Source organism: Schistocerca piceifrons, chromosome X (assembly GCF_021461385.2).
Source record: "Schistocerca piceifrons isolate TAMUIC-IGC-003096 chromosome X, iqSchPice1.1, whole genome shotgun sequence".
In the NCBI taxonomy this organism is placed as follows: Eukaryota; Metazoa; Arthropoda; class Insecta; order Orthoptera; family Acrididae; genus Schistocerca; species Schistocerca piceifrons.
In genome coordinates, this window is record NC_060149.1 from 760952575 (window position 1) to 761240932 (window position 288358).

The 288358-nt window shown below is 42.9% G+C and overlaps 1 protein-coding gene across 2 annotated transcripts; it reads left to right on the top strand.

Annotated features, from left to right (window-relative positions):
- The first annotated feature begins 24306 nt into the window (after positions 1–24306).
- Positions 24307–216435, top strand: LOC124721824 (heat shock 70 kDa protein 14-like). 2 transcript variants are annotated; one of them, XM_047246945.1, is made up of 11 exons: positions 24307–24458; positions 24620–24700; positions 24846–25080; positions 116696–116894; positions 159755–159916; positions 177579–177837; positions 188001–188216; positions 206688–206753; positions 207857–208042; positions 215964–216022; positions 216284–216435. In XM_047246945.1, exons 1-11 carry the CDS (start codon positions 24399–24401, stop codon positions 216372–216374), a joined length of 1614 nt encoding a protein of 537 aa, XP_047102901.1. In that variant the 5' UTR covers positions 24307–24398; the 3' UTR covers positions 216375–216435. The 2 variants fall into 2 exon arrangements, with proteins under 2 accessions (XP_047102901.1, XP_047102902.1); XM_047246946.1 differs by lacking the exon at positions 206688–206753.
- The last annotated feature ends 71923 nt before the right edge of the window (positions 216436–288358 follow it).

The following is a 288358-nucleotide window of genomic DNA, read 5'->3' on the forward strand; positions in this document are numbered from 1 at the left end:
CCGATGCAATTTCTGTGTTTCATCGTCAATATGACGATCTAAGGATTACTGTAAACCTTACAGTGGTATATCGGAATCTACTACCAAACTCCCAGATAAGATTCAAAGCACACACTGTTTAAAGCGTTACTCCCCCTGGACAAAAGTTGGCATTGCCCCTTTTGTATTTAATATGGATGCAGTTTGTGTGTTTCATCGTCAATGTGAAGGTCCAATTGATACAGAAATGCTGCAGAAGTTTATCAGAATCTAATTCTGAACTCCCGGAAAAGGTTCAAAGCAAAGACTGTTAGAAGAGTTACTCTTCAGGACAGAACTTGGCATTGTGCCTTTTCCATTCAGTGCAACAGAATCTACTATTGTACTCAAAGGGAAGGTTCATAGCACCGACAGCTTGAAGTGTTCCTATTTTAAAAAACGCAGTTGAGATCCGTTTGACCTATGGCAGCGCCATCTAGCGGGCCAACCATAGTGCCATCTGGTTTTCCCCTTCAAGCTAGACAAGTTTCGTTCTTTGTAGTTTTCTTCGTTTGACGCTTATTTCGTGAGATATTTGGCCCGGTTACGATCAATGGACCATCCTGTATATGAGTATCTGTTAGTACTGACTTAAGGGTTAACGACCATATAAACTCGAGCCTTGGGAAGAAAGATGCAAGACTGGTATTTAAAGGAAGAGTTTCATCGATGCATGGGCGTCCGTAGAAATTTACCTAAGTATGAATGTAACGGGGGACAAGTTCAATTAATAGACGTTTCAGTTTAGAAGCGAAGAATACCATCTTCTCTGTGAGAAAATACCGGTAATGAGAGAGTCGAAACAAGGCACTCGATTGTGGAGGGCTGATTTCTTTCCTTTGAGGATCTTTTCTCTTCATTGTTTTTAAACTGACTGCTGTTTTGCTTAAGGCTAAGGGTAAGGCTATATGGGCGTTTTTCACTGTAGCAGTTTTAGGGAAAATGCCGCAACGTTTTCTTACCGCAGATACGTGGCTATACCATACGTTAAATAACGAGTTTTGTGCAATAAAGGACACAGGTTAGGGAGCATACCGGCTACACCATGTATTGTTGACGTACCGGGTGGTTATAATTAAACTTTCCCTACTTAAAACGTTATAACACGGAACTAACTATCAATCTTGGCAGCGTTAATGTCAAGTACATGGGAAAGAGAAATAATACAGATTCACTTCAACTGAAACACTTTTAATGTGCTGCTATCTTTACATAGCAGCATAACATTCGTACCTGTACCATTACTGCTACAAAAGGATCTCAATATTTCACTATTTCACTGTCACACTTCCCACAATTTGCATTTTTTACGACAAAACTGTAACTTTTTTTCGCTTGATCACTATGAACAACCACACTAGACGCCATCTTGCCTGAGTATGTTGTCAACTAATTTCCAAGTGATTTATTTAATTATTCTGGAGTTTGAGATAAAATATCTCTCAAGTTCATTGTCTATTATATATAAAACTTTATCATATACTAAATATTTGAAACCAGTTGGTTATACAGGTTCCAGACTATATTTATTCAGCAAATCACAAACCTATTAATCACGGTGTTTTGGCAGCTTTCGAATTCTACCAAGAAAAGCAGAGTCTTTGGGAGTATCAGCACCTAGTTTTGTTGCCGTATCTACACTCTCTTTCCATACACAAGTGAAACCTAAGCCTGATCTATGCATTTGGTTGAAATGATCACTTGTAGCTTCTACTAAGTTGATTGCAGAAACAATATCACAGTCTTTGCCCTGAAGGAAACCATATACTGATGCACTTTTCTAGCAAACTTGAGAACAGACATAAAAGAAAAACCGAGCGAGGTGGCGCAGTGGTTCGACACTGGACTCGCATTCAGGAGGACGACGGTTCAATCCCGCGTCCGGCCATCCTGATTTAGGTTTTCCGTGATTTCCCTAAATCGCTTCAGGCAAATGCCGGGATAATTCCTTTCAAAGGGCACGGCCGACTTCCTTCCCCATCCTTCCCTCATCCGATGAGACCGATGACCTCGATGTCTGGTCTCCTTCCCCAAAACCACCAACCAATCATAAAAGAAAAAGAAAATAAAAATTGAACTTTGCTCAAAACCCTAATGCTTCTAAATCTCGTTCTGAATTTTCTGCCAGAATGTGTATTAGGGTTACAATGGTACCTTCAACTGTCTTATTCATAGCCAAACATAAGCCATAGTAACAAGTCCATCTAGTGTCACAAACTTTTTAATTTCATTTCTCCCCTCTTCAGTTTTCTTGTGCATCAATAAACATTTTCTGCACTGCTCCCCTACTCATAAAAGTTCCTGCAGTGTCATACAAAAAAAAATCTGCTGTGTCTTGATCCCTCCACATGTTGCTACTATGATGAAATTCAACTTATGGTTCATACAGCATGTATATATGGCTTGTGTGACTTCCCTGCTTAAAAGAGCTTGAACAACTACACAAGAACCACTCAGAACTGTAGTTTGTGCAACACAGTAATTTAAATTATCTTCACAGTGTGCTACTTTTTTTTATATGCAGACTATCAAAGGAGACGCGTGTAGTTATTCTGATGGTTCAAAGCCTAGATACCTTTGAGCGTGTTACCATGTAAATAGTATTCAAAAATGGTTCAAATGGCTCTGAGCGCTATGGGACTTAACATCTGAGGTCATAAGTCCCCTAGAACTTAGAACTCCTTACACCTAACTAACCTAAGGACATCACACACCTCCATGCCCGAGGCAGGATTCGAACCTGCGACCATAGCGGTTGCGCGGTTCTGCTCTGAAGCACCTAGAACCGATCAGCCACCGTGGCTGGCAAACATTATTCAACTACAGTTGATAGTTACTCAGTTTTTGAACAGTCTTTTGACTCATCAACAATTAGGGCAGAATACTGGGCTTGTTTTGCTTCATCTGGGATATGCTCTAGCACGATCATGATTATGGTGCTAAGAATTTCATTTTGTAATAGGATGACCGGAGCGAGTGTCGTGGTTGGGGTTGTAAGGCGTGGCTGGGTAGAAGAAGGTGGCTGTTATTAGCTATCTTCCTCTTTATTGTTGGTTCTCCCAATACATTTTCCGATAGCTCAACCCCACCGCTCGTGTCGTGGTGGAGACATGCTGATGCGCGCAGTCCGGGGAATGCGACGCCGCGCTCGGTCAGTGGCTGCGCAGGCGTTCTCGTGCTACTTATAGGGAGAATTAGACCCAGTTGCTCTTTTGCAAATACTGAAACACTCACTCATAAAACTAACCAATTCTGTTTTTCTGTCTTCAGTTTAATTTTATTTTCATTCAGATTTTCATTTTACAACTGTTTTAATTCTTCTGCTACTGTTTCATGATCATAAAAAGGTTTCTATATACTTCATTTCCTGGATCGTGAAATTTAAACTCTTCAGTTACAGACAAAGAGATTGTAATGTCCTAATTTGGTTTAGTAACTTTTCGTTGGCGACTCAAGAAAACTGATATGCTAAGCTGTTCTGTCATGTTACTATAATCACATACAATTCACTACAATAAACAAATCACACACCATGATGATACTAAATATGATTATATTGTTCACCATTAATGCAAACTATAAAAATTACGTGCCAATAGAAAAAAAAACTGGGGAAGAACTGTTGGTTCGATAGATCGATCGACTGGTTTGTTCGCTTGTAGCTCAGCATGTAGGCATCAATATATAGGTTGACGTTAGCTTTTTTCATAAAATTCACTTCAAATATATATGTTTCGGTTTACAGCTATAATACGGGACAATACAAATCTGTTTGACAAATTGATGGAGTGCTTTACCTGATGCCTATAAATATATACAGTTTGTTTTAATTTTAGCTTTAGTCTTTTATTCTGAAATTTGACCATCTTTTTTGTGTACATCAGAAGGTGGGCCAAGAAAATTATAAGTGAGCCTGGGCCCACCCTGTTTAAAGTCCAAACCACACAAATCACCACTTGGGGCACCATCATAAAAGAGGTGCCAATGTGGAAGGGGCATCAGAGGCGTCACAACCAAATATTTCTATACACGAAATATCACAATTAGTGGTTGGTTCAAATGGTTCTGACCACTATGGGACTCAACAATTAGTCCTTTTGCTGTTGCAGACATGCTCTCTCCATTATATGGCGAGGGTGGCTTTTTTTTATGGCTCTACTACTCACTAAATGTTGGAATGCCCGTGCTGAGAGGTAGCGTTCTGGCCGATACGAAATAGTTACTCTGGTGTCACCGCCAGACGCCACAGTTGCTAGGTGGTAGCCTTTAAATCGGCCGCGGTCCGTTAGTATACGTCGGACTCGCGTGTCGCCACTGTCAGTGATTGAAGACTGAGCGCCGCCACACGGCAGGTCTAGTCTAGAGAGACTCCTTAGCACTCGCCCCAGTTGTACAGCCGACTTTGCTAGCGACGGTTCACTGACTACATACGCTCTCATTTGCAGAGACGATAGTTTAGCACAGCCTTCAGTTACGTCATTTGCTACGACCTAGCAAGGCGCCATATTCAGTCACTATAATTACTGTCTTCAAGTATGTATTCTGAACAGATAATATTGTGAATCATGTAAGTCAAGAGCGACGTTCATCATTAATGGATTAAAGTTAAGTGTCAAACTAATTACGTCCGCTTTCTGGATTCTCATTCCTTGTCATGTTCCAGACCTCACGTCAGTACAGTTCTTACCTCCTCACGCCAGCCTGCGTGAGCTAAAACGCGTGCATTTCGGCCTCCACTCGTAACACGGTGTTGGCTCTTCTGCTAACACAAAAGTTACCATTCGATATTTCGAAAACAATCAGATGAAAAAAATTGATATTTGCGCATCTTATAGTCGGATATCTTCACTCAATAAGGATCTGAATTTCTTTTCGCTATCCATCATACTTACTGCGCGACGTCAAATTAAGTAAAACATTGCACAAAGTTTTTAAGAGTCTGCAGAGGTAAAAGTGCATTGCGTCAACGTTGTATGTGGTTAATTTTAGCCCTAAAATTGCTGAGAATGAAATGTATGTAGGATATCGAAATTTTATTTAAAATTGAGAGGAGAACAATATCTCATTTCGTACACTAGTTATTGGGTTTTATATCCGACGGACGGTCGGGAGCAATGAACTCATTCACATCCTTGCACATCGGGAATCACGTGGTCATAACAATAGTCATACCTCATAAACGATACAAGATATCGAAACGACGTTTTTTGCGAATGATAACACGCACTAAGGCACATACGTTGTATAATAAATACACCAAACATTTTTATTCAGCAAGACGTGTAAATAACTCGTCCACAGCAGCGGGAACTCAACAGGTCAGGACGCAGAAGTCCACAGCGCAATAGGAAAGCCCAAACGGCGAGCTTATACACGTCCACAGCACCTCGAGATCGGCATAGCAGGATGTGTATACACGTCCTCAGCAGAGAACGGGTTAGTAACGAAAACTAACATGGTCAGATGAGTATGAGAAAAAGGGGAAGTGAGGTGGGGCACCATATCATGAGTCACTTGTGTGAAAAAATATTCTCAAACCAGAGATGGGTGAGACACACTCATCACGAAGTATCACTACAAGTAAGAATTTTCGAATTACTAACATATGATAAAGATCATAGCATTTATGAGTAAATGATTTCTATTCGAAATATTGGTCTTTTATCAATGTGACTGAGTCCGTACATATTTTTGTAGTTTATCAACAAAACATTCGTTTCCAGACTAAGTTGTCCAGGTCTCACTACCTTCCTACAAAATTGACAGGTGCGATTCTCTAATACAAGACAGCGATTGTTGAACACTGACACTGTATTGAGCTAATAGTGCTAGGGACATCAAAAGTGGAAGTAGGTCACTGCATCCACATTCCTGCTCCCCATTGTGGGAATGCAAGTTTTGACAGGGACAGGAATTCCGAACAAGGCAACTGCAGTATGTAAAGAGGCATCTCACTCCCTCTTGGTAGGAAGTTCAAAATAATCCTCTAGACCAAATTAGCAACTGTGGATAAAATTTTGGCAGGGGCAGGAAAACTCGAAACTAGTTCATGCGTACTTAGTTACAATGGAAGATGACCAATCTCACCAAAACTTATGCCAAAATATTTACAGATCTAAATTGTCACCAAATGAGGTAGCGCACTGGATTCACATTCGGGAGGATGATGGTTCAAACCTGTTTAAGGCCATACTGATATAGGTTCTTCATGATTTCCCTAAATCGCTTCATGAAAATGCCGGAATTGTTCCTTTGAAAGGGCACAGCCAACTTCCTTCCCCATTCTTCCCTAATTTGATGGGACTGATGACCTCGTTCTTTAGTCCCTTCTCACCAAATCAAACAACCAATCTAAATTGTCAGTATTATTATTCTGTAGCTGTACAAAGCACATGTTAGATAAAATAATATGCCTATCAAAGGTCATAATGTTAATTTCAAGTCTAAAATATATCTCAAAAATACATAAGCTTCATTAGCAACATAATGTTTATGATAATGTTATTTCCATATCCAAAATGTCTGTCAAAAATACATAAAGTGTGTAACTTGCAGTACTTCCATGTCTTGTAGTATTTATCAATAATTTCTAAGCACAAACAATGATAATGTCAATATTGTTTCCACGTTTATATCATCTGTATTATTGATCTATAAACACATGTTAGTTAAAATGATGTGTCAGTTACTGAAAGAGTGCAGTTATTGTATAACTTACACTTGACACTTAAAAAATGATTATGGTCTCTCAAATTAAGTGTCACAGTGCTATTTCCAAGTCTAAATTGTCTATATTATTAGTCTACAAAACACGTGCTAGCTATTATAATGTGTCAGCTACTGCAAGAGTGCAGTTACTGTGTAACTTGGACCTGATGCATAAATCACGACTGTTGGCTCTAAAATTAAGTTTGCAATGCTATTTCTATGTCTAAATTTTTCGAGAATAGTACAAAACACATGTGGCTGAAAATAAAATGCTGGAGTAGCCGTTGACGCTTCATCCTACACCTAATTGAGGCTGTGTTGCAAGTATAAACTGAGCAAGCATCAGTTTAGGAGAAAAGAAAATGATGCACCAAGAAAAATATAATTAATGTTATTACCTGGCTACTATAGCTTTTTCAATTACTTTAGCTTTTCAATTACTTTTGATCTGGGATCTATCTTTGGTAGCATGTTTAGCCACCATTACGTTTTCTGACGCTTGAACATACCATACTGTATCAAAAATGGCACAGTTCAATGAGCTCTTTAATGCGTTGTATAGCTTAAACTGCAACACACAAGTATAACTATGAAAACTGGATAAGGTTCCATACAGAGAGGGAAATTTCGATACCCCAAAAATTCGATTATTGCACCAAAATAAAATGACTTATGAATATATGTAAAGATTTTTTGTACAAAACACACATGGACTGTATATCATAATATGCAAGTATAAGTGCAGGTCACTGAGCATGGTCGAAAATTCAGTCTTTGGACCAAAATAAAATCGTCTGTTTTATTTATCAAAATATGTAAAGGTTTCACTTACCAAACATACATGTCAGTACTGTCATACTTTAATTGTTCTATAACATTTTAAAAAATCACATGGTTCACTTATTTGGACTACTGACATAAGTTATAGGCAAAACTGCGCTTGGCAATGAGTCTAAATCGATTGTTGTACCACACTTTAAAAACACTAAAAATTGTCTATATTATTTATCAAAAAATATTAGGGTTTGTTCCATAATATTACAAAACACACTGTCACTGTTGCTGATCTAACTTATGGCTTAAAGTGTGTACTTGTTGAAAACTGCTGTCTCACAGTGGAAAATACATGACACTTTGATGAACTAGCACACTGAACAGTAATAATAGACATTCATATAGGTAAAAAAATGAAGGTTGTTAAGCTGTTGACTACCCACTTTCAACAACTTTTGAGTCATCCAAATACTATAGTGACTTCATTTTGCAGTACAAAATGTTTGGCATCTTCTGCTGATAATGCTAACTTATGTTACTGCACAATGGAGAGTACATGACAATTTGCCCCATACATCGCCATTTTACAGTAAAATAGTAACAAATTGACCCCCTACACTGCTGCGCAGTCAAGGGCGTCTTGCCATGGTTTGCACTGCTCCCTCCGTTGCAGGTTCGAGTCCTCCCTCGGGCATGGGTGCATGTGTTGTCCTTAGCATAGGTTAGAGTAAGTGGTGTGTAAGGCTAGGGACTCCCCCCATGGACCATAGACCTTGCCGTTGGTGGGGAAGCTTGTGTGCCTCAGCGACACAGATAGCCGTACCGTAGGTGCAACCACAACCGAAGGGTACCTGTTGAGAGGCCAGACAAACGTATGGTTCCTGAAGAGGGGCAACAGCCTTTTCAGTAGTTGCAGGGGCAGCAGTCTGGATGATTGACTGATCTGGCCTTGTAACATTAACCAAAACGGCCTTGCTGTGCTGGTACTGCGAACGGCTGAAAGCAAGGGGAAACTACGGCCGTAGTTTTTCGCGAGGGCATGCGGCTCTACTGTATGGATAAATGATGATGGCGTCCTCTTGGGTAAAATATTCCGGCGGTAAAGTAGTCCCCCATTCGGATCTCCGGGCGGGGACTACTCAGGAGGACGTCGTTATCAGGAGAAAGAAAACTGGCGTTCTACGGATCGGAGCGTCGAATGTCAGATCCCTTAATCGGGCAGGTAGATTAGAAAATTTAAAAAGGGAAATGGATAGGTTAAAGTTAGACATAGTGGGAATTAGCGAAGTTCGGTGGCAGGAGGAACAAGATTTTTGGTCAGGTGAATACAGGGTTATAAATACAAAATCAAATAGGGGTAATGCAGGAGTAGGTTTAATAATGAATAAAGAAATAGGAGTTCAGGTAAGCTACTACAAACAGCATAGTGAACGCATTATTGTGGCCAAGATAGACACGAAGCCCACACCTACAACAGTAGTACAAGTCTATATGCCAACTAGCTCTGCAGATGATGAAGAAATTATTCAGGTAGTGAAGGAAGATGAAAATTTAATAGTCATGGGTGATTGGAATTCGAGAGTAGGAAAAGGGAGAGAAGGAAACATGGTAGGTGAATATGGATTGGGGCTAAGAAATGAAAGAGGAAGCCGCCTGGTAGAATTTTGCGCAGAGCATAACTTAATCATAGCTAACACTTGGTTCAAGAATCATGAAAGAAGGTTGTATACATGGAAGAACCCTGGAGATACTAGAAGATATCAGATAGATTATATAATGGTAAGACAGAGATTTAGGAAACAGGTTTTAAATTGTAAGACATTTCCAGGGGCAGATGTGGACTCTGACCACAATCTATTGGTTATGAACTGTAGATTAAAACTGAAGAAACTGCAAAAAGGTGGGAATTTGAGGAGATGGGATCTGGATAAACTGAAAGAACCAGACGTTGTAGAGAGTTTCAGGAAGAGCACAAAGGAACAATTGACAAGAATGGGGGAAGGAAATACAGTAGACGAAGAATGGATAGCTTTGAGGGATGAAGTGGTGAAGGCAGCAGAGGATCAAGTCGGTAAAAAGACGAGGGCTAGTAGAAATCCTTGGGTGACAGAAGAAATACTGAATTTAATTGATGAAAGGAGAAAATATAAAAATGCAGTAAATAAAGCAGGAAAAAAGGAATACAAACGTCTCAAAAATGAGATCGACAGGAAGTGCAAAATGGCTAAGCAGGCATGGCTAGATGACAAATGTAAGTATGTAGAGGCTTACCTCACTAGGGGTAAGATAGATGCTGTCTACAGGAAAATTAAAGAGACCTTTGGAGAAAAGAGAACCACTTGTATGAATATCAAGGGCTCAGATGGAAACCCAGTTCTAAGCAAAGAAGGGAAAGCAGAAAGGTGGAAGGAGTATATAGAGGGACTATACAAGGGCGATGTTCTTGAGGACAATATTATGGAAATCCCCCTGCGGGTCCGGGGTAAGAATAGGCCCGAGGTATTCCTGCCTGTCGTAAGAGGCGACTAAAAGGAGTTTCAACCATTTCGGCGTTTCATGCGATGGTCCCCCTTGGGGTTTGACCTCCATTTTTCAAAATTCTACGGAGGTACGAACCTTTAGGGGAAGGACGCCTTACGTGGTGTCTCACTGGTCTTCAGTGCACTAAGACCTTGGCACTCAGCATTGTAACGGCGTTGTAACCACACCCACTATGCCTCAAATTGGGCCTAAACGCCTGATAGGTTGCACAAGTTACGCCCATAGTGCGTCCCCATCTGCACCTACGATCATGATGGACTTTCCATGGCACCCAAAATCCAGCACGGTAACCAGCCCGTTGTGGTGGAGTCGTCATGTACCCTCTAGGTTGTAGCCCCCTGACAACACAGGGATCGTACTGCCGATACCTGAGCTGCACCCTCCCCACGTCGGCCAAGGAGTAGATGCCCGTCCCCTTGGGGCATCGGGACTCCCGGCAACGGTCATCCTGCCAGGTGGCCCTTGCTGAGGCTGGCTGGCGCCCGTGGGGAGAGCCCCGGGTCGGAGTGGGTGGTATCGGGGCGGACGTTTCGCAGATGAAACGACAACATGTATCAGGTCGCTCTGCGGCCGAGTCTTTTAAAAAGAAAGGTACTGTCTCTGGTTCTGGTTCTCCTGCCCTTTCCCCCTAGGCCACTCCCTGGGAGGAAGGACAGGCCTGCCAGCTTGGGGGGAAGTACTTCCCCTGCTATTTAGTCTGTTCTCGGACCGATGGGGGGACGTTCGCCACCTCCAAGCCCATGTTCTTTGTCCAGCACATCGAGAACATCTTTGGGGAAATCGAGGCTCTCAGTAAAATGCGTTCGGGGTCCGTTCTTATAACGACCACCTCCGCCACTCAGTCGGCGGCGCTCCAGGCGTGCGACCGACTAGGGGACATCCCAGTGTCCATTGTACCGCATCTGGCACTGAATAGGACGCAGGGGGTTATTTTTCATCGGGACCTCCTGCTGCAATCTGATGAGGAGCTCAGGGCCAACCTGGAGCGCCGATGCGTGCATTTCTTCCGGCGACTCCAGCGCGGCCCCAAAGACCGTCGCATCGACACTGGGGCCTTTATCCTCGCCTTCGAGGGGGACGTTCTCCCAGAGAAGGTAAAGGTGATGTGCTACCGGTGCGACGTGCGACCTTACGTCCCGCCTCCTATGCGCTGCTTTCGGTGTTTGCGCTTTGGGCACATGTCGTCACGGTGTGGGGCTGAGCCCCTTTGTGGCGATTGTGGACGTCCTCTTCGTGAGGAACATACATGCACCCCAACACCTTGGTGCGTCAATTGTCCTGGCATCCACTCGCCTAGATCTTTAGACTGCCCTGTGTATCAGATCGAGAAGAAGATTCAAGAATTAAAAACTTTGGATCGCCTCTCTTATTCTGAGGCCAGGAAGAAGTATGACTGCCTCCATCCCATGACGTTGACAACTTCGTTTGCCTCAGTCGCGTCCACTCCTTTCACAGTATCCTCACCCCTATCCTGCTCCCGGCCGTCCTCAGTTTCGCCGGGATGCTCTGCTGCCAGGCGCTTAGCTGACCTCTCGTCGGCGAATGATGCTGCCCCTCCTACGCAACCCGGGAAAGTGGCCGCAGCTGGCGATGACGCGATGGAACAGGATCCGCCTCCCGCCAGTTGTAGCGTTGTTCCCTCGAAACCTGGCCCTCTGTGGCCATCAAGGTGACCAGCTCTTCACCCGTTTTGTTCCCCCTTTTTTCTGACTAGCGATGGCTTTGTTACATTGGAATATAAGAGGTATTCGATCTAATCGGGAGGAATTACAACTGCTCCTCTGCCTGCACTGTCCGCTCGTCCTTGGTCTCCAGGAAACCAAGTTGCGCCCAACTGACCGTATTGCTTTTCCCCACTATACCTGGGAGCGGTCTGACCTCACCCCTGTGGACGGTATTCCAGCTCATGGTGGGGTCATGTTGCTCGTTCGGGACGATGTCTATTACCATCCCATCCCATTGACCACCCTACTCCAAGCAATAGCTGTCCGTATTACTCTTTCTGCCTTTACTTTTTCCGTTTGTACTGTCTACACTTCATCGTCATCCGCAGTTAGTCAGGCTGACATGATGCACCTGATTGTTCAGCTTCCTCCGCCGTTTTTATTGTTTGGCGACTTCATTGCCCATCATCCCCTTTGGGGCTCTCCTGCATCCTGTCAGAGAGGCTCCCTCTTGGCGGATGTCTTCAACCATCTCAATCTTGTCTGCTTCAATACTGGCACCCCGACTTTCCTCTCGGACTCTACTCATACCTACTCCCACTTGGACCTCTCGATTTGTTCTACCACTCTTGCCCGTCGGTTCGAGTGGTATGTCCTTTCTGACACCTATTCGAGCGACCACTTCCCCTGTGTCGTTCGTCTCCTGCACCACACCCCATCCCCACGTCCTTCGAGCTGGAACACACCGAAAGCTGACTGGGGACTTTACTCCTCCCTGGCGACCTTTCCGGACCACGAACTTCTCAGTCGTGACAGTCAGGTCGAATACCTCATGGCTGTTATCATCCATGCTGTCGAACGTTCCATTCCTCGTACTACCTCTTCTTCACATCGCGTTCCCGTCCCCTGGTGGAGTGAGGCTTGTAGAGACGCTATCCGTGCTCGACGACGTGCTTTACGCACCTTTCGCCGCCATCCTACGTTGGCGAATTGTATTGGATACAAACGACTCCGAGCGCAATGCCGTAGAGCCATCAAAGACAGCAAAAAAGCTTTTTGGGCCTCTTTCACCAGCTCCTTTAACAGTTTTACTCCCTCTTCTGTCGTCTGGGGTGGCCTGCGCCGGCTGTCGGGCATTAAGGCCCACTCCTCGGTACCTGGCCTGACTTCAGGTAATGAGGTCCTTGTTGATCCTGTGGATGTCTCCAACGCCTTCGGCCGCTTTTTCGCGGAGGTTTCAAGCTCCGCCCATTACCACCCTGCCTTCCTTCCCAGGAAAGAGGCAGAAGAGGCTCGGCGACCTTCCTTCCACTCGCTGAATCTGGAAAATTATAATGCCCCCTTTACTATGCGGGAACTCGAACGTGCACTTGCACTGTCCCGGTCCTCTGCTCTGGGGCCAGATGCCATTCACGTTCAGATGCTGGCCCACCTTTCTCCGGCAGGCAAAAGCTTCCTTCTTCGTACCTACAATCGCGTCTGGACCGAAGGTCAAGTCCCCATGCATTGGCGTGACGCTGTCGTTGTTCCTATACCCAAACCTGGGAAGGATAGACACCTTCCTTCTAGTTACCGCCCCATTTCTCTTACAAGCTGTGTCTGTAAGGTGATGGAGCCCATGGTTAACGCTCGGTTAGTTTGGTTTCTTGAATCTCAATGGCTACTTACCAATGTTGAATGCGGCTTTCATCGCCGCCGCTTCGCTGTTGACCACCTTGTGACCTTGTCGACATTCATCATGAACAACTTTTTGCGAAAGCGCCAAACGGTAGCCGTGTTCTTCGATTTGGAGAAGGCTTATGATACCTGTTGGAGGGGAGGTATCCTCCGCACTACGCACAGGTGGGGTCTACGCGGTCGCCTGCCTCTTTTTATTGATTCCTTTTTAACAGATCAAAGTTTTAGGGTACGTGTGGGTTCCGTATTGTCCGACGTCTTCCTCCAGGAGAACGGAGTGCCTCAGGGCTCCATCTTGAGCGTAGCCCTTTTTGCCATAGCGATCAATCCAATTATGGATTGCATTCCACCTAATGTCTCAGGCTCTCTTTTTGTCGATGACTTCGCGATCTACTGCAGTGCCCAGAGAACATGCCTCCTGGAGCGCTGCCTTCAGCGTTGTCTAGACAGCCTATACTCATGGAGTGTGACAAATGGCTTCCGGTTCTCTGAAGAGAAGACGGTTTGCATCAACTTTTGGCGATATAAAGCGTTCCTTCCGCCATCCTTACATCTCGGTCCCGTTGTTCTCCCATTCACAACTAAGTTTCTAGGGCTCACACTGGACAGGAAACTTTGTTGGTCTCTGCACATCTTTTATTTGGCTGCCCTTTGTACACGTTCCCTTAATGTCCTTAGAGTTCTTATTGGTTCATCTTGGGGAGTGGATTGCACTGTCCTGCTTTGCTTGTATCGGTCCATAGTCCGATCAAAGCTGGATTATGGGAGCCTCGTCTACTCGTCTGCTCGGCCATCCCTCTTACGCCGTCTCAACTCCATCCACCATTGGGGGTTACGTCTTGCGACCGGAGCATTCTACACTAGTCCCATCGAGAGTCTTTATGCTGAAGCTGCCGCATTACCATTGACCTACCGGCGCGACGTACTGCTTTGTTGGTATGCCTGCCGGCTGTTGTCAATGCCCGATCACCCCTCTTATCAGTCCTTCTTCGCCGATTCTCTCGACCGTCAGTATGGGTTGTATGTGTCTGCCCTGCTGCCCCCTGGAGTCCGCTTTCGTCGCCTACTTCGACAATTGGATTTTGCCCTCCCTACCATCTTCAGAGAGGGTGAGAGCCCGACACCACCGTGGCTCCAGGCTCCGGTTCATATTTATCTCGACCTCAGCTCGCTCCCGAAGGAGGGTACTCTGGCTGTAGTGTATTGCTCACGGTTTGTCGAACTTCGTGTGCGACTTGCCAGTCACACCTTTATTTACACTGATGGCTCCAAAACTGACGATGGTGTCGGCTGTGCCTTTGTCGTCGGGGCCGGCACCTTTAAATACCGGCTCCTCGACCAGTGTTCCAGCTTTACGGCCGAGCTTTTTGCTCTCCATCAGGCCATTCAGTATGCCCGCCGCCACCGCCATTCATCGTATGTACTCTGCTCTGATTCACTCAGTGCTCTTCAGAGCCTTGGAGCTCCATATCCGGTCCATCCCTTGGTGCAACGGACCCAGCAGTCCCTCCATTCTTCTGCTGCTGATGGCTCTCCTGTCAGCTTTCTGTGGGTTCCCGGCCATGTAGGAGTGCCTGGGAATGAGGCTGCAGTCCTCCTGCCTCGGCCAGCCTCCCATTGTGTCCTGTCATCTGACATTAGTGGGGTTGTTTGTAAGAGGCTTGTGTCTTTGTGGTGGGATACTTGGTCATCACTTCAAGGAAACAAGCTCCGGGCAGTAAAACCGATCCCAACTGCTTGGACAACCTCCTCCCGACCATCTCGGCGAGAAGAGGTCCTTCTGACCAGGTTGCAGATTGGGCATTGCCGGTTTAGCCTACCTGCTCTCCAGTGACCCATCCCCGCAGTGCCCTTGTGGTCATGCATTAACAGTGCGCCATGTTTTATTGTCGTGTCCCCGTTTTAGTCAGTCTCGTGTTGTCCTGTCTCTGCCATCTACTTTACAGGATATTTTAGCTGATGACGCTCTAGCAGCTGCTCGTGTTCTTCGTTTCATTGCTTTGACTGGCTTGTCCAAATTCATCTAACTCCTTCACTTATTTTATCTGCATCTTTGTAAGAACTTTCTGGTGTCCCCCCCCCCTTGAGTTTTACTAGATTCTATGTGCTCTAACACTTGTGACTGGGCGCTAATGACCTCAGTAGTTGAGCGCCCTTAAACCCCAAACAAAAAAAAAAAAAAAAAACAAAAAAAAAATATGGAAATGGAAGAGGATGTAGATGAAGATGAAATGGGAGATATGATACTGCGTGAAGAATTTGATAGAGCTCTGAAAGACCTAAGTCGACACAAGGCCCCGGGAGTAGACAACATTCCATTAGAACTACTGACAGCCTTGGGAGAGCCAGTCCTGACAGAACTCTACCATCTGCTGAGCAAAATGTATGAGACAGGCGAAATACCCTCAGACTTCAAGAAGAATATAATAATTCCAATCCCAAAGAAAGCACACATTGACAGATGTGAAAATTACCGAACTGTCAGTTTAATAAGTCACGGATGCAAAATACTAACGCGAATTCTGTACGGACGAATGGAAAAACTGGTAGAAGCTGACCTCGGGGAAGATCAGTTTAGATTTCGTAGAAATATGGGAAGACGTGAGGCAATACTGACCCTACGACTTATCTTAGAAGAAAGATTAAGGAAAGGCAAACCTACGTTTGTAGCATTTGTAGACTTGGAGAAAGCTTTTGACAATGTTGACTGGAATAATCTCTTTCAAATTCTGAAGGTGGCAGGGGTAAAATACAGGGAGCGAAAGGCTATGTACAATTTGTACAGAAACCAGATGGCAGTTATGAGTCGAGGGCATGAAAGGGAAGCAGTGGTTGGGAAGGGAGTGAGACAGGGTTGTAGCCTCTCCCCAATGTTATTCAATCTGTATATTGAGGAAGCAGTAAAGGAAACAAAAGAAAAATTCGGAGTAGGTATTAAAATCCATGGAGAAGAAATAAAAACTTTAAGGTTCGCCGATGACATTGTAGTTCTGTCAGAGACAGCAAAGGACTTGGAAGAGCAGCTGAACGCAATGGACAGTGTCTTGAAAGGATATAAGATGAACATCAACAAAAGCAAAATGAGGATAATGGAATGTAGTCGAATTAAGTCAGGCGATGCTGAGGGAATTAGATTAGGAAATGAGACACTTAAAGTAGTAAACGAGTTTTGCTATTTGGGGAGCAAAGTAACTGATGATGGTCGAAGTAGAGAGGATATAATATGTAGACTGGCAATGGCAAGGAAAGCGTTTCTGAAGAAGAGAAATTTGTTAACATCCAGTATAGATTTAAGTGTCAGGAAGTCGTTTCTGAAAGTATTTGTATGGAGTGTAGCCATGTATGGACGTGAAACATGAACGATAAATAGTTTGGACAAGAAGAGAATAGAAGCTTTTGAAATGTGGTGCTACAGAAGAATGCTGAAGATTAGATGGGTAGATCATGTAACTAATGAGGAAGTATTGAATAGGATTGGGGAGAAGAGCAGTTTGTGGCACAACTTGACAAGAAGAAGGGATCGGTTGGCAGGACATGTTCTGAGACATCAAGGGATCACCAATTTAGTACAGGAGGGCAGTGTGGAGGGTAAAAATCGTAGAGGGAGACCAAGAGATGAATACACTAAGCAGATTCAGAAGGGTGTAGGCTGCAGTACGTATCAGGAGGTGAAGAAGCTTGCACAGGATAGAGTAGCATGGAGAGCTGCATCAAACCGGTCTCAGGACTCAAGACCACAACAACAACAAGGCAAGGGACCGATGACCTTTGCAGTTTAGTCCCATAGAACTTGACACAAATTTCCAAATCTACCCCATACACAGGCCTGTTACAGCAAAATGGTAACAAATTGCCCTATGCATCGTTATGTTACAGCACATTTGTAACTGATTGCCACAATACATCACCATGTTACATAAAATTGTAACAAATTCCACCATACCCCAAATCTGTGGTGACAGTGTGTGTATGTGATATAACCAGAGAGTGGGTGTCAGCTACTGAATCCCAAATAGTATTCTTAACACTGGCGGCTGCCATTATCCCAATTAAGGTGTCTACCATGAGCTGAAACGCATGTTGGATACTACTGGTGTCATGATAGTAAGTTTACATGATGATTGCTATTATCCTGATCAGTACAACTACCATTACTTTTAATGTACGATTTTACTCAACAATTAAAAAAATAATGCCCTGTCAGTTGGTCTCAGCTACTGGATCTCAAAACTGTATTCTAATACCAAAAGCTTGTAGTGTATGTGGCATAACCTGACAGTGAGTGTCAGCTACTGGGTCTCAAATAGTATTCTAACAGCAGAAGTTGACACATGTGGCTATAACCCAACAGTGAGTATCAGCTATTGGATCTGGATCTTAAATAGTATCCCAAACACGAAACAAAATTCAAAAAAATGGGTCCATTCATCAGCACTACTTTACAAAATTGTAACAAATTGCCCCATACATCTACGTTGTTGCACGAAAGTGCAAGATATCACAACTCTTACACAAAATTATCAAAAATAGCCACATACATCAACATTCTTGCACAAAACTGTAGTATACAGCCCTTTTCATTGTCATTGTTACACAAACTGCTAAGAAATTGTTTCAAACATTGTCATTTATGCTGATGTCATTTATACATGTTCTTAGTTAGCAACATATGGTGCAATTTGTTACAATTTCATGTCACAATGATGATGTACGAGGTGTATTGGGGCAATTTGTTATAATTTCGTGTACCATTGACAATGTATGGGGCAATTTGTACAATTACATTTTTGCCTAATCTATAACTGTCTGCCTACATAAGTGACTGGTCAGCATAAATGGTTGGCACACGGAGGACCTGGGTTCAAGTCCTCCATACTGCCAAGGATTTTTCCTTGGTGGAGGACTGGTATGGGATGTACTCAGCCTTGTGATTGCAACTGAGGAGCTACTTGACTGACTAGTAGTGGCTCCACTGTCCAGAAAATCTGCCAAAAGGCCAAGATAGCAGTGTGCTGATCACATGTCCCTCAATAACACATCTGCTTGACACTGCAATGCAGAGGATGACACGGTGGCCAGTGGATAGCCCTTTGGCATTCACGGCCTGGCCAGGAGCTCGTTTTTTATCTATAACTGTATGTAAAATGGGAGAATTGGTTACAATTTTGCTGTATCATGGTGACATACAGGGTATTACAAAAAGATACGGCCAAACTATCAGGAAACATTCCTCACACACAAAGAAAGAAAATATGTTATGTGGACATGTGTCCGGAAACGCTTACTTTCCATGTTAGAGCTCATTTTATTACTTCTCTTCAAATCACATTAATCATGGAATGGAAACACACAGCAACAGAATGTACCAGCGTGACTTCAAACACTTTGTTACAGGAAATGTTCAAAATGTCCTCCGTTAGCATGGATACATGCATCCACCCTCTGTCGCATGGAATCCCTGATGCACCGATGCAGCCCTGGAGAATGGTGTATTGTATCACAGCCGTCCACAATACGAGCACGAAGAGTCTCTACATTTGGTACTGGGGTTGTGTAGACAAGAGCTTTCAAATGCCCCCATAAATGAATGTCAAGAGGGTTGAGGTCAGGACAGCATGGAGGCCATGTAATTGGTCAGCCTCTACCAATCCATCGGTCATCGAATCTGTTGCTGAGAAGCGCTCTTATACTTCATCTGCAATGTGCAGGAGCTCCATCGTGCATGAACCACATGTTGTGTCGTACTTGTAAAGGCGCATGTTCTAGCAGCACAGGTAGAGTATCCCGTATGAAATCATGATAATGTGCTCCATTGAGCGTAGGTGGAAGAAACTAAAATGAGATCTAACATGGAAATTAAGCGTTTCCGGACGCAAGTCCACATAAAATCTTTTCTTTATTTGTGTGTGAGGAATGTTTCCTGAAAGTTTGACCATACCTTTTTGTAACACCCTGTATAGGGGCAAAGTGTCAAGTAGCCTCATACCCTAACAGTACCCATCATACATTCAGGGTAATGGTAGTCACCATATCAAATGACCATCATTACGCTCAGTAGTATCAACCATGGCAGTCACCATAATTAAGGTTGTAGCAGTCACAGTCTACTGTTCAGCATGTTATTTCATCAAAGATTCTTGTAGTCTCCACTATGTAATAGCATAAGTTAGCAATGTCAGCAGAAGATCAAGAACATTTTGTAATACAAGATAAAGTTAATAACTTAGCGTGGATGCACTATAATGCCTGGGTGACTTTCTAAAATAGCTGAAAATGGATAGTTCAAAGCATATCAACCCTCATTTCCAACCTGTATGAAGGTGTATCAATGTTGTTTCATTGAGGTGTCATGTAGTTTGAACAGAGTGACAGCATTTTTCAGTCATTGGCAAGTGCACTTATAAGCTGAAAGTTAGGTCAACAGTAATGTTACATGTGTTTCGTAATTTATACAACAGATCTTTAAATATTTTGATAAATAATGCACACACATTTTGTTCTCTTTAAAGCATAGTGCAGTAATCAAACTTTGCTTGTTGTGATGTGCACATTAATCTATTAGATATATCAGTAGTGCCAATAATCTGTATTTTTTTAACAATATTATAGAAGAATGAAATTACTTCAGTAGCACCTTTTATGTTTTGTACTTCAGATACACACATAGTTTGATTGCTTCAAAGACTGAATTTTTGTTAACAATCAGAGACCTGTAGCTATACTTGCATTTTGATAAATAACATTGTTTTGATAAAAATATCTCATTTTCAATACCTGGAACTTTCATCTTTGTGTGAAACCTTTTCCATCTTTTCCTTTTTACATTATGTATTTGGTACTTTTAACAGAGCAGAAAAGATAGATTACTACTTGCCATACAGATAACCTGCTAAGTTGCAGATAGGCCCAATTAAAAGACACTTACACATAAGCCTTCGGCCACAGTCAATTGGAAAAAGAGTAACACACACCATTCATTACTACAAGCAAGCACACCTCACGCAGATATCCGTGCAGCCTAATGCGCTGTTTCCCGAGTGGGAAGCCTCAGCGATTGAGGGCTGGTTCCCCTTATTCCACCTCAGTCACACTATGTCAAATTCTGTCTCCATGTACACGTAAACCATAATTACTCTACCACGCAAACATTTGGGGTTTATACTTGTCTGGTATGAGATGTTCCCCGGGGGGGGGGGGGATCAAATGGGGGCTGAACTGCACAATAAACCTGGGTTTTGTGTGGGGCGGCAGTGGGGTGGGTGGTCTGCTGTGGTCTGTTGTGGGGTTGTGAACTGTTAGGGCTATGGCAGGACGAAGCCTCTCCATCGTTTCCTGACTGCCAACTCTGGCAGCACAGGCTGGAGTGCAACTATACTGTAAGATAGAAGCAGTAATTTGAATGGGGTGAGGGAAGGGGAAGTGCTAGCAGTGTATAGGTTAGGGAAGAAAGGAGTGTCATCTTGCGAGGTGTGCAGGTACTAGAACGCTATCAGGCACAGCGTCAGGAGGTTGTGGAGCAGGGAATTGGGCAAAATGGAATGAAAAAGGAGAGGAGCAGAGAAAGATGGGCAGGTGCATTAGCAGAGGATGACAAAGAAAGAGTGTAGGCGATGAGAATGGGGAGGAGGTAATAGGACAGAGAGGGTGGGAAATGTTGGGTGGAGGGTGTGGGGACAGTATGTTACCATAGGTTGAGTCTGGGATAATTACAGGATCACAGAATGTGTTGTAAGGGTAACTCCAATCTGTGCAGTTGAGAAAAGTTGGTGGTGGATGGCTTGGTTGGTGAAGCAGCCATTGAAATCAGGCATGTTGTGTTCAGCTGCATGTTGTGCCACAGGGTGGTCTACTTTCCTCTTGGCTATAGTTTGGTAGTGGCCATTCATCCAGGTGGACAGCTGGTAGGTAATCTTCATGTAGATTGTTCTTATTCCTATGACATTTAACTGGTGAATAAATAATGCTGAAACTTGTAGTGCAATGAAAGATAGATAGCTCCATGTCATGCATTTAAAAAATGTATTAGTCATTTACAATAAAATTCAGGTACAATGTGAGATATACAATCACAGCACATTACGATGCGTAAATACACCGATTTCCTAACCATATACAAATTACAGGGTGGTATTTCTGTTGTCACAATAAACTGCCAGCACATACAAAAATAAGAACTTGGAACACACACACACACACACACACACACACACACACACACACACACACACATATATATATATATATATATATATATATATATATATATATATATATATATATATATATATATATATATAAAACCACAAAGATATAGCTTGTTAGCCACGCTTTAAAGTTCTCTGTAGAACATTGTGTGTGAATTCCCAGTTATAATTTAGTTATCAGAGGAAGACTAAATTATTTTTGGATGTATCTACTTTTGCATGGATGGGTACACATACAGCAACCTAGAGCACTTAATACATTACATTACATTACCTGAAATGTCAGCAGCTGTTTCCAAAGTGGTAGCTTCAATGTGAGCAATGTTTGACATTCAAGTAAATCAGTTTCCAGAGGATTAGATCAGATGAGGGGAGGAAGGCGGGAAGTATTTGCTTGATTCTGTGAGGAATGTAATGAAAAAGGACATTAGTGGATCATTCTATGTAAACAACACAAAGCAATCCTTTCAAGTTAAACATCTCTGATTTCTGCCACATTTTCTATGTTCAGTCATCTCGGTAAGAGATGAACAGCTACCGATCTCTGCCATACACTGTCAGATGGCTTGCGGAGTATGGATGTAGATGTAGATGTATATGAGAACCCTGTGGAAATTACAGGCCTGCAAACTGAAACTAAAATTTACTAGACTTGTGATTCTAATCTATATAGAGCAATGGATTTACCACCAGAAAATTAATTTAGTAGGCCCTTGCATTAATATGCAGTATGACTTCACATCCTCCAATTAATCTTTTCCCTTCCTATCCCAGACTGTCACCAGTCAGCAGTCAAGGTGACCCTGGGTGTAGAGGAACCTTTCTTAACTTAAATGTGTTGTCTCCTAGAGACTTCCATAGAATAACATGAAAGTGTGTATATGTGCCACTTCCATTTTCATTTATCAGTGCAATATAATGAAACTATCAGGTTTCTTTCCATGCGGAAGGAGGTGCGCTTAGTAACTGTACTAATTTCAAGTAGTAAAGGGTACCCCTTACTACTTGACATTGAAACTAAATAACTCAAAATATACCACACACAGAATATGTAAATATACTTTCATAAGGATTGGATAGGAAATTTACGTTTGTATTATAGATTTTAATTAAAATTGTACCAACCATCACCACCTCACACATTATCATTGGCACTTTCGTCAGTGAAATTAATTTCATAATTACGTTCTTGAATGCGCAATGACAGAACAAGCAGTGGCAATGGCCAACCTAAATAAGTTTTTCTTTTTTTTGTTTTGTTTATGCCTTCTGGCTGGATCAACGGAAGCGTCCGATTCCACCCGTCTGCTTTGACCCGTGACGTAATGGTATTGTGGTGTGTGACGTCACGACGATGTGGAGTTTTTGAGTTGGTTGTGTTTCTAGGTGCCATGTTGTTATATTTGCTGGCGCCCTCTGCTGGTAAAAATAGACGTGCTGAGTTTAACGGGTAACATTGTGTTCATTTGAGTTTGGGTTGTCATCGTGCTAAAGTAGTTTTGAGTTTCTGTAGTTAGTGCGATAACGTGGGTTGTGAAGTATTTTCAGTGAATTATTTAGGCGAATAGCCTAGGAAGAAATTGACTCCTTGCGAGAAAACGTAAAAACTGAAAATTGTGACCGGAGTGTTGCGGCATTTTTTGTAACACAACTAGAAAAAAAGGAAGACCTTAAAGAATATGGTACCATTGTCTAGGTGAAAGATACGTATGCATGAGACAATACAAATTTAGGCTGAAGTTCTGTAGAAGCCAAATTATTTTATTGTTGCCAGTGCCACATAAGCTTTCTGTGTATGTGATTCACACACTTTTAACTTTTGCTGCAGAGTTTTAAAGGTGGAAAGAGAATGTAGCAACGCATCAGGAACATTCGTTATGATCATACAGTGCAGTATTTGTTTCATGCAGTCCCGCACTGCTAGTATGTTCTTACATCCATGTCTCAATTATTAAAGCACGATAAGATGGGTTGGATTGACACTGACGAAATTACATAAAAATAGTGTTTAACAACAGAGATCAAGGTACTGCGGTGTTTGCTACGACTTTAAACAGCTTCTACAACACTAATTTATCACCCAGCAGGAGCTGGAAATCTTTCGGATACTAAAGACGAACGCAAAGTAAAATGATCTCGCGTTCGTATCACAACAGTTCACAGGGAAAAATTCACCCATTACAAATGCAAATACTAATTAAGTCTGTCATACATGGAAATATCCGACTTATTTCATTACACATTTCTACATGATCCCACTCTTTTGTTCTTTAATTTTGGTGAGATGATAACAAATAAATAGGCAAAACGATTTTGGCTTATTTATGCACAGCCTTGACTTATCCGCGTTATTACCGACAGACGTTCCTTTACACAATTAATTATACTAAACGAGTTGATGGAAAATTGCGCTCATTGCAATTAACAAATATCAGATTTTTAAGCTACACAGAAAAAACACCATGAAACGCGAAAGATAATATGGATCACAATTTCATTTTGGTTTTTTATGAAAATGTTTTCAATTAACAATTCAGTATTGATATTTTTATTTCTTTAATAATGCGCTATTTCGCTAGTGGCATCTGGAAAAATGAAATTCGTACTAATTACTGAATATTTTCGTATTTCTTATTTTTATGACTGACATATCTCCCCTTCTAACATCCTTGATTACGTCTTTGACAGCAGAATACTTCTTTGAACGCTATGCAGAGGAAAACAAAGACGCGTTAATATTTGAGTTTTGGCGGCAGTAGTGTGTTGTTCGCGCATCGTGTACGGTTTGTTGTTGTCGTCGAAGACTAGCAAAATGGCTGGTGTTTTTGGCATTCATGTGGGTAATTCTTCAGCCTGCTTGGCGTATTGTAAGGTTGGTAATGTTTTTCATATTTGTTGTTCACTGAGAACTTCTAATGTGCCAGAAGTGAAGTCATGAACGATTATTCTTCTAGCTCGAATGTATTCGTGAGAAACGTTCTAATAAGATCATATCAATGTAACTTTGACATTATTTTACGTTTTGTTTCTCAGGATGGGAAAGTTGATATTATAGCCGACGACAGTGGCAACAGAATAATGCCTGCAATAGTCGCGTTTGTAGACGGTGAAGAGGTAAGGAAATTTTGTACTAAGCAGCAGTTTATTTGAATAGTGCCCTCTAAGCTGAAATTGCCTGTTACTTCTTAATTTAGTTGGTTTACCACTGTTCCGTAATTCCGCTTCGTGATCAAAATTTAAGAGATCGAATGTGTTTCAGACTGTTGGACTCCCAGCGAAGGCAGCTCTTATTAGAAATGCCACATGTACAATCGTTCGCAATAAGAAACTCTTAAATGACAGTATTCCTGACGACGAACTTGAGCATCATATCAAGTCAGTGAAATGTAAAATAGTGACTGAAGGAGGCCTGAAATATGAAATCCGAGATGAAGACAAGATTGCTGTGTATACCCCAGAAGGAGCCATGACGTGCATTTACAAAAAGCTGTTTGGTATGTAGAAATGTTTTTATGCGTATCGCCCCGATCTCATATTCCTACGAGTAGCTAGTATGGTTCATTCCGTGTAATCTCACAGGGGGTGAAAATGTGGCTATTTCAGAATTTAGTCATATTTGGAACATGGATGCCCACATGTCTCAGTAGTAAAACTGCCAAATAGCACTGTTCTAACTCTTACCATTTTTGATAAATTCAGGTTTGAAGATTCATGGGTGGGTACCCAGTCATTAGTCAGGAACCGGTTTCCGTATTCTCAGACACTTGGTATTCAGTAATGAGGTGACCTACAGACATAAAGTATTTTAGTCATGTACTGTGTGAGTCATTAAGTTGATATATTGCATAAAAAGTAGGATACATCTCTGTTTTTTATGAATAACGTTGAGAATTGCTCTTTCTCCGTGATGTGCTTTACATGTGTGATTTTTTACAAATTATAACTTCACAGAGGGAAAAAATGCAGACTTCATCGTACGCACTATAACTCTTTAGTGCTAGCATTAAGTATAAATAACAATGACAAGCTTTTAGCATTGAAATTAGTAGTTCTTACCTTCACTTAAAGATGACTCCATCACAAAAAAGGGCCAATTTGACAAATTTCAAAGTCCTCTGAGGTACATAGACAATTGAATCACAATATGATTTTTTGCTGAAATGTTTATATATCTGTCAGCAATCTTATCTGCAAAGAATACAGGGCATTAATAATAAAAACGTGTATTCCTTGAAAAATTGACCTGTAGGTCAGAACTGTAAACAATTTAGAGCTGAAAACAGTTATGAATCATTTTTCTCAGTGGGTATGTTGTATTTCTCTGTTAAGTGTCTTTCCTGTGTAAGGAATTAAGGGACAATGTGGGTGCACAAATGAGGTGATACATTCATATTCTGTCACTGCAACTTAAAGAGACTAGTTAAATGAAACATAAGAAATGGTGTAAGCAGTAATGAGACACAGTAATAACTTTAAATATCTACTTATATGTACAGATACAAAAATTTTACAAAGAACATTTTGATAAACAAATTCAAATATAAAGAAGGAAACTAACTTTAAGACCCTTCCACTTTGCATATAACTGTTTTCCTCGACATCTTGATGCAGAAGCAAAATGAGTTCACTTAAATGTGAGAGATATTTTTTTTTTCCGAAGCACTTGTTGTCATGTTTATACAACTCCTCACTGTGTCTTTGTAATGATGGGAATCTGCCTGACGTGTAGTAGCATTGGAGAAGGGGACCCAAACAGCATCATTCCAAGCTAGCCATGAAGGGAATTGTAAATCAGCAGTAGGCATGCAGTTAATCTCAACATCTTTAAACTCATGTGATGCCTGGGAAATGGGTCCTGTGTGCCAGATTTTGTTGTATTTGAAAGCCACGTTCTGCCTGACTTGCAACCTTTTCTGCAAACCATTTCATGAGCTCCCATTGCGACACTGCTCCTTTTTTATATGTGGGAAGTCTCTTTATTATAAAGGTGTTAATTGCAGTGAGTAGTAATGTGTGGTGCAATCACATTACTGGAAATGTCATTGCTATACTGTACCTGTGTTCTGAGAAACCTTAATGTTACTTGATCTGTGAAGAAGCAGAGCATATTAGCACCCTGTATTGTCTGGAGTGCCCTGTGAACAATGCAACCAATTTTCCGATATAAGGAGCTCCTAACTCAGAAATGTAGAATTCAGCTCGTAATGGACAGTTTCAAGTTTTTATCTGCTCCACCTTTATTGAGTATTGTCAGAGTAACTTCTACAGTTGGTGTCCTAGAGCACATCGGACTTGGAGAAAGAACAATTAAAGAGATGCATGGTTTAATTGCTGCTCCAGAATGCAGGAGTGGTCAAAAGATGTTACCTGGAATTGTCAGAGAAGAAGTAGTTATATCTTACGAAAATGATAATATTTCAAGACTTTGTGCAAGGAATTAAAGACTCCTTCCACAATGGTTCATAACAAGAAGATTCACATAAAATTGCATGAAGGTTTCTTGAAATACAGGTACAGCACAGTGACAGTTTCAGAAACCCAATTGAAACAAGCATTTCTAGTCATTGCTACTATCACCTTTCTAATGAAGAGACTTCCAATGAATGCAAATGGGAGCACTGTTGCTATGAAACTCGTGAAAATGCTTTTTGGGAACGATTGCAAGTTGAGCAGAATGTGGCTTTCAAATTCCACAAAATCTGGTACACAAGACACATTTTCCACCAATCACGTGAATTTAAAGATGTTGAGATTAACTATATGCCCCCTACAGATTCACAATTCCTTTCATGGTCCAGTTGGAATGATGCTGTTTGGCTACCCTTTGCCATTGTGACGTCTAAGGCAGATGTCCTATCATTACAAAGACATGGTGCACAGTTTTATAAACATGACAATAAGTGCTTTGGAGAAAAATCATATCTCTTACCTTTAAGTGAACTCATTTCATTTCTGCATCAAGATATCAAGGAAAACAGTTATATGCAAGGTGTGTGTGTTTTAAAAATGCAGTTTCCATCTTTGTATTTGATTTTTTTATTTTTTTATTTTTTTTTTTATGAAATTTTTCTTTGTGGAGGTTCTATATCAGCATATACTGGTATATATTCAAAGTTCTTAACGTCTCTCATTATTGCTTGCTGCTTTTCTTAGTTTTCGCCGAAGTTTGTTTTTAATTTACAGTAAAACAGAATAGAAATATATCGCCTCATTTGTGCACCAAAGTTATCTATTGTAATTCTTTACACTGAAAAGACAACTAACAGTGAAATAATAATAAAAAATCCCGTGGAGGCCCAGGAAAAGAATAGGCCTCCGGTATGTTCTGCCAGTCGTAAAAGGTGACGAAAAAGAACAAACCACTAATAGGGCTAATCCCCCTTTTAGTGTGATTAGTTGGTTCAGGACAGAACGAAAGAAGCCTCGGACAAGCGCAGTCATGGTCGGGGAGACACAGCAGACATGTCTGTGTATGTGCGGATGGATATATGTGTGTGTGTGTGTGCGCACGAGTGTATACCCCTTTTTTGCCCCTAAGGTAAGTCTTTCCGCTCCCAGGATTGGAATGACTCCTTACCCTCTCCCTTAAAAGCCACATCCTTTCGTCTTTCCCTCTCCTTCCCTCTTTCCTGATGAGGCAACAGTTTGTTGCGAAAGCTTGAATTTCATGTGTATGTTTGTGTTTGTTTGTGTGTCTATCGACCTGCCAGCACTTTCGTTCGGTAAGTCACATCATCTGTGTTTTTAGATATAAATTTGTAGTTAAATAAATAACTCTTGAAAAGTCTAGAAAATATGTAGTTAATATGTGGTTTCCAGGCCAATTTATTGTCAGTAAGAACACCTAAAAGTTTAGTAGTTTTTAATTCATGATGGTTAGGAATCTCTTAGAGGCTAAAATTAAGTACGTGTGTTTTACTTTCATTTAGTAAGAAAACATCGCAGTACCCACATCCTGCGAGGCCTCACTCAGTGAAAACTAACCAATATGCAAAGATGTTTTGTGTTGGCCTTGTAGGTACTGCGATGTTTGCATATGTCTGGTTATGATTAACCAATCATATCCGCTCATCTGGAGATAGATTGAGTTGAAAGTTGATCGAAAGGTAGCGATTTGAAGGGCAAAAGGGAAAAAAGTGCCAAGGCAAGAGCCAAGGGAAAGAAACCTGTGTGATAGTTGGGTCAGATTTTACGAGCAGTAGCAGTTTTCTTGCTGTCTGCAACAGGTCACGCAAGGCTAGATTTTGATTCTAGTGGGTATCTTGCAGGCAGATGCCTTTGATGTTGTGCAGTGGTGTTTCTCGGCGGCTGCAGCTTCTCGGTCAGTGTCAGCATACCAGTAACAGTTAGGTTCATCATCATTTAGTGTCTTGATAGGTTGTATATTGGATTAACAGTGTAGGGCGGTGTTGGCGGTTTCTTTGTGCGTTAGTGTGCGAGCTTGTCAGCTTCCCTGTTGTAGCCTGTTGGTCGGCTATAATAGCAACTGGCATATCCAGTCAATGTTGCTGATGTTGTCATGTGAGAATTTATAAATAAACACGGATTAGTAATAAAACCAATAAAGGTCTGAACACCGATCCTTGTAGCACTCCAGGCCTAACGTAAACCAAATTTGACTTCTCGCTATCAATGCACACAACTTGGTGTGTGCCCCCCTGCGGGTCCGGGGGTTAGAATAGGCCCGAGGTATTCCTGCCTGTCGTAAGAGGCGACTAAAAGGAGTCCCTCCCCTTCAAGGGGGTAGTTAGCGCCTGTGTCCTGAGACGGATGGTTCCACTACCTATATTTGTGGTCATTTTGGTTTTTCACTTCTTCTCGTTTCTTCCTTCCATTGTTGGTTCCTTTCTTTGTTCTTCTCCATCTCACTGTCTTCCTTACTCTTTCCCTTGCCTTCTTCTCCTTGCCTTCTTCTCCTTGCCTTCTTCTCCTTGCCTTCTTCTCCTTGCCTTCTTCTCCTTGCCTTCTTCTCCTTGCCTTCTTCTCCTTGCCTTCTTCTCCTTGCCTTCTTCTCCTTGCCTTCTTCGGTCTCCGTCTCAGGGTTTGAGACAGTCTGTCCTCTCTCTCCCTCTCTCTCTTCTTTTTCCTCTTCTTCCTTCCTCCCTGTGCGCGCCTGAAGGCCGACCCACGCGTTCGCACGCGTAGCTGGTGACGGGGTAACGCGTAATTCCCCGCCCTGGGTAGACAAGTAAGGCACGCACGTACCCCCTGGTAAAGGTCAGGCCCAGGGAGGGGTGATTGCGTGAGCTGATACCTTCTGACCATGCCGATTGGTCCCTCCGTCTGTTTCTCGGGAGGTGTGACCTGAGGTGTAAATATTCACTTAAGGCGGGAGTGCCCTCTGAGAGGGTCCCCACAAGGAAGGAGCGTGCCATCGGAGACGCTGGCAATCATGGGGGATTCCTCCGCAATGGATTTCTCTTCTTCTCTCTCGACTTCTGCCCACAAACGGAAACTTGACCAGCCACCAGTGACAAAAGTACTACCGCCTGCCCCACAATTCGTGGTAGTTTCTCGATTTGAGGATGGAAAGGATTTTTCCTCTGTCAACCCTTTCGTTATCCAGAAGGGCGTAGATGCCATAGCCGGATCGGTCAAGTGTTGTACCAGGTTGCGTAATGGTACCTTGTTACTGGAAACTGAGAGCGCCTTTCAGGCACAAAAACTGCTTTGGGCCACACTCCCGTACACGTTCCCTGTCCGGGTGGAGGCTCACCGCACTTTGAATTCGTCTCATGGTGTTGTATATACTAGATCACTCGACGGATTGACTGACGAGGAGATTCAGTCTTTCCTCGCTGAGCAGGGCGTGACGGCTGTCCGTAGGGTCATGAAAAAGGTCAACAATGACCTTGTACCGACCCGGACACTTTTCTTGACCTTTGATAGTGTTCAGCTGCTGTCGCACATCAAAGCGGGCTACGAGGTTATTTCTGTTCGCCCCTATGTCCTGACACCTACGTGCTGCTACCAGTGTCAGCATTTTAATCACACTCGCCAGTCTTGTTCCAATGTGGCTAAATGTGTCACTTGTGGCAGGGATGTCCATGAGGGTGACTGTCCACCTCCGTCTCCTCGTTGTGTGAACTGTCATGGTGACCATGCAGTGTCCTCCCGCAACTGTCCCATCTACAAGGAAGAACGCTGTATCCAAGAAATTCGGGTCAAAGATAAAGTGTCCACCTCGGCTGCTCGCAAGCTATTTGCTAGTAGGAAGCCCACGCTGCTGCCAGCGGGGAGATACAGTACTGTCCTTGCCTGTCCTCAGACTACCAGGGAGGTGGCGACACAGGCATGCGATCTGACCTTCAGCACCACGGTCGTCCGTTCGGCCAGTGCTAAGATCGCGCGGTGGATGTCTCCTCTTCCTCCCGTCACCCCTCAGACACAAGCACCTTCATCAGCTTCTGCCAAGACGAAGACCCAGAAGTCAGATGCATGGGCCTTCAAGAAGGAACCGTCCCGTGCAGACTTCCTACGTACCTCGAACTCCAAGCCATCGACCAGTACTTCAACTAAACGACCTTCCAAGAAGGCTCATAGGAAGCACAGTTCTCCTTCTCCGCCACGGCACATTTCTTCTCCTGCGCCACCCAGCCGATGCCGCCCCAGGCCGTCATCCCTTTTGCTTGGCCGCACCGCTGGTAGCCGAACATCTGGCTGTTCACCTGCAGAGAAAGCTCCCCCTCCCGGCCATCTTAACAAGATGGCCGATGAACCTATAGAACCAATGGACGATGACTGTCCGCCTACTGATAGCGGCGGCAGAGCTCGCTCGAAGCCAGGCCCTCAGCGGCCTTCGAGGTGACACCTTCTTTCATCCTCCTTTTCTTCTCACGATGGCACTTATTCACTGGAATATTCGCAGCATTCGCTCGAACCAAGAGGACTTGAAGTTGCTGCTCCGCTTGCACTGTCCGCTCGTCGTAGCCCTCCAGGAAACGAAGCTACACCCATGCGATCAAATTGCCTTGGCACACTACACCTCTGTGCGTTTTGACCTACACCCTGTGGTAGGTATTCCGGATCATGGAGGGGTTATGTTGCTGGTCTGGGATGATATTTACTACGATCCCATCACATTGCACACCGGCTTGCAGGCAGTTGCCATCCGAATTACTCTCCCCACTTTTACATTTTCCATTTGTACCGTTTACACTCCGTCGTCTGCCGTTACCAGGGCAGACATGATGCAAATTATTGCTCAGTTATCTGCACCATTTTTGTTAACTGGAGACTTCAATGCCCACCATCCCCTTTGGGGCTCTCCAGCATCCTGCCCGAGGGGCTCTCTGTTAGCAGACCTTTTCAACCAGCTCAATCTTGTCTGCCTCAATACTGGCGCCCCTACTTTTCTTTAGGACACATATCACACCTGTTCCCATTTAGACCTCTCTATGTGTACTACCCAACTTGCACGCCGGTGTGAGTGGTATGCACTTTCTGATACATATTCGAGCGACCACTTCCCGTGTGTTATCCATCTCCTGCATCATACCCCCTCTCCGTGCTAAACTAGTTGGAACATCTCCAAAGCAGACTGGGGGCTCTTCTCTTCCAGGGCGACCTTTCAGGATCAAACTTTCACAAGCTGCGATAGTCAGGTCGCACACCTCATGGAAGTCATTCTCACTGCTGCTGAATATTCCATCCCTCACACTACTTCTTCTCCACGTCGCGTACCGGTCCCCTGGTGGACCACAGCATGTAGGGACGCTTTACGTGCTTGTCGACGTGCTTTATGCACCTTTAAACGCCACCCTACAGTGGCGAATTGTATCAATTATAAACGATTACGTGTGCAGTGTCGTCATATTATTAAAGAAAGCCAGCTGGGCTGCTTTCACAAGCACGTTCAACAGTTTTACCCCTTCTTCTGTTGTCTGGGGTAGCCTGCGCCGGCTATCTGGCACTAAGGTCCACTCACCAGTTTTTGGCTTGACGGTCGCGAATGACGTCCTTGAGGCCCCTGAGGATGTCTCCAATGCCTTTGGCCGCTTTTTCGCAGAGGTTTCGAGCTCCGCTCATTACCACCCTGCCTTCCTCCCCCCCCCCCCCCCCCCGAAAACAGGCAGAGGAGGCTAGGCCACCTAACTTCCGCTCCTCGAATCGTGTAAGTTATAATGCCCCATTCACCATGCGGGAACTCGTAAATGCACTTGCCCGGTCACGGTTCTCCACTCCAGGGCCTGATTCTATTCAGATGCTGAAGAACCTTTCTCCTGCGGGTAAAGGTTTCCTTCTTCATACTTATAATCGCGTCTGGATTGAGGGACATGTTCCCGCATGCTGGTGCGAGTCTATTGTTGTACCGATTCCTAAGCCGGGGAAGGACAAGCACTTGCCTTCCAGTTATCGACCCATCTCGCTTACCAGCTGTGTGTGTAAGGTGATGGAGCGAATGGTTAACTCTCGTTTGGTTTGGATGCTCGAATCTCGATGCCTACTTACCAATGTACAATTTGGATTTCGTAGGCGCCGCTCTGCTGTTGACCATCTGGTTACCTTGTCGACCTTCATTATGAATAACCTCTTTGCGGTAGCACCCGACCGCGGCTGTGTTCTTTGATTTGGAGAGGGCTTACGACACCTGTTGGAGGGCGGGCATTCTTCGCACCATTCATACATGGGGCCTTCGCGGTCGCCTCCCACTTATTATTCGTTCCTTTTTAATGGATCGACAGTTCAGGGTACGTGTGGGTTCTGTCCTGTAAGACACCTTTCGCCAGGAGAATGGGGTGCCACAAGGCTCAGTTTTGAGCGTCGCTCTCTTCGCCATAGCGATCAATCCAATAATGGATTGCCTCCCAGCTGATGTATCAGGCTCCCTTTTCGTGGACGATTTTACCATCTATTGCAGCGCGCAGCGTACATGTTTCCTGGAGCGCTGTCTTCAGCGTTCTCTTGACCGTCTTTACTCCTGGAGTGTCGCCAATGGCTTCTGTTTTTCTGCCGAGAAGATGGTCTGTATTAACTTCTGGTGCTACAAAGAATTTCTCCCACTGTCGTTATGACTCGGTCCTGTTGCTCTCCCATTCGTGGAGGCAACAAAATTTTTAGGTCTTACATTTGACAGGAAACTTAGCTGGTCTTCACATGTGTCATATTTGGCTGCCCGTTGTACCCGTTCTCTACATGTTCTCCGTGTTCTCAGTGGTATGTCATGGGGAGCGGATCGAACCGTCCTACTTCGCCTATATCGGTCGATCGTCCACTCCAAGCTGGATTATGGGAGCTTCGTATACTCCTCTGCACGGCTGTCCATCTTATGCCGCCTCAACTCCATACAACATCGGGGTTTACGTCTTGCAATCGGAGCGTTTTGTACTAGTCTTGTCAAGAGTCTTCATGCCAAAGCCGGTGAATTGCCACTCACATACCGGCGCGATATACTGCTTTGTCGGTATGCCTGTCGGCTACTGTCAATGCCCGACCACCTGTCTTATCGTTCCTTTTTTGACGACTCTCTCGACCGTCAATACGGGTTGTATGTCTCTGCCCTGCTACCCCCTGGAGTTCGCTTTCGTCGCCTCCTTCAACACCTTGATTTTTCACTCCCTGCAACCTTTAGAGTGGGCGATAGCCACACGCCACCTTGGCTCCAGGCTCAGGTTCGCGTTCACCTTGACCTCAGCTCGCTCCCAAAGGAGGTTACCCCCGGTTCGGTATACCACTCCCGTTTTGTCGAACTTCGTTTGAAGTTCATTAATATGACCTTGATTTATACAGGTGGCTCTAAGACCAATGACGGGGTCGGGTGTTCTTTTATTGTCGGGGCACAAAGTTTCAAATACCGGCTCCATGGCCATTGTTCGGTCTTCACAGCTGAGCTCTTTGCCCTCTACCAGGCTGTTCTTTACATCTGCCGCCACCGACATTCTGCTTATGTCATCTGCTCCGATTCCCTGAGCGCCATCCAGAGCCTAAGTGATCCGTATCCAGTTCACCCTTTCGTGCACCGGATCCAACGCTCTCTTCAGCAGCTGGTGGACGACGGTTCTCTGGTTAGCTTTATGTGGGTTCCTGGCCATGTCGGTATCCCTAGCTCGGCGCTTCGAATGGTTCGCCCTTGATGATACACACTCGAGTGAACACTTTCCATGTGTCCTTAGACTGCAGCCCCAACTGCCCTATATGCGCCCGCGACGCTGGAAGTTTGCCCAAGCCGATTGGACACTTTTTTCGTCTCTAGCGACATTCGATGACCGTCACTTTCCTAGCGTCGGCGATGGGGTCTCACATATTACCGACGTTATTCTTACAGCTGCGGAACGTTCAATACCACGCACCTCCGAATTGCCCCGGCGCCCTCCAGTTCCTTGGTGGAACGAGGCATGCCGTGACGTAATACGTGAGCGGCGACGTGCTCTTCGCGTTTTCCGCCACCATCCTACTTTGGCCAACTGTATCCGCTATAAGCCGTTCCGTGCGCGATGCTGTTGCGTCATCCGCGATAGCAAGAAGGCAAGCTGGAAATTCTTTATTAGCTCATTTAACACCTTCACTCCCTCCTCCGGAAGTTTGGAGTCTGATTCGACGGTTATCAGGCGCGCCTAGTTTTTCCCCGGTCTCTGGGCTCACTGTCGCGTGTGATACGTTAGTGGACGCCGTTGCAATTTCTAACTCCTTGGGTAAACATTTTGCTGAGATTTCGAGCTCTTCAAATTAGCCACCAGCGTTTCTCCCGAAGAAACATGCAGCGGAAGTGCAACCTCTTGCTTTCTTCTCTCAAAGTCGCGAGAGCTATAATACTGTTTTCTCCATGCGGGAACTCCAACATGCACTCTCTTCTTCTCGCTCCTCCGCCCCAGGACCGGATGGTATCCACATCCAAATGTTCCTGCATTTATCAACCCATAGTCTGCGTTACCTCCTTCGCCTTTATAATCGAATTTGGATCGACAGTACTTTTCCCAGACGATGGCGGGAAGCTATCGTCGTTCCTGTTCCGAAACCTGGAAAGGACAAACGTCTCCCCTCTAGCTATCGCCCCATTTCTCTCGCGAGTAGTGTGTGTAAGGTTTTGGAGCGTATGGTGAATTGCCCTTTAGCTTGGTGACTGGAGTCCCGCAGTCTTTTAACACCTGCCCAATGCGGTTTCCGAAAGCATCGTTCTGCAGTTGACCATCTTGTTTCTCTCTCCACTTATATCATGAACAATTTTCTCCGGGAACGCCAAACAGTAGCAATATTTTTTGATCTGGAGAGAGCATACGATACCTGTTGGAGGACAGGCATCCTCCGCACACTGTTCTCTTGGGGCTTTCGAGGTCGGCTGCCCCTTTTTCTTCGCGAATTTATGACAGAGCGCACATTTAGAGTGCGGGTGAACACTACTCGCTCCCGTACTTTCTCCCAAGAAAACGGGGGTACCCCAGGGCTCCGTGCTAAGTGTTGCACTGTTTGCTATTGCCATAAATCCAATTATTGATTGTCTCCTTCCTGATGTCTCGGGCTCCCTCTTTGTGGACGATTTTGCGATCTTCTACAGCTCTCAACGGACCAGCCTTCTTGAACGACGTCTTCAAGGATGTCTCGATTGCCTCTACTCTTAGAGCACCAAACCGGCTTCCGTTTTTCTCCCAGTAAGACCATTTGTGTTAATTTTTGGCGACGTAAGGAGTTTCTTCCACCCTCCTTACATCTAAGACATGTCAACCTTCCATTTTCGGACGTCGCTAAATTCTTGGGTCTTATGTTTGACAGAAAACTGTGCTGGTCCTCCCACGTTTCCTATCTTTCGGCTCGCTGTCTGCGATCGCTCAACACCCTCCGTGTCCTGAATGGTATGTCCTGGGGAGCAGACCGAGTGGTCCTTCACCGCGTCTATTGCGCCTTAGTGCGCTCGAAATTGGACTATGGAAGCATAGTTTACTCCTCTGCTCGGCCGTCTATTCTTCGTTGTCTCGACTCTATCCACCACCGAGGATTACGTTTAGTGTCTGGAGGTTTTTACACCAGCCCTGTGGAAAGCCTTTATGCTGAGACTGCTGAACCTCCACTGTCCAATCGGCGAGCAGTCCTTCTGAGTCGTTATGCTAGCCATCTGTCTTCCATGCCTGCTAATCCAGCCCATGACATTTTTTTCGACACCTCCTTTGATGTAGGGTATGCAGGCCGCCCCTCCTCCCTACTACCACTGGGAGTCCGCGTTCCGTCAACTGCTCCATTCTCTTTCCTTCCGCTTTCCTAAAACCTTCCTGACAACTTGGGGTACAGCACCGCCTTGGCTCCGTCCCCGGATCTGCCTGCTCCGTGACCTTTGTCAATTTCCCAAGGATGGTACCCCTTCACTTGTTTATCGCCGGGCATTTGCTGCTCTATGTGCACAAATGAAGGAAGCCACATTTATTTACACTGATGGCTCGAAAACATCGTTAGGTGTAGGGAGTGCCTATATTGTTGGCAACACCCTAAATCAGTTTCGGCTTCCTGACCAGTGTTCGGTTTATACTGTAGAACTTTACGCTGTTCTCCAGGCTGTCCACTACATCCACCGCCATCAGCAGATACAGTATGTTATCTGCTCAGATTCTCTCAGCTCTCTCCTCAGTCTCCTAGCTCTTTACCCTGTGCACTCTCTGGTCCACCGGATTCAGGACTGTCTGCGCTTGCTCCACCTGGGGGCGTCTCGGTGGCGTTCCTCTGGCTCCCGGGCACGTTGGTATCTGTGGAAATGAGGCGGCTGATATTGCGGCCAAGGCTGCAGTCTCTCTTCTTCGGCCAGCTATTCAATCGATTCCCATCGCCGATCTACGGAGCATTTTATGTCATCGTGTTGTTCTTTTATGGCACCCAGATTGGTCGACACTTCCCCATAATAAATTGCAGGACGTGAAAGCTCTTCCTTGTGCTTGGACCTCTTCCTCCCGAACGTGTCGTCGGGAGGAGGTAATTTTAACTAGACTCCGGATAGGGCACTGTCTTTTTAGCCATCGACATCTTTTAAGCGGCGATCCTTCCCCACTCTGTCCCCACTGCTCTCAGCTTTGGACGGTAAGACACCTTTTGAGTGCCCCCATTTTACTCCGTTATGCGCCTGTCTACAGCTGTCGCCTGATATATCGTCAATTTTAGCAGATGACACGCGCTCGGCCGATCGCGTTCTCGAGTTTATCAGTGCCAGTGAAATGACGTCAGTCATTTGAAGCTTTTTTTTGGGGACAACCAACCCCTTTCTGTAGTGGATTTTGAAGCCTTCCTTCTGCTTTTACTTTCTCCAATTTTTTGAGTTTCGTTCCCACTGCTGCTGGTTTCCATTTTCGGTTTTTACTGTTTCCTAAGTCACGGACCGGGCGCTAATGACCATAGCAGTTTTGCGCCCTAAAAAAAAAAAAAAAAAAAAAAAAAAGAAAAAAAAAAAAAAAGCTTCGGGCCTTGAAACCTCTTCCCGCGGCTTGGACGTCCTCCTCACACCCTTCTCGGCAGGAGGAGGTCGTTACGGCCCAGTTACGAATTGGACACTGCCGGTTCAGCCATCGCCATCTGCTGACGGCTGCGCCGGCGCCGTTCTGCCCATGTGGGCAATTGCTGACGGTCCGCCACATTTTAACGTCCTGTCCGGATTTTAATACACTGCGTCTTGATCTTGGCCTGCCATGTACTCTAGATGCCATTTTAGCGGATGACCCAGGAGCAGCTGCTCGCGTTCTTCGTTTTATCAACTTGACAAACCTGTCTAAGGGCATTTGATTATGCTGTTTTTTTTTTCTTTTTAATCCTATGCCTGTCAATCTGTCTTTTATCGTGTTTTCCCTTTTAGTTGCTGTTTTAAACTTGTGCCTCGCGGTGCATTCGTAACATAGTCTGGGCGCTAATGACCTTTGACGTTGTGCGCCCTAAAACCACCAAAAAAAAAAAAAAAAAAAAAACTTGGTGTGCAGTTCTGTAGCAGAGATTGAAACGTATTTAAGCTGTTGCCATCAAAACCATAGTAGAATAACTTATTCAACAAAGTATCATGCTCTGTGCAGTCAAAGCTCTGCTCAGGTACAGAATGTAGCTTGGGAATACCCCTTAGCCTCGAACACATCTAGGACAAATTTTACTAGAGAATCCATTGCATCAGTTGTGGATTTACTTTTTCTAAATCCAAATTATTTGTCACTAATTGTATCCAATTTATCCAAGTAAACACTAACTTGGAAGAAAGGACAGATTGCTGCTTACCATAAGGAAGATACATTAAGTTGCAGACAGGCACAGTTAAAAGACAGCCTTCATCAGTAAGAGAGACACACAAACATCGTTCACACACACAAGCAAGCACACGTGACCGCCAACTCCAACATCTCGAGCCAGAATGCTGGAGTTGGTGACGGCGGTGTGTGTGTGTTTTTTTTTTTTTCCCTACCTGCAGTTTCCATTGTTTGATAAGTACTAACTTGATCATAAAAATTTTTATAGAGTACAGGGATTATGGATATAGGCCTACAACTAGCGGGACTGTTCTTTTTGCCTTTTTTATATATAGGCACAACTCCAGAAATTTCTAGTAGATCAAGAAACTTACTATCACCTAGACATATATTTTCACAGTAAGTTAGGGGATAAATTATACAGTCAATAACGTCTTTCAACAAATTGCAAGACAGTTTATAGGTATCAACACTAGCTTAGCTTTTGAAATTTTTCACTATTTTCGGAATGGTTTTTGGACATTCTTCCGTGTAAGTAAACATGCCCAGGGGATACTTTTCGAACCAGTTATCCATTATACTAAGTGCATTTTCATGGAGGTTTATTTGTGGTACTACTAATATTTTCTGTAGATTGGATGCAAAATTTATTAAATTCTTCTTGGGTTATGGTAATATCATTTTGTTTGGTGTGTACAATAGAGTTGATTACACTCCTGGCTTTTTATGTTGACTTTTCAGTTTGCTATATTATGTAGTTCATTTGCTTCATCGATTACCTATCTATACTTGTATATAGGCACAATAAAAAAAACACACACAAACACACACACAAAATTTCGAGCTTTCGCAACCCACGGTTGCTTCGTCAGGAAAGAGGGAAGGAGAGGGAAAGATGAAAGGATATGGATTTTAAGGGAGAGGGTAAGGAGTCATTCCAATCCCGTGAGCGGAAAGACTTACCTTAGGGGGGAAAAAGGACAGGTATACACTGGCGCGCGCGCGCACACACACACACACACACACACACACACACACACACACACACACACACATCCATCCACACATATACAGACACGAGCAGACATATTTAAAGGCGAAGAGTATGGGCAGAGATGTCAGTCAGCCTTTAAATATGTCTGCTTGTGTCTGTATATGTGCGGATGGATATGTGTGTGTGTGTGCGCGCGAGTGTATACCTGTCCTTTTTTTCCCGCTAAGGTAAGTCTTTCCGCTCCCGGGATTGGACTGACTCCTTACTCTCTCCCTTAAAACCCACATCCTTTCATCATTCCCTCACCTTCCCTCTTTCCTGACGAAGCAACCGTGGGTTGCGAAAGCTCGAAATTTTGTGTGTGTGTTTGTGTGTGTTTATTTATTGTGCCTATCTACCGGCGTTTTCCCGCTTGGTAAGTCATGGAATCTTTGTTTTTAATGTATTTTTCCCATGTGGAATGTTTCTTTCTATTTTATTTATACTTGTATATACCTTTATACCTATATATACCTTTAGCATACAATACTTTATGCAGTTGAGGATAATTTTTATATTTGCACCAGAATACATTATGACAGTATTTTTCAATTGCCCTAACTCTGGAGTACACCAATCCTTCTTTTTTTTTTTAAAAGCTGCTACTAATATTCCTGTAATTTTTCCAGAGGAACGTTGCTTTCAAACATATTTAAAAATGCAGAGAAAAACTCAGTGAAAACAATATCAGAGGAACAATGTTGAAGCCTACTGAAAAGGGAGTCCCAGTTTTAACAAGTGAGGGCATGTCTAAACCTATCAATCTTCTCTTTACTAATTGCTCTAGTAGTCACAGTTTTAGATTTTGGTTTGGAGGTGTTGGAAGTTACAATACTACGTCTAATAAATACTGCATCATGATTGAGAAAGAGACACTAATTACATTAGAGGACATAAAAGTTCTCTTAATATTTGTAAATATATTACCAAGACAGGTAGAGCCTCTTGTAGATTTACAGTTAACATACAAAAGGTTAAATTGTTGAAGCACATGTTTGAGCTCAGTCACAGTTTTTTTGTGCTGCAGTATGTCAAAACTTGAACTGACATGCCCACTGATGAGAATTTGTCTGTTTCCCATTTTGGTATAGTACAGATGTACATTAAGTACATTAAGAGGTCATCAGTGGCCTGTACACTACTCCTACATCTGTGATATTTCCAATTGCATTAATGCATTTCAACACAAAGGGTGTTGAGATATGACCTACCACAGTTTGCCCCAAGAGATGTTTTTATGTGTATTGCTACCTCCCCCCCCCCCCCCCCCTTCCCCGATGCAAGTGATGAAGACGAGTCCTCTATTATACCAACTAGGTAATGTGTAATCATTCAGTACTTTGTACCTAAGCCCTTCCTTTTTACACCAATGTTCACTTACATATAAAATGTCCAACATGTTTTCATTTGAAAAATCATTAACTATTAGATTTGTATCTGCCATACCTTGAACATTGAGGTAGCCTGTCCTAAACTCTACTTTTGGCATTACTTTTTTCATATATACTTAATTGACGTAGGCCAATGTTACTATGTAAAAGTTGATCAGGTTGTGTTCATGTGGCACTGGAACATCCAACCTGGTCTAATCCTGTAAGTTTTTTATCATCTCAGTTGAAACATAACCCAGAGTATTGATCTGTCTTCCTACCTAAGTTTATCCAATAATATTCTTAGACTTGCATCACTTAAAACACATTTACCTAGTTTGTTGAGATGTTGGCCATGCTTGGTATGCCAAACTCTGCGGTAACTACTAGTGTTAGGTAAGGAAACATTCCTAAAGTGTTTACAGATAGCTTTGTACTTCTTCTTGGTTTGCTCCACTTCCTTAGTCACACATGACTATTGAGGCAAATCATGTTGATGAAGCACATCGATAATAATCATATTGGTGTGGGTTAACACTTAGTGTCTTCTTCAGTGTCAATGTAGCTGTCTTCCTCTCATTTCCGCTGATGTTGTTCGCTCCAGCCATTACTACTACAAATTCTTTGTACTAGGGGGCTGTGCTGTCTTTCTTAATAGATGTTGAAACATCTTGCAAACCAGCCCCTAATTTAACAATTCCTTCTATTTTAAACTCTTCCGGCACAGTAGGTCCACTTTCCATTAACATAACTGATAATCCTCGCGCATAACTGTCTGTGTTAATCTTGATTTTACATTTCTTCTTATATACTAGTTTGCTATTTACTAAGTTTTGAGTGTCTTGCATTGCCCTATCAGATGAGCGTGCTGATGCGATTTCAATATCATCCATGTTTTGGAATGAATTATTTGTTGTTAATTGATAGGACAAAATCCTTCTCATGTTGATGGGTTTGTAAGGACTCCTCTTTGATTTCATAGTTTCGCATGCTCTGCTGGACCTGTTATTGTGAGTTATTAAAGTCCTACCCTTGCTTTCTGGCAATCCTTCTGGTTTAGATATATTGAGACATACTTGATGATTACTCTCTTCCAAGGTATGCTGGAGTCTTTGGTTTTCATCACTCAGTATTTTTAAGTACTCTTGTAGCTCAGCAATAATTCATAACAAAGAATTTTTATCTTCATCAGATAAGTTTTACAATGTTACCTAGGACAAATCCACTCTGTGCTTTCTTCAGGTTGGTCATTTGTGGTAATGTTTGCACAAGTGAAGTGGTTCCAATGATCCCACAAATCACCCAAGATACCATTTCTTACATTTCTGTTACATTTTACACACATTTTGGATCAACCTGTTTTTTACGGTAGCTGAATCACTACCTACTACTTCGATCAGTGCCATGTTGTGCAACATATGTACTGAGAAAAAGACTGATAACTGTTTTCAGCTCTGAAGTGTTTACAGTTCTTATCCACAGGTGAACCACACATATATTTGGGGGAAAAAAACAAAGAATACACGTTTTTATTTATCGGTGCTCTGTAGTGTTGAATGTGGATGGCATGTGTAAGTGGCATTTTCATTTTCTTCTTTGCACCTAACGTTGTTACCCGATATGTAAAAATTTCAGCAAAAAATAAAGTTGTGATACAGTTGTCTATGTACCCCACAGGACTTTGAAATTCGTCAAATTTGACTTTTTTTGTGATGGAGTCATCTTTAAGTGAAGGTAAGAACTACCAGTTTCAATTGCCATTTATACTTGATACTAGCACTAAAGAGTTACAGTGCATAAGATGAAGTCTGTACTGTTCCCCTCTGGAATGTTATGATTTTAAGAAATCACAAATGTAAAGCACATCATGGAAAAGTGTGTTTCTCAACATTTTTAATAAAAAACTGAAGATGTATCCTACTTTTTATGCAATATATCAACTTACTGACTGGCATAGTAGATGCCTAAAAAACTTGAGGTCTGTAGGTCACCTCATTAGTGAGTAGCAAGTGTGTGAAAATACAGAAATTGGTTCTTTACTAATGACCAGTACACACCATTGTGTCTTCAAACCTGAATTTATCAAAAATGGTTAGAGTTATAACAGTGCTATTTGGCAGTTTTCTATTAAGATATGTAGGTACCCATGTACTGAATATGACTAAATCCTGTCATGGTCGCCTTAGGAGCTACCAAACTATAATTTTAAAGGAATGACCCGTACAGCTCTTGGATCACAGAGATGTATTAGTTTTCTCATCTTGACATTAAGATTTATAAGAAATGTAATTATCAGCTTGAGCTAAATTTTCTTCTAGGTATGGCTGCTTCACACTATTTAAAATTAGATCACCAGCTGCTGGCTGGAGTATGGTAGTGCCACCTATCCCGAAACAGTGATTTTCATGACAGGTTTACATTAATTTGGAAGGCTGCAATTTGATCGTGAGCAGGAAGTCAACGAATGTGTATCAAACATAAAGATTTTGATAATAGATTTATATACGGTTAGCCTGATGTGTACATTTCCACCATATCTAATGCACTTTGGCATATTTGATCTTTCTTGTCATGCAAACTAGAACTGGCGGCTGAAGTCTAAATACCTTTATTGAGTAATAGACATATCTTCTCCTAGTATTCTGGTACGTACAGTGTGGGGCAAATAAAAGTAGCTCGGGCAAGAATATATGATTAGACGACCATTTGTGGCAGCATTGACAGAGAGGGAAAAGACATACAGTTACTTCCAGCACGATGGAGCAACTCCCCATACAGCCGGCTGAACCTTTAGAGCACATTTACACAGTCTACATGCCTTACTGAGTTGTTAGGAGAGGTCAGTCTTGTTGTGGCCCTGGCTGGCCAAGCAGGTCACTTGATCTATCATTGTGTGATTAATTTGTGTGGGGAGCCCTCAAGTCTAAGGTGTATTGCCACAACCCTCGTTGTCTTCAAGAACTGCAGCAGAACATATCAGATGATATTGCAGTAATTCCAGCAGATCAGCTTCGATCCATCTTCAGCACCTTGCTGATCAGGGCCCAAACGTGCCAAGAGATAAATGGTGATTACTTTCAAGATCTGCTGTTTTCTGTTAGTACTGTATTTCCTTTTCTCTGCTGTGTTTCATTGTACACTGGAACTATGTTCCCAGTGCTACTTCTGTTTGCCTCACCCTGTAGATTGTAAATGAAATTTAAAAAAAAATTGCAAGAGAAGGGGTAAGTTATGTTTCCTGAAAATTTTTGATCCAGTTTAATTCTAATGCACAGGAAAGGGAGGGAGGGAGGGAGGGTGGGTATGGGTAATGTCTGACACTGCAAATTTTGTTATACTAGTGATGCCAGTTAAGGGAGATTTGGCGAAGAAAGTTTGATCATAACCAAATCTCTCAAAACTAACTGAAGCTTCCCCACATTTGATGGTTAATCAACTGATTCAAAACTATGTGGTGTTCTGGATAATGTATCACTACCACTCCAGTGTCTGCCAGAAAAGTCTTCTATAGTAGCATAGCTAAGTTGGTGGTGAGGAGGAGAAGGTCAGTTCTCCCTGTGCTACATCTACATCTACATTGATACTCCGCAAGCCACCCAATGGTGTGTGGCGGAGGGCACTTTACGTGCCACTGTCATTACCTCCCTTTCCTGTTCCAGTCGCGTATGGTTCGCGGGAAGAACGACTGTCTGAAAGCCTCCGTGCGCGCTCTAATCTCTCTAATTTTACATTCGTGATCTCCTCGGGAGGTATAAGTAGGGGGAAGCAATATATTTGATACCTCATCCAGAAACGCACCCTCTCGAAACCTGGCGAGCAAGCTACAGCGCGATGCAGAGCGCCTCTCTTGCAGAGTCTGCCACTTGAGTTTATTAAACATCTCCGTAACGCTATCACGGTTACCAAATAACCCTGTGACGAAACGCGCCGCTCTTCTTTGGATCTTCTCTATCTCCTCCGTCAGACCGATCTGGTACGGATCCCACACTGATGAGCAATACTCAAGTATAGGTCGAACGAGTGTTTTGTAAGCCACCTCCTTTGTTGATGGACTACATTTTCTAAGCACTCTCCCAATGAATCTCAACCTGGTACCCGCCTTACCAACAATTAATTTTATATGATCATTCCACTTCAAATCGTTCCGCACGCATACTCCCATATATTTTACAGAAGTAACTGCTACCAGTGTTTGTTCCGCTATCATATAATCATACAATAAAGGATCCTTCTTTCTATGTATTTGCAATACATTACATTTGTCTATGTTAAGGGTCAGTTGCCACTCCCTGCACCAAGTGCCTATCCGCTGCAGATCTTCCTGCATTTCGCTACAATTTTCTAATGCTGCAACTTCTCTGTATACTACAGCATCATCCGCGAAAAGCCGCATGGAACTTCCGACACTATCTACTAGGTCATTTATATACACTCCTGGAAATGGAAAAAAGAACACATTGACACCGGTGTGTCAGATCCACCATACTTGCTCCGGACACTGCGAGAGGGCTGTACAAGCAATGATCACACGCACGGCACAGCGGACACACCAGGAACCGCGGTGTTGGCCGTCGAATGGCGCTAGCTGCGCAGCGTTTGTGCACCGCCGCCGTCAGTGTCAGCCAGTTTGCCGTGGCATACGGAGCTGCATCGCAGTCTTTAACACCGGTAGCATGCCGCGACAGCGTGGACGTGAACCGTATGTGCAGTTGACGGACTTTGAGCGAGGGCATATAGTGGGCATGCGGGAGGCCGGGTGGACGTACCGCCGAATTGCTCAACACGTGGGGCGTGAGGTCTCCACAGTACATCGATGTTGTCGCCAGTGGTCGGCGGAAGGTGCACGTGCCCGTCGACCTGGGTCCGGACAGGAGCAACGCACGGATGCACGCCAAGACCGTAGGATCCTACGCAGTGCCGTAGGGGACCGCACCGCCACTTCCCAGCAAATTAGGGACACTGTTGCTCCTGGGGTATCGGCGAGGACCATTCGCAACCGTCTCCATGAAGCTGGGCTACGGTCCCGCACACCGTTAGGCCGTCTTCCGCTCACGCCCCAACATCGTGCAGCCCGCCTCCAGTGGTGTCCCGACAGGCGTGAATGGAGGGACGAATGGAGACGTGTCGTCTTCAGCGATGAGAGTCGCTTCTGCCTTGGTGCCAATGATGGTCGTATGCGTGTTTGGCGCCGTGCAGGTGAGCGCCACAATCAGGACTGCATACGACCGAGGCACACAGGGCCAACACCCGGCATCATGGTGTGGGGAGCGATCTCCTACACTGGCCGTACACCACTGGTGATCGTCGAGGGGACACTGAATAGTGCACGGTACATCCAAACCGTCATCGAACCCATCGTTCTACCATTCCTAGACCGGCAAGGGATCTTGCTGTTCCAACAGGACAATGCACGTCCGCATGTATCCCGTGCCACCCAACGTGCTCCAGAAGGTGTAAGTCAACTACCCTGGCCAGCAAGATCTCCGGATCTGTCCCCCATTGAGCATGTTTGGGACTGGATGAAGCGTCGTCTCACGCGGTCTGCACGTCCAGCACGAACGCTGGTCCAACTGAGGCGCCAGGTGGAAATGGCATGGCAAGCCGTTCCACAGGACTACATCCAGCATCTCTACGATCGTCTCCATGGGAGAATAGCAGCCTGCATTGCTGCGAAAGGTGGATATACACTGTACTAGTGCCGACATTGTGCATGCTCTGTTGCCTGTGTCTATGTGCCTGTGGTTCTGTCAGTGTGATCATGTGATGTATCTGACCCCAGGAATGTGTCAATAAAGTTTCCCCTTCCTGGGACAATGAATTCACGGTGTTCTTATTTCAATTTCCAGGAGTGTATATTGTGAAAAGCAATGGTCCCATAACACTCCCCTGTGGCACGCCAGAGGTTATTTTAACGTCTGTAGACGTCTCTCCATTGATAACAACATGCTGTGTTCTGTTTGCTAAAAACTCTTCAATCCAGCCACACAGCTGGTCTGATATTCCGTAGGCTCTTACTTTGTTTATCAGGCGACAGTGCGGAACTGTATCGAACGCCTTCCGGAAGTCAAGAAAAATAGCATCTACCTGGGAGCCTGTATCTAATATTTTCTGGGTCTCATGAACGAATAAAGCGAGTTGGGTCTCACACGATCGCTGTTTCCGGAATCCATGTTGATTCCTACGTAGTAGATTCTGGGTTTCCAGAAATTACATGATACGCGAGCAAAAAACATGTTCTAAAATTCTACAAGAGACCGACGTCAGAGATATAGGTCTATAGTTTTGCGCATCTGCTCGACGACCCTTCTTGAAGACTGGGACTATCTGTGCTCTTTTCCAATCATTTGGAACCCTCCGTTCCTCTAGAGACTTGCGGTACACGGCTGTTAGAAGGGGGGCGAGTTCTTTCGCGTACTCTGTGTAGAATCGAATTGGTATCCCTAATGTCCTCTTCTACATGAATTGCCAATTAGTTGTTTGCTCATCCTCTGACTATGTATGCACACTGTTGCCGCAACTTCATTTTTACAGTGATTGCTATTCAAATATCGCCATAAGGAGACCATGCCTTTCAGTGGCATACTTATGTGACACTACTTCATCTGATTCATACAGCTATTAGTGGTACAGTTTTAATTATCTGTTGTTGGTGATTCAGTCATATGTGTGTAGACTGTTTGCAAGTGTTCTTTTGCTGTGATAGACCAAGTGATTTGAACCAACATCCTCCTGAATGCAGGTCCAGTGTTTATTACTGGGAAAGACTAAGTGGAAGTTGAACTTTCTTTCTGAAAGATTGTGGTTCACACAATCATCCAATCATTCAGATACAGATCTTCTGGGGTTTCCCTAAATTGTTAAAGACAGATGCTTGGGTTGGTCCCTGTAAAAAGGATGTAGCCAACTTCCTTCCCCACCCTTCTACTTCCAAGCTTGTGCTTCATCTCTTCCAAGCTTGTGCTTCATCTCTAATGACATTTTATTGTGAGACTTTAAATCCCACTATTTGCACAGAGAGAAAAATGCGTTCCCTCTCTTAATGTCCCAAATTCTCGGTTGATTACAGTTTGCTGCACTTTCTTAAGAGAAAGCTAACTTTCCAAACTTGTTCACGTATTCTATATTGTTTCTTAATTTTGAGTCAGCTTGAATCAGTCCCAAGATAAATGTACACAAAGGGGGAATCACATAGGAAGTGTATGAATTTATTTATTTATTTTTTATTTTCACCTCGAGCTCCATATGACCAAATTGAGGAGGAAATCTCCAAGGTCATGGAACATGTCAGTACATGAAATTAAAACATAAAAGTAATAACAGATAAAAATAAATGCTTATGAACCCGAAAAAAGTTAGCCCGTAAATTTGAGTAAACGCAATCAACAATACAACAAGAAGCAGCTTAAGTTTTCAAGGAACTCCTCGACAGAATAGGAGTAGTGACCCACAAGGAAACTCTTCAGTTTTGACTTGAAAGCTTGTGGATCACTGCTAAGATTCTTGAATTCGAGTGGTAGCTTATTGAAAATGGATGCAGCAATATACTGCACACCCTTCTGCACAACAGTTAAGGAAGTCTGATCCAAATGCAGGTTTGATTTCTGCCAAGTATTAACTGAGTGAAAGCTACTTATTCTTGGGAATAAGCTAATATTGTTAACAAGAAATGACAGTAAGGAATATATATATTGAGAGGCCAATGTCAAAATACCCAGGCTCGTGAACAGGGGTTGACAAGAGGTTCGTGAACTTGCACCACTTATTGCCTGAACTGCCCATTTCTGAGCCAAAAATATCCTTTTAGAATGTGAAGAGTTACCCCAAAATATACCATCATACGGCATGAGTGAATGAAAATAAGTAAAGTAGACCAATTTTCGTGTCGAATGATCACTCACTTCAGATACAATTCGAATAGTGAAAATGGCAGCATTAAGTCTTTTAGCAAGATCCTGAGTGTGGGCTCTCCACGAGAGCTTACTATCTATCTGAACACATAGAAGTTTGAACTTTTCAGTTTCACTAATCATATGCCCATTCTGTGAAATTAAAACATCAGGTTTAGTTGTATTGTATGAGTCTTACTGTGATTTGGAGATAGTTTATTTTCTACAAGCCATGAACTTACGTCATGAACTGCTCTATTTGAAACCAAGCCAATGTTGCACACAACATCTTTTACTACCAAGCTAGTGTCATCAGCAAACAGAATTATTTTAGAGTTACTCGCAATATTAGAGGACATATCATTTATATGAATAAGGAGCTAGAGTGGCCCCAACACTGATCCCTGGGGCATCCCCACTGAGACCCCACATCACAGCCATTCTCAACATTATGAATAATGACCTTTTACTCTCTGTTGCTAAAGTAAGAGGTGAACCAATTGTGAGTAAATCACCGTATTCCATAATGGGCCAACTTCTGGAGCAATATTTTGTGATCAACACAGTCAAATGCCGGAGTTAAATAAAAAAATATGCCTGGCGTTCGAGACCTTCTGTTTAACCCATCCAGTACCTCATAGAGGAAAGAGAATACAGCATTTTCAGTTGTTAGATAACTTCTAAAGCCGAACTCTACATTTGATAGCAAATCGTGTGATATAAAATGATCAATTATCCTTACATACACAGCCTTTTCAGTAACTGTAGCAAACACTGATGGCATAGAAATAGCTCTAAAATTATCTACATTATCCCTTTCTCCCTTCTTATAAAGTGGCTTTACTACTGAGTACTTTAATCATTCAGGAAACTGACCATTCCTAAAGGAAAAATGACGATTATGGCTAAATACAAGGCTAACATGTGCAGCACAGTATTTAATATTCTGCTTGGCACTCCATCATAACCATGAGAATCCTTAGTTTTCAGTGATTTAATTATTGACTCAATCTCCCTCTTGTCTGTTTCACAGAGGAGTATTTCAGACATCAATCTCAGAAAGGCATTTGCCAAGAAAGTTATATGATTCCCTATAGGAACTAAATATTTATTTAATTCACCAGCAATGCTCAGAAAATGATTGTTAAATACCGTACATATATCTGATTTATCAGTAACAGAAATATTTTTACTGCGAACTGACTTAATATTGTCGAGCTTGTGCTGCTGACGGGACGTTTCCGTCACAACTGACCATATGGTTTTAATTTTATCTTGTGAATTAGCTTTTCTGTTTGCATACCACATACTCTTAGCCTTCCTAATAACATTTTTAAGCACCTCACTACTGTCACTTGGTTGTGACTACTTCTAACATTTTCATATAATTCCTGCTTTGTTCTACATGATATCCTTATCCCACTAGTTAGCACCCAGGCTGCCTTTCACTGGTAGTACCCCGTTCAGAATGTTCTAATGGGAAGCCACTCTCAGAGAGCACGAGAAATGTGTTACGGAAAGCATTACATTTATCATCTGTTATTGGCACTATAAACATCCTGCCACACTCGTTCCATGACAAGGTTTAAAAAACTCTCTAATGCTGTTGGATTAACTTTCCTACATAGTTTGTAATTAAGTGTAACATTTGTTTGAGTACTAAAGCCTTTGAGTGTTAGGATTTGTGCATCGTGGTCTGAGAGGCTGTTCACCCTTTTCCTAACAGAATGCCTATCCTAGTAACGAAGAAAGAATAAAAATATTGTCTATGGCTGTGCTACTGTTCCTCTGCACCCTAGTTGGAAAAAACACAATCTGCATCAGATCATATTAATTTCGGAGCTCTACAAACAGCCTCTTTTTTTTTTCTTTCTCCCCACCATCATATACAAAATTTATATTGAAGTCACCACATATAACAAATTTCTGGTACTTCCTACAAAGTGAATCAAGAACACTCTCTAGCTTGAGCTGTCTTTGTGACAGGTAATTCCAGAAGTGTAAAACCCTGTTGACCCTGCAGATTCTTCCACCAAAAGCATGTGATGTTTTACTTTGAGTAGCTCAGAGAAAATGTGCATAAGCACAGAAACTGGAAATCTGTGATAAAGAAAATAAGTTTCAGTTTCTGAGGATAAACGTTACTAGAAGATGAACTGTTACTGATTTCAACAATTTCCAGTAGGTGGTTTTTGCCAAAACTGTTTTACATTTCTGTAATCACAAGTATTCCACACATGGAAAAATTGCTACCTGAAAAAATGTATCGAAAGAAAATTCATTTGTGGAGAAAACTGTGGAATTACCGATGCGTGCCTGAGCATTTGTAAAGGCTTGGAAGGGCTTGCCTTAAAATCTACTAAGCGGTTACGAAACGGTTCCTTATTGGTTGAGCAGAACTTCTTAAGAACTCACAAAAATTGGGTGGCTATGACGTAACTCGAGCAAGGGTGTGGTCACATGCAATGATATTATTGACATAGATATCTCGGAACTAAAATGAGAATGGCATCACAGGAGATAATGGATGTGGAACAAGGACATCAAGGAACAATGGGGCAATTGAGAAGACTGCCACCTCAACTGCAACCTTCATTTCTCCGATGCTGCATTATGGCAAGGTTCCTCCGACTTAGGCATTATGTACCTAACCCTATGTGTTGCAATAAATGGCCATACAATACTGAATTGTAAAGGTTAAGCAACCTGCACTGCCCTGGTCTTGAATTGGTACCCTCCTGGGCTCTGCTGTGCTGTGGCCGGAATGCCCTGGAAGGCAGATCACTGGTGGGAAGGTGTAAAGTCTAAGAAGGTGGACTCGGGGCCTGCAGTCAGACTGATTGTGGTGAAGGCTCAGACTCATGGTGGTTGCTTGTAGAACCATATCACCTCTCTTCATGGTTGGTGCTGCCAGATTAGAACCCTTTGGCTAGAAATACTGGGTGTTTGTACTCGTTAGGTGCTCATTTGTTGAGCCAATGCACTGCTTCTAACCACGTATGGTGTAAAAAGTCCATCACTCAAAGTTGTGGAAACTGCCCAGCCAGTCCTGCAGAAATCCTGTCCTCTTGCTGTGTCATCAGTATTGCAATGCTGAGGCTGGATCGGCCCAGAGTGTATGAACAGGCCAGTTGCCACAACTGCCATGACAGTGTTTGGGCTCCCGCCAGCTTAGAAGGCTTTTTGTACCTACTGAGGCAGAGCTACTATTTTCATAGTAGTGCCCCAAAAATAGTGGCTGCTCTACATACCTCCCTTCTTCAGTATACCGGGTCTCTGCCTCTGGTTGATCTGCAAAGACTCAATGTACATGAAAAACAGTGTACAATATATTCATTTGCTCCTTATGTGCTTGTCAGCTTGAACCGCAGTGTTCAGCAGCTGTGAACTCAATCTACAATTCTAGCTAACTGGTTTTCAGTTTACGTGTATCTAGTAACGTAGTAACGTGCCTGAAATCTCCACTGCAACTGACAGGATAGTGTGCTCAAATGCCCACTCTTGCTTACAGTTACTTGACAGTAAATTCATCTCATGGACTCCTTGTAAAATTGCACAACAGAATTCAACTGTTAGCATTGTTGGCACTTATGCAAAATGTCGTTTGCCATAAAAAAAGAAATAAAAGCCACTTAAGTGTACCATGCTGTTAGGTGCATCAGCATTCTGTCACATAAGTAAAAAATCTGCAGACCATTTTAAATGCTAGGAAACAGATTCCATAGCTTTTGTACATTAAATGCTCACATATAACAACAATTTTTAACCCTTCATTTCCCACTTTTTTGTGGATTATACATGATTGATAATCCAGTCTGCTGGTAGCTGGTGTAGTGGGGGTTCACATGGATGGGCAGCCCTCCATTTAAGGCAGATGAAGGCTGCACAGAACAGAGTCAGAAGTGTTGTGGTGCTGGATACTGTGAGAGTAATGATCATAATGGTCATAACTGTAAGACACTTTTTCCTGCTACTGCTGTACATGCTGAAGGATTTATTCCACAGGTATATACTCCCTCCTGGATTGCTACGAGTTGGTTCAGGCAGAGGATGAGGTCAGATTCTAATGTACCATTGAGTTAGGTCAGATTTAATGCTGGGAGCACCACTAGTGGTTTGTCCGGCTAGTACAACTGTGTTTGTTATGTTCATACTGGTGGTCCCCATAACAGTAGCTGTAAGGTGAAATGTAGGCCCCGTTATTTTGTAAATTGTCTCGCTAATTAGCAATCCACAGCCATGTAATCCCAGTCACATTGTTCCTGGGTCATTCCATGTCAGACTGCCAAATTTCAGAATGTTTTCCTGCTCGGGCATCACCTTATGTAAACATTTGTTCATGTCCCTGATGAACACTGGTTAAGTTTAACGTTCCTCGAAGCAATACTGGCTGGGATATAGTCGGAGTGAGTGTGAATTTCTGGCAACTTTGAGCTGTTATATCTTGGACAGCATTTTGTTGGAAGAAATGAAATGTGGCCATATGAAAAGAATTTTAAGAACCATATTCAGCCAGAAAAATTAAGACAAATTCGCTCAGAAAAGTCAGCCCTCCCCTAAAATTGCTGGGACCACAATTAATGCTTACAGGTACTGTGAGACTGAAAAAACTCAAACAAGCAATTCAGAACCAGAGAAGAGGAATGTTGAGCAAGGGCGTACACATTCTCCATGACAATGCTCGCCCACACATCGCTCGGCAAACCGTTGCCCTCCTGCAACAGTTTCAGTGGAACACAATCACCCACCCACCCTGTAGCCCTGACTTGGCACCCAGTGACTATCACCTGTTCCCTGGGTTGAAAGGACATTTGGCTGGAAAGCGATTCAGTTCCAACAGTGTGGTGAAAGAAGAGGTTCACAACTTTCTGAACAGCATGGCGGCGAGCTGGTATGACATGGGCATACAAAAACTGCCACAGTGTCTACAAAAATGCATCGACAGAATTGGTGATTGTTGAAAAATAGCTAAATGTTCAAGCTGTAAACTGATGTAAACTATTGTAGAAATAAACAGGTCTATGTACTTATAAAAAAAATAGGAGACCTTACTTTTGGGATTACCCTCGTACAATATCCCCTGTTAGTCGTATTTGGTACGGGTCACAGACATATGAGTGGTATTCTAGAATAGGTTGTATGAGTGATTTGTAAGCAATCTCCTTCATAAACTGGTTGCATTTCTCCAGTATTCTACCAATAAACCAAAGTCTACCACCTGCTTTACCTGTGACTGAGACTATGTGATCATACCAGTTCATAACCATACAAAGTGTTAAAACTCGGCTTTTTGTATTAGTTGGCCAATTCCATCTGTGACTTGTTGATATACCAGTCATAGGATAACGCCCTTTTTTATAATTTTGTGAAGACACAATTTTACATTTGTGAACATTTAAATCAAGTTGCCAATCTTTGCATCGGTTTGAAATCTTACCGAGATCTGACTGAATATTTATACAGCTTCTTTCAGACAGTACTTCATTGTAGGTAACTGAATCATCTGCAAAAAGTCTGAGGTTACTATTAATACGGTCTTCAAGGTCATTAATATAAAACATGAATAGCAAGGACCCCAACACACTTTCCTGGGGCACACCTGAAGTTGCATGTACTACATCTGATGGTGATCTCCATCCATGATAACATGCTGTGTCCTCCCTACCAAAAAATCTTCAATTCAGTCACAAATTTCACTTGATACCCCATATGAACATACATTTGACAATATGCATAGATGTGGTTGTGATTCGGATGTCTTTCAGAGTTCAAGAAATACTGCATCTACCTGACTGCCCTGATCCATAGCTTTCAGTAAGTCACATGAGAGAAGTGTGAGTTAGGTTTCATATGTTCGAAGTTTTCATTCTGTTTGTAATACCACATTATGTTTGAGCTCAGAATATGTTCTAAGATTCTACAAGAAATGAATCTCAAGGATAATGGACGGTAGTTTTGTGGATCATTTCTACTATCCTCCTTGTAAACATATGTGATATGTACTTTCTTCCAACTACTGGACACAGTTTTTTCTTTGTGATATTAGATGGGTTATAGTTAGAAGGGAGGCTAACTCGGCCCCAAATTCGGGATGGACTCTGATAGGGATTCCATCAGGCCATCAGCTTTGTTCAGTTTTCATGCTTTCAGCTGTTTCTCAGCTCCACTAACACTTACTGCGCTCATCTTTTCAGTGGTAGAAAGATTAAACTGGGGCAATTCTCCAGGGTTTTCCTGTGTAAAGGAACATTTGTAAAACAGTTAATCGTTTGTGCTTTTCCTTTGCTACCCTTAATTTCAGTTTGTATCTCATATGCAAGTGACTATACATTATCTTTGGTGCCACTAACAGCCTTTACATACAACCAGAATTTCTTTGAGTTTTATGTAAGATCATTTGACAGTATTCTGCTGCAGTAGTCATTGAAGGCTTCATGCATTCCTTTCTTGACAGCCAAGTATGTTTCACTCGGCATCTCCTATCCATAGCCCTATGCTTTCTTTTACACCTGTTATGTAGTAGTCTCGGTTTCTTTAGAAGTTTCTTTACAGTGACTGTAAATCGTGGAGGTTTCCTCCCATTATGAACTGTTCTACTGGGTACATATCTTTCCAGTGCCTGGCCAACTATTCTTTTAAACTTGAGCCAGAGTTTCTCAACATGCTCCTGCTGTGTACTGATAGTTTAAAGTTCATCATTGAGATATGGCACTACTGATTTTTTGCCTAGTTTACTGAACATATATACCTTTGTGTTAGTTTACCTTTGTACTTTGGTAATCATTGTTGCAACATTCGTGTCATGATCACTAATACCAGTTTTGATGTAGACATTCTCAAAGAGATAAAGTCCCTTAGTTGCTTTATTGATCCAAAATATTTCCGTCATGAGTGGGGTTCTGAACTATTTGTTCTAGGTAATTGTCAGCAAAGGTATTTAGTACATGATGTCTGGTCATGTTCACTACTAAGAAAACTGCAAGTTTCCCAATTTATTGTTGGATGATTACTGTGTGATTGGGGAACTTAGGCATAAGTTAACTGGGGTTTGGTTTAAAATTTTCAGTTAAATCAGGAGGGGAATGTGGCAGTCGATAGAGGGATCCAATCACCACTTTATGCCCACTCCTGATACTGAGTCTTGCCAAGTCAGCTCTTGGATATGCCCATCATCTACAGCCCCATCACTCTTTTTTAAAATCCCCCTCCCCCAGCACCCAACCAACCACATTTGTGCTGTTGCAAGGTATTTAGTACTAAGAGGACATGCCAAAAAGTAATGCCCCCGAATTTTTTATGTGAAAACTCTTAAAGCTTGCTATATAAAACAGATGTTATTACCATGTCTTCATGTCTAAATATTTGTTTCTCACCATACACACAGGTGATGGACACATTTCCACAAATGAGAGACAAGTTTGTAATTTAAAAAAAAAATTTTTTTTTATTTACGGACACAATCACATGTTTATGACACAGTCGTAACCGGTTTTAGCCATGCAATGACCATCTTTAGATTCTAAAGGCGGCATACACTGAACACAGGTTCATGGGTTCGACAACGCATGAACCTGTGTACAGTGTATGCCGCCTTTAGAATCTGAAAATTGTTATTGTATGGATGAAACTGGTAATGACTGTGTCATAAATATGTGATTGCGTCTACAAATAAACAAAAAAAATTTTATAAAATAATCAGTCACGCATTCCATAGACAAAATGTCCTTTTTTCCAGAGACAAGTTTGTTGATACCGCCACTGTAGAATGTTTGACTTTGTTGATGGAGCTACAACCTCACCTCTGCTTGCAACACTTCATCACTATCAAAGTGAAGGCCTCGAATGTATTCTGTAAGTTATGGAAACAGATGAAAATTGGATGGGACCAAGTTGGACTGTGTGGAGGATGATCAATAACAATGAACTCGAGGCATTGAATTGTTGCAGATGTCGCAGTGCCCATGTGGGGTTTGGCATTGTCATGCTGAAGGAGTGGGTGATTCATGTGTGGACAGGCTCTTCAATTTCAGAACCCGATTACAGCACGCTGTTTCTCGTGCACAAACTTGTTTTATGCTCAATTCGGAGACCTCTAGTGGCAGATGGCTGCAAACATGTAGACATGAATTATAAAGATGTAGAATATTCATAATTTTCGTTTTATTTAAAAAGTGTTAAGAGTTTTTATATAAAAGTGGAACTTGCCCTAGTGGACGAAGGTGCTCAGCACCAGGATACCTGCAGCAGCGTAGGACCCCGCTGCGGTTCCAGGGGTTAGAATAGGCCCAAGGTATTCCTGCCTGTCATAACAGGCAACTAAAAGGAGCCTCAAACGTTTTGGCCTTCAGTGAAGGCCCCCGTAGGGTTTGATCTCCATTCTCCAAAATTCTTGTGAAAAGCGAGCTAATTGGGGAAGGGGGCCTTACATGGTGCATCGTGTCCCTAGTGCACTGAAACCTTCAGCGTTCTTTATCACCATGACTTTGCAGTTCCACTCATTCTCCATATGTTTCGTGAGGGTATCTTCCCGCGTGCCTTTTCCTCCATCCACTGTGCGGTGTCTCTTTCTGCGCTGACGATGATCGTGGACTTCTTTGCACCTCATATCCAACATGGTAGTCAGTCCGTTGCGGTGGGGCTGCAGTGTACCCTATTGGTTGTAGCCCCCTGACAACACAGGGATCACTCTGCTGATGCCTGCGCCGTTAACTCCTCACATATACCAAGGAGTAGATATCCATCTCCCTGGTGCCTTTGCTGAAGCTGGGTGGTGCTCGTGGTGAGGGCCCCTGGTCAGAGTGGGTGCCATTAGGGCGAATGACATGCCATGACGTGTACTACATCATCTCTTGCTGGTGGTCCAACACCAGCATTCTCTATATGGTCGAGATCTAACTTTAATGCGAAGAAGTAGGACTCCAAATCGTGACCACACCAAGGGAGGAACGCCTGGCTAAGTATGGCAGTGACCTTAATTTGCCCCAGTATCTCGTACGTACGAGAGCTGATGGGGAATCTTTCATCTTTTTTGTGGAGTATTTAGAGGACAAGTTTGGGTAGGTGGAGGGATTGTCCAAAATGCGATTCTATTTCACAGGGACTTTCTTTTGCAGCCTGATGATGAGCTGCATTCCAATTTAGAGCGGCGAGGGGTTCATTCTGTGCGGCGCTTCCATCGGGGTCCGAGGGATAATCAGGTTGCCACCAGTGCCTTCTTCTTGGCCTTCGAGGGTGACACATTACCTGAGAAGGTCAAGGTCTACTGCTGTGATGTCAAGCCATATATCCCTCCCCCAATGTGGTGCTGGAAGTTCGGCCATATGTCTTCCCATTGTACTTCCAGCGTCACCTGTCGAGATTGTGGACGTTCTTCACATCCCAATGCTCTATGTGCCCCCCCCCCCCCCCCTGCCCCATATGTGTCAACTGCAGAGAGCACCATATGCCTCGCCAGACTGCAGGATTCTACAGAACGAAAGGAAAGTCATGGAATACAAGACACTGGACTGACTGACCTACACTGAGGCTACGAGAAAATTTGAACAGCTACATCCTGTGCATATGACATCCTCTCATGCCACCACTAAGACAAAGGTTGTAGCCCCATCAGTTCTGCCATTTACAGTTGGCTCTCAGAGCTGTAAGACTCCACCTGCATCTTGATGGTGGGGGGCACTTCTATCCCTGTTGCTCCTGCAGCACCTGCTTTGGAAGCAATGCCCCCTCAACCATCAGGGCATAGTCCCCACTTCTCAACTGGAGAAGCATCAGTCTTCTTCAGCTCCTCTCACTAAGAAAGGGTCTCTTGGGTCGCTCCCTTCCCAGGTTCCTACCAGTTGGAAAGTGGACACCCACCAGTGGCTGAAGCGCCCACGGGCAGCTGGTCATAGGGCTTCATGATCCTCCTGTGTCCCTTAGTCTGAATCAGCGAAGCTCTCCCAGCCAGAGAAACCTAAGGAGCAGCGAGATAAACCTAAAAAGAAAAAGACCCCCAAGAACCAAGACACTGCGGTGGCACCCACACTACCACTACCTACAGGCTCTGCATCTGAGTCTGAGGTGGAGATTCTGTCGTCCCCCGAGGACCTATATCTAGCTGGCCGCTCGGACACAATGGATATTGATTGCACAGGTACTCAGTAGGTGGTAGCAGGTGACCCTGAGGCGTAAATTGCCTCCTTGAGTGCTTCATGCCTTCCCAGCCTCATGATAATGTCATCCTCCAGTGGAATTGCTGCGGTTTTTCCCACCAGCTGGCTGAAATATGGCAGATGTTAAGCTTGCATTGCCCTCCAGGAAACCTGGTTCCCGGCAAAGCGGACCCCTGCCCTCCGCAGCTATAGGGGATATTACAAGAACCATACCGAATATAATAGTGTCAGGTGTTGTTTGCATCTGTATCCTGGACTCGGTATGTAGTGAAACTGTGCCCCTTCAAACTCTTCTTGAAGCTGTGGCTGTCTGGAAATAACAGTCCGCAATGTACATCTTCCTCCAGGTGGTGCCGCATCCCTGAACATATTGGCTGCACTGATTCATCAACATATTTTTATGCCCATAACCCCTTGTGGGGTGGCACCATGCTTACTGGTCGAGGTCGAAAATTTACTGTCTAAACTCGACCTCTGCCTCTTAAATACTAGGGCCCCCACACATTTCAGTGTGGCTCATAGTACTTACTCGGCCATTGATTTATTACTTTGCAGCCCAGGACTTCTCCCATCTGTCTACTGGAGAGCCCACAATGACTTGTGTGGTAGTGACCACTTCCCCATCTTCCTATCACTCCCCCGGCGTCTTTCCCCAGATATCTACCCAGGTGAGCTTTAAACAAGGCAGACTGGGAAGCTTTCACCTCTGCTGTTACCATTGAATCTCCCCCACATGGTACCATTGATGTGGTGGTTGAGCGGGTTACCAGAACAATCATTTCTGCAGCAGAAAATGTAATCCCTTGTTCCATAGGGTGCCCCCAGTGGAAGTCAGTACGTTGGTGGTCGCCGGAAATTGCTGAGGCCATTAAACAGTGTCGATGAGCTCTACAGTGACATGAGTGGCACCCTTCCCTGAAGCACTTAATAGCTTTTAAATGTCGCCGTGCCCACATTTGCAAACTTATAAAAATAACCGGCCGGAGTGGCCGAGCAGTTCTAGGTGCTACAGTCTAGAACTGCGCGACCACTATGGTCGCAGGTTCGAATCCTGCCACGGTCATGGATGTGTGTGATGTCCTTAGGTTAGTTAGGTTTAAGTAGTTCTAAGTTGTAGGGGACTGATGACCTCAGCAGTTGAGTCCCATAGTGCTCAGAGCCATTTTTTTTTTATAAAAAGACGAAAACAGGTGTTTTAGGATAGGTACATCTCAAACATTGGGTACCATACGTTGCCTTCACAAGTCTGGACGAAGATCAGACGTGTCTTTGGGTACCAGACCCCGACAGGTGTCCCTGGCCTTAATATCAATGGAGTGTTATCTACCGACGCAAACGCAATTGCTGAGCTCTATGCTTGAGCCTCTGCTTTGGAGAATTACTCTGCAGCCTTTCGTACTCTCAAACGGCGGATGGAAGGGAAATTCTTCTCATTAACTGAACATCACAGTGAACCCTATAATGTTCCATTTACTTAGTGGGAGCTCCCCAACGTCCTTGCACATTGTCCTGACACAGCTCCTTGGCCAGATCGGATCCATGGTCAGATGATTAAACATCTCTCATCGGACTACCAGCGAGACCTCCTCATGATCTTCAACCAGATCTGGTGCAACAGCATATTCCCATCACAATGGTGGGAGAACACCATCATTCCAGTGCTAAAACCCAGTAAAAACCTGCTTGATGTGGATAGCTACCAGCCAATCAGCCTCAACATAATTCTTTGTAAGCTGTTAGAACGTATGATAAGTTGGCAGTTGTGTCGGCAGTTGTGTTGGCTCCTGGAGTCACGTGGCCTACTGGCTCCATGTCAGGGCCACTTCCGCCAGGCTCGCTCTACCACTGATAATCTTGTGCCCCTAGAGTCTGCCATACGAACAGCCTTTTCCAGATGCTTGCTGTCTTTCTTGATTTGCGAAAAGTGTATGACACTACATGACGACATCATATCCTTGCCACATTGTATGAGTGAGGTCTCCGAGGTCCACCCATGATTTTTACCGAGAATTTCCTGTCACCTCGTACTTTCCATGTCCAAGTTGGTGCCTCCCATAGTTCCCCCATATCCAGGAGAATGGGGTCCTGCAGGGCTCTGTATTGAGTGTCTCTTTATTTTTAGTGGCCATTAATGGTCTAGCAGCAGTTGTAGGGTCGTCCGTCTCACCTTCTCTGTATGCAGACGACTTCTACATTTCATACTGCTCCACCAGTACTGGTGTTGCTGAGTGGTGGTACCTACAGGGAGCCATCCACAAGGTGCAATCATGGGCTCTAGCCCACAGCTTCCAGTTTTCGGCTGCAAAGTCGTGTGTTATGAACTTCTGTCAGCGTCGTACCATTCATCCAGAACGTAAACTTTACCTTAATGACAATCCACTCACTGTAGTGGAGACATATTGATTCTGAGGACTGGTTTTCAACACTTGATTGACTTTGCTCCCCCACCTTCGTCAGCTTAAGTGGAAGTGCTGGCAGCCCCACAGTGCCCTCCGGTGCCTGAGCAACACCAACTGGGGTGCAGATCGTTCTACACTGCTGCATCTCTACAGAGCCCTTGTTCGGTCCTGCCTTGACTATGGGAGACTGGTGTATGGTTCGGCAGCCTTGCAGTAACTAGACCCAGTGCACCACTGTGGAGTTCGACTAGTGATGGGAGCTTTTAGGACAAATCCACTGACCATTTTACTGGTGGGGGCTGGAGTCATTCCATTACAGATCAGGCGTGCACAACTGCACGTGAGTTAGTTCTCCTGAGCATCCAAATTATTGTCTCCTTTTCCCAACCATCGTGGTTCATCTCCCGCATCGGCGGCCCAGGTCAGGGCTTAAGATTGCTGTTTGCATCCGATCCCTTCTGTCTGAATTGGAGTCCTTCCCTTTACCACCTCTACTCAAGGTCCATTCACATACACCTCGACGGTGTAAACCTAGGCCGTAGCTTTGTCTGAATCTTTCACATGGCCCTAAGGACTCAGTTAAACCCGTGGCTCTCCGCTGTCACTTCCTCTCGATTCTTGACATGTCCCGGGGCTCTGAAGTAGTTTACACCGATGGCTTGATGGTCACGTTGGCTTCGCCTGTGTTCACAGAGGACATATTGAACAGCACTTCTTGCCACATTGCTGCAGTTTCACTGCAGAGCTGGCGGCCATATCTTTTGCTCTTGACTGCATCTGTTCATGTCCTGGTGAGTTGTTTCTTCTCTGTAGTGACTCCTGAGCCTCAAAGCTATCGACCAGTGCTACCCTTGCCATCCTTTGGTAGCGACCATCCAGGATTCCATCTATGCCCTGGAATGGTCCCATCATTCAGTGTTGTTTGTCTGGATCCCAGGGCACGTCGGAATCCCAGGCAATGAACTTGCTGACAGGCTGGCCAAACAGGGTACACGGAACCCGCTTTTGGAGATCGGCATCCCTGTAACTGACGTTCATTCATTGTTACACCGCAAGTTTTTCTGCTTTGGGATAAGGAATGGCATAACCTCGGCACGCATAACAAAGTGCATGTCATTAAGGGGGCTGTGAATGTGTCGAAGTCCTCCATGTGGGCCTCGTGCAGGGACTCTGTGGTTCTCTGTCGACTCCGCATTGGCCACGCTTGGGTGACCCATGGCTGTCTCCTGCGCCATGAAGACCCACCTCAGTGTCGGTGCGGCATCCAGTTGACAGTGGCCAATATTCTGTTGCACTGCCCTACTTTGGCTTCCATATGACGTAATATTCGGTTTCCAGACTTGTTTCCATTCATTTTAGCTGACAATGCCTCATCGGCTGATTTAGTTTTATGTTTTATATGTGTGGGTTGGTTTTATCATTCTATGTACGTTTTAGCGCATGTCATTTGTCCCTCTGTGTCCTCCATACTAGTAGTTTTATGCTGGAGGTTTTAATGTGGACTGATGACCATAGATGTTAAGTCCCATAGTGCTCAGAGCCATTTGAACCATTTTAATGTGTTGCAGAGTGGTTGCCTTATCCTCTCATGATCAGCCAGCCATGGTCATCTGCTCTCTTGTTTTAATCCCTTCTACCTGTTTCTTGCATATGTCTGTGGTTTTCTTGTCCTATTTTGTCAATTGTAGTGTTCATTGCTCTTCTGTCTTTCTTGTGGTTTTTTCCCTTTCTCCCAGTTTTGTGTTGTAAGTTGCATTTGTTTTATTATCGCCCTTGTGGAATTGTTTTAATAGGAACAAGGGACCGATGACCTAGCAGTTTGGTCCCATGCCCCCCTCTTTAAATCAACCAACCAACCATCAAACCAATGTGGGATGGTGAATGACTGCATTGTCCTGGCCTTGAATTGTTGTCCTCCAGGGCAGAAGTCCGCTGTGGCCATAGCAAGTTGCAGGGCAGCTCGCCAGTGCGAGGGCACCAAGTCCAAGAAGGTGGACTGTGAGTCTGGTGGTGAAGGCTCAAACTTGTGGTGGCTGCTTGCAGCACCAAATTACCTTGTCAACTGACATAGCCCTCTCCTCATGGTTGGCACTGCCAGAGTGGATTCCCTTTAGCTAGAATTACTGGGTATTTTTACTGGTTCTGTGCTCATTTTGTTGCTGCGATGTACTGCTTCTAACCATGTACAGTATACTAAGTCCAGCACTCAGTGTGGAAACTGGCCATCCACCCCCACAGTAGCCATATCCTCTTGCTGTGTCATTGGTATTGCAATGCTCAGGCCAGTTCAGCTCATAATGTGTGAATAGGCCGGTTGCTGCAACTGCCATGATGGTGTTTTGGCTCCCGCCAGCTTCTAAGGCTTCTCACACATGCTGTGGCAAAGCTGCAATTTTCGTAGTAGCACACAAACAGTAGTGGCTGCGCTACATACATCATCAGGCCTGCAAATTAAAGACGTCCTTCCCACCCCTCCTAAAGTGGTATTCTGCTCCTCACCCAACCTCCACAATATCCTGATCCATCCCTGTGGCACTCCCACTCCCAACCACTGTCGCAGGGGTCCTATCCCTGTGCAAGATCCAGGTGTCAGACCCGCACCATTCACTCACACAGTACACCCTACTCTAGTCCTATCCCAGGCTTATCCTGTCCCACCAGTGGCAGGGCCACCTGTGAAAGCAGCCATGCCATATACCATATTTGCTGCAATTCCTGCACAGCGTATTACCCGTGTATGACCACTGCCAAACAGCAACCAGGAGCAGAGTTGACCGACCACCCAGTGGCAGAACACTCTGCTGAGCACAACATGCTAGAGTTCAACAGCTGCCTCACAACCCATGCCATTTTAGTTCTTCACCCAGGTATCAGCTTTTCTCAACTACATGGATGGGCGCTATCCTTGCAACATGTCCTCCATTCCCACACTCCTCCTGGCATCAAATTTCTGCTAACCCACTGCACCCACACCCTCTACGCAAGTCTCCCCTCCATCTGCTCTGTCACCCCTCCCAGTGCACTTCTCCATATTATCATCATACACCACGACTCACTGGCTCTGGTGCCTGTATGTCACATTCCTATCCTGCATACCAGCTGCCTCCCTCTTAGCCATCGGCTATCTTTCCCCAACCCCTCCTGTCGCTTCCTGCCTCCTTACTTCTTCACCCGTCCACTCCCTCCCTGACAACACACAAAACACTTAACCCCAGTATACTTCCTAGACTGCAAGCCCAGTGATATGTGTTCAGCTGGCCCAATGTAACTGCAAGAGTATGTGGGTGTGTGCGCATATATATGTGTACTCTAGTTTGTTAAATGATTTGTCCCTAAGCTAGTAAAGTTTTCATTCATTTTGTGTGCATGTCTGTGACTCAGCACTTATACTATTCAGTGAAGTGCCTCATTGATTTCTTAATTATTTACTTCAAGAAAGAAATAGGTATGGCATTTCTGAAGCTACTTACATTATTTCCAAGTTTTAGAGTGACAGTAACTCATGTTTTTTCCCTGATGTGGTATTCTGCAGACATTAAGGGCATTACTAAATAGCTCCAAGAGCCACAGGAATACTGTGTGATGAGTGTTTGTCAGGAGTGCCCTAGGGCAGTGTAATAGGACTGATCTTACTCCCTATATGCATAAATGATCTGATGGACAGGGTGAGCAGCAGTCTGTGGCTGTTTGCTGATAATGCTGAGTTGTACGGGAAGATGTCATTGAGTGTCTGTAGGAGGATACAAGATGACTTAGACAAAATTTGTAGTTGGTGTGATGAGTGATAGCCTGCTCTAAATCTAGAAAAAATTTAAGTTAATGTAGATGTGTAGGTAAAACAAGTCCATGATGACCAAATGGAGCAATACCAGTGTGCTGCTTGATACAGTCATGTCGATTAAATAGCTTGGCATAATGTTTCAAAGTGATATGAAATGGAACAAGCACATAAGGATGGTAGTAGGGAGGGCAAATGAGTGACTTTGGTCTTTGGAAAGTGGACATCATATGTAAAGGAGACCGTGCAAACCATTCTTGAATACTGCTAGAGGGCTTGGGATCCCCACCTGGTTGGATTGGACATCAAAGCAATTCAGAGGTGGGCTGTTAGATTTGTTACTGGTAGGTTCAATCAGCACACAATTATTATGGAGATGCCTCATGAACTCAAATGGAAATCCCTGGAGGGGAGAAGATGTTTTCGCAGAACACTGTTGAGGAAATTTAAAGAACCAGCATTTGCAGCTGACTACAGAAAGATTCTGCTGTTGCCAACATACATTTTGCATAATGACCATGAAGATATACCCCCTGCAGGTCCGGGGGTTAGAATAGGCCTGAGGTTTTCCTGCCTGTCGTATGAGGAGACTAAAAGGAGTTTCACACATTTTGGCCTCCATTCTCCAAAATTTTCCCGAAGAGCGAGCCAATTGGGGAAGGGCGCCTTACAAGGTGTGTCGTGTCCATCTTGAATTGAGATCTTTAGCCCACTTTCTCGTTGTCGCTTTGCAGTCCTGCCCATTCTCCATCTCTTGGGTGAGGACATCTTCCTGGGTGCGTTTTCCACCATGCACTATGCAGTGTCGATTTCTGTGTCGACGATGACCATGGACTTCTTTGCACCTGATATCCAGCATGGTAGCCAGTCGGTTGTGGTGGGGCCATCATGTACCCTGTTGATTGTAGTCCCCTGACAACACAGGGATTGCTCTGCTGATGCCTGCGCCGTTACCTCCCTACGTATGCCAAGGGGTAGATGCGCATCCCCTGGGCCATCGGGACTCCCGGCAATGACCATCCTGCCAGGTGGCCTTTGCTGTGGCTGGGTGGCGCATTTGGGGAGGACCCCTGGTCAGAGTCAGTGGCATCAGGGCGGATGATGCACGACGAAGCGTAGTCCATCATCTCTTGCTGGTGGTGAAACACCAGCAGTCTCCAAGCAATGACGAGCTCAATTCAACGAACAGAGTACGACCCCAAATCGTTCCACTCCCTGGCCACACCATGGGAGGAACAGCAAGCAAAGGATGGCAGCGGATATTATTTGCCCCGGTACCTTGTACGTTCGAGAGCTGATGGCGAATCTTTCAAGACGATGAAACCCCAGTTTTTTGTTGAGCATTTAGAGGACAAGTTCGGGGAGGTAGAGGGCTTGTCCAAAATGAGATCTGGGGCAGTCTTGATCAAAACAGCATCCTATTCCCAGTCACGGGAGTTACTTGCATGTGACAAGCTGGGGGGATGTTTCTGTAACCAACACACCCCATAAGAGCTTAAATATGGTCCAGGGTATCATATTTCACAGAGACCTTTTGCAGTCCGATGATGAGCTGTGCATCAATTTAGAGCGGCGAGGTGTACATTTCGTTCGGCATGTCCACCGGGTTCCAAAGGATAATCAGGTTTCCACCGGTGCCTTCATCTTGGCCTTCGAGGGTGATACATTGCCCGAGAAGGTCAAGATGATGGACTACCTGTGTGATGTAAAGCCCTATATCCCTCCCCTGATGCGGTGCTTTAAGTGTTTCTGTAACCATCACACCCCATAAGAGCTTAAATATGGTCCAGGGTATCATATTTCACAGAGACCTTTTGCAGTCCGATGATGAGCTGTGCATCAATTTAGAGCGACGAGGTGTACATTTCCTGCTGTACTTCCAGCATCACATGCCGAGATTGCGGACGCCCGTCACATCCCATTACACCATATGCCCCGCCTCCCATCTGTGTCAGCTGTGGAGAGCACCATTCGCCTTGCTCGCCTTTCTGCAGGATTCTCCAGAAAGAAAGGAAAATCATGGAGTAAAAGACCCTGGTCAGACTGACCTACACTGAGGCTAAGAGAATATTTGAACGCCAGCATCCTGTGCATATGACATCGTCTTACGCCGCCGCTACAACAGTTCTGGCACCATCAGCTCCACCAACACAGGTCACCTCTAAGAGCCGGAAGATTACAGCTGCCCCCTTGATGGTGGAGGTCATTTCCCTCCCTGTTGCTCCTGCACCACCTACTTTGGGAGAAACACCCCCCCCCCCCCCCCCCTTCCAATCATCGGGGACATCCATCCCCACTTCTAAGCCGGAGAAGCGTAAGTCTTCTTCGGCTTCTCTCGCTAGGGAGGGGTCCCTTGGGTCCCTCCCTTCCCAGGTTTCTTCTAGTGGGAAAGACGACACCTGCCAGTGGCTGAAGAGCCCAAAAAGCAGCTGGTCATACGGCTTCACACTCATCCTCAGTCCTGGAGATTGAGCCAGTGAACTCCTCTGAGCCAGGGAAACCCAAGGAGCAGCGAGGGAAATCCAAAAAGAAAACCCCTAAGACCAAGGAAATTGCGGTGGCACTCACACCTCGGCTACCTACAAGCTCTGCAGCTGAGGATAGGGTGGAGATTTTGGCATCCACTGAGGACCTAGGTCTCTCCAGACCCTCAGACACAATGGATATAGACTGCTCAGGCAATAAATCGGTGGCAGTTGGTGACTGTGAGGCGTAAACTGCCTCATTGAATGTTCCATGCCTTCCCAGTCTCACGATGTCATCCTCCAGTGAAATTGTGGCTGTTTTTTACACCGCATGGCTGAGCTACGGCAACTATTAAGCTTTACACCTGCTATCTGCATTGCCGTCCAGGAAACCTGGTTCCCAGCAATGTGGACCCCTGCACTCTGCGGCTATAAGGGATATTACAGGAACCGTAGTGACTATAATCGAGTGTCAGGTGGAGTCTGCGTTTTGTCCTAAACTTGGTTTGTAGTGAACATTTGCCACTTCAAACCCATCTTGAGGCTGTGGCTGTCAGAATGACGACGACACAGGAAATAACTGTCTGCAATGTATATGTTCCTGTGGATGGTGCAGTACCCCTGAATGTATGAGCTGCACTGATTGATCAACTCCATAAACCTTTCCTACTTCTGGGAGATATTAATGCCCATAACCCCTTGTGGGGTGGTACCATGCTTACTGGTCGAGGCAGAGATGTTGAAACTTTACTGTCTCAGTTCGACCTCTGCCTCTTAAATACTGGGGCGCCACACATTTCAGTGTGACTCATGGTAGTTACTCGGCCATTGATTTATCAATTTGCAGTCCATGACTTCTCCCATCTATCCACTGGAGAGCACATGATGACCTGTGTGGTAGTGACCACTTCCCCATCTTCCTGTCACTCCCCCAGTGTCAGGCACATGGATACCTGCCCAGATGGGCTTTGAACAAGGTGGACTGGGGAACTTTTACCTCTGCTGTCACCACTGAATCTCCTCCACACGGTAACATTGATATGACTAGCACAATTGTTTCTGCCACAGGAAACACGATCCCTTGCTCTTTAGGGTGCCTGAGGCGTAAGGCAGTCACTTGGTGGTTTCCGGAAGTCGCTGAAGGAATTAAGTAGCATCGGCGAGCTCTACAGTGGCATAAGCGGCATAAGCGGCACCCTTCTCCGGAGCACCTCGTAGCCTATAAATGGCTCTGGGCCCGTATTCGCTACCTTATCAAACATGGGAAGAAGTGTTGGGAGAGATATGTCTCAACCATTGGATGCCACGTGTCACCTTTCCAAGTCTGGGCAAAGATCAAACGTCGTTTCAGGTATAGGCACCAACACCTGTCTCCGGTGTTACCATAAATGGCAAGTTATGTACTGACGCAAACGCGATTGTCTAGCACTTTGCTGAGCACTTCGCTCATGCCTCTGCATCAGAGAATTACCCACTAGCCTTTTGCACACTCAAACGGCGGCTGGAAGGGAATATCCTCTCATTGACTGCACCCTGCAGTGAAAGTGAATCCTATAACGCCCCATTTACGGAGTGGGGAGCTCCTCAGTGCCCTTGCACATTGCCCCGACACAGCTCCTGGGCCTGATCGCATCCACAGCCAGATGATTAAACATCTCTCATCTGACTACAAGCGACATCTTTTCGTCATCTTGAACTGGATCTGGTGCGATGGCATCTATCCATCGCAGTGGCGGGAGAGCACCATCATTCCAGTGCCCAAACCCGGTAAAAACCTGCTTGATGTGGATAACTATTGGCCCATCGGCCTCACCTGTGTTCTTTGTAAGCTGCTGGAACGTATGGTACGTCACCAGTTGGGTTGGGTCCTGGAGTCATGTGGCTTGCTGGCTCCATGTCAGAGCGGCTTCTGCCAGGGTTGCTCTACCACTGATGATCTTGTGTCCATCGAGTCTGCCATCTGAACAGCCTTTTCGAGACGGCAAGACCTGGTTGCCATCTTTTTTGACTTGCGTAAAGCATACGACATGACTTGGCGACATAGTATCCTTGCCACATTGTATGAGTGGGGTCTCCAGGGACCACTCCTGATTTTTATCCAAAACTTTCTGTCGCTCCGTACTTCCCGTGCCCAAGTTGGTGACTCCCATAGATCCATACATGTCCAGGAGAATGGAGTCCCGCAGGGCTCTGTATTGAGTGTCTCTCTATTTTTAGTAGCCATTAATGGTCTAGCAGTAGCTGTTGAGCCCTCCGTCTCACCTTCTCTGTATGCAGACAACTTCTGCATTTCGTACTGCTGCTCCAGTACTGCTGTTGCTGAGCGGCGCCTCCAGGGAGCCATCCACAAGGCGCAGTCATGGGCTCTAGCCCATGGCTTCCAGTTTTCAGCTGCAAAGTTGTCTCTCATGCACTTCTGTCAGCAGCGTACCGTTCATCCGGAACCCACACTTTACCTTAATGATGATCCACTCACTGTAGTGGAGACATATCAATTCCTAGGACTGGTTTTTGAGGCCCGATTGACTTGGCTCCCTCATTATCGTCAGCTTAAGCCTCATTTTCGTCAGCTTAAGCCTCATTTTCGTCAGTTTAAGCGGAATTTCTGGCAGCACCTCAATGCCCTCCGTTGCCTGAGCAACACCAGTTGGTGTTCAGATCGCTGTACGCTGCTGCAGCTCTACAGAGCCCTTGTCCAATTGTGAATTGGTTCAAATGGCTCTGAGCATTATGGGACTAAACATCTATGGTCATCAGTCCCCGAGAACTTAGAACTACTTAAACGTAACTAACCTAAGGACATCACACAACACCCAGTCATCACGAGGCAGAGAAAATCCCTGACCCCGCCGGGAATCGAACCCGGGAACCCAGGCGTGGGAAGTGAGAATGCTACCGCACAACCACGAGCTGTGGACCAATTGTGAATTGACTATGGTAGTGTGGTTTATGGTTCAGCAGCACCTTCAGCATTGCATTTACTCGACCCTGTGCACCACTGTGGGGTTCGACTAGTGACAGGAGCTTTTAGGATGAGTCCGGTGACCAGCTTACTGGTGGAGGCTGGTGTCCCTCCACTGCAGATCAGATGTACGCAACTGCTCGCTAGTTACGCAGCACAAATTCATAGTTCCCCTGAGCATCCAAATTACCGTCTCCTTTTCTTGCCCGTGGCAGTCCATTTCCCGCATCGGCGTCCAAGATCAGGACTAACGGTTGCAGTTTGTGTGCGGTCGCTTCTCTCCGAACCGGAGTTCTTCTCTTCACCACCTCTACTTGCGGTCCGTTCACGTACGCCTCGGCCGCAGCTTCGTCTGGATCTTTTGCGTGGCCCTAAGGACCCCATTAATCTCGCCGCTCTCCGCTGTCACTTCCTCTCGATTCTTGATGTGTTTCGGAGCTCTGAAGTGGTTTACACTGACGGCTCAATGAGTGTTGGTCACATAGGCTTTGCATATGTTCATGGAGGACATATTGAGCAGCACTCCTTGCCAGTTGGCTGCAGTGTTTTCACTGCGGAGCTGGCAGCCATATCTCGTGCTCTTGAGTTCATCCGCTCATGCCCTGGTGAGTGTACTGACTCTTTGAGCAGCCTGCAAGATATGGACCAGTGCTACCCTTGCCACCCTCTGGTAGCATCCATTCAGGAGTCCATCTATGTTCTGGAACAGTCCCGCCGTTCCGTCTTGTTTGTGTGGACCCCAGGACACGTCGGAATTCCCGACAACGGACTTGCCGACAGGCTGGCCAAACAGACGACGCCGAATCCACTTCCGGAGATAGGCATCTCCGAAGCTGACTTGCTTTCTTTCTCACACCACAGGGTTTTCCGTGTTTGGCAGACGCAGGGAATAAGTTGTCCTCTGCCAGCTCCGCATTGGCCACACGTGGCTAACGCATGGTTACCTACTCCGACACGAGGACCCACCTCAGTGTCGCTGTGGCTCCCAAATGACAGTCATCCACCTAATGCTGGACTGCCCACTTTTAAGCCGCTCTGCGGCAGACTCTTAACTTTCCCAGCACCCTGCCTTCGGTGTTGGACGACAGTGCCTCCACAGCAGCTTTAGTTTTACGTTTTACCTGTGAGAGTGGGTTTTATACTTCTACGTAGGTTTTAGCACATGTACTTTGTCCCTGTGTGTCCTCCACTCTAGCGCTTTTAGGGTGGAGATTTTAATGTGTTGCAGAGTGGCTGACTTTCCCTTTTTATCCTCGTGGTTGACCAGCCACTGTAATTTGCTTACATGTTTTACTCTCTTCTGTTTCTAGTGTCTCTCTGTTGCTTTCTTGTCCTCTTTTGTTCCTTTTAGTGTTCATTGCATTCCCTTCATTCTTGTGGCTTTTTCTTCCTTTCTGCTTTGTGTTATATGTTTCGTCTGTTTTATTCTCACACTTGTGGCATTGTTTTGTTAGGAACAAGGGACCGATGACTTTGTAGTTTCGTCCCTTCTCGTGCCTTTAAACCAACCAACCAGCCAACCAACCAACCAACCATGAAGATATAAATGGAAGCATATAGATAGTAGTTTTTCCCTCACACTATTTGCGAATGGAACTGGAAAGGAAGTGACTATAGTTCAATTCTTTTATCTTGGCGGTTCGCGCATGCCCGCCCAGATGCGGGAGATTGCTGCGTTGCCAGTTGTACGCGCCAAGAGAACAGCGCCATAGTATAGTTCGCAAACTTACGTTTAGGGGGGAGCGAGCAGTTTATGAAGTAAAGCCACCACGGCCGCATTAACCCTTTCGCTGCTGCAGAGACATGCTCCCCGCATTCCGGGCTGTGCGCGATTTTGTCATCACTGCACTGCTCACCGAGCGAGGTGGCGCAGTGGTTAGCACACTGGACTCGCATTCGGGAGGTTCAATCCCGCGTCCGGCTATCCAGATTTAGGTTTTCCGTGATTTCCCTAAATCGCTCCAGGCAAATGCCGGGATGGTTCCTTTGAAAGGGCACGGCCGACTACCTTCCCCGTCCTTCCCCAATTCGATGAGACCGATGACCTCGCTGTTTGGTCTCTTCCCCCAAACAACCCAACCCCCCAACTGCACTGCTCGCCTGTGCAGACACGTGGTGTTTCGACTGCTTTGACACACTTTATCATTCGATTTCACAAAAACTATTTGGCCCAAAAATTTGATTTTTACACATCTTCTTGACTGATACCTCCCCACATAACTGACTGAATTTTGTTTGGATGTTCAACGCAGTTATTGTGCAGCATTACATGTAGTAAACCACTGCACGAAATTTTGAAGAGTTTGCAGAGGTAAAAGTCCATAGCATATACTTTCCATATTGTCGATTTTAGTTGCCACTACAAATTTCAAAAAATTACATTCAAACGAATAAAATTCATAAAGTAAGACACTTCGATATTGTTTTTAAATAAAGAAAATATTAAGCATCAAACAAGATTTGAACTCACAACCTTTCGCTTGGCAACCAAAATATTTAACCATTACGCTAACGCAGCTCATCCTTCAATAAATATCCGGCAGGACTTTAAAATGGCACGCAAAATACCGACAAACACTGCTGGTATGACTATGAATTACTCACATTTCGTCGAAGTACAATAGGAAATAAACAATTACCGCTCTTCTTTATTGCGAAAAAGAGGTTAGTGAGAATGATAGACACCTTTCCTTGTTATCGCCTGAATTGGAGGCTTATTGCTTGTTTGTTTTAATTAATTAATACAATATGAAGCAATTGGTATAAAGAATGCTTTTTCCAAACTTTCTGTAAAAGAAAGTCTGCTATCAAGACATTGCTTTTGTTCAATTACTTTATTTATGACTGAACGTTTCTAAAACTGAAGTCACTCGTCCGTGCTCTGCACTGCAGTCGAGCTCTGGCAACGTCGTTCTCTGTTCATTGGCTGACTATGTTTTGTGACGTCAGATGCGCAGAACGAACCTAAACTCGGCCGCCGTCGTAAATGATGTGCACTTTAGTAGAGGGACAAGATGTCCTCCGCCATGCACCGTGAAATGGCTTGTGGAGTATGTATGTTAATGAAGGTCTAGTTAATGAATATTACTAGGGGTGTTCAATGTGTAATGCAACACTTTTGTTCTGAAAACCAGTTGGTTTTTTTCAGGATTCCAATACATCAGAGCCGGCCACAGTGTCCAAGATTCATGTGTGCAGCATGTGCAGGCTGTGGGCAGGCCAAGACTCAGCCTCCCACTCTGCTTTGCTCAGTCCTTAGAAGTACGTGGAACAGTGCTATGTTTCATTTAGCATTGCAGTGCGGTATTTTTCAGTTGGTAAAACTCGGAGTTCGGCAGAATCGTACTGTCAGCGCCGTTTAACCTTCGCTGTTTGATCGTGGCGTGAAGGTCCAGTGGCTGTTTGCTCAAAAAGAGGCAATCTAGCGAATTGTCTTCACAATCTGTTAAAATGAATGGGAATGACAGGAGAGAGGGATGAGAATTCGCAATTTGCATAAGCGACAGATACTACATATTTGCTATGAAATGACATTACAATACCATGCAGAAAGAATTTAAAAATTTAGTTGACAATGAAAGAGCAAAGAATTACAATGATCAGCAGATGTAACTCATTGTTCTGTACATCAAAAAGCACTTTCTGCTAAATTTGCTGGCCTGCAGCATGTGAAGGAATTGGTGATACAAATAATAAAAATTTCTGAAGTCGCACGCATTATTCCATTCAGAATCAACAGTTTTCAGTGGAACTGAATGAATAGTATGGATACTTTATATATTACTGCGAAGTATGTTGGTTAAGTCAAGGAACATGTCTGGAATGATTTATCAATTTAAAACTTGCTATTGTTTAATTTATTAAGGACAAAGGTGTGCAAGAACAAAAATTAGAATGGAATGTATACTTCGTGTTTTAAATGGATTTCACTGCACATTGCCCCCAGCAAGGTGTTACAAAGTAACTTATTTCTGATTTGATGGGGATACATTTAAAAAGAACATCAAATTGTTGAACGCAAAGTTTGAAGAATTCAGTGTGGCCTTGAAGGAATTACAAGAATAGTTTTATAAAGATCTTGAGGGCACTGTCAATCTTACATCTGTTTCTGATCTGTTTTCGAGATCGTTTGCCATTTCAGTTGAAAGCACCACTGTGCATGTGCAGATGTAACTGATTGACCTGCAAGGTAATTCTAGTTTTAATGAGAAATCTTTTTGTGCTAAAACTGCCCAGCATGTCAGCATTGCTTTCCTCAGGTAGAGTTTCCAAGTCTCCATAATGAGGTTGCAAAAACGCTACAATACTTTGATTGACATATTTGTGTGAAGGACCTCTTTTCAATTATGAAATTAAGTAAGTTGCGATATGTGGCAAATTATGTGTCAAACTCAGTGAAATTGTATAGATCTGTCTATACACAAACAGTTTGTACCAGTTAAAAATCATATTATGTCTTCAGTGCACCAAAAATAATTAAAAAATACTGGAAATTTGTTTTGTGTGTGTTCTATGTTGTTGAGAAATGTAAAATATAAAACCAAGTAGCATGCAGTGCGACTGTACTGACATTTTAAATGCAGCACATTCACAGTTTTCCCTCTTACCCCTCTTTGTGCTCAGACAGCGTGGTGTGGTAGTGGGTGAAATGTGAAGCAAAGCTAAGCACTTTGGCAATCATGCCCGGGCCAGGCCCATGAGCTGAATTCTTGGCCATCCATGCAATACATCATTTTATTCCCCACTCTTTTGGCTACAAAACCCTATTTTACAACGTAATTTCAGTTCAGTGTGGCAGCCTTATGCCATCTTTCAGGGAGGTACTACTCTACTGGTCGATGTCAGACCTAACATCTTGCTGCATCAATAACCGCCCCATCATCTATGTACTGCTTCCCGTGGAGTGCATCCTTCATTAGGCCAAACAGATGGAAGTTGGAAGGTGCAGCACCTGGGCCGGGCTATAGGGTGGATGAGGAAGAACAGTCCAATGAAGTTTTGTGAGCTCCTCTTGGATGCACAGCCGTATGTGAGGCCTTGCAGTGTCATGAAGAAAGATAAGTTTTTTGCATTTTTGTGACACTGAACACTCTAAAGTCATTTCTTCAATTTTCTGAGGGTAATGCAATACATTTCTGAGTTCACTGTTATGGCGTCAAAATGTATAGGCTCTAGGACAGCCAGGAAATCTGGCAAAAACCCTGGAATTTTTTAGAAGTCTGGGCTTTTGGTTTTGAGTTAAATTATTGTCATTGTGACTGGTAAGAACTGATACACTAACAAAGAATTTTACTTTAGCCCACTACTACAGCAAACTACTGCACCAATAAAACATAAATGAGAGAAAAACACCAATATAAAACTTAAGTTACAAAGAAAATGCACCACTTGCAACAAAACATGGTCCACACAACTGTCTGCCAGCAATAAAATGTGTCAAAGGCTTTAGGACAAAGACTATGCAATACTCCATAACAACAAACTGCTTTCGATGAGCGTGGCATCACAACAGTTTAAATTCTAACAGGTTGTGGGAAAATTTGTGAAACGTAGTTTGAGAAACTTTACTTTAAAAGTAAATATACTTTTATACAAGATAAATTATGTTAAGTGTCGGACTCTGCAATGAATTTTTTAAATCACAGAGTGTTTGACTTTCATTCAAACCTTAACACTTTGTTGACCAGTCACTTGGAAAAATTTTGAGCACAGAAGACCAGCCATTGATGCCACTATTTCAAATTTTACCAGCACATTTGCGTTTGATATGTCTTGCGGTAGCATTCTCGCTTCCTGAGTACGGGGTCCCGGGTTCAATTCCTGGTGGGGTCAGGGATTTTCCTTGCCTCAAGATGATTGGGTGTTGTGTCATCTTCATAATCATCATTCGTCCGCATTATGGTCAGAGGAAGGCAATGGCAGTTGTGATGACCGGGTGGACTATCTCACAAGTGTTATCCTTACTGCTGCAGAACTCTTTGCACTTCCTCAGTTCCACGTCATGTCCCATTCCCTTGGTAGACTGAGGCATGTCACAATGCAATTCATGCACGGAGACGTGCTTTCTGCATTTTTAACTGCATCCCTGTGCTGGAAAATTGCATTCATTATTTCCAGCGTGCAAAGTGTCGTCGAGTTCTTTGGGATAGCAAGAGAGCTAGTTGGATTTTGTTCACTAGTTCTTTTAACAGTTCCACACCTTTCTCTGTTGTTTGGGCCAACCTCTGATGGCTCTCTGGAACAAAGATCCATTCCCCCATTTCTGTCCTGACAGTAGGCGCCGCTGTCATCGTGGATCCTGTTGCTATCTCCAACACCTTGGGCCGCCATTTTGCGGAAGTTTTGATCTCTTCCCACTATCACCCTGCCCTTATCCATAGGAGGCTCGGGCGATACCCTCCTCTTCTCAGAATCGTGAGTGCTACAATGCCGCCTTCACTATGAGGTGGTAGCTAGATCATGCTCTCAGTTCATCCCGGTCCTCCACCCCAGGACCAGACACTATCCACAGTGATTTCCCTACATCTACATCTACATCTACATTTATACTCCGCAAGCCACCCAACGGTGTGTGGCGGAGGGCACTTTACGTGCCACTGTCATTACCTCCCTTTCCTGTTCCAGTCGCGTATGGTTCGCGGGAAGAACGACTGTCTGAAAGCCTCCGTGCGCGCTCTAATCTCTCTAATTTTACATTCGTGATCTCCTCGGGAGGTATAAGTAGGGAGAAGCAATATATTCGATACCTCATCCAGAAATGCACCCTCTCGAAACCTGGCGAGCAAGCTACACCGCGATGCAGAGCGCCTCTCTTGCAGAGTCTGCCACTTGAGTTTATTAAACATCTCCGTAACGCTATCACGGTATAGGTCCAACAAGTGTTTTGTAAGCCACCTCCTTTGTTGATGGACTACATTTTCTAAGCACTCTCCCAATGAATCTCAACCTGGTACCCGCCTTACCAACAATTAATTTTATATGATCATTACACTTCAAATCGTTCAGCACGCATACTCCCAGATATTTTACAGAAGTAACTGCTACCAGTGTTTGTTCCGCTATCATATAATCATACAATAAAGGATCCTTCTTTCTATGTATTCGCAAAACATTACATTTGCCTATGTTAAGGGTCAGTTGCCACTCCCTGCACCAAGTGCCTATCCGCTGCAGATCTTCCTGCATTTCGCTACAATTTTCTAATGCTGCAACTTCTCTGTATACTACAGCATCATCCGCGAAAAGCCGCATGGAACTTCCGACACTATCTACTAGGTCATTTATATATATTGTGAAAAGCAATGGTCCCATAACACTCCCCTGTGGCACGCCAGAGGTTACTTTAACGTCTGTAGACGTCTCTCCATTGATAACAACATGCTGTGTTCTGTTTGCTAAAAACTCTTCAATCCAGCCACACAGCTGGTCTGATATTCCGTAGGCTCTTACTTTGTTTATCAGGGGACAGTGCGGAACTGTATCGAACGCCTTCCGGAAGTCAAGAAAAATAGCATCTACCTGGGAGCCTGTATCTAATATTTTCTGGGTCTCATGAACGAATAAAGCGAGTTGGGTCTCACACGATCGCTCTTTCCGGAATCCATGTTGATTCCTACATAGTAGATTCTGGGTTTCCAAAACTGACATGATACTCGAGCAAAAAACATGTTCTAAAATTCTACAACAGATCGACGTCAGAGATATAGGTCTATAGTTTTGCGCATCTGCTCGACGACCCTTCTTGAAGACTGGGACTACCTGTGCTCTTTTCCAATCATTTGGAACCCTCCGTTCCTCTAGAGACTTGCGGTACACGGCTGTTAGAAGGGGGGCAAGTTCTTTCGCGTACTCTGTGTAGAATCGAATTGGTAGCCCGTCAGGTCCAGTGGACTTCCCTCTATTGAGTGATTCCAGTTGCTTTTCTATTCCTTGGACATTTATTTCGATGTCAGCCATTTTTTCGTTTGTGCGAGGATTTAGAGAAGGAACTGCAGTGCGGTCTTCCTCTGTGAAACAGCTTTGGAAAAAGGTGTTTAGTATTTCAGCTTTACGCGTGTCATCCTCTGTTTCAATGCCATCATCATCCCGTAGTGTGTGGATATGCTGTTTCGAGCCACTTACTGATTTATCGTAAGACCAGAACTTCCTAGGATTTTCTGTCAAGTCGGTATATAGAATTTTACTTTCGAATTCACTGAACGCTTCACGCATAGCCCTCCTTACGCTAACTTTGACATCGTTTAGCTTCTGTTTGTCTGAGAGGTTTTGGCTGCGTTTGAACTTGGAGTGAAGCTCTCTTTGCTTTCGCAATAGTTTCCTAACTTTATTGTTGTACCACGGTGGGTTTTTCCCGTCCCTCACAGTTTTACTCGGCACGTACCTGTCTAAAACGCATTTAAGGATTACCTTGAACTTTTTCCATAAACACTCAACATTGTCAGTGTCGGACCAGAAATTTTCCTTTTGATCTGTTAGGTAGTCTGAAATCTGCCTTCTATTACTCTTGCTAAACAGATAAACCTTCCTCCCTTTTTTTATATTCCTATTAACTTCCATATTCGGGGATGCTGCAACGGCCTTATGATCACTGATTCCCTGTTCTGTACATACAGAGTCGAAAAGTTCGGGTCTGTTTGTTATCAGTAGGTCCAAGATGTTATCTCCACGAGTCGGTTCTCTGTTTAATTGCTCGAGGTAATTTTCGGATAGTGCACTCAGTATAATGTCACTCGATGCTCTGTCCCTACCACCCGTCCTAAACATCTGAGTGTCCCAGTCTATATCTGGTAAATTGAAATCTCCACCTAAGACTATAACATGCTGAGAAAATTTATGTGAAATGTATTCCAAATTTTCTCTCAGTTGTACTGCCACTAATGCTGCTGAGTCGGGAGGTCGGTAAAAGGAGCCAATTATTAACATAGTTCGGTTGTTGAGTGTAACCTCCACCCATAATAATTCACAGGGACTGTCCACTTCTACTTCACTACAGGATAAACTACTACTAACAGCGACGAACACTCCACCACCGGTTGCATGCAATCTATCCTTTCTAAACACCGTCTGTACCTTTGTAAAAATTTCGGCAGAATTTATCTCTGGCTTAAGCCAGCTTTCTGTACCTATAACGATTTCAGCTTCGGTGCTTTCTATCAGCGCTTGAAGTTCTGGTACTTTACCAATGCAGCTTCGACAGTTGACAATTACAATACCGATTGCTGCTTGGTCCCCGCATGTCCTGACTTTGCCCCGCACCCGTTGAGGCTGTTGCCCTTTCTGTACTTGCCCAAGGCCATCTAACCTAAAAAACCGCCCAGCCCACGCCACACAACCCCTGCTACCCGTGTAGCCGCTTGTTGCGTGTAGTGGACTCCTGACCTATCCAGCGGAACCCGAAACCCCACCACCCTATGGCGCAAGTCGAGGAATCTGCAGCCCACACAGTCGCAGAACCGTCTCAGCCTCTGATTCAGACCCTCCACTCGGCTCTGTACCAAAGGTCCGCAGTCAGTCCTGTCGACGATGCTGCAGATGGTGAGCTCTGCTTTCATCCTGCTAGCGAGACTGGCAGTCTTCACCAAATCAGATAGCCGCCGGAAGCCAGAGAGGATTTCCTCCGATCCATAGCGACACACATCATTGGTGCCGACATGAGCGACCACCTGCAGATGGGTGCACCCTGTACCCTTCATGGCATCCGGAAGGACCCTTTCCACATCTGGAATGACTCCCCCCCCGGTATGCACACGGAGTGCACATTGGTTTTCTTCCCCTCTCTTACTGCCATTTCCCTAAGGGGCCCCATTACGCGCCTGACGTTGGAGCTCCCAACTACCAGTAAGCCCACCCTCTGCGACTGCCCGGATCTTGCAGACTGAGGGGCAACCTCTGGAACAGGACAAGCAGCCATGTCAGGCCGAAGATCAGTATCAGCCTGAGACAGATCCTGAAACCGGTTCGTCAGACAAACTGGAGAGGCTTTCCGTTCAGCCCTCCGTAATGTCTTTCGCCCCCTGCCACACCTTGAGACGACCTCCCACTCTACCACAGGTGAGGGATCAGCCTCAATGCGGGCAGTATCCCGGGCAACCACAGTCTTAGTCCGATCAGGGGATGCGTGGGACGAGCTGGCCGTCCCCGACAAACCCCCATCCGGACCCCCACAGTGATGCCCATTGGCAACAGCCTCAAGCTGTGTGACCGAAGCCAACACTGCCTGAAGCTGGGAGCGAAGGGATGCCAACTCAGCCTGCATCCGAACACAGCAGTTGCAGTCCCTATCCATGCTAAAAACTGTTTTGCAAAGAACGTCTGAACTAATCTACAGAGAGCGCAAACAAATCAACAAAATTTAAACGGTTATTAAAATACAAGATTGCCTAGTAAATGCAGTAATGCTGCTACTTGCGCTCCAGGCAAATGCCGGGATGGTTCCTTTCAAAGGGCACGGCCGACTTCCTTCCCCGTCCTTCCCTAATCCGATGAGACCGATGACCTCGCTGTCTGGTCTCCTTCCCCAAAACAACCAACCAACCACTATCCACATTCAGATGTTGCAGCACCTCTCTTGCGGGCAAGCACTTTTTGCTTAACACATACAACCACATCTTGGCTGAGGGCACATTTTCTGGATGCTGGCGTGAAGCTACTGTCATACCCAATAAGGACAAAAACCTTCCTTCTAGCTACCGCACCATCTCTCGTACCAGTTGAGTTTCCAAGGTGATAGAACGTATGATTCATGCCCGGCTGGTGTGGTGGCTCGAATCTCGCCATTTACTCAAGAATGTACAGTGTGGATTTAGAGTGCGGCGTTCTGCGCTTGACCAACTCATTACTTTGTCCACCCATGTCATGAATGGTTTTCTGCAGAAGTCCCAGGCTGTGGCCGTGTTTTTCGATTTCGAGAAGACCGACGATACCTGCTGGAGAACTGGTATCCTCCATACTCTTTACACGTGGGGCTTCCGTGGGGGCCTACCCTGTTCTTTTTGGGCATTTTTACAGGAAGAGTTTTCAAGGTGCGTGGAGGTTGTGCTTTGTCGGACACTTTTATTCAGGCAAATGAAGTACCTCAGGGTTCCGTCTTGAGCATCATACTCTTTGCTATCGCCATTAACCCTATCATGGCCTGTCTCCCGCCAGGCATAGCCAGCTCTCTTTTTGTCGATGATTTTGCTATCTATTGCAGTTCTCCACAGACCTGTCTCATTGAGCGACATCTTCAGTGCTTTCTTGATCGTCTTCACTCCTGGAGCATCGCCGATGGCTTTCGCTTTTCCACTTACAAAACCGTCTAAATTTCTGGCAGTGAAAATGGTTACCCCCACATCTCTACATCTTGGGCCTGTTGCCCTTCCGTTTGTTGGCACTACGAAATTCCTTGGGCTAATGCTTGATACAAAACTCGCTTGATCCTCCCATGGATCTTACCTGTCAGCCCGCTGTACACAGTCCCTCAATGACCTAAGTGTCCTCAATTGTACTTCTTGGGGTGCCGATCGAACCACCCTCCTTCGTTTGTACCGGTTCCTTGTCCATTTGAAACTCAGCTGTGGGTGCTTTGTTTATGCACCCAGCATGCCCATCCCTTTTACGCTGTCTCTACACTATCCATCATCGTGGCATCCGTTTGGCGACAGGCATATTTTACACCAGCCCGGTTGAGAGTCTGTATGCTGAAGCTGCTGAACTACCACTGTCGTACCGCCGTGACTTTCTCCTCAGCAGGTATGCATGCCGTTCGTCTGCCATGCGTGGCCACCCTTCCTATACTTCCTCCTTTGATCGTCAGTATGGGGCTCGTCCCTCTTCTCTGTTGCCTCCTGGAGTCAGTTTTTGCCACTTGCTACCGGTGGCTTAACTTCACGCTACCTGCAACTTTCCCTTTGGGTGTGAACCCTTCACCACCTGGGATTCGTGAAGCAGCCAATGTTAACCTGAGCCTTCATTTGCTTCCTAAGGACACTACTCCAGCCTTGGTCTATCGCCTTCAGTTTCACGACCTTTGCATGGAACCTAGTGATAGTACCTTTGTATACACTGATGGCTCTTGGACAGACCATGGGGTTGGGTGTGCATTCGTCATTGGCACCTATGTCTTTCGATATCGGGTTCTGGCTAACTCCTCAGTATTTACAGCTGAGCTTCTCTCCTTGTATCAGGCCAGAGAGTACATCCGGCGACACAGCCTTCCCAACTGTGCCCTCTGCTCTGAGTCACTCAGTGCCCTTCAAAGTCTCTCTGCTCTGTACACTGCTCATCCCTTAGTGCAGTGGGTACAGGAAAACTGTCACTTGCTCACTCTTGGTGGAGCCAATGTCATGTTTCTGTGGGTCCCTGGTCATGTTGGTCTGCCAGGAAACGAGGCTGCAGTCCTCTTACGTCAGCCCGTGAGTACCTCTATTCCCTCCGATGATCTCTGCGTTGCCATCTGTCAGGAGGTGGTGTCCCTTTGGCATTGCCAATGGTCCCCCCTTCATGGGAATAAGCTTGCATATTAAGCCTCTCCCAGCACCTTGGACGACCTCCTCTTGGCCCTCCAACTGAGAGGAGATTATTTTAACTTGGCTGCATATTGGGCACTGCCTTTTTTAGCCATCGTCATTTGCTCAGTGGCGCTGCCCCACCACTGTGTACACATTGTGCCCAAATTTTAACTGTCTGCCACTACCTGCTGGAATGCCCTTTTTTTACTAATTTACGTTCCATCTTGGGTTTGCCGTGTAATTTATCAGCTGTTTTAGCAAATGATGTGCAGGCTGTTGCCCACATTTTACTTTTTATCCACAGAAGCAATATGGCGAAATCCATTTAATTTTTAGTTTGGGATCTCCACTTTTGTATGGCATTTTTTTAGTCCTTTTTCCATGTGCCTTGTTTAGATTTCTTCTATTCTTTCCATTGGGAATGACATCTACTCGTTTCCCTTGTCTCTGTGTTTGCGTCCTATAGTTTTGACTTGGGTGCATCTGACCTCAGTTGGTTTTTGCATCCTAAAACAAAACAAAACAAAACAGAACAATGAACTGCTTTCTCAGTTACCTGCCTTATCAATTTCTCTTGAGTATTGAGTCCCTGGTATTTGGAATTGATGCAGGTGAACACAAAGCTCTGCTGTAATCTTGGATTAACACTTTTTGGATGCTTGTAAATTACTCAAGTCGAAAGTAATATGTCAAGTGTTTGAATTTTTTTTCCCAAAAGAAATTACGTAAGTTTTAGTTTAAATTTAGTATTACTTCAGGCTACCAGGAAACAAAACATTCTATCAACTGTTATTGGAAAGTTCTTGTAGAATTTAAATACTGATGACCATAGATTTTAAGTCCCATAGTGCTCAGAGCCATTTGAACCATAAAAAAACACACACACACACACACACACACACACTCACACACACACACACACACACACACACACACACACACACACACAAATCTATGCTCCTACAGGTTACTGTCTGGACTAAGACTGCAAGTGCTCTTTTTTGGCAGTCGAATTGGCTGTTGTCAGGGTAGTATCAGGTGGAGTGGGTAGGGAGGCAAGGAGAGAGATTGGTGATGGGTGGCTAGTGGCTCAGAGGGATGCGGCCAGTTTGCCTGCTTGGAGTGTGTGAGGGAGGGGTGGCAAGTACATGGGCTGGCCTGATTGTAGCAGCTGGTGGGAAGCGGCACATGCTGAAGGTGATATGGGTACATGAATTAGAAGGGGATGACAGGTTGGGGTCGCACCTACAACTACTTTTCCTTTGAGGGGAAAGTTAACTAACAACTTAGTGGCACAACCATGGGCACCTTTATGACACCCTCCTATGCCAACCTCTTTATGGGCTATCTAGAGGAAACCTTCCTACCTCCAAAAACTCTCAACCCCTAGTCTGGTTCAGGTTCATTGATATCTTCATAATCATTCCTTCACAACCTCAACACCTTTTCTCCCATCCCCTTCACTTGGTCCTCCTGTACCCAACATGCTGCCTTCCTGGACGTTGACCTCCACATCTCTGATGGCTCTATCCACACCCCTATCTGCTTGAAACCCACTGACCCCCAGCAGTGCCTGAATTTTGACAGCTGTCATCCTTTCCACAGCAAAAAATGCCTGCTGTACAACCTAGCCATATATGAATGACATACCTGTAGTGACAAGAATTCCCGTGTCCAGTGTGCTGAAGGCCTCACAAAGGCCTACACAGACAGGCAATACCCCCCAAACCTAGTCCACAGAGGGATTTCTGTGCCATATTGACACATGCAACCAGTCCTCCCACCACACCCAAGAATCAGCTACAAAGGAGTGCCCCCAAGGTCACCTATTATACCCCAGACTGGAACAATTGAACCATTTCCTTTGCCAAGGCTTTAACTATATCTCATCCTACCCAAGATCCTCCCTCCCCCCCCCCCCTTCCTTCCACAATCCTCTCAAAGTGGTGTTTCATCGCCCATCAAACCTACACAACATTCTAGTCCTAACCATGTGCCTCAGGGATAATATCCCTGTGACAGACAAAGATACAAGACCTGCCAAATCCACCCACCCAGCACCTCCTCCTCCAGTCTTATCACAGGCTTATCCTACCCTATCAGAGACCGGACCACCAGCAAAAGCAGCCATATCATATTTCAACACCGCTCAGCTCTTTATGTTGGTATGATTGTCTATCAGCTGTCCACCAGGATGAACGGCCACCGCCATACTGTTGTCAAGAACAAAGTTGACCACCTAGTGGCCAAAATGCAGCTGAGCACTGCATGTTTAAATCCAATGGCTGCTTCACAAATTGAGCCATCAGGTGCCTTCCCTCCACCACCAACTCCTCTAAACTATGCGGGTGGGAGTTACCTTTACAACACATTGTCCACACCCATAATCATCCTGGACTCAATCCGATATCTCACTGTCCCTACACCCTCCTCCCAACAGTTTCCCTTTCCTCCATCCTGTCACCCCTTCCAGTTCATATCCCCAGTTCACCTTCAGCATGTGCCGCTTTCCACTGGCCAATACAATCATGCCACCTATATACCTGTCGCCTGTCCCTACTGCATTCCTAACTGTCAAACTGGCTGCCTCCCTGCGAGCTGCTAGCCACCCACCCCCCAGTGCCTCTCCCCGCTTTCATCTACCTCTCCTGATAGTGGCCCCACCACAACCAGTCAACCTGCCAAAAAATAGCATTTGCACTGTTAGTCCTGTCGCCACCGTGTAGGGGCATAGGCATGTGCGTGCGTGTTACTTTAGATCATCAAAGGATAACTTTGAAAGCTAGTCAGTTTTCTTTCTTTTGTGTTTGCCTATCAACCACTGTAACACTTCTGCCGAGTGGGGTCTTCAGGGCCCGCTCCAGATTTTTATCTGCCAGTTCCTGTTCCATCGGTTGTTCAGGGTTCGTGTTGGTACCATTTTCAGTTCTCCACAGACCCAGGAGAACGACATCCCACAGGGTTCTGTATTGAATGTACTTCTATTCCTCATTGCTATAAATGGACTTGTGGTGTCTGTCGGTCCTTTGGTCACCCCTGCTCTGTATGTGGATGATTTCTGCATTTGTGTTAGTTCCTCTTCGATGGCCTCTGCAGAGTGGCAGCTCTAGGGAGCTACACGGCATGCCTCTGCATGGGCCCTCTCACGCGGGCTTCAATTCTCTCCTTTAAAATCGCAGATGGTCCACTTCTGTCTCTGTACTACGATCCACCCCGATCTGGAGCTCTACCTCGATGCATAATGATTACCTGTGGTCCCACAGTTTCGTTTGCTGGGTCTTCTTTTCGACAACAAGCTCACTTGACTGCCTCATATTAGACTTCTGAAGGCAGGATGTTTTTGTAAACTCAATGTCCTTCGCTTACTTGCCCACATCTCTTGGGGTGCGGACCGCTCCATCCTTCTCTGCCTTTATCGAGCCTTGGTGCTGTCTTGCTCGGACTATGGTTCTCAAGTTTATGGTTCAGCTGCTCCTTCCACACTGCGCTTTCTGGATCCCGTCCACCATCATGGTATCCGTTTGGCCACTGGTGCCTTCCCTACTAGCCCTGTTGATAGTCTCCTGGTTGAAGCTGGGATCTCCCCCCTTTCTGTTTGGTGGTCCCAGCTTCTGGTTTCTTATGGAATTGCTGTCCGTTCCTCCCCCACTCATCCTTCCTTTCCTGTTCTGTTCCCAGACCAAGGACGTTGCCCACCTGATTCCCGCCCTCAGGCGGGTTTACCAGTTGGGCTCTGCCTTGCGTCTCTTCGCCATGATTTTAATGGTGTTCCATTGTGCTTTCGAACAAATTTTATGGGAGTTTTGGGGTGCTGTTGTTTTTCACACTGATGGCTCTAAATCTGCTGATTGTGTGGGATATGCCTTCACGTCCTCCGTTGGCATGGAAAATCATCTCCTGCCAACTACATGTGCCGTGTTTACTGTGGAATTGATGGCAATTTCCCAGGCCCTTACCTTTATTAAACAGTTCCAACTCCACCGTGTTTTGCTATGTACGGACTCGAGTGGCCTTCTCGCTATTGACCGGGGTTTTTCCTGCCATCCCTTGGTCTCGACCATCCACAACTGTCTCGCTTATCTTCACTGTGCTGTTGTTCCGGTGACTTCCTTTGGGTCCCTGGTCATGTGGGTATACCAGGTAATGAGCTTGCTGATTGTTTAGCTCTGTGAGCAGTCACTGACGCTCCCCTTCTCTGTAACCCCTCATGGGGCGGATTTACGGCTTCACATCAAATCCCACTTCACACAATCATGGGCCAACTCTTGGGAGGCTACCTCCCTGTCTATTAAACTTCATGCAATTAAGGTGACACCTGTCCTGTGGCGTTTTTCCTTCCATCTCTCCCAAAAGGACTAGACCACCCTGTGTCATCTCCACATTGGCCATACCAGGCTGACCCATGGTTTTCTTTTGCGTAATGAGCCACCCCCACTTTGTGATTGTGGAGCCTTCCAGTCAGTAGCCCACTTTTGGTGGAATGCCCCCTTCTTTTCGCTCTGCGTACTAAGTACAGACTTCCCCACACTTTACCTTTAATGTTGGCAAAAGATTCGCGGATGGTCGAACTGGTTCTCTGTTTCCTCCATGAAAGTGGTTTTTATTCTCAGTTTTAAGGTTTTTAATCTCGCTCTGGAGTACCGAGCGAGATGGCACAGTGGTTAGCACACTGGACTCGCATTCGGGAGGACGACGGTTCAAACCCGTCTCCGGCCATCCTGATTTAGGTTTTCCGTGATTTCCCTAAATCGCTTCAGGCAAATGCCGGGATGGTTCCTTTGAAAGGGCACGGCCGATTTCCTTCCCAATCCTTCCCTCACCCAAGCTTGCGCTCCGTCTCTAATGACCTCGTTGTCGACAGGACGTTAAACACTAATATCCTCCTCCTCCTCTCGCTCTGGAGTAGGGGCAGGGTGATGAGGGTTGGGGTGTCTCCCACTGTAAGCTGTGTTTGGAGATCCCTGACTCCCCTCCTTGGCCAAGATCCTCTTTTCTTTCCCTTTTACTCTGTTTTTATCACTTTTTAGAATTGGTTAGTCTCCTTTTACAATACACACTTCTACATTCTAGCAGTTGAACGCTTTTGAATAGCAGGTGGTCTTGCCTGTACTGCATCAGAGGTGGAATATTTCCTGCCTCTAGCATAGCCTTAGAGTTGCTCACTTCTTGACTTCCCTCATTTTGCTTTCACCATTGACAACACGACTGCACTTCTATGTTTTTTAGCCTTTTAGCTTTTATTTTTTTGACTTTTCTGAGATGTCAGTCTGTCTCAATGGACCACATGTGAAACAAGGGACTGATAATCTTGCTGTTTGGTCCCTTCAACCCCAATCAACCAACCAACCATTTTTTGCATAGTTTTCTGCTTGTTGAGTTCCTTCCCAGATGTGAAATCTTCAGTGCAGTTCAGTACTGTGGAACATGGAGGAAACTTTGACGTGCAATTCAAAACAAAAGGCATGGAATGCTCAGTCCAGGCATTGTGTTGCTTCATTAAATGCATGTCCCCATTCTGCTGGTTTCACACAAAACCTTGTTCAGAAATTCGGTTGGGAGCGGTTCGATCACCTTACTGTACAGCCTTGACTTTGCACCTTCTGGCTATCATTTGTTCTTGAATGTAAAGCTCAAGTTTGGAGGAAGGTGCTTTGACAGTGTTGATACTCAGAAAAAACTCTGTTCATCATTGGCTGTCTTCACTGGCAACATCTTTCTATGAACTGGACATAGAAAAGTTGGTTTCCCTCTATGACAAATGTCTGAACAATGGTGGCAACTATGTAGAAAAATAGTCTAAGAAATGATCTTTCTTGTAAAACTAAATTTTAGTTTGAAAAAAATGTTTTATGAGGTTTTTATTTTTTTATTTTTTCCCCAAAACAATACTTACATTCCGGACATGCCTCATAAATTAATTTATTTATGCAATAATGTATCTTTAATAGTATAATTGATATTACCTATCCCATGTGCGAGTTTGTCCTCCTCTATAGCTTTGTGCTCTATTCTGTAAGTTAAACAGCCAGATTAAAAAGGGGTGATTTCCAGTGTACTGATATTTCAGTGAGTATGACCACCTTGTTGCAGCAATTTTCCCAATTTCTTATTCTACTTGGGTACTTCAATCAACACTACCTCCTTTACGGGCATACCACTTCTTCTGGTAGGAGTCTTCTGACTGACCAACTTCTTATTGACCGTGAACTGTGCGTCGACAGTGAACCCACTTCTGTGCCCCCATGACATCTTTTCGCCTGTCGATCTACCATCTCTTCCCCCAATCTCATGACTTTTCTGTGTTGGTCACTACATGATACTGCCAGATAGATTGACTACCACAGCGGCTGCTTTGAAGAGCCAACTGGCAGATGTATAACTATACTGTTAACTTCGCCCCCTCTCTATTAGACTGCATTGATGAGGATGTGCAAGATCTCTGATGCGATCACCCATGCTGCTAGAGCTGCTGTTCCCCATTTTACGGGTCCCCTCCATCACCGACTGGTGCCATTGTGGACTAAAGACATTTCAATAGCTGTTCAGGATTGCCAAAGTATGTTGGAACATTTCTAGCAACATCTTTCGCAGACGATCTGTATCACCTTTAAGTGACTTCGTGCTAAGGCTTACTATCTAATTAAACACAATAGTAAGAAATTCTAGGAGTGCTAAGTCTCCTTCCTGGGAACGTATGCCTCTGTACCTCAGGTGTGGGCCAAGCTCTGTAGTTGACTGGACTGCCAAAGATTTACAACTTTCCGTCCCCCTTCATGACGATGGTGGTGACCTCTTCTTATGCGACTGCTTTCAAGATGCGTAAGCGACGAAATGAAAACATCCCCTTATTGTTCACATCTTGGCATGCCGAATTATGTAATGAACCTTTCACTGATACAAGTCTGACTGTTACTCAACTGCTGCCTTTTCTCAGGATATTAAGCCGTATTTGGCTCAATGGTGTCTTCCCTTCACAGTGGCAAGTTAGTGTCATTGTTCCATCATTAAGCTGATCAAAATCCAATTTCCATTGATAGTTACTATCTGTTTAGATGGACCGATGGTCTCTGCAAACTGGTTGAAAGGTTGGTTGCCTGCCAGTTATGCTGGGATCTTGAATGTTATGACTGCTCTTTCCGCGTGCCGCTCTTTCGCGTACCCCTCTTTCGCGTGCCCCTCTTTCGCGTGCCCCTCTTTCGCGTGCCCCTCTTTCGCGTGCCCCTCTTTTTTTCCTCTGCTGCGGTGTTTGGGGCCATTCTTTCTTTCCTCCTTTCCTTCATATCTTTTTTTCTCCTCCCTGTGTGTGCTTGATGGCCACCCATGCGTTTGTCGCATTGCAAGAGACTGAGTAATTGGTAATTCCCAGCCCTGAGTTGGAATATAGGCCCCCCATGTACCCCCTGGTACAGGCCACGCCCAGGGAGGGGTGATTGCTTGAGCTGTTACCTTCCTCCTCTGCCGATTGGTCCCTCTGTCTGTCGTTCGGGAGGTGTGACCTGAGGTGAGGACAATCACCTGAGGCGGGGAGTTCCCCTTTGGAGGGCCCCTGGCTGGAAGGAGCGCACAATCGGAGACGCTGGCAATCGTGGGCGACTTTCTCCCAATGACTGACTTTCCTTCTCTTTCTCTGAGTGTTTCCCGTAAACGAAAGTGGAATGAGGCTCCTGCCTCAATGTCTCTTCCTGTTGCGCCTCGATATCTAGTGGTCTCACGTTTAGACGAAAACCAGACTTTTACTACTGAAAACCCCTTAGTTATACAGAAAGGCGTTGATGGCATCACCGGCCCGGTGAAGTCATGCTCTCGACTCCGCAGTGGTACTCTGCTTTTGGAAATTGATTGTGCTCTCCAGGCCCAGAAACTATTCAAGGCCCAAATCATCCACAAATATCGTTCAAAAGTGGAGGCTCACAAGGACACTTAACTCGTCCCGTGGTGTTATCTACAACTGGCTGTTGGATGGTTTGACAGAGTGTGAAATAACTAATTATCTATCGGATCAGGGTGTTAATGCTGTTCATCGAGTTATGAAAAAGGAAGCTGCCTCGCACATTGTTCCTGACTTTAGTTCAGTTAACGCTTCCTACCAAGATAAATGCAGGCCCCGTGCGCCTGTAAATTCCCAATCCGTTCAGATGTTATAAATGCCACCAGTTCAATCATACCAGAACGTCATGTAGAAATGCAGCCAAATGTGTCACTTGCAGCAGGGATGCACACGAAGGCACCTGTCCACCTCCTTCCCCCCACTGCGTTAATTGTCATGGAGACCATGCTGCTTCTTCTTGTCTTGTCCCATCTATCAAGACAAGCGGGCTGTTCAGGTGATAAGGGTGAAGGAGAAGGTACCTTTTCCTGTTGCCCGGAAACTGTCGGCAAGCCGTAAATCGACTGTCCCTTCGTCTGGAAGCTACAGCACCGTGTTAGCCTCTCCCCATCCCACGAAAAACATGGCTACGCAAACTTGTAACTTACAGTTCAGTTCGATGGTGGCCTTCAAGCTGACACTCCATCTCCCGCTTCCCTGGCTGCGGATTCTGCTACCCGTTCTTCACCCTCACCGACGAAGACAGTTGCAATGCAGCCAGTGAACCGTCAATTCATAAAGGAATATTCCCAGGAAGATTTCTTGCGTACTTCGAGTTTGCAGCCGTCTGGCCATTCTGCCAATTGCCAAAAGCTAAAACAATCATCTAAAGGCAAACAGTCTTCCCCCTCTTTGACTCGTCAGCCCTTTTCAACTGATCGACACCGGGGAAGCTCCATTGATCCTGCTGAATTGATGGACAAAGATCCTCCACCCGTGGATTCCAGTGGCCATCCTCCCTCGACGGCTCACCCTAAGCGGCCGTCGAGGTGAGTGTTTCTGCTTCATTCTCCAGTTTTCCTAAATTTTATGGCCCTTTTACAATGAAATATCCATGGCCTTCAGTGTAACAGGGTGTACCTCCAGCTGCTCCTGCGATCGCAATGTTCGCTTGTAGTTGGGGTCATGCTGCTTCTATGAGATGATGTTTGTCATCATCCTATCCCATTGCACACCCACCTGCAAGCAGTTGCTGTCCGAGTTTTCCTTCCCGAATTTACCTTTTTCCTCTGCACTATTTACATCCCTTCGTTTTCTGCTGTCACTAGGGCAGACCTGATGTAGCTTGTTGCTCAGCTTCCTCCACCCTTTCTACTCCTCGTTGACACCAGTGCCCATCATCCTCTTTGTGGCTTGCCTATCGCCTGCCCGAGAGGTTCTTTTTTTGGCAGTTCTTCTTAATCATCTTAATCTTGTGTGCCTTAACGCTTGCAAAGTCACGTTTCTCCCTGATTTCACGCACACTTATTCCCACTTAGACCTTTCGATCTGCTGTTCCCAGCTCGCTCGACTTCTCAAGTGGTGTGCTCTTTCCGATACTTAATCGAGTGACCACTTCCCTTGTGTGACTCGCCTGTACACTCATACCCCACCACAGCTGCCCGTTCATTGGTAATTCTCTCTTGCTGACTGGAGGTTATATTTCTCCTTGGCAGTCTTTGACAAACGGCCAATTCCAGCTGTGATTATCAGGTCGAGCACCTCATGGATGTTATTCTCTCAGCTGCCAAATCCTCTAGCCCTCATACTACTACTTCTCTCCATTGGGTCCGGGTCCCTTGGTGGATTGTGGAGTGCGGCAATGCGATTCATGTCCGACGACATGCGCTTCGTGTCTTTCACTGTCGTCCTATGTTAACGAACTGCATCCGCTACAAGCAACTACGTGCACAGTGCCGTTGCACTATTAAGGAAAGCAGGAAGGCATGCTGGGTTTCCTTCACCAGCTCGTTCAACAGATTTACTTTACTTTACTTGGGGTGTCCTGCACTGGCTTTTCGGGACTACCACCCCCTGCCTGATTCCTGGTCTGACTGTGGCGCGAAACGTCATAGTCGACCCTGTCGATATATCCAGTGCTTTGGGCCGGTACTTTGCGGAGGTTTCTAGCTCCACCCACTACCATCCTGCCTGCCTTCCTCGGAAACAGGCGGAGGAGGCTCGTGCAACCTCTTTCCTCTCTTTGAATCGAGAATGCTACAATACTCCTTTTACTATGAGGGAGCTTGAGCGTGTTCTCTCCTCATCCTGGTCTTCTGCTCCTGGGCCCGATACAATCCACGTCCTCATGCTGCAGAATCTTCCTCCTGCGGGAAAACGCTTTCTCCTGAATACCTACAACTGTATTTTGACTGACAGTGTATTTCCCATGCTTTGGCATGGAGCTACTATTGTTCCCCTACCTAAGCCCGGTAGAGATAAAATCTCTTCCTTCCAGCTATCGTCCAATTTCCCTTAGCAGCAGCATTTGTAAGGTGATGGAACCCATGATAAATGGTCGATTAGTGTGGTGGCTCTAGTCACACCATCTTCTCACTGATGTTCAGTGTGGGTTCCGAAAGCGGTGCTCAGTGGTTGATCATCTCGTCACCCTGTTGATGTTCATCATGAATAATTTTCTGCAGAAGCGATAAACAGTGGCCGTTTTCTTTGATTTGGAGAAAGCCTATGATACGTGTTGCCAGACAGGCATTCTACGTTCTACGTACTATGCACACATGGAGCCTCTGTGGTCGTCTTCCCACTTTCATCTTGGAATTTTTAACGGGTATGTGTAGGTTCCTCCTTATCTCACACCTTTTCACAAGTAACAGGGTGCCTCAGGGCTCCTTACTGAGTGTCGTCCTCTTCGCCGTAGCCATCAATCCTATTATGGACTGCCTTCCAGCTGGCATTTTTGGCTCTTTTTGTTGAAGACTTTGCTATCTGTTGCAGCTCCCAGTGGATGTGTCTCCTGCAATGCTGTCTTCAGTGTTGTCTGGACCATCTCTATTTGTGGAGTGTCATAAATGGTTTCCGCTTTTCTACTACCAAATCCATTTGCGTCAACTTCTGGTGGAACTAGGCGTTTCTTCCACCGTCCTTGTGACTGGGCCAAAATGCTCTCCCATTCGTGGATGCAATAAAGTTCTTAGGGCTTATGTTCGATAGGAAACTCAGTTGGTCTCCCCACATGTCCTACCTGGCCTCACGCTCCACCCGATCCCTCAATGTCCTTCATGTATTGAGTGGTAACTCTTGGGGAGCTGACCGGACTGCCCCTCTCCGCCTCTATCAATCTCTTGTCCACTCCAAGTTGGATTATGGATGCATTGTCTACTCCCCTGCACGGCCTTCTATCTTAGGCCGTCCGAATACACCATTCGGGGATCTGTCTCTCCGCCGGTGCCTTCTGTACTAGCTCTGTTGAAAGTCTCTACGCAGAAGCTGGTGAACTACCACTGTCATACCAGCATGACATCATACTCGGTAGGTATGCGTATCGGCTTTCTTCCATGCTGCCAGGCCACCCAACCTTTGACCTTTTCTTGACCGCCAGTACGAGATATATGTTTCTTTTCTGTGGCCTCCCGGTGACAGCTTTCGTCACCTGCTTCAGCAGCTGCAGTTCACACTTACTGCCACTTTCCGAATGGGGGAGAGCCCTTCACCACCTTGGCTTCAGACACAGGTTTGTTTCCATTTTCACCTCAGCTTGTTCCCGAAGAATTTGACTCCCCAGCTGACCTATCGCTCACAACTTGCCGATAGCATATTTTTGTACAATGATGGTAGAACTGGCCACAACAAGAAAAAAATTGTCAGATAAACGTGGACTATAAATTGCACATCTTTAATAGCTTTGCTACTGTGAAAGACATCTTTTCTACTGAACAAGGGTTCACAGCTCTTAAGGTATGAATTTTAGAGCCTATGTTTACTACACAATTTTTTTTTTTTGGTTTGGTCCATGCTACCCCCTACCAAAATATGGAAAGCAAAGAGCTCATGGTAGAAGAGATTTGGTTCACAGTATCGAATATGAGGTGTTCATAGCTCTTAAGACATGCGTTTTGGAGTCCATCTTTGTTGAGTGGTGACCCTGCAACCAGCTGTCCTTTCTGTAGCCAGCCATTAACGGTCAGACATTTCCTGGTCCTCTGCCCATATTTTAGCCACGTACATCTCAGGGTTGCGCTACCACCGCTTTGCCAGACATTTTGGTAGATGACGTGCGAGCTGTGGCTTGCTTTTTAAGTTTTTTAAAAAGCAGTAATATGACAAGAGATTTGATTTCGACCTGGTGACTCCGGTGTCTTGTCGATGTCTTTCAGATACTCTTCCGTAACGTCTTGATGTTTTAGATTTTTTTTTCACCTCGCAACGATATTTTACCCTTGCGGTCCCAGCATTCTGTGGTTCTCTACTGGGTGCCCATGTCCTTAGATGTTTTGTGCCCTAAAACCCCACAACAAAGAAAGAAAAAAGACAAATTGGTTAACTTCTGCAGAAATTGTTTTCTTACCACCACAAACAACAAAGCAGTTTAAATCATTTTTAGGACTCTGTAATTACTATAGGGAATTTGTTCAGAAGTTTGCCAAAATTGCTAAGCTGTTGAATCATTTGTTGAAAAACGATGTGGAATTTCCGTAGTCAACTTTCAGACAGCATTTGAAAAATTGAAGGGAGCATTGACAACGAACCTGGTACCAGTGTTCCCAAACTATGAGTGAGAATTTATTCTGTTGTGTGACATGAGCAGTCAGGTGATTGAATGTATTCCCAGTTACGATGTAGATGGCAACAAACACTTGGAAGAATATGCATTGACACAGATGAATAAGCAGAACAGAACTATTCAACCACAGAGATGGAAATGTTGGCTGTTATTTATGCTATTACGTATTTCCATTGTTATTTGTACACGAAAAAGTTCAAATTTGTGAAGTGATTGCTGGGACCACAAGAGGCTCGCAAGTATGTCAACATATTGTGCTCTGAAATCAAGTGAATTCAACTATGAAGTCATACACCAATCAGGAAAGAAAAACAGAATTCTGAGAGCCCAAGAAGGAAGATTTGATTTAAAGTATTTAGGGCACAGCTGCAGTCCGCAAAGCACTATGGCCTGTTGTGTAGGAAAATGAAATACAGCCCCAGTGTGGTGCCAGCTGCGCTTGACATGATTAACGACTATCATATGACCTTATACATGGTATTTCATTACGAATGGTCTATATCCAGTGATATTAAAGGAACGATCACTCGAAGCAAAAAAATCTGGTGAAGATGGACTCCAAAACGCATGTCGTAAGAGCTATGAACACCTCATATTCGATACTGTGAACCAAATCTCTTCTACCGTGAGCTCTTTGCTTTCCATATTTTGGTAGGGGGTAGTATAGACCAAACCAAGAAAAAATTGTGTAGTAAACATAGACTCTAAAATGCATACCTTAAGAGCTATGAACCCTTGTTCAGTAGAAAAGATGTCCTTCACAGTAGCAAAGCTATTAAAGATATGCATTTTAGAGTCCACATTTACCTGACAATTTTTTCTTGTTGTGGTCCATTCTACCTCATCCCAAAATATGGAAAGCATGTTTCATAGAATCAAAGATGAAGAAAGCTCATAACTGTTGCAGTATGCATTTTAAAGCAAGTGCAGTGGCAAAGACAAGTTTAGTGTTCCTGATACAATAATTACAGATCTACATCTACATTTATACTCCGCAAACCACCCAACAGTGTGTGGCGGAGGGCACTTTACGTGCCACTGTCATTACCTCCCTTTTCTGTTCCAGTCGCGTATGGTTCGCGGGAAGAACGACTGTCTGAAAGCCTCTGTGCGCACTCGAATCTCTCTAATTTTACATTCGTGATCTCCGCAGGAGATATAAGTAGGGGGAAGCAATATATTCGATACCTCATCCAGAAATGCACCCTCTCGAAACCTGGCGAGCAAGCTACAGCGCGATGCAGAGCGCCTCTCTTGCAGAGTCTGCCACTTGAGTTCGCAAAACGTCTGCGTAACACTATCACGGTTACCAAATAACCCTGTGACGAAATGCGCCACTCTTCTTTGGATCTTCTCTATCTCCTCCGTCAACCCGATCTGGTACGGATCCCACACTGATGAGCAATACTCAAGTATAGGTTGAACGAGTGTTTTGTAAGCCACCTCCTTTGTTGATGGGCTACATTTTCTAAGGACTCTCCCAATGAATCTCAACCTGGTACCCGCCTTTCCAACAATTAATTTTATATGATCATTCCACTTCAAATCATTCAGCACGCGTACTCCCAGATATGTTACAGAAGTAACTGCTACCGGTGTTTGTTCCGCTATCATATAATCATACAACAAAGCATCCTTCTTTCTATGTATTCGCAATACATTACATTTGTCTATGTTGCCACTCCCTGCACCAAGTGCCTATCCGCTGCAGATCTTCCTGTATTTCGCTACAATTTTCTAATGCTGCAACTTCTCTGTATACTACAGCATCATCTGCGAAAAGCCGCATGGAACTTCCGACACTGTCTACTAGGTCATTTATATATATTGTGAAAAGCAGTGGTCCCATAACACTCCCCTGTGGTACGCCAGAGGTTACTTTAACGTCTGTAGACGTCTCTCCATTGATAACAGCATGCTGTGTTCTGTTTGCTAAAAACTCTTCAATCCAGCCACACAGCTGGTCTGATATTCCGTAGGCTCTTACTTTGTTTATCAGGCGACAGTGCGGAACTGTATCGAACGCCTTCCAGAAGTCAAGGAAAATAGCATCTACCTGGGAGCCTGTGTCTAATATTTTCTGGGTCTCATGAACAAATAAAGCGAGTTGGGTCTCACACGATCGCTCTTTCCGGAATCCATGTTGATTCCTACAGAGTAGATTCTGGGTTTCCAAAACCGACATGATACGCGAGCAAAAAACATGTTCTAAAATTCTACAGCAGATCGACGTCAGAGATATAGGTCTATAGTTTTGCGCATCTGCTCGACGACCCTTCTTGAAGTCTGGGACTACCTGTGCTCTTTTCCAGTCATTTGGAACCTTCCATTCCTCTAGAGACTTGCGGTACATGGCTGTTAGAAGGGGGGCAAGTTCTTTCGCGTACTCTGTGTAGAATCGAATTGGTATCCCGTCAGGTCCAGTGGACTTTCCTCTGTCAAGTGATTCCAGTTGCTTTTCTATTCCTTGGACACTTATTTCGATGTCAGGGCACTAATTTTATATCCAGTATGATTAAGCACCTATGTCATTTACTAAGCACTCACAAGCTCAGGACTAGCCCTTGGCTCCCTCAGACTATCAGGAAAACAGAATACATTCACTGTACCGTTGGTAAGATGTTGAGTAGTTGTTGTGAACTTCCATCACAATGATTGGTACATTTACCTTCCATATGTCGTGTCAGCTTACAGTTCTGATGTCCAGTGTAGTGTTGGTCTATCACCATGTGAGGTAATATATGGTACAAACCTGCCTTCTCTTTTTGAGGTGATTAAGCCTAAAATTGGAAAAACTGGGAATCAGTTACGAAGTTTGCAAAGACGTTACATGATGTTTGTAAGAAGTTAAAGAAAGCAAACACAGAAGCACTCGACCGTCAAGAGCAAGCAGGATGACATATTGGCCAATTACTGCAGTTTGGAGTTGGCCAGTGGGTCTTAGTGACGAATCCCTGCTCACCTAAGGACAAAGCAAAGAAATTCCTGACAACACCACGGACCATAGCAGATCATAAAAATGAATTCACTCATTAATGTAAAGTTGTAATTACCAACAAAGACCCCCTCATTGTTCGCGTTGGACATGTTAAGCCATTTAAGGGAACTGTGATGCTCCGCTGCAGATGCTGACATCACCGCCAATAGAGGGCACTAAATCTAAGAAAGCAATGAAGGAAGGATCAGCAAAGTGTGCATTAAGTGCCTTACGCAATTAGATCACAATGAGGAGTAATAATGATTGTTTTGTTTTGTTTTAAGGTGCTAAAACAACTGTCATACACGCCCATCTCAGAAGAGGAAAAAGGAGTTAAATGCGACTACAAGCCCAATTGATGGACAGCCATTCCCTTGGAGAAACAGCCATAAAATATGGAGGTCCTGAACTAAAGATTAAATGTCCTTCGCCATACTGCTACAACAGATAAAAAGTAAAACACGGTTGACAGCTCTCTCGCTGCTCACTAAAATGGCCGATAATTCAGACAGCAAACATACGGTAGAACATAGGTGGTTAAAAAATAGGGACATTCCATCCAGAAATGGCGAACCATAAAAGTTTGATGACAATGAGCATACAGTGGTGAGGGATTCCACTTAACAAATGGTGATGGTTAAAAAGACAATGCCCAACATGCAACCTAGCTAAAATGATCTTATCATGGTGAGATGACCAAGAGGAGGTCGGCCAAGCTGCTGGGAGAGTTTTAATTCCCCGGATCTTGTTCGCATGAAGGGAAGACCAATGGTCTTACCAAAGTGACACGACTTGCTGACAGATGGCAATAAGGAGATCATCAGAAGGAATGGAAGAACTAGCTAGTCAAGATAGGAGGACTGCAGCCTTGGCAGCAGTAACAGCAGCCTCATTTCCCATCAGACTGACGTGACAAGAAACCTGCATAAACATCACATTGGCCCCATCAAAAGTGAGGAAGTGAAAGCGTTCCTGGACCCACTGCACTAAGGGATGGATGGTGTGCAGCACGCAAGAGGCTCTGACCCACCCAGGGGGTCCACAACTGTTTTGTGGATGTGTGTGTGGCAAGCACGGGACCCTGAGCTAGTGTAGCTCTTTTTCCTTTCTGGGCTGCATACTTTCCCTTTCTGCATCCTCCCCCCACCCCGCCCCTTCCCTTCCTCTTCCCCTTCTCCCTCTCTTTGGAAGTATGTTTCGCATTTACATCTGGAGACGGACGCTTGTAATTCTATGACGTGGTTTCTCTTCTTTCATCTCTATAATGGAAAGTCTCTGTCCCTACTTTGTCCTTTTCTTTTCCATGATTCTCCTCTTTATCTTCTTCTCCACTTGGGCTATTGAGAATTCTTCTCTTCTATCCTTTTTCTTTGTTCCTCCCTTCCTGTTTCTTTCCTCCCTGTGGGTGTCTGAAGGCCGACCAATGTGTTCTCACGTGTAGCCAGTGATGGGGTAATGCGTAATTCCCCATCCCGGGTAGACAAGTAGGACATGTACGTACCCCCTGGTAAAGGTCAGGCCCAGGGAGGGGCGATTAGCCGAGCTGGTACCTTCCGAACGTGCCCATTGGACCCTCTGTCAGTTCTTCGGAAGGTGTGATCTGAGGTGTGGACAATAACCTAAGGTGGGAGTGCCCTCAGAGAGGGCCCCCACTTGGAAGGACTGCGCCATCAGAGACGCCAGTAATCATGGGTGATACTTTCGCAATGGTTTCTTCCACCTCTACAAAAGAAAGCTAGTGAGTCTCAGCCACAGAAAACTCTTCCCTCACTGAGAAAGTTCCTAGTTGTTTCTTGATCTTGTGAAGGTCAAGACTTCTCAACAGTAAACCCTTTCATTATTCAGAAAGGTGTCCTGTAAAGTCTTGTTCCCAGTTATGCAATTGGGACCTTGTGGTTAGAAACAGACAGTGCCCTCCAAGCACACAAATTGCTCCGAACTACACTGCTACACACCTTTCCTGTCCGGGTGGAAGCACACCATACATTAAACTCATCGCCTGGAGTGGTTTATACCCGATCACTTGACGGATTATCAAATGAGGACATTCAAAATTACCTGTCTGATCAGGGAGTAATGGTAGTATATCGAGTAATGAAAAGAGTTGAAAAGGAATTGGTACCAACCCACACTCTCTTCTTGATGTTTGACAGAGTTCAACTTCCATCGAACATTAAAATGGGATATGAGGTAATTTCACTTCACCCGTACATCCCCAACCCTACATGTTGCTATCGGTGTCAGAGGTTTAATCATACCACCCAGTCGTGTTCCAATGTGGCCAAATGCGTTACCTGTGGCAGGGATGTCCATGAGGGTGATTGTCCACCCCCCATCCTCTCACTGTGGCATTTCTCTGGATCCCAGTGCATGTTGGTATCTGCGGAAATGAGGCAGCCAATATATTGGCAAAGGCTGCTGTCTCTCTTCCTCGGCCCACTGTTCACACGGTTCCCTTTGCCGATCTACAGAGCATTTTGTGTCATCGTGTTGCTCTTTTATGGCACACACATTGGTCTGCACTTCAGGATAATAAATTATGGGACATAAAACCTATTCCCTGCGCTTGGACCTCTTCCTCCCAGCCTTGCTGTTGGGAGGAGGTAATTTTAACTAGACTCCGGATTGGGCACTGTCTTTTAGCCACTGACATCTTTTAAGTGGCGATCATCCCCCATTTTGTCCCCACTGCTCTCAGTTGTGGACGGTGAGACACCTTTCACTTATGATGCACGCTCACCTTATCGCATCCTTAAGTTTATCAGTGTCAGTGAGAAGACATCGGTCATTTGAAGCTTTCTTTTGGAGAAAACAACTCCCGTCAATAGCAGTTTTCTAAGATTTCCTTCCGTTTTTAGTTTCCCTCCTACTTGAGTTTTGCTCCCATTGCTGCTGATTTGACATACGGTTTTTTACCCTTCACTAAGCCACAGAATGGGTGCTTATGACTGTAGCAGTTTTGTGCCCTAAAAGATGATGTGACTTACCAAACGAAAGCGCTGGCAGGTCGATAGACACACAAACAAACACAAACATACACATAAAATTCAAGCTTTCGCAACAAACTGTTGCCTCATCAGGAAAGAGGGAAGGAGAGGGAAAGACGAAAGGATGTGGGTTTTAAGGGAGAGGGCAAGGAGTCATTCCAATCCCGGGAGCGGAAAGACTTACCTTAGGGGGAAAAAAGGACAGGTATACACTCGCACACACACGCATATACATCCACACATATACAGACTCAAGCAGACATATTTAATATATATATAGGGCCAGCTCTGTTGTAAATACTGAGTAGTGTTCTGAAAGCTGATATCAAAAATGTTTAGTGCCAGTGATGAAGGCATACCCAATATCGTGGTCAGTCAGAGAGCCATCAGTGTACACCAAGGTACTACCATGAAGTTCCGTGCGAATATCAAGAAACTTATGGGGACAGAGCAAGTCCTTAGGAATCCAATGAAGTAAAAGGTGAACACAGACCACTGCACGAAGCCAAGGTGGTGAAGGGTTCACACCCAAAGAAAAAGTAGCAGGTAGCATGAAGTTAAGCTGCTGTGCATTAGCCGAAAGCAAACTCCAGGAGGTATTAGAGAAGAGGGGCATGCCCCATGCAGGTGGTCAAAGGAGTTATTGGAGGAGGCATAGGATGAGTGGCCAGGTATGGCAGACAAACAGCATGCATATCAGCTGAGGAGAACATGATGTCGGAATGACAGTGGTAGTTTGGCAGTTTCAGCATAAACTCTCTCAACCAGGATAGTGTAAAAGGCGCCAGTGGCCAAATGGATGCCACAGTGATGGATTGTACTCAGACAGCATAAGATGGACGGACGTGCAGATGCGCAAACAAAAGACCAATAGTCTAGTTTGAAATGGACAAGGGACCGGTACAAGCAGAGGAGGGTGGTCCAATCCGTTCCCCAGGAAGTACCACAGAGAACACACAGTATACTGAGGGACAGGGTACAGCAGGCGGTCAGGTAAGACACATGGGAGGACCAAGAAAGTTTCCAATGGAGCACAAGTCCTAGTAATTTCATAGTTTCAACGAACGGAAGAGCAACAGGCCCAAGATATAAAGATGGTGGAAGAAACTCGTTGTGCCACCAGAAATTCATACAAACTGTTTTGTCAGTGGAAAACTGAAAGCCATTGTCGATGTTCCATGAGTAAATAAGATCGAGACAGTGCTGAAGACACTGCTCAAGCGGACAAGTCCATGGAGAATAACAATTGATGGCAAAATCGTCGCCGGCCGCGGTGGTCTAGCGGTTCTAGGCGCGCAGTCCGAAACCGCGCGACTGCTACGGTCGCAGGTTCGAATCCTGCCTCGGGCATGGATGTGTGTGATGTCCTTAGGTTAGTTAGGTTTAAGTAGTTCTAAGTTCTAGGGGACTGATGACCACAGTAGTTAAGTCCCATAGTGCTCAAAGCCATTTTGAGCAAAATCGTCAGTGAAAATGGTGCCGTAAACAGTCGGGGGCACAGTGTCGTCGGCTTCTTCGGGACAGCAAAAATACTAGCTAGATTCCATTTACTTGTTTTCTCTCTTGGACCTAGGTCCATTCCCCAATTTCCGGCCTAACAGTAGCAGATGGTGTCGTCTTGGACCCCACAGCTGTCTCCAACACCTTAGGTCGCTATTTTCTGGAGATTTTGAGCTTTACCGACTATTGCCCTGCCATCTTCCATCTGAAATGAGTGGAGACGGCTCGGGTGATACCCTTCTCCTTTCATAATTGTGAATCCTGCCACCTTCACTGTGAGGGAGCTAGATCACACTCTTGCTTCATCCCGGGCTGGACGATGTTCACATTCAGATGTTGCAGTACCTTTCTCTTGTGGGTAAGGCATTTTCTCCTCCATACATACAATGACATCTGAGCAGATTTCCAGCGACTGCCCCATTTCTCTCACCAGCTGTGTTTGCAAGCTGATGGAATGTATGATTAATGCCCAGCTGGTATGATGGCTTGAGTCTCGGAATTACTAACTACTGCACAGTGTGGATTCCTAGCCTGCCGTTCGGCAGTTGACCGTCTCATGACTTTGTCAATCCATGTCGTGAATGGTTTTCTGCAGAAGTACCAGACTGTGGGATGTGTTTTTTGATTTGGAGAAAACTTATAATACCTGCTGGAGGACGGGTATCCTTCATACTCTCCATACGAAGAGCTTCAGAGGCTGCTTGCCCCCATTTCCTTCAGGAATTTTTACAAGACAGAGTTCTCAATGTAACTGTGGTTTCTGCCTTGTTGGACGCTTTTAACCAGGAAATTGGAGTGCCTCAGGGCTCCATCCTGAGTGTCATCATTTTTTGCTATAGCCATTAACTCTATAATAGCTTGTCTCCCGCCAGGCATCTCTGGCTCCTGTTTCAGTAATGATTTTGTGATTTATTGCCTTCAGAGGCATCTTCAGCGATGTTTCAATCGTCTTACTTATGGCACATTGACAATGGCTTTTGATTTTCCACTAACAAATCCGTTTGTATGAATTTGTAGTAGCGCATTGGGTTTCTTCCACCATCTTTACATCTTGGGCCTGTTGCTCATCCGTTCACTGGAACAATGGAATTCCTCGGGCTCGCACTTGATGGGAAACTTTCATGGTTCTCCCATGTGTCTTGCCTTGCTGCATGCTGCACCTGGTCCCTCAGTGTCCTGTGTGTCCTCAGTGGTACTTCCTGGGGAGGGGATCGGACGTTTGTACTGATCCCTTGTCCGTTCAAAACTAGGCTATGGGTGTTCCGTTTATGCATCTGCATGTCCATCCTTCTTACACTGTCTAAAAACTCCCCTGCGGGTCCGGGGGTTAGAATAGGCCTGAGGTATTCCTGCCTGTCGTAAGAGGTGACTAAAAGGAGTCTCACATGTTTCAGCCTTTGTGATGGTCCCCTGTTGGGTTTGACCCCCATTTTTCAAAATTTTCCTGAAGTGCCCCTTACATGGTGCATCGTGTCCATCGTGCGCTGATACCTATCACATCCTTAGTTGACGTGGATTTGCACTTCTGCTCATTCTCCAACTGTTGGGCGAGGTCACCCTCCTGGGTACGTATTTTTCCATCAACTGTGTAGTATCATTTCTATGCTGACAATGATGATGGACTTGTTTGCTTGGTTGCACCTGATGTCCAGTACCATAGCCAGTCAATTGCGGTGGGGTCACCATGTTCCCTGTTGGTTGTAGCTCCCTGACCACACAGGGATCTCTCTGCTGATCCCTGCGCCATTAACTCTCCTCATATGCCAGGGGTAGATACCCATCCTCCTTGGGTATCGGGACTCCTGGCAATGGCCATCCTGCCAGGTGGCCTATGCTGTGGCTGGATGGCACCCGTGGGGAGCCCCCCTGGTTGGAGTGGGTGGCATCAGGGCGGATGACACCCGATGAAGCGTAGTACATCATCTCTTACTGGTGGTCAAACACCAGTAGTCTTTCAGCGTTCACAGGCTCAATTCAACACACAGAATTAAGACCCCAAATTGTTCCCCTCCCTGACCACACCATGGGAGGGACATCAGGTTAAGGATGGCAGCAGCTCTTATTCGCCCCGCTACTTTATATGTTTGAGAGCTGATCGGGAATCTTTCATGATAATGAAGCCTCAGTTTTCTGTTGAGCATTTAGAGGAGAAGTTTGGGGGGGGGGGGGGTTGAGGGATTGTCCAAGATGAGATCTGGGTCAGTCTTGATCAAAACAGCATCCTCTGCACAGTCACGGGTGTTACTCAGTTGTTGTGACAAGCTGGGGGATGTTTCTGTAATCATCGTGCCCCATAAGCACTTAAATATGGTCCAGGGTATCATAATTCACAGGGACCTTCTTTTGCAGTCCGACGATGAGCTGTGCACCAGGTTAGAATGGCGAAGTGTACATTTCGTTTGGCGTGTCCATCAGGGTCCGAGGGATAAGCAGGTTGCCACCGGTGCCTTCATCTTGGCCTTTGAGGGAGATACATTACCTGAGAAGATCAAGGTGATGGTCTACTGCTGTGATGTGAAGCCCTATATCCCTCCCCCAATGTGGTGTTTTCAATGTTGGAAGTTCCGTCGTATGTCCATCCAGGGGGCCGTCAGTCCCTTTGTGGGTACGTGTGTGGCGTGCACAGGACTCTGAGCTGTTTGCAGTCTCCTTCCTTTTCCCAGACCTGCATTACCGTCCCTGTTCCTCTCCTTTCCTTTCCTGTCCTTGCTCCTTTCCCCGTGGCCCCTCCTTTCCCTCTTGGTGGAATTCATGTCGACTTGGCTTTCCTCCCGGCTTTGTTTTGGTATGTGCAATTGTTTAGTTTGCTGTTTCCATCTCCTTTTCAGCGTTTTGGTCCCCTTGGAGTTTGGCCTCCATTTCCAACATTTTCCGTCAGTGTGAGCATTTGGGGATGAACTCCCTACCTAGTTTCCATGTTGGAGGCTCATCTCACCCTCCCCTCCCCACCCCTCCATTTTCCCCCTTGCACCCTGGCCCCCCTTCATGCTAGGTCACCAGCATGGTAGCCAGTCCGTGTGGTGGGGCTGTTAAGTACCCAACTGGCTGAGCCCCCTGACAACACAGGGATCACACTGCTAGTACCTGAGCTGTTAACGGCTCGTGTATGCCAAGGAGTTGATGCTCATCACTTTGGGGCATCAGAACTCCCAGCAATGGCTGCCGTGCCAGACGGCCCTCGCTATGGCGGGGTGGTGCCCACTGGGCGAGCCCCTGGTCAGGGTGGGTGGTACTAGGTCAGACGCCTTGCATATGAAGTGGGAAAGGCTTCAATATCCTGGCCATTCTTTGGCCATTTCTAAGAGTGATAGTAGACATGATAGTCCTTCTGATCCTTTGGCCTTCCCCTCCCTCGCCACCCCATGGGAAGAAGGTCAAGCTTGCCGACTTGGGTTGAAACCTTTCCCTCGGTACCTGGTTTGTATCAGGACAGGTGGCGAGAGTTTTGCCACAACCAAGCCTTTGTTTTTTTGTTGAGGCGATTGAAGATAAGTATCATGAAGTGGAATCCACGAGTAAAATGCAGTCCGGTTCTTTGCTCATAACGACATCTTCTCCTGCCCAGTCTGCAGAGGCCGGCCGGAGTGGCCGAGCAGTTAAAGGCACTACAGTCTGGAACCGCACAACCGCTACGGTCGCAGGTTCGAATCCTGCCTCGGGCATAGATGTGTGTGATGTCCTTAGGTTAGTTAGGTTTAAGTAGTTCTAAGTTCTAGGGGACTTACGACCACAGCACAGTCTCCGTCGCACCCCACCAATCTTTGAACTCGGTACAGGGTATCATTTTCTACTGGGATCTTCTTCTCCAAGCTGACGAGGAGCTCCATGCAAACCTCGAGCGGCAAGGAGTCCGATTTATCCACATTGTACAGCGAGGCCTTAAAAACAATCACACTGATAGAGACTCCTTTTTTCTGGCCTTCGAGGGGGATATCCTCCCAGAGAAGGTAAAAGTGGTGGTGTATCGGTGTGATGTAAAACCTTACATTCCACCACCGATGAGATGCTTTAAATGCTTACGGTTTGGACACAGGTCTTCCCGCTCCACCAGTTATCACCTCTGTGGTGACTGTGGGCGCCCCCTCCATGAGGGGCGTGCCTGTGGTCCTCCGCCTGTGTGCATCAGTTGTGATTTGCAGCATCCTCCGCACTCGCCAGCATGCCTGGTGTATGTGAAAGAATGACGGATTCAAGAGTACAAGACTTTAGATCGACTTACCTACACCGAGGCTTGTCGAAAGTATGACCGTCTCCATCCTGTGCCTCTAACTTCTGCTTTTGCTTCAGTTACGTCCACTCCCCTTCGTACCCCCTCCTCTTCCAAGCCGCGCCCAAATTCCCCCTCCCCCTCACCCTCCCCCCTTTGGGTGCTAATCCCCCTCCCCCGCCAGAGAAGCGCTCCCCTTCTTCGGCAGCCGATGGTACTGGAGCTCCCTCCCGGGACTCCTCTTCCTGGCACCCCCTGAAAGGCGATCTGCAGCTCCACATAGGCCGCACGATCTGCGGCCGGTGGGGGCCGCTATTGTCAGGTGTAATTCTGTGTCCTACCACACTGCAGTCTGCCCTTCTGTTCCATCACAAGAGAAGCAGCAGAAACACAAGAACAAGGGAACAAGCGCAAGGCCCCTCAGGTACCCCCCTGATGTGCCACCTTCCCCTCCTCCAGCCAATGAACCAACAGTCTGACCCCACCTATATGGACATTACTCCATCCTTATCGGTGATGGATGGCGACTCGGTGGCGTGACCGGCTCCGGTCCGTTCGCTTGCCATTTGGACTCCAGCTTGAGAATCCTCCAGTGGAATTGTAATGGCTATTTGCGTCACCTCCTGGAGTTGCAGCCCCTTCTTTCCTCCTACTCTGCTGCTTGTATTGTTCTCCAAGAGACCCATTTTGTCAATTCTTACTCACCCACCCTTCATGGGTTCCATGCTTTCTGTTGAAACCAGATTGGCCCTGTGCAGGCTGGTGGTGTTTGCACCTTGGTGCGCAAAGACAATTTAGTAAATGGGTTCCCCTCCATACCACTCTGGAAGCAATTGCTGTCAGGGTCGATCTGACCACTCCAATCACAATCTGTAATCTCTACCTCCTGCCTGACAGGCCACCCACATCCCTTGCCCTAACCACCCTTCTTCAACAACTCCCTTCTCCCTCCCTGCTTGTAGGGGACTTCAATGCCCACAACCCTCTTTGGGGTAGTCACCCGACTATTGCCCTGGGCAGGACAGTTGAATCTGTTCTGGCAGCGCTTGACCTCTGTAACACCGGTACTCCCACAGACTTAAGTGTGGCACACGGCACTTTCTCTTCCATTGGCCTCATCATCTGCAGTCCCAGCCTTCTTCCCTCCATTCAGTGGGGTGTCCACGATGACTTATGTGACAGCGATCATTACCCGATTGTTTTGACCTTCCTTCAGTATGTCTTGCTCCGTCACCCTCCCAGGTGGGCCTTCTCTACAGCTGATTGGGGTGCCTTCTCCTCTGCTACCATCCCCCCCATACTACCACACCGTAGTATTGATGAGTCTACACAGACTTTAACTGCCACCATTCTTGCCACAGCTGTTTCAGCCATCCCTTCTTCCTCGGGGTTCCCCCCTCCCCTGTCAAATGATGGTATGATGGTCCCATAGTGGACTCTGGAAATTGCTGCAATCAAATTTCAGAAACGGATTTGCTGGTAATGGTATGTATCTGCCTTAGGACCACACACCTGCTCTTCACAAGACTGGGCAAAACTCAGGCAAATTTTTGGCTATTGTCCCGTTGCAGGAATTTCTGTGCATGGTGTTGTCCTTCCCACCTGTACTTTGTTGCAGAGTGTTTCGCTCAACACTTTGCCCAAGCCTCTGCGTCGACTCAGTATCCGCCCTTGTTCCTCCTCCTCCTCCTCAAACAGCGCTCGTAACGACTGCCTTTGTCTTTCATTTCTCGCTGCTTGGAGCCTTGTAATGCCCCATTTAGCGAGTGGGAATTCGCCAGCACCCTCACCCTTCGTCCTGACACGTCTCCTGGACCGGATTGGATACATAACCAAATGCTACATCACTTATCGGTGGCTGGCCACCGTCGTGTACGGACCCTTTTCAACCATCTGTGGAGTGAGGGGGTATTTCCTACCCAGTGACAGGAAAGCATTGTTATTCCGGTGTTGAAGCCTGGGCAGCCACCTCTTCAGTTGGATAGCTACTGTCCAATTAGCCTTACCAACACCCTCTGCAAGCTCGTTGAACGCCTGGTGAGTTGGCGGCTGTTTTGGATCCTCGAATTCTGCGACCTTTTGTCATCGACTCAAGGTGGTTTCTGCCGTGGCCACTCTACATTGGATAACTTATTCCACCTGGAGTCTGCTATCCAGTCGGCTTTTGCCCATTGGCAACACCTCATTGCAGTCTTCTTTGGCCTGCATAAAGCCTACGGCACCAACTGGTGCCACCACATCCTCACTACCCTTCACGACTGGGGTCTTTGTGGTGCTCTGCCCATTTTTATCCATAACTTTCTTTCATGTCGCTCTTTCCGGGTCCAAGTTGGTTCCTCCTACAGCACTTCCCGTCGGTAAGAAAATGGGGTTCCACAGAGTTCTGTACTGAGCGTCCTTCTTTTTTTCATCACCATTAATGGACTGGTAGTGGCTGCTGGGCCGACAGTGTTCGCGTCTTTGTATGTTGACGATTTTTGTACGTATGTCGCTTCCTCTGTCGTGGGCGCTGCAGAAAGCCGTCTACAGGGGGGCAATCTACCGGGTGCAATCTTGGGCTCTCTCCCATGGCTTTCAGTTTTTGGTGACCAAATTGTACGTCACGTATTTCTGCCGTCGCCATATAGTCCATCCTCATCCGGACCTGTTCCTCGATGGCCAATCCCTCGAGGTGGTGGACACCCGTCTCTTCTTGGGTCTGGTCTTCGACGTCCGGTTGACACGGCTCCCTCGTCTTCGCCAGCTGAAGAGGATGTGCTGGTTACATCTCAATGTTCTCAGATGTCTGTGCGATACCACCTGAGGTGCAGACCACTCTATTCTCCTGCGATTGTACAAAGCACTGGCCCAGTCTCGTTTAGACTACGGGAGTCTTGTCTATGGTTTTGTGTCACCTTCAACATTGCAGATACTAGATCCCATCCACCATTGTGGGGTCCGACTTGCGACTGGTGCCTTCCGGACTAGCCCCGTGATTAGTCTTCTCACAGAGGCAGGGGATTCCACTTCTGCAAGTTTTGCACCAACAACAGCTGATATCTTATGCGCTCTGCATTTGCTGCACCACAAAACACCCTAATTATGGTCTCCTTTATCCAGACACTCCAGTGCTGTAATTCAAGAAAAATAAAATACACTACACCTGTCCATCCCTGGCCAGCACCACTGCTTCCACAACCCACCACTTCACAGCCTCTGTACCTTAGAGGCCCCAGTGACCCCAGGTCGCTATAGTATCGTGCACACGTGTGACCACATTGACGTAATCACTAATATGTTGGCCACTACTGACCTTAAGCAGCTAGTTGTTTCTGGGTAGAATCATGTTCTGTGCCAAGTTTATTCCCTAGGTGGCACAAATCACAGATCCCCTAGATCGACTATGCAAGAAGGGTGTCAAATTTGTGTGGTTGACCACCTGCCAATTGGCATATCAGAACATTAAGTACAGTTTCAAGGTGGCATTGTGACTGACACTATATGCATTGGACCTGCCCTTGACACTCGAGACAGACACTTCCCGATATGGTATAGCGGTTGTTTTGTCCCATAAGGTGTCGGGTAGTAGTGAATGGCCAGTTGCTCTCACCTCTGGAATGTAGACTGTATGGCAGCAAATTACACCTGTTGAGCGACTGCAAAGCTCAAAGCCTTGATTTTGTTGTTTGTGCATTGTTCTAAACTCCTGGAAAAGATGATGCACTGTATGCAGAATTGGGCATTGTTTTTGATTGGGTATCAATTAAAATCCACTTTCACCCAACTCACCAACGTGAACACCCTACCCCCAATTCCTCTTGGTGCCAATGTGCAGTTCAACCACAAGGAAACAGTTTGTTTCCCCTGGACCAACATCCACAATAAATCCTGGTTCAATTCCTTCTGACTGCACGTGAGGTATCCACTGTGTTGTTTCACGATCCTGTCCTGTTGAAAGTTTTGTCTGAGGTACTGGAGAGGTGTCCAGAGAATGTTTTGAGCCTTACTAATCTAGCCTTTCACAATTATTTCATGTTATGCTGCTGATTCAATGCTACAAATGATGTTTTAATGATGGCTGCAGAGGACTCTCGAAAACCTGACCATCTTCTATCCTCGCTCTGTCCCCGCATCCTCCAGCTCCTTTGTGCTTGTCATTGGTGGAGGACATGTATGGAGGCACTAGCCCCACAGCACGTGTACTGGCCCAACATCAATGCAGACATTGAATGCGCACACGGCTCGTGTCATGCCTGATCTCTCAATCACTTGTCCCACGGTCAAGGTTCCTCGTCGTGGCCCCATCCTGATAACTTGTCGGAGAAGGTCCTCGTTGATTTTACCGTGACATTTCAGGTTGTTATGTGGCTTTTGGTGGTGGCCACCCTCTCAAAACTTCCCTTACGTGGCGTGGATGCTGTTCATTACCACCATTTATACCACTTGTGACCTCATGATGGTATTCTACCTTGAGGGAGTGCCACTTATTCCCTGGTGTTGGAAAATTAGCCCCCATTTACGTAGATGCAGCTTTAGGCTGTCTGTGGCTGTAATGCGATCACCACCCTGTTTCACAGTGCTCCTAATGGGGAGATTGAGCAGATGGTCCACACATTTAAAACACAGCTGCTGAAGACCTTGCAGACATCATCTGGCTGAAATACTGCATTTGAGTTGGTATTGTACACCATTAGACCTCCTGCATCCTGTGCTGTGTGCCAAACCTGCCTATAGGCCTGCCTGTGGGTGGAATGTCTGTCTGGGCACACATATGCAGTTGGCGTCTGGGATGGACCCAAGGGGTCATCATTGGTGACAGAGAGCATCAGTGGCTTGATGTTAAGGCCAGACATGACTGTCTGACCCACCAACATGAAACAGCTCTGGCTGTGACCACAGTCGCATTTGGCACCCTGTCGTCACTTCCGATGCTCAGGCTGGAACTAAGATGACCGCCACCTGTGCCTCGTGTCCCTTCTCACTGGAGGATGGTTGAGAGGATCACAGTGTGTGTGCCTGTGGAGGTGGGGGACCAGTCCCTCTGTCCTGACCTTCCATCACTCTTGTTGTAACTGTGCAATCTGCTGGCCTCTGCTACCCATGCAGTCCTCGGGCCTGGGTTTGTGTCGTAAGAATGAACAAGAAGTAATAATTGCTTTTGCTACTTTTTTTTCCATTTGAAATGGCTGATATGATTACATGTGTTTAATAAAAATGAATCTTTCACTTTACATTGGAGTGTACATGTAATGAAATTTTCCTTCAGAATAAAACTTTTCACTTGACTGAATCTCAGACTTGAACCTATGCCTTTCGTAGTCAATACTTCTACTCCCTGAGCTGTATGACCACAGGTGCAGTGTGGCTCTCACAGTTTGTCTGCGAATACCTATCCGCTCATTCACATGCTGTAATAGTTTAATTTCTGTACCTCGTGCTATTTCTGTTGAATTTATTTAAATTTACGTAATACACATTTATGGGAAGAAATGTGGAGAACTGCGGGATGAACCACTTAAAGTTTCCAATATTCATTTTCATCAATTTGTTGACATATTTCTCACAATGTCTGCCAGATCACATGTGTAGCCTCTGACTTTATCAGAGCTTCAGTCACTCACCCCAGATGGTTGAGGAATATTCCATAGTAAATTTGTAAGGATACCACAGTTTTCCAATATTTTACTAATAAACTGAAGCCCACCATGGACTATGATCATGACGGGACCTTCAGATTATTGCTTTGCTTTGCAGTTGTTATCCCCCATGTGACTTGCCGTGAAATGCTTGTTACTGACATAACTCTGGTTAAATATCTGAGATGAATCTGTCTTTTTAAGTATGACTACAGTAATGAATCAAATAATTACTTTGGGAACTTACTGAATTCAAGCATAATTTATCTGTTCAACAAACAGTTATGATCAGGAGTGGTTTTAGATTTGTACATCAAAAACTGTATAGGGAGTGTAAAGAATAAGATGGAGTTTTACCAAAAGTGTGTGTAGACTTCTTTAAGCTTCACTGATGGAATGTGGTGGTTAGTGATCAAGAATGCTGTTCTTGTATTTTGGAGGAAAGTTGTTTGGATCCCAGTCCAGCCAGCCTGACTTAGGTTTCCTGTGGTCCCCCAAATTCATTTTAGTTGTATACATCCAAGTGTACTATGGAATGGTTGTTGACACCATCTTTGGCCAAATAAACTAATACTTCACCTTTTATGACACAGAGGGGTGATGACTTTTCAAACTTTCCATTCTTTACAGTAGAGCTCACCAATGCCGCTACTAAACTAAATTCACAGAGATTGTTCTTTTGTTAGAAAGTAGTGCAAACTTGGTTTTCAGTTAGCAAATTTGTTTCTTGATTAAATGTATTAAGCTACTCTAAGAAATGTATCAAACTGCTTTGCTCCAAAGTAGAAAAATTGTAATTACATTTTATACTGTCTAGTGTTGTAAGAGTTGTAACTTGTGTGTGTGTGTGTGTGTGTGTGTGTGTGTGTGTGTGTGTGTGTGTACACAACTTGAGTAGGCAATACAGCTTACTCAGACATCACTGATCACTGTCCACCCTACCTTAGACATTATTTTTCCTTCTTTTCTTTATCTTTGTCTGAAAACATGGTTGACTGGATTTTCATTATTCACTAATTGCTAGTGTAAGCATAAAAACTACAGACAGAAGCTACAGACATTATTAAGAAAAGATACTAAGAGCACTGACCTTCAGGCACTTATATATGTCGTCTGATAGTTGTTTTCAGAAATCTGTAGCAGTATATTTACTCATATTATTATGATTCTTTGTTTGTCAGTTATGTATTAGTACTGTCTGTTTCATGTTTTTCTTATAATACAACTAGTTTATAAACTGACAGTAGGATCTTAACTACTTAATGATCCATTTGGGCATCATAGGAGATATTCCTCAGAGTATAAATTGTATCATTCGACACTCCATTCTTAATACTATACCCGCATTGTTAGATTGTGAGCAGTAATTACTTAAAATGATTCTGTTGTTCAACACACTAGCTGGAAAAAATTGCAACATATCTCTGTTGTAATTAATCCAGAGACTGACAAAGGTGTTATGCACAATCCAGTAACAACAGTGTGATCACTGTCTATGTTTGGAATCAGCATGAATAACCACTCACAAACAGCAGGTGGCAGCGCCAGCGGGGGAGGGTATATAAAGTGTGTTGGGGAACATGGAAAACATTGCAGTCGTTATAATGTGGAAACAGAGCGGTTTATCTGACTTCCAGAAGGACATGATCATTGACTTTCAGGCCAAGGGTGGAAGAATTTCCAAAACAGCTAAGTTATGAAACTGTTTGTGTGCCACTGTGTTTAAAGTATACCGTGCATGGTAAAATAGGTGCTATACAAAACCAGCACAACGGTAGCTATAATGCACTACGGGCCAGAGATGACGGGGTGAACAACAGCTGTGTAGATATGTATGGGTGAGCATCAGACTGCCCAGATAAACCCATGGCTACCAAAAATGTCTCCTCAATGACCGTTCAGCAAACATTGCTGTGTATGGTTCTCTGCAGCAGGTGCCTGGTTTGTGCACTCTTGCTAACTGGTGTTCATCGGCAACAAAGACTGGAATTAGCTCGCCAGCACTGCAGCTGGGTGTCCACTGAGTGGTGACAGGTTGCCTTTTCAGATGAATCACGTTTTATGCTCCATTGGACAGCTGGCCATTGGTGTGCACGGTGTGAATCATCTGAAAGCAAAGGGGTCCAGGCTGGGGGAGGCAGCTTTATGGTCTGGGGAATATATTCGAGGCATTACCCGAGTTATTTTGTCATTCTGAAAGGCACAGATGATTGATATAAGTATGCATCTAGCCTTGGTTACCATGTTCACTCATACATGCAGTTCGTTTTTTCCTTCACACAATGGCATTTACCATCAGGACAATGTAATGTGTCACAGAGCTCACAGTGTGTGTGTGTGTGTGTGTGTGTGTGTGTGTGTGTGTGTGTGTGTGTGTGTGTGTGTGTGTGGTATGAAGAGCACCAGGATGAATTTACTGTACCCCCCTGGCCACCAGACCCTCTGGATTTAGACCCGGTTGATAATCTGTGGGACCACCTCGATCGAGCTGTTCTCGCGGTGGATTCTCAAGAGAAACCTGTCACATTCTGGCCATGGCACTGGAGTCTGCATGGCTCCATATCTGTGTTGTTACCCTCCAGAACTTCACTATCACTATTCCTGCATGTCTCGCAGTGGTCTATGCAGCAAAAGGTGGTTATTCAGGCTTTCGACTGATGGTCACATTAATGTGACTGGACAGTGTATATGTAACATGTCAAAATTACAATCTTACTTTGGTTGCTATCTTTGCGAGCAATCTGTACAGAATTTGATCCTGACAAGGCAGCCAATTTGAAGAAGTTTTGGGCTTTAAAATTTTATACACATTTTTTGTGCAGGATAAAAAGACATAGCCACCAAAGAGTGGCTACAGATTTTATCAGGTAGTGCAATGGTTAAATACATCCATCCTGTATTATCACAGATATACTTCTATCTTCTAAATGCTGACTTCCTTTGGTGTAGTGCTTTGACATGTTTTGCTTGTAGAAGCTGTCAAGTGGGAATATGATTGCTGAAATAGAGAGAATGATTTGGTCTCGGTGACTTTTCACTCATTTTTTCACTGTCCTATTACACAAAATGATTAAACTATTAGAGTTTTCCTTTTGAACATGTAACTAATAAGTACTCTCACAGTGGAATCAATACTTTGCAGTAACAAAACTCTTTGGCCCATTCACAAAATGTTCCTGCCCCTAAAAAAAATGAATTACAAATTTTTGATGCAGGTACCGAACTAATCTATGGGTAGCTTTTCTGATTCTGTAACTTTCGAGGAATTTGGTGGTAGAACAAAGCAATTTACAGGAATACTTATGTTGCGAATGCAAGATCCTGCTTTTAATGGGGTCGCATGTCAATTTAACAAGTTTTCCAGTGCTGCATCATATTTGTACTGTGAGTTTTTTAAGTGTTTCAAATTATTTGATGGAAAAGAGTAAGCTGTAGGCATTGACTCTACTGACGACCAGCCAGCTAGCTGTCAATCAACAATAAATATAGTGTTTGTATACAAATATGAAGCTTGTGGTTTGGTAGTAATGTAAAGCATTTCTTTATTTTTTTGTTATTTGTTTCAGGCTTTGCTTCCACATGTGTACCTCCAGATACAGATCTGCGCACAGTCCTGTGTGTCCCCTTAAATTTTTCAAAGTGTAGTCGCCAGGCACTGGCACATGCTGCGGAAGATGCAGGATTCGATGTTCTGCAAGTAATTAGTGAACCTATAGCAGCCTTGCTTGCTCAAGGCTATGGTGTTGAGTCCCCAGATGAGAGAGGGTGAGTGCTGTAATGCAGTATGTTATTCTTGGTGTTCGTGATGAGTTATGAAACAATCTGCATGATCTTTAGCTACTAAATGAGGTGTTCAACATTGTTAACATATATTTTAGGGCGAATATGCTGCTCATTATTGAAATTGTTGTTTTCCACTATTGACTAGCCTACATAAGATTGGAGGAATGCATGTTTTCTCCTTAGACTTTACTCTGAGGGCTTTGGCCCCAAAACACTGCATAGCATGTGCACATAGGCTGATGTTTTCATCAATAGAGCTGATAAACATTCCACAGTGATACGTTTCAGTGCTGTGTTTTGTGGGTTACATTTCTCCAAATAAATTATTAATTTCTTATTAACAGATGAAACTTTTATGTTAAGATGTCAGTGGTTCAGTTTGTTGAGGAAATCTGCATAAATAGCAGTAAAATATTATTTTATACTGAAGTGTATATGAGAAAGACATGTTTACTGTTGTTACATGAGCCCACATCAGTTGCTTTATCTTTTGACCCTGAGGTCAATGATCCTGCATGATCTAGACTACGGTCAGATTGCTCATTATTAGGTTTCCAATTTAACGCAGATGATGGATCTCCTCGGGGAAATAACAATCAGATCATAAAGGAAGTCCTTTGGATATCCCATATGTTTACTGTGGGAAGGTCTTGTCTGAGATACAGAAGCAGCTCTGCAGCCATCTGTTTAGTGCAATGGTTACAGCTGGTTGTAAGTAATGCTTGTCATCATCTTAGTTCCTTTTGGTGGTGTCACTCGTCTAATGGAATCACAGTTCATAATTTGTTCTTTCATGCCCAGTATTGATTGGAATCCTTGGTTTGGAGCCAGGTGGATTTAAACTAGAGGCTCCATTGATTTTTTGGTGATCTTGGGTGCAGATTCCTTGACTTAATCTGTATTGGATGTAGAATTTTAAAGTGCCTCCCTGAATTGGTTAGGCATGCAGTACCCGCAGAAAGGATTTCCTTCAATAGCGCAATATGTCTACTTTGCAGTATAGTTTGCATCCTTTTTTTTTTTTTAGATAAATTACTTTGTAAGCCTGTTTACCTTTAGATGTTGAACACCAAAGAGCCATGATCACTTCACATGTATTTCATATTGAGGAGATCAAATAGCCATATAAGTCAACTGTGAAAATGAAAACTGAATATTAGGTAACTGGACAAGTATTCAAGGCAAGATCACTGAGTTACTGTGACTTGCTTAAACAGCATTGCTTGTGTAGCAAGTGGAACAGAAAATTGGGTAAAACTAGAAACAAACAGAAACAAAATCTTAAATTCTGACTGAAATATATATGTGACAAGTCTCTTTTTGTGTAATGAGATAAATGCAGTCAACAATAGATAATTTGGGTAAAGTTAAGCCTTAAAGGTGGGCCAAAATTTCTTACTAAAACTATCTATTGGTGACACACTACATCAGTTGAGATGGCATGGAATGCTACGGAAGATTTGTGGAAAAATATTTCTGATAAATTACCTGATCGTGTTTTAGCCATAGGAGAGGTTCCTGTTAGCCAGCCATGCATGACACAGATGGCAGGGATGGCGGTTCAAGTGAAATTGTACTAAATATCTTATCTGAAAATTATCTTGGACAGCCAACTAAGTAGAATACATATGATGTAAGTATACAATTTATGCTGTCAATAAAAAAAATGTGAACTTTTCAATTCAGTGAAAATAAATGGATGAATCAACAAACACAGAGCTACAGCAGCATCATTGATCAGTGGTGTTGAATGAAAAGTTGTGCATGATGTGTCAATAAAATGACAACAAACTATCTGAGCAACTATTTACATCTGGGAAGGAGAATAATGATTAATGGGAGAAATTCACAAGCCTTGTCAGAAACATGCTGGTTGAGTTTGTGTGATGGGATGTAGTGAGATGTGGGGAAGGACCCACCAAGGTTCAATGACAATATTACTCATTTAGCCCCTGAGGGCTCACAACTCTCGTGTCAGTACCTACCTGCTTGGCTACCATGGGGCCCCATGCTTTGCAGCATTACTTCGTTTCTGTCCTGCAAGCTTATACTTCCACTGTCCCTTTCTCCCTCTGCCTCTCCATTGTATGGTTTTCTTGATGCAGACCCAGTTCAGATCTCGTTTGTGACTGGGATTAGAGTTTACGCTTTTTTTTGTTTTCTACAACTTTTCATTAAGTAAAGACATAGTCCCCGTTGTTAGGTTTGACCTGCCATCAGTTTTCAGATTCTCCAGAAATGTTTACCATGCAGGGAAGGTCACCCAATGCAGTGTAAGCTCCAGCATGGTGGCCATCCTGTCATTGTGGTCATCAAATAGCTGCACAGTGGTAGCCCCCTGGCCACGTGGGTATTGTATTGTCGGTGTCTGAGCTGAAAACTTCCCATGTATGCCAAGGTTTATGTGCATGTGCCCATTGTGACTGGGACATGGGGACTCTGAGCAACGGATTACTGGTCACGTAGCCATTTTCTGCGGCTGGGTGGCGCACATGGCAAGAGCCCCCATTCGAAGTGGGTGGCACCATGGCGGATGAGCCGCAAATGAATCGGATGAAGTTATCTTCCGCCGGTAGCTGTATGATCCCAGCAGTCTCTATGGAAGGAAAGTACTATTTAAGTGCAGAGAGATATGACCATAAAATGTTTCCTTCCATAGGGCTAAGCGGCAAGCAGAGAAATATCCCCCCCCTGTCCCCCCAATAATTAGTTTGCTCAAGGATTGATGGGGATTCCTTCTTGGCCACAGAACCCTTCTTCTTTGTGGAGAACATAGAAGTCAAGCTTGGGGAAGTGGCAGCCATTTCTAAAATGAAAAGTGGGTCAATTTTGACCAAAACAGTATCCTCTGCTCAATCACGGGTGCTACTAGCTCTTAACAAGGTGGGTGACATACCGGTGACTGTCACTCCCCATAATAGTCTAAATATGGTTCAGGGACCTGCTCTTACAATCTGATGCTGAGCTATGCACCAACTTGGAGTGCCAGGGTGCACACTTTGTTAGTCATGTACATTGGGGACCAAAGGACAACAGTGTCGCTACCAGTGCCTTCATGTTGGCCTTTGATGGTGATTCATTACCTGAAAAGGTCAGGGTGACATTATACCGAAGTGATGTGAAAGAAAGCGTCACTCCCATGGACGCCTGCCCAGATGGACTCTCAGCCGTGTTGACTGGGATGCTTTTGCCTCTTTTGTTGCCCTTGGCTCCCCACTGCATGGAGATATTGATGAGGCAGTCCAGAATACAACTACAACCATTATTTGAGCAGCTGATTTTGGCGATTCCCTGTTCCTTCTGTGCACCCCGACAGAAGACAATACCTGGATGGTCATCAGAAATTGCAGAGGCCATTAGAGATCGTAGGCGAGCTCTCCAGCACCATAAGTGGCACCCATCGATGGAGCACGTTATTGCCTTTCAGTGGCTCCATGCCTGGGTCTGCCATCCAATAAAACAATGGAAACAAGAATGCAAGGAACAGTATGCTCCAACCATCAGACCGTGAATTTTCCCTTCATAGGTTTGAGCCAAGGTCAGATGTATCTACAGATACCAGACACCTGCAGGTGTACCTGGTGGTGTTCCGTTGAATGGTGCCATCTACACTAACACAGATGCCACATTTTTCTCTGTATTATGCTAGAGCCTCTGAGTCTGAGAACTGTCAACCCTTTTTTGTGTCCTAAAAAAGTGGGTAGAGCAAAAGCAGTTATCTTTTACTGCACACCACCTGGATCCGTATAATGCTCCATTCAGTGAATGGGGATTTGTCAGTGTCCTAGCCCACTGCCCCAGGATCGGACCACATCCTCAACCAGATGATCAAGCACCTATCTGTGGATTGTCAGTGTCATATCCTTGCCATCTTTAACTGCATCCTGGAGTGAGGGCGACTTCCCATTGCAGCAGCGACAAATCATCATCATCCCAGTACTGAAACAGGGCAAGCACCCTCTAGAGATGAATAGTTATTACCCAGTTAATCTCACCAGTGTTCTCTACAAGTTGTTTGAATGCATGGTGAGCTGGCGGCTGTGTTGGCTCCTTGAGTCTCGGGGTCTTCTGCCTCCATACCAGGGCGGTTTTGCCGAGGTGACTCTATACTGTAAATCTGGATTGCCTGGAGTCTGCCATCCAAACAGCTTTTGTCCAATATCAACACCTTATAGCCATCTTCTTCGACCTGAAAAAGGCTTAAGACACCACATCCTAGCTACTGTACACATCTTCTTATCCCACCATACTTTGCAGGTTCAACTTGCTGCTTCCCACAGTACCACCCTCACCCCCCTCCCCTCCTCCCCCAATCCGACGAGAGAATGGGGTACCACAGGGCTCTGTTAGTATGGATGTCGCTGAACATCGACTGCAAGGTGCCATAGGAAAGGCGCAGTCATGGGACCTCACCCATGGCTTTCACTTTACAGTGTCGAAACTCATGTTATGCACTTCTGTCAATATTGTAGTGTTCAACCAGAACTTTACCTCAACAGCCAACTACTCAATGTAGTGGGAACATTTTGGTTTTTTGGACTGGTCTTGGATCCTAAGTTGACGTGGATTCCCCATCTATGCTAGATTGATCGAAAGTGTTAGCTGCACCTTAATAGTCTTCACTGCCTGAGTAACACCAGCTGGGATGCAGATCGTACTACCTTTCCACAGCTTTACAAAGCCCTGATACAATCCCGTCGAAACACCGGAATCCATCCCCCGCAACAGCAGTCCAGATCAAGGATTACAATCGCAATCCACATCCTGTCTCTCCTCTCTGAACTCCAGTTGTTTCCTCTATCACCTCTCCTCCAGGCCCATTCACTACACATTCGTGGTGCATCCCTCGGCCACAGCGTTGTCTTGACCTATCACCAGATCTGAAAGACTCGGTTCCTTCTGAGGCCGTCTGCCACTAATTTTTAGCCATTCTTGTCATATCTTGGGGTTCAGAAGTAGTCTGTACTGATGACTTAATGGGTGCTGGTCACGTGGGCTTTGCTTATACTCGCATGTGACACTGAACTGTGCTCCCTGCCAAATGGTTGTAATGTTTTCACTGCGGAGTTGGTAGCCATCTCTCGTGCTCTTGAACATATTAGTTTCTGCACCGGTGGATCCTCTCTCATCTTCAGCAACTCCTTGTGCAGTTTGCATCTCTTGACCAATGTTACCTTCACCGTCCCTTGGTAATTGCTATCCAGGGTTCCCTGTATGTGTGGACCCCAGGCCACATCAGGATCCTGGGAAATGAACTTGCTGGTAGCCTGGCCAAACTGGCTACCTGTAAACTGATTTGTGATGTTGGTATTCCAGTAATGAACCTCTGATCGGTATTATGCCATGAAGGTTAGGGAATCAGGAATGGCCCACTCTGGCTTTGCCAAACAAAGTAGGGTGATGAAGGAGACTACAAATCTGTGGAGGTCCTTCATGTGGGCCTCTCTCAAAGACTTGATCGTCCTTTTGCTGGCTGCGTATTGGCCATACTTGGCTAACTCTTGGTCATCTCTTCTGTCGCAAAGACCCACCTCTCTGTCATTGTGGTTCCCATTTGCTGGTGGTCCACATTTTGCTGGACTGTCCAAACTTAGCCACCATGCAGTGGGCTCTTAATCTCCCTCACGCGCTGTCTCTGGTGTTAGGAGACAGTGCCTCAGTGGCTGACTTAGTTTTACGTTTTATTCTTGAAGGGAGCTTTCACCGCTCTCTTCAAGGTAGGTCCACTTACCCATATTGGCCCATTGATGGGTTGGCAGAACACTCTTTGCCTCCTCTGCCAAGTCCGTGCTGTGGCTATCTGGGCATTGTGGTGCAGCCTGGTCCTCACCTTACCTGCTCTTTTACCCCCCCCCCCCCCCCCCAATGGTCTGTTAGACTTGTTCGTCTTTTGTCTCTCTGTACTTCTCTCGTCGTGTCCATGTTGCTAGTCTTTCCTAGGTGATTTCTGAGTGGGCTAAATCTGGTGAGGGGGGGGGGGGGGGGGGGGGGGACTGGGATGTATGTTCCCTCATTGCATTGCACTGTGCTTTCGGAGGCTTCTGGCTGCTCCCTAGAGGGAACACCTTTCTTGTGCTCTCTCTCTGTCTTTCTTTCTTTCTTTCTTTCTTCTTCTTGTCCATTATCTCACCTTCATAGACCTTATGGTTTTCCTCCCCTGGGTTTTGTGTGGTAGGCTATCTGATCTACAGGCATGTAGACCTGTCTGTCTGAGGAAAAAGGGACTGATGACCTAGTAGTTTGGTCCCTTTAATCATCCAGTCAACCAACCAACTCCTCTTAAGAATGTTATATTCTGAAATATAAACTGCCGATTGAATAGGTCATCATCATGAGTCAGAAATTGTGAATCTAGCATACCTAAAATACATAAAACCATGTCAGTATTATGAAAGGGATAGAGTGCTACTCTCCATGTAGCAGAAATGTTGAATTGCAGATAGGCATAATTAAAAGACTGTCAAACAAGTAAGTTTTCACACACACACACACACACACACACACACACACACACACACACACACACACACAGACAGAGATAGAGAGAGAGAGAGAGAGAGAGAGAGAGAGAGAGAGAGAGAGAGAGTCAGTCACACACAGTCTCTGGTTGTCGAGACCAGATTGCGACTCAAAATCTCTGCTATATGGTGATTGGCAATCTATCTTTTTCATAATACTGACATTATTCCATCCTGGATTTTCCATTGTTAGATGTTATAATGTCATCATTAATTAAATAAGAATGGTGGTGTTTTTATTGTAGTCATAATTAAGAACAGATTATTTAGAATAGTAATCCACCAGTCACAAGCTGTGAACAGTTGTTACAAACTATTTGCAAAAAGAGAAAAAAGAAATAATTTCTGTTGGCACTCCTGTCCCGCATACAAACTGTAACTTCAACAACATACTAAAGTCATACACGCCCATGTCAGAACCTTTGAATACCAAGATGAAAAAGGAGTTAAATGTGACTGCACGTTAAGCCCAATCAACGGAAGGAAAGGCAGGCAAAACAAGGACTTACTCTTGGAGAAAGGTACACGAAATATGTCATAGAGACTATGAAGACCATGAATTAAATATTAAATGTCGTTCACTATATTGCTATGATCGATAAAAAGTAAAACACAATCAACATCCAATGTGCCGTTTGCTAAAACGACCGATAACTCAGACAGCAAACATACAGTAGAACGTAAGTGGTTAAAAGAGAGACATTTGGTCAGGAAACAGCTAATGGTCAAAGGTTGATGACAGTTAGCACAAAGTGATGGTGGGTCACCACTTGACAAATGACGATGGGTAAAAAGACAGTACCCAGTACGTAACCTAGCTAAAATCAGCTCCTTGCGGCGAAAGGGCTGAGAGAGGAGATCGGCCAAGCTTCTGGGAGATGTTTCATTCACTGGAGTTTGTTCCCATGAATGGAAGACCAATTTTAATGTCAAAGTGACACCACCTTCTGATAAAAGACAACATGGAGATCATCGGAAGGAATGGAAGAACTAGCTGGATGATGTAGGAGGACTGCAGACTTGGCAACAGTGTCAGCAGCCTTGGCAACAGTGTCAGCAGCTTTGTTTCCTGTCAGACCATCCATCAAGACAGAGCAAGTGGAAGCTTTCTTTGACCTGTTGCACTAAGGGATAGACAGTGTACAGCATACAGAGGCTCTGAAAATCACTGAGAGAATCCGAGCAGATGACGAAATTGAAAAGCCTGTGTCTCTGGATGTACCGTGTGGCCTGATACAGAGCAAAGAGCTCTGCTGTTAATACTGAGCAGTGTTCTGGAAGCAGATATTGAAAATGGTTGGTGGCAATGATCAGGCATACCAGACACCATGGTCATTCAGAGAGCCAACAGTGTACACAAAGGTAGTATCACTAAGTTCCGTGCAAAGGTTGAGAAACTTACACCGATAGATCGAATCTGGAGAAGTTTCCTAAGGAAGCGAATCAAGTTCAAGGTGAACATGGGCCACCACAGAAAGTCAGGGTGGTGAAGGGTACACATCCTTCGGGAAAGTGGCAGATAGCGTGAAGTGAGGCTGCTGGAGCAGTAACCAAAAGTGAACTCCAGGAGGTAACGGAGAAGAGGGACACACCTACTGGCGGTCAAATAAGCCGTTGAAGGAGGCGACATAAGATGAGTGGCCAGGTATGGCAGACAAATGGCATGTGTATCTGCTGAGGAGAACATCATGTCGTTATGACCGCAGTAGTGAGGCAGCTTCTGCATAGAGACTTTCAACTGGGCTGGTGTAAAAGGTGCCAGTGGCCACATGGATTCGATGGTGGTAGATTGTATTTAGACAGTGTAAGATGGATGGATGTGCAGATGCATAAACGGAGCATCCATAGTCTACTTTCAAAAGGCCAAGGGATCTGTACAAACGAAGGAGGGTGGTCCAGACCACTCCCCAGGAAGTACCACTGAGGACCCGTAGAACACTGACGGACAGGGTACAGCGGGCAGCCAGGTAAGACATGTGGGAGGACCAAGAAAGTTTTTATCAATCATGAGCCGCAGGAATTTCGTAGTTTCAACAAACGGTAGAGCAACAGGCCCAAGACCGGGTGATCAAAAAGTCAGTATAAATTTGAGAACTGAATAAATCACGGAATAATGTAGATAGAGAGGTACAAATTGACACACATACTTGGAATGACATGGGGTTTTATTAGAACAAAAAAAAATCCAAAAGTTCAAAAAATGTCAGACAGATGGCGCTTCATCTGATCAGAATAGCAATAATTAGCATAACAAAGTAAGACAAATCACAGATGATGATCTTTACAGGAAATGCTCAATATGTCCACCATCATTCCTCAACAATAGCTGTAGTCGAGGAATAATGTGAACAGCACTACAAAGCATGTCCGGAGTTATGGCGGGGCATTGGCGTCGGATGTGGTCTTTCAGCATCCCTAGAGATGTCGGTCGATCACGATACACTTGTGACTTCAGGTAACCCCAAAGCCAATAATCGCATGGACTGAGGTCTGGGGACCTGGGAGGCCAAGCATGACGAAAGTGGCAGCTGAGCAAACGATCATCATCAAACGACGCGCACAAGAGATCTTTCACGCGTCTAGCAAAATGGTTTTTTTTCTTCGGTTCTAATAAAACCCCATGTCATTCCAAGCATGTGTGTCAATTTTTACCTCTCTATCCACATTATTTCATGGTTTATTAAGTTTTCGAATTTATACTGACTTTTTGATCACCCGGTATAAAGAAGGTGGAAGAAACCCATTGTGCAGCCAGAAATTCATACAAATGGTTTTGTCAGTGGAAAAGCGAAAGCCATTGTTGATGCTGCATGAGTAAAGACAATGAGACAATGCTGAAGACTTCGCTCAAGGAGACAAGTCCATGGGGAACTGCAATAGGTGGCAAAATCGTCAACAAAAAGGGACCCGGAAATACCCAGCGGGAGACAGGCCATAATAGGGTCAATGGCAATAGCAAGGACAACGAATGTCAGGATGGACCCCTGAGGCATCCAATTTTCATGGATAAAAGTGTCCTACAAGTCACATTCCACACGTGCTTTGAGAAGTCTGTCTTTTAAAAATTCCTGAAGGAGACGTGGCAGGCAGACTGGAAAGCCCCACATGTAAAGAGTACAGAGGGTACCGGTCCTCTAGCTGGTGCCGAAGGATTTCTCCAGATCAAAAAGCACGTCCACAGTCAGTTATTGTTGCAGAAAACTGTTCATGACATGGGTTGCCAAAGTGGTGAGATGGTCAACTTCAGAATGGCACGCCTGAAATCCACACTGTGCAGTCATTAGTAATTTGCGAGACTTGAGTCACCATACCACCCGGGCATTAATCATATGTTCTAAACCTTGCAAACATAGCTAGTGAGGGAAATGGGGTGGTAGCTAGAAGGAAGGTCTTTGTCCTTACTGGGCTGAGGAATGGGTATGATGAAGGCTTCATACCAGCATCTAGGGAGCATGCCATCTACCCAGATGTGGTTGTATGTATTAAGCAGAAAATGTTAGCCCGCAAGAGAAAGGTGCTGCAACATCTGAATGCGAACATCATCCGGCTGTGGGGTGAAAGATAGGGATACAGTGAGAGTGATCAGCTCCCACATAGGAAAGGCTGCATTGTAGCATTTAAAATTCTAAGAGGAGAAGGGTATTACCCAAGCCTCCTCCATTTGTTTCCAATGGAGGAAGGTAGTGCAGTAATGGGTGGAGCTTGAAATATTTGCAAAATAGTGGCCCTAGGTGGTGGATATAGCAATGGGTTCCACAATGACATCATCTGCTCCGATCAGGCCAGAAATTGGTGAATTGACCTTGGGCCCAGAGAGTCGTTGGAATTTAGCCCACACAATGGAAGACAGAGCGGAACTGTTAAAAGAATTAGTAAATGAAATCCAGCTAGCTCCTTTGGCATCCCAAAGAGGGTGATGACACTGCGCACGCGACTGTTCACATCAAATGCAGTTCTCCAGTGTTAAAAACGCTGAGAGTGTGTGTGTGCACATGAATTGTCACGGTACGCGTCAGTCCACCAAGGACTGTGACATGATGTGGTAAAGTGGAAGTGTGAGGAATGGAACATTCTGCAGCGGTAAGGATAACGTTTGTAAGGTCATCACAACTGGGGAAATGTCGTTTGTCAAAGGTCACCAGGGAGGAGTAAAGCCTCCAGTCTGCCTTTGAAAGCTGCCAATTAATTTAGTAAGTAGATGAGGGAGGAGTCGGCAGATAGGATGTGGTGAAATGGTTGCTCAAGTATGTCTAAAAGGGAACACACCACTCGAGACGACGGGCAAGCTGGGCAGTGCAGAATGAGAGGTCCAAATGAGAATAAGAGTGTGTTGAGTCTGAAAGGAACGTTGGTGCTCCAGTGTTAAGGCAGAAGAGGTTGAGTTGATCGAGAAGGTCAGCCGAGAGGGCACTTTACGGACAGGTTCACAAAGAGCTGCAAAGGGGGTGATGCGCATCAAAGTCACTGAGCAGCAAAAAGATTTGGGACTTTCCCAACGAGCTAGAGGAAGTCTGCCCTGCTGAAACCGAATGACAGGGATTTAGGCGGTACAAAGAGAAAAGGTGAAGCGAGAAAGGATAATGCGGACTGCAACAGCTTGCAGCCGGATGTTGAGTGAGAGAGTTTGACTACGAATGTCATCACGAATAAGCAGCAAGACTCCACCACGAGATGGATTGCCGTCCTTGGCCATATGTTCCTTTTTTCATAAACATTTTCTTCTCCGGAGAACAAAAAAAAAAATTACTGATAGAAAGAAAATTGCCTTGATATTGTCTACATAAGTTGTAAAGTGATTGAGTCCCCTGTTCAGCATGTATTTGAGACAGAGTACCTCTAACATAATTTGTACAGGTCATTTCCAGCCTAATTGATACTTTTTATTTACAGATGAGTCTTTCCACTATTTTAATAACTGATTAAATGTTCATGCTTTTGTTGGGTAGCTGCAGAAAAGAAGGCTGTCTCAAAACACGAACCATGATGAGATGTAATATGATGTCAGCCACCTACTACTGTTAAACTTCTTTCACTACTTGCATTATAGTTTTAATTTTGTTTAGAGGTCTACTTACTGTGTTGATGCAATGAATTGTTTTATCTTGTATTTTTGTAGAGCTCTTGCCAGATATGCTCTGCAGTATTAGATTTAAATGCCTATGTTGCAATAGGACCCATATCTCTAAATCTGTTGTTTGCTGTTGTGGAATGTGAGTCTGTTTCAGTGTTGGGGCCACTCCTGTTCCTTATTTATATAAATGATATGCCGTCTAGTATTATGGGTAACTCTAAAATATTTCTGTTTGCTGATGACGCTAGCTTGGTAGTAAAGGATGTTGTGTCCAACATTGACCTAAGTTCATGGCTTGTAGAAAATAAATTAACTCCAAATCACAGTAAGACTCAGTTTTTACAGTTTCTAACACACAATTCAACAAAACCTGACATTTTAATTTCACAGAGTGGGCATATTTAGTGAAACTGAACAGTTAAAATTTCTAGGTGCTCAGATAGATAGTAAACTGTCGTGGGAAGCCCACATTTAGGATCTTGTTCAAAGACTTAATGCTGCCATTTTTACTGTTGGAACAATATCTGAAGTGAGCGATCATTCGACACAAAAATTAGTCTACTTTGCTTATTTTCATTCGCTTGTATCATATGGTGGTATATTTTGGGGTAAGTTCTTGTTGTATTGTAGATTGCATTTACTTAAATTTATGGATAGACTTTTTTTGGGTTCATATACATTTTATTTTTATCTATTATTACTTTTATGTTGTAATTTCATGTACTGGCATGGTCCATGACCTGGGAGATTTTCTCCTCAGTTTGGTCCTATGGAACTTGACATGTAAATAAAATAAATAAAATTAATTTGAATGTTGATTTTTGTGCATCATTATCTGACAGGCCATTACTAAATTTGATCACAATGTGCTTCTCAATTTGAAGACAAGCTATTGAAAACAACAATACGTATGATCCTGCGACTATTTCCCCACGCTCTAGTTGCAAAGTGTGACATCTTTATCAGATTGGAAGTTTATTAATGTTATTTTTGCTGTAAATTAGTCAAAAATATAATATTGAAATCTTTACCAAATTAATTTGATGTGTATCTTATAAACTGAGATTGACAAAGTCCTAAGTCTGGAAAGTAAAGTCATCTCATCGAACTGAGAGGTGAAGTGGAAACTATACTTAAAAATAACCCATCTTTAATCCAGTTTCTAAAAATATGGATTGTACCTAGTAAGATGTCCTAGGTCTTTGAGGCATGTGGTTTACAATATATCATGTGAGTTTGGAGTGAATTATTACAACAGTGTAATCACATTATTAATGAACAGTGCAAGAAACACTCCAAAATGTATAACTAAGACGTTGTGAGAAACCATTCATTGCAAAGCATGGTGTTACCAACACACACAAATTATTATTTGACAACACTGAAATCCTGGCACACACCTTGTGTTACTGGGATTCATTTATCAAGAAAGCAGTGGAGATCCACAAGTGTCCTAAATTTTTTAATGGAGTTGATGGCATCACCTGAATCCCAACATGGAGGAAAGATCTAGAAAACAATATAAACCCCATACTAATGTGAGTGGCTGATCTGTTTCCTTATCATTGTTGTGGTATTATTGGTAAAGCGAGCATAAGCATGAGCATGAGCAGTACTAAAGAAAGCATGAGAGCTGTAAATCTGACATGTGTGTTGACTAGAGTTTGTTTACATCTTACAGTTTGTCATACCAAAGTATTAAGGAGACATTTTGGGAACTTGCTTACCTGTTTTACCTGTTTTGGTGAATTTCAGTAGTTGTTTCTGTTTGAGTGAGTGTATGTTCAGTGAATTCTGGAAGTAGTCAAAGTTACAGGTTTTTAGTTATTCCAAGAGAGATACCAGAGACTTTATGCTCATTTCATTAATAATGTATCAAGTTACATCTTCATTTTAATATTTGGTGGCTAAAATCTGCTTCATTTTAAATGATCAAGACTTTTTATTTAAAAAAAAAAAAAATTACACGGACATGATCAAATCTGGTAGAAGTAATATTACTGAATATATTGCTGTGTTAGTCTAGAACAAAATTAGGTAAGTAGAACCCAACAACATACAGATACTAACTTTATATAAATTAATCCATTGAGTAGGAGGAGTTGTCAAACAGAAATTATTTCAGTTGTTTTTAAAACTTTTATTATGTGCCTGCACCCTTAATTTGTAGGTGATGTTTTCAAATATTTTTACAGCTGAGTAAGTTAAGTTGTGAATAGTGGAGGCAATTTTTGTTCCAAGTGTTAGACTTACAAACAATACTACTATTTTTAAATTGTGCCTGATGCCTCACAACAAACTTCATAAGAGAGGTTGTTAGGATGCCTAAATTTTTAAACAATTGCCTTCATGAAGTTTGAGGATGACCACCAGATATCCTTACAGAATATTTCTGTATGATGAATACTTAGTGTCTGTGTGTAGAATTGCCTCAAAAAACTATTTCCAGTCACATCAATGAATGACAGTGTGCAAAGTAAGCTGGTTTTTTAATGCTATCATTAAAAAAATCAGCAATTACATGTAGAGAAAATGTTGCTGAATTCAAGCATTTTAAGAAATCTGTAATATGTGATTTTCTATTCAAGTTTTGGTCTATATATGCACCTAGGAATTTTGAACAATTGATTTTACATGCTTCCCATCTCCCAGTGCTCAATTATTGTTGCTGGTGATATATCTTGCCTTGTACAGATTTCAGTGAAGTGTATGTTTTCTAAGTAATATTCCGAGAATCAATATTTTTTAGCATTTCTTTTATTGATCAGTTTGTTGTCACACCTCTGAAGGTCTTGATTGTGATTGTTGCATTATCATCAAAGAACACCATTTCTGCTTTATTACTGTAAGGTGGAAGATCATTTATACATATCATGAACAGGAGTTTTCCCAGAATTGAACTCTATGGAATGCCTGTAATAATTTGTCCACACTCAGGGGGAGATTCATCATTAAAACTTCATGAGCTATCTAACATGGCCATTTTCTTCCTGTCAGTGCAGTATAAATTCAACCACTTAAAGCATTGTACCTTGAAAACTGAACTTTTTAAGTTTATCCAAAACAATGTTGTGATTTACAAAATCAAATGTCATACATACATCACAAGAACGTCCTGGTAGGTATTGACTCGCCAGTCAGATATTTCAGTATGTGGTCAGTGGAACGGTAGATGCCATATTTAGTGGAGAGACTCATCTGGCATTCAAATTTTGACTGACAGTATATTTGTAGATAGGCATGACCATTCTTCAATACATTACCTTTTGCAGCAACTTTAGAAAATGAAGTTCATAGTGAAATTAGTCATTAGTTATTAACGTCTGTCCTATTACCTTTCTTAGAAAGTGTTCTAATATTGTTGGGCTTTGGCTGGTCTTGAAAGATACCTTGTGAAAGTGATGCATTAAAAATATGGATGTAAACATCAGCTGTAACTGAAGTACATGCTTTTAATATTTTGCTTGAAATACTATCATCCTTATGAAAAATTCTTACTCTTGAGAGTTAAAATCCTGGTATCTATTGAAGAAGTTGGAGTGATCTGAAATTTATGCTTGTGATACTGGTTATTGCATATGCTGCAATGCTTTTTCCTTCTTGAATTTTATGTGATTGGCTGTTCGAGAACTGACAATAGTACTGATGATGTATAGGATAGGTGGGCAACCAGTTGCCTGCAGGCCGGATTTGGCCCATCATTGGTTTCAGTTTGACCTGCAGAAGAAATTTTTGGGGAGAGTGTGAGGCACTCACATTGTGCTCCATCCAAGACCTATTTTTGGATATTTCTGCTGATGCTCACCTTGCCTCGGGTTTGCAACTCGTGACACAGACCACTGTCAGTTTTGCTTACTCTGCACATGCATAATGCAATTATACCACCGCTGACTCCCCCCACATGTTACTTATTGCGTACTGCCTACATCTGTGTTACACATTGATGGATTGTAAACATTGGTAACAGGTGACAATGACATGAAAACTACTGACTACTCAGGAAATGTGCTGATTTAAATGGCAGCAGGGTGCCATTCATAGTGGTGTGTCACTCCCATAAACATTGTCACAGGTGCTACAGTTGTCACTTCCTGCACCTGAAGCACTACTATTGCATCACTTGAAAAGTGGTCTGTGAGCTTAAGTAATTATGTGAATTAGGCCCGCAGGTTACCCGTGCCTATCCTACAGCAATGTAGGAGTGTCTGGGGGTGGCACCTAGTAGCTCGAATTCGATTTCCTGTCTATATGGGCGAGAAAATTGAAAGCATGAGTTTCAACCTTTGATTTGTCACAATTAAATAATTTTCATTTCAGGAAAACCTTGTGACCAGATGTGCTGTGCAGTTCTACACTGTTGCATAGTAAATAAGCTATATGCTTTTAAAATATCGGAACAGGCATGAAGCAGGATTGAAGACTTGCTTGCAAATAAGAGTCCACTATGTTGTTAGTAAAGGGATCCACAGATAGAAATAAAGTAGCATCCTGTGTACTGAACGGAAGTGCAGTAGGAATATTATTAGAACTGTGGGGGGGGGGGGGGGGGGATGTTGCAAGTCGTTTCTGGATAACTCCCTTGGTAGAGCATTTACCCATAAAAGGCAAAGGTTCAGATCTTAATTTGGCACACAGTTTTAATCCACCAAGAAGTTTCAGTAGGATTACTGTTCACTTTATTGTGTTATGTTGTGCCAGATAATACTGACATTAGAAAATTGTTACAAATTCCAGAAAGACTTGTAATTTATCAGTACTTGGTGCAAAGACTGATTACTGACTGTCAGTATAAATAAATCTAATATTGTGCTTCTAGATAAATGAAAAGTATAATAATGTTTGAGTACCCAATCAGTGATCAGTCATAGAAATCAGGATGTAGAGTTCATGTGCTTAGTGATATAAGGTGGAATAGACACAAAAATCTGACTTTGGGGAAATCAGATGCAGCCAGGCTTTTATTTGTTGGAAGGATTTGTAGGAAGTGCAATTTATTCACAAAGGAGCTCACCTATGAAACCTTCATTTGACCAATTCTTTGGCAATTTGGTGTCCTTACCAAGTTGGGTTAATGGATGAGATTCAAATAAGAGGTTTACAATTTACATTTGTTTAACCATACCAAGAACATCACAGAAGTGCTTAATAAATTGTTCCAATACAGGGTTGCCCTCAGGAAGTAGTACTTTTCATTTGGTTATTACGAAGTTTAGCTTATATTTAGACCAGTATAACTTATAGGTAACTGTTCTACACACGTTACCATTATTGAAAAGCCAAACAAAAGTTTATTTCATAAAATGTACATCATTGGTGATACATTGCTAAAGAGGTTTGTGGAAGGTCCTTGTTGAATTCTCAACTATTTCTTGAAGAATTTTCTCTGTGTCTTTATGTATCATGGCTTTCAATTGATCAGTATTGTGGAGCCATGAAAAAAGCTTTTTTCTTAAGATGATCCCACAGAAAAAAATTTGCTGCCGAAAGATCAGGTGCTCTCACTAGCCATGGGATAACACTGAATCATAATAGTAATCGATGTGGAAAGTGGCACCTCAGTTTAGTAATTGAGTTAAAAGCCCCATCTTTCTCAAACCATATTGTGTTTAGATGAAAACTTCCCTGCACTGTGTGGACTGAAGAAATTATTGATAAAGGCCGCATACTGCTCAGAACTGACACGTACTGACTTCCCATTGTTGTTGTCTTCAAAAAAATGTGGCCCAATGATTCCAGTGAACTGTCAAAAAGCACACCAGATGATGACATGTGAGCTATCCTGCAACTTTTCATGAATGAGCTACAGATTTGTGTCTAGAGTAATATTGAAAGATTGATTTATTGATAAAACCTATTCATATGAAAGTTTGCTTCATCAAACATCACGAGATTCATCAGAAATACCTCTTACTGGTCAATTCTATCCAGTAACATTGTGTGGAAATTGTACCAACTCACTTTTATCTCCCCGCTGTAACTGTTGAGCCACTTGCATCTTATAAGGAGGAAACTTCAAATCCTATTTCACAATCCCCAGCAAAGACGTGTGAAGGATCTGTGATGGTCTGGAATGGTGACAGACTGATCACTGTGGGCTTTGTTGCAGAGCTGCATGCAATCATTGGATATTTACTGGCATTCAGATTGTCATTTCAGGTCCCTTATGTTTCACACTGGCTCCACAGTCTGTCTTACACCATTGTTTCATCTGTCTGGAACATGGAAAAGGCAGACTCTACCATGGAGCATAGACTGCTGCAATGCTCTGCACGTGACATAACTCCCCTATTGCCTCAGTATGCATATGCACTGGCCAGCGTTCCATACTGAACTGAATGGCATATGATGTGGACCTGATTAGATCCAGTAGATGGTGTGAATAATCTACACCTTCGCAGGGTGGCCAATTGAAGATATACTATTTCCTGTGGGCCAACCTTTATAAGTATTTTATAGAAAAAAGAAGTTAAACAAATTTTCTTTAAATATCTGAGCTAGCAGGGGGAAAAAGTGGCTAATATGGTGGTCTGACATTCAAGAGGTCAGTTTTTCAAATCCCCATATGGCCATCCAGAGTTTTATTTTCTGTGGCTTCCCTAAATCTCTTAAGACAAATCTCAGGATGGTTCCTTTGAAAAGGACACTGCTGATTGCTGATTTCCTCCTCCCCCCCCCCCCCCCCCAACCAATCCAAGCTTTTGTTCCTACTCTGATGACTTTGCCCTTAATATGACATTAAATCATAATTTTTGGTCCTTTTAAGTATCTTCACAGAGATTAAAAAATGTTACTTGCTCTTTTCATGTCAAAAATTGTGCAGTGGTTGTAGGTTGTGGCACTTGAATAGATGGCATATTTCTTGATTTTTGGAAACTACAATATATTAACAATTTTGCATGTAATGAATAGATGAGATCATGGAATGTGTTTCCAACAATTGTCTTTTAACTTTTCCTCCCTTACGGACATTTTAGCATATTGTACATTTGATGAGTTTATTGGAACATCATTTATTTTTTTCTGTGTGTTTGGTATATGTGATAGACTGTTTCTGTTTATACTGCACATGAGAATCTCAATAAACAATTTAAGCAGCACTTACAGACAGTCCCTTGCTTTGTAGTTTATCAATAAATACTTTCCTTAGAAAACAGAAGTGAAATTGTGTATCTATAGAAGATTATTATTATACACAATGTCTTACGATAGTCTGTAAATGAGGATGAATGGACTGCCTTGAAACATATTGTTGATAAATTCCTGAGTTCAGTTTCCAAATACTCATATAAGAAGCAGTTTCAGGTAAAAGGGCATATGAAACTACTAGTGTATAAAACAAATTACAGATTGCTATTCATTGAGAGAATATTGAAAGTGTTGATTCGCCAATGGTGAGGCTGGATTTGAAATCCCAGTGCTGCCCATGTCCCATTCTAACCAGCTCTGATAAATGTTTGACAAATTTAGTAATTACTGCCATGTTACAGTATTTGAAGTGGTTGTGCAGTTTGCTTATACTGTAATACAGTGCTAAAATTTGGAGATGTTTTTCTATTGCTTTGTTGAAATTGTCGTGAAATGTACTGCTTACTCATCCAATACTGTTTAGGGGGAAAAAAATTGGAACACACCAGAAAGCAGGTATCTTACTGTGAATGGTCAGTCCAGTGGAACTATAGAAAGGAACTAAAAATTATCTGCATTCTCAGCCAGTTCATAATGAATCATTTGGTTTTGTTTACCTGGGCTTATAACCTGGGAATGCATATTCGATTGTTGCTGTTTACGCTAGGTATTATCAGAAATAATTGGTAGGCTTTGCTGTATTGTTGAAATTTGCAATACTGCCTGTATTTACTGTGTGGCTGTAAAAGTGATAACTGCACAAACAGTCATGTTGTAAATTGCCACAGTTAGTTACTTTAAATTTGCTCACACTTTTCTCAGTCCACAGTTGTGGAGAATATTATATGGGAGGATCAATGCAAAACTGGATGAGCCAAGTATTAAACAATGCGTGGTCTTTTGTGTGACTTTACTTCTTGACACAGTCTCTTAAATCTCTTAAATTCAGTGAATATTTCCTGCACTGCTCTTGAACTTCAAATTTTTTGAATGGAAGCTCTTCAAAAGAGCGATGTGCAATAGTCACCAAATTGTAATATGGCAGAAATGTTTTTTAGGAGCTGGGATTTTGTGCAGATTGTGGCACATAACAGGCAAAGGTGAAATTAAATTCAGCATAATGTTGATGCTATAATGTGTCTGTAAACTGAACAGTAACAAAGTGAGTCCCCACTCTGTGTACACAGCTACATCATAAGTCTGTTTTGCAAAATCATACTGCTCCTGCCAGATTGTCCCTTTGAATTAGTGGTGATGCAGATGGACCCAAGGAGTGTTCATTTTATATTAACACTATATGTTTTTTTGTTGTTGTAGTCTTCAGTCCAGAGACTGGTTTGATGCAGCTCTCCATGCTATTCTATCCTGCGCAAGCTTAATCTCCCAGTACCTACTGCAACCTACATTCTTAACACTATATAGAGTATAGAAATTAATAACTAATATAACTAACACAAGGAACACACACAAGTAGAATATACATTAATCACAGCGAACTTCACTGCACTACTGGGATTCCAATACAATTCTAGCATTTTCTGGCATTAGCACCCCCCCCCCCCCCCCCCCAAATTGAGAGTTGAAATAATGGTAACGATGATTGTAATGGCTCAACAGCATCCAAGGGAAATATCTGTAGAGTTTTAAGTGGGCAGTACCAGTGCATATTGTAATGACCACATTGGTCGACTGTTGAGGTCCCTGTCAGTGATGGGTAGATAAAGGTCAGAAGGTCATTATTAGTCACCCAGGTCAGGGTGAGCAGCTGTGAGGTGAGTGGATACCTGGCAGATTCCTTTTGGGATGTTACGAAAACAGTATTGACAACGTTAACATTTGTTATTCAGAGAACAACAGTAGTCGGGACTTTGCTCCAGGCCAATAGTGCTCATAGGTCGAGCAGTACGCGCCCAGTCGAGGGATGCTATTGTCAGCTCATGGCCAGTATTGTCGTGGTGATTGATGTCAGAAGCAGCAGGTCATTCTCCTGCTTGTCTGCTGCACTGCCTAGTTGTAGCAGAACATCTCGGCACAGGGTTCGCAGAGACGTACCAGACCACGTTGCGGCTCCCAAAACAGGAGATGCAACCCCCAGCATTGGAGTCTGCCAACAGAAGCAGAAGTGGGTAACAGGAAGCCCACTTACCCTTGCAATGGTGGAAGTCTGGCTGCAAGTCTCCACGCTCATACTGTAGGTCACCAGGAAACCCGCCGGAAGAGAGGCACTAATATTGTTACATCAGACACGGCACGAATAGTGGCACTGTGACTAGCAGTAGTAGAGTTCCCAGGATGGGATTTGTGATTCTGTAGAAGCTTGCAGACTGTTAGATGAGTAGACAGCAGATCAACATAGGTTGCTCTTCGTAGCTGGGTGTCAGTAGACTTAGCATGTCTGGGAACATCTGAGAATAGGGATCCGATACAGGGGCGGTGAAGGGACTACGAGAGTCTGCTGGTCACTTCAGACAGCGGCACCCCAAGCCTGGAAAAGGCAACAAACCGTAGTAGCCTGACACCACTTTCGACTGGTGATAAATAAATTCGTTCTGCCGTTCTTGTTTTGTCATCTCCTGAAGGAACATAACCAGAGAGGTAATATTAACCAACTTCACTCTTTGGAGGCACTGGCTAACATCTTCTGCTTTGTCAGATCCCTGAATGAATGTTCTTACACTCTGAACAAGGTTTTTTTTCTTCATAGTTTGTGATCAACAGAGTGCTGCCACGTCTCTCCATATGTTGTCGTTTTACAGAATTGGCGTCAGACTAGGGCATTGCTTAACACTCATGCTTTCTATGGCTTCTTGCAATACCAGGGAAGGTGTCTTAATTTTTACCTGGCTACACCAAGTACAATATTTTGTGGTGCCACACACCCCTCTCCTTTAAAAAGTATGCCCCAGATTTTGTTTAAAGTGCTTCTGTAACTCTTGATATATATTCACAAAATGACCTTTGTATATGGGACACTTTGTTTCTTCCTTATTCTAGTCTGGTTTAAATCACAAGTTCATTGACCATATTCTTAATGGTGAAACATCTTAACTAAGGTCAGTCCTCTGGACAATCTTGTGCCCCCACAAAAATGTCTTCCCACTGAGTTATTTACAAACTAGTACAATCATTTGATCCCTTTCTCGCATCTTAACACATTCTCTCAAACATTTTACAATTAGCAATCACACTTATTCCTTGTCATTTAAAAAGTAGGTTGTACTTCTATCTTACTTGGGTAATCCTTAATTGCTACCAGTTATCCAGTTGATTGGTGTTTGATGTACTTCTCAGTTCAAGGTTGGTGTTTGGGTTTCTATTTAAGGTAGATATAGAGAACAGAAAATGCTGTCAGAATCAATACAACACTAGAAACTGATGTAGTTAAAACACTGTGGTGTTGCTTATTGCGATGCTCCCATACATACTGTGCCATGTGTTCAGTGGCTGTCTGTCCCCCTTGTGATACTGTCAACTCATCTAATGAATTGAGGAGATCCTGGGTGTTTCATTCAGAAAGGTTAGGTTCTTAGTAGTCAACATGTCTGGCTGTATCTCCAGCCAATACAATAAATGCTGGGTCAGATTTCTCATCGTTATACCAGTGATAGTAGCTGGAAGCCGAAACATTGTCCCTGCTACATACCATTGACTAGCATTCCGTCGTCCTGTAACTCTAACCTTGTGATTCCCTTCGGCCTTTCTTGCTCTTAGCAGTTCACTGTTGCCACCTGTGGGGGAAAATACATAGTGAACCTAATTTTGGAAAATATGGGTGCAATGTTAGTGCTCCCTTCTGACATCTGGCTACTTCTGGCTCCTCTGAAAGTAGTTGTATTTCACATGCCAGCACACTAGCCTGAACCCACCTCTTCAGACATACTGTACCGTTCCCTCTTCGGCACGATTGTATGCCAACATCAGTACGTAGGTTTCCTTCCGGTCTAAGACTAGTGACACTTCCTCTGCTTTACCAATACAAATTGTCCTATGGCTCTCCATTTCACTGAGCGCAGATGAACCGTGTATCCCCACTCAACAGTGGGAACTACACTGATATTTGAACTGTTACCCCATCCTTGTTAATCTCACCAATGCTCGTCGTGCTAAGTCCGTTACCTAATATAACTGTTCTCTCTGTCTCTCGTACAAAAGTCATAACCGCTGGTATTCTCCCTGTATTTTTGTTAATACTCCTTTTTCTGCTTCCGAATGCAATTCCACAAATGTTTCATGCAGTCTTTGTATTTTGTTCCTTATCTGTTGTGCATCACGTCTCAACTTCAGTGGCAAGAGGTTAAAACTCTTGTTTTGAATTGTCAGTTTTGTAATGTGTCCACTACACCTCCCGTGAAGGGATGTGGAATCACGAGGGTTATTGCACCCATTTGAATGTTTGTGAAGGAAGCCCCAAAACACAATGCGCCCCCACCCACCCCCCAGGAGTGTCGTCATTCTTTGGTGACTTCATGCTTGGCTACCACGAAGCCCCAGCCTTTGCAGCATCTTTTCCCTTTCGTGCTGCACGTCTATCCTCTTGCTATTCTTTTTCCCCTCCCTTGCGGAGCATGTACGGGATAATTTTGGGAATGTATCCTGCATTTTCAGTAGCCTGATATCATAACAGTCATTCCACTGTGTTTTTTTCCCCATTCTCCTATCTTTCCTCCACTTCAGTGTTTGAGAATCCTCTTTTTCTTCTTCCTCTCTGCGCTCTCCTGAAGGCTGGCCCATGCATCTGATGCATAACAGATGACTGGCTAATGTGTAATTCCCATCCCCGGGTCGACAGGTAGGGTTCACACCTATCCCTTGGTACAGGCCGGGCACAGGGAGGGTTGATAGCTTGAGCTGTCACCATCCCAAATTGCCAATTGGTCCCTCTGTCAGGCATTTGGGAGGTGTGAACAATCACCTAAGGTGGACGTGCCCCCCCTCTGAGGAGGGCCACCACAATTGGAAGGAGCGTGCCATCAGAGACGCTGGCAATCGTGGGGTATTTCCTTCAGTTAGCCAACGTCATCATCTCAGTACACAAAACATAAACTGAAAGAATCTAACAATTCAATGACCCTCCCAGGTGCACTGCAGTTCCTTGTGGTTTCGTGTACTGAAGACGTCAGTCTTTTGCAACGATTAATTCAGTCATTATTCAGAAAGGTATTGATGCAACCACTGGCCCTGTAAAATCCTGCTCTCGTTGACATAGAGGCACTGTACTTTTGGAGACTACTTGTGATTGTTAAGCACAACTGTGACGAGGCCCGTGGAACACTGAATTCTTCGTTGGTGTTATTTACAGTAGGCTGATCGATGGTCTGTCTGAGGCAGAAATCCAAACTTATCTCTTTGATTAAGGCTTCATTGAAGTCCATTGGGTGACACTCGACTGTCCTGTCGACACCTGGCCAAATGTTTAACCTGTGGTATGGATGCTCACAATAACAAGTGTCTGCCTCCTCCTCCTCCTCCTCCTCGCTGTATCATTCCAATGGCTACCACGCAGCCTCCTTCCTTGATTGTCCCACGTATCTTGATGAGTGGGCTGTCCAGGAGATCTGGGTGATGGAAAAAGTACCTTACCCAGTCAGTCGTAAGTTATTGGCTAGTCAGAAACCCTGCATTTTACCATCCGGCGGTTAACGATACCATTCCTGCTGCATCTCATTCCACAAAAGATGTTGTAAAATCGCCCTGTCATGGTAGCATCCCAATCTCTTTCTGCTCCAACTGTGCAACCGGCCACCAAATTTTCACCTCACTCGGCGAAATCACCTGTTCCACAACCAGCAGGCTGGAAAGAACAGAAGGAATACTCCTACAAAGACTTTTCACGTCCCTCCAGCCAACAAACACCTGAATCATCATCTGCCAACCACAAAGACTCCAAGAAGTAAAACAGAGGCAAACGGTCTTCTCCTTCGCCTGCATGGAGATCCTCATCAATGGTTTCACCATGTGGCACCCTCACCTGGCTGACCTCCGTGTCACCAGTGCACAACACCAAATGTTTTTCTGCCCTGGACTCCACAGAGTGACTGTGGGAGAATGTCGATGCCTCTGTAGATCTCGTGGAGCAAGATCCTCCAGCCTCTGCGCCATTCCCTGTAGCAGAGTATCTTCGAAGGCTGGCACTTGGCAGCTGCCTAGGTGACACCCCTTCACTTTTTCTCCTCTCCCCTTTCCCCGTTAAGACCTCTCATCCAGTGGAATATTCACGGCCTTAGATCCAACAAGTAGGAATTATGGATGCTCTTGGAATAGCAGCGTCTTCTTATTCTGTGCTTCCAGGAAACAAAATTGTGTCCTCACAATCACTTTGACCTTTTGCATTTCTTTCTGGTCCACTTTGACCTCCCCCATGAGGATGGCATTCCATCTCGTAGGAGAGTCATGCTGCTCATCTGGGATGACCTTCATAGTCACATCGTCTCCCTGAACACCTAGCTGCAAGCTGTTGCAGTCCGCATTTTCCTTCCTTGCTTCACCTTTTCCCTTCGTACTGTTTACATTCCTCCATCTTTCGGTGTCACCAGGGCAGACTACCTCCAGCTGATTGGGCAACTCCCTCACCCCTTTTTGCTGCTCGATGACTTTAATGCACATCATCGCCTTTGGGGCTCTTTGCAAACCTGTCCTTGACATGCCATCTTGGCTGACCTCAATTAACTCAACCTCATCTGCCTTAATGCTGGAACACCCATGTTCCTGTCAGACTCGACACCCACTGATTCCCATTTGGACCTCTTATTCCGCACTGCCCAGTTTACCCGTAGCCTCGAGTGGTCTATTCTCTGTGATAAATACTTGAGTGACCATTTACTACTGTGCACTATCCATTTGCTGACTCCTACACACTCCCCCCCCCCCCCCCCCCCCCCCAATGTGCAAACCAAAATGGCTGCTTTCTAAAGCCGACTGGCGGCTTTACTCCTCCGTAGCGACCTTTGGCAAACAACTTTTCCACAGTTGTGATGACCAGGTAGAATCCCTTGCCAAAGTTATCCTAACCACCACAAAATATTCCATTCCTCGCACCTCGTCTTCACCACACGATGTCCCTGTCCCATGGTTGACTGAGGTATACTGTGATCCAATTCGCACACGGAGACATGGGCTCCTCGTTTTTGACCATCATCCTATGATGCAGAACTGTAATTGTTATAAACACTTGCATGTGCAGTGTTGTCGTGTTCTTTGGGATGGCAAAAAAGACAGCTGAATACTAGTTCTTTTAACAGTTCCACTCCCTCTTCCATCGTGTGGGCCAAACTCGGGCGGCTCTCTGGGACCAAGGTCCATTCCCCAGTTTCCGTCCTGACCATAGCAGATGATGATGTAGTGGATCCTATTGCTATCTTCCAACACCACTATTTTGCGGAGGTGTTGAGCTCCACCCACTGTCACCCTGCCTCCATCCATCGGAAACGAGGGGATGAGGCTCAGGTGATACCCTTCTCTTCCCAGAATTGAGTGTTACAACACTGCTTTTACTATGAGGGAGCTCAATCATGTTCACATTTCATCCCACTCCTCCACCCCAGGGCTGGACGATGTTCACCTTTCTATTTAGGGCAACGACTTTCTCCTTCATATGTACAATCGTATCTGGACAGTGGGCATGTTTCCCAGATGCTTACGTGAAGCCACTGTCATACACGTACCTAAGCCCAGTTAGGACAGATGCCTTCCTTCTCTCTATTGCCCTATTTCTCTCACCAGCTTTGTTTGGAATGTGATGGATTGTATGAGTCATGACAGGCTGGTATGGTGGCTTGAGTCTCGCAATGTACTAACCACTGTACAATGTGGATTTTGAGCGCGCCGTTCTGCAATGGGTGCTCAGTGGGGCCAACTGGACACTTCATAGCCAGTTGGCCCAGTTCGAACACTGTGCGAATGTTGAGGCGTGGGTGGATCATATTACAAAAATGGTCCACCATGCCACTGCAGCATCCATTCCACAGTCCACAGGCCACCGGAAGAGGCAACCTGTCCCTTGGTGGAGTGCCGAATGCTGCTCTGCAATCAGGACCAGGCGTGCGGCTCTGCGCCAGTTCCAGTGTCGGCCGACTGCTGAGAATCTTGCAACCTTTCAGGTGGCGAGGGCAAAATGTCGCGGCATTATTAGAGAGAGCAAGACGAGGTGGTGGCAACAGTGCCTGAACGCCATTAATCGTTCCACCAAAAGTTCGATTGTGTGGGAGACCATCAGGAGAATTTCTGGGAGAGGAGGGAGGTGACCCATGGCTGCTGTAATGAATAATGGCACTCTCCACACGGATCCACGAGACATTGCCCACGCTATGGCAGCGTATTTTGCCACGGTTACTGCAACAGCCAGTCAGGATCCGGGTTTCCAGTGCCATAGAGCGTTTGCTGAGAGGTATACTCTGGACTTCCAGTCCACTTCTAATGAAATTTACAATTGCCCATTTTCCATGTGGGAGTTGGATTCTGCATTATCGTGACACATCACCTGGTCACGACAGGATCCATTACAGTATGCTACGGCACCTCACAAGGCGCAACAAAGAAATTCTCCTCGCACTTTTTAATGCCATTTGGGCGTCATGTCACTTTCCTGACTCGTGGCATGAGGCAGTTTTAATTCCCTTTTTAAAACCTGGAAAGACCGCACGAGCCCAAGTAGCTACCATAGTGTTGCCCTCACTAGTTGCACAAGAAAGACCTGGGAGCGGATGGTCAACCGGCGCCTTGTCTGGATGTTAGAATCCCGGCAAGTCCTTAGTCGCTTTCAGTGTGGGTTCAGGAGGGTTTGTTCCACCTTCGATAACCTTGCCCTCCTGGAGGTAGCTATACAGCAAGTTTTCCACCACCATCACCACCTTCTAGGTGCATTTTTTGACATCGAGAAGGCCTACGATACCACTTGGAGGCGTCTCATCCTGGAGCAGCTTCATGAATGGGATTTTCGTGGTTGTCTTCCTCTTTTTATTCAGTCTTTCCTTTCGCCACGATATTTTAGATACCAAATTGGTGACGTCCTGTTTGACTGCTTTGAGCAGGAGAACGGTGTCCCTCAGGGTAGTGTTTTAAGTGTGACTGTCTTTGCCATCACTACTAATAGCATTACCTCCATAGTGAAAAGTCCTGTCCAGTGTTCCTTGTTTGTGGATGATTTCTCTTTGTTTTGCTCTTCTTCAAGCCTTGCAACAACAACGCATCAGTTGCAACTTACTCTTAGACATTTGGATGACTGGGCGCAGAAGAGTGGTTTTAAGTTTTCCACTGAGAAGTCCACATGTATTCTTTTTCACCGTTCTCGTTCGTTTGTAACCTTTTACTGAGTTGAGGATGAGGGACACTGTCCTTGCTTTTAAAGACACGGTGAGATTTGTGGGGCCCGTTTTTTGCTCGAAGTTTACGTGGTTACCTCATCTTAAAGACCTAAAACGACTGTCACTTAGGCTTTAAGTATTTTAAAATATCTTAGCCACAGTACATGGGTAGCCGACAGGACTTGTCTGCTCCAGTTTTACAGGGCGTTTGTGCTATCTCAGCTCGATTATGGGTGCATGGTGTATGGGTCTTAGAGGCCTTCTTACTTAAAGATGTTGAACGTTGTGCACCATGAAGGGCTTCGGTTGGCCACTGGGGCATTCAGAACTAGCCCCATACCAAGCCTCTGTGCAGAGGCTGGTGAACCGCCACTTCATATGCGGTGGCGGCTACTTATGGTGCGCCAGGCGTGTAAAACTTTGTCCACACCATACACACCTGCATACCATACCATTGCTCAGCTTCCTCTGGCACGGCTATTTCATAACCGGCAACGAGCGATGCGGCCCTAGGGGATTCACGCACGGGATTGCCTCTCTGCGATGGATATGGCTTGTCTTCATGTTTTCCGTCACGGTTGGAGCAGATTTCCACCTTGACTCCTCCGGAGACCCAGACTTATTTTAGATTTGACTAATTTTAAGAAAGATAGTACACCAGATTTTACATTCCAATCTCTGTTTTTTGACGTTTTAGGTGTGCGTCACGGTTTTACCTTCGTTTCTACTGATGGCTCCAAACAGGAGAATTTCATTGGCTGTTCTGTAATGTTACCTGATATGTTACCCGGATTCGCCTCCCTGATGAATATACTGTTTTCGCAGCGGAGCTCCATGCGATCCTGAAGGCAATGGAGTGGATGGATCATGTTTGGGGCAATCGATTTCTCCTCTGCTCTGATTCTCTTAGTGCCTTACAATCACTGCAGAATCTGTACCCAACTGAGGAGATGGTTCAGCTGATATATGACCAACTGTACTTGCTCCAACGGCAGGGTAAGGAGGTGTCGTTCTGCTGGGTGCCTGGTCATGTAGGAATATGGGCCAATCGGGCTGCCAAGGAGGCCTGCAGAGAGCAGTCAGTCATTTCTGCACTCCACAAAAAGTGCGTGGAGTTGTGAGAGGAAGAATTGCTGGCGGTGACTGCCAATAAACTGCTGCTGGTGAAGTCAACAACTCGGCTGTGGTGTTCCTCCTGCCGGTTGCTGAGGTGGGAAGAAGTGACCCTCGTGCGTCTTCGGATTGGGCGCTGTCCTCTCACACATAGCTTTCTATTACGGGGGGGAGGATCCCCCGTTTTGTGATGCTTGTGGTGCGCACATCTCTGTCTGGCACGTTTTAACAGACTGCATTTCATACCGTGATGCAAGGGCAGAAGCACAAGTTGATGGGGATCTGCCCTGTGTTTTAGCTAATGATGAGATGTATGTGTCTAGGATTTTAAAGTTTTGTGAGGTGTCAGGACTCTGGTCTAAACTTCTAGGCTGGAGGTTTTTGTGTCTTGCAAAGTGGCTGGCTCCTCCCTTTTTTCCTTGTGGTCAGCTAGCCACTCCCATCTGCTATATTGTTTTAGGTCCCTGTACCACTTCCTTCCTGTGTTGTCCAAGTTTTACTGCTGACAGCATGCTTTGGTGTGGGTAGGCACATATTTTTCCAAGCTTGTTACCTGTATTTTACGTTCTGTTTTATCTTACTATTCTGAGTATTTTCTTGGCACCCATCTTAATCTGTTACTGGGAGCGGGCGCTGAAGACCTTGCTGTCGTGCACCCAAACAACCCACTACATACTGTACATACATGCTCTCCTCAGCAGGTATGCATGCCGTTTGTCTGCCGTGCCTGGCTACTCATCCTATGCCTCCTCCTTTGACCGTCAGTATGGTGCATGTCCCTCTTCTCTGTTATCTCCTGGAGTTTGCTTTCGGTTATTGCACCAGCAGATTAACTTAAAACTACCTGCCACTTTTCCTTTGGGTGTGAACCCTTCACCACCTTGGCTTCGTGCAGCGGCTCACGTTCACCTTGTACTTCATTTGATTCATAAGGAGACTACTCCAGACTCGCTCTATCCCCATAAGATTTTTCGATCTTCGTACGGAACTTCGCCGTAGTACCTTTTTGAATGCTGATGGCTCTCCGACTGACCGTAGTATTGGGTGTGCTTTCGTTATTTCCACAGAGCATTTTTGGTGTCAGCTTTTGGAAGACTGCTCGGTATTTACAGCAGAGCGGTACCCTGTATCAGGCCACATCATACATCCAGTGACACAGGCTGTTCGATTGTGTCATTTGCTGTGACTCTATACCCTCAGAGCCTGTGTGTGATGCACATCATCCATCCCTTAGTGCAGTGGGTCCAGGAAAGCTTTCACTTCCTCAGTCTTGATGGGGCCACAGTGATGTTTATGTGGGTTCCTGGTCACATTGGTCTGATGCGAAACGAGGCTGCTGATGCTGCTGCCAAGGTTGCAGTCCTCCTACCTCAGCCAGCTAGTTCTTCCATTCCTTCCGATGATCTGCTTATCGCCATCTGCCAGCAAGTGGTGTCACTTTGGCATCACCACTAGTCTTCCCTTCACACTAATAAGCTGCAGGGAATTAAACCTCTCCCAGTAGCTTGGACAACCTTCTCTTGGCCCCCTTGCCACGAGGAGATCATTTTAGCTAGGTTGAGTGTTGGGCACTGTCTTTTTAGCCATCATTTGTTAAGTGGTGTTTCCCACCACTTTCTTAATGCTCATTGTCATCAACGTTTAACTGTTCGGCATTTCCTTATGGGATGCCCTTTTTTAACCACTTAAGTTGTACTGTATGTTTGCTGTCCAATTTATCGGCCATTTTAGTGAACAGTGAGAGAGCTGTTGACCGTGTTTTGCTTTTTATCCGTTGTAGCAGTATGGCGAAAGATATTTAATCTTTAGTTCAGGACCTCCATTGTCTTTATGGCTGTTTCTCCAAGAGAGGCTGTCCGTTGATTTTAGTTGCTTTTAACTCCTTTCTCATCTTTGTGTTCTACTGTTCTGACATGGACGCATATGACCTTAGTTGTTTTAATGTCTTAAAACAAAACAATCATTGTTACTCCTCATTGTGATCTAATTGCGTAAGGCACATAATGCACACTTTGCTCATCCTTCTTCCCTTGCTTTCTTAGATTTAGTGCTCTCTACTGGCAGTGATGTCAGCACTTGAAGTAGAGCATCACAGTTCCCTTAAATGGCTTAACATGTCCATCATGAACAATGGGAGTCTTTGTTCGTAATTATAACTTTTCATTAATGAGTGACTTCATTTTTATGACCTGCTATGGTCTGTGGCGTCATCAGAAATTTCATTGTTTTGTTCGTAGGTGAGCAGGGATTCATCACTAAGACCCATTGACCAATTCTGAACTGTGGTAATTGGTCTATATGTGATCCTATTTGCTATTGACTCTCTAGTGCATCTGTGTTTGCTGTCTTTACCTTCTTCCAAACATTGTGTAATGTCATTGCAAACTTCGTAACTGATTCCCAGTTTTTCCAATTTTAGGCTTAATCACCACAAAAACAGAAGTCAGATTTGTACCATATATTACCTCATATGGTGATGGACCAACACTACACTGGACATCAGAATTGTAAGCTGACATGACATACAGAAGGTAAATGTACCAATCATTGTGATGGAAGTTCACAACAACTACTCAACATCTTACCAACTGTACAGTGAATGTATTCTGTTTTCCTGATAGACTGAGGGAGCCAAGGGCTAGTCCTGAGCTTGTGAGTGCTTAGTAAATGACATAGGTGCTTAATCATACTGGATATAAAATTAGTGCCCTGATTTGTAATTATTGTATCAGGAACACTAAACTTCAGCAACCAGCTTTTCACCATTGTCTTTGCCACTGTACTTGTTTTAAAATGCATACTGTAACAGTTATGAGCTTTCTTCATCTTTGATTCTATGAAACATTCTTTCCATATTTTGGGATGAGGTAGAATGGACCACAACAAGAAAAAATTGTCAGGTAAATGTGGACTCAAAAATGCATATCTTTAATAGCTTTGCTACTGTGAAAGACATCTTTTCTACTGAACAAGGGTTCATAGCTCTTAAGGTATGCATTTTAGAGCCTATGTTTAGTACACAATTTTTTCTTGGTTTGGCCCATACTACCCACCTACCAAAATATGGAAAGCAAAGAGCTCATGGTAGAAGAGATTTGGTTCACAGTATCGAATATGAGGTGTTCATAGCTCTTACGACATGCATTTTGGAGTCCATCTTTACCAGATTTTTTCGCTTCGAATGATCGTTCCTGTAATATCCTTGAATATAGACCATTCTTAATGAAATACCGTGTATAAGGTCATATGATAGTCATTAATCATTTCAAGCGCAGTTGGCACCACACTGGGGCTGTATTTCATATTCCTACACAACAGGCCATAGTGCTTTGTGGACTGCAGCTGTGCCCTAAATACTTGAAATCAAATCTTCCTTCTTGGGCTCTAAAAATTCTGTTTTTCTTTCCTGATTGGTATATGCCTTCATAGTTAAATTCACTTGATTTCAGAGCACAATACGTTAACATACTTGGAGCCTCTTGTGGTCCCAGCAATCACTTCAACACAGCATGGTCTGTCACAACTTTAAACTTTTTCGTGTACGAATAACAGTGGAAATACGTAATAGCATAAATAACAGCTAACATTTCCATCTCTGTGGTTGAATAGTTCTGTTCTACTTATTCATCTGTATCAATGTATATTCTGTCAGGTGATCCTTGCCATCTACATCCTAACTGGGAATATATTCAATCACCTGACTGTTCATGTTTATTTATTTTATTTATTTATTTATTTACATGTCAGGTTCTGTAGGACCAAATTGGGGAGCAAATCTCCAAGGTCATGGAACGTGTCAGTACATGAAATTAAAACATAAAAGTTATAACAGATAAAAATAAATGTTTATGAACCCGATAGTCAGTCAGTCCATAAGTTTAAGTAAATGCAATCAACCATACAAAAAGTATCAACTTAACTTTTCAAGGAACTCCTTGACAGAATAGGAGTGAGTTGTGAGGAAACTCTTCGGTTTCGATTTGAAAGAGTTTTGAATTTTTGTGGTAGCTTATTGAAAATGGATCCAGCAGTATACTGCACACCCTTCTGCACAACAGTTAAGGAAGTCTGATCCAAATGCAGGTTTGATTTCTGGCAAGTATTAACTGAGTGAAAGCTACTCATTCTTGGGAATAAGCTAATATTGTTAACAAGAAATGACTTTAAGGAATATATATATTCAGAGGCCAATGTCATAATACCCAGACTCGTGAACAGGGTTCGACAAGAGGTTCATGAACCTACACCACTTATTGCCTGAACTGCCTCTTTCTGAGCCAAAAATATCGTTTTAGAGTGGGATGAGTTACCCCAAAATATAATGCCATATGATATAAGCGAATGAAAATAAGCAAAGTAGGCTAATTTTCATGTCGAATGATCACTCACTTCAGATATCATTCGAATAGTAAAAGTGGCAGCACAAAGTCTTTGAACAAGATCCTGAACTTGGCTTTTCCACAACAGTTTACTATCTATCTGAACACCTAGAAATTTGAACTTTACAGTTTCACTAATCATATGCCCATTCTTTGCAATTAAAACGTCAGGTTTTGTTGAATTGTGTGCTAGAAACTAAAAACTTAGTCTTACTGTGATTTAGCGTTAGTTTATTTTCTACAAGCCACAAACTTAGGTCATGAACTGCACTATTTGAATCCGAGCCAATGTTGCACACAACATCCTTTACCACCAAGATATTCATCATACAGAAATATTCTGTAAGGATATCTGGTGGTCATCCTCAAACTCCATGAAGGCAATTGTTTAAAAATTTAGGCATCCTAACAACCTCTCTTATGAAGTTTGTTGTGAGGCATCAGGCACAATTTAAAAATAGTATTATTGTTTGTAAGTCTAACACTTGGAACAAAAATTGCCTCCACTATTCACAACTTAACTTACTCAGCTGTAAAAATATTTGAAAACATCACCTACAAATTAAGGGTGCAGGCACATAATAAAAGTTTTAAAAACAACTGAAATAATTTCTGTTTGACAACTCCTCCTACTCAATGGATTAATTTATATAGAGTTAGTATCTGTATGTTGTTGGGTTCTACTTACCTAATTTTGTTCTAGACTAACACAGCAATATATTCAGTAATATTACTTCTACCAGATTTGATCATGTCCGTGTAATTTTTTTTTTAAAATAAAAAGTCTTGATCATTTAAAATGAAGCAGATTTTAGCCACCAAATATTAAAATGAAGATGTAACTTGATACATTGTTAATGAAATGAGCATATAGTCTCTGGTATCTATCTTGGAATAACTAAAAACCTGTATCTTTGACTACTTCCAGAATTCACTGAACATACACTCACTCAAACAGAAACAACTACTGAAATTCACCAAAACAGGTAAGCAAGTTCCCAAAATGTCTCCTTAATACCATGGTATGACAAACTGTAAGATGTAAACAAACTCTAGTCAACACATATCTGTCAGATTTAAAGCTCTCGTGCTTTCTTTAATACTGCTCATGCTCATGCTTATGCTCGCTTTACCAATAATACCACAACAATGATAAGGAAACAGATCAGCCACTCACATTAGTATGGGGTTTATATTGTTTTCTAGATCTTTCCACCATGTTGGGATTCAGGTGACGCCATCAACTCCATTAAAAAATTTAGGACACTTGTGGATCTCCACTGCTTTCTTGATAAATGAATCCCAGTAACACAAGGTGTGTGCCAGGATTTCAGTGTTGTCAAATAATAATTTGTGTGTGTTGGTAACACCATGCTTTGCAATGAATGGTTTCTCACAACGTCTTAGTTATACATTTTGGAGTGTTTCTTGCACTGTTCATTAATAATGTGATTACACTGTTGTAATAATTCACTCCAAACTCACATGATATATTGTAAACCACATGCCTCAAAGACCTAGGACATCTTACTAGGTACAATCCATATTTTTAGAAACTGGATTAAAGATGGGTTATTTTTAAGTATAGTTTTCACTTCACCTCTCAGTTCGATGAGATGACTTTACTTTCCAGACTTAGGACTTTGTCAATCTCAGTTTATAAGATACACATCAAATTAATTTGGTAAAGATTTCAATATTATATTTTTGACTAATTTACAGCAAAAATAACATTAATAAACTTCCAATCTGATAAAGATGTCACACTTTGTAACTAGAGCGTGGGGAAATAGTCGCAGGATCATACGTATTGTTGTTTTCAATAGCTTGTCTTCAAATTGAGAAGCACATTGTGATCAAATTTAGTAATGGCCTGTCAGATAATGATGCACAAAAATCAACATTCAAATTAATTTTATTTATTTTATTTACATGTCAAGTTCCATAGGACCAAACTGAGGAGAAAATCTCCCAGGTCATGGAACATGTCAGTACATGAAATTACAACATAAAAGTAATAATAGATAAAAATAAAATGTATATGAACCCAAAAAAAGTCTATCCATAAATTTAAGTAAATGCAATCTACAATACAACAAGAACTTACCCCAAAATATACCACCATATGATACAAGCGAATGAAAATAAGCAAAGTAGACTAATTTTTGTGTCGAATGATCGCTCACTTCAGATATTGTTCCAATAGTAAAAATGGCAGCATTAAGTCTTTGAACAAGATCCTAAATGTGGGCTTCCCACGACAGTTTACTATCTATCTGAGCACCTAGAAATTTTAACTGTTCAGTTTCACTAAATATGCCCACTCTGTGAAATTAAAATGTCAGGTTTTGTTGAATTGTGTGTTAGAAACTGTAGAAACTGAGTCTTACTGTGATTTGGTGTTAGTTTATTTTCTACTAGCCATGAACTTAGGTCATGAACTGCACTATTTGAAACCAAGCCAATGTTGGACACAACATCCTTTACTACCAAGCTAGTGTCATCGGGAAACAGAAATATTTTAGTTACCCATAATACTAGAGGGCATATCATTTATATAAATAAGAAACAGGAGTGGCACCAACACCGATCCCTGGGTCTGCCCCCACTTGACTGTACCCCACTGAGACCCCCACATCACAGCCATTCTCAACATTGTGAATAATAACCTCTTTCTGTCTGTTGCTAAAATAAGAGGTGAACCAATTGTGAGCTACTCCCCGTATTCCGTAATGGTCCAACTTCTGGAGCAGTATTTTGTGATCTACACAATCAAATGCCTTAGTTAATTTAAAATACATGCCTACTACAGTAGTACAAGTTTATATGCCAGCTAGCTCTGCAGATGACGAAGAAATTTGAGAAATGTATGACGAAATAAAAGAAATTATTCAGATAGTGAAGGGAGACGAAAATTTAATAGTCATGGGTGACTGGAATTCGGTAGTAGGAAAAGGGAGAGAAGGAAACGTAGTAGGTAAACATGGATTGGTGCTAAGAAATGAAAGAGGAAGCCGCCTGGTAGAATTTTGCACAGAGCACAACTTAATCATAGCTAACACTTGGTTCAAGAATCATAAAAGAAGGTTGTATACATGGAAGAAGCCTGGAGAAACTGACAGATTTCAGATAGATTATATAATGGTAAGACAGAGATTTAGGAACCAGGTTTTAAATTGTAAGACATTTCCAGGGGCAGATGTGGGCTCTGACCACAATCTATTGGTTATGAACAGTAGATTAAAACTGAAGAAACTGCAAAAAGGTGAGAATTTAAGGAGATGGGACCTGGATAAACTGACTAAACCAGAGGTTGCACAGAGTTTCAGGGAGAGCGTAAGAGAACAAATGGTAGGAATGGGGGAAAGAAATACAGTAGAAGAAGAATGGGTAGCTTTGAGGGATGAAGTAGTGAAGGCAGCAAAGGATCAAGTAGGTAAAAAGACGAGGGCTAGTAGAAATCGTTGGGTAACAGAAGAAATATTGAATTTAATTGATGAAAGGAGAAAATATAAAAATGCAGTAAATGAAGCAGGCAAAAAGGAATACAAACGTCTCAAAAATGAGATCGACAGGAAGTGCAAAATGGCTAAGCAGTGGTGGCTAGAGGACAAATGTAAGGATATAGAGGCTTATCTCACTAGGGGTAAGATAGATACGGCCTACAGGAAAATTAAAGAGACCTTCGAAGAAAAGAGAACCACTTGTATGAATATCAGCAGCTCAGATCGAAACACAGTTATAAGCAAAGAAGGGAAAGCAGAAAGGTGGAAGGAGTATATGGAGGGTGTATACAAGGGCGATGTACTTGAGGACAATATTATGGAAATGGAAGAGGATGAAAATGAAGATGAAATGGGAGATACGATACTGCGTGAAGAGTTTCACACAGCACTGAAAGACCTGAGTCGAAACAAGGCCCCGGGAGTAGACAACATTCCATTAGAACTACTGACGGCCTTGGGAGAGCCAGTCCTGACAAAACTCTACCATCTGGTGAGCAAGATGCATGAGACAGGCGAAATACCCTCAGACTTCAAGAAGAATATAATAATTCCAATCCCAAAGAAAGCAGGTGTTGACAGATGTGAAAATTACCGAACTATCAGTTTAATAAGTCACGGTTGCAAAATACTAATGCGAATTCTTTACAGACGAATGAAAAAACTAGTAGAAGCCAACCTAGGGGAAGATCAGTTTGGATTCCGTAGAAATATTGGAACACGTGAGGCAATACTGACCCTACGACTTATCTTAAAAGAAAGATTAAGGAAAGGCAAACGTACGTTTCTATCATTTGTAGACTTAGAGAACGCGTTTGACAATGTTGACTGGAATACTCTCTTTCAAATTCTAAAGGTGGCGGGGGTAAATATAGGGAGCCAAAGGTTATTTACAATCTGTACAGAAACCAGATGGCAGTTATAAGAGTTGAGGGGCATGAAAGGGAAGCAGTGGTTGGGAAAGGAGTGAGACAGGGTTGTAGCCTCTCCCCGATGTTATTCAATCTGTATATTGAGCAAGCAATGAAGGAAACAAAAGAAAAATTTGGAGTAGGTATTAAAATCCATGGAGATGTAATAAAAACTTTGAGGTTCGCCGATGACATTGTAATTCTGTCACAGACAGCAAAGGACTTGGAAGAGCAGTTGAACGGAATGGATAGTGTCTTGAAAGGAGGATATACGATGAATATCAACAAAAGCAAAATGAGGATAATGGAATGTAGTCGAATTAAGTCGGGTGATGCTGAGGGTATTAGGTTAGGAAATGAGACACTTAAAGTAGTAAAGGAGTTTTGCTATTTGGGGAGCAAAATAACTGATGATGGTCGAAGTAGAGAGGATATGAAATGTAGACTGGCAATGGCAAGGAAAGCATTTCTGAAGAAGAGAAATTCGTTAACATCGAGTATAGATTTAAGTGTCAGGAAGTCGTTTCTGAAAGTATTTGTGTGGAGTGTAGCCATGTAAGGAAGTGAAACATGGACGATAAATAGTTTGGACTAGAAGAGAACAGAAGCTTTCAAAATGTGGTGCTACAGAAGAATGCTTATGATTAGATGGGTAGATCACATAACTAATGAGGAGGTGTTGAATAGGATTGGGGAGAAGAGAAGTTTGTGGCACAACTTGACTAGAAGAAGGGATCGGTTGGTAGGACATGTTCTTAGGCATCAGGGGATCACCAATTTAGTATTGGAGGGCAGCGTGGAGGGTAAAAATCGTAGAGGGAGACCAAGAGATGAATACACTAAGCAGATTGACAAGGATGTAGGTTGCAGTAGGTACTGGGAGATGAAGAAGCTTGCACAGGATAGAGTAGCACGGAGAGCTGCATCAAACCAGTCTCAGGACTGAAGACCACAACAACAAGAAGCAACTTCCCCACCCCACAAAGAACTCCTTGAAAAACAGCCAGCTAATCTGTATCCTGGTAAAGGAAGCCCCTGAATTGTCAAATTATTTTGTGGTACTCCAATATACCAATAATTCCAGAATCACATCTGTAAGCAGTTCACTAACTTTATCTCTAATACCTTTTATATTTTGATGAAATATGCTAATTCCTTCTCTTCTTGGAAACATGACTTCCTCTGAATATAAGCCTTTAGTTAGAGGGACTTCCTTTTAGCAGGTATACATATCAGCTGTCTTCACTCTAAAATAGGTGCAGCTTCAACGTCAACTACTACAGGAATTTTTCCATGAGTGATCCTACCAACACCCACTACACTGTCGTCTTTAAGCTTTGCCAGCTTCCCCTTCCCATACCTTCTGAGGTGGAGGCCATGCCTAGTGAAACATGACAGAATAAATTGTCCCTCATAGTTTGGGAATATCAGTACCAGGTTTGTTGTCAATGCTCCCTTCAATTTTTCAAATGCTGTCTAAAAGTTGACTATGGAAATTCCACACCTTTTTTCAACAAATGATTCAATAGCTTAGCAATTTCGGCAAACTCTTCAATGAATTCCCATTATTAATTACAGAACCATAAAAATGATTGAAACTGCTATGTAGTTTGTGGTGGTAAGAAAACACATTCTGCAGAAGTTAGGCGTGCATCAATATTCACATCTTTCTCTCATTACAGAGTGTTAACTGTGCTGGATTTAGCCTCTTAAAGAATTCTTCTGACCATTGCATGTGCTCTTCCATATCCTTAGAAAATGCAATTATGTTGTTGAGATAAAAAACAGTCTTGATTTTAATCCTCTGAGCACTCCATCGGATACTAATAGCCTCCGAGATAGCTGGCACATTCTTCAGACCAAATGGCAGCCTAAAATATTGATAGTGACTCCAAGGGACAGTAAATGTGGTCTTTGGCCGCCTTTCCAGAACCACTTCCAACAGTGATAACCACTCCTCATACACATTGTGAAGTATTTACATTGACTTAAGTTCTCTCTAATCTCCATTATATTTAGTACAGGATGTCTGTCCATCACCGCTCATGCAGCAAAATCTATGCTTTTTTGTTCCATTCTATGATTTTTTCAGGACTATTGCAATGGTAGCTGCCCATGGACTGTAACTTTGTTTCAGTATTGCCCTCAGCCAGCAGTTGATCAATAAATTCTTCCAGTATAGGATATAGCTGCCTAGGTATCCTGTACGGCTTCTTATACACTAGAGCATTGTTAACCGTTGGTATGGTATGGCGAGTTACCAGTATTGCAGGTAGTGATTGACCGGGATTGAACAGGTTGACAAATCATATTAACAAGACTTTCATTGTTGACTTATCTCTTCCCTCCAAATTGTTTTACCTTCTCGCATGATGCAATTGTGTTGATGGTCTGGTTGTGGCAAAGGTCCTCACACGACCTACCCAGATTATACTCGTCCATGATCTCCAAGTTTGCAATCTATAAGCTCAACTTATCAGAGCTAAAATCATCCAAACTTTCCAAAACCATACAATCCCCATCTATTTCCTTCACATGTACCAGGCTTCAGTGCACAATATAGTGCAACATGTCCATCTTGTTATTGCATTCCAGTACCTCTGCAACACGCATCATCTGAAGGTCAGTACCCACCCACATTTGTAACACTGAAGTTTTCTGCATTGCTTTTTAACATGGTCCATATGTCCACAGCTGTAGCATTTCACCTTTGTGTGGAAAAAGAAACACACAACCCTTATCTTGTCCTCAGGCCACAATATTGATCTCTTCCACTTGCTTAGCAGCCATAATGGTGGCAGCAAAATCCTTCGGGTTTTCCATTGTCGCTCTCCTTGACATGTCTGCTGGAAGTCCTCTTAAAAACACATCTGATTCCTGTTCTCCTCTTCTTGTGGAGTAATTCTGTCTGCTTCTACTTTCTGTGTAAGCTCGTACAAGTTAGCATTGATTTTCCTAATTCTGCCTATGAATGCCTCTACCAACTCACTTCACTTTTGAGACAACCCATTAAGCTGTTCTCTAAAAAAGCCTTGCAATATTCTGCTTGCAATAACGTGGTTAGTGGGCCTTCTTAAGCTGCTTAAATGTCTGTGCTTTATCCAGCACTTGATGGTACTGATGTATGCTGCTTGCATCACAACCAACTGTAATTTAGACACATCCAAGGATGTCTTGTCTGACCAACTGCCCAACCTAGCGGCAGCTTCCAGGTCATCACTGAACATTGAGACATCCTCGGTTGCCCTATCCGAAAAAGGAGTTGCTAGATTAGCTGTGACAGGATCCAGAGAAGGGATAGGTGAACTAACCAAAGCTTTTGCTTCCACTACATCCACTTGTTTATGCTCATTCTCGCTATTAAAAGTCTCCCTCTCTTTGCAAAGCTTCATTTATCTCCTTTAGCTCGGCAAACTGCCTTGCCAAGAGTTCATCCATTTCCTGGATTGTCATTGTTTCTGTTTTTGGCATTTGTGCAAACTCTTAACACACCACTCTAATGAAAGCATCAACCACAATACACACAGGCACGGTTACAAGAACAAACTACACTATTCCTTATGAAGGATAATAGCCCACTGTTATTCAGAACACTGATGCACTTTGTGGCCATTGCTTCGTCTTGTGCTGCACACAGCTGGCACCACTCGCATGCATAGGAAGTCATTCCCAGCCAAATTACAATACTGGCACCTCACTGGTTGTAAGTAACATTCCTTATAATTACCCCTATACAACAGAATCCCAATCCCTGAAAAGGCAACAGGTCATAGTTATCGGGCAGTGCCATTGGCTGGTGATGACTTCATTCATTTCTGGTTGTTTGGTTTAGTTGGCTCCGGAAGTAACAGTTTAGAATCGCAGACAGTCTAGTACCGGCTGTACAGCTGTTCTACATTCTGAGGCTCTGTCTCTTTTGCATTTTATGCTAAGGAAAATTCAGTAACAGGGTGTAATTTTTCAGAACTGTAAAATGCAGATATTTGGTTATGTTATCTATGTGAACCAAAGTGTGTTTGCAGACAGTGTGGTAGATGTTATAGATCTTGATAATGATCGTAAACCTATAAATTATATAAATATAATATAAATTATATAAATATAATTTAGGTGCAAATCCCCATGTCCTGTATGGGCATCCATTGTTCAGTGTGTTTATGGTGGTGAGGTATGTGGAGGCTTCAGACTTTTATTGAGAGAGAGAGAGAGAGAGAGAGAGAGAGAGAGAGAGAGAGAGAGAGAGAGAGCTGCAAAAAGGGACATAATTGAAATGTAATCATCAAATGATTCTCTTAAATTTTTTCAAATTGAGTTGATATAACAAACCAAAATCTGAACTCACTTTCAAGATGAGTGAGGTTCAAATCTCCACCTGGCCATTTTAATTTAAGTTTTCTGTGATTTCCTCTTCTCACTTCAGAGAAATGCAATAATAATTTGATTCCAGTGCCATTTCCTTCACATCTCCTCATGAGCTAATGTTCCGTTCCTAATGTTCTGGGTTGACAAAATGTTAAACTTTTATATTTCTTCCTTTTTATCTGATAAAATAAAGAAACCACATACAGAAATATGTGCATGTGTTATTCAGTTGTTTCTGCTTGGACTGTAATATAATGAAATATGTTGTTTTAATGGTGACAGCATCTTTCAAGAACCTAGAGGACAGATGTCATGTGAGAAAATTTATGTATTCTTCTTGTTATTTTGTGTAATCCTTAATTTGGATGGTAGGATGTGGAATCAAACCTGTATACTCCCATATATAAATTAGTCAGTTCTTGTAAATAATTACTGGGTTTAATTTTTTGTGTTTTTTTTTATCCAGAAATTGAGTAATCGTTGTTTAGTATAACATTGTTTGTAATTATATAATTTGTATTTATAAATAATTTATGAGTAATGATTACATACCTCCTGCAGGATGTGCCTCGTTTATCGCCTGGGGGGAGCTACAATGGATGTTACAGTTGTATTGTGCTGTGCAGGAATGTACACAGTGAAAGGCCATGTGTATAAAGCAAACTTCGGAGGGGACAAGTTCACAGAAATACTTGCCAACTTCCTCGCCGAAGTATTTCACCAGTGAGTTCAATTGGTCTCTGTTATTACAAGATGTCTCTCTTTTTGACACTGTGTTATTGTAATATTGTTGATAATTACCCTATGTATGATTTGTGATCAAAAAGTAATGGAAATTTTTATTTTACTAAAGAATCTTAGTTTATTCATAATCATCAGCCTTTTCCGCTTCAAAGTAATCCCCCTCAGATATGATACACTTACGCCAGCACTTTTTCCAATCTTGGAAGTGCTTCTGAATTCACTTTTCGTTATGATGTTCAGCTCCTTCAGTGATTCTGTTTTTATCTCATCAGGGGTGTCAAAACAACGTTCTCTCATTGTTTTCATCGACCTCAGGTATAGGAAGAAGTTGCATTTGGCCATGTTTGGTGAGTATGGTGGCTGAGGCGACATAACGTTTTTGGCTTTTGCCAAAAAATTGTGATCAAGCATTGAGATGTGAACGGGAGCATTATCGTGGTGCAATTTCCACGAGTAGTTTTGCCACAGTTCTGGCAGGTTTCTTTTTAGGACTGCTTCATGCAAACAGCACTTAACTTACAGGTAGTGTTCCTTATTGACTGTACAACCATAAGACAAGAACTCTTGATGCACTATCCAATTGTCATTGAAGAAAACAGTGAGAAGAACCTTGGCATGTGATCGAATTTGTTGGATTTTTTTCAGTCCTGGCTCTTCAGGCAGTTTCCATTGGGATGATTGGGTCTTGGTGTTGGTGTCATACCCGTATACCCATGTTTTGTCACCTGTTTTAATCTTATTTAGAAGTTCTGGATTGTTGTCAACTTTGTTCAGCATTTCCTGAGTGGAGTCTAGGTGGTGACGTTTTTGGTCAAAATTCCATGATTTTGGAGCAAACTTTGCTGCTGGTTCACGTTTCATTCCCAAAACACCCACAAAAAAAAAAAAAAAAAAAAAAAAAACTTGGCATGAGCCAAAGGATACACTGACATCATCAGCAACGTCTCTGATGGTGATTTGGTGGTTTTCCAGAGCCATTTTCTTTACTACTTCCACTTTATAAGTAATGATGTGCTAGGGCATCCAGAACGGTTACTGTCTTTGTCTTCTCAACCCTCTTTGGAATGTTCATACCCCTCATAAATTCTTGTCTTACTCATAGTAGAGTTGCCAAAAGCCACAGTCAGTATTTCAAATGTTGTGCTACACTTTATTCAATTTTTCAAGCAAAATTTAGTGCAACAATGTGGGGAAAACATAGATTGCTACTTACTGTAAAGATAACACACTAAATTGGAGACAGGCACAGTTAAAAGACTCAAATAAGCTTTTAGCAATGGCCTTCATTGGAAAAATAGAAACGCACACCATTCATTCACGCAAGCAAGCACACCTCACGCACACATGACCACCAACTCCAGCATCTTAGGTCTGACCCCAGCTGCCGGAGTTGGCGGTCAGTAGTTCATGAGGTGTGCTTGCTTGTGTGAATGAATGGAGTGTGTGTCTCTTTTTGCAATGAAGGCTGTTGCTGAAAGCGTATTTGTAAGCATCTTTTAATTGTGCCTGTCTGCAACTAACAGTAAGTAGCAGTCTATCTTTTCCTATGTTGGATATTCCTGCCTGGAGTTTCCATTGTTTAAAATTTAGTGTAAATTCTTTGATCCACCTTTTTCGAAAGTAAAACATTTTCCAGGGACTCTGAAAACACGTATAACCTTTTCGACTGTGAACAATAAAATAAATATTTAAAACAGCTGAAAATCCCAAACATATATCAGGAACATGTGTATCAACAAGAGAAAAAAAGGAAAGAAATTGAAGATCAGATGTATGAAGCCCACGAAATAAAAAAATTCCCATTACTTTTTTTATCACACTTTGTATTATGTGTAGTGATGATTGTTGTCCCGCTCCTAGTAGTTGGTCATTTTGACAATATGTGCAAAATGCACCTGTCTCCTTTGAAAATATAATATTTTACTGTTAATTCTTTTCCAAACACTACAGAAGACTGCCAGTGGTGTATGAAATACAGTAATATTGTTGTTGTGGTCTTCAGTCCTGAGACTGGTTTGATGCAGCTCTCCATGCTACTCTATCCTGTGCAAGCTTCTTCATCTCCCAGTACCTACTGCAGCCTACATCCTTCTGAATCTGTTTAGTGTATTCATCTCTTGGTCTCCCTCTACGATTTTTACCCTCCACACTGCCCTCCAATACTAAATTGGTGATCCCTCGATGTCTCAGAACATGTCCTACCAATCGATCCCTTCTTCTAGTCAAGTTGTGCCACAAGCTCCTCTTCTCCCCAATTCTATTCAATACCTCCTCATTAGATATGTGATCTACCCATCTAATCTTCAGCATTCTTCTGTAGCACCACATTTCGAAAGCTTCTATTCTCTTCTTGTCTGAACTATTTATTGTCCACGTTTCACTTCCATACATGGCTACACTCCACACAGTAATATTAAGAACAGTAAATTGTCTTGGGTTTATTAATGAGTTTTCAGTGATGATGAAAAGTATAAATTGCCTTGAAATAGAATACATGTATGATGCAATTTGAAACAGTATTGAGATGTATTCATAGTCTTACGTTTGTTGTGTAAACTATGTTACTAAACATCTAACCCACTATTTGGCATATGGTTCATGATTCCAGTTACAGATTGCCTATCTGATGGCTTCCAAGGGCAACAAAAATTTGACTTTCAGTATTTCATTTAATTATTGGCCAAATTTAAAACATTAAAATTCTGTCATAATTTACTCATTAAGAGGTATAAATCTTATGTTAAAAGTCGGGCACAGTAATAAAAGTCTTATAGTTAGAAATGATGTACGTATCTTGAGGCAGCGTAACTCAGGGCGTGCAAGTTGTCCAGGCTATATTCACCCAGAATTTGAGAATGAGAGCACTTAGCAACTTCCAACTAACTTTACACGTAATTTCAAATCTTTTCTAAACTTTTCTCACTTACATGTTTAATGTCAAATATATTTAACACATTAACTCGTTTGTAGAGTAATCATACAGTCTGAAACTGTTTTATACATGAGTGTTAGATTCTTTAAAGAATCTTCACTGAGGTTTACTGTTAATTACTAGGATGTGATCAGAAAATTGGCTATAGCAGTTGTCAATGCTAGTATTGCAAACCCATGCAAGGTTGCATTTATATGGTGAAATGTATTATAATGTGAGATAATGTAATGGAGAAAAACTGTGTAGCTTTAATACAGGGTGTACATAAAGTCCGGGAACACTTTCAATTATTTATTGCGTAAGAACCAAACATTGTACAGATATCATACATGTCGTCTTGAAGAGAAACCCTGTAGGTTTTTTTCCATGTATACCATGTAGTTTGGTAATTTGCCGATAGTAAGGGCTAGTCGCAAACGTGGCAGGTTTTCTGTGTGTTGGAGTTCGACAAAAACGAGTGTACTACAGCTGTTCAATGGATGCTTAAAACCAAGTATGGTAAGAAGCCACCAACAAGGAAGGCCATTTAGCACTGGTACAAAAAATTCATTAGGATGGGTTGCTTGTGCCCAGATAAGAGAAGCATGTATGAGAGACTGGGAAGGCAATTTAATCAACCAAGATAGCATAACTCTTGTTACAGATCCTTACCATTTTGAAAGGATGGGAAATATTAGCTCAGAAAATAACTGGATATGTAACCAAATATTTGCTAAGTAAATGTTGATAAATATAAATTTAAAGATAGAAGGAACCAGGGCATAAACAGTGGAATTACATCTTGATAGCAAAACGGACAGTGTGTGACATAAATTTGAGCCCTGTGCATGATTACCCGTAAACACTATTTCTAAGTTTTTCTTTGGTTTCCTTCACTGCTTGCTCATTGTACCAGTTGAATAACACCAAGGATAGGCTAGAGCCCTGTCTCTTTCCCTTCTCAATCACTTCTTCCCTTTCATGCCCTTCAACCCTTATAATTGCTATTAATCTTTCCTGGTGTTGGCTTCTACCAGTTTTTCCCTTTTGTAAATAATTTCAGTATTTTGCAACCGTGAATTACTATACTGATATTTTGGTAATAGTCACACCTGTCAGCAACTGCTTCCTTTGGAATTGGAATTATTCTTCTTGAAGTTTGAAGGTATTTTGCCTGTTGTCTCATATATTTTGCACACCAGGGTGCGTAGTTTTGTCATGACTGGTTCTCAAAAGGACATCAGCAGATGTTACTGATAAAAATGTACCTCAGGGGCCTTGTTTTGGCATAGATCTTTTGGTCCTAGGTCAAATTACCCTTGCAGTATCATAGCTCCCATCTCATCTTCATCTACTTCCTTTTCCCCTTTCTATAATACTGCCTTCAACTTAATTTCCCTTGTATAGCTCATCTATATATTTCTTCCACATTTCTGCTTTCCCCCGTTTGCTTGGTACTGGTTCTCCATCTAAGCTCATGATATTCATACAGCTGCTTCTCTTTTTTTCCAAATCCCTCTTAATTTACCCGTAGGCAGTATCATTCCCTTGCAAACATTTGCTCATGTCCTGGTGGAATGTCCGCCTTATAAAAATATCGTAATCTAGTCAGTTACTTTATATTTTAAGACTAAAAAAGAAATATTTATAGATTTTTAATGAATTCTTCTACCAGATTCTGCAAATGCTTTAAAATTTTCAGTTAAACTTACCCCAAAAATTTAAATCTTAGGATTAGATGTGACTTTCCCAGTGAATGTCATACTAAATATTTTCAGGTTTAGGTCCATACTTGCACATCAGTAACTATTTAAGTAGTATGTTGTAAATAAAAATCTTGATGAAATTTCCATTTCTTAAATTATTTTTATGGCGGGCTTAAAGTAGGACTCATTGATAGCCCACATTACTGAAAGTGCGTTGATATTACTAAGAGTTTGGTAAAAGATAGTTTTAGGTTCTGGACCCTACTTACATATTAGTATGTATTTAAAAAGTATGTTGTTGATGCAAGTAAAGAACAAATAATGAATATTTCTGTTTAAAAAAATTTTTTTAGGGCAACTGTCGGGAAAAATGTGTTGGTATTGCTAGAATTAAACAAATGTCTTCAAGATGATCATGAGTGAACATTACATAATATTCTGGCCCCACATTTTTGAGCAACGAAGACTTACAAAAGAAAGATGAGTTACCCTAGGACATTATTCCATATGACATTATTGAATTAAAGTATGCAAAATGTGTCACCTTACTGATTTGTCTCCCCAAGGTTTAGAATGATTCTAAGTGCAAATGCAGCTGAACTAAGCTGTTTTAAGAGTTCCAAAATTAAATCCCTGGAATATATCTAGACTTACTAAGTACAACATTCTGCAGTCTTTTGTGTAGCTATGGCATTGATTGGTTGGTTATACCATCAATCCCAACAAACTTCAATTTATCTAAGAGAATGCTGCGATTCACATAATCAGATGCCTTAGATAAGTTGCAGAAAATACCAGATGGCGCTATTTTATTATTTAGTGCTCGTAAAATTTGGCAAGGGAATATGTAAATGGCATTCTCAGTAGAGCAACTCTTCTGAAACCCAAACTGTGGTTCGTTGAGGATATCAGTGCTGCTAAGGTGAGATAATATTCTAGAATACATCACTTTCTCAAACATTTTGGAAAATGGTGTCAGCAGTGAAGCTGGTCAGTAGTTATTGAACTGACATCTCTTTTTATCACCTTTCTTAAAGAGAGGTTTGACAACAGAATATTTCAGCCTCTTTGGAAATATGAGTTATGTTAGTGATACATCACATATTTCAGATAATACCATGCTTTTTATATTGGAACAAAACTTTATAATATTGTATTGGAAACACTATCTAAACCAGATGAGCTTTTATTTTCAAGAGTATGGATAATTTTCTGAATTTCAGAAGGAGAAGTTGGTAATACATTCATATGATTGAATTTTATGAGAGTTTCAACACACTGCTGTGATTTTCCCCTTTAACTGTTTGTCCCTATACTTTCTACCAGTTATTAAATGTACTTACTACCCGTGACTCATCATTACATCACTGCCATTCAGTTCAGTAGTGGTGATATCCTGTGCCTCGTTGTCCTGTCTCTCGTTTCACTGCATTCCATAAAGCCCCAAGTCTGTTGTCAGAATTACTGATTTCTGACGTGATGTGAAGGTTTCTTGAATTTTTAATAATTTTTCTTAGTAATTTTGAGTAGTTTTGTTGTGTGCAACTACAGCTGGATCGATACTTGTTCTTGCTAATAGGTACATTTTCCTTTTCCTTGAAGATGATATTTTAATCGCTGTAGTGATCCATGGTTTTCATATGGCCATTTAATATTCTTTCTAATTAGCATATATGGAAAGGTATTTTCAAATAATTAAATGAATTTATCATGGAATAGATAAAATTTAATTTAGCATTTGGTTCAGCATAAATTTCATCTCAGGTTATCTCTTGTAAGCTGTTCTTAAAAACATCTGTTGTGGAGGCATTAATTATTGTGATTTCCACTTAAGTGTATCCATACTGTAAGGCACTAGGTAATTTATCCTAACAAACAGTGCATCATGTTCAGAGAGAGCATTTGTTACTGGGTAAACGATATTTTTCTGGCTTTGAGCTTTAAAACCAATTAGGGTCCTACAGTCTTTATCCATCTGTGTTGGAAAGTTAATTACTGGAATCAAATTGTGTGATCCAAATAAAGTTCCCTATTTTTCCTATCAGGATCCTTTAGAAAATGTGCATTGAAGTCACCACAGACCATTAACTGCTTGCTGCTGCCTGACAGATAGCACAGTAAGGAATCCAGATCCCTTATAAATAGTTTAAAATTTCCTTGTGGGTATCTATATAATTCACAGATACACTTCTCTGTATGCTGATCACTTCAAAAACTACTTGCCTTAATGTTTTTGAACTTGTGTTCTGTCTTAATATATGTAACAAATCTTCCTTTTCATATATTATTTCTGCATGAGTAAGCTGCTGGAGTTAATGTTTTATACATAATAATAACAAGGAGCATATTAAGAGTATTAGAAAATAGTCTTGCTGCATATAATGTTAATTTATAGCAGTGCACTTTAGTAGTATCTTTACACACCTTGTGATCACATGGTTTCTTTGTCAATGAAAGTCTCTCTATTGTATAACAGATTTGTTTTCATGACCACGCACACCATTAATCCTCACATAAATCCATATTTTATGATTTTAGTCTCATTTTCCATTTCTTAATAGCTGTACTTTATTTACATGTATCATCTTGAACATGCAAATCTGAAGTGTCCTCCAGTTTCCCCCGTTCGTGTTCTGTGAAAGCCTACACTCATCTACTTTGTCTTATTTGTTGCTGACAGCCACCTTTACCTGTGCACTCTAATATGCATAACAAGAAGTTACAAGCAGAGGATTTGAATGTAATTTTTAAAATATTAAATGTAAATCACACCATTTCACATAGTTTTACACTTCCAATTATTATCTCTCTTATTCCGTCGTCATTCTATCATTTACAAAATTCAAACGAATAAAGAAATGTGTTGATGAACTGCTATGATAAAAATGTGTCTTTGCTTACAGTATGAAAGTTACAACAGCTACTAGTGATAGTTAGCGATCTAATCGACCTACCGTATGCGGCCGATCACTACATACTCTCCCCCCTGCGGGTCCAGGGATTACAATAGGCCCGAGGTATTCCTGTCTGTCCTAAGAGGTGACAAAAACGAGTCTCATACGTTTCGGCCTCTATGGGGTGGTCCCCTGTAGGGTTTGACCTCCATTTTTCAAAATTTTCCCAAAGAGTGAGCGAATTGGGGAAGGGCGCCTTACATGGTTTATCCTGTCCATTGTCTATAGAGATCTTTAGCCCACTTCCTCGCCGTTGCATTGCAGTCCAGCTCATCCTCCATCTCTTGGGCAAGGAACCTTCCTGAATGTGTTTTCCACCATGCACTGTGCAGTGTCGCTTTCTGCACCAACGATGACCAGGGACTTCTTTGCACCTCATATCCAGCTTGGCAGCCAGTCCGTTGTGGTGGGGCCACCATGTACCCTGTTGGTTGTAGCTCCCTGACAAAACGGGGATGGCTCTGCTGATGCCTGCGCTGTTAACTCCCAACATATGCCAAGGATATGCCTGTCACTCTGGGGCATCAGGACTCCCGGCAATGGCCATCGTGCCAGGTGGCCTTTGCTGTGGCTGGGTGGCGCCCGTGGGGAGGGCCCCTGGTCAGAGTGGGTGGCATCGGGGCAGATGATGCGCAATGAAGTGTACCACATCATCACTTGGCGGTGATCAGCCACCAGCAGTCTCTAAGAGTTCCACGTCTCAGTACAATGCAAGAAATTCTGACCCTAAATCATTCCCCTCCCATGGGGGAACGCCAGGCTAAGGATGGCAGCGAACCTTATTCACCCTGGTACCTCGTACGTAAGAGAGCTGATGGGGACTCCTTTGTTTCGATGAAGTCACAGTTTTTTGTAGAGCATTTACAGGACAAGTTTAGGGAGGTGGAGGGCTTGTCCAAAATGCGTTCTGGGTCAGTCTTGATAAAAATAGCATCCTCTGCCCAGTCATGGGCTTTACTCACTTGTAAAAAGTTGGGGGATGTTTCTGTTACCATCACACCACATAAGAGCTTAAATATGGTGCAGGGTACTATATTCCACAGAGGCCTTCTTTTACTGTCTGAAGATGAGCTGTGCGCCAATTTAGAGCAGCGAGGTGTACATTTCGTCCGGCATGTCCCCCGGGGTCTGAGGGATAATCAGGTTGCCACCGGTGCCTTCATCTTGGCCTTCGAGGGTGATACATTGCCTGAGAAGGTCAAGGTGGTGGTCTACCGCTGTGATGTAAAGCCCTATATCCGTGTCCCGATGCGGTGCTTTAAGTGCTGGAAGTTTGGCCATATGTCTTCCCGTTCTACTTCCAACGTCACATATTGAGATTATGGATGTCCATCACATCCCAATACTCCATGTGCCCAGCCTCCCATCTGTGTCAACTGGGATGAGCATCATTCACCTTGCTCGCCAGACTGCAGGATTTTACAGAAACAGAGGAAAATTATGGAATACGAAACCCTGGACTGACTGACCTGGACTGAGGATAAGAGAAAATATGAGCGCCTACATCCTGTGGCTATGAGCACCTCACACGCTGCTGCTATGAGAACAGTTGTAGCTCCATCAGTTCCATGAATTCCACTCGACTCTTGGAGCCAGAAGGCTACGCCTGCCCCCTTGGTGGTGGGGGGGGGGGGGGGGAGGGGTCAATTCCCTCCTGTTGCTCCCGCATCGCCTATTTCGGGAGCACTGCCCCACCAACCATCGGGGACACCAGCCCCACTTCTCATCTGGAGAAGTGTAAGTCTTCTTCGGCTCCTCTCGCCAGGAAGGGATCCCTTGGGTCACTCCCTTCCCAGCTTTCTGCTAGTGGGAAAGATGATGCTGCCAGTGGCCCAAGTGCCCAAAAGTAGCTGGTTGTAGGGTTTCACAATCATCCTGAGTCCCGGAGACTGAATTAGTGAAACCCTCTCAGCCAGAGAGACCCAAGGAGCAGAGAGAAAAGTCCAAAAAGAAGACCTCTATGACCAAGGAAATTGTGGTGGCACCCACACCACCGCTACCTACAAGGTCTGCATCTGGGGATGAGGTGGAGATGCTCGCATCTGCTGAGGACCTACAGTATTGGCCATAAAAATTGCTACACCACGAAGATGACGTGCTACAGACCCGAAATTCAACTGACAGGAAGAAGGTGCTGTGATATGCAAATGATAAGCTTTTCAGAGCATTCACACAAGGTTGGCGCCGGTGGTGACACCTACAACGTGCTGACATGAGGAAAGTTTCCAACCAATTTCTCATACACAAACAGCAGTAGACCGGCGTTGCCTGGTGAAATGTTGTTGTGAAGCCTCGTGTAAGGAGGAGAAATGCCTACCATCACTTTTCCGACTTTGATAAAGGTCGGATTGTAGCCTATCGCGCTTGCAGTTTATCGTATTACTACATTGCTGCTCGTGTTGGTCGAGATCCAATGACTGTTAGCAGAATATGGAATCGGTGGGTTCAGGAGTGTAATACGGAACGCCGTGCTGGATCCCAGTGGCCTCGTATCGCTAGCAATCGAGAAGACAGGCATCTTATCCGCATGGCAGTAACGGATCATGCAGCCATGTCTCGATCCCTGAGTCAACGGATGGGGACGTTTGCAAGACAACAACCATCTGCATGAACAGTTCGACGACGTTTGCAGCAGCATGGACTATCAGCTCGGAGACCATGACTGCGGTTACCCTTGACGCTGCATCACAGACTGGAGCGCCTGCGAATGTGTACTCAACGACAAACCTTGGTGCACGAATCGCAAAACATCATTTTATCGAATGAATTCAGGTTCTGTTTACAGTATCATGATGGCGCATCCGTGTTTGGCGACATCACGCTGAAAGCACATTGGAAGCGTGTATTCGTCATCGCCATACTGGCGTATCACCCGGCGTGATGGTATGGGCTGCCATTGGTTACACGTCTCGGTCACACCTTGTTCGCATTGACGGCACTTTGAACAGTGGACGTTACATCTCAGATGTGTTACGACCCGTGGCTCTACCCTTCATTCGATCCCTGCAAAACCCTACATTTCAGCAGTATAATGCACAACCGCATGTTGCAGGTCCTGTACAGGCCTTTCTGGATACAGAAAATGTTAGACTGCTGCCCTGGCCAGCACATTCTCCAGATCTCTCATCAATTGAAAACGTCTGGTCAATGGTGGCCAAGCAACTGGCTCGTCACAATACACCAGTCACTACTCTTGATGAACTGTGGTATTGTGTTGAAGCTGCATTGGCAGCTGTACCTGTACATGCCATCCAAGCTCTGTTTGACTTAATGCCCAGGCATATCAAGGCCGTTATAACGGCCAGAGGTGATTGTTCTGGGTACTCATTTCCCAGTCTCATGATGTCATCCTTCAGTGGAATCACGATGACTTTTTCCACTGCCTGGCTGAGCTACGGCAACTGTTAAGCTTGACACCTGCTATCTACATTGCACTTCAGGAAACCTGGTTCCCGGCAGTGCGGACCCCATCCCTCCATGGCTATAAGGGATATTACAGGAACCGTAGCAACTATAATAGTGTGTCAGCTGGAGTTTGCATTTATGTCCTAAACTCAGTCTGTAGTGTAACAGTGCCCCTTCAAACCCGTCTTGAAGCAGTGGCCGTCAGCATAAGGGCGACACAGGAAATAACTGTCTGCAATGTATATCTTCCTCCAGATGGTGCAATACCCCTGAATGTATTAGCTGCACTGATTAATCAACTCCCTAAACCTTTCCTACTTTTTGGATATTTTAACACCCATAACCCCTTGTGGGGTGGCACCGTACTTAGTGGCCAAGGCAGTGATGTCGAAGCTTTACTGTCTCAGTTCGACCTCTTCCTCGTAAATACTGGGGCCACCACACATTTTATTGTGGCTCATGGTAGTTACTCAGCCATTGATTTACCCATTTGCAGCCCAGGACGTCTCCCATATATCCACTGGAGAGCACATGACGACCTGTGCAGTTGTGACCACTTCCCCATCTTCCTGTCACTGCCCTGGCATCAGGCCAACGGTCACTTATCGAGATGGGTTTTTAAACAAGGTGGACTGGGAAACTTTCACCTCTGCGGGCACCATTGACTCTCCCCCACAGGGTAACATGGGTGTGATGGTTGAGCAGGTGACTACAACAGTCGTTAATGCAGAGGAAAACGCAATCCCTCGCTCTTTTAGATGCCCCCTTGGTGGTTGACAGAAGTCACTGAGGCAATTAAGGAGCATCAGCGAGCTCTACAGCAGCATAAGTGGCACCCTTCCCTGGATCACCTCATAGCCTTTAAGCGGCTCCTTGTCGGCGTTCGCCAGATTATCAAATTACGGATGGAGGAGTGTTGGGAGAGATAAGTCTCATCCATTGGATGCCGTACGTCACTTTCCCAAGTCTGGACGAAGATCAGACGTCTTTTTTGTACCAGATCCCAACAGGTGTCCCTGGCATTAACATCAATGGTGTGTTGTCAACCGGCGCTAACGCGATTGCTGAGCACTATGCTTGAGGCTCTGCTTCGGCGATCTAACCCCCCCCCCCCCCCCCTTCCCCCTTTTGCACCCTGAAACGGTGGATGGAAAGGAAAGCCCTCTCGTTCGCTACACCCCACAGTGAACCCTATAACGCCCCATTTACATAGTGGGAGCTCCTCAGTGCCCTTGCACATTGCCCTGACACAGCTCCTGGGCCAGATCAGATCCATGGTCAGATGATTAAACATCTCTCATCTGACTACAAGTGACATCTCCTTGTCATCTTCAATCGGATCAGTTGCGTCTCGTCTTTCCATCCCAGTGGTGGGAGAGCACCATCATTCCGATGCTTAAACTCGGTAAAAACCCGCTTGAAGTGGATAGCTATCGGACAATCAGCCTCACCAGTGTTCTTTGTAAGCTCCTGGAGTGTATGGTGTGTCTGTGGTTGTGTTGGCTCCTGGAGTCACGTGGTCCACTGACTCCATGCCAGGGCGGCTTCCGCCAGGGTTGCTCTAACACTGATAATCTTGTGTCCCAAGAGTCTGCCATCTGAACAGCCTTTTCCAGATGCCAACACCTAGGTGCCGTCTTGTTTGATTTACAAAAAGCATATGACACCACCTGGCAACATCATATCCTTGCCACATTATACAAGTGTGGTCTCAGAGGCCCACTCCTGTTATTTTTATCCAAAATTTCCTGTCACTTCATACTTTCCATGTCTAGGTTGATGCCTCCCATAGTTTGCCCCATTTCCAGGAGAGAGGGGTCCTGCAGGGCTCCGTATTGAGTGTATCTCTATTTTTAGTGGCCATTAATGGTGTAGCAGCAGCTGTAGGGCCATCCGTCCCACTGTCTCTGTATGCAGACGACTTCTGAATTTCACACTGTTCCACCAGTATTGGTGTTGCTGAGTGGTGCCTACAGGGCGCCATCCACAAGGCGCAGTCATGGGCTCTAGCCCACGGTTTCCAGTTTTCGGCCGCAAAGTCGTGTATAATGCACTTCTGTTGGTGTTGTATTGTTCATCTGGAACCAGAACTTCACCTTAATGTCGATCCACTCACTGTAGTGGAGACATATCGATTCTTAGAACTGTTTTTCGACGCCCGATTGACTTGGCTTTCTCACCTCAGTCACCTTAAGCAGAAATGCTGGCAGCACCTCAATGCCCTTCGCTGCCTGAGCAACACCAATTGGGGTGCAGATCGCTGTACGCTACTGCAGCTCTACAGAGCCCTTGTTCAATCCCGCCTTGAGTATGGGAGTGTGGTTTACGGTTCGGCTGCACCCTCAGCATTGCGTTTGCTCGACCCAGTGCACCACTGTGGCGTTTGCCTAGTGACAGACGCTTTTAGGATGAGTCTGGTGAATAGTGTCCTGGTGGAGGCCGGAGTCCCTCCATTGCAGGTTAGGCGTGCACAGTTGCTCTCCAGTTACATTGCATACGTTTGTAGTTCTCTTGCGCATCTGAATTTCGGTCTCCTTTTCCTGCCCGTGGCGGTTCATCTCCTGCATCGGCGGCCCAGGTCAGGGCTTACACTTGCAGTTCGTGTTCAAACCCTTCTGTCTGAACTTCAGTTGTTGCCTTCACCACCTACACTTGAGGTTCATTCACGAACACCTCAGTCGTGTACATCTAGGCTGCAGCTTCGATTCTCGTCACGTACCGGGGCCACGAAGTGGTTTACACCGATGACTCGATGGCTATTGGTCATGTTGGCTTTGCCTATGGTCACGGAGGACATATAGAGCAGCATTCCTTGCGTGATGGCTGCAGTGTTTTCACTGCAGAGCTGTCGGCCATATCTCGTGCTCTTGAGCACATCCACTCATGCCCAAGTGAGTCATTTATCCTGTGTACTGATTCCTTGAGCAGCCTACAAGCTACTGACCAGTGCTACCCTCATCATCTTTTGGTAGCGACCATCCAGGAGTCCGTCTATGCTCTGGAATGGTCCAGTCATTCAGTGGTGTTTGTCCGGACCCCAGGTAAAGTAGGAATCCCAGGCAATGAATTTGCCGACAGGTTGGCTAAACGGGCTATGCAGAAACCGCTTATGGAGATCGGCTTCTCTGAAACTGACCTCAGCTCAGTATTACGCCGCAAGGTTTTGTGGCTTTGGGAGACAGAATGGCATAACCTCAGTACGCACAGCAAGCTGCGTGCCCTTGAGGAAACTACGAATGTGTGGAAGACCTCTGTGCGTGCCTCTGCGTGCCTATAAGGAAACTACGAATGTGTGGAAGACCTCTGTGCGTGCCTCTCACAGGGACTCTGTGTTTCTCTGTCGGCTCCGCATTGGCCATACGTGGCTGTCTCATGGTTACCTCCTCCTTCGTGATGACCCACCTCAGTGTCACTGTGGCTCACGAATGACAGTCGTCCATCTCTTGCCGGACTGCTCACTTTCCGCCGCTCTGCAGCGGACTTTTAACCTTCCCAGCACCCTACCTTCAGTGTTGGGCAATAATGCCTCAACAGCAGCTTTAGTTTTACATTTTATACTTGAGGGTGTGTTTTATCATTTTCTCCAAGTTTTAGCACATGTCCTTCATCCCTGTGTGTCCTCCACCCTCGTGCTTTCAGGGTGGGGGTTTTAATGTGTTGCAGAGTGGCTGGCTTTCCCTTTTTATCCTCATTGTCAGCCAGCCATGGTAACGTGCTTTTTTGATTTAAGATCTTCTACCTGTTTTTTGCGTCTTTGTGGTTTTCTTGTCCCCTTTTGTCCATTTAAGTGTGTTGACCTTCAGTCGTTGTCATTTTTCCTTTCATTCTGTTTGGTCTTGTCTCATTGTCTTACTCTCACCCTTGTGGCATTGTTTCCTTTGGAACAGTGGACCGATGACCTCATAGTTTGGTCCCTTCCTCACTCTTTTAAACCAACCAACTAGGCCACTCTTTGTGCAGTCTGTTGATTACTGGCTTGCCCAGCATTATTTGTGCCAGGTTTACTTAATTGGTACACTACATGGCTATGACAATTGAAACATGATGTCCTCCCTCTCTCTAAAAAAAAGAAGGAGAAGAAGAAGAAGAAGAAGAAAAGACCTTATAGATGTGTGCTGATAGGATGGATGACCATTGAGGCGAAATGGTCGTTAGTGGTAACCTCAGGTGAACCTGCCACACCGTAGTTTTATAACACCTACATAGACAGTCAGTGCCCTCTATCTGGGTGGACTGTACAGAACCCAAGCTGTTTGTGGGAATGCATGTGGATCCCAACTAAGACGAAAGAAATATCTCCATGTTACGGGTGGGTCATTAGCAGTCACCAAAACCCTCTGGAACTGCACCAGGAAATTGAACTTTGATCATTGTTGAAAGGCACAATCTTGTCAGAATGTCTTTGTTGTGGAGTAGAAAAACACGATACCCTCAGCTACCATAAGGCCTTGTAAGTTGTAGGGACGTCATGGACATTGACACTGCTGAACTGAAAAAGTAGTGGGGAATCGGAAGCATAACAGAAGAGAGGAATTTGATGATGTAAGTGAATGGTGAACTGTAGAGAACTGTTGCCTTCACCGTAACATTCAGTTGGCTATCCTAGAACTCATCAAGGTTTTATTTATTATACTAAAAGTAAAACTTTAGGTACCCAATCTAATGTGGTGCTACAAATGCCAATGGTGTGGTAACACCACAGTCTAAATTGCTCAGATAGTCAGCTGCTGACCAGAAGAAGGGATCAGGTGGTAGGACATGTTCTGAGGCATCAAGGGATCACCAATTTAGTATTTGAGGGCAGCGTGGAGGGTAAAAATCATAGGGGGAGACCAAGAGATGAATACACGAAGCAGATTCAGGACGACGTAGGTTGCAGTAGGTACTGGGAGATGAAGAAGCTTGCACAGGATAGAGTAGCATGGAGAGCTGCATCAAACCAGTCTCAGGACTGAAGACCACAACAACAACAACAACAACAGTCAGGTGCTAGGAGCAGGCATTGCGTGGTATTTTTAGAAGAAACGAAAATTTAAAAAATTATGTTGGTCATTAAAATTTCCTGTACTGAGAAAGAAATAACATAATACCTTGCAAGCTCCTCTGTTCTGCATCTACATACATACTCTGCAGGCCACCTAATGGTGCCCGACAGAGGGTAACTTGTACGAATGTTAGTCATTTTCTTTCCTGTTCCACTTGCAAACAGAGTGAGGGGAAAATGACTGTTCATATGCTACCATACGAGTCCTAATTTCTTTTACATTGTCTGTGCAGTCCATATGTGATGCTATGTTGGTGGCAGTAGAATTGTTCTGCAGTTGGCTGCAGATGCTGATTCTCTAAGTTCTCTCAGTAGTGTTTCGGGAAAAGAATGCCAGCTTTCCTCCGGGGATTACCATGTGGGTTCACGAAGTATCTCTGCAATACTTTCATGTTGATTGAACCTACTGGTAACAAATCTACCGACACGCTTTTGAATTGCTTTGATGTCTTCCTCTAATCCATCCTGATGTGGATCCCAAACACTCTAGCAGTACTCAATAATGGGTCTCACAAGTGTTCTATACACTATTGCCTGCCCCCCCTCCCGTTTCCAGGGAAGAGAATGTTTTTATCACTTATATGAATGATATTCCATAACAGAATATTTGTTTGTAACCTATATAAAATCAGGTCACAGATATCAGGATATTTAGACTCAAAACTAAAGAAAATCCACTTCCGAACAACACTGTCTTCCATGCTCATGTGCAGTCAGGTGTCTGCTTATATGAACATGGTCTCCTATATAACGGACTTGTAAGAACTTTACAGTTAGTTGACTAGTTTTTGAAGCGATTGTCCCTGAAGCTGGGCGTTTTGCATTGAAATGCAATTTTGACGTTATTTTTGAATAGACTCGTCATTGATTTTGAAGGATATTATTGCGTTTTACTTAATAGCGTTTACACATTTTATGGAAGCTTTAATGCTGCTTGGAAGTCCATGTTCAAAAGAAATGGACTTGGCTGTCTTTTAATCTAGGTACCTTAAATATCCTGTTAAATCATTGGGTCTTATCAATTGGTATGAGCCTCTTATGGTGGCTGTGAACCAGCACGCAATTAAGTTTTGCCATTTCATTTCCCCCTTTTTTTGTCATCTCTGCCTTTTGTGGTGCTACAATAAATGCAGAACACCATGTATTAAGAGATACAGTCTAAATGTGTGTATTTTTAAACGGTGGAGACATTGGGCCATAGTGTGTAGATGGAGGGGGGGGGGGGCGGGGAGGGGGGGGGAGAGAGAGAGAGAGAGAGAGAGAGAGAGAGAGAGAGAGAGAGAGAGAGAGAGAGAGATTGTCTACATCTGACAAAGGACTTAGTATTTTAGCTTACAGTGTCAAACAGTCTTCTTTCAGTGTGCCTGTTTGCCACCAAGCACCTCCCATATGTGGTGAGTAGTAATCTATCTTTTTGATATGTAATTATCAGTTCCCTTAATTCTACTATAGAGTTTTTTATTGGAACACATAAAAAACTGAGCAGTTGTTGTGGTGAAAAACTATAACAACCTTAACTGTTTGCTTTCCAAATTTTTAATAAAAGAAGGAAGACTGACTAGTGATACCATTATTCAATATGTGTGGGCCATTTAAACATAATACTTTCTTCTTATTGCAGGAAATGGAAGTTGGATCCAAATGATAGTCGGCGTGCTATGGCTAAATTGTACAATGCTGCAGAGCAGTGCAAACACATTTTGTCCACAATGAGTACAGCTCATTGTTTTATTGAGTCTTTGTGTGAAGGAACAGACTTTAGCTACAATGTTACAAGAGCACGATTTGAAAATTTGATTAGTGCAGCTGTGAAAATGTGTACTGCCCCCATAGAAGAAGCACTGAGCCAAGCAGGTATCGATTGCAGAGACATAAACAAGGTGAGTCGTCTGTTAGAGTTACTACCATTTTACAACATTACCCTTTCTCCATCCCTTCCCCAGTCCCTCATACCCTTCCATGCCCCCAACCCTCCCATTTACCATTCCCTTTTGCACTGTGTAACAATTCTGAGTCAGGTGTTTCTTCTTGTGATAATGCTCATGTTCTATTTCTTATTTTTTTTTATTTTATTTTATTATACTGTATTGCTCTTCTGTGTCAGTGATTCAAGGCTATGACCATAGCATCATACTTTCAGGTGAATTTTCAAGCTCTATGTCTACATATGTACTCGGCAAGCCATCTTATGGTGCATGACAGAAGGTACCTTGTACCAACACTAATCGTTTCCTTTCCTGTCCACTTGCAAATAGAGCAAGGGAAAAAGCAACTGTCTACGTGCCTCCATATGAACTGTAATACCTCTTATCTTATTGTCATGGTCCTTAAGCAAAATGTACTACATTGATGGCAGTAGAATCATTCTTCAGTCAGCAGCAAATGCTGATTCTCTGACTTTTCTCAATAGTATTTCACAAAAAGAATGTGGTCTTCCCTCCAGGGATTTCCATTTCAGTTCACGAAGCACCTTAGTAATAATCATTTGTTGATCGAACCTACTGGTAACAAACCAAGCAGCCTGCCTGTGAATTGCTTCGATGCTTCCTTTTATGCGACCTGGTGGGGATCCCAAACACTCGAGCAGTACTCAAGAATGGGTTGTACTAGTATTCTATACTTGGTCTCCTTTATGGATGAACCACACATTCCACACGATATTAGGCAAGTGTACTAGTTTCTTTGGCTCTTCATTGTATGTCACAGATGCAAGGTGGTGGTGGTGGTGGTGGTGGTGGTGGTGGTGGTGGTGGTGGTGGTGATTTTACATTATTCTCCAGTTCTTTTCACTTACCTATGTTTCCTGTTAGGAAACACTGTGTGTGTGTGTGTGTGTGTGTGTGTGTGTGTGTGTGTGTGTGTGTGTGTGTGTGTGTAAATTCTCAAAATATGTGAATGCATAATGTTTGCCTAAAAGAACAGACACCACGGTGCAGAATCTGCAGCTATGAAAAATTATATGTAAATTGAAGGGGGATAACTGCTGTCAGCTGCCCCAGGACGTTAAGTGGAATTGGTGGCGATGAGCGAAAATGTGTACTGGACCGAGACTCAAATCTGGGCTCTCCTGCATACTAGACAGGTGCAGTAACCACTGAACCATCCGGGACACAGTGTGAAATTTAAACTTCTGTGATTTCTCCAAATAAATGTAGGCAAATGCCAGAACGGTTCCCTTGAAAGGGATGTGGGCCATTTCGTTCCCGATACCTGCATACACTGAGCTCGTACTCTCACTTCCTTGTCATTGGTGGGCTATAAGACCCTAATCTTCACTTCTTCTTTTATTTACCATGAGTATTGCTGTCTAGTGTATACCAGCAGCAAGTGCAAGGCAAATAAATGAGAATATTAGTTCATATGTCTTAGCTGCTTCAGTTCAATTGTCAAGATTTTCAACTCCGATTAGTCTGTCGCAAGCTGTGCTGCTGTATGTAAGAAAGCAAAATGAGTGAACTCTGGAAGCACTCAGTATTTTTAGATATGTTGGTCACAGAATATGGGAAGTAGGCAGAACTTAAGAGCTCTTTTTTTTTTATATAGTGCATTTTGCCTGGTCTCAAGTTGATTATGGTTGTGTGATGTCAGTATGCTCAGTCATTCTAGATGAAAACCTGTGAAGCAGTCAATCATGCGGAAATAGTGTTGGCCACCAAACCTTTTATGATCAGCTCCACTGTATGCTCTGAGGCTAGCAAACCACCTCTTGTAATTGCATAGCAGCTCATCATGGTGTGAGAAGATTATAAAGTTTCCTCAGTGCAGAAGACACAGGCACACCATATCGTCGGTCACCCATTGACAGAAAATCACACTGAATAACAATTTTTGAGCACGTATCGAGCCTTTGGAATACATAGAAGTCAGGGGAAGCTCATGGAGGCCAGACGGATTGAACTTTAAAATGGTAAGTAGGTTATTAGTAAATGTTACTACATGCGACATAAGAGGGTGAACCTTCCATCTACTAGCCACAATTACAAGAATTGTGCAATTGAACATCTCACAGACAAAGTTGTAATTGCCGCATGTGCCTTTAGAGTTGTTACCAATGCAGAATGTAAAATTTATTAATCAAACTCTAGAACCTGACCTAATCCATTCCCTGGAATGATTTATTGCTGTGCAGGAAGGGGTCATTTCATCCAAGCACTTAATGCAACACGTAGAGCATTTCAGAGAAGGATGACGACATATGACAATGATTGTGAGTGCTGCAGTACCAAGTGCTACAGTGGCTCTGACTCTGGTGCGTGTAGCTTTTATTCTTTTGAGGTGGAGAGCCAGTCATCAGCATAAACCACCAATAATCCAGGTTTTAGTAGACTAGATCCATAGAGCATAAGAGAGAGTGAGAGTATAACTTTGTAGTGTGAATGTAGAGTAGGTGTAAATTTAGGATTAAGAGAAAAGGAAGCACTGGGACAAGCCATGAAGGTTTAAATTGCCAGAAGTGAAAACAAGTGCAAAAAGAAGACTTCTAAGCAAATAGCAATAAGCAGCTTAGTAAGAAAGATTTGATGCCGTATCTAACACGTCAGCAACTTGCTAGTTGTTTTGGGTATAAAATTTATTTGTAATTTGTACAAACAAGTATTGTGATATGAAAATGGTGCGGGTGCGGGTGCGCGTGCGTGTGTGTAGGGGGGGGGGGGGGGGGGGCGCTTGTAAAGTAGTATAACACAATATAGTTAGCCTTACTCAAATTCAAAGAAGCCATCGAGGCAACTATTTAATATCGGAAGAATTTTTTAATTAATATTGTATTTAACTTTTCTTGCAATATAAGACACACAGATAAATAACATTTACACTACCAGAAAAAAACTTTAATAATGAATGTAAAGTACATTCTTTTTGAAGCATGCAGAAATTTTTTAGATCTTCACTAATTTGTCAGGTCCTTTCTCTCCTAAATTATTTCTTAATTTTGACCAAACAAGCCAGTAGGTGGAGAAGATCCTCTCAATGGATGCAGTGCTAGCAGGGCAAGAAAAGGGGCCTAATAAAGTAATTGTAAGAATGGGTTACATTTTGAATAAGTTAATAATAGGAATTTTAATTGAACTATCGTCAGTGTGAAAAATAGAAAAAAGAATAAAACCCACAAAAACTAAATTTGACCCACTGGGTTGGATTTTTTTTTTTTTTTTTAAATACCCAAGTTTATCTCAACTCTCATGTATGGCCATATTAGAGTAAATCTGAGCAGTGCATTGCCACAGCTATGAAAGCAGGCGAGCACGGGATGTTGTCACTGTAATAATTCAACAAGGCCAGTGCAGTGTTTTGATGTAGGTTAGCTTGTTGAAACAGTGAACTCAGCAGTACTGCATATACTAATGCAGCAAAGGGCAAGGCAGTTGTCCAAACTGACAGTGGCAGTGGATTCTTTGGATACGTGACTGATAGTGCTGCATATGCATGAATGAATGGTGCACTGCTATTGACAATAAGTACAAGTAATTTTTGTAATGGATTTATTCTTAGTCTTGTAGCCGAATTGGGGCGACAGGGTTTTGCCAAATGAGGATACCACGTGGACCTGCCAATAAGAAGTCACTGGTTTGAGGCCACAGATGGACAACAGCTCTATACACTAAGTCCCTCCCCACAATTAGTCCCAATTTGCAGTGGACTACACCAGGTCATCTCCAGTAGCACGGCTGACCACTGCTCAGAGTGCAGCAGGTATCCACACTAGGCATCTTCACATGGTAGGCATCCCCTACTGTGACTCAGCTGGGTGTCAGCCGGGGCCACACAGCATCGTCAAGAACACGCTGCAAACGCTCGGTGCAAAAGCCGCATCAGTATTGTGTGGAATGTGAGCAGCCAGCACAGTGGAATTCAGTGGCCAGCTGGCCACTGATAGAGTCTATCGAGCAGCTGAGATGCCTCAATGTAAGAACTTGTTAGATTTGCAGCTGCCTTTCCCTGGAACCTCTCGGGCTCCCACCTCGCCTCCGTCGCCTGTTTGCACCATGCTGGCTCGTAGCCACTCCACCCTGCACCAGGGAACACTGTAATTAGCACACTGGATTCATATTCAGAAGGACCAGAATTCAAATTGACATCGAGCCATTCACATTTAGGGTTGTCATAGTCCCTCCCTCTCCCCCTCTGAAATAGATATAGCATTTGCTGGGATTGTTCGTTACAGAAAAGCTTGTCCTATTTCCTTCCTCATTTTGATCATATCTGTGCTTGTGTTCTCTCTCTCTAATTACAATGAACGGTACATTGCAATCTATTATCTTCCTTTTCCTTTCTTTGTGGTTTTTGAGAAGGACAATGAGTGCTATTGCATCAGTTGTCACTTTGATTCCATACTAAACTGCAAGCACAAGGTTTCATTTCATATCGGTGTGATTCAAAGGAAGAATTACACAGTAATTAAATTTCCAGAGATTTCCATGAATTTTGCCTTTAAGCAGGCAAAATATCTGCTTGCCATCTTCTTCCAGGGCAATGATGTGGAGCACATTTGGTAATGCACAATTCATCAGTTGTCATTTATAGAGTCTATTTTTCACAAATTTTTAATCCTGAAAGTGGTTCTTCATGTCAGAAGGTGACACTGGCATTGACAGAGGCAGTCTGTCACTCCCTTGCCATTCCTAAAGCAGTTGACCTGATCTTAAACATATTTTATGTTGGCATCTTCTATACTGTTGCTGTTTTCCCCAATCTGTAAGACATGGTGTATACGACCCGTGACAACCGGGAGATCTGGGAAAAACCCGGGAATTTGTTCATCTGGGAGAAAACCAGGAAAAACCAGGGAATTTTTTAGAATTCTGGAAATTTTTTGTTGTTTTAGTTTCCAGTTAAATTTGTGTAACTTTGACTGGTAAGAACCAATACTCCAACAAAGGATATTACTGTATCCCACTACTCCAGAATAATACTGCAGCATTAAAACATGAACGAGAGAAAAAAATGAAAATAAAACTTAAATTGCAAAGGAAATGCACCATATAAATTAACACAGTGCACGTACAAGCGTCTGTCAACAGCAAAATGTGTTAAAGGCTGTAGGAAGACTATGCAATGCTTCATAACAACGAATTGCCTGCGATGAGTGTGACGACACAACTGTTTAAATTTGATTCATTTAAGTAGTTACAAGCGGGCTCGTGCACACGCGTATGAGTAATACCTTCTCCCACTTCTGGCTACAGAAATGTGGCTGTTGGCTGTGCAAGCAGCAGTAGCAGCAACCAGCCACATGGGGTACCTGGAAAAAATTTACTGGCGCGCCCAAGCTGCCACATTCACGCGTGCGCAGCAGTCCTGGATCTGGTGGAGGGGGGGAGGGGGGCGGCAAACAGTTGTATCTGAACCGGGCAACTGTTGTGGGGGGAGAGGGCAGATTCATATTCTTGAGGGGGAAAAAACCTTTTACAAAGCACCTAGCATCCAGCGCACGTCGGTCTGTCGATTGTTCATATGATTTTGAAATGCACCTCTGCTGGTTTTTGGACATTTTTGAACACATTCTAAGTTGATTTTTGAATGCGTGCATAGTGTACATGATATCTCTGCCAGGGGAATCCTCATCACATCTAGACATGAACTTTCCTCCAGACAAAACGGGACGGGGCTATACGAGCTGAGCGGAATAAAGCCGAACCGGTGAATGCCAACTGCTGCTTGTTTATGTGGTTGATTTGGTTTGCAAATGTTCAGCGTTGTTATAATTACTAGCGAAATCCATAGATTCAGATTACCAGAGTTGAAATAAATGACTAACAGGAATAACAGGTAAGAAAGTTTATGTATTACCTTCTCGGTGTATCCAAGAAAGTGAATTTTGACGGAAAATTTTTGGCCACATCACTACATTAGACAGGGCCAGTTGTAGTCACGAGCTAGCAGCTGCTTAAGTTCCATTCTGGGAGTAGTGCGGAAAATGCATTGTACGAACACATACTAACACCTAACCGGAGAATAATCGCTGGATAACTAAACCAGTGATTGTGGCAGGGTTAGTAAAGTTAAACGGAGAATGAGTTTTGACAGTAGTAGGAATAGTTACAGAGTTAGTGATGACAAGATTGTTTGTTAGTACGAGGAAGGAGAAGAAATGGGGACATCACACAAATTATGGAAGAATATGACGATTCCAAATTCATACAAAAATTTTATTCTCGTGCATGAAACTGGAGCATATGAATGAAATTTGAAACTAGTTCCTAACATAAAGCTTTTTGATTGTAGTAGGAAAATAGATATTTTGTGTTGCTACTTCGTGAATTATATTGCTGTAATATAAAAATGATCATTATTGCCAAAACAGTCTTCCTTATTTGGTGTGTGTTACAATTGCTGCAGTATTGGAATGGCCTATTTCGTTTTATCCAGGAAACAGTGACAAAACAGATGTAGTTAGATTGAGAAACCACACCATTCTTGGGTACTATTTGTATTAACAGCTTTTTCAGTATTAGACGACATTTCGATTTATCATGTAGCAAAATGTAGCAAAATGTTTGACAAACTTTGATGAGGTAATAGCTCTTTCGCAGAAAGGAAAGCACACCATGTAAAGCTGTAGCAAGATTAGAGAGAAAAATCACTAGGACCTAAGGATTGAAGAAATGTGTACTGTCTTGCATGTCTCTTGTCTTTACTGGTTTTAGGTATCCTATATTTAATTTTATGTCACACAGAAGAGCAAGTTATTAGCTAATAGGTAATAAAGAGTCCTGATTTTCTGAGTAGTTCTCGTTCTCCTGGTTACAAATAATCCCATCCAGTATTAATTGGATGTTTTTTAAAAATAAGAGGGGCAGAATGTCAAACCGGCTGACTGGGAGGAGGAGAGACACTACAGGAATTTTAATTTCCACAGTCCTGAAATAGTTTGATGGGATCCGTTACAAAATATACACCTTTGAGCTACACAGAGCGAAATACAGTGATGTGTGGTATAAGAATGTTGTTTGAAGAGGCGTGGCACTGCACTTCGGCACACTTAAGACCAAATAACATCTCTTACATTTCCTCTCAGATATATGTTTTATGTATCAGACTCTTCAGAAAGATGTGCGCTACAAAATGAACTTTTTTGAATTTTTTTTTTTTTTTTATGTGTGCAGAGCAGTCTGAGCTATAGTGGAGGGTCTCCACGTGACAGGTGTTTACGTTTAGTGATTTTTGTGTTTCCTCTTCGTTTACTGCTTTCACGTCAAATGAAAACAAGACAGATTTGTGGTTGGGAGCTATCAAGTGAATTAAAATACATTCACATAATTATGGTAGGCTAAAATGTGTTACTAGTTTCAGAATTTATTTTATTTCCACCTTTCTGACAGTCAAGCATTAATCACCTTGCAGAACAGTGTAGTTATTTTTGTCGGTTTTCTAAAGAAATTTGGCTTTTATTAAGCTTTCCTGCTGAGGCAGTAAATTTGACACGCAGTGTTTAATTCCACTCCATTGGCTAGTTTCAACTGTTCACTGCATTTCAAGTGCACGATTCCATCTTCTAGCATGTACGGAATTATGCCATAATAAAGATCAAAACATGAGATAATACAGTACAGGTACTCCAAGAAAATTTACATCCTGTAAACCACACTGAAAAGCTTAATATGATGTTGAGGCCTACATCATTGGGAATCTGGACATGCGAATGTGCGCTTTAAGTCAAACTATGCTTTTTAGTATGGTTCACGAACTTCCGATGCTCTTGGTGTGTCCTCTGATGTCTTGTTTCTCTTATGACATAATGTAAGAAAGATCTTTTAATGTTTTACATGTACGAACATACGGGCTTCCTACGTCACCGTAGCTGTGCAAGCGTGGTGACGCCTCTTATCTGGTGCTCTCTGGCAACTGCTGAAATGAATCTATTTTTAACAGGTCGCAGGAAAATATTGAGAATTGCGGTTCGAAAAGCGATATTTTCAAAGTAAATTTCCTTTTACGCAAACGGAACTATGTGCAAGAATGTACAATGAATTTCTTAAATCGCAGAGTGTTTGCTCTCATTTAAAAAGCAACTCTTCGATGACGAGCCATTTAGAAGAATTTTGAGCCCAGATGATCAGAGATTTATGTCGGTATTAAAAATTTTACTGGCGTATTTGTGTGATGTATCTTAAAGTGGAACATGCACTAAACAGATGAACATTATATGTGAAAGCTTAGCTTCTCCTGTAGCTTATTAATATTCGAGACAAATATTCTATGTGAAAGCTTTGCTTTTCGTGTAGCAACACTATGGATATTAACTTAAGCCATCAACTTTTCCTTTGGTGGAATTCGAATTTATACTTTCTTAATACAAAAATATGCAGCATACATGTTGCTGCCCATCAAAGATCTTCCCAGAACGTGTTTTTTTCCCCCTGAGTTTCATTTTGTAAAGTGCTGAGAAATTCTATGCTGCTGTATAAAACCATATCCGTTCAAAGGATTGACAAGTTTTACAGTTCTGACGGAAAGTATAATGTCACTTAACAGGGAAAAAGTGTATTTCCACACGGGAGAAAATGTATTTTTCACTGGGAGATCCAGGAATTTTTTCTCCTTGTCCCCGTATACACCCTGTAAGAGATCTGTGTGTTCCATAATTGTTCTATTCCAATGTTATAAGACTTATTCCACTGTCTACAGTAGATACCCTGTGGAGAGTTTGCTGTGTGAATGCCATGACATGTATGAAAATGGTCATGTGCACTGATGTACATCCAGCACACATTGACACTGATATAAAGGAAAATTGGCTGCTCTTTTGGCTAGGCCATGTACCTTTTGTAGCTCATACAGTATATTCTGTATATTGTGTCTTTTGTGATGTACGTAGATTGCTGAGCTTCATTTAGAAGGAAGATATCAACTCAAACTAACATTTATTTGTCTTGTAAAGTAGTTTTTTCTGTCAGATTTATACCTTTTGTGTTTATATTTTGAGATGTCTTACACATGAAGCTGTTCTCATCCTTATTGGTAACAGGTATAGTTGATTTGAAATAAATTTGTGATTGACTGTTCAGTGAGTCAAAATATGGGGAAGAGGCATCATACAATTGTTGTTCTTTGTTGCACTGCACATGCTTATTGTGATGCTGTCTCTAGAGAGCATGAGGATTTATAAGTGATACCATACTGCAAATTGTCTAGCATTGCTGCTGCTCCTCCATTGACTCACTTGTGAAACACAAAGCTGTTTCTGTCAAACAAAGTGTGCTACTTTACATATCATTTCACCTCTGTTATGATCTCTTCAAATACTAGTGTCTCCGTTTTTTTGTAATGAAGACGAAATACAAATTGAAGCAAACCGTTCTCTTATTTTTGTACAGCAAGTAAATGAACGATCTCTCATCATCCATTTGCACTTTTTGTACATCATCCACCTTTAATATACGTCCATGATTCTGCCTGAGATTTTGTATAATGTTTGTATGAGATTTGTCTTAGTGGATGGCGCGCTATTGTTTTCCAGCATTTGTATACAAGAATTCGTTTCCTGACGGATGCATCATTGTAGCACCTGGTTATTGAAATATATTGTTCTGCGTCAGTTTTGGGACAGAATGATCCATAAAGTGAAACAGCATGACTCTGTTATAGTTATGCTAAATAGCTTACAAATTACTGACAGATTGCTACTTACCGTAAGCATTGTGGCCCGAGATGCTGGAAATGGTGGCTGTGTGTGTGTGTGTGTGTGTGTGTGTGTGTGTGTGTGTGTGTGTGTGTGTGTGTGTGTGTTTTGCCTTCTACTTATGAAGCTGTGGCCAAAAGCTATAAGTGAGTGTCTTTTAATTGTGTTGTCTGCAACTTGTTGTTTCTTCTTCACAGTAAGTAGCAATCTGTCTTTTCCTACATTGCTGATATTCTTTTCTGGAGTTTCCATTGTTTGATTACACATTACTGAATTGTTTAAGAATTACTATATTGACCAGAGTAAGATTTATGTTACTAGTTACATAAGCTTCCTCTTATATGTCTATTTAACTTTTCAGACCTTTCCTTATTTCTACTAATGTTATGAGTGTACTACAGAATTCTGAAATATTTCTTTTAGGTGCTCCTGTGCGGTGGATCTGCGAAAATCCCGATAATTCAGCAATCTGTCTCAGAAATGTTTCCCAATTCAGAGTTATTATGTAGTGTAAATCCCGATGAACTGATTGCCCTGGGTGCTGCGAAGCATGGTAGTTATCTGAAAGAACCATTTGACCCAGGTTGTGATCATCTATCATATGATATCCCAGTTGTAACAAAATCAATTTTTATGAAGGTAAGGAACTCAGTTAGTGTAGTTCTGATTTAGTCCTATATCATCACATGATCTCCTTGTGAAGATCAGCAGTTAGGAACTTCTTGAGTGGCTTTGAATGGTTGGTGTGCGTAAATACTTTTATTATTATTATTATTTCTTTACTTTCTCAGACGTTAAGTCTGGTTAAAAATGGGACGTGACGCGGACCTTGATCAAGCGTCACTTCCTTTTAACTGTACGGTATATGTTATATTGCATTTAGGAACTTTCGGGTAATTGAACATGTATCAATAATTACGGATTTCTGTAATTGTATATATAAGTTTGGATGTAGCTGTATTGTATTGATGTAATGGTGGATATTGTGTGGTATGACTCCTGTAGTTGATAGTATAATTGGTATGATGTCAACTTTATTCTGATGCCACATGTCCTTGACTTCCTCAGCCAGTTGGATGTATTTTTCAATTTTCTCTCCGGTTTTCTTTTGTATATTTGTTGTATTGGGTATGGATATTTCAATTAGTTGTGTTAATTTCTTCTTTTAGTGGTGAGTATGATGTCAGGTTTGTTATGTGGTGGTGTTTTGTCTGTTCTAATGGTTCTGTTACAATATAATTTGTATTCATCATTCTCCAGTACATTTTGTGGTGCATACTTGTATGTGGGAGCGTGTTGTTTTATAAGTTTATGTTGTAAGGCAAGCTGTTGATGTATTATTTTTGCTACATTGTCATGTCTTCTGGGGTATTCTGTATTTGCTAGTATTGTACATCCACTTGTGATGTGATCTACTGTTTCTATTTGTTGTTTGCAAAGTCTGCATTTATCTGTTGTGGTATTGGGATCTTTAATAATATGCTTGCTGTAATATCTGGTGTTTATTGTTTGATCCTGTATTGCAATCATGAATCCTTCCATCTCACTGTATATATTGCCTTTTCTTAGCCATGTGTTGGATGCGTCTTGATCGATGTGTGGCTGTGTTAGATGATACGGGTGCATGCCATGTAGTGTTTTCTATTTCCAATTTACTTTCTTCGTATCTGCTGATGTTACATGATCTAAAGGGTTGTAAAGGTGGTTATGAAATTGCAGTGGTGTAGCCGATGTATTTATATGAGTGATTGCTTTGTGTATTTTGCTAGTTTCTGCTCGTTATAGAAAGAATTTTCTTAAATTGTCTACCTGTCCATAATGTAGGTTTTTTATGTCGATGAATCCCCTTCCTCCTTCCTTTCTGCTTAATGTGAATCTTTCTGTTGCTGAATGTATGTGATGTATTCTATATTTGTGGCATTGTGAACGTGTAAGTGTATTGAGTGCTTCTAGGTCTGTGTTACTCCATTTCACTACTCCAAATGAGTAGGTCAATATTGGTATAGCATAAGTATTTATAGCTTTTGTCTTGTTTCTTGCTGTCAATTCTGTTTTCAGTATTTTTGTTAGCCTTTGTCTATATTTTTCTTTTAGTTCTTCTTTAATATTTGTATTATCTATTCCTATTTGTTGTCTGTATCCTAGATATTTATAGGCATCTGTTTTTCCATTGCTTCTATGGAGTCACTGTGGTTATTCAATATGTAATCTTCTTGTTTAGTGTGTTTTCCCTTGACTATGCTATTTTTCTTACATTTATCTGTTCCAAAAGCCATATTTATATCATTGCTGAATACTTCTGTTATCTTTAGTAATTGGTTGAGTTGTTGATTTGTTGCTGCCAGTAGTTTTAGATCATCCTTGTATAGCAAATGTGTGATTTTGTGTGGGTATGTTCGAGTAATATTGTATCCATAATTTGTATTATTTAGCATGTTGGATAGTGGGTTCAGAGCAAGGCAGAACCAGAAAGGACTTAATGAGTCTCCTTGGTATATTCCACGCTTAATCTGTATTGGCTGTGATGTGATGTTATCTGAATTTGTTTGAATATTAAGTGTGGTTTTCCAGTTTTTCATTACTATGTTTAGAAACTGTATCAATTTAGGATCTGCTTTGTATATTTCCAATATCTGTAGTAACCATGAGTGGGGTACACTATCAAAGGCTTTTTGGTAATCAATGTATGCGTAGTGTAGCGACCTTTGTTTAGTTTTAGCTTGATATGTCACCTCTGTATCTATTATCAGTTGCTCTTTACATACTCATGCTCCTTTGCAGCAGCCTTTTTGTTCTTCATTTATAATTTTGTTCTGTGTTGTATGTGTCATTAATTTCTGTGTAATGACTGAAGTTAATATTTTGTAGATTGTTGGTAGGCATGTTATGGGGCGATATTTAGCTGGGTTTGCTGTGTCTGCTTGATCTTTAGGTTTCAGATAGGTTATTCCATGTGCAAGTGTATCAGGGAATGTGTAGGGGTCTGCAATGTAACTGTTAAATAATTTAGTTAAATGGGAATGTGTTGAGGTGAACTTCTTTAGCCAGTAATTTGCTATTTTATCATTTCCAGGGGCTTTCCAATTGTGTGTAGAATTAATTGCTTGGGTGACTTCATGTTGCAAAATTATCACTTCAGGCATTTGTGGTATCATCTTGTATGTGTCTGTTTCTGCTTGTATCCATCGTGCATGCCTGTTATGTTGTACCGGGTTTGACCGTATGTTGCTCCAGAAGTGTTCCATGTCTGTTATGTTTGGTGGATTGTCTATTTTAATGTGTGTGTTATCTATTGTTTGGTGAAATCTCTTTTGGTTTGTGTTGAATGTTTGGTTTTGTTTCCTTCTATTTTCACTTTTTTTGTATCTTCTAAGTCGTTTGGCCAATGCTTGTAATTTGTGCTTCTTTTCATCTAATTGCTCTATTGCTTCTTGTTGTGAGATTTTACCTAACCTTTTTCGTTTTTTGTCTGATATTTCATTTCTTATAAATTGTGTTAGCTGTCTGATGTCTTTTCTCAGTTTTTCTATTCTGATCTGTAGCCTGTGTTGCCATGCTGGTTTTGTGGGTTTCTTCTGTGTATTGGTTTGTTCTGATCTCTGCCTAGTGTGTATATTTAGTGTAGTGAGTGCTCCTATATAAACCAGTAGTTGCAACTCTTCCATAGTTGTATTTTCATTTATTTTGTTGTGTATGATTTTGTTGATAGTTTTTATTGTTGTTTCGACTTGTGGGTTATTTGGCGGTCTATGCAAGAATGGTCTGATGTCTGTATTTGTGTCTTTGTATTCTATATATGTCAGCTGAAATTTCTCTTCTATATCTAACACGTGTGTCTCTTCGTGTTCTATTTGTGCTTGTTCTGGTGGCTGTCTTAAGATTTCGTTTTCCTCTGATTGTTTAATTGATGCGTGTTGGTCTTTGTTTGTTTGCTCTGGCTTTTGTTGAAGTTTGGAGAACAAACCTTCACCAAGGAGTCAAAAAGTATATTGCTCCCTCCTACGTATATCTCGCGAAGAGACCATGAGGATAGAATCAGAGAGATTAGAGCCCACACAGAGCCATACTGACAATCTTTCTTTCCACGAACAATAAGAGACTGGAATGGAAGGGAGAACCCGATAGAGGTACTCAAGGTACCCCCCGCCACACACAATCAGGTGTCTTGCAGAGTATGGATGTAGATGTAGATATTACTATATAACTAATTCCTTGAATATAATAGAGGGAAACATTCCACGTGGGAAAAATATATTTAAAAACAAAGATGATGTGACTTACCAAACGAAAGCGCTGGCACGTCGATAGACACACAAACAAACACAAACATGCACACAAAATTCTAGCTTTCGCAACCAGCGGTTGCTTCGTCAGGAAAGAGGGAAGGAGAGGGAAAGACGAAAGGATGTGGGTTTTAAGGGAGAGGGTAAGGAGTCATTCCAATCCCAGGAGCGGAAAGATTTACCTTAGGGGGAAAAAAAGGACGGGCACACACTCGCGCGCACACACACACATATCCATCCGCACATACACAGTCACAAAACTGTGAGACTGTGTATGTGCGGGTGGATATGTGTGTGTGCGCGCGCGCGCGCGCGAGTGTATACCCCTTTTTTCCCCCTAAGGTAAGTCTTTCCGCTCCCGGGATTGGAATGACTCCTTACCCTCTCCCTTAAAACCCACATCCTTTCGTCTTTCCCTCTCCTTCCCTCTTTCCCGACGAAGCAACCGCTGGTTGCGAAAGCTAGAATTTTGTGTGCATGTTTGTGTTTGTTTGTGTGTCTATCGACGTGCCAGCGCTTTCGTTTGGTAAGTCACATCATCTTTGTTTTTAAATATAACTAATTCCTTGATGTGATAACAGTCCATTTTTATATTTCAAGAAGAAAACTTAAGTTCACATTGTCATAAACAAGGGTATTTCATATAAGGAGGTAAAAAGCTAATAATTATAGTGGAAAACTAGTTGAAATGGAATTGTTGAAATTTACGTCACATAAAGAACTTAAACTTTAGGATTAAAGACCACTCGATGAAAAGCAGAAGTGTTGGGATGTTGACAGGCACAGACAAAAGAAAGAACACTTGCAGACTTTTGTAGTTATCCATTGAAGAGTTAGAGTATAAAACACACACACACACACACACACACACACACACACACACACACACACACACACACACACACACACACAAAATAGACTAATGGTGCCAATGCTGTTTTGCGGCAGATGCAGTGGTTGTGATGGGGGTAGAACATGCTGGGTGCTTGGATTGGGCCTTGGTCTGCCACAGGGATATAATCCCTGTGTCATGGGGTTGGGAGTTAGGGTTGGCATAGGGATGGGCTAGGCTGTTCTGTAGTTTGGGTGAGCGACAGAACACCACTTTAGGAGGGATGGGAAGGATCTCTGGTAGGATGTCCCTCATTTCAGAGCAGGATGAGATATAATCATAGCCCTGGCGATGGATATGGTTCCATTGTTCCAGCCAGGGTGATGCAGGTTCACAAGGGAAGTGCTGCTTTGTAACTGACTTGTAGGGATTGTGGTAGGATTGGGGATGTGTGAGGCAATGGCACAGTAAATATGTTTGTGGACTAGGTTTGGGGATGGGGGTTGTATCATGTGTCTGTGAAAACCGTTGTGAAGGCTTCAGCATGTTGAGCAAGGGGGTTCTCACCACTGCAGATAGGTCATCCTTGGGTGGCTACGCAGCATGCGAGAGATTTTTTTCTTGTGAAAGGGATACAGCTGTTGAAATACAAGTATCGTTGGTGGTTAGTCAGTTTAATGTGGACAGAAGTGTGGATGGAGCCATCAGAGAGGTGGATGTCAGCATGCAGGAAGGGTACACGTTTGGTAGAGAAGGACCAGGTGAAACGTAGGGGAGGAAAAGGCGTTAAGGTTGTGAAGGAATGTAGATAAGTTTCAACCCCACCCCCACCCCACTGAACCTAGTCAATGAACAGATTTCCTGTGCCATATCCTCACACACCCTCAATCCTTCCACCACCCAAAAAATCAGTTACAAAGAACCGCCCCCTTTGTCACCCAGTATCACCTTGGACTGGAACAACTGAAATATACCTTTCCCCGGAGCTTTGATTATCTCTCATCCTACGCTGAAATGAGGGACATTCTATCCAAGATCTTTCCTACCCCTCCTAAAGTAGTGTTCTGTCACCTATCCACCCTACACAACATGCTAGTCCATCCCTATGCCACTCCCAACCACTTGACACAGGGATTATATCCGTGTAGCAGACAAAGCTGCAAAACCTGCCCAATCCATCCACCCTGCACCACCTCCTCCAGTCCTGTCACAGGCATTTCCTACCCCATCAGAAGCCAGGCAACCTGTGAAAGCAGCCATTACTCTGCTGCAAACGCAGGACAATCCTTTATGTCAGTATGACTACCAAGCAATAGTTGCAGATGAGTCATCCTGAAAACACATCATCCAGTCCCATAATCATCCTGGCCTCATTATTTGGTAACCCACTGCCCCTGCACACTTCAACTAACATGCCCCAGGGGGCTCAGAATTCTTCCATGAGTTCGTGCATGGTGCTCACAGGGCCCCAAGTTACTGCAAACCATTCTTCCTTCCTGGGCTGCAGTTCCTTCCCAGTGTCCTTTCACTGCCTTCTCTCCTTCCCCGCTGCCACCTCCTCCCCCTTCCTCGATTATCTTATTTACGTCGACCTGGCTATCCATCTGGTTTCCTGTATTCCTTGCAGTTTTGTTTCCCTCGCTTTTTCTCTTTCATCCTTTTTGGCGTTATTGGTCCCTCTTTGTGGTTTGACCCCACTTCTAAATTTTCTTATATGAGTGTGTAGTGTTTGTTCTTTTGAAGCAACAGACACCACACAGATCCCACAGCTGTGAACACTATATGTAATTGGAAGGGGACATTAAGTGGAATCAGCGGCATCAAGTGAAAATGTGTACTGGATCGGTATTTGAGCCCGGGATCTCCTGCTTACTAGGGAGGTGCGATAACCATTGCGACATCCAGGACACAGCATTATCGCAACTGCGTGAACTACTTTGGTACGTCTCACGGCCAATCCACACTCCCGCCAAGCGGTAACTATCTGCAGTCCCTGTCAATTATACTCCCGTCGCTACTCAGTTTCCCACAGGAGGTCAGATGTATTTCGTGCATTCACACTGAAGAAAGTGGATCCATTGCCCGTCCAGACTTACGTGAATGCGTAGTGTTTGTTCCTTCAAAAGAACACACACAACGTAGCTACTGCAACTGTGAACACTATTTGTAAATGGAAGGGCGGTCACTGCTGTCAGCTACACAGGGACATTAAGATGATTCCACTTAATGTCCCACTGCAGCTGACTGCAGTTATCCTCCTTCCATTTACATCTAAATTTTCTGTTTGTAGTGTGAGCCATTTGGGGAAGAACTCCCTCCTTAGTGTCTATGGCATGGATTCCTCTGCCCACTTCCCTCCTCTCTTCCCTCCCTGCCGTAGCCCCCCTCCACTTCGATCACCAGCACGTCTAGCCAGCGCGTGTGGTGGGACTGTTATGTACCCATCTGACTGACCCCCTTGACAACACAGGAGACACTTCTGATGCCTGAGCTGTTGCCTCCTCATATATGCCTAGTAGTGGTTGCTTGTTATTCTGGAGAATCAGAACTCACTGCTATGGCCACCATACCAGATGCTTCTTGTCATGGCTGGGTGGCGTCCATGGGGAGAGCCCCTGATCGAAGTGAGTGGTATCGAGGTGAATACTTTGCACAAGAGGCATATCGAGCTCCAAAAACCTGGCCGTTCTCCTATGGCCGTGTCTTAAAGTAGTAATGTATCATTGAATGCTGCTTCTTATGATTCTGCCACCTTCCCTTCCCTGGCCACACCCTGGGAGGAGGTCCAGGCTCGCCGGCTTGGACTGAAACACCTTCCCTGCTACTGGGTCTGCACTAGGATGGACAGGGACACATTCACCCCCACAAATGCGCTATTTTTTGTGGAAAATGCAGTTGGGTTCCCTGTCGATCAAAGGTTCTTCTTCCACCCAATCTGCAGCTATTCTTGCTTGTGATCATCTTGGCAATGTCCCGCTGTCTGTTACACATCACCAGTCTCTGAATATGGTCCAGGGAGTCATTTTCCATAGGGGCCTCATCCTTCAAACTGATGAGGAACTGCAGGCTAATCTGGAACAATGGTGTGTTCATTTTGTTTAACATGTGCAGAAAGCTCGTAAAAATGCCCACACCAATATCGCCGCCTTTATTCTGGCTTTTTGGGGAGATACCCTCTCAAGAGGTCAAGGTTATGTGAGATTGGTGTGACGTGAGCCTGTATAGCCTGCCACCCACGAGTTGCTTTTGGTTCTTGGGTTTCAGGCACATGCCTTCCCAATGTACAGCAGACCCTCTATGTGGTGGCTGTGGCCACCCACTTCATGGGGGGGAGCCCCTGTGTTCTGCTACCTGTGTCCGTAAAGTGTCATGACCATCACACTTCGTGCTCACTAGATTGCCCAGCTTACAAGAAAGAAAGGAAGATACAAGACTATAAGTTCCTGGATCGACGATGTGTTGATGTCTTCAATTTTTGCCAATGTTATATCCTTTCGCCCTCTTATGTGTCTCTTATCAGAGTCCTGCCCCCTCTGCTTGGCCCCTCCCCTGTGGTTCTCACGCTCTGCCTTCTGGGTGCCACTCCACCTCCTCGGTCATAGAAGTGCCTCCCTTCTTCAGCACCCAAGAGTGACGGGTGTCCCTCCCGTGACCCCTCCTATCAGCATCAGCTACCACAACTCGGCTACAGGACATACAGTCTGTGTGCCCCAAGGTTGCCTCCTCTTTCTCAGTTCTAGATCTTTCAAATCGTGCTCTCCCTCTTGCTCTGCCCTCCTCAACCTATGAAAGAGAAGAAGAGAAAACATAAATACCAGGACAAGGCCCCCTCCTACAATGTCTCCTGTAGGTGTCATCTCCCCCGCTCACAACCTGAGTCTGACATCAAATTTATGTGACGTGACTGGCTCCAGCCCATTCAACTCCCATTTCGATACCCGCTCAGTGAGGAACTGTAACGAATACTACCTTCACCTCCCAGAGTTGCAATCCCGTATTGCCTTTCACTCATCAGCTTGTGTTGTTCTTGAGGAATCTCATTTTACTAATGCTCACTTACTGTCCCTTACTGAGTTCTGTGCTTTCTGTCAGAACCAGGTTGGCCCATTGAGGGCTTCTGAGGGTGTCTGCATGTTGGTCTGTATGGATATTGTTAGTACATGGGTCTCATTCATACCACATTGGAAGCGGTTGCCGTTTGGGTCCACTTGGACTCTGCCATCACAGTTTGCAATCTCTATCTCGCTCCCTGCCAGGCCACCTATATCTGCTGCCCTAAATGCTCTCCGGCAACTCACCCCTCCCTTCCTCCTCCTTGGGATTTTAGTGCCTATCACCCTTTGTGGGGCAGTGCTTCTTCATCTAGTCAGGGGTTCCTCCTCGACCAGTTTCTTGCAGACCATGACCTGTGTCATCTTCATGATGGTTCCCCTACTCTTTTAGTGCTGCATGTGGCACCTCTGCCACTGATTTCCTCTCTTCCCCTCTCCTCCTTCGTTCCTGGCCGCCACATGATGACCTCTGTGTAGTGACCATTTCCCGTTGGTTCTCTCATTCCCTCCCCACCTCCTGATGACCAGGTTTCCTTGCTGAGATTTCTGTCATTGTCCTACTTACACACATACACACATAAGTACACATAACAATATCCAAATTGAAGGAAAATTGCAATATATGAAAAAAAAATTACACTTTATAAAATATGGAGCAACTTGTACAGTACATGACATATGAACACTTTCTTACCTCTGTCACAACCAAATTAACTCAATGTAGAAATACATAGCATTTTGTTTATAATATTTAAACATTTTGTCAAAAACCAATATTGTCAATACTGCACAAAATGCTGGTGCTGCAATCTGCATTCAAGTTGATTCAGAACTACACGTGATGAGACCTTTCAATGCTTAGATAATATTTTTTTGTATTAGAACCCCTTTTCTTCCACCAACTTTGAGGACTCTTTGCTCGGAGAATAAGTACGGCATGTTGCTGTGGGGATATCAATTTCACACAGAATATGAGAGAAAGAAACATCACAAATATCATTATCAGGCCAATAGGAGGACGGTAATGCATGACCTTACTGTAACATATCCTTCACAAATAACCTTCTCAACAATTCCCAAATACCAAGAAGAGTCTCATGCACATGCAGTATAGCAGTTGGGCTGCACAGTGCATTCTGGCCTTATTGGCAGAAGTGCATCTGAGAAATCATCCACAATACTAAAATCTGTATCACAGCTCAGCCTTTTTGCTCCAATCTCGGTTGGTGATATTGGTACAATGTGATGCATAGATCGTGTTCCAGCAATTGTTTTTGCACTTGGGAAGTGCTGAGAAAGATAATGTCTTGCTTGTACCATTTCATTTTTTGAAACAAAGAGAATTGAAATGCCTTGCAGGTTCTCGTGACAGAATTCAAATACCTGTGAAGCTGTAAGTATTTGATCTTTATAAACTCTTCGCAAACTTGTTTTTGTGACAAGTCTTTCAACACTGCCACCAGTACAATCACAGGGAGATTTGCCATGGCGGGTAGCAAAAAATGACCCACTGCACTTTACGTTGAAGTTGTGTTCGTGGTAGCAGATATTTCTGAAATCCTTACCATTTTTGTATTGTGTAGTACAACCATCAGTGAAATATTCAACATACACAAGATGAATTTCAGGGAATTCACACTTAAAAAAATTCAATACAGTTTCTGAGGTTGGTAAACCAAGGCAACATCATGTTCTAGGTCATCAGAAACAATACAAATACTTTTTGCATGCAACTGTTTGTCCTTTTTGTAATATACGTGGACAGTGTGAAGAGTGCAGCTGCCATTGATCCATCTTTAACAACAAAATTGAGAGTTTCACTGAAATCCATTAAAGTTAACACTGATCCTTCTTCATTTTCATATAATCAGACTGTGATTGAGAAATAAGAGTGTGGAGTAATTTTTCAATTTTCTTAGTTTGTCACAGGATTCTGATAGAGAAGTGATGTGAACAGTTAGTCATTCTATGAGTTGATACCCATTGACTGTATTGAACCATCTCATCAGGAGCATAGTCTTCTATTTCATTTTCTAGGTGAGTTTGAAGCAATGAACTGGTGGGGCATTTTTCACACAGATGAAGCATAAAGACTGTTATTTATATCACATGTTATTATTTTAATTAGATCTTGGTATGTTTCCTAATAGAAATGGAATTTAGAAGCAATTTAACATTTTGGTGGTAAATGCACACACATACGGTATGTGTTCCTGATGATCCTGCAAGCATACATTGTTTTGGTCGAAGAGAAGCAAATTTTGAGAATCATACTTTGCTTTCAGGATAGTTTTTTTAAATAGAGAGAATACAGCAAATTTTCTTATGTAGAGAGAATCTGTGCAGGTACTTGTCTTTGTGTTTAACACACACACACACACACACGCGCGAAACACTTAAATCACAGTATGAATGACCATTGTTTCGCCATAATAAAAGCTCTTATTCTTCACTAGTCAGTTCATTCACACAAGTTAGGGCATTATCACATATATCTTGCAGATACTGTCCAAGAAAAGACTGCCTACTTGTACTTTCCATGATGCTTCAGTCATAATACCAATATTTGTCGTAAATAATTCAAAAGATGATTGGTGTAACCTAAAAAGTAATTAATTAATGAAAAATCATTCTATCCCGTTGTTTCATTACAAAAGTATTTCACATTATTATTGTAACATTAGGGGACTTACTTTTGTTTTGGAATGAATAGTTAAAAACTGCAACAATCGAATTTTTAACCAATAATTGTCTCTGTGTACAGCTCGGTACAAGAGCTCAGAACTGCATGCTCAGTGGACACGTGACCCAAAATCAAAGGAACTGGATGGTGCAATACATATAGTGGCAGCAAAACGGTGTTCTCAGATATGATTTGTTCCCAGGGAAATCCAGCGTAGCCAACTCCAGCAATTTAGTGGTGACATGGTAGTCATCAATTAGCAACTTAAGTGTTTCTTTTACAGTAATGTTGTTTTTTACACTTTGCATTATTTCTACAAACTGATTCGTTTTGCATGACATAATGGAATATGTAGTGTGTTCATGGTGTTTGTAAATTTTTCAAAAGTATCTGTGAGGAGGCAATACCTTTAAAAAAAAAGCTATAATGTCCATGCATGGATTTTGTTTAAAAGAAATTATTTACAATTTTTTCTGAGATGTAGATGATGGATATGTACTACAGGAAACATGACTATAAAAATATAAATATTCCTCCTTAACCCTTTAACTGCTCTGGACATGTTAATGCGTGTGCCTTTGTACCTGTCCGTGTGTGCTCTGAATGTGTTTACACGCGCCACCAGTCCTTCTATCTGGTACTGTGAACGTGTCTACGCGTAGACATGTTCAGAGTACCAGGTAGGAGGACTGGTGGCGCACATAAACGCATCCAGAGCAGTTAAAGGCTTAATTAAAAAAAAAAAAATATCAAGTTTCCACTGCAAAAACTTTACAAACTATTGCATTTTTAAATTATAAAGGAGCTCGTTTATGAAAGCTTGAATTCCTGAATCCATACAACTTCTTTTTGTGATAAGTGAAAAAGTAATTTACCTACAACATTTACATTTTGAAAATGTGAATATATCTAGGTAAACTTCTGCTACCCAAAATTTCAAGGATTTGCTTGTCAATGGGTGTCATTTCCTAAAATTTCTGGATGATTTGATGGGGAATGACCCCTATGCAATATTGGGACATGTGTTACCATGAAGTAACAGCACCCTTTGTCACACACCATTAGACAACAGTGGTTTTTGACGGACATGCTGCTTCATAAATATTCTTCATTCTCCGATGTGATGTCTACCGGTATGTGTTTACTGGTATGTGTTTTTCCATTGCTAAGAAAAGAACACCACCACGTTGATCCTGTTTGGACGCATTGGGTAATAATGTCGCCAATGTTTACCTTGCTGCATTTACTGCACGAATGTCAGAAAGGCACGAATGCCACACTAATACCTTGCCAACAAATTGGTACTTATATGTCCGCATCAGACTCACCACACACAATTCAACAAAAAATGACATTTTGATTACACAGAATGGGCATATGATTAGTGAGTCTGGACAATTTAAATCTGTAGGTATTCAGATAGATGGTAAGTTGTCATGGAAAGCCCGTGGGTAGGATTTTGTTCAAAAATTGAATGCTACTACTGATTAAGTTCAACCATTAAAGATGTTTTAGAACCTGTGACTGTTTATTCAATGTAAACACACAGAACTGGAACCAATCACTGTTTTGCAATAGTTATTTATTCATTCCATGCACCAGTTTTCAAGCCTTTTCAGGCTCATCTTCAGATGGTTTTCAGAAGTTGCATAGCTATTTCAAGCATAATGCTGGATGCTGGTTTGCAACAGTATGGGCCGCTTTTGTTGTTAGTATCCATCTGTTTGCTTCCATTGTGATGACCAGTTGGTACCACAACACTCACTTTCCCACAATATGTATGCACATGCTAGATGCTGGCAAGGTTTCATTATCACAGTGTATATGCGCAATATTGTGTAAAATTGAGTGATGTTGGATGTACTGGCCATCACAATGGAAGCAGTCAAATAGATACTAACAACAAAAGCTGCCCATACTGTTGCAAACTAGCGCCCAGCATTATGCTTGAAATAGTTATGTGACTTCTGGAAAACCATCTGAAGATGAGCCTCAAAAGTTTTGGAAACCAGTTCATGGAATGAATAAATAAATATTTCAAAAAAGTGACTGGTTGCAGTTTTATGTATTTACTTTTAATGCTGCTATATTCTCCATTAGAACAGTATCTGAAGTAAGTGATAGCCCAACATGAAAATTAGTCTACGTTGCTTATTTCCATTCACTTGTGACCTATGACATTGTATTGTAGAGTATTTTTGGCTTAGAAAAGAGAGTTCAATCAATATGTTGTGTAAGTTTGAGAATCTCTTGTCGACCCTGTTCAGGAGCCTTGAAACTTTGACATTGGCATCTCAATATATACACTCATCATAAAAAGTTAAGCATATTTGCAAATTACCTACCAATAATCACTATGAGCATTACTTTTGTGTTTATGTAGGAAGGTGGTTGTGTAAATGTTGTGAACTCATTTGTCGTTGCCACTTTCCCTCATGGGCGTTCCTTTTATGTGTATGTATGAAGGTGGTTGTGTACATAATGTGAACTCATTTGTCGTTGCCACTTTGCCTCATCAGGGGCAGTGCAATCACGGCTTGTAAACAAATACAGTGCACCAGAGCTATGAATGCACAGTTGTCCGTGTGCTTCTTAATGCAGCAGAATGCCTCAGCACAGGCTCTCCATGGCAGACTGTATCAAAATTGTCACATAGGTGGGATTAAACACAAGACAAGTTGACATTGTGAATATTGTTCATGTTAATCAAAGTGTTGTCTCCAGACTGTGGAAAAGTTCCAGGAAATGGATTCAATAGTGGATCGACATCGCGAAGACCGTCCACGCAAAACTACAGCAGCTCAGGACCGGTATGTAATGATATCTGCACAGAGACACCCTATAATGAGAGTGACTACTCCGTGTCATGAGCTTCAAGAAGCCACGGGGGTTACCGCAAGGACCCAATCTGTGCACAACAGACTTTATGATAGGGGTTCGTACAGCTGAAGACCTCTCAAGACTCTAGCACTTCGTCCACATCACAGGGGTGCTTGCGTAAGAGGGGCTAGAGCACGTGAACCTTGGATACGACTCCAATGGACCAAAATGCTGTTAACAGGTGAATTGCAAATAGGCTTGCATCCTGACAACAACTCTATTTGCATATGGAGGCGAAAAGGGGAATATAGGCATCTCTAAATGACTGTGGAATGTCACCAACAATCCGGTGGCTCAATTTTATTATGGCCAGGTATCGTGTAGGGCCACCGCACACCACTCATTCCAATTGAAGGCAACATGACTACTGCAGTGTATGAAAACAACATTCTACAACCCATAGTCAGTTGTTTTGCAGAGACTTCACAGTGTGTGTTGGTATCTGACAGGATGTGAGATCTGAGGAATGGATTGGTTAGCATGCTCCCCTGATACAACTGCATAGAGTGTACATGGAGCGTGCTCAAAAGAGCGATTTCTAGTCATCAGTATCCTCCATTAATGACTGAAGCTCTCAGGAATGCTGCCATTGAGGAGTGGGACAAACGTCCCAAGAGGCCTGCAATGATTTGGTACTGAGCGCGCCCTGTCCCATTCAAGAGTGCCTGAGGGTTCGTTGAGGACCTACGCATTACTGAACAATGTGCTATACAAACCATTTAATGTTTTTTGATGTTGGAGGTCATTGCAACTTTTTTTCCCAAATGTTCCTTTTTCATTTCATAATTGGTTCCAAGAGAATGTATAGCTTTCATTTGCATAATACTCCGTGACATCAAAAAATACAGTATAAGATATCTATCTTATTTTGAGATGCGAGAACCAATTATGTGCTTAACTTTTTTTAATGGGTGTATATTTTCTTTAGTGTCGTTTGTTGTTAACAATATGAGCGTATTCCGAGAATTAGCAACTAGTAGGCAGAAATCGAATCTGCATTTGTATTGCGCCTTGACTCTTGTACAGAAAGGCATGCAGTATTCTGCTGCATTCATTTTCAGTAAGCTGCCACAAGAATTAAAAAACCGTAGCAGTAATCTTTGCACTGTCAAGTCTAAACTGGAGACTTTCCTCATGGCTCGCTCTTTTCAATTTTTCAGGGAGTTCCTGGAAAACAATTAAGTTAATTCTGTATTATATTGTTGATTATGCTAGTATATATTCGCAGCTTGTCATCTGCATGGGATTTGTGTGTATTTTATTTTTTGTGTTATTACTTTTCTGAAGTCAATTTCATATACTGACTTCATTCCATGACCATGGAGATTTGCTACTTAATATGGTCCTATGTAGTACATGTAAAATACATTATAAATAAATAAATAAAACAAAGATGATGAGCTCAATACCAGGGATGAATTTCAGGCTTAACTGAAAGAAACTTTTGGTGACAATCAACAGAATGTTACAACAACAGAAGAATTCATCAAGTGGTACAAGCACATCAAGGAAAAGCAATAGAAAGGAAGAGGGTTGATTCCTGAAAGTAGTCCCTGTGGAAGTTAAAGAAGAACACCATGATCTCACTACTCTCATATACCAGATTGTAAGAGAAGAGAGACAGCATTTTGTGGCAGCCAGAACTGTCAGACCAAGTACACTCAAGAATTGGTGACCAGTAATGTAGACCCCATACATCAGGAGGTAATAGAAAATGTTGAAGGAGAAGTGTATTGTTCTTTGACACTAATCTCCACCACCTGTGGGATGTGCCATGAAAAATGGACTTGGACTTATGTTGCTGTTGTCAGATCATAACCCAGCATCCAACTAACACAGGTACAACCAACTAATCCACCATGTAAAATGCCCTGCAGAAGAACAGACATTTGAGGGTGGAGGACAACAAACAGTTTGTTTTCACTGTTGGTGGCATGGATACTTTGTACGCTACTGCAGCGGAAGAAGACTATTAGATGACTATTATGCCACAAGACATCAGCAATCACAACAGTGCTATTCGTACCAGTCAACTGCAAACGATTACAGTCGATCTGTGGACCGAAGCTAATCACTGTATCCACAATGGGTCACTCCCCAACACGCCATAGGCATTTCCTGTCACTGTACGGAGGTACTGGCCACTCGGCTAACCACCGAAAGGCTGCCACAGATGAAAATCGTCTGCGGACAACAGTTATCGAGATTTCAGGAAAACTCACTGACATCATTCACGGCCGACTGCGTCAGGTGCTAGTGAACTCTGGGGCTTCTTTTTCTGTTATGTCAAATGCTTATTGCTAGCTAAAGAATACTGCCTTCTGTGATATGAAAATAATTGTGTGGAAGTCACAAAAAGGAAATATGTGTAGCTGACAGGAACACGTATTGCAGGAATAACCATTGATAACAGAACACAGCCTTTAAAATTTGTCATTTAAACAGAACAAAGTCACGATATTATTTTCAGGGGAAACTTGCTGCAGGCATCGCAGTGTGGAAGATCAGAGCTCCAGACTGATAAAGCTATTTCAACAACCACAGATAACAAAGATTGCTTCCGGGCATTTGTTCGCCACCGAAGTCGTCGTTACCCCTTCCTCGACGTCGAGACATCTCCCAAAAGAAATCTACAAACCGGTAGTGACAATAAGCATTCTAGATGGGCGAGGAGTGTCACTAGCAGCCACAACTCGTCCCTAAAGGTACGTGCTCAGAGATAGCCGAACCAGTCCAGGAGGGTCAGCTTAGTGACACCGGTGAAGAAACGTGCTCTACTACCACTACAGACGACACAGGGAAGGAAGCTAGCATCAAACTGCCGATAGGACCTGACGTCACCGAGGGACAGTGTCAGTTGTGGTCCTTCTGCATCAGTTTTCGGACGCTTTCAAATCCCGAGTGAAGAGCAGCCAGGGAAGCAGCCTATGGTAAAACACCGTATCGACACTAAGGATAAATCACCGATTGGCCAGCACTCGTATAAAGTTTCTCTGGTAGAATGACGGATGATCCTGGAGGAAGTGGAGATGATGCTGCGAGGTAACATCATTGAATGTTTAGTGTGTCCTCGGTCCTCTTCGATGGTCTCTGACAGTCCTTGTGAAGAGCAAAGATGGCACATGGCATTTCTGTGTCAGATCTCGGGTACTGAACAATATTACAAAGGAAGATGTCTGTCCGTTGCTGTGTGTCGATGACACCCTGGACTTCTTCGACGGAGCAAAGTATTTCTCAGTTACGGACGTGCTGACAGAACATTAGAAAATCGAGGCTGACCGGGAAAATACTGCACGCCTTCCACACGCGAATGGCCTCGCAGTACACTTTAGTAACAGGTTGGCAAGTACGGTCTCGATGTACGTCAACACGGAATAGAGAGAGTGGGATCGGTACTGCCTGTAGTGACATTCGCACACGACTGAGCGAAGCGAGAAACTGAAAGCTTCTCACTTTTCTTTCTGTTCTGTGGTTGCGAGGCCAAAATGACTGTGGATACCCTATTCCTGTTTCGGCTGAATGATACTCGGGATGACTAAATGAAACGCATTACAAAGACCGAAGGAGCAAAGCAGCTGGCTCGAATATGAACCCTGTATGCCCAGATTAAATACCGAATGCACTCTTAACGCCGAGCACTGACCGGTGAAGTACAGCCGAGGGGAGTCGGTACGGAGTTTTATACCTGTGCGGATAGTGAGACTATTGAAAATGTTACTGTAGTCCTAGTTTGGGTCTCGTCGTATCTTTAATCGTGTGTCGCATAATAACGTATGACATTGAGGACTGTAACCCTTTGTCACGAAGACGAAAGCACGAGTCCTCTGTGTGAAGCCCTGATACACTCCAGAGACACACATTGACGGTGGGAGGTTCAAGAAAACTGAAGACCGACTCGAGGATCCTGGAGCTTTGAAGGGAGGGGCTACTTTCGATGCTCGTACTAGTGAAGTGGATATAATGACGTGACCACAACGTGAGAATCCACCAGCACTGCCATACAGAGGACCGTTGACGAGATCTAGATCTAGGGTGCTGTAGTCTGCTCCAGCGAGAACTAATGATGAAGCGAGCTGTGGCACGTGAAGTGTAGTGGTGTAGTGTAGTGGTTAGCATCATCAGCGGGTGTGCTGTTGGTCACGAGTTCAGATCCGACCACTAGCAGTTATTTGTTATTTAGTGTTTATCATTTCTGGGAGGTTCTAGAAATATCTTATGTTTGTAATGTTTTAATAATCTGGAGTATTAAATGTCTGTATAAATAGCTGTAGTCTCTATGCAGGAGGTCAGTTCTGGTCTGGGTACTTTGGTGTCGATAATAAACATGCTTTGAGTTCTAAGTGTCGTGTTTTTGTTTTGATGTGACAATATTTCTCACAGACAGCAGCAGTGATCCACTACAATTCCAAACTAATGGTGATGGTATGCTGTCTTATATTTAATGAGGTAAGAGTCGCATTCTGTTATCACAGTACATTTACTTGCTTATGAGATGTACAGTTGGCACCATAGCATTGTTTAAAATGGAATACAGCATCCATGCAGACAGGGGAAAGTTGTGGATGTATTTTTTAATGTTCTATGACTGGGTGTCATTGACAGAAAAACTGGTTTTTCTGGAAACAGCTGCCGTTCATCTTGCAGGAAAATTGTTGGTTCCTGTTTTGAATGCTGACACTAATGACTGAGTTTGCATATTCTTCCAGTAGTTTCATTCAATGATGTTTTAGGCAGTAGGTGAAACAGTGAAGGGTTGGCATTGTGTGGTCACCTAGGGCTGATGTCTTATCAGGTTTTTTTTTCTGAGATAAAGAACAGTGTGCAGTAGTACAAACATCAGGTATTAATCTATAAAATTTCTAAACTATGAGCAGTTATATAGGTTTATGACCAAGGAATAATGGATAAAAATGATAATGTCTTAATTTCTTCTCATGTATATGACAGAGAGGTGTATGATGCCTTTTGTTAATACATTTGTGCTTAATAGATTTAGTGATAGTGGCTGTGTTGGAGAGGCAGCATGATTGTAATCAAAACAAATGGAATAATTAGGTATAATGTGATAAGGATGCTGTGAGATCTTCTACTGGTTGTTGGAGTAACAGTTACGTGCCCTATTACAAGAACAGACAATTTTGCCAGAAAATGCTTCAAAAAGTAATAGAGAGAGAGAATCCTAATTAATAACTGATTTTTAAGTAGACCAAAATAATAATATTTAAATCAATTGAACAAAAAGTGTGAGAATACCTTGAATGCACCACATTTCCTGTATTGCTATTTTCAGGTTCAATTCATTGTGACATAACCTTCATCCACTTTCATGTGAGATAACATAAAACTATATCAAACCAACAAGAAATCAAATTTTTTTAAACTTTTGTCATATTTTTCTGTCAGTTTTCTTCCTAACTTCTTTTGTGTGTTTCATTTTTATCTACTAATTCACTTTGCTGTGGTTCTTATTTCTTTACTGAAATAAATATTAAAAATGTTGAATACTTTAATATGTCATTTGGCAGTTTCATGTGGTCTGTGCATTTCAGGCAAACGATGATAAAGTGTTGGTTATACCAGCACAGACCCCTGTTCCGGTCAAGGTTACAAAGAGTCTTCCATTGACACTCTCAGGAGAGAGTATAGTAGTTCAGGTTCTTGAAGCTGATGATGATGATGATGATGATGATGATGATGATACAGACAAAGAACAGGGAGCTGTAGTTTTGGGAAATGTAAGTAAAAGTTTGTACACATTCCGTCTAATAATTTTAGTAGATTTTTTTGTAAAAATTTAGCAGACAATTTAATTTTAATTTATAAAAGTGGTAACTTGGATGAGAATATTCCTTAGTGCACCTATAGGCAGTGCCGAACCCCCCCCCCCCCTCCCCTCCAGTCAAACACACACACACACACACACACACACACACACAAAAAAAAATCATAGTCGAAGTAATGAAAAAACCCTCTGTTTTAAAATATGAAACTGTGGGTACTAGCAGAGATCACCCATGAATTTCAACCACCTTAGTTCTATGAGGAGGACACTTGATTCCAAGATGATTGTGTCCCAATTCAAAGAGTGGCATTCTTAAAGAATGGTTTAATCAATATGTGAATAATTTGTTACTCTGCTAAGTTCAACAGGCACCATATTTCAACATTATTGAACACCTTTTGTGACGGGGCCCTCACACACTTAATATGTATGCGCAGTAATATTGTGCCAATATATTGCAGGAAAGTGCAAGGCCAAGAACAGCACAATACAATTGCGCAATATTCATGCCTTTGTAGTGAACATGTTGGTGTGCAAAAATGTGGAACTCATGTGTATTGTTGCTTGCCTTGCAAAACACAAGCAGAAATTATGCAGAATAGATGAAATTAGCCTGAAAATCTTCCAGTACATGTTTCAATGGGCCACTGGCTCATTCACTGTGTCGTAGCTTCATAAACAACAAAAACTAATTAAAAATTAAACAAGGAAATTGTAAATTACTGTGTACACATGCTGTGTTTTCTGTGTGTCCTCTACTGTAACAACTGTTGCAAAAAAAAAAAATAAAATAAAATAAAATAAAACAATTATTTACTGATTACTAATTGAAAGCTTATGTGATCTGATGTCTGTGGAGTGCAAGGAAGAAAAACATTTATGCTGACAGGACAGCTGCCCTGATCCTATTTGCCAATTCTGAAAACTACTATAAGTAAAATAAACTTTTCTGCTATAATGACACATGGGCTTCAGTTCCCTCTGCCATTTTGGACAATGAGGTATATGGCATCTGAGAAATGAAGTTTGTGCCTGTTTACAAAGTACTGCATGATGCTTTAATATACATACTCCAGCACACGCCCTGATCTTTTGTCATCTAATTTTTTCATTTCTCTGCAGAAATTCATTCAGTGTGAATTGAATTTCTCTTGATCTCAGTAGGAACTGCTGTTTATTGCACATCACTGCCCTTGCATGGTACAATATACATTGCCATATAGTGAATGTGTGTCAGAATTGTTTAAAGCTCTCTAGTCTCCTTCAATATATTGTACAGACTGTCAATACTGCTCATAGAGGGTCAGTATTATTGCAAAATAAATATTGAGCATGGGAGGGCTTCTCAAGTTTTTGAGCAGATAATTCAGTACGTGCTTCCTCCTCAGTTAAAGGTTGTGAAATCCCTCTGTGGGTCCGGGGTTTAGAATAGGCCCGAGGTATTCCTGCCTGTCGTACGAAGTGACTGAAAGGAGTTTCACACGTTTCGGCCTTTATGTGATGGTCCTCTGTAGGGTTTGATCTCCATTCTTCGGATTTTCCCGAAGAGCGAGCCAACTGGGGAAGGGTGCCTTATAAGGTGGATCGTGTCCATCGTGCATTGAGATCTTTAGCCTACTTTCTTGTTGCTGCATTGCAGTCCTGCCCATTCTCCATCTCTTGGGCGAGCACACCTTCCTGGGTTCATTTTCGACCATGCATTATGCAGTGTCAATTTCTACCGTCGACGATGACCATGGGCTTCTTTGCACCTGATATCCAGCTCGGTAGCCAGTCCGTTGTGGTGGGGCTGCCACATACCCTGTTGGTTGTAGCCCCCCAACCACACAGGGATCGCTCTGCTGATGCCTGCGCCATTATCTCCCTATGTATGCCAAGGGGTAGATGCCCATCCTCTGGGGTATCGGGACTCCCGGCAATGGCCATCCTGCCAGGTGGCCTTTGCTACGGCTGGGTTGCGCCTGTGGAAAGCGCCCCTGGTCAGAGTGGGTGGCATCAGGGCGGATGGCACATGATGAAGCGTAGTCCATCATCTCTTACTGGTGGTGAAACACCAGCAGTCTCTAAGCGATCATGAGCTCAATTCAACGCACAGAAGTATGACCCCAAATTATTCCCCTCCCTGGCCACACCATGGGAAGAACGTCATGCTAAGGATGGCAGCGGATCTTATTCGCGCCAGTACCTTAGATGTTCGAGAGCTGATGGGGAATCTTTCATGACAATGAAGCCTCAGTTTTTTGTTGAGCATTTAGAGGACAAGTTTGGCTTGTCCAAAATGAGATCTGGGTCAGTCTTGATCAAAACAGCATCTTCTGCCCAGTCACGGGAGTTACTTGCTTGTGACAAGCTGGGGGATATTTCTGTAACCATCACTTACATGGTCCAGGGTATCATATTTCACAGAGACCTTCTTTTGCAGTCCGATGATGAGCTGCGCACCAATTTAGAGCGGTGAGTTGTAAATTTCGTGTGGCGTGTCGACTGGAGTCCGAAGGATAATCAGGTTGCCACCGGTGCCTTCATCTTGGCCTTTGAGGGTGATGCATTGCCCGAGAAGGTCAAGGTGATGGTCTACCGGTGTGATGTAAAGCCCTATATCCCTCCCCTGTGCTGGAAGTTTGGCCATATGTTTTCCCGCTGTACTTCTAGCGTCACATGCCGAGATTGCGGACGCCCATCACTTCCCAATACTCCATGTGCCCTGCCTCCCATCTGGGTCAGCTGTGGAGAGCACCATTCGCCTTGCTCGCCTGACTGCAGGATTCTCCAGAACGAAAGGAAAATCGTGGAGTACAGACTGACCTACACTGAAGCTAAGAGAAAATTTGAATGCCTGCATCCTGTGTGTATGACATAGTCTTAAGCCGCTGCTACAGCAGTTCTGGCACAGTCAGCTCAGTGGTGAAGGCTGGAATTTGCATGCCAATACCACAATTGGACATTCACTGAGTGACGATAAATGGCCTTTCCAGATTAATTGGTCAGGTGACCGTTGGTGTGTATGGCATGAAACATCTGAAAGCAAGGGGTATCAGGCTGGAGGTGGGAATGGGGGTGTGGGACATTCCAGCAGAAATGCGATCTATTGGCTGGAGCCCGCTGACATAACAGTGAGGCAGCACAGCATAGCATAGCACAGCAGTTTATTATTCAGTAGATGTATACTGCACCACACTTGCTTTGGGGTGTTATTCATTCATTTTACTTTCAATTTTGTTCAATACATAGTTGAACAAATTAAATAAAGTGGCATGACAGATGTATTACACATTAGGAAATGATAATTAAGATGAAACATAACTCACTTGTTTGGTGTAGAAACAGATGGTAGTGTAGACTGTTCCACATTTCTGTTGCCGTTTATCAGATGAAGGTGAAATCCATAGCAGCTTCCTCCTTGTGCATATCTCTTTATAGTTTCCAATTTTGCTTATTGATTCAGAGACCTAATCCTTAAATGAATGTTCTTGTTCCTACATAAAGAGCAATAACTGTGTGGAAACTGTTTCAAAATAGAGCACAGAGACTTTACAACATTTTTTTGTTTGCGCACTCCGTTTCCATTAAAATCAACAAATTCTCCTTCAAACTGCAACATGTTGTTTTTCCGTGCTCGTATTGGAGAGTAATGATCATCGTGAGATGTAATTGATATCCAGTCTGCAATAGACTCTTCTAATTCACTTTTTGCTACTGGAATACCTAACAATTTACCATTGTTTTGGTACTTAAATGCAGTATAACTTGCAATGTATTTCACTGCATCTGGAAGAACATCCAGAATTGCTGCACAACCACACAGTTTTACCTCATCCATACAAATTATAAAAGTGGGTGTGCGTATATATGTATGGGGCATTCAGAAGCCAAGCTGACTGACTCCACCAAATGAAAATGTTCAGTACAAACAATTAGTTATTGAGTTATTTTTAAAAAAGCTCTAAAATTTTTCAGCATATTTAGAATAAACTGATGTTAAGGTTACGTTTTCAGCACTTTATAAATATATAAAAAAATTCAATGGCTGTCTCTCCCATAAGAAAAACTGCTTTGTATGGAGTGAGTCACATTGCCGACTGAAAGGTGTTGACAAAATATTGTGTGGTTTAAATACAGGCAATTTTATGAAACAAATAAACACAAACAGGACCATTTTACATGAAAAAATCACAAGTATTAATGTAAGTAATTAAATAGTACTTAATGTACAAGTAGAAAATGCGGTCTCCCCCCCCCCTCCCGCACACCATGGAGATCAGTCTTCATGTACTATAAAGAAGACCATGTGGAACATCAGCTAGACTTTCTAAAGGTCAGTTTCCATTTTTTGTGGGGATATTAATTTTTCCAAATGGCATTTCTGGTGAGAAAGTAGTTTTATATTGGATAGCAAATGGTTCAGCCTTCTCAGTATTGATCCATCTCATTGTCAGCTAGTTAATTGTTTCACCTTCAACATTTCTTTTCCTATGGGTGATACATTTTTCTAAGTTTGCTGTTGAATGGAAGTTTTCGTGGTTCATTTCTGTTAGGTAATCAGTGTTACTTTCCTTGCAGCTAAGAACATCATCATACTGATCTCTTAGACAAAAGATGTGATGACTAGTTTTTAGTCTCTTTTTAATAAAAGAAAAATCTGTATCATTTGGAAGGTAACTGTGTCCTGGCGGAAGGAACTTTTAAGACAATAGTTTGTGTTACCTCTCGTATTTTGCAGGTATTTTATAAGACGGAGAAAAACATTTGTGTTGCAGTTTTGATTGCTGCATGAGCGAGAGTATGTGAAAATATGTTTGCCATTACTGCCATGGAGAGTCAGGTGTTCTATTAGACAAGAGCTTATTTCTTGCAAACCTCTCGAACCACCAGTTTGGGACCATACATACATACATGTAATCTATTTTGTAATTAAACATGAACACCAAAATCATGGACATAAGAGATCTGTACGACATTTAGTTCAGGAGGTATGAGGTCATAAACAGTGAATGCGTGAAAAACTACTGCACCAAGCATGATGGTTAAATTTATTACTTCTTTGCTGCTAACTCAATTTGCAACACATTTCGGAAACAGTAATCGCATGTGCCACTGAATGTACCTAAAAGACTGTATCATTACATGACATACAGTACAGGAGATATGACGTTACACACAGAGAGATGCTTGAGAAACGGCCACACCATGCATGATTTTTTAATTTATTACTTCATTACTACTAACTCTATTCACAACACATTTTGCAGACTGTATCACATATGCCACTTTATGTACCTGCAAAATTATGTCATTATACAGCATGTAGCTCAGCAGATACGATATAAACATTAAGATGCCTGAAAATGAAACTGCAGGTTGAAATTCGCTAGACATATAGTCGAAATATATGTACAAATATGCATGAAATATGTTAAATATGTGTGAAATAAATTTGACATGTAGATATACGAGCAAAGCCGTCTGTAAACAACTCATCGTAAGCCCCTGGAAAAATTTCTGATTTGCTACACACACTGGTTACAATTTGGAAAGAAATACTGATGGGGTAAGAACTGCCAGTCTCTTGTTTGGATGACTGTGATAATGTGGGGAGAGAAAGGAGGAGGAGGGCAGATACTGAGGGGGGAGGAGGAGAGAGGCACAGATAGGAGGAGACGGACAGAGCTAGGGGACAGAGAGGGGAGAGGAGGAGATTGACACAGAAAGGAAATGGCAGGTGATGAACATAGAGGGGGGGGGGGGGGGGGGGGGGGGAGGAGACTCATAGATAGAGGGGGACGAGGAAATGGACAGAGAAAGGAAAAAGGATAAGATGAGATGAACAGAGAGAGGTGGAGGAGGAGAGGGAATGAGCAGATGGACGGAGGAGGAAGCAGCATATTGACAGGGTGGGGGGGGGGGGGGAGGGGGAGGAGGAGGATATGGACAGAAAGAGGAATGGGAGGAGGTGGTTTGACAGAGACAGGGGGAAGGAGGTGGACTAATAGAAGATTGGAATAAATACGTACCATGGCAATTCCAAATACTCAGCTAGCATGTTAATAAATTTTCTTAGACATTCACAGCTTCTGGGATTTCTCGCGTTGGTGATCCCTCGACAACATTTATACAGAGTTAATTTGTAATAAAACTTAGGGATACAGAATCTGGGTCGACATTACACTGAAAAAGACTCTGCATTTAATTCTTCAGTAATTGGTGTGTTTCCAGAGAAGGAAGTATCACTTGCATTACCTGGAAATTTAAGGAGACACACCTCATTTCTCTCTTCAAATACAAAATATTTCTAATCCTCATACCCTAGGAGAAAATTTTTCCAAGCGATCTTCATTTAGTCTGGAAGTTAATATGTAGCTGACTTTCATACTTTTTAGACTTTCAAAAAGTCCAAAGAGAGATCTTATTGACGTAATGAAACCTTTTTCGAAAGGCAACAAACTGTCTCTATCACCACCTTGCACTCGGGAACAAATGTCTAGGAGTCTCTTTAGAGTATTCTCCTGAATTGTGACATTCATTCCACATCCCCGTTGCAGAGGTGAGCATTCATCTTTTGGAGCTCTTAGAGCTCGATAAATCAAAGACACCAATAACGAATTCATTCTGCTTTGCACGTCGTCTTAGATTTAAGTGTGCTTCAGTAATGTGGTGTGTTGTCATTAGGTCACTTTTTTATGTTTAAAAATTTATTTTAAGATAATTTTTTAGCTATAATTAATTGGAGTGTTATTTATGCTCTTGCTTCTTACCTCTTTGCTTACATCCTGGCTTTGTGTAGTTTATTCTCCATGTCAGTTTGTGCTGGGGATTGCTTTGGGTAGTAGCTTCCTTCTGGAAAGTAACCCTAGAAGTTTGTTTCTTGAATCTCATTCATAATCTTCAGGCCAAAATTGAATTGAACGTGCATGTACAGTTACCACATTCACTTTGGCTGCATGTTTGTGTCGAACTGTTGCTCATCTTTGGGAAATGCGTGATAAATAATGTTTGTTATCTTTTGAGCAATATTAATGCATTGTGCCACAGCCCAATTTCAGTGACCCTTGCTCACGATTGACACAAAACAAGTTATTTTCTTTACACGCACAGCCACAACAGTTCTCAAAGCGACATCAAGGCATACAGAGGCGTCGAAGAACTTCTTGCTCACCTGGAGCCAGAATGGTTTACCTCCTTATTCTGTTGTCCGTGGGAGGAGGGAACATTATGGTCTGGGGAATGTTTTCATGGCATTCCCTTGATGATCTTATCATTGTGGAAGAGGGAGTGCAGCAATGAAAGTATGCATCTATTCTTGGGGACCATGTTCGCCCTTACTTGCAATTTGTTTTTCCTAGGCACATTCACATGTACCAGCAGGACAAGGAGCATGTCGCACAGCTCACTTTACACATGTGTAGTTCGAAGAGGGCCAGGATGAGTTGACTGTGCTCTCCTGGCCACCAAACTCCCCAGATTTAAACCCGATCAAGAATCTCTGGGACAACCTCGATCAGGCTGTTTGTGCCATGGATCCTCGACCGTGAAACCTAGCCTAGCTGGCCACAGCACTGGAGCTGGCATGGCTCCACATCCCTGTTGGCACCTTCCAGAACCTTATTGACACTTTTCCTGCATGTCCTGCAGTGGTCCGACACTGTGTGTGTGTGTGTGTGTGTGTGTGTGTGTGTGTGTGTGTGTGTGTGTGTGTGTGTGTGTGTGTGTTCTTGCAATAATTAAATCAGTTATCAGCATCACTCAGTTCAGTTTGTGTATATATTGTTATTTTTGCAATTTGTTTAAACATTATGTTGAAGTCGAAGAATATGTTTTTAATAAAGCAAGCAGTAGCTTTAAATGTCCTATACAGTAAATGCAATAAATTGTTTCAGCTGACGCTTGATGATGTGTCGGCTTCCAGCAGTTTAACTGCTGAAATAAATGTAAACAGGTATGTAAATTTCATATTTTTGATTGTGAAGAGGGAGGTGGTTGTTGTTATTTTAATGTATGAATAGTCAGCAAATAAATGTATGCCTACCACATATTTGACCAGTTGACTGACCCGCATTTTTTTCTTTTTTATTTATGTTTTTAAATTTTTATTATTTGCTGATGTTCAAAGTTTAAAAATTTAATTTTATGGTATGTGTTGCAACTTTGCTTTGCTACTCTGTTGCCTTTGATATTCATTCACTTTTCTCCCTTTTAGTATTGGAAGTTTGCATGCAAGCATAACTGATACTGCAACACAGAAGAAATCTTCCTTTCGACGAGGTCCTCCGGCATCAGATGGACAATAATTCATTTGAAAAATTATATGTTGATATTGCCTGTGATATTAAAATAAAATGTTTTCATATACTTATTGAGCATTCAGCCATCCTCTCCCCTTTCTCTCCTTACTGTTAACAGTAGTAATTAGGGCTGTTTTATATGCATTTGGATGTTGCTTATGCATTGGCATATTTGGCTCCTTCTCACTGGTTACTGCATATTTTGACTAAAAACTAGTGACGATGCATATTTTCACCTATGTTTACAATATTTTAAAAATTTAGATGGGCAGTCTCTAGCTCGATCTAGTTTTGATGTCTTACAGATTGACCGCAACCTAGAACTGCATGCAATCACTAACCGAGAGGCCACTGCATAGTGAAATCATTACAGAAGAGGAACAGGAACAGGCAGACAGTCAATGTTCCTGCACTGGCTAATCCAGGTTAATCCCCTCCACTGTCATACCGTACGCGTCGGTAACAATTGAATTAAACTAATCAAGCTTTCAGTCGCATGTCTGTGGTTTCAGTTTAGCTTTCCATTTACACACCGTTGAACGTGTTTACAACGTGTTGTGTGCCATGTTGCCTGAAAAAAGAAACGTCATTTCGTGGATAGCTGACCATCCTGAAACATTTACATATGACGAAATTGCTTTATATTGTCAAGTTTGTGAGAGAAACGTTCCGTACAAAAAAAAAAAAAAAAAAGAGTTTCAAATAGTCCAGCATGTCAAGACAAGTCGTCGTATCACGGGAACGCAGAAGAAAGGACCAGCAAGTTGCAGTACCAGGGATTTCTCCAAAGGAAAACAAAAAGTTGGTTGAACATGGATGTGTGTGAAGCATTCACTGCAAGCAACATTCCTCTTCACAAACATACAAACCCTATCCTCAAAGGCTTCCTGCACAAATAATGCTTAAATCATAATATATACCAGATGAATCAACACTGCATAAAAATTACATACCGACAATTTACGTAAATGTTCTGGAAGAAATACACTATGAACTCGAGGACAGCATTATCTGGATTTCAGTTGATGAAACTACAAACACTTGTGGCCTTTACATTGCAAACTTAATTGTTGGTGCTTTAAAAGAAGAGCCTTCTTCTACCTATTTAGCGGCCTGCAAAGAACTTGAAAAAGTAGATCATCCTATGATTGCCAGATTTGTGAATAAGGGTATTAGAAAAATATTTCCAGAATCTTCTGCAGATGAAAGGGTGTTTGTGTTTATTTCAGATGCTGCTCCCTATATGATCAAAGCAGGAAAAGCCCTCAGAGTGTTTTATCCCAATTTGATTAATGGGACGTGCTTTGCTCATTGAGTACATCGCCTTGCTGAAGGAGTACATTCCACATTTGTGAATGTCAATAAACTGATTTCATCCTCAAAGACAGTGTTTCTAAAGGCTCCTGCTTGCATCAAGACGTACAAAGAAAAAAACACCAAACGTGCCTTGACCTCCCGAACCAGTGGTAACTCGTTGGGGTATGTGGGTTGAAGCTGTGTTTTTTTTAAATGAACATTTTGAGGCCATTAGAGGGATAGTAAACAATTTCGATAGTGCAGAGACGTTGGCAGTTTGCCAGTGCAAGGAAGCTTTTAATGATTCCTGTATTAAAAAAGACATTGCTGTGATTAGTACTCATTTTTCCCATATACCTGCAAGTATTAAAAAGCTTGAAACTCAAGGTTTGGCATTGAATGAATCTATTCAGTTAATGAATAAAATTATTCTAGTGAACTCATTGCCGGAGGTATTCCCAAGAAAAGTTCGAAAACATTTTAAACAATAATCCAGGCTTTGAACCCTTGTGCCAATTTGATAGTTTTATTAATGCAACAGGTGAACTTTTACCAGAAACCATAAGTGCCAACATATTGTAACTGTGGGCATGTATAGTGTCAGTATAAGTGGGTATAATTTAGCATCTTACACTTGTAGATATAGGATGGATGAAGGAGTTTCAATTTTCATAAAACAAGGGTTAAATGCAAAACTGTAGAAGTAAGCAAATTTTGTGTTGATCTGCACTTTGAGTTTTGTGCATGTGAACTTCAGCTAGATAATGTAGTATTGATATTAGCAACAGTCTACAGGTCCCCATTAGGAGACTGGGAGCTATTCATGAAAAAGTCTGTCGGACAAAAAGTAGTAGTTATTAATCTGTGGTGATTTCAATGTAAACTTTCTAAGTAATTCTGATAGGGAAAGTGAACTATAAGTGTTATTAACAACATATAACTTAGAATCAGTGATCAGTTTCCGTACATGTATAGCGCAGGACAGTAGCTCGCTAATAGATAATGTATTTGTACAGAAAGAGGATGTATAACACACGCTTTCCCTGTGGTATATGGATTGTTAGACCATGATGCACAACTGATAAACTTACAGAACCTAACAGGGTGTAGAGTCCAGAAACCATTAAGTAAAAGTGTGAGCTCGCTCAACCCGGTATCTATAGAGCACTTCAGAGAAAGCTTAAGAAATGTTAATTGGGGAGATGTATATAATGAGCCAAATGCTAATGATAAATGCAACACATTTCTTGATAAATTTATATCCCTTTTTGAACATTGATTCCCAAAGAAAATTACTAAATGTAACACCACACACTTTTCAAAGAAACCTTGGATTACTACAGGTATTAAAGTGTCTTCATAAAGGGAAAGAAAACTGTGTGAGACAGCAAGAACTAGCAAAGATCCAGCAGTAGTTTTACACTATAAAAATTATTGTAACATACTAAGAAAAGTTGTAAGGGAATCAAGAAATATATATGTTAGAGAAGAAATTAACAACTCCGTAAAAAAATCAAATCGATATGGAATGTTGTTAGGAGGGAGACACGAAAAGTAACTGCTGGGGTAGAATGAGAGCATCCTAACCAACAGTACACAAGTAGCTAATGTATTTAACAACCATTTCTTAAGTGTAGGAGAAAAAATTGGTGAGAGCAGTTCAAAAGAAAAAGCCAGACAGTACATGGAAGAGTCTGTTTTGAAAAAATGTAGTCAGATTAACTTTAACCTAACAGCCTCTTGTGAAATAAGTAAAATTATTAAATCTTTGAAAAATAAATGTTCTGTTGGAGTAGATGAATCTCTAATAAGATATCAAAACAATTGGAGCAATTACAGCTGATGTTCTGATTCACACATGTAATGCATCACTAACTCAAGGTATTTTCCCAGACAGGTTAAAATATGCCATTGTCAGGCCTCTCTACAAAAGGGGGACACCACAGATGACAATAATTATCGGTCAGTATCCTTGCTTAGAGCATTTTCAAAAATCTTCGAGAAAGTAATGTACTCGAGTGGTTAGCCATCTCAACAGTAATGGGATACTTAGTAAATCACAGTTTGGATTTCAAAAATGCTGTTCCACTGAGACAGCAATATACAATTTCATTGTCCACATAATATAGTCTTTAAATAGTAAAATGTCACCAATAGGAATTTTCTGTGACTTTTCCAAAGCATTTGATTGTATGAACCATGACATTATGTTACAGAAATTACAACTATATGGTATAAATGGAATAGCATACGAGTCATACCTACGGAACAGGAAGCAAAAAGTTTCCTTACATAGGTCCAGTGAATTAAATAAGTTTGCCACTTCATCTAACTGGGATGAAATTACATTAGGTGTTCCACATGGTTCAATCATGGATCCCCTTCTGTTCTTGATATATGTGAACGACCTCCCTTCCTATCTGAAACAGGAAGCTGAACTTACACTGTTTGCTGATGATACAGGCATAATTATTAATCCAGTTAAAGAAACTCCAATTGAAAATTATACAAATAAGGTCTTTGGAAAAGTCATTAATTGGTTTTCTGTGAATGGGCTTGCTCTAAACTTTGAAAAAACACAGTAAATCCAATTTTCTGCTGCAAAAAGTACAGTTTCTTCAATAAATATAACACATCAACAGAAGTCAGTAGACAGGGTAGAGCATACTAAGTTTTTGGGTGTACATATAGATGAGAATCTTAATTGGAAAATTCATATTTTGGATCTTCTAAAGCGACCAGGCTCAGCAACTTTTGCAATCAGAATAATTGCCTATTTTGAGGATATAGAAATTAGTAAGCTAACATGCTTTGCATACTTTCACTTTCTGATGTCATACGGAATAATATTTTGGGGTAACTAAACATTTAGACAAAAAGTATTCACTGCTCAAAAGAAAGTGGTTAGAATAACTTATGGGGTTCATAGTCGCACATAATGTAGGCATCTTTTTAAAAGATTGGGAATTCTTACAACAGCCTTGCAGTACATTTACTTCCTAATGAAATTTGTTCTCAACGACATGGACCACTTTAAAAACTACAGTGACATTCATGATTATAATACCATAAAAAAGAAAGACTTACACTATCCTTTACTCAACCTATCTTTGCCACAGAAAGGGGTAAAATATGCTGCTATAAAAATTTTCGACAAATTACCAGATGAAATAAAATGTCTGACAGACTGCAGTAATAGCTTCAAAAATAAATTGAAATCATATCTCCTTGACAACTCCTCCTATACCATAGATGAATTCTTGAAGAGGAGTAAATAAATACATAAGTATAGTATATCCATTTTGTGCAATTTAAAGGAATGGGGTAAATAATAGAAATATTACTCTTTAACTTAGTATTGTGTTAAAAAATCTTATTTCATATGTGCATTGCTTGTGGACTTGACACGTTCCACATGATAACGGCTACTGTACCGTGTGATTGATCAATGGAACATGTAAAAAAAAAAAAAACAACAACCCAAATTCAAATACTGCTCGGTTATCTCAGTTGATGTAGAAAGGTCCTTTTCTGCTTATAAAAATGCTCTGAGTGATCAAAGACACAATCTTACTACCGAACATTTGGAACAGTACGTGGTTGTTTATGTTTACAGTAGTAGAAAAATGTAAAATAAATTGTGAATGATTTGGTCCAATAGTATTAACTAAAAGTTAATGCTGTTCAAAAAAATTTGTGATGGTATGTTGTTTTTTAAATAAAATATTTCGGAGTTTTTGAGCATGCCCCTTTGCATGCGATATATCTCGAAGTTGGTCCTGTACATAACGATTTTTTCGCTGCGACTCACTCGTACCACATCTGCTTGTTACCGACAACAATAGCAAAGAAGGAACAGTTCTTGAAACATGGTATGCATCCCCATTTTGCAAATTTTTATAAAATAATTCCAGAAAGGTCTCCTTCCTAACGTCTACCAGAAAGTATTCAGAAAATGATGTCAGCTTTCTAAATGTACATATTTTTCATGTGGCCAGTGCTCTTCCTCATAATTGATAGGCACAGGTTCGACTTTGAGATATAATGCACACAGTAACCATGTTTTTTTTATTATTTGTTCTTGCATATTTCATCAATTTTCATACATTTTTAAGCACGTTTCATGCATATTTTAAGGTTTTTATTATGCATATAATCTGGTCTTTAGAAATAATACTTTAAATTGCAAATTATGTATCAAGAAAACATAGGTGTGTGTTCGTTGATTCATAGGGTTTTGGTAGAAATGTAATGTACCATTGATTCATGTTTCTTGAACACTAGTAAGTGTTACACATATCATGGATTTATTTCAGGATGCATCAGGATGAGTAGTTATGGGGTGTAGGGAACATTAATGCCAATATACGTAATTCAGTTTGTTGTAAAAGTCTTTACTCCTTACCGCTATTACATGTATTGTGTGATCACATTGAGCAGAGTGCTGGAAAGAATGACTGATAATTACAAGCCTATACATGCTTCCACACTTCTAGTCATTTGCTTGCTATGTCTCTGACATGTTCATTGCTGCTGCCTCTTGCTGATGTTGCAAAGTCAAACTGCGAGGTCATTCCACACACTGTAGATAGTTTCACAAGAGCTGAGTGGCAGTATGAACCTTCATGTTGTAAACACAGGATGTATTGTGTGTCCCACAAATCATGCCCACTGACAACATAATAACTTCCAATTTTCGCGGGTGGTTCGATGAACTGTTTCGAGCTGTACATTCCTCTCAGGGAATTTGCGTCATCATTAGCTCATTAATTATCAGCAATCTGCGTACTTGCTGTAACAAGTTGGAAGTAAAATTGGAAACTTGGTTCTGCTACTTGTAGAAGACAGTGAGCTCTATTGGAAGATCCAGTGTAACTAATAATACGCACCACTTTGGTCCAGAATTGGGTACCATTATCTTGAAAAGTGATCTAGAATGGTCAAAATATAATGATTCTCATTTTTTTTGATTTTGCCTAAGGAACAAGTAATATCCAAATCCACACATTCAACAAAGTTTCTGGGGAGTTCTTGTAGAGATCATTTCGTTTTTGCCCATATCATTCTGCTTATTCCATAATCATAACATGGAACATAACTGTAAGCATCTGCTTTCCAGTTTGACTGCCAGTAGAGTTGCACTACTCATAGGTTACTTGCTCTTTCGCGTCTGTCTTGGGAATGGACTGCCATGACTTTCTGTTAACACTTGTTCTCATAGGCTTTCAGGCACAACAATAAGGTTACATTTATCACTGCTCTTGTAAGGTGTTACGCCAACTAGTTCAAATTTAGGATATTGTTTCCAGGATTGAAAGTACATATTGACCTATCACATGTTCATCAATTTTGTTCTCTGCCTTTTGGGGAACACACTCTGACGCTCTTACTTAATTAGTTCACATTACTGTGTAGTTTTCAATGTCGATGAACTACTGTGAATTGGTACTCACCTAAATGTGATGCCCACCTAGGTAATCTACTTCTGGGATCCTTCAGTTTTAGTAGCCAATTCAGTTCTGCATGATATGTGATGGCAGTGAATTCTTTTCTCACTGTTGTTGTTGTTGTGGTGGTGGTGGTGGTGGTGGTCTTCAGTCCTGAGACTGGTTTGATGCAGATCTCCATGCTACTCTAGCCTGTGCAAGCTTCATCTCCTACTACCTACTGCAGCCTACATCCTTCTGAATCTGCTTAGTGTATTCATCTCTTGGTCTCCCTCTACGATTTTTTACCCTCCACGCTGCTCTCCAGTACAAAATTGGTGATCCCTTGATGCCTTAGAACATGTCCTACCAACCGATCCCTTCTTCTAGTCAAGTTGTGCCACAAACTTCTCTTCTCCCCAATCCTATTCAACACCTCTTCATTAGTTATGTGATCTACCCATCTAATCTTCAGCATTCTTCTGTAGCACCACATTTTGAAAGCTTCTATTCTCTTCTTGTTCAAACTATTTATCATCCATGTTTCACTTCCACACATGGCTACACTTCATACAAATACTATCAGAAACGTCTTCCTGACACTTAAATCTATACTCGATGTTAACAAATTTCTCTTCTTCAGAAACGCTTTCCTTGCCATTGCCAGTCTACATTTTACATCCTCTCCACTTCGACGATCATCAGTTATTTTGCTCCCCAAATAGCAAAACTCCTTTACTACTTCAAGTGTCTCATTTCCTAATCTAATTTCCTCAGCATCACCCGACTTAATTCGACCACATTCCATTATCCTCGTTTTGCTTTTGTTGATGTTCATCTTATATCCTCCTTTCAAGACACTGTCCATTCCGTTTAACTGCTCTTCCAAGTCCTTTGCTGTCTCTGACAGAATTACAATGTCATTGGTGAACCTCAAAGTTTTTATTTCTTCTCCATGGATTTTAATACCTACTCCAAATTTTTCTTTTGTTTCCTTTACTGCTTGCTCAATATACTGATTGAATAGCATCGGGGAGAAGCTACAACCCTGTCTCACTCCCTTCCCAACCGCTGCTTCCCTTTCATGCCCCTCGACTCTTACAACTGCCATCTGCTTTCTGTACAAATTGTAAATAGCCTTTCGCTCCCTGTATTTTACCCGTGCCACCTTCAGAATTTGAAAGAGAGTATTCCAGTCAACATTGTCAAAAGCTTTCTCTAAGTCTACAAATGCTAGAAACATAGATTTGCCTTTCCTTAATCTTTCTTCTAAGATAAGTTGTAGGGTCAGTATTGCCTCATGTGTTCCAACATTTCTGCGGAATCCAAACTGATCTTCCCCGAGGTCGGCTTCTACCAGTTTTTCCATTCGTCTGTAAAGAATTTGCGTTAGTATTTTGCAGCTGTGACTTATTAAACTGATAGTTCGGCAATTTTCACATCTGTCAACACCTGCTTTGTTTGAGATTGGAATTATTATATTCTTCTTGAAGTCTGAGGGTGTTTCGCCTGTCTCATACATCTTGCTCACCAGATGGTAGAGTTTTGTCAGGACTGGCTCTCCCAAGGCTGTCAGTAGTTCTAATGGAATGTTATCTACTCCCGGGGCCTTGTTTCTACTTAGGTCTTTCAGTGCTCTGTCAAACTCTTCACGCAGTATCACATTTCCCATTTCATCTTCATCTACCTCCTCTTCCATTTCCATAATATTGTCCTCAAGAACATCGCCCCTGTATAGACTCTCTATATACTCCTTCCACCTTTCTGCTTTCCCTTCTTTGCTTAGAACTGGGTTTCCATCTGAGCTCTTGATATTCATGCAAGTGGTTCTCTTTTCTCCAAAGGTCTCTTTAATTTTCCTGTAGGCAGTATCTATCTTACCCCTCGTGAGATAAGCCTCTACATCCTTACATTTGTCCTCTAGCCATCCCTGCTTAGCCATTTTATGCTTCCTGTCGATCTCATTTTTGAGACGTTTGTATTCCTTTTCGCCTGCTTCACTTACTGCAGTTTTGTATTTTCGCCTTTCATCAATTAAATTCAATATTTCTTCTGTTATCCAAGGATTTCTACTAGCCCTCGTCTTTTTACCTACTTGATTCTTTGCTGCCTTCACTACTTCATCCCTCAAAGCTACCCATTCTCCTTCTACTGTATTTCTTTCCCCCATTCCTGTCAATTGTTCCCTTCTGCTCTCCCTGAAACTCTGTACAACCTCTGGTTCTTTCAGTTTATCCAGGTCCCATCTCCTTAAATTCCCACCTTTTTGCAGTTTCTTCAGTTTTAATCTACGGTTCATAACCAATAGATTGTGGTCAGAGTCCACATCTGCCCCTGGAAATGTCTTACAATTTAAAATCTGGTTCCTAAATCTCTGTCTTACCATTATATAATCTATCTGAAACCTTCTAGTATCTCCAGGGTTCTTCCATGTATACAACCTTCTTTCATTATTCTTGAACCAAGTGTTAGCTACGATTAAATTACGCTCTGTGCAAAATTTTACCAGGTGAATTCCTCTTGCGGTTCTTACCCCCCCCAATCCATATTCACCTACTACGTTTCCGTCTCTTCCTTTTCCTACTGTCAAATTCCAGTCACCCATGACTATTAAATTTTTGTTTCCATTCACTACCTGAATAATTTATTTTATCTCATCATACATTTCATCAATTTCTTCATCTGCAAAGCTAGTTGGCATATAAACTTGTACTACTGTAGTAGGCATTGGCTTCGTGTCTATCTTGGCCACAATAATGTGTTCACTATGCTGTTTGTAGTAGCTTAGCCGCATTCCTATTTTTTTATTCATTATTAAACCTACTCCTGCATTACCCCTATTTGATTTTGTATTTATAACCCTGTATTCACCTGACCAAAAGTCTTGTTCGTCCTGCCACCGAACTTCACTAATTCCCACTATATCTAACTTTAACCTATCCATTTCCCTTTTTAAATTTTCTAACCTACCTGCTCGATTAAGGGATCTGACATTCCACGCTCCGATCCGTAGAACGCCAGTTTTCTTTCTCCTGATGACGACGTCCACTTGAGTAGTCCCCACCTGGAGATCCGAATGGGGGACTATTTTACGTCCGGAATATTTTACCCAAGAGGATGCCATCACCTTTTATGTTTTTTCCTCACTAGAAAATGTCAATTGTAATTTATTGCATAGAGAAGCTCACATAGTTCCTTTTTCCATTGTCATTCCGCTCTGTTCAGAAGGTGAGAAGCAAATGCGCTCACATTCAGTCAAACGTGTGTAAATTCGGTATAGCATAACTGTGTTGTTTCACAGTTTTGGTATTACCTCACAGACACTAGCATTCGTTTGAGTATGATTTTTAGAATTTCCGTTGCAGCCATAATTGGGAAGACCAAATTGGATTTATCATTGTGCTACATTGATCTGAGCATGGTTAGCTACTGGGAAATGTAACATCAACATGTACTTTTCCCATGTTTTTCTCTGTTTATCACTTTTCTGAAGCATATTCATCTTGGTCTGTCAGGAAGTCAAATCACAACTTCCCTTCAGTTGTGCACCCAGGTGCCATTTAACCCTTTAGCTGTACAACTTTGCTGCCACCAACTTTCTTCCTTGATTACACAGAACATATCACAGAAATCTGATCCCCTGTGTTTTCACCATGATAAATTGCATTAATCAGCAGACCTTTGTGCGGTCATTAGTTGAGCTCACAGTAACTTTTGCTTTTTGGTAGGCTGAAGTAATGTTGGTCATTCCTTTCCCTCTATCATTTAACATACTCCTACCAAAGTCCCCCCCCCCCCCCCCCCCCCCATTCGTGGCCATGTCTTCTGTGTTCCCCATCTTGTAGTTTTGTGAAATGTGTCCTCCACTCTACAGGCAAAACATTGAATTTTGTCTTACATGAAGTTGTACTTTGTTGGCTGCTCCAACAATAGTTTGTTTCTGGTTATGGTTTGAAAACAGGATGATCCAGTTTCTCATTAAGTTGAGGCCTCCATAGCTCTTCTATGAATTGAGCTGCCATTTGTATTGTTTCTTCAAATGTCTTGCAGTGTTCCAGTCTAACCGTGCGACCAGCTTTACTGTGTAGACCATTCAAAAATGTATGTTATGCCCTTTGTTCAGCTTCAAACAGTTCTGCCTCATTGCGTGAATTGTTCTCTCTATGGTTCTGTGTGTTAACATTAATTTTCCTATTGATGCTCAGTGGCATCTCTGTCCAAAATATGCATATTTTGGAGTAGCTCCCGTGCTTTTCTTCTTGTTCTGCTGCACAAGTGACTGTTTAAATAGGTCCTATATAGCTTAACAACTGTGTATATAATCACATGTGACAAGACAGATTGCACCATCATGGATTCAAAGCTTTGCCATGGTCCTTTTCTGAGAGTCACTCCAGAATCCTAGGCTGCTGCATTCTAGAATTTACCAAAAAGCAGGTGAACATCCCGATCTTATCTTCAGAAAAAAATCGGAAATGTAGGGATCAAAGAAATGTTCTCCAGATCCAGAGTGGTGCACAGTGGCGTGCTTTTGCGACCCAGTCCACCACATACGACACGGCCATTCAGTGCTACGGAGGGGCACGAGCGCTGAGTGACGTGCGGAAGCAGCACGTGTGTCCTGCCATCAGCTACCCTTACTTTTTTGTTCTCAGGCACTATGCTCATATTTATGAGAGATATTTTAAATGACTACAGTGAGTGTTTCATGATGGCTTCATGTGTTACTTTTGAAACAACATTCTTGATTTTTTGTTCTGATTATTACTCATTGCAGTGGGTCATCAGGCACATTTTTTCCTTTATTTTCAGCAGGTATTTGCAGTTTCGTTCTTGCAATGTGTAGATGGGGTCGACCTGAACAAATACTTCTCATTAAGTCTCTCGTGCAATGAGGTCCTGTCAGAAAGTGTCGGCTTCTTTTCTGTTACAAAGAAAATTATTTCTAAATCAGAATTTTACATGCCCATTCAACAGAGTGGTCCCAAATTAGCCTAATGCAATATTCACTGTATAGATATGTATTATTCCTGCTGCATGGTGTTAGCAGTAAGTGGGAATCAGGATGGTGCTGTCACTGCTGGAGTACTGGCTATCTTGTTTTGCTGTCCTTGTTAACACATATTGGTAAAACGAATATCCCACTATACTAATTTGTCATCAGTCTGTCAAATGGGCATGTAAAATTCATTTTGTTTGTAATGGGAAACAAAGCGATGCTTTCCATCGAAGCTGGACATTGCTTGAAAGACGTGACGGGTACCAAAATATATGCGGAAACAATAGAGAAAATGTGCCTGCTGACTCTCGGGTGAGACACCCTTACAAAAATTACAATCAAGACACTTGTGATTAAAGACATATATTGTTCAAAATACTAACTTCAAAACACATCTCCCCCTGCAGGTCCATGGGTTAGAATAGGCCCGAGGTATCCCTGCCCATCGTAAGATACGACTAAAAGGAGTGTCTCATTGTTCAGCCCTATAAGTCCAGGTCCCATGTTACGGGTTGACCTGCCACTTTCCAAATTCTACAGAAGTGTGGGCCATATGGGGAAGGACACCTTAAGTGGCGCACGAGTGCCCTTAGATTCAATCTCCTGGACCTCTTGTCATGGCTCTGGATCTTCACCTGCCATTCAACTATTTGGGTGAGGACACTTTCTGGGATATGTGATCTTCTTCCATTGTTTCCTGTCCTCTTTCACCCCCATGACAGGATTTGATTTCTCTGTACCCAATATCCAGCTCGGTAACCAGTCCGTTGTGGTGGGGTCGTCATGTATCCATTTGGTGGTGCCCCCCTGACAACACAGGGATTGCACTACTGATGCCTGAGCTGGAAACGCCCCACGTATGCCAAGGAGTAGATGCCTGTCTTCCTGGGGCATAAGGACTCCCAGCAATGGCCATCATGCTAGGTGGCCTTTGCTGTGGCTGGATGGCGCCCGTGGGGAAAGCCCTTGGTCGGAGTGGGTGGCATCAGGGTGGATGACCCGCAATGAACCGGACTAAGTCATCTCTTCCTGGTGACTGCATTGTGCTGGCAGTCTCCAAGAAGGACAAGATTGAGTACAATGCTGACAGATATGACCCTAAATTGTTCCCGTCCCTCGCTATGCCGTGGGAGGAACGTAGGGCTACAGTAAGAAGAGAGCCATATTCACCTCAGTATTTTGTCTGTAGCAGAATGGTCGGGGACTCCTTTCTACCACTGAAGCCTCAATTTTTTGTTGAACATCTTGAGGATAAGTTTGGGGAAGTGACAGCACTGTCCAAGATCAGAAGTGGTGCAGTCTTGATTCGGATTTGTGACCAGCTGGGTGATATTCCTGTTTCTGTCACTCCCCATAAAAGCCTCAACATGGTCCAGGGGATTATTTTCCATCGTGATTACCTCTTGCAGTCTGACAACAAGCTCCGTGCCAATTTAGAACGTCAGGGTGTTCATTTCATCTGGCGCATTTACAGGGGACCCAAAGACAACAGGGTTGCTACCGATTCCTTCATCTTGGCCCTCGAGGGTGATTCATTGCCAGAAAAGGTCAAGGTGATGGTTTACCGCTGTGACGTTTAACCATACGTCCCTCCCCCAATGCGGTGCTTTAAGTGCTGGAAATTTGGGCACGTCTTCCCGCGGCACTTCCAACGCCACATGTTGAGACTGTGGACGTCCACTGCATCCAGATATTCCCTGTGCACCTCCTCCCACTTGTATCAACTGCGGAGAGCAGCACTCCCCCTGCCCGCCAGACTGCACAGTACTCCGAAAGGAGCAGAAAGTCGTGAAGTACAATACTTTGGACTGGTTGACTTACCAAGAGGCTGAACATAAATTTGAACGATTACACCCCGTTTGGTTGACATCCACGTACGCTGCAGCTACGTAAACATCACCATCACAAATATCAGTCGTGCCACACTCTGTGCCATGAACAGTTGGCCCTCTGGGCCTCCAGACTACATCTGCCCCCCTTGATGGTAGGGGGAAAAAATCTCCTTCCGTTGCTCCCAAAGTACCTTCTTTGGGAGCAAGGCCCTTCCAAATGCAGGGGACATTGGTCCCCTCCACCCAGCTGGAGGAGCAACAGCCTTCTCCGGCACCTGTCATGTGGAAGGGGTCCCTTGGTATCCTCTCTCCCAAGTTGTCCACTAATGCCACAGTGGACACTCACCAGTGACTAAAGGAGCCAAAAGCTGCTGGATGAAGAGCTTCTCGGTCTTCCTCCATGCCTGAAGCTACTTCAGAGAAGTCCTCCCAGCAAGCCCCTAACGAGAAGTGAGAGGCTAAGCAAACAAAGAAGTCTGCTAAGAAAAAGGACCCTCTGGTGGCCCCAACACCACAACTTCCTACCAATTCTGCACCTGCAGATGAGGTGGAGATCTCACTATCCCCTGTGGACCTGGATCTCACTGATGGCTCATCCACGGTAGGAATGGATACAAATACTTAATCGGTGGCAGCAGGTGACCCTGAGGCGCAACCTGCCTCATTGCATGCTTCATGCCTTCCGAGCCTCACGATAATGTCATCCTCCAGTGGAATTGCTGCGGTTTTCTTCACCACCCAGCTGAGATATGGCAACTGTTAAGCTTCACACCTGCTTTCTGCATTGCCCTCAAGGAAACCCGGTTCCTGGCAATGTAGACCCCTGCCCTTTGCAGCTATAGGGGATATTACAATAACTGTAGCGACTTTAATAGTGTGTCAGGTGGAGTTTATGTCTATGTCGTAAACTCAGTATGCAGTGAACCTGTGCCCCTTCAAACCCCTCTTGAAGCTGTGGCTGTCAGGATAAGGATGATGTGGGAAATAACTGTCTGCAACGTATATCTTCCTCCAGATGGTGCAGTACCCCCGAATGTGTTGGCTGCACTGATTCATCAACTCCCTAAAACTTTCCTACTTTTTGGAGATTTGAATGCCCATAATCCCTTGTGGGGTGGCACTGTGCTTGCTGACCGACGTAGAGATGTCAGAACTTTCCTATCTCAACTTGACATCTGCCTCTTATATACTGGGGTCCCTACACATTTCAGTGTGCCCTTAACTCGGCCATTGATTTACCCCTCTGCAGCGCAGGACTTCCCCCATCTGTCCACCGGAGAGCCCACGATGACGTGTGGTAGTGACCACTTTCACATCTTCCCGTCACTCCCCCAGTGTCATTGCCCCGGACATCTACCAAGATGGGCTTTAAACAAGGCAGACTGGGAAGCTTTCACCTCTGCTGTCACTGTTGAATCTCCTCCACATGATACCATCGATGTGATAGTTGAGCAGGTCACTAGAACAATTGTGTCTGCGGCAGAAAACACGATCCCTTGTTCCTTAGGGTGCCCCCCCCCCCCCCCCCCTCCCCAGTGAAAGTCAGTACCTAGAGCACCTAATAACTTTTAAACGGCTCCGTGCCTGCATTTGCCAGCTTATAAAAAGATGGAAACGGGCACGTTGGGAGAGGTATGTCTCGACCATTGGGTGCCATATGTCACCTTCCCAAGTCTGTACGAAGATCAGGGTACTAGACCCTGACAGGTGTTAGTGGCATTAACATCAATGGCGTCTTATCTGCCGATGCAACCGCTGTTGCCGAGTGCTTTGTTGAGCACTATGCTCCAGCCTCTTCATCAGAGAATTATCCCCCAGCATTTTACACCCTCAAACGGCGGATGAAAAAGAAAGCCATCTCATTCACCGAACGTCACAGTGAACCCTATAATGCTCTATTTACAGAGTGGGAGCTCCTCAACGTACTCGCACATTGCCCCGACACAGCTCCTGGGCCAGATCAGATCCACAGTCAGATGATCAAACATCTCTCATTGGACTACAAGTGGCATCACCTAGTCATCTTCAACCGGACCTGGTGCGATGGCGTCTTTCCATTGCAGTGGCGGGAGATAACCATCATTCCTGTTCTCAAACCTGGTAAAAACCTACTTGGTGTGGATAGCTATTGTCCCATCAGTCTCACCAACGTTCTTTGTAAGCTGCTAGAATGTATGATAAGTCGGTGGTTGTGTAGGGTCCTGGAGTCAAGGGGCCTCCTGGCTCCATGCCAGGGCGGTTTCCGCCAGTATCGCTTTACCATTAATAATCTAGTTTCCCTCTAGTCTGTCATCTGAACAGCCTTTTCCAGTGCCAACAGCTGGTAGCCGTCTCTTTTTATTTACGAAAAGCTTAAGACACAACCTGGCAACACCATATCCTTGCCACATTATATGAATGGTATCTCCAGGTGCCTCCGCCTGATTTTTATCCAAAATTTCCTATCGCTCCGTACTTTCTGTGTCAAAGTTGGCGCCTCCCACAGTTCTCCCCATATCCAGGAGAATGGGGTCTCGCAGGGTTCTGTATTGAGTGTGTCTCTATTTTTAGTGGCCATTAACGGTCTAGCAGCAGCTGTCGAGCCATTAGTCTCACCTTCTCTGTATGCAGACGACTTCTGTATTTCGTACTGCTCCTCCAGTACTGTTGTTGGTAAGCGGCGTCTACAGGGAGCCATCCACAAGGCGCAATCATGGGCCCCAGCCCACGGCTTCCAGTTTTCAGCTGTGAAGTCATGTGTCATGCACTTCTGTCGGCATCTTACTGTTCATCCAGAACAAAAACTTTATCTTAATGATGATCCACTTACTGTAGTGGGACATATTGATTCTTACGACTGGTTTTCGACGCCCGATTGACATGGCTTCCTCACTTTCGTCAGCTCAAGTGGAAGTGCTGGCAGCACCTCAATGCCCTCTGCTGCCTGAACAACACCAACTGGGGTGCATATTACTCTATGCTGCTGCAGTTCTACAGAGCCCTTGTTCAATCCCACCTTGGCTATGGGAGTCTGGTTTGTGGTTCGGCGGTGCCCTCAGTGTTGCGTTTACTCGACCCAGTACACCACTGTGGCAATCGACTGGCAACAGGACCATTTAGGACTAGTCCGGTGACCAGCGTCCTGGTGGAGGCCCAAGTCCCTCCATTAAAGGTTAGGGGTGCACAACTGCTCGCCAGCTACGTTCCGCACATTCATAGTTCTCCTGAGTATCCGAATTACCATCTCATTTTCCCATCCACGGCAGTTCATCTCCTGCATCGGAGGCCCAGATCTGGGCTTAAGATATTGGTTTGCGTCCAACCTCTTCTGTCTGAAGTGGAGTCCTTGCCTTTACCACCTGTTCTCAGGGTCAATTCACGTACACCTCCATGTACACCTAGGCCAAAGCTATGCCTGGCTCTTTCACATGGTCCTAAGGACTCAGTTAACCCCAGAGCTCTCTGCTGTCACTTCCTCTCAATTCTTGACATGTACCGGGACCATGAAGTGGTTTATACTGACAGCTCAATGCCTGATGGTCACGTTGGCTTCGCATTTGTCCATGGAGGACATACTGAACAGCACTCCTTGCAAGATGGATGCAGTGGTTTCACTGCGGAGCTGGTGGCCATTTTTCTTGCTCTTGAGTGCATCTGCTTGTGCCATGACGAGTTGTTTCTTCTCTGTACTGACTCTTTGAATAGCCTACAAGCTATTGACGCTCGCGATCTTTTGGTAGTGACCATCCAGGAGTCCATCTATGACCTGGAATGGTCCAGTCGTCCTGTGGTGTTGTGGACCCCAGGCCACGTCGGAATCCCAGGAAATGAACTTGCCAACATGCTACATGGAAACGGCTTCTGGAAATCGGCATCCCTGTAACTGACTTGTGATCATTATTACACCGCAAGGTGTTTCACCTCTGGGAGGGGAATGGCATTGTCTAGGTACGCACAACAAACTGCGTGCGATTAAGGAGACTACGAATGTGTGGAAGACCTCCATGCGGGCCTCTTGCAGGGACTCTGTGGTTCTCTGCCGACTCCACATTGGCCATACGTGGGTAACACATGGCTACCTCCTCCGTCGCGTGGACCTCACTTTGGTGTCACAGTGGCTCACATATGACTGTCGTCCACATTTTACTGGATTGCCCACTTTTATCCACTCTGTGGCAGACTTGTAACCTTCCCAGTGCCCTACCTTCGGTGTTGGGTGACAATGTCTCAGCAGCAGATATAGTTTTGCGTTTCATTCGTGAGGGGGGTTTTTATCGTACCATCTAAGGGTGAGCATTTAGCCTTCTCTCTAAGGTCGCCACCCTCCCTCCATTTTAACTCTGTCGCACTTTCTTTGCATTTGTTTGTCTTGGTGGTCATGTTTTCCCTATATATGTTTATCTTGCCTTGTCTTTTTGGGATGGACATTTTAATGTGTTGCAGAGTGGCTGGCGCCTCCTCTTTCATTATTGTGATCAGCCAGCCCAGACTATATGCTCTAAGGTTTTAAGACTTTCTTCTTCTTTTCCTTGTGGTGTATGTTTCCCCTGTTTTTTGTTCGTTCCATTCGTTTTCTTTTTAGGTGTGGGGTTGGGTGTTTTTATACCCCAAACAAACAAACCAACCAATCAACCAAAACATGATAAGCTAAGGCTGATGTAAAGCTCCCAACATTGGCCCTGTTGCCCAACAATATTTTGGATACAAGCTAAGTTTTATTTCATACCAAATAACAAAAGTAATATGAAAAACTGCATATGTAACTCAGAAATATGCAGCAAAATGTGCAGTAAACAAAAACCTTTCACCACTACATACAGCAGAAACTGAAGATTAATGTCTGAGTTCCAGCATATATATCACTCATTTGTCTCTGACAGAATTATTATGAATAAAAAGAAGAGCATAAGCACTGCGCGGGTGTAAAAGCGACTGTGGTGTTGAAAATGAAACCAGCAGCAGTAAAATTTCTTTCAGAGTCAGAGGTAGGTGCTGGTACGCACAATATTGTGCTGGCGATCTTCTGAAGAGTGAGAAAATTTTGACTGTTCATTTTCCAATAAGAAGCCACATTTTCTTCATTTTTGCCGCTTTGATTTAAATAGTACGCGTAGACACATTCAGAGTACCAGGTAGGACGAGTGGTGGCACACATAAAGACATTCCTAGCACACACGGACAGGTACAAAGGCACGTGCATTAACACATCCAGAGCAGTTAAATGGTTAATGCATGAGTACGCAAATGCAGAACAGTCATTGGAAGCAATCATTTCATAAAATATTTAGGAGTATGTGAATGGAGCAATTTAAAGTGAAACAACCACATAAAAGTAATCACAGGAAATGCAGATGTGAGACAGGTTCTTTGTAAGAATCTTGGGAAATTTTGTCCGTCAACAAATGAAGTAGTATTTCAAATCCTTTGTTCAAAGAATACTTGAATATTACTCGTCAGTGTGGGATCTGTACCAGATAGGATTGATAAAGGAAATACAGAAGATCAGCATGCTTTGTTACAGGTTCATTTACTGAGCATGAAAGCATCCTGGAGATGGTCAACTGGCTCCAGTGGCAGATGCTGCTGGAGAGGTGTGGTGTACTGTTGAAGTTCCGAGAGTGTACATTCCTAGAAGAGTCGAGAAATAGATTGCTTCCTCATACATATATCTCGTGAAAATACTGTGAAGAAAAAATTAGATGGATTCGGGCCATGTGGAGGCTTACTGAAAGTCATTGTTCTTGTGAACCATTCCTAACTGGAGACAGGAAAAGGGGGAAGTGACAGTGGTACACAAAGCCCTGTGACTTGTGCTACATAGATGTATAACAACCACGGGTAGCAGTACAGGAGTATTTGCATTTGATTGTTGTGTCTACTAAAAATAAAAAAAAGAACCGTTGCTGTAAACATTGTGAAGGCATTTCTTGTAATCAAGTTTTGGAGCTGAAGGCAACTGTTAATGGATTATGGATTATGGTTGATGAAAAGAAACAGCTGTGTGTTGTAAAAGTACGAGGTGCTACCCAAAATATCTGGGATTAGTGCTGCCATCTGTTGAAAACCTTATCTTTGGATTAATGGTCACCATAACCCTCGAAGTAGTTCCCGTCCACACGTACACACCAGTCCCAGTGCTTCTGCCACTGGTCAAATGTTTCCTGGAAGTCCTGTTCTTTGAGAGTGTTTATCACTGCCAGCGATGCTTCTCAAATCCTCTCTAGAGTGTCGAACCGACGGTCTTTCAACTTGAGTTTCAGTTTTGGCAATAGCGCGAATTGCAAGGTGCAAAATCTGGCGAGTACGGTGGGTGCCATAAAACCACCGTGTTGTTTTTTGCCAAAAAAGTTCCTGGTGAGCAAGGACGTGTGACAGGGTGCGTTGTCATGATGCAGCAGCCTGTTCCCTCGACATCAGATTTTGGGCCATCGTCACCGTACGTTTCCACGGAGCCATCGCAAAATGTACCAGTAGTACACAGAATTCACTGATTTGTTGGATGTGACGAATACTTTGTGCACAATTCCCTCGGTATCAAAGTAAACAATGATCACGGTCCTCACCTGTCTCACTTTTTTGTGTCTTGGAGAGCCTGGGCTCTTCCCCCAAACACTTGTTGAATCATTGCAAGGGTCTCCGTAGCACTTTTCCTGAGATTCACACAGAATTTGATACGGAAATCACTGTGGGCACACAACACATCCTCCCAGCTTAATGCCACTCCGCACAGACTCATCAGATATCCAGCTGTTGCCACTTAGCAGTGCAAAGATCTACTACTCTTACTTTCCAGATGGTAGCACCAGTCCCAAAAATTTTGGATTCCACTCCATGTAGTTTTAAATTACATAGGCTATCACTAATGTCTATTTTTCAATACATGTATAATTTTATTCCACCATCATTACCATTCTTCATGCATAAGGAGGTCTGTCTATGGATAGTCATTCCCTGATGACAGAAATCTGGACTGCATGTGGATGTGCCTGTTGGATGATTTGTTGTGCAGTGGTTCGTGTGGCAGTGGAGGCAAAGGTGTCTGCATCATCAGCACAGCATGGAGCAGTGGAGTGGTGGCATCACATAACTGCCTAGCTGTTCAGTGATGACAAGCTGGTTCGTGCACCCTTAAATACCGCAGCCCCATGCTGATTTCACACTAGTAGTGGAATTAGTGTGTTATAAATAATAGTCTAGAACAGGCAATGGCCCAGTTGTTGCTGTCAGGCTGCAATACTCCCTGCAGGCTGGTGCACTGTCAGCACACGTGACCTATCATCATGGAGGCGTTGCAAAGCTGCCAACCACGCTGTCCACTGGCAATCACTGACTGATCTTGGAGGTGTCCCATATTTTCATTCTGCACTTCAAAGTCTCGTTTATAGTTGTACCCATTACATTTTCTCCCACCTACAGAGAAAATTTGTCCTCAGATTTTGCAGAAACACAGGTACTGGTTTATTTACAACTATTCACAATTCCACCTCCACTCACAGTATCCCTTTGTCCTTTGCACTATTTACATTATCTGTCTGACTTCACTAGCATTTGGCTCTACATTGAGGTCTTCATTTATGGTTAACTTTGTCCCATGTCAAGTTGCTTCTGGTTGTGACTGGTTTGAACCCATAAGTTGAAGGTTGACAGAGATAGGATTTGCTTTTTGTTTGAATTTGTGGTATATGATTCCTGTTTCTGTGAAAATCAGACTTCTGGGGCTGACGATCCCATAACCAGTAATTACAGCTCCCAGAATGAGACTTTCACTCTGCAACGGAGTGTGCGCCATTATGAAACTTCCTGGCAGATTAAAACGGTGTGCTGTACTGAGACTCGAACTTGGGACCTTTGCCTTTCGCAGGCAAGTGCTCTACCGACTGAGCCACCCAAGCACGACTCACGCCCCATCCTCACAGCTTTACTTTTGCCAGTACCTCGTCTTCTACTTTCCAAACTTTACAGAAGCTCTCCTGCAAACCTTGCAGGTCCTGAGTTCAAGTCTCGGTTCGGCACACAGTTTTAATCTGCCAGGAAGTTTCAGTCATTACAGCTGATTTTTGGTGTTGTATTTCTGTTATATGCTCTAAAAGATGTTCCATCAACATGCATCCATTTATCTACAGTATTCCACCAATCAAAACTTTTTTGATCTACAGATGGTACTATCCAGTGTGTTGGAAAGACTGAACAGATGGCTGCCTTGTGTTATAGCTGTGTACAGAGATATTGCAGAGTATCTAAGTATGAACAGTGTGCATGTAGACGACTCCGAACAGTGGGTCAGTATGGTGCTGGCGAAAGCTAATGTACCGGTAATAAGTTTGAGAGAAAACCGTGCTGAATTCTATGCTTACAAGAAGGCTTTATTTTTTATACCCTGTAATGGCGTTAAGATAGAGAAAGAACCAGTTGCTGTAGTGCATCCTGTGTACGATTACTGAATAAGTAAATGTATATGACCATGTATGTGTTTTTCATTTCTTCCCTCTTATTATATTGCAAGTACTAAAGCTATTGCCCCACTATTTTCACTGGAAACATGCAAAGCAGAAAGTTATGTCATTTAACTAAATTCTCATTAAAACCCCATTGCACACCAGTACTTGAAATGGTCGGCATCATAGAAAGGGCATAGTGTTCATTATCTTCTGTAAAAATGCATTGCACGCCAGTACTTGACGTAGTAGGTATCATGGCAGAGTGGGTGAAGCATCAAGACTTAGTTGTAAGCGACTGGAGCTGTGACGGTGCGCAAGAAGACCGGATGGAGAAGAATGGCGCACTCCTTCCCCACAACATAGTGCAATACTAATCCGAACTAATTGGGACTGGACCTTGTTCGGATTACCAATTTGTTCGGATTAGCCGGAATTATGGTGACGAGTTTCTAGAATGAAGTATACCAAGCAGGTAATAGGTACACCATGGTAACAAATGGGAACAAGTGTGGGAACAATGGCTCACTCTCACTCCCTGCCCTTGTTGTTGTGCATTGTTGAGACCTTTGTAGTGTCTGAGGTCAGTGCACTGGCAGCTGGCTCGCAAAGTGCTTGGTTATGTTAGTTATCGATCGCTGGCACGCGTAACAGTTGTATTGTATTCATTCAGGTGTAGTGGTGTACGTATTTTCGTCATGAGTAAACGGAAACATACAACGTTAGCTCTCAAAGAAGAACTGAATGCTTTGAAGCGGATAGACAAAGGTGATAATGTATCTAAACTGGCAACGGAGGAGTGGCCGAGCGGTTCTAGGCGCTTCAGTCTGGAACCGCGCGACCGCTACGGTCGCAGGTTCGAATCCTGCCTCGGGCATGGATGTGTGTGTTGTCCTTAGGTTAGTTAGGTTGAAGTAGTTCTAAGTTCTACGGGACTTATGACCTCAGATGTTGAGTCCCATAGTGCTCAGAGCCATTTGAACCATTTTGGCAACGGAACTGGGTGTTGGTAAAGCAACCACTTGTGATTGGAAGAAGAACCGAGTGAAGCTTGAACAGTCCTGTGCAACGTCTTCGAGAAAAACACTCCACATTCGGCAGACTTTGAAACAGTCCCAGTACGATAAAGTGGATGAAGCTCTTTTCCTTTGGTTTACGCAGGAAAGGGAAACAACTCCGTTGAGAGGAGAAGGCTGTTTACCTGAACAAGTTAATGAAAGGTGATGAGTCTTTTAGTGCGAGTACGGGTTGGCTGGACGGATTCAAAAAACGTCATTGAATCCGCCAGCTAACAATTAGTGGAGAGAAGCTTTCTTCTGACCATGATGCAGTGAAAGAATACTTGGGTGAGTTTGAAAAAATGATAAGGGAAGGAAAGTATTCTCCCCAACAAATTTATAACGCTGACGAGACTGGCCTTAATTTTAGGGCATTTCCAATATAAAGCCTCGCATCAAAAGCAGAAGACCATGCTCCTGGTTTTAAAATGTACAAAGATCGTGTGACTTTATTAGCGTGCAGCAACGCTGCTGGTAATCACAAACTGCCTTTAATACTGATCGGCAAATCTGCTAGGCCCCGAGCTTTTAAAAACTGCCACATGAAGTTCTTGCCATATACAACCAGAAAAAAGCACGGATGGATGGTAAGCTGTTCAAAGGATGGTTTCGCGGTCAGTTTGCTCCCTCTGTTCGACGGTTTTCTAAGGAAAATCGTTTGTCTCCCTGTGCAGTAATTTTGATTGATCGAGTGCCATCTCACCCCAGCACTGAGGAACTATGTGATGGAGAAATTGTGGCGAAGTTTTTGCCGCCGAATGTTACACCACTTCTACAGCCGATGGACCAGGGCGTACTGCTAGCATTAAAACTGATTTACAGAAAACAATTTTTAAGAGTGCTGATCCAAGATGATAGCACTCCTTTACTGGACAAAATTAAAAAGACCAATATGAAGGATGGTGTTTATTGGGCCACTGAGGCATGGCAGAATATTTCAGAAAATACTCTGAGAAAATCGTGGAGAAAACTGGACATCTCTCGAATTTCAGGACAACCTAGTTGATAATGAAGAGGAAGATGTACTACAAATGATATAGACAATGCCTGGATGTGAAGAAGCTAGTGAAGGAGACGTAGATGAGTGGATGGCAGCGGATGGGGCACAACCTTACTGACGCTGATTTAGCTGCTGTTGTGACTCATGACCAGGAAGTAGTGGACTACTGTGACGGAAGTGACAACGAGCCTGAAAGTGATAAAGGAGAGCCGGTGCCACACAGTGACGCAGCAGAAGTTCTCGACCTCGCGTTATGTTATTTGGAGCACCAGCCCACTGCTACACCTGCTGATTTGATGTTTAACAGACGATGGCGCAACTATGTGTCATATAACAAACTGTCTTCATTACGCCAAAAAACAATGAGTTTTTGTCATCTAAAAAGTAGGGATAAAGTGTCCGCTGTATTTTAGTAAGTTTGATAGCTTTCCGTTCATTGTTATGCATTGTTTAAACCTAATGTTTTCTTGCCAATTTTTCTAATACATATTTACTATACTGTGTAAATTACAATAGTGTGTATGTACAGCAGTTTGCTATACTTAGACTAACATTCTTAATGTTCGGATTAAACGAACGTTCGGATTACCAGGGTTCGGATTAGCGGGACTCTGCTGTAATTGTAGGTCCATCCAACTGTGGCAAGACACATGTTCTCATGTTGCTGCTAACACATCCAGATGGAGTCCGCTTTGAGCATGTATGGGTATTTTCAAAAACACTGTTTCAGCCCAAATACCATCTATTACAGGAGATTCTGCAGGGTGTGACATACGCGACATTCAATGAGAGCAGAGATATCCCTCCACCGGAAAAAGTAAAGCCAAATACAGTGTTCATATTTGACGATGTTGTTGTGGGAAACCAAGATCAAGGTAGGCGATATTTCTGTTTCTGTCGCCATATGGCTGTTGATGTATCTTATCTGAGTAAGACATATTCCAGAATCCCAAAACAGCTGGTGAGGGATAATGCAAACATAATTATAGCATTAAAAGAGGACAATCTGAATTTCAAACACATTTACCAGGCTCATGTAGGAACCGACATGTCATTCAATGATTTTGTAAAGATATGCGCAGATTGCTGGAACCACAGTATGGGTTTCTCCTTACTGATAAAACAAGAAAACTGAATGATGGTAGGTACAGACGGAACTTCCATGAGTTGCTACATATACAGCCATGCAAAGACTTTAGTACATCAGTACACGCATCACCATGGATAAATTCGCACGCATGCCGGGAGCTCAGTTTGGTAGGAAGGGTGTACATAGAGAAAACATTCGCTTTTTCGTGGACGCGAAAATTCAAACTCTCGAACATAAGGTTGGAGCTGTACGCAAGGTACTAGAGACCTATTGTCAAACTCTTCTGAGGCTGAACAATACACTGAATGATCGGGTTAATGTAACCGAGAAGAGAGAAGAAAGTAAACAGTTTAACTGGAGGGGGAATAGCTGTCATTGAGAACGGGACAGTGTACGAACGGGTTAACGCAATTGAAAAGAAGATAGGCAACTTAACTGAAGGGAAAATAGCTGTTGCCGAGAACAGTGACTAGCATAAGAAGAAGAAGAGCGGATATATACAACCTCACGCTGCACAGAAGTCCGATTAGTATACACCGAGAAGTTCACTAAGCATAAAGTCATCGATGCACGGAAGGCCGTTCGCGACAAGTTACGGTTGCTGAGGTTAGGCCATTTGAAGCAAGAGCTGACACTGCGATAAACCTTTAAACCAGTTACTGAATCCGTCGATGAACCCTCAGCGAAATTCCGCTACGACGACGATGACGCTATTGCCGATTCCATTAACCGTCACAGGATAGACAAAACATTCGGTATTAGTCGTGAGAAACCATACATGTTCGGCACACAGCCTATAACTTTAAATGAAAAAATGATACAAATCGGCGATAAACAATTTCAAAGAACACCCAGTCTGCTGAACCTTATTTTCCTAAGACCCACAAAAACTGTAAATTATTCGCCTTAGATCTGGAAATGTTTCGCGAAATAATGCTTTTAACTGATTTACATAAGAATACAAAAACCCGAAGCAATGTGAAATACAGATCCCTTTAAGAACTATTCTGGATGGTGAAAAAATAGCAGTGGTGATGATACTGACATGCAGCATAAAAGAGTGAGCAATCGACGCCCGCAGTGTATGTATATTACGACGACGCCATTGAGCTAATAGACAGCCTACGACTGCTCATGGCATCAACTGCCGCTGATAATATAGCTCATTCGAATGAAGTTTTTTCAATAATTTCTGAGCTTAGAGAGACAGGCATCATCGAATAAGTAGCTAGACAACTGCACAAACCAGCAAACGACCTGTGGCAGGCGGATCTTGTCGACATGAGGGAATATTCAAGTGTGAATAACGGATTCAAATATATTTTAATGGTCATTGATACTTAATATAAATATGCCTGGGCATTACCTGTGACAGCGAAAACAGGAAAGGAAGTCGCGCATGTGTTTGATGGAGTGCTGCAGACGGGGACAAATCGAAGCCCAGACAACCTTCCAACAGATCACGGCGCTGAGTTTTTCAATAAATACACTCCTGGAAATTGAAATAAGAATTTGTTATTAACAGTCCGAACGAGTTCAAAAGTAATAGCAGTGTACATGGCTACAACACTAGGACAAAGGATGATCTTCACTACTCAAGGTTAAATCTAACTTTGGCTCAGAAGGAGGTAAATTATACTGCCACAAAAGTCTTTGGTCACTTACCATTGCATCATAAGTCTGACAGATAGCCATATAGCAATTAAAAGGAAATTAAAAGAATTTCTTAATGGCAACTCCTTATACTCATTAGATGAATTTATGGTTATAGTCAGTGGGTAATTCCCCCCCCCCCCAAAAAAAAAAATTAAAAATATTAAGTGTCATGTAATATTTTGTGTAATGTAATATCTTGTATAGATACCTTTTATTAACCTTACACGTTCCACATCATTACGAAGTGTCGTATTCATGATCTATGGAACAAGTACTCATCTAATCTACAATGTGCATTAATATCCGTACCATGTAATCACGTCATATACCACAGCGCTGGGTCCGTATTTCTTGCATTATTTATCGCTCGAAAGTTGCGTTAACAATCGCCGATATACCTGAGCCTAAGGTTACATTCACAGTGGCAGCGACAACGGTCGTCAGATGCCACGGCCAGAGGTCGCCCGATAACATCGGCCGACAGCTTGGCCACAGCGCGTCCGATCTCCCTCTTCAGTGTTTGATGGGGCCAAGGAGAGGTTTGATTTTAACCTTCAAGGATGAGATGAATAACACAACGTCTCTGTGTGCTTGGAGACGAGTGCTACAATGCGGCTTTTGCTATTAAAAAGATGCCGAATGCATGTGCATGAGCTATATATCTGTCTTGAAAAGAACGTGGCGAGTACTGTATCCTCTGCCCTTAGTTTCTGGAATTAACAGACACGTTTTACAAACATTTTACATGAATGAGAAATTTTCTGTTACTTACTCCAGATGATTCGTAGTAGCCTTGAAAAGCATAATTAAAACACCCTGTTTTGCTGAATTTATTTTAAGTTGTGCAGACATACGTTAATTAACCTTCAGCGGCTGTCATTCAGAATACTCGTGAAAGACAAACATAAAACTTCGAATAAGATACTCTGAACACCTAAACCACTGAAAAGTGGAAAAGGATATGCCACATTTGCAAACCACTTCATGTAAGAGAATCACCATCCTACTGGCACAAAAACACCACTAAGCTGAAGTAATAATTTCTAGGCAATTAATGTACACCTATCACAACCCACAACAGTTTCACTGCAGCGACTTTAAGACACCATCCCTTTCAAGTGAACAAATCATTTTTGAGGTTAAATTTCCAACACAAATTTTGCCTGCTTGTGATTCGCAATAAACCTGCGATTTCAGTCCATATATTCTGAATTATATCCAGATTATATATGTCATCCTCAGGATAACACAATCTCCTTCTTTGAATGAAATTGTCAGTTTTCACAGTCTATATTTCGTGTTACGTCAGCCAGTATTACTTACGAAAACGAACTGATTTGAATTTAGGCCGGCCGGAGTGGCCGAGCGGTTCTAGGCGCTACAGTCTGAAACCGCGCGACGCTACGGTCGCAGGTTCGCATCCTGCCTCGGGCATGGATGTGTGTGATGTCCTTAGGTTAGTTAGGTTTAAGTAGTTCTACGTTCAAGGGGGCTGATGACCTCAGAAGTTAAGTCCCATAGTGCTCATAGCCATTTGAACCATTTTTTTGATTTGTATTTCATCGGTTTTCGTCCTAAGTCTGTACGTTCGATCAGCTACATTGTGATTGTGCACATAGTAGCGTACTGATTTTAAAAATGGCTCTGAGCACTATGGGACTTAACATCCTAGGTCATCAGTCCCCCAGAACTTAGAACTACTTAAACCTAACTAACCTAAGGACATCACACACATCCATACCCGAGGCAGGATTCGAACCTGCGACCGTAGCGGTAACGCGGTTCCAGACTGTAGCGCCTAGAACCGCACGGCCACCCCCGCCGGCTGATTTTAAAAGATCAGACATATTCGTCCGATGTCGGTAGCCAGCGGAATCCACCGATATCGGCGCCACTGTGATCGCAGCCTGAGGCTAAATGTTCGTCTTTTAATGCAATTTTTGTGCCACAAATAAGGCAAAGCATATGGACCCAGTGTTGTAGTATATGACGTGGCTACGCTGCATTTAAAATATAAAATTCCCCACACCATTCTGTTGTCCTACAATGCAGCAGCTCCCTTCAGCTCAACCATTTCCTACTCTGAGGGACATCAATCACGCCTCATTGTCAAGCCTGTGAATTCCATGAACTTTCCGTGCTTCAGTATGGTACAATTTCGCCAAAACCTGGGCAAAGTATCCAATTCAGCAGTGTGTAGTGAACCGATGACAATGCTTCCATTGTTTCCACATCTACCACGCCAAACTCACGTCACTTCACACCAAACTGGCCAATTAAATATTTTGATTTCCCTGTGTGCCTTATCAGGGACAGCACTGTAATGATGCCAGGTTACTATTTGCCTAGAAATTCGGCTATGACAATGAATGTGATTCCAGCTGAACAATGGCTTCCTGCTGTACCATTTCTTAGTACAAATAGTACTTGAGCTCCCATGTGGGAAATAATGACACTTATCCCCATATACACTCTTTAAGTCCAAACCAATTTACAACAATTTACTGCCTCATGGACAAAATAATATGGGTTCAAGTGATCTTCCTGGACATAAAAGCAAACTACCCGACACAGACTATGTTTTCATGCAGCATTCGCCCATATCATCTGCATCGCAATTGCTGCCACGTCACCTGAGTAACATCACATCTACACCCCTCACCCACGTTCACATGTATCCACTAGCGCTACACGTGATGCTCACACACTGCAACTACTCTATGCATGTGTAACGTCCAGATTCAACAAACTGCCTCAATAGATTCATTACCTCATGAGGATACCATGTACTCACAGCATCCAGCAGCTCCCGTGCACCTGCCGGTCATGCCCACCTCCACACTTGGCTCATGTCTATTGCAACGCATATTCATTTATCTCCTCATGACACAATCCGTCCGAATGCTTCCATACCTGCCACGCATATTGTGTCACATTTCTCTTTCCCATGTTATGATGCGCTGCTTCCCAATGCTTCCATGCCTACTGTGCCTACAGTGCTGTGTATCTCTTTGCCACTTTATGATGCGCTACTCCATGACACCTCTGCTCATGCTGCATCTACCGTGTCAGGCAGTGCTTACCTCATGTTGCTGCCAGCCTCACATAACCATGACCCTTATCATTCTGCATATCCTCAGCAAGACTCCATCTGTTGAACATGGACTCGTCTATGCTGTGGTTCACTCTTACTGAGTGCATAATGCAGTCCACAGGCATCACTGAGGACAATGACAAATTTGCAGTACTTCTTAAGCACCTCAGTGATAACGCCGATCCCATTAGTGACTTTCTGCTTGATGTCCACACACAAACAAACAAATACAAGCGTCTCAAGGCCCTACTGTTTCAACGCCTATCCCACTCAGCAGAGGAACAACCTCATCTAGTGATAACTGAACCTCACTCTATCGCAGAAGGCCTTTCACACTGTGGCACAAGCTTCACCTGCAAACTGATATGAGCCTACCCTGGATTATGCCCTGTGGAATTTGTGACTATTAAAACTGCTGGAGAGCATTCAATCAGCGATGCTCATGTACAAGGATGCTTCACCATATTTCAAACTATGCATGGCTGACAGAATGTTAGCGTTTGCACAGAACTGCCTCTTCATTAATTCTCATTGTAAATGCGCTACAGCTGACAGCATCCCCACCTAAATTTCGGCAACAAAAGAACCCAGCTGAGCCTAGCCAACACACTGCCTGTGATCTTGGTCACCACTGTGCACTTCCTACCACGCAGAAGCCAGCCACCCAACGTCTACTGAACTCGCTGAACCTTACATTCACTACTGCTCCATGAGGTTTTCTGGGTGCCAAACATAAAAAAATGCCTACAGTGCAGACTATCACTGGTGCGCCTCTGCCCGGTCACTGATCCTTACCTGCCAGTAAAAACAGTGCGGGTCGGCTGGGCACTACACCTGCTAGCATGCTCTGCCTCTGCTGGTTCCACCCTCACTTTAGCTCTGACACACTACGTTGCATACAGCCTTGTTCATACCCAAACTGCTCTCACGGCCTGGTACCAGTGCATCAGGTCACTCGTCCACTTCAGGTCTCCACAAATAATCACTTTTAACACCATCTGCTGGTCTCATCTACTACCAGATGGGTCTCGCCTCTTTGTTTAAGATGCACAACTAAATTCTTTCCTTCTAATCAACAGAGCTATTGTCAGCTGATTACGCAATCTCTCACTCTTGCTACATTTTCACCTTCACCCATGCAACTTTGCACAGCTAATGACTGGGATACTGGTGGTTGGCACCACCTCCATCACCTATGCCCTGGAAGTTCTTGGTGGCTGAAATGGTGGAACCCATCTTAGTAGTTGACTTCCTCAGGCCTTACTGTTTACTCCCAGACCTGAACTGTGCTCTGCTCCTGCACCACGATGGCCAAAAGCTGATCAGCAGCAAGTCCAGTGACTCGCTTCCTGCGAATTATATGCCATCATATCCTACTTCGCAGTCAGAGACGCCCCTCGATGTTATCTTGAAATGCCAAATGCTTACTGGTGAGCTCCACATGACATCTGTCATGCACTCTGAATTGTGGTGTTCCAACTGAGATATGCGAGCAGCCAATGACATTCTCCATTTATGCATCGTCAAGACATTTAGTGAGCTTCATACAGCACAACAACTCACTGTTCTGCCACATCTACACCCATTTCCTGATGATGAAGACATTGCGTCGGCCTCGAAACAGTTCATTCAAGTTCCATTACCTAAATGTTCTCCCCCAACCACACCCAGTGTTACTGACAGTGCCTCTGCGACCAGGTTGTCTGTTGATGATGGTGTTACAATAACACCTATCACTATGTCCTCAGATCCCACATCATGCCGGACCATCTGGCCACAGACTATTTGTACCATCTGTGACAGGATAGTTCACTGCATCAACAACAACCCCAGCCTGCTAGTCTGCCATCATCTTCGTTTCCTACCTCCCAACAAACTGAAAGCGGCAAAAGCCACCATGGACAAACTCTTGCATGCTGGTATTGTACAGAGCCATCCAAAATGCCTGGGCTTCTCCTATCAAGCTCGCTGTTCGTTTTTGGAATACAACCTACGACCAGCTTAGAGACAGAAGTGATGACACTTTCTGCAGGACGTGACCATCATTTTGCAGGACAATGCTCAAGCACGTACAGTGCAAGCTGTTACTGATTTGTTTGACTGATGGGGCTGCTAAGTGCTGTGCCACCTACTGCATGCCCCTGACTTAAGCCCTCGTAAGTTCAACTCGATTTCTAAACTGGAGGAAACACTTCATAGCATTCACTTCAGAACTGCGACAAATTCGTCGGGCAGTAGACTGTGTCGCTCGAGCAGTTAACACAACTGGCACGGCTAAGAGTCTCCTACGACTTCTACATCGCTGGCAATGGGTTATACACAATTCTGGTGACTACTCTGAAGGTCAGTAAAACTTTGAAACACGTATCTATTTTGCGCGAGCTGTAAATAAATAATTGCCATTATTAAAGTGCCGACCCTCGTACTTGGCGACTGTTTGGCGATTATCTGTACTTCAACGCCATGATTGTAATAGACAGCTGCCCTGTACTGAACTTACAAGACTTCGCACATGAACTTACTGGTTCAAAAAATGGTTCAAATGGCTCTGAGCACTATGCGACTTAACCTCTGAGGTCACACGTCGCCTAGAACTTAGAACTAATTAAACCTAACTAACCTAAGTACATCACACACATCCATGACCGAGGCAGGATTCAAACCTGCGACCGTAGCGGTCGCGCGGTTCCTGAGTTTAGTGCCTAGAACCGTACGGCCACTCCGGCCGGCCGAACTTGCTGGTACTACCATAGTCAGTGTTACTGAATCCAAAAGGATCTATTTTCGGATACCTATGGCTGATGAGGATATACCAAAAATTACAATAATCACGTCATTCGGTCGTTTTTATTTTTTATTTATGACTTACAGGTTAAGAAAAGCGGCTCGGACCTGGCAGAGGTTTACTGACAGCCTGCTATTTAATATCTGTTATGCTTACCTAGTTGACGTGATAATTTTCTCGCAGTTTCCTGATGAACATGAGATTCATTTACGCACCATGTTGGGCAAGTTAGTGCACAATTAATAACAACATATGACAACTACAGTAACTGTGTCAACTTCGTTGGACATTTGGTTGACACTTTGGGGATATGCCCCACGCTGGAGAAAAGAAACAAATTCGCCTCCTCCCTCATCCCTTGGACCATCAACACCTACAAAGTTTCCTCGGAGTCATTAATTTTTACAGGCATCCCGGCAAACAAGCATGACGTGGACGCATGAAATGAAAACGGCCTTCGAAAAGTTTAAATCTGACCTCACACAAATTGTCACCCTCGCCCTTCCGTCGCTGGACGCACACCTCGTCATCTACATCTACATCTACATGGAGACTTTGCAAATCACATTTAAGTGCCTGGCAGGGGGTTCATCGAACCACCTATACAATTCTCTAGTATTCCAACGTCGTATAGTGCGTGGAAAGAACGAACACCTATATCTTTCCGTACGGGCTCTGATTTCCCTTATTTTATCGTGGTGATCGTTTCTCTCTATGTAGGTCGGTGTCAACAAAATATTTTCGCGTTCGGAGGAGAAAGTTGGTGATTGGAATTTCGTGAGAAGATTCCGTCGCAACGAAAAACGCCTTTCTTTTAATGGTGTCCAGCCCAAATCCTGTATCATTTCAGTCACGCTCTCTCCCATATTTCTTGATAATACAAAACGTGCTGCCCTCTTTGAACTTTTTCGATGTACTCCGTCAGTCCTATCTGGTAAGGATCCCACACCGTGCAGCAGTATTCTAAAAGAGGAGCGACAAGCGTAGTGTAGGCAGTCTCCTTAGTAGATCTGTTACATTTTCTAAGTGTCCTGCCAATAAAACTCAGTCTTTGGTTAGCCTACCCCACACATTTTCTATGTGTTCCTTCCAATTGAAGTTGTTCGTAATTGTAATGCCTTGGTATTTAGTTGAATGTACGGCCTTTAGATTTGGCTGATTTATCGTGTAACCGAAGTTTAACGAATTCCTTTTAGCACTAATGTGGATGACCTCACACTTTTCGTTATTTAGGGTCAACTGCGAATTTTCGCACCATTCAGATATCTTTTCTAAATCGTTTCGCAATTTGTTTTGATCTTCTGATGACTTTATTAGTCGATAAACGACAGCGTCATCTACAAACAACCGAAGACGGCTGCTCAGATTGTCTCCCAAACCGTTTATATAGATAAGTAACAGCAAAGGGCCTATAACACAACCTTGTTCAACGCCAGAAATCACTTCTGTTTTACTCGATGACTTTTCGTCAGTTACTACGAACTGTGACCATTCTGACAGGAAGTCACAAATCCAATCTCATAACTGAGACGATATTCCATAAGAACGCAATTTCACTACAAGCTGCTTGTGTGGTACAGTGTCAAAAGCCTTCCGGAAATTCAGAAATACGGAATCGATCTGAAATCCCTTGTCAATAGCACACAACAATTCATGCGAATAAAGAGCTAGTTGTACTTCACAAGAACGCTGTTTTCTATACCCATGTTGACTGTGTGTCAATAGACCGTTTTCTTCCAAGTATTCATAATGTTCGAACACAATATATGTTCCAAATCCTGCTGCATATCGACGGTGATGATATGGGCCAGTAATTATGTGGATTACTCCTATTACCTTTCTTGCATGTTAGTGTGACCTGTGCAACTTTCCAGTCTTGGGTACTGATCTTTCGTCAAGCGACCGGTTGTGAATGCTTGTTGAGTATGGAGCTAATGCATACTCTGAAAGGAACCTAACTGGTATACAGTCTGGACCAGAAGACTTGCCTTTATTAAGTGATTAAAGTTGCTTCACTATTCCGAGGATATTTACTTCTACGTTACTCATGTTGGCAGCTGTTCTTGATTCGAATTCTGGAATATTTACTTCGCCTTCTTTTGTGAAGGCATTTTGGAAGGTTTTGTGAAGGCATTTAGGAAGGCTGTGTTTAGTAACCCTGCTTTGGCAGCACTGTCTTAGATAGTATCTCCATGGCTATTGCTCAGAGAAGGCTTTGATTGTTTCTTGCCCCTAACATACTTCACATACGAGCAGAATCCCTTTGGATTTTCTGCCAGGTTTCGAGACAAAGTTTCGTTGTGGAAAATGTTATAAGCATCTCGCATTGAAGTCCGCGCTAAATTTCGAGCTTCTGTAAAAGATCGCCAATATTGAGGACTTTGCGTCTGTTTAAATTTGACATGTTTGTTTCGTTGTTTCTTCAACAGTATTCTGACCGGTTTTGTGTACTAATTAGGATCAACTCCGTCGTTTGTTAATTTATTTGGTATAAATCTCTCAACTGCTGCCGATACTATTTCTTTGAATTCAAGCCACATCTGGTCTACACTTACATTATTAATTTGGAAGGAGTGGACATTGTCTCTCGGGAAGGCGTGAAGTGAATTTTTATCTGCTTTTTTGAATAGGTATATTTTTCGTTTGTTTTTGAGGGTTTGGGGGTTACAATATTAAAACTCGCTACGACAACCCTGTGTTCGCTAATCCCAGTATCGGTTTTGATCCTCGTTTTTAGGATTGTTTGTTGCTAAGTGGTCAAGTGTGTTTTCACAACCGTTTACTATTCGTGTGGGCTCAGGAACTAACTGCTCGAAATAATTTTCAGAGAATGCGTCTAGCACAATTTCCGATGATGTTTTATGTGTACCTCCGGAATTAAAAACGTATTTTCGCCAACATATCGAAGGTAAATTAAAGCCACCACCAACTATAACCGTATGAGTCAGGTGCGAGTTGAAATCCAACTCAAGTTTTCTTTGAATCTTTCAGCAACTGTATCATCTGAATTGGGAGGTCGGTAAAAGGATCCAATTATCATTTCACTCCGGTTGCCAACTCACAGGAACTATCTACTTCAATTTAAGATAATCTACTTCTAACGGCAACAAACACGCCACCGCCAATCGTGTTTAGCATATCCTTTCGGAACACCGTTAGGTTCTTCGCAAAAATTTCGGCTGAGCTTATTCTCCCGCTTTCAGTGCCTATAACGATTTGAGCATCAGTGCTTTCTATTAGCGCTTGGAGCTCTGGTACTTTCCCAACACAGCTACAACAATTTACAACTGTTATACCTATGGCTCCTGTATCTACGTTCTTCCTGTGTTCACCGTGCACCCTCTGCGACTGAAGCCCTTCTTGTGTCTTCCCGAGACCCTCTAACCTAAAAGACCGCCCAGTCCACTCCACACAACCCCTGCTACCCTGTAGCCACCTCCTGCGTATAGTGGACACCTGACCTATTCAGTGGAACACAAAACCCAACCACCCTTTGGCGCAAGTCGAGGAATGTGCAGCCTACATGGTCGCAGAACCGCCTGAGTCTCTGATTCAGACCCTCCACTCGGCTCTGTACCAGAGGTCCGCAATCGGTCCTGTCGACTATGCTGCAAATGTGAGCTCTCCTTTCATCTTTCAAGCAAGACTGGCAACCTTTACCACTTCTGTCAGCCGCTCGAAACCAGAGAGAATCTCTTCTGATCCAAAATGACAAGCATCTTTGGTACTGACGTGAGCAACCACCTGTATTTTGCTGCATCCTGTGCTCTTCATGTCATCCGGAAATATCCTTTCCACATCTGGAGTCACTCTACCCGGTATGCACACGGAGTGCACATTGGTTCTTTCCCTTCTTGGCAGCCATGTCCCTGAAGGACACCATAACACGCCTAAAGCCGTCGGCACACGGGCCGTGCATTCCAACGTTGAGCGTTGAGTGTGCCGAGTCCACCGTGCTGCTGAACGCTCAGAAACGCTGCGACTCGTGCATACGGTACGCGCGACCCAGCGTGCTCACATGCGACGGCAGCGCGCTCCAGCGGCAGTTGTTGACTGCAGTTGACGCGCGCGAGCTAAATAACATATAGACAAGTGTTTACGAAACGAAGACGCCTAAACTGGCTGCTTTAGCTTTACTAGCAACTATCGATGACGAGAGGAGAGGTAGTTGCATTAACCACTGCACCAACCAGACACACTGTTTACCACAATTGCATGGACTGTCTCGCCATGCCTCCCATCTGACCAAAACCCCCGCCCATTTCTGAAAGAACAGACCATGCGGAATATGCCGCTATGATACATATTATGTAAACTGAAGGTAGATGGAGAGGAAAGGAAAGAAAAGGGAAGGAACCATTGATGGCAGCTGTATCGGGAGTTCATGCAGAATCAGCAGCAACAAGTGAAAACGTGTGTCACACAGAGATTCGATCAGGGATCTACTGTTTACTAGGAAATTGCATTAACCACTGCACCACCTGTACACAGTGTTTCTGGCAACTGGGCGAACTATCTTGCCCCCCTCCTCCTCCACCATGGCTGACCCACACTCCCACCAGAACCAGCCTATCAGCAGTCACTGTTCGTGTCCTCCACACTCTCCATCTCTACTTTGAGATTTCTGCGGGACAAATGTAATTGTGCATCCACACTGAAGATGTGGATTCATTCTCTATTGAGGTAAATAAGTTAAATGAATGTATGGTGTCTGTTCTTTTTACATCTGTATAATTTATTCACCTTGATGGGCAACCAATTCACCACAGTCAGAGCAGATGCACAATTATGTTCAAGCTTCTGCAGCAATCTCGAGATAATGAGCATGGAGGATATGATGGGGACTGTGGATAGGTGGTACTAGATGGGTGAGTAGCTTGGCTATGAGATACTGGGAGATAGTCATGCAACTGCAATAAACACTGTGATAAACACTTTGTCCAGGTGTTCAGCGGCAACCAGTAGTAGACGTCTCCTCCAAATGATCAGAGTTAACCGTGTGGACCACTGGTTTACATCCTTCGACATTGTACAGCATGGGCAGTAAGTAAATGTTTACCACGCCTCACACATCCCCTATGTGGCACAAGTTTCTGGTCCCGATTACCCTCACACGTCATAAGTTGATGACGATGGAATCCTTTGTCTGTACCGGGATGTTATTTAAAGTTCAGTATTCATCCTTGCCCTCCCACAGGAGGATGGTGGAGTGGGCTTATTCCATGTGCCAGACAGAGTTATGGCACTTTTTGTTAACTCCCGACTGAAAGTCTGGCGTCGCTGCCTGACGAACCTGATCGGACTGTTTTTGCATGAATGCACGCCAGTCTCCAGGTCAGTCCCAGTCATGCTGTAAGACATTACAACCCCCTTTTATCACTTTCGACACTTCTTTCTTGAATTAAGTTACATCCTGCACTCCTTACCCCTTTATGTATACTCTGGACAAAGACTGTAGATGACACATTACAACTTTGTCGATCCCCCAACTTCATTGAACACGTTTCCCCAGGTCACATGTCGTCGTGTGTGATAAGCGCAACACGCTGGTTATATTGATATCAGCGTCCAGTCCACCTGGCATATCACCATCAATGGCAAACAGGTCAACCAGTTTCATTTGCACCACATCCGCCTCACTGCACACCCACCTGCGTTTACTGTGGTGTGGAGGACACAGACGCTCCTCAGTTCTCATGTGGTCCATTGTCTGACGTCTGGAGGCTCGTGCAGCATATCTTAGCTTTCCTTACCCAACAGACACCTGCTCAGATCATTTTCCTGTTGCTTTTATTCCTGGATGTGATTCACTACCCTGCACCAAAAGCTATTGCTGTGAATTGGATACGCTGCCATACGGTCCGCTACATTTTTGGCCCTGACGAGAATTCAGAACTAGGTTACTGGACGTACCCTAACGATCGACACTGTACACTTGTTCACAACCCCAGATACAACATGTTCTTTTCCAGTTTTCTACGGAGCGCCTTTCATGACCCGCCCTCCAGCCGAAACGCCCAAGCCATGAGATGCTGATACCTTTTCCCCGAAATGATGTTCTGAAGCCACTACAAACAGAATCTCCATTAAATTTTCGAGAAGACACATTTGGACGTTCCGCCAATCAGAAGGCGTTAGTGACTCCTGGAATTCTGGTACATAGACTAATTTAATTTAAAACATTTAAAAATAAAAAAAAAGTAAATAAGTAAAAGAAAATAAAAATATATATACAGGGTATTCCATTGATTGTGACCGGTCCAAATATCTCACGAAATAAGCGTCAAACGAAAAAACTGCAAAGAACGAAGCTTGTCTTGCTTGAAGGGGGAAACCAGATGGCACTATGGTTGGCCCGCTAGATGGCGCTGCCATAGGTCAAACGGATATCAACTGCGTTTGTTTAAATAGGAACCCCCATTTTTTATTGCATATTCGTGTAATATGTAAAGAAATATGAATGTTTTAGTTGAACCACTTTTTTCGCTTTGTGATAGATGGTGCTGTAATAGTCACAAACATATGGCTCACAATTTTAGACGAACATTTGAGAACAGGTAGGTTTTTTAAATTAAAATACAGAACGTAGGTACGTTTGAACATTTTATTTCGGTTCTTCCAATGTGATACATGTACCTTTGTGAACTTATCATTTCTGAGAATGCATGCTGTTACAGCGTGATTACCTGTAAATACCACATTAATGCAATAAATGCTCAAAATGAAGTCGATCAACCTCAATGCATTTGGCAATGCGTGTAACGACATTCCTCTCAACAGCGAGTAGTTCGCCTTCCGTAATTTCACACACGCATTGACAATGCGCTGACGCATGATGTCAGGCGTTGTCGGTGGATCACGGTAGCAAATATCCTTCAGCTTCCCCACAGAAAGAAATCCGGGGACGTCAGATCCTGTGAACGTACGGGCCATGGTATGATGCTTCGACAACCAATCCACCTGTCATGAAACATGCTATTCAATACCGCTTCAACCGCACGCGAGCTATGTGCCGGACATCCATTATGTTGGAAGTACATCGTCATTCTGTCATGCAGTGAAACATCTTGTAGTAACATCGGTAGAACATTATGTAGGAAATCAGCATACATTGCACCATTTAGATTGTCATCGATAAAATAGGGGCCAATTATCCTTCCTCCCATAATGCCGCACCATACATTAACCCGCCAGGGTCACTGATGTTCCACTTGTCGCCGCCATTGTGGATTTTCCGCTGCCCAATAGTGTATATTATGCCGATTTACGTTACCGCTGTTGGTGAATGACGCTTCGTCGCCAAATAGAACGCGTGCAAATATCTGTCATTGTCCCGTAATTTCTCTTCTGCCCAGTGGCAGAACTGTACACGACGTTCAAAGTCGTCACCATGCAATTCCTGGCGCATAGAAATATGGTACGTGTGCAATCGATGTTGATGCAGCATTCTCAACACCGACGTTTTTGAGATTCCCGATTCTCGCGCAATTTGTCTGCTACTGATGTGCGGATTAGCAAAATGGCTCTGAGCACTATGGGACTTAACTTCTGAGGTCATCAGTCCCCTAGAACGTAGAACTACTTAAACCTAACTAACCTAAGGACACCACACACATCCATGCCTGAAGCAGGATTCGAACCTGCGACCGTAGCGGTTGCGCGGCTCCAGACTGTAGCGCCCAGAACCGCTCGGCCACTCCGGCCGGCGCGGATTAGCCACAACAGCAGCTAAAACACCTACTTGGGCATCATCATTTATTGCAGGTCGTGATTGACGTTTCACATGTGGCTGAACACTTCCTGTATCCTTAAATAACGTAACTATCTGGCGAACGGTCCGGACACTTGGATGAAGTCGTCTAGGATACCGAGCAGTATGCATAGCACACGCCCGTTGGGCATTTTGATCACAATAGCCATACATTAACACGATATAGACCTTTTCTGCAATTGGTAAACGGCCCTTTTCAACGCTAGTAATGTATCACGAAGCAAATACTGTCCACACTGGCGGAATGTTATATGATACCACGTACTTATACGTTTGTGACTACTACAGTGCCATCTATCACAAAGCGAAAAAAATGGTCCAACTAAAACATTCATAATTCTTTATGTACTACACGAATAAGTAATTAAAATGGGGGTTCCTATTTTTAAAAAAACCAGTTGATGTCCGTTTGACCTAGGGCAGCGGGCCAACCATAGCGCCATCTGGTTTTCCCCTTCAAGCTAGACGAGTTTCGTTCATTGAAGTTTTTTCGTTTGACGCTTATTTCGTGAGATATTTGGCCCGGACATTATCAATGGACCACCCTGTATCTAAGCATAAAGACAACAAAAAATAACATAAAAATGCAATAAAATAAACGAACTAAAACAAGCCCATACACAACTACTTTCATTTTCATCGCTACTCTCTATGTTCTTCCCCCTTACTTTTTTCTTTTCCTACACCCTTGTAGTAATAGGTTAGTTGTTTTGGGATAGGCCTAGATAGGCGCCAACGCCTGAAGAGGTGCATTTTTTTTTGTTAGTGATAAGTGGCGATGGCAAGTAGATATTTTTGTAGTTTTCCCTTTCTTGTCCAGGGGCAAAAAAGAAAACAAAAAAAGAAGGTGGCCCAGTTGTTACCACAACTGCCTAATAAGCAGGAGATCCCTTGTTGAAACCGAGTCTGGCACACACTTTCGCTCATTACCACTGAATCAACATTAAGTCCCAATTCAGCAGACATCAATAGTTCCTTTTCTTTTCTTTCCTTCTACCCCCTCCACCTTCAGTTTACATAATATTTGTTACAGCTGCGGATTCCACTTAGTGTCTGTCATTTTGGTCATTTCTGAAAGAACAGTCACCATGCGTTCATATAACTGATTCGTATCCATCACCTTCAGTGCAGATGCACAGTTACGCACAACCTTCTGCAGGAATCTCAAAATAGCGAGCATGGAGAACATGGACAGGGACTGCATATAGGTGACACTGAGTGGGAGTGTTGTTTGGCCAGAAGGTGTGCCAAGATAGTCTGTGTCGTCGTGATAAACACTGTGTGCGCGTGGTGCAGTTGTTAATCCAACTGCCTAGTCAGCAGAACATTCCATGTTGACTTTTTCAGCACATATTTTCGCTCATCGCCTCTGATTCTACATAAATTCCCAATGCAGCTGACACCAAAAGTCCCTTTACCTTCAATTTACGTAATGTGTTTTACAGCTGCAGATCCCGCGTGGTGTCTGTCGTTTTCAGTGTGTCCGAAAGAATGGAGACTATGCATTCATATAACTGATTCACTTGATAGGTAATGAGTCTTCTACCTTCAGTGTGGATGCACAATTACGTTCAACCTTCTGCGGAAATCTAAGAGTAGCGAGCAAGGATGACATGGAGGGGGACTGCAGTTAGGTGGCACTCCATGCCAGTGTGGGTCAGCCGGTATGTGTGCTGAGACAGCCACGCATTCGCGATGAACAATGCGTCTGGGTGGCGCAATTTCTAAAGCAAGTGCCTAGTAAGCAGCTGAGTCTTGGTTTGGCACACATTTTCTTTCATCACTGCTGATTCCGCATAAAGCCCTAATGCAGCTGACATCAATAGTTTCTTTCCTTTCTCTTCTACATAATGTGATTCACAGCTGCGAATTCTATGTAGTGTCTGTTCTTTCAGACATGTCCAAAGCAGTGTCGTAGCGTGAGGGGAGACTTTGAGACTTAGTCTCCCCTGTATTTGTGCTTAAAAAAGATTCAATAGTAATTCATAACAAAAATATAAATAACTTTCTGCTAAGAGCTCTAAATGTGACATCAGTGTTGTAGCCCGCGCCGCACCCTGGGTATTGGCGTATTTGCCTGCTTGAGACTCGACTGCTCTCAGTCTCTGCCTCCCTTCCCTTACCTTCCCTTACGTGGCTGTGTGCGCCTGCGCCCCCTCCACTTCCTCTCTTCCACGAAGACCGGTGCGCTGCACTTGCTAGCAGGCATCGAGACTAGTCTCTGCCGCTTCTATGCAGGATTTTAACACAGAAGTGAACAGTCGCGCGGTTTGTGTTCATAGTCATTCTTGTGAGATGTTAGTGCATAATTTCGTTGTGTCACCAACATGAGTGAGCGAGCTACTGAACACCTTACAGAATTTTTATTAAAAACGCCTTTTTCTACATTAACATACCGTACGAATAAAAGTTCGAATTGAAGGACAAACGACCTACTCCTATACTCAGTGTAGTTTTTAAGTGAAGCCAAACAAAAACTCACTTTTCAGACAGCCTGGTACGAAAAGTATACTTGGCTGACTGCGATTGCAGTTAATAACAGATTATATTGTTATATATGTCTTCTGTTTGGTGGTGAAAAGGAATAGTGCAATGAGGGCATTTGTACAATAAAAAACTTTGACCGGAATGCACCAAAGCACCAGATATCAAAACATCACCTGCAGAACAAAGAATCATTTCTGTTATTGGGCAAAAGTAGAATTGAGAACGCCCTTTCTGAAGCCGCTCGGCTGACAGCAATAAAATACAACGAACAAGTTGTATCCAATAGGAGAATATTGGCTTGTATTATTCAGGCAATTGTAATTCTTTGTAAACAAGAACTAACCTTTCGCGGCCATCGAGAGGATGAATCCTCCAGCTACAAAGATAACTATCTGGAATTGTTGGATTTACTAGCTCAAGGAGAGCAGTTAATCCAAGATCATTTGTCATCTCTTCAACCTTTAAAGGAACTTCTCCAGATATACAGAATGATGTAATAGAAATGATAACTCTGGCAGTTAATGAGAAAATAAGGTCTGAAATTCAGAACTGCAATTTCATTTCGATTGAAGCTGATGAAATATTAGACATGTCATGCAAGAGTCAAATGAGTATAATATTCAGATACTGTATTGCAGACAAAATTGAGGAAAGATTCGTTGGATTTTACGATGTTTATGGAGATATAACTGCTTTTTTCAGCAAATCATCAAAACGAACTGTATTGCTAAGAGAAAGGATTTAAACTGCCACATGCAAGCAATACTCGCTGGAACTTTCATTCCAGGGCAGTTCGAACAATATCTAGTCAGTTCTCAGAGCTATATAGTGTTTTAAATTATACAATTGATGATACAGACTCTCAGTGGGACCCTGAATCTTTGAGCTGTGCTGTGAGAATGAAACGACGGATGGATGATCCTACGTTTGTCTACTTGCTTTGTTTCTACCGAGACTGCTTTGTTTATGTTGTTCAATTCTTTAATGTTCTTCAGCCAAAATGTGTCAGTATAACTGCTTGGCACGACGAAATAAGAACTGTTCTGAGAAACTTACGGCAATTAAGAACGGAAACATTCGTTGATGAATGCATTAAATGCAGTTTGTGTTTGAATGGCAACTTATCATTCCGTGACAGTCAAAAGACATCTCTCAGGGCACTAACTTACGAGATACTGCATTTGCAGATTGTTCAGATGGAAAGAAGATTTCAAGCGTTTCCCCAAATTCAATTTGTGAACTTTAGAACGAAAAGTGTTTCTCGAACTATCAAAAAGAATTCCCAAAGTTGAAACTGCTTCAGTTATTAGAACAGTACCCTCTTTTCAAACAAGAACAACTTGAAAATGCACTCTGTAACATATACGCTGATGCGAAAAAACAACCATCTCCAAGAATCCTCTTAAAGTACACTGTCAACAATGATTTAGACCGTGTTTATGAAGAAACAACGAAGTTCCTGCGTTTGGTTTTGATCCTACCTGCAACTACAGCAAGCAGTGAACGAAGCATGAGTACTCTTAAACGAGTGAAGAATTATTCAAGGAATTCAATGTCCAACACCCGGCTGTCGTGTTTGAGCACGTTAGCAATAGAAAAGACACTAATTGGTGAGCTATCCAGTGATCAGATCTTTGTAGACCGAGTTATAGACTCATTTGTGGGAAGAAAAGACAGGCGCATTGCGCTTGTATACAAGAAAATGTAAGTGCTTCTTCTCTTGCTGCTGGAGTTCTACAGATTTGTCATCGTTTCTTGAACAAGTTAGTTATTATTATTATTATTATTATTGTTATTAGTGGCAGCGGTAGTGGTAATAGTAGTAGTTGTTGTTTTATTTGATGCATTTTGTTTCATTTGTTTAAATTATAGTTTATTGTACTATTTTGTCTGCCTATAATAAATATAGTCTCTCCCCAACCTTTACAACCACGCTACGCCACTGGTCCAAAGGAACAGACACCACTCATTCGTATTAACGTCGTACATATCCGTAACGAAAAACGTGACACTAAATGACAGAATGTGTACCAATAATTCTAATTTTCGGTTGCGGGATGAAATTTGCGCCGTATCATTAGTGGATGGTGAATTGTGTCTTGTTTCATGAATTACGGCTACAGTGCTATATGTGATATTTGATTCATATTCATGTGGGACAATTGTGCATGAACTCAAGCTGAATGGCCAGGGAAGCAAGCTGTATAGACAAAACAGCTGCTTCAGGAAGATGGCTACAATTACTATGTTACCGGTACATCAAAAGAGAGATGGGTCTGCACTAATAAAACAATTAGTTACTCCATGTTCGGAAGATGTGCTGAATCCGCAACCCTCTTCCTTTTTTATTGAAGATCGCTCAAGTTGGCATTGAGAACTTTATTGCGTCCACTATTGGTTTCGTATTTTGCAGCAGGCCATTTTTAAGTTCTTCGGAAAAATTTTGTGCAGAGGGACAACGTGGACGCAGTAGTTTCCAATAGCATCTGGAGTGGTTTTCATTAAATGAATGTGAAAACTGTATTTTCTTTCGAGTCCAACGATCGCACAAAATGTTTTTACTTTTCTGACCCTTTACTATCGCAGACTGCTGTCAACTGTTTCAAAATTGCAACCACTCCAGCGGTAGGCCTTTGGTACTCGTGCTGGGACAGGTGCTACTTACGTAACGTAGAACCATGTTTATGGAAATAACTATGTACGCAATGGCTTTGTTTGTCACTGCTTGGGGAGTTCTCTTTTCGTGCAGAAGATTTAAAATCGTTCTCCAATATTTCTTGGGTCAGCCAAGGGACCAAAAGCCTCAAGAAGACACACATCCAAATGAAGAAGAAAAAAGGGAATGAGTTTTTCTTTTAGTACTACGTTATGCAAGGTATGTAGGTCTATAAACAACCGCACAATTGACACAGTCCTATCAGTAAAACATTCTCTGCTGTACTTCTCACTCACATTCAAGTACTCTTCCTGTTTGAAATAGGGCCAGGTAAGTTCACCTAGTTGCAGAAGCTTCAAGGATATGTATTTATGGGATTTCTGTTTACTGCAGATGTTTATGTGTAGTCTCATCATGTATTCATCATGATCTTGGAAGCAGTTTATGACACTAACATCCATCAGTCACAGTTGGAATCCGTCAATTCATACAAATACGTGGGTGTAACTCTTTGTAGTGACATGAAATTAAACGACGACGTAAGCTCACTCATGGGTAAAGCGGGTGGCAGACTTTTGGTTATTGGTAGAATATTAGGGAAATGCAGTAAGTCTACAAAGGAAACTCTAATAGCTTATAAATCACTCGTGTAACCCATCATAGAATATTACTCATGTGTGTGGAACTTGTATACCAAATAGGACTAACAGGCGATAATGAACGTATAGAGATGATGGCAGCAGGAATGGTTACAGATTTGCTTTATCTCTGGATGAATGTCACAGAGATGTTGAAAGAACTGAAATGGCAGATCCTTGAGGATAGACATCAACTAGCCCACAGAAGTCTGCTTACAAAGTTTTGAGAAGAGGCTTTAAATGATGGCCTGAAGAAAATACTACAATCCCTTGCTTATCACACCTATAGTGATCGTTAGGACAAACTTATCGATTAAGTACGGCACACACAGTGGCATTTCAAGAGTCATCCTTCCCACATTACATATGTGAGTGGAACAGTCAAAAGCCCTAGTAACTGGTGTTGGTATGATGGGACATGCCCGATGCCATGCAGTTAGCAGTGGTTTACAGAGTATGAATATACACTCCTGGAAATTGAAATAAGAACACCGTGAATTTATTGTCCCAGGAAGGGGAAACTTTATTGACACATTCCTGGGGTCAGATACATCACATGATCACACTGACAGAACCACAGGCACATAGACACAGGCAACAGAGCATGCACAATGTCGGCACTAGTACAGTGTATATCCACCTTTCGCAGCAATGCAGGCTGCTATTCTCCAATGGAGACGATCGTAGAGATGCTGAATGTAGTCCTGTGGAACGGCTTGCCATGCCATTTCCACCTGGCGCCTCAGTTGGACCAGCGTTCGTGCTGGACGTGCAGACCGCGTGAGACGACGCTTCATCCAGTCCCAAACATGCTCAATGGAGGACAGATCCGGAGATCTTGCTGGCCAGGGTAGTTGACTTACACCTTCTAGAGCACGTTGGGTGGCACGGGATACATGCGGACGTGCATTGTCCTGTTGGAACAGCAAGTTCCCTTGCCGGTCTAGGAATGGTAGAACGATGGGTTCGATGACGGTTTGGATGTACCGTGCACTATTCAGTGTCCCCTCGACGATCACCAGTGGTGTACGGCCAGTGTAGGAGATCGCTCCCCACACCATGATGCCGGGTGTTGGCCCTGTGTGCCTTGGTCGTATGCAGTCCTGATTGTGGCGCTCACCTGCACGGCGCCAAACACGCGTACGACCATCATTGGCACCAAGGCAGAAGCGACTCTCATCGCTGAAGACGACACGTCTCCATTCGTCCCTCCATTCACGCCTGTCGCGACACCACTGGAGGCGGGCTGCACGATGTTGGGGCGTGAGTGGAAGACGGCCTAACGGTGTGCGGGACCGTAGCCCAGCTTCATGGAGACGGTTGCGAATGGTCCTCGCCGATACCCCAGGAGCAACAGTGTCCCTAATTCGCTGGGAAGTGGCAGTGCGGTCCCCTACGGCACTGCGTAGGATCCTATGGTCTTGGCGTGCATCCGTGCGTCGCTGCGGTCCGGTCCCAGGTTGACGGGCACGTGCACCTTCCGCCGACCACTGGCGACAACATCGATGTACTGTGGAGACCTCACGCCCCACGTGTTGAGCAATTCGGCGGTACGTCCACCCGGCCTCCCGCATGCCCACTATACGCCCTCGCTCAAAGTCCGTCAACTGCACATACGGTTCACGTCCACGCTGTCGCGGCATGCTACCAGTGTTAAAGACTGCGATGGAGCTCCGTATGCCACGGCAAACTGGCTGACACTGACGGTGGCGGTGCACAAATGCTGCACAGCTAGCGCCATTCGACGGCCAACACCGCGGTTCCTGGTGTGTCCGCTGTGCCGTGCGTGTGATCATTGCTTGTACAGCCCTCTCGCAGTGTCCGGAGCAAGTATGGTGGGTCTGACACACCGGTGTCAATGTGTTCTTTTTTCCATTTCCAGGAGTGTAGATTTTAGTACCATACAATTCTGCTGCCCATATATAGGTGCAAATTTTAATCTAACTACAGATATTAAATATTATGCCACAACAGGCTCACAGCCAGTTAGATGCAGTGCATCAAAAGCAGAAGAGAACATCATGCATATGTCTTTACACTTATTTGTTTAATTGTTCAGTAATATAAAAAAAAATTATTTTCATTACTGTCTTTGACATGGTACTTAATAATATTTGATCGTGTCAATGGCCACTTTTTGTCATAACAGTACTGCTTCCAACACACCAGGATCCTGCTGCCATTATTGTTTAAAGTTATGATTTACTTTAACTGTTTTGAAAAGTTTTAATTTATTATTGGTATCCAATATCTGTTACGATATTTCGTCCCTTATTTACAATCCAAGAAGTGTGTGGAGTTAGAGCAAATATGGATCATCCTGATCAATATACGAGGTATTTTAAGATCATGAGAATCTATCTTCAGTGAGGGGATAAATGGCATATATAGTTTTCTCTGACCACATACTACCACCACTCATCCTGTCCCAGCTGGCCCTTGCGGCCGAGCTGTTCTAAGCGCTTCAGTCCGGAACCGCGCTGCTGCTAAGGTCACAGGTTCGAATATTGCCTCGGGCATGGATGTGTGTGATGTCCTTAGGTTAGTTAGGTTTAAGTAGTTCTAAGTTTAGGGGGCTGATGGCCTCATACGTTAGGTCCCATAGTGCTCAGAACCATTTGCACTGTTTTTGAACAATCCAGTCCCACACACTTACAAACAAACACACATATTCATTCCTGTTTAAGAAATACACTTTTACATGATAACTCCCTGGCAGACACCATCTCTAATATGCAGCACCATACCTTGCAGACTTGTAACTCTCCATTTTAATAATCTGATATGTGTCATTTACTTCAAAACATTGCTAAAATCATCTTCAACAGCGTTTCAGCTAACACTGAGAAGATAATTTAGCATCCCACTGTCATTGAGTTCATTAGAAAAGGAGTCATAGCTTAGTTGTAGAAGCGTGGAGAAAGAGAACAACTATAGCTTAGATGAAGGATTTCTCAGTGTGAGATACTGACATAGATGTTTGCCCCTAAGTTTCGCCACAGTTACATGTTCTGTCATATTTTAACCAATGGTTGTGGGAAAATGAATGCTAGAAATGTGATTTTATGCCACTCAAAGCTGATGGAAAATCAGATGCTGTCTAATTTGTGTCTTCATTATTGATTTTATAGGCATAATGGTAATGATAAAGGCTACTTTCAACACTTATAGTAGTGGGAGTGAGAGAATTCTTACCAATTTCAGCTATAAGTAGCCTGTAATCAAACCCCATTCTTATCTACTATTGAACAAGTGCACTTCTGACCTAGTGTAGGTGCTGCTAAAGCAATTAATGCAATGTGTTGATGACACTGCCCAAGGAAATGTTCAGAATCTCTGTCAGTTTATTTAATTATCAGCAGTTTCAACTCATTTATTTTTGATGAGACACACCAATTAAACCTTGTAAATGGAGATTTGACTGCAGTTATGTTACATTCATGCTGCTACATGTTCCTTAAGTAGTCCTTCCTAAATAAACTATTGCTATGACACAGTTATGTGCCTTTTACATATGGGGGTGACATTGTTCTTTTATTGGTATAGACTTCCAACACTTCACTGTATGAATTATGACATCTGAATATCTTCCTAATGATAAATGTCCTTCTTTAGCCAGCTAAGGGCAGATTATGAAAGAAATGAATGATAATACCCATCAGTTCAACGTTTAATTGAAATAATTTTATGTTCACATCCCCCAACAATGTGTAATGTGAGGAACTTTAGGATGTTATTGGCATATTCAGTGAAAATTAGTTTTAGAATTTACTGAAACAAATTTATTATAGACAGATAATTGGTCACACTTCCATGCATCTGCTACTAGACATGATTTTTTTTTTCCAGGGAAACAAAAGCATCACCACTAAGACAACCTATTTTCCCATTTCATCTATCCATTATCAGCCTCATCTGGATACATTGTACACTGTGCAGTAATCTGGTAGAGGCTTCATTATCGTTTTCTTAGCAATTTTTCTAATGAAGGATGTTAAAGTAAATAAAAACTGCTTTACGTGTTTTAATATGAACATGACTAATTTGAGAGTGTAGAAATTGCTGCTGATTCTCCAAAACTTTCACAAATACATAGGTTTTTATCATTTCTTTTAACTGTAACTGACCTTAGAAAACCAACTTTATGTGTCAACCTACAGTGAGTTATTTTGTTTTTATTGGTACTCCAAATTGAGAGTCATTTTTATGAAGTGTTCAGCTGAAGTGCATCCTATGATGGAAGTTACTTTTACAGTAGTGGATTTTGTTAGGCACCCATTTTGGAAGTAAATTGACATTACTGACATGTACTGATCAGTCAGAACATTATGACCACCTGCCTAAAAGCCGGTATGTCCACCTTTGGCATTGATAACAACAATGATGCATTGTGGTGTGGAATCAACCAGGCCTTGCTAGATCGCTGGATGGAGCTGGCACCACGTCTGCACACGCAAGTCAACTAATTCCCGTAAATTACTGGAATGGGGTGGGGCGATGTCCTTCGACGCCACGTTCAATCACATCCCGGATGAGTTTGATCGGGCTCAGATCTGGCAAGTTGGGGAGGAGGGCGGGGGGGGGGGGGGGGGCAAGCATGCTAACTGGAAATCGCTACTGTGTTCCTCAGACAACTCTGTCACACTCCTGGCATTGTGACATGTCACATTATCTTGCTGGAAGATGCCACTGCTGTCAGGAAACATCATCCTCATCAAGCAGTGTGCATGGTCTGCAACCAGTGTACGTTAATCCTTGGCCATCATGCACCAGCTCAACTGGACCCATGGATGCCCACATGAATGTACCCCAGAGCATAATGGAGATCTCACCGCCCTGTCTTGATCCTATGGTACAGCTGTCAAGAAGCTGTTCCCCTGGAAGATGACTGATTTGCACCCTCCAATTGGCATGATGAAGAAGGTATCAGGATTCATCTGCATCAGACCTTGTGGCACTCTGCTACTGCCCCACCATCCAGTACCAATCTTCACGTACCTATGTCAGTTTCAGTTGTAGGCATCATGATGTTAACATTGGCACATGTATGTGTCGTCGACTGCAGACTCCCATCATTAGGAGTGTCCAGTGCACTGTGTGTTCAGACACACTTGTATTCTGCCCAGTATTAAAGTCTGATGTTAGTTCCACCACAGTCCACCATGAATCCTGTTTTACGAGTATGCCCAGCCTATGAAATCTGACACCTGTAATGAGGGGTGGTCGCCCAACTGCACAGTGTCTGGACGTGGTTTTACCTTGGTTTTGCCACATGTTGAAGACACTCACCACAGAACTCCTCAAACACCCGGCAAGTTATGAAGTTTCTGAAATGCTCATGCTGAACTTCCAGGCTATCACAATCTGCCTTTGGTCAAACTCAGACAGGTGGTGTGCATTACTCATTCTGAACATGGTCAGCACACTCACTGATACTACATGCACTGTGTGTGTGTCTGACTAGTAGTCATTCCTTGCGCATCACTTTGCTGTCACCTGGAAGGGTTTATATCGATAGTGGGTTATTGGTCATAATGTTCTGGCTAATCAGTGTTAAGGAATTATGTAAATGTTATTCTGGTGCACCATTTGCACTCAATACTTGATGGAAATGGAAATGTCATGTGGCTAGGGCCTCCCGTCGGGTAGACCGTTCGCCTGGTGCAAGGCTTTCTAGTTGACGCCAGTTCGGCAAATTGCGTGTCCTTGGGGATGAAATGATAATGATAAGGACAACACATCACCCAGTCCCTGAGCGGAGAAAATCTCCGACCGACCCGGGAATCGAACCCGGGCCGTTTGGTATGACATTCCGTCGTGCTGACCACTCAGCTACCAAGGGCAGACTACTCAATACTTCATGAAAAATGCAATGTAATGAAAGTATTTTATGACTAGCCTTTCCCCTGTGGCCTTGACCATATATGCATTTTATACATATATTGCATATATTTCCTCCATCCCCCTTCCCACCTCTAACTCTTCATCCTCCTGTCTTTGTGTCCACCTCATTCTCCCTTCCTGCTCCCTCCGTAATTACCTATTCTCTCCTGCTATCTCTCTCTGTCCATCTCCTGCTCTATTCATTTCGACATTCTCCCATGTATGCCCATGTGCATGTATGGCTCCTCTATAACAGGTCAAAAAAGCAGGTCGATACTACTCCCATAACACACCTATCATATGTGAGCGAGACAGCCTACAAATATGGGGCTTGGGAAACCTTTTCGGAAATCATTGTGGACTTCAATATTCCAAGATCCACAGTGTCAAGTGTTTGCTGGCAATACCAAATTTCAGGCATCACCTTTCAGAAAATGCAATTTCCAATGGCCTTCACTTAATGATGGAGAGCAGTGGCTTTTGGGTAGAGTGTCAGCGCTAATCAGACAAGCAACACTGCATTTAAAAAAAAAAAAAAAAAAAAAAAAAAAAAACCCGCAGAATTCAATGTGGAATATATGACAAACGTATCTGTTAGGACAGTGTGGTGAAATTTGCTATTATTGGGCTGTGGCAGAGATGACCAATGTGAATACCTTTGCTGACAGCACTAAATCACCTGCATTGCCTCTTCTGAGCTCATAATCATATCCTTTCGACACTAGATGGCTGGAAAACCAAGGCTTGGTCAGATGAGTCCTAATTTCACTTTGTAAGAGCTGATGGTAGGGATCGAGTGTGTCACAGACCCCTCGAAGCCATGGACCATGTTGTCAACAAGGCACTGTGCAAGCTGTTGGCGGCTCCATAATTGTGTGGGGTGGGTGTACATGGAACAGACTGGGTCCTCTGGTACAACTGAACGAATTATTGAATGTAAATGGTTTTGTTTGGCTATTTTGAGAGCATTTGCAGCCATTCATGGACTTCATGTTCCCAAACAATGATAAACTTTTTATGGATGAAAATGCACCATGTCACTGGGCCACAGTTGTTTGTATTTGAAGAACATTCTGGATGATTTGACCAAATGATTTGGCCACCCAGACTGCTTGATATGAATCCTGTCAAACATTTATGGGACATAATTGAGAGGTCAGTTCATGTACAAAAATCCTGCATCACCAACTCTTTCACAATTAAGAATGGGAATAGAGGCAGGATGGCTCAGTATTTCGGCATGTGACTTCCAATGATTTGTTGAATTCATATCCTCAATGCTGGCAATTTTCTGGAGGGAAGTTTATGTTCTTGTCATGAAACACCTATTGAAAAAAATTAGAGAATAAGTCGCTGTGAAAGACCACAGAACAACTTTATTGCCACAGTAAAGATCATGAAAAGAAGAAAAAAGAAATTAGTGTTCATATTTAAGCAAACTGACATTTATTTCTCCATTGTTCGATTTGTGAGTGAGATAGGAAAGGGAATTATTAGTTATGGTACAAGGTACCTTCCACCATAGTGGATTGTGAAATAAAAGTAGATGTAGAAGGTTAGAAAGTAAAGGCAGGTCACTATGACCTCATGATGAGGATCTCCTACAGGTGAATTAATCTGATGTTGGGGCCTGGGTGAACTGCCTTCCTTTTTTAACCTTCAGCACTCAAATCTCTCTCTCTTCCTGGAGTTTGCTATAACATATGGTTTTATTTTGGTTCTGAATGCCAGAAGACAAAATAATGTATTTCTGACAACTTATACACTAGTGACTAGAGTAAAATGTTAGAGAAGAATGAGACAAAATATATTTGGAAATTGTGTTTGTGTTTAATTTCATGATTCATAAAACTGTGTTATTTCAGAAACTTGATTTCCTTATTAGCTCTATATTTTGTTGAAGATAAATGCACAAATACTTAAATGTTGGATGTTAATGTCTCTTTCAACTCACTTAAATGTATCAAAGACAACAACCTCATCAATCTTAGGATCCAACAAATATGATCAAAGTGCAAGTTAATACTTATTCCATCTAATATTATGGGATACCCAAAAAGAAAAACTGGAATTATTTTTTAGAAGCTATATATTTTCAAACTATGTACAAAATGACCTGATCCCCTTGAAAATACTTTCCATTATAACTAATACTTTTCTCCCACTGGCACTTCCAATGTTCAAAACATTTTTTGTAGTCATCTTTAGAAATAGCCGAAAGCTTCTACCTCCTTTTTTGACTTCTTTAATGTTGTCAGATTGGTGTCCTTTCATGCACCTTTTCATGCATGGAAATAAGAAAAAGTCGAAGAGACTGAAGTCAGGTGAGTAAGGTGCATGCCAATTTTACCCAAAAACTGTCTATCAGAGATGGCTGTGTGTGCAAGTGCATTGTCGTGTTGGTAGAACCATTTCCTGTCTTCCACAAATCAAGTCTTTTTTGTTAAACACTGTTGTGTTTAAAACTTCCAAGTAAAGGTTTAATTGATGGTCTGACCCAATGGCACAAACTATCATTGATTTGGGCAGTTGACTGATGTCCAGAAAAAGGTTTAACATCAATTGACATGTCGCCAGTTTTAAATTGAGCAAACTACTCGTATGCTTGAGTTTTTCCCATAGCTTCATCTTGGTAAGCTGTTTTCAACATTAAAACAGTTTCAGCAACATATTTACCAAGTAGAAAATAAAATTTCACAGCTAGGTGTTGTTCACTTAAACTTGTCATCATAAAAGTGAAACAAGAATAAAAGAGTACCAGCAAAAACAATCACTGCAGATGAACAGAACAAGCCAAATGACAACACAGGTGCACTGTACTAGCAATAAGTTGCACTATACGTGCCTAGTGGCAGAAATACATATGACACAAGATCTGCCCACAGTATTGTTATTCTGGTATTCAAGGGACACCCTCGTATACCCATCAGTGTGAGCACTCATTTGCATGACTTGATGTGAAACTCCAACTGTGCAAGAATGATAGCTGTAGTACTGTAAGACAGAATTTTCTCTAGTCAAATGTTCACTACCAAATCCTATTTCTCGCCAAAACTCATAAAGGAAAGCTACTTGTTTAATTTTTCTCCTTGACTCTCTTAAAATTTCACAAACTGATAATGCCTTCACTTAACAGATAGTAAAATTTTTAAATGGTAAAGGATCATCAGCTGGAATTGTCTCTGACTTATTAAAGAGTTTTTATTGTTCAATCACAATGTACCATAAGAGAAATTAAGTTTTTATGCAATAGCTTGTTCAGCACATGCCAGATTTAGTTCCTATTTATGAATCAGGATGAAAAATGTTACACTAGGCTTGTGGGTAATACAAAGAGGGACACAGGCTTCCAGCATGCTAGGTTGTTGAAGGGCCAGCAACTTGTGATACCATTTCCATATGACAAACATCTAAAGTTGCAAAATGCTCTTTTTATTACTTGATGATCACCAGTTTTAGGTTTTTATTCATAACTCATTCTCAGATCATCCATCGAAGCAGAACGAATATTATTCCACACAGCAAAAAATCATGACAATTATTAGCAAAATGGAGTGCAGTGCAAATGATCATGAAATATGTATCCAGTTTTGTGATCACTTTCTTTGTACTTCTGTGCAAACTGACTGTAATGAATTTTTGGTGTCTGGAGTAACATTTATTCTGATTGGATGGATGATTTGAGGATGGGTTATGAATAAAAACCCAAAACTAGACATGATCAAGTAATAGAGATATTTTGCAATTTTGGTTATTTGTTGTATTGAAATTGCAAAGAGAGATACCATTTCACCTTCATGGGGAGAAAATACACTGATTAATCCAAAGAGTTCTACTATGGGTCCATTGCTGTTCATGTCAAATGTTAGTGATTAATCAGTTTATCCCAGGATAACTCACCACTTAGGCAAAAAGTATTCTCTACACAAAAGAAAGTAATTAGAATTAAATGTGATGACAACACATATAAATTTTTGAGGAATCTGTTAAGCAATAGGGAATTTTAAACACATCGTTGCAGCACATTTATTACCTCATTACATTCATTCTCGTGATTGCTACGGTCGCAGGTTCGAATCCTGCCTCGGGCATGGATGTGTGTGATGTCCTTAGGTTAGTTAGGTTTAAGTAGTTCTAAGTTCTAGGGGACTGATGACCACAGATGTTAAGTCCCATAGTGCTCAGAGCCATTTCAACTATTTGAACTTTCATTCTCAACTCACTGTAGTTTGATAGTAACAGAGATATTCGCCTATACAATGCCAGAATAAAAAGTGATCTGCACTTCCCCTTGGTGAATCTAACTGTGGCACAGAAAGGAATGCAATTCTCAGCCATAAAACTCCTTAATATTCTATACAAAGATATAAAATGTCTGACAGATAGCACAAGTGTTCTCAGATATATATTAGAGTTGTTTATCCATAAAAACCCATTGTGTACCGCAGAGGAATTCCCAATACATTGATTTTCTTCCAAATGTGTAGGAATTTTTTTGTACATAATATGACGTCCTGGCACCAGATATGTTCTGATTAGGAATGGCTCTAGTGACATAACATGTGTGTTCACTCAGAGCATCTTTTAGATGGTTATTGAAGAAGTATTTTGTAGTTATTTGCATGTTCTAGGAGTATATTGGTGACCATTTCCAATTATATAGGAAGAGAAATAGGTTTGTATAGTCGAAATATTGCTATATGCTCATCATTTACATAAGTCAATCTTTACTTCAATCTCAGTATGTGGTATAGGAGAAGATTCCAAGTGAAAAATGAGTTTAATGTCTATTTCAGTCTTTCATTAGCTGCCAGCACATTTAATTCACAAAGGACTCTCTCAGATATTTTTAGGGCTGTGCATTCCCTCCTTCTGTCCTTGAGTAGGCAAATTTGCTTATAATAAGTGCTACTGGTACTTTTGATCCTACACTTATATTTAAAAATGCTACCAATTTTTTTTCCCAAAAGTGTTACTGGTTCCTCATACCAAACTTCATATGAGAGAGTAAATGTGCTGAGAGGCTGCTGTTAGTCTGCCCTATCTTCTTAAATGGTTTTATATACAAGGTAAAGTATGGAAACTGGCTAAAAATCATAGCCAGAATAGCCCATAAACCGCATTATTAATATATGAGGTGGATTTGACATTTAGCTGATGTGCCTTTATGTGTCCTGGAAGTGAGTGCTTTAACATGCTCTTTTATCTGGACAGGTTACAGTGCTCTGAAATGTATTTTAAATGAGCTGTTTGAAGTTATGAAAACACTTTATTATGTCTCACAACATAGTTTACTACTATCACTATCTGAAATCAAATTACTAACAAAATTTTAAGATTTCATTTAATTTATAGAATACTGACAATACTTAAGACATTGCCTATTAATTCAGGATATTTAACTATTTACAATAATGCAGTAGTTGTTCCAAATTTGTTGTCAGTAATAACTGCCACTTTAAGAATAATATTATAATAATATGTTAAAATAGAAGAAAACTGGTTTTTTCTTGTTCTTCTGATACAGAATAATAAAGTGCATGTGGCAAGTGTATTGTATCGTCTTCATGATAAAATTCTACAGCATTTTGACACTACTGTTTGCAATGTTTTCAAATGCAGTTTTCTTCTATCTTGTGTAAGGTTTCTTCTGTTTACTGATAAATGGACAGTCTAAGTATGAACCAGTATGCAACAGAGCCCAGGCAAAACAAATTATTAAATGTAATGAGAAGAAAATTTTTAGTTGACTTCAGCTGCATAGTGTATAAATTGTCACAACTTGTTATGTGAACATTATTTATTTTTCCTGAACAAATCACTACTCTACTCTTAAGTTGCTGAGACTGAGGATCCATTAGTGCTTTATATGGAGTGATACGTAAAATGTCAGAGTCTCTTCTTGTTAGCACTACAGCACCACAAACAAATAGGGAAGGGGAAAAGACTGGAAGCTGCATTGGTGGATTAGGAAGCATGTGCGGTATCGGAGGGGAAGCGGAGAAGTTAATTGCTAGGTTTAGGACAGGGACTACTGGAGACTGAGGCCAAGGACTTTACGTGGAAAAGGTATATGTTTTAGGGGGAGGTTATGCTGCACAGTTCCAAAAATCTGTAGTAGGTGGAAATAATTCAGAGGATGCCAGCTGTGAAGTAGTCATTAAAGTAAAGCACATCATACTAAGCAGAATACTCAGCAACAAAGTGATCCAGCTGCACATTAGCCACTGATTGGCGGTGGCCATTCATGCAGACAACTTGGTAGTTTCATGCCCGTGCAGATAGCCGCAGAGTGGTTGCATCATAGTTTGTAATGAAATGGCTCCTTTTACAAACAGTCCTTACTTTTACGATGCAGAAGATGTCTGTGACAGGACTGAAGTAGGTGGTAGAGGGAGGATTTATGGGATAGGTTTTGCATTTAGGTCTATTGCAGGGATATGATCCTTGATGCAAGGGTTTGGGACAAGGGACGGAGTATGGATGGGCAGAGATATTGCGTAGGGTTGGCACGCAGCAGGATACCACTGTGGAAGGGGTGGTGAGTATAGTAGGTAGGATATTTCTCCTTTCCAGTCATGGCTAGAGGTATTCAGAACACTGGCAGAGAATGTGATTGACTTGCTCCAGCCCTTAGTGGTATTGAGCCTCGAGGATAGCTCTCCATTATGGCCAGACAGTGGATATTTTTTTCTTCATAATTACAGTATATTACCTGAAAAACTAAAACAGGGCACACAAATCACATTTACTTCAATAGCAATATATTTATTAACTATGTATTTCTAGTACTTAATTCTTTTAGTACCACAACTAAATCTGCTAATAAAAAAACTACAAAAAAATCTCTTAATGAGTTACCCAACAACTAATACTACTTTAAACCCTACAGAATCTGTTGTCTGTTCGTTAATTTATTTTGATGTGCTTGAGTTGTAGATGGTTATTTCCACTATGGGATCCATCCTCATACACAATGGATGTGTGAGAGATGTTAGGTACGTTGAGAGACTACGTATGGGAGATCTGTTTCTGGGTGAGGTTGAGAGATTAATTTCGGTCTGTGAAGGCCTCAGTGAGATTCTTGGCATATTTGGAGAGTGACTGTATGACACTAAAGATGTGAGGACCAGTGGTACTGAAGCTGTATGGAAGGGACTTCTTGGTATGAAATGGATGTCATCTGTCAGAATGGAGGTATTGGTTGTGGTTGACACATCTGATGGAGACAGAGGCACTGATTTATCCTTGAGGTGAAGGTCAACATCAAGGAAGTTGGCATGTTGCATTGAGGAGGACTAGGTGAAATGATTGGAGAGGTGGTGTTGAGATTCTGGAAGCATGTCAACAGGGTTTTTTTCACCCTTGGTCCAGATCACAAAAATGTCATCAGTTAATCTGAACCAGGTTACTGTTTTTAGATTCTGAGTGGTTAGGATGCACTCCCCTTGATAGCCTGTGAATAGGTTGGCATAGAACGCTTACTTGTGGTTGTTCATTGCTGTACAACAGGTTCATCTGTAGTTGATCCCTTCAAAGGAGTGATAATTGTGGGTGAGAATAAAATTGATCACGGTGACCGGAAAGGAGATTGCAGGTTTGGAGTTGGTTTGCCATTGGTAAAGTCAATGTTAAATGGTAACAGGGCCATTGTCATTTGGGATGTTAGTGTAGAGGGAGGTGGCATTGATAGGGCTGAGCAGGGCTCTGAGTGGTAAAGGAAAAGGAACTGTGCAGAGTCGGCAGTGGATGTGGTTAGTGTCTTTTATATTAGAGGGTAGGTTACAGGTTATAGGCTGCATGTAGTGCTGCACAAGAGGAGAGGTGCCCTCAGTGTGGCAGTAGGGCATCCTGAGTGGTTGGGTTTATGGACTTCAGAAAGCATGTAGAAGGTAGCACTGTGGGGAGTGGTGGTGTTGAGGAGAGAGACAGACTCAACGGAGAGCCTCTGAGATGGACTTAAGGATATGAGGAGGGACTAGTGATCATGCTGGATTTCTGGAATAGACTCTTTGTGACAGGGTTTTTAGGTGGGTATATCAGACAGCTGGTGGAACCCCTCTGCTAGGTAATCCCTGCAGTTCGTAACCAGAGGGGTGGAGCTTTTGTTGGCTGTTAGGATCATAAGCTTGGGATCAGATATTAAGTGATGGAGTGAGGTTGTTGCTGTGAATATAATGTTGGTTTCCTTGATGAGGGATATGGTGAATGTTGCCTCACCATGCTCGTACTGATAGACTTGATGTACTACACTACTGGCCATTAAAATTGCTACACCACAAAGATGATGTGCCACAGACACGAAATTTATTTGACAGGAAGAAGATGCTGTGATATGCAAATGATTAGATTTTCAGAGCATTCACACAAGGTTGGCGCCGGTGGTGACACCTACAATGTGCTGACATCAGGAAAGTTTACAACCGATTTCTCATACACAAACAGCAGTTGACCGGAGTTGACTGGTGAAATGTTGTTGTGATGCCTCATGTAAGGAGGAGAAATGCATACCATCTGGTTTTCGACTTTGATAAAGGTCGGATTGTAGCCTATCGCGATTGTGGTTTATCGTATCGTGACATTGCTACTCGCGTTGGTCGAGATCCAACAACTGTTAGCAGAATATGAAATCCGTGGGTTCAGGAGGGTAATACAAAATGCCGTGCTGGATCCCAATGGCCTTGTATCACTAGCAGTCGAAATGACAGGCATCTTATACGCAAGGCTGTAACGGATCATGCAGCCACGTCTCGATCCCAAAGTCAATAGATGGGGACATTCGCAAGACAACAACCATCTGCACGAAGAGTTCAACGATGTTTGCAGCAGCATGGACTATCAGCTCGGAGACTGTGGCTGCGGTTACCCTTGATGCTGCATCACAGACAGGAGTTCCTGCGATGATGTACTCAACGACAAACCTGGGTGCAAAATGGCAAAACGTCATTTTTTCAGATGAATCCATGTTCTGTTTACAGCATCATGATGGTCGCATCCATGTTCGGCGACATCACGGTGAACGCACATTGGCAGCATGTATTCGTCATAGCCCTACTGGCGTATCACCCGGTGTGATGGTATGGGGTGCCATTGGTTACACGTCTCATTCACCTCTTGTTCGCATTGATGGCACTTTGAACAGTGGATGTTACATTTCAGATGTGTTACAACCTGTGGCACTACCCTTCATTCGATCCCTGCAAAACTGTACATTTCAGCAGGATAATGCATGAATGCATGTTGCAGGTCCTGTATGGGCCTTTCTGGATACAGAAAATGTTCAACTGCTGCTCTGGCGAGCACATTCTCCAGATCTCTCACCAATTGAAAATGACTGGTCAATGGTGGCCGAGCAACTGGCTCATCACAATACGCCAGTCACTACTCTTGATGAACTGTGGTATCGTGTTGAAGCAGCATGGGCAGCTGTACCTGTACACACCATCCAAGTTCTGTTTGACTGAATGCCCAGACGTATCAAGACCGTTATTACAGCCAGAGGTGGTTGTTCTGGGTACTGATTTCTCCGTATCTATGCACCCAAAGTGTGTGAAAATGTAATCACATGTCAGTTCTAGTAAAATATATTTGTCCAATGAATATCCATTTATCATCTGCATTTCTTCTTGGTGTAGCAATTTTAATGGCCAGTAGTGTAGATATTTCAGTCTCATAGCGAGTGTGGGCTCTATATGTTCCTTGGATGCTTGCCATGGCAAAGTTAACATTAAAATAATAAGGTACAGCAAGATATGCAGTCAAGTTACTCATATTTTAGAAGCACCTCAGCAGTGTAGTTTGACATTTTCTTCAGTTCTATAATTTAAAAAATGTAATAAGACTATTCTTGGTGTGCAGTCATAAACAATGAATGATTGAGAACGCACTGGAGCAGCAGAGACTACAATGTTCAATAGTTCTTCAGTTGCACCTGTTTACTTGGAGCCTCAGATATAATTTACACATCATCATGGCAAATGATAACTGGAGACTATTATTCTTATAAAAATGCTAAGTGTTAATGAGGTAAACTGCTGTGTACAAGTGGAAAAGGTAATTGTGGAAAACAAAATAACTACCAAATATTGAAACCAGCCTGCTGAAAAAACAATGTTGCTTACCATATTTAACACATTCCTACAGGATAGTGTATCATGAGGATTGTTGAGAGTAAGGGCACTGTGAGATATACTTCACAAGAAACTCCTGTTAGCAATGGTTAAGTTACATCTACTTCTGTTTATGTTTTAACAACCCAACAGGACCATTATACAAGTGTAGGATCCACATTTGAGGATATATCAAAGGGCTGTCATCTGAACTATAGAACTGTTCCAAAATAATCTGATAAGAAGGATGTAGCACTACACCCTAAATGACTTCATCATGTTACAAAATATGAAAAGAATCTGAGATGGTGTTTTGGTATGTCTGGTAAAAAATTGAGAAAAAATGTTTGTTTCATGAGCAACTCACTTTACTTCTGGACTTAGTCTCCTTTGATGGATATACACTTGGTCCAGTATTCCTCCAACTTTTTCATTCCATAATAAAAATATATTTTGTCAAAATCTGCAAATTACTCACTGACGACAACTATCACTTCTTCAGTTGAAGACAATTTCTCCCTAGCAAACCAAAGTTGCAAGTTAAGGAATAGGAAGAAGTCACTTGTAGCTAAGTCTGGTGGATGAGGAATTATGTCAAAGCCCAATTCAAGCACTTGCGCTATTGTTACCACTGCTGTGTTGGATGGTGCATTATCCTGGTGAAACACCACTAATGTGCATGCCGACCTTTTTTTTTTTTTCAGCCTCTACTAGACTCAAATGGTCCAACAATGAATCATAATAGGGTCTAGTTATGGTAATGCCTTTTTACAGTTAATCTATAAGGATTATTCCTTGGTAATCCCATAAAACAGAGGCGATCATCATACAAGCTGTCAAAATTGTTTTTGCCTTTTCTGACGCGCTTTCACCAGCCTTCATTCATTGTTTTGATGGTGTGTCATGTGGGATCCAGGTTATATAAACAGTCACAAATCAACACAAAAGATCTTGCAGACATCACCAGACATTGTGTTGAGATGTTGTGGCAAATGCAATTTTGCTCAACTGTGAACAATTGCGGAGTCCACTTCACACACAGCTTCTTCATAGGTAATTCTCTGTACAGAACATTATGCACTTGCTCAGTTGAGATGCCTAAAAGCTCAGAAAGCGTACAAATTTTTAGTAGTTGGTCTTGCCTTACCATATCACGGCTTTTATCAATGTCTTCCTTTGTTGAGACCTCCATTAGACAGCAGGAGCGTACTTCATATTCAGTGCTTATTCGACTGCATTTAAGATCATTAATCCAAAAATAAATTGTCTCCTATGATGGTGCAAAGACTACATGACTTCATCCAATCCCGTTTTGATTTGTGCGGCAGTCCATCTCATCAAATGGAAGTGTTTAATAGCAGCACAAAACTCAGTGTTCTCCATTTTTAATTATAGTCGACACACTGACCAATTTAGACAGATGTCAACAATGTACTGTACACTATAGATTGTTTAATTTCTTTATACAATCCTTGGAATAATCAGGCTTATCAGTCATGAAAGCTCAACAAAAATGTTCCATTCTTTCATGGAGATTTACCTGTCATGTCAGAAGACCCTTGTACTTAGTAGTTATCTGTCATATATATGACCAGAATGAAAAGGAACAATTTACAGTGTTACTGAATCTGGTTTACATAATACCTACTGTGATGGTGTTAGGGATGGTGACTTTCATGTAGTAAGCTTTTTTCTGAAATTAGTTATTTTCAACATTAAGTGTATAATTTAATTTAAATTGCTAGTTACTTTTCAGATCTATGTTTGATGTCTCCTCAGGCAATGACAGGCTGTTAATTTTTTTATTTATTTCAATCACAAATGCTCCTTCAGTTTTTAGTTTCTTGTATAAGGCAAGACTTTGACTTACCAACTTCATATATCCTTGAGTACCAGACTCTGAGAAATGAGAAACATGTTCTTAACTCTTGTACCTCCTACTTTCTCTTCTAGTGCATGTTATGATCAGTTTTAATGCTATGAAGAAGGAGATTGTGTAAAGTGCATCAAGTGTGCATTTCAGTAAGCTGTACAGTCATTTGATCTAATACTCAGCTGAGTTGATAATGTCAGAAATTTCCAGAAAATTTAAGATACTATCAGGCCAGTTTAAAAATCTGAAACTTATAACAAGGCCTTATTCAGCAATATTTGGTTCATTGTATCTTCATTTCAGCCTTGTCACTTAGTAAGTTAGTTTAAGTGAACAACAGCATGGTACTGCAACAACAAATTCATATTTCTCTTCTCTTCCAAGGTGGTTCTAGTTTGTAAATAGGTATTCATTTCTAGAATAGAAGGAGAAGAAACAATTTAAGTTTATATTGACACTTGATATACCTGTTGTTCTGGTGTAAGTGGTAAAATAGTTTTATGGCAGCATATTTCAAATGTTTCTGAGCTGTTGAAAGCTTTAGCTGTCAGTAATAAAGTTGTACTGTTTCTTGTGGTGATGAAGATCTGAGTATTAATATCCATTTCAAACAGTGATGGATTACTTAAGACAGATGTCATTAGTGAATATATGTTATGAAGAGATACCAACAAATTGACAAAAAAATGGTTCAAATGGCTCTGAGCACTATGGGACTTAGCATCTGAGGTCATCAGTCCCGTAGAACTTAGAACTACTTAAACCTAACTAACCTAAGGACAGACTGAGGCAGGATTCGAACCTGCGACCGTAGCAGTCGTGCGGTTCCAGACTGAAGCGCCTAGAACCGCTCGGCCACATCAGCTGGCTAACAAAACGACAGTTTGTGATCATGATGTATTATATTCACCATTTGCATTAAAGTAAAAAACACTTTTATTCTTAACATATAACTCTGACATGAGTGCAAAAAATTAAAGATTGTTTATTAAAACAAGTGGCCCATGTTCTTTGTTAATTTGGAAACAGTATACACTACCTGACAAAAAGTGTAAAGCACCCAGCATGAGAGAAAGAAACAAAATGAAACTTCATGGATTAATACAGTAAGTGATGTTATTTCAGATATTACAATAGGAGTTCAAATTGATATAGAGCTCACTAATCGGTATGACGTTATATCTCTTCTGGCCTGCATGTATGCATTGACTATGTTTAGAATAGTGCATACAACCTGTTATATCCTCTCCTGGGAAGGGCTGGACAACAGTTGTAACTAGCCTTTGGTATCGTTGATACTGGAACTGGTATGGAACTGATGTCCAACCTGATCCCACACTTGTTCGTTGGGCAGAGATCTGGAATCTTGCTGGCCAAAAGAATAGCCTACCGCAATATCATGCAGCCAGTTCATAGAGACATGTTCCATGTGTGAGTGATGAGTATCCTGTTGAAAATTGGCACCACAGTAGTGTTGCCTGAGAAGTAACACATGAAGAGGCAGGAAGTTCTTGCTGAAATATTGTGAAATCAGAATTCCCTCACTGACTACCAGCTGTAACCAGAGGTCATACCTAATGGCTCTCCAGACCGTGATGCCAGGAATAACAGTGCTGTGGCTCTATATGAGTAAAACACTTAAAAGAAAGTGACCTCTCTCCAGGTTGCCATTATACTCAGTAACAGTGATCATCTAAATTAGTGCAGAACCACAATTCATTGTTGAACACAATTCAATGCTGTTCATCAGTACTCCAGTCTTCCTGTGCACAGCATCATTCCAAATGCAGCTGTTTGTGTTGTGATGTTTACTGACAGCCTAAAAATGGGACAGTAATTGCTTAATCCAGCTGCTACTAGTCTCTGATCAATGGTGCAGGATAACACGGGATGGTGCAGGTAGCCTCTTGCTTGTTCTCAAATGGCAGGTGCATATCTGACAGGGTTATGAAGTGCTTCACGTACAGTATGGTGGTACTCCCTTGTGGTGGTTACATGTGGTTGACAGGAACCTTGATGATGAGTATGCATTCCCTTACACTCCCATGCAGTCCAACAATGGCCCATTGCCACATTCAAATGCCCCACAAATCTGGATAATCTTCAGCTTACTGAGCTGGCTGGATGAGAACCCACAATGAGACCACATTCTAACTCTGTCAGGTGCTAATAATTCTGTCTAATGTGAGTGGCATCTCCATGTCCTTCACAGGAATAACTAAATCTCTGATGCTGTTCACTCCCCATATATATCCTAGCAGTGTAGGTAACAACACTGAATGTGACAAAACTAATGCACTCTATTGGCCTTTCTGCCTGTTACAGAGAACTACAACTCTAATCACTTACATACCAGCCAATGGTATTTGTGCGTATGAAATTACATTTATATTTGACCATATCCTGTCGGTGCTTCAGTTTTGTTTTATCAAAAAATGGTTCAAATGGCTCTGAGCAATATGGGACTTAACTGCTGAGGTCATCAGTCCCCTATAACTTAGAACTACTTAAACCTAACTAACCTAAGGACATCACACACATCCATGCCCGAGGCAGGATTCGAACCTGCGACTGTAGCGCCTAGAACCGCTCGGACACCCATGCCAGCTTTGTTTTATCAGACTGGATATTTGATCGACTGCCACTTTATTTATTTCAAGCTGTATTTAGATCTGTGTTACTGTGGTCACATCACTGGATTCATATTTAGTAGCGGTGCAGTTCATATGCCAGCCGTTCTAACTTAGTTTAGGTTTATCTAACTTACTTTCAGGGTTTGTCAAGACATTCCTTTCAGCGAGGCAAATGCTCATTCCTCCTTTCTTTTTGTCCTGCCTAACGTGCATATCCAGTGACTTTTATGTTGTTAGACATTAACCTATAGTGATCTTTTTTAGTTGTTGCTGTTTTTTGTTGTATCATTAGAACCTGCAAAATAAATCATCATGCTTGGAACTGCAATGTTACGATTCACAGCCCAGTTTATAAATTTAATTTCTGGAAACAATGTTACTGTGGTCTTACAACAAAATATTTTTAGTGCAATTCAGTAGCAATTCTCTGGCAAATTATTTCCACATAGTTTGTCAGGGAAGAAGTGACAGTAAACTATACATCATTCAGATAGTTGTCTGACTGGAAATAGTCACTATGATTCACAGCAAAATCAAGGAGAAAGATGATTTAAAAGTGTATTGAGCCTCAAATATTGTCTACCATAATTATTACTCTGTTTATCAGCCTCCTGTTTTGTGAAATAGAGGTCAAAAACTTAATGCATATTTCTATAAATTATCCTCCTTTGGATTGCATTAGCCATATTCCTTCTTAAGCTATGCTAGTTTGAATAAACTAGGAAACCGTAATAACCAAAAATTTTTCAAGATTGGGTTCTAAATATTATGAATGCACATTCCTACTTTATCTCCAGGCAATAGGAGCACCTGTTTGAAAATGGAAGAGCACATTTTCAATTAGCTTTTGTAAGTGGATTTAAATAAAAAATAAGACAAAAACTTAGAATTTATTGGAAAATTAATACACGGTTCCTTAATCAGATGAGCTTATTTATGCCAGAATTATGTAAAACAAATTTAAGAGCTAGTTATTCAGACAGAAATAACATGTGTACCATCTCCATTCACTATTCACTGCATCACAAAATTGGTGATTCCAGTTGAAACACAAATAGCACATAAGCCATTGTTCTCCACTGAAATTGTCAGAAAACTTCTTATGGCAAAGTGCACAGATAACATCCACAGAATCATCATCAAGATCCAGATTGTTATCATCTTTGGTGTCTACTTGTGAAGGTTCACTAGCCACGTCATTGTCAGAACTAGAGATTTTATACTTTCTTTTAAATTTCCTCTTAGTGTTGGTGATCTGGTACCGAGCGCCATGGGTTTCAAATCCACACCAGATAGCATTTAACTTGATGCCCACTAGAGGTCCCTGCAGCAGTCGCACCTAAGCCGTGGCTGTGCGTGTTTCTGGCCCGACTCTAACGTGAGGGTGCCACTGTAGAGCCCGTGGTCCCAGCGGCCAATATCAACATAACCTGTTGTGTATTTAGGTGGCTTCCTTTCACTTAGTGAGGCAGCCTGGTATTCGCCTTGAGTCGGTTGATATCTCGCTTACAGACATCGTGTTAATGTTGCGTGTGCTTACTTCCCATTTACGAGTGGGCATTGCTTTGATTTTGTGAGTTTATCTCTTGTGACCCCATTGCTTACTACTGTGTTCTTGATCTTGGTGTCTTGCTTGGTTGTCTGTCATCGTGTTGGTCCTTCCATTCCCGTTCGTACATCTTCTTTGTTCGCGGGCCACTCCCGTTCCGTCCTGCTGCGTTTTTGTTAGCTGCAACCCCGCAACCGTTCCTGTCACAATACAACAGGTAGCATTACTCTTTCATGTTGCTTCATATTTTGAAGCCTCATTTGAACAGTTTTTGCCGTTAGAAGCATAAAAGATTTCCAACTTTTTCTTATAGGAAATACTAGTCAACACCATACTCTCAGGATCTTTCATTTTTGAGGCACTGGTTGAAATTTTTGTACAGCTTTTACATCCTTAGGAAAGTTTATAGGATATAGTGATGGCATCAGATGTGGAATGTGACATGATTTGAGGTTGAAAATTTGTACTGAGGCCGGGGTTCGAACCTGGGTCTCCTCTTCACTATGCAGATATACTTACCGCTATGCCACACTGGTACAGTGCCTTTGCACAGCTGCTCACCCAATCCTGGCGTGCCTCCCTCCTCAATCCCAGTTCCCTATCATGCCTCAGCCCACGTAATATTCCCCCTAAACTAGGAACACCAGGGTGGTTGAGGAGTGAACGGGAATTAGGATTGAGGATGGAGGCTTGCAGGGTTGGCAACACAGTTGGGTAAACTCACTGTTCCAAGGTGGTGAAGAGGTAGCATGCCTGCCTAGTGAGCAGGTGACCTGGGTTCTAATCCCAGCCTTGGTACAAGTGAATTACAGTATTTGTAAAGTAGGAAAGAAAATTATAATTAGGTGACTGATTTTTCAAATGAACCAGTATGTGCAGTGTGGCTCTTAATTGTCATATTATTCTGTGCAGCCTGCTTAGCCTGAAAAACCAAAATTCTGGCGGGATATTATGGGGAGGGGGATCAGGGGGGAAGGAAAGAGGAGGAGAGATAAGAAATGCAAATGCATAATATCCTATAACAACAAATTCAATGAGTCACAACTGAAATCACTCACATATATATGGGAATACTGATTGTTTACAGAGAAGGATGGCATTAATTGTGCCAGGTATTTTTGACTTACAAGAGAGAATCACAAAAATTTCTTAAAATTAAACTTAAAACTGTTTAGATCAGAATAGAATATTTATTAAAAGACTCTGAATTCAGTCTTAAAGTGACTGAAAGAAAGACAGTCTGACGACCATATACACTGATACATAAGTAAAATTCAGATATAGAAGTAAATATACCTTGTACCTATTTTATTGTATCTGAAGGTGATTGCTATTTGACTGAAACTGGTTGAAGTTTGTTAGAAAATGTTCGGTTATGATCAAAACTGTTTTAACATGCTCCATGAAAATCACGGTTCTATTCTCCATTAAAATGTTTTCTATAGTTACATAATGGAAATGCTGTAAAATCTGACCTGACAGATGCCTGAAGATAGACATCAACTATCCTATAAAAGCCTACTTATCATGTTCCAGGCAACAATATTAAGCGAGAAATGTAGAGAACTAGTTCAGGGACTGTGCATTGTTTCTGTGGGGGCCTATAGCCCAAATCAGACTTATTACAGAGCACACAGACACGTAAGTGAAAGGAATGGTAGGAGAACCAGATACGGGGCATAATGGGAGTACCCTCTGGTATGTACTTCACAGTATTTTGCGGAGTGAGATTACAGATGTTTACATAGATCTCTTTATTTTAAAAAAAGTTGTGCACATTCAGTCTCATGCTTTCAGCTGCATTGTGCTTCAAACAGATATTCCTGAGCCCATACTGTGAGAAGCTAATTATTCTGAGGTGACAAAAGTCAAAGGATACCTCCTAATACTATGTTGGACCTCCTTTTGCCCTGCGTAGTGCAGCAACTCATCATGACATAGACCTCAAGAACTCATTGAAAGTCCCTTGCAGAAATATTGAGCCATGCTGCCTCTATAGATAGCCATAATTGTGAGAATGTTGCCTGTGCAGGACTTTATGCATGGTCTGACCTCTCAATGATGTCTCATGAATCTTTCATGGGATTAATGTTGAGGAATTGGAGTGGCCAAATCATTTGCTCAAATTGTCCAGAATGTTCTTCAAACCACCTGTGAACAATTGTGGCCCAATGACATGGTGCATTGTTACCCATAAAAATTCGACCACAAATGGCAGCAAATGACCCCCAACTAGCCAAACATAACCATTTACAGTGAATGATCAGTTCAGTTGTACCAAAGGACTCAATCCATTCCATGTAAACACAGCCCACAGAATTATTGAGTCACCTCCAGCTTGCACAGTGCCTTATTGAGAACTTGGATCCATGGTTTCTGTGGCATCTATGTCACACTCAAACACTACCATCAGCCCTTACCAACTGAAACTGGGACTCATCTGATCAGATCATAGTTTTCCAATAATCTGATGTGGTCACAAGCCAAGGAGAGGCACTCCAGTTGATGTCATGCCGTTAGCAAAGGCACTCGTGTTGTTTGTCTGTTGCCATAACCCATTAACACCAAATTTTGCTGCACTGTCCTAACAGATAAGTTTGTTGTACATCCCACAAGCATTACTGCAGTTATTTTTCGCAGTGTTGCTTGTCTGTTAGCACTGACAACTATAAGCAAACAATGCTGTTCTCAATCGTTAAGTAAATGCCTTGTCACCATCAAGAAGGGCTTGTACTTTGCTGAATTTTGTGTGGTTTCATGTGTAAACATCAACGCAACACATGCCAGATGGACACTGGTGGCATGTCGAGCTGTTGAGGTACAAGGTGAACTGATTTCTATGAACACCTTGGGAAACTATGACAGATGTGTTCGAGATCTGTCTCAAACACTTGGGGATGTCCAGTGATTTACCTTTACACAAACAGTTTGTTCCTTGGAATTGTTCATGCCATCATCTAATGCTCTGTACTGTAGGAGGATCCACACCATACATAATACAAAAGTCATGGTGAACCGTTATTATTGACCGGCACTGCGCAAATCATAGAACAGAAAACAGTCATGGTTTTTTTTAATTGGATTATTTTTTTTTACTCACCCTGTATAATTTAAAACATAAGTAGGCCAAAATTTGCTTGTAGACCTGAAAAGGAAGCTTGCTGGAGAAGATATATGTCTTTCACATGACAGAAGCAAAGCAATGTGAATTATAGTATGATATGCGTATTATACTACAGTTCACATTGACGGGGTACTGATAGTCAAGTATTTTATGTCAGAGTATGGTGCTTTAATTATTGAAACTAGTCATACGTTAATAAAAATGCTTTGTATATCAGGTGGTAGCTTTTTAATTAAAATCAGTATTGCTGTCACTACATGCCAGTGATGATATTATTTCAAAATCTCACAACTTTAACAGTGTGATATTTTATGTAATATGAAACTATAGCCTGTACCCACCATTAACAGTATTTCACTTAGCACCTTTACTTTGAACAAAACTCTCGAGACTATAGCAATACAGGCATGTAAATAATTGGAATGCTGCTTCTTTCATTTGTTTCAATATGTTCTCTCTCTCTCTCTCTCTCTCTCTCTCTCTCTCTGTCTCTCACACACACACACTCAGAGGAGCACCTTTCCATTTCTGTCTTGCCTTCCTTACTTTCCTCCAGTTCGCTGGATCTACTTGTGTGCTAACAAACCATGTCAGGTTTGATGTTGGCACCATGTAAG

Excerpts from the sequence above, each read along its gene's own strand:
- LOC124721824 (XM_047246945.1), top strand. The coding sequence starts at position 24,399 with ATGGCTGGTGTTTTTGGCATTCATGTGGGTAATTCTTCAGCCTGCTTG. Across the intron at positions 24,701-24,845 it reads CGTTTGTAGACGGTGAAGAG|ACTGTTGGACTCCCAGCGAA; the intron begins GTAAGGAAATTT and ends AATGTGTTTCAG. Across the intron at positions 216,023-216,283 it reads GCTGAAATAAATGTAAACAG|TATTGGAAGTTTGCATGCAA; the intron begins GTATGTAAATTT and ends TCTCCCTTTTAG.